General features: G+C 44.7%; 6 protein-coding genes, 1 long non-coding RNA gene and 2 pseudogenes across 19 annotated transcripts; 4 read left to right on the top strand and 5 right to left on the bottom strand.

The window, feature by feature from the left end:
• Positions 1–3555: 3555 nt before the first annotated feature.
• LOC128929124 (uncharacterized) lies at positions 3556–15435 on the top strand. The gene is made up of 4 exons (XM_078341238.1): positions 3556–3878; positions 4138–4218; positions 8591–8699; positions 12928–15435. Exons 1-4 carry the CDS (start codon positions 3858–3860, stop codon positions 12945–12947), a joined length of 231 nt encoding a protein of 76 aa, XP_078197364.1. The 5' UTR covers positions 3556–3857; the 3' UTR covers positions 12948–15435.
• Positions 15436–18885: 3450 nt separating this feature from the next.
• Positions 18886–54947, bottom strand: LOC144576364 (phospholipase A and acyltransferase 2-like). Of its 4 annotated transcripts, none has more exons than XM_078341236.1 (6): positions 37352–54947; positions 37053–37261; positions 35165–35237; positions 32277–32394; positions 26268–26536; positions 18886–19209 (listed from the first exon to the last, which is right to left on the bottom strand). In XM_078341236.1, the coding sequence occupies exons 3-6, from the start codon at positions 35183–35185 to the stop codon at positions 19108–19110; spliced, it is 510 nt and encodes a 169-aa protein (XP_078197362.1). In that variant the 5' UTR covers positions 35186–35237; positions 37053–37261; positions 37352–54947; the 3' UTR covers positions 18886–19107. The 4 variants fall into 4 exon arrangements, with proteins under 4 accessions (XP_078197362.1, XP_078197363.1, XP_035118927.3 ...); XM_078341237.1 differs by having other exon boundaries at positions 54026–54121; XM_035263036.3 differs by lacking the exons at positions 35165–35237; positions 37053–37261 and having other exon boundaries at positions 54026–54947.
• On the bottom strand, positions 50931–103646 carry PLAAT3 (phospholipase A and acyltransferase 3). Its single transcript, XM_009008361.5, has 5 exons — positions 103598–103646; positions 103224–103294; positions 81829–81931; positions 73648–73916; positions 50931–54944 (listed from the first exon to the last, which is right to left on the bottom strand). The coding sequence occupies exons 2-5, from the start codon at positions 103236–103238 to the stop codon at positions 54843–54845; spliced, it is 489 nt and encodes a 162-aa protein (XP_009006609.1). The 5' UTR covers positions 103239–103294; positions 103598–103646; the 3' UTR covers positions 50931–54842.
• LOC103796361 (ubiquitin-ribosomal protein eL40 fusion protein pseudogene) lies at positions 67092–72484 on the top strand (annotated as a pseudogene). The gene has a single exon (XR_013523469.1). The product of XR_013523469.1 is annotated as a ubiquitin-ribosomal protein eL40 fusion protein pseudogene (transcript).
• A 5981-nt stretch (positions 103647–109627) lies between the features above and the next one.
• ATL3 (atlastin GTPase 3) lies at positions 109628–166453 on the bottom strand. Of its 5 annotated transcripts, none has more exons than XM_078341239.1 (14): positions 166259–166453; positions 155709–155795; positions 152246–152460; positions 151967–152110; positions 138836–138940; positions 138295–138345; positions 130292–130348; positions 127796–127888; positions 126963–127101; positions 120210–120337; positions 119537–119593; positions 117376–117447; positions 116235–116666; positions 109628–115253 (listed from the first exon to the last, which is right to left on the bottom strand). In XM_078341239.1, exons 1-14 carry the CDS (start codon positions 166260–166262, stop codon positions 115167–115169), a joined length of 1671 nt encoding a protein of 556 aa, XP_078197365.1. In that variant the 5' UTR covers positions 166263–166453; the 3' UTR covers positions 109628–115166. The 5 variants fall into 5 exon arrangements, with proteins under 5 accessions (XP_078197365.1, XP_078197366.1, XP_035118935.1 ...); XM_078341240.1 differs by lacking the exon at positions 166259–166453 and adding an exon at positions 165840–165900; XM_035263044.3 differs by lacking the exons at positions 155709–155795; positions 166259–166453 and adding exons at positions 164783–165040; positions 165840–165900.
• Positions 166454–175819: 9366 nt separating this feature from the next.
• RTN3 (reticulon 3) lies at positions 175820–247996 on the top strand. 5 transcript variants are annotated; one of them, XM_054240995.2, is made up of 9 exons: positions 175820–176101; positions 193596–193656; positions 205625–207687; positions 234957–235164; positions 239525–239663; positions 240180–240249; positions 240771–240817; positions 242543–242601; positions 246954–247996. In XM_054240995.2, the coding sequence occupies exons 1-9, from the start codon at positions 175957–175959 to the stop codon at positions 246997–246999; spliced, it is 2838 nt and encodes a 945-aa protein (XP_054096970.1). In that variant the 5' UTR covers positions 175820–175956; the 3' UTR covers positions 247000–247996. The 5 variants fall into 5 exon arrangements, with proteins under 5 accessions (XP_054096970.1, XP_002755500.5, XP_035118938.1 ...); XM_002755454.7 differs by having other exon boundaries at positions 193596–193652; positions 205342–207687; XM_035263047.3 differs by having other exon boundaries at positions 193596–193652; positions 205840–207687.
• Positions 247997–248646: 650 nt separating this feature from the next.
• Positions 248647–257479, bottom strand: ZFTA (zinc finger translocation associated). Its single transcript, XM_035263048.3, has 5 exons — positions 257188–257479; positions 254507–255004; positions 253600–253986; positions 252775–253329; positions 248647–252565 (listed from the first exon to the last, which is right to left on the bottom strand). The coding sequence occupies exons 1-5, from the start codon at positions 257324–257326 to the stop codon at positions 252105–252107; spliced, it is 2040 nt and encodes a 679-aa protein (XP_035118939.3). The 5' UTR covers positions 257327–257479; the 3' UTR covers positions 248647–252104.
• Positions 257480–273805: 16326 nt separating this feature from the next.
• On the bottom strand, positions 273806–275791 carry LOC144578168 (uncharacterized). Its single transcript, XR_013523470.1, has 3 exons — positions 275731–275791; positions 274021–274094; positions 273806–273926 (listed from the first exon to the last, which is right to left on the bottom strand). It is a non-coding gene; the product is annotated as an uncharacterized LOC144578168 (long non-coding RNA).
• Positions 275792–280272: 4481 nt separating this feature from the next.
• Positions 280273–280524, top strand: LOC108593977 (small ribosomal subunit protein eS21 pseudogene; annotated as a pseudogene).
• The last annotated feature ends 7834 nt before the right edge of the window (positions 280525–288358 follow it).

The raw sequence follows: 288358 nt of genomic DNA on the forward strand, positions 1-288358 counted from the left end.
GATTAGATGGCTGATCCTCAGGAGCAGATTATTCAGCCTGATGTGGGTCAGTCTGGCCTCCAAGTCTGGCAAAGCAGAACAGGCTTAAGAAAGCCAGGCTTGTCCCTCGGAACAGAGCTGTCACGCCTGCAGCATCTAAGCTTTGGTGCCGCTGAAGAAAGGACACTGGCTGGTTTGGAACCCTGGAAGACCCCAACTGCCTGGCACTAACTCTATCTAAGCTAAAACCTGACACTATCTGCTACAAGCTATTTCAACCTCAGCACAAGCTTTGATGAATGGAAGTGTAAGCAGACAGGAAGGGTTTCCAGGGATTATAGTAATTTCATCATCTGAGTAATCAGCCTTTTACAACCTACCATCCTGCAGCCTGTTTCTTCCTAAACCTTGCATGGAATGCGGTCATGTGGTTGGTTAAAACCAGCTCCTGACAGATCCCAGAAACTTACAGATGAACCTGAGTGAACTTTCCTCATTACCATGCTAAAGTCTCCACCCCGGAGGGGCTATAGCTTCATTGCCATAACGTGCAACCTATGTGTTAGCATGACGACTCACTGCAGCTATGCGACTGGGACTCCTCTGCATGTGATGATGCACCCTCTCCCCTCTCCATCACCCGTAAAACCCTCCTGGGTCTTTTCCTAGGGAAGACACTGCTTTGGAATCCTCCCAGTGTCCTCCTTACTTATGCCAAGTAATAAATTCCTATTGATCAACACCTGTGTTCTCATGAATAGTTGTTTGTTACCAAGTGAATGAACCCCAGTTTTTTTCAAGTAAGAGAAGCAGGCGTGTGTGGTTTCCTCTGATAACAACCAAATACATGTCATTTGTCCACATCAATCAATCCCACTGCATTTCTCCAGCACTGACTGTGTGTTCAACAATCCGGCTCAATTCTGACGCTAACTACCCAGAGTCAGGCTCAGCCTCCACACGGGGCATCAGGCTCAGCCTCCACACAGGGCACCAGGCTCAGCAGCAGATGGAGCTCCCGAGCTACTCACCTTTCTACCTGGCTGACTACAAATGCCCCTGGTTCCCTAAAGCCCCTTTAAATTTGATAATTCCCTAGAACAACTTCCAAAATTTAGAAAAGTGCTTTACTTATGATTGTCAGTTTATTATAAAGGATACAAGGAATAGCCCAAATGGAAGAAACTAATAAGGCAAGATATGGGGACAGTGATTGTGCAGGGCTTCCATTGTTAAAGAAAAAATTCTCTAATGATACAAGCTTGATACCCACTGCACTGGGATTTTGCAGGAGAGAGAGAGGTGAGGCTCAAACTTGAATACAGCATGGGCAAGTGGGAATTTACAGGCAAGGAGAAGCTAGAGGTCAGTGGATGGATGGAAAATTAGGAAGAGGAAACCTCACGGACAAGAGGGATTCTGGTTAAACCACACTAACAGGATTCTTGCTGAAGACAGGCTGCAGTGATGAGACTTCACTTGGACGACAGTGGAGGAGGATAAACCTGGTCAGGTACTGTCTTGCTACACCAACTCGGCAGGGTCCTTTGCTAAAATTAGATTTTACAAAGAAGTTCAGATGGGCCTAGGAAGAGGTTTGGGAGCCTGACTAGAATGTGGTCAAGCAGAGAATCTTTGCCACCATGCCCTCTCCCCCAAGGCCAGCATGTTCACCCACCCCAAAGCTCTCCCAACCCCGTCATGTAGGGGTTTCTATCGAGGCTTCATGATGTAGACATTATTGATTAAATAATGGTGATTGGTCCTCAACCAAGAGTTGCCTCATTAGCATAAACTCAGGTTTGTTTGACAGAGACTCCTGAATAACAAGACATCCTATCACTCAGGAAATTACCAGGGTCAGAGGAGCTCTGTGTCTGGAACTGGGAGTAAAAAATAAAAATACGTATTTTTTATTATGCTGTAAGGCATAAGTAAATTTTTATTCTGCTACAAGGCATAAATTTCTTTAAAAATAAAATGTTTTATTATGTCACAAGGCAAAAACCCAGACTCTGGGATTGCTGAATCCAGACTCTTTGTGATCCTAAATATTTCAAAATGGAGTCACTTATGACAAGTGACTCAGCCCACTGTGAAACTGCTGACCCTTCAAAATGATAAACATAGGTATAATGGACTGAGGTCATCAGATAACATCTGCTGTCGCCACACACCCCAAGACCTGACAAGAAAGTGAAACCAAAAGGTGGCTGAGATGATGACCATGGCCACCCCTGCAGAGAGCCATCAAAACAGCAAAGACACTGCCCATGGCAAGACACCTGCAGAAGCTCTGCCCAAGAAAGCTCTGAGGCCTTCTCATGACATCCACAGCGGCCCCTGGAGGCTTTGCCCAAGAACAGCGACACCACTCAACAGTGTTTTGAGGGAAATGCAGAGGCATGCTAACCTAAACAACAGAAATGGATTCTCGTTTTGTCTCGTTTTGCTTTGAGACAGGGTCTCACTCCAGTTGCCCAGGCTAGACTGCAGAGGCACAATCTCAGCTCTGACTTCCTGGGCTCAGGCGATCCTCCCATCTCAGCCTCCCAAGTAGCTGAGAGTACAGGTGCGTGCCACCATGCCTGGCTAGTTTTTTCTGTATTTTTAGTAGAGACAGCATCTTGCCATGCTGGCCAGGCTGGTCTTGAACTCCTAGACTCAAGTGATCCACCTGTCTAGGCCTCTGAAAGCACTGGGATTACAGGTGTACCCCAGCGTGCCCAGCCCAGAAATGTATTTTCATACCACTCAATGTGAGGTATTTGTTATAGGAGCCCAAGCAGACTAATACACTCCGCCATCAAAATATATCAATAATCCAATCATTTCTTGCCACCCTGTTGCCACAGTTGCGGGAATACTGCCAACGCTATTGCCTGTGGGGTCAAGGGGGCTCCCATGCGATTCAGAGTAAAAATCAGCACCCTCGCAACAGCCTAAATGACCCCATATAGATCAAAACTTTGTCACCTCTCTGCTGTCATCCCCTATGAGTTGCTCCCTGGCTTTAAATACCCTGCCAGACACATGCAGCCTCAAACCCTCAACAAACACTGTTTGCTTGTCTAGGACACTCTTCCCATGGACCTGTGAAGGGCTCACTCTCCTACGCCCTTGAGTTCCTTACTCAGAAGTCACCTCAATAAAGCTGTCCCCAGCCACTCTACTGAAAACTGCACCTCCTCCTCACACCCTATCCCCGTTCCCTTCATTTTTCTCAACATTTGGCCGTCTATCATAATATCCATTTCACTAAACATGTCTCTCCAGCGTCAGATCTGCAATGGTATCCATGTTTATCTGTTGTGTTCACACATAGGTCCTGAGCGCCTACACAGAGCTTGACCCATAGTAGGTGCTCAGAAGATACCTACTGAATAAGGATACAAGGTGAGGTTCATCTGTGTGCTGGGCTTTGCACCAGTGTGTCGTGTCATCTCAGAGTTGAGTCCCACAACAGACCCCTCACATTTGCTCACCTAAGGAGCAATGCAAGGGCCAGCACCCCCTCCTCCCTGAGACATCTTCTCTTCTCTGCTCTCCTAGCTGATGCCAGAGGTGACACTCTGATCTGTCACTGGCCAGCATACAGAGGACCCTAGAAACGGCTGAGGGGCAAAGACGTGGAATAAATCCCAGACCTCGTTGCATATTTTTCGGGATGTATCAATGTCAGGAACAGCTCAAATGCAGATCAAACCTGAGAGCAAAGCTCTGAGGAGGAAAGCAGGCAGGAAGGGCGTGGCAAGAGTGACATTCTGAATGGCGAGGCACCAAGGAGCTGGGGAGGAAAGAGGCACAGACTCGGCTGCAAAATCCATCTGGCAACTTTTAACCTGAAGTTGGGCCTCAGAGCCTGAGTCTCGTGATGGATGCGACTCCAGCTGGGCCAGGTATGATCAGGGTCCCCAATCCTTCTGTAGTTCCAGATCCACAGATTCACAGGCTCTCAGACCTGAAAGATGACACCCTGCCTCTTCAAGAGGAGATAACTGACATGAGGAGAGGGGAGACACCACCCACAGTGATACTACTTGTAAAAGTCAAGGACTTGCAGCTTACTTTCTTCTTTTTTCTTTTTCCATGTTGAACATAACCTTAATACAGAGAGTTATATGATCAGTGACCCTTAAATTTCCTTTACAAATGAAGCTCACCTGGAAACGGAATGCACAGTACCAGGCCTGGGGTCAAGGAGGAAAGAAGACAGAGGGGCCAATGCTCATTGGACCAGTAAGTCTAGGGCACTATCTGATCGAGGGATCCTGGGGGCAGTGGGGGCTGATGAAAGGGGGTGCCTTTTCTGGGGCTCCCAGGCATGAATTGTCTCTGATAAGGGCTCTGCCACCTCCGCAGGCCTGCCATTTTCTCTTCCAGGCTCCAGGGAGTCACTCGTCTCCCATTTTTCCTACCTGCTGCTATACAGAAGCAAACTGATTGTATGAGAACCAGTTCCAGCATTTTTTGTAGCCTTAGAATGAACCTGTTTGTTATGGCAGATGGTAAACAAGTGGTTGCGTCTCAGATGTTGGTTCCCAAGCCAGCAGCTTTTCCTGCACACGCACCCCACTGTCTGTCACCTTCTCCCTGGCTGTGAGGCTCCCTGAGCAGCAGGAGCCCCTCCCACAGGTCCAGCTGATGCACTGGGCTGGGCTCAGCCCATCAGGGTGGCCCCTTCCCCTTTGCCCATGACTGGTTGGGTGTGGAAATATGACCCAATTCTGGCCAATAGAGAAAGGGACTTTACTCCCTGAAAAAAGACAAATAATCAGAATCATCTTTCCCTCCATCTTTTGGGCATTGCCAGGTGAAAAATGGGCCACTCTGGCCAGGCGAGGTGGCTCACGCCTGTAATCCCAGCACTTTGGGAGGCTGAGGTGGGTGGATCATGAGGTCAAGAGATCTAGACCATCCTGGTCAACATGGTGAAACACTGTCTCTACTAAAAATACAAAAAATTAGCTGGGCACAGTGGCACATGCCTGTAGTCCCAGCTATTCAGGAGGCTGAGGCAGGAGAATTGCCTGAACCCAGGCAACCCACCCAAACCTCCCAGTTGGAGGTTGTGGTGAGCCAAGATCATGCCATTGCACTCCAGCCTGGGTAACAAGAGTTTCCTCCATCTCAAAAAAAGAAAAGAAAAGAAAAGAAAAAGAAAAATGGGCCACTCGAGGCTGCTACAGCCATGGGAGTCCCTGCAGGGCAACAGTGCAGAGCCAGGACCAGTGCAATGAAGAGAGCCTGCCTGAGTCCTTGCTGGCCTTGGTGAGCCACTAGACCCAACCTGAGTCACCCTCTGCCTGCCTTTCTGTTACCGAAACAACTGGTGTCCAGGCTGTGGAAGCCTCTTTGGGTTTCATTCAGCTTCTTGCAGCCACATGCATTTTTATGGTGCCATGAGCGCCTGTGTTCCACATGGCCTAAGGTACCCCTCATCTCCAGGCCATCCCCGTGGTGTGAAGCACCTCCTCTGGTTTTCCCCAGAGGCTTCTTGACCCATATTTTCTGGGTGTCATTACAAGACAATGTCCTATGGGGTGCACTGGGATTTGACATCTCCCTGCCTCTAAATCCAACCCCTTCCTGGGGTAGGAAGAGCTGCCCAGGGTTCTTGTTACAGGAGACCTTTATTTCTCAAGCAGGGGCAGAAATTCAGGGCTCCCCTTCTACTCTTGCTGCTCGTAAGGTGGATTTAAAGCACCAATGAGTCCATGGCTTGTGTAGGAAAGTCTTAGTCTTTCCATCTAGAGAAATATCTCATTTTTAAACAGTTGTCTCTCTTGAACAGTGTTTAGTATTTAAGTGAGGTTTAAATAGTATCAAAAGAAAAGTGAAAGTGAAATTCCCACCATTTCACTATAAAAGCTGATCCACAAACAAGAGCCCCAGACCTCACCTTGGCTTCAAGATGGCTTCAGTAAGTTTCCCAGAACTTTGCATTACTGACTCTACAGCAGGTGGGCAGCTCCCCGGTGGAAAGGCCTCAGTCTGGGCTCCTGGCCTTGGGCACACGGCTCCAGAGCTTGCCTTTAGAAGGCTGTCATAGGAAACTGTATTTGTCTTTTAACAGTGCATCTGTCCAGTTGGACACTCGAGCTCTGAGCAGAGCCCACCTCCTCTGTGTATCTGGCACAGACCCCCCAGTAGTAGAGAACTGTGAGGTGCCAGTGGAGAAGGCTGTGGTCAGGTGGGGGACCCTGGGTGATGGGAAGTGAACAAATCCCACCATCGTCTGCTTCTGCTGAGAATAGGACTCAGTTCCTTGACTCCAGACAGTGCTTTCTCTCTCCTCGTTCCTCTATGGCATTGCCCTCTTTAAAGGTGCATTCTCAGCAGCGTTCTGAATACTGAACTCTCTCCTCCTATTAGCCCCCATGTGCCGATGGGCAGAAGCTCCAGGAAGAGCAGGCTGAGCTCAGCGGTGTGTGACTAAAAAGGAATAGCTGAACTCAGGCTATTACTAGAAATGAAACTATTCCAGCAAAAAGTCCTCAAATTCTGAAGGGCAGCCCACTCCAACAGCACCTCCTGATTCTGGGGAAGGGCTTTATCGCTGCCAAAACAAATCAGGGCTGTTAACAGGGAGCCATTTCTTTATTTAGGCCAAAGCTCATATTTCATTGGCCACCAGCTGCTACTGCTCGTGCCTTGACTGTGGTTTTACATAGTCAGCATTATGGCCCCTCTCTCTCCCTACATGGAGACCATCTCTGGGTCCTGCAGGGCCCTAAGGCACAGAGGAGGAGCTGGGCAGGAGTCCTGGCCCTGCTCCTTTCCCCTCCCTCTTTCATGTCTATTTCCTTTGACCCATTGCATGCCACGTCCTTCACTGGATCCTGGAGGTGCAGGGATGGAGGGAGGGATGGAGGGATGGAGGGATGGAGGGATGGAGGGATGGAGGGGAAGGGAGGGAGGAGCTCGCAGGATCCTGCCTGCCTGGAGCTCAACAGCCCAGAGGTCCACAGACAGGCACAAGGAATTTCAGCTCAACTTGACTCCTGCAGAGAGGAACGAAGGCCCCAGGGCACCCAGGGCCTGGAAGTGGGGTGCAGGCAAGCTGACACAGGCTGGGGCCATCAGGGCAGCCTCTCAGGTGAGGGGGTCTGAGGGAGGGGAAGAGGAAGATTGGGTGCAGGGAAGTGAGGGAGGCAGAGAGACCCAAATGTGCAGAGCAGCAGAGGCCAGAGCCAGGGCTGTGGTGAGGGGCTGGGATGTCGCTCAGTGGGCCTGCAGGTGCAGATCCCAGGGAGGGAGAGGAGGGTGAGGAAGGGCTGGTCAGGAAGGGCCTGGAGCTGCCCACAGGGTGTGTCCTGAGTCCTGAGGCCAGAGGAAGGTCATGGCCAGATGTGCCCCTGGGAAGGCTGCCTTGGGTCCTGAGGGGTTGGATACGGAGTGGCAGGGACAGGAGGCGGGGGCTGGTCAGGCGGCTGTGGGGGTCACAGAGGCAGGCATGGGGCTGCCTGATCAAGTCATTGGGTGGGATATTAACAAGGACACCAACCAGGAGAAGCTTCTGGAGTCCACATGATTGGTTTTAGTGACTGATTATTGGCATGAGGAAGAGGGCAAAGGTGAGCAGACCCCGGGTCTATGATGGGACATCCTGGGATGAGGGAGGAGGAGGCTGTCACCCCCACTGAGGACAGGCACAAAGAGGGCAAAATGGAAAAATCCTCTGACCATGAGGTTGTTACACCCTGCAGTGAGACGAAAAAGTGGGGAGGAGTTGAGGAAGGGGAAGAAGATGGGCGAGACAGGAACCAGGGGGAGGGGTGCTCAGGGAAGACCCAGCTTGGCCTCCTCCCAGCTGGTCCTCAAGCAAACCCCTCCACCTCTCTGATCCTCAGTTTCCCCACCTGTGCAATGGGATGATCATGCCTTCCCCTGGGGCTGTGTAGAGGGTGCAGTTATCTTAGGACAAGTTCCCACAGAGGCCTGTTCTGTGAGTGCAGAGCCCCCAGCTCTTGCTGTGAGCTCCTGTCTCCCAGAGACGGGTGTCCTGAAGGTAGATGGGGCAGGGTCTGAGAAGGAGGTGGCTCTCAGGGCCATGGATAGGCATAGGGCACGAGGAGTGATGAGAAACCAAGGGTCGGTCTGCAGAGGGCGGAGAGCTCAAGACTCACCTTCCTAGCCTTGCTCCCGGCCTCAGTGCAAGTGCTGGTCCGTGCAGGTTCCTGAGGATGCACGCACATCCGCATCTTCAGCATGCACGCACGGCACGCACCTCAGGCACGCACCACAGCACCGCACGCACGGCACGCACAGCACCGCACGCACGGCACGCACCTCAGGCACGCACGGCACGCACAGCCCGCACTCACGGCACGCACCTCAGGCACGCACGGCACGCACAGCTCGCAATGTGCCACACATGCACCCATATGGTCCGTGTCTCTCACATCCCGCAGTATCATTTTCAAGGCTTCCAGGCCCTGGTGCCTCCAGTGAGGAGAGCCTTTAAAAGTGACAGTAGGGCTGGAGATCTCATGGGAGCTAGGAGCTGGTGAACATCAGCAAGGCGTCTCCAGGACGAGCTGCAGCTCCCCTAGCCAGGGTCTCTGCTCTCGCCTAGAAGGTCATATATACCGTCTCTTTTTTGTTGCAGCCACTCCAAGAGCCACAACCTGGAGACCTGATTGAGATTTTCCACATTGGCTATGAGCACTGGGCCCTCTATGTGGGTGACGGCTACCTGATCCATCTGGCTCCTCCAAGTAAGGGCTGATTAATATATAATTTTTTAAATATTTATTAATAAGATCACGAGAGCCACTGAAAGAGAGTTAAGCAAGGGAAATGAGTTAGGAGACACATTCTTCTTAGAGGATGCTTGATGAGACTGTACACATATGTCCCATGGAGTAGACACTGGATTCCATCAGTCCTGGCAGAATAAGAAACGAGGCCGTTGCCTCCCACAGTGAAGCTGGACTGCTTCCAGCCTTGGAATCTCTCTAGCTCAAAGTCAGTTACCTTGGCATGCAGAGTCTCATACAACTTAAACCAGCCAGGTTTCTGAGGTCTCAAAGAAGAAAGTTTCTGAAAAAGAACAATGGTCCTCCATATTATATCCTTTGCCTCATATGTTTTTACAGAACAAGGTGTCTTGATATTATGTACTTAGGAGTTCTTAATGGAGGCAATTCTCACAGGTTTATACATTTTTTTTTTAATTCTCATTGAAATGCACAGTAAGCAAGGTCAATGATTTATTTACCTCATTGACAACAGAAGCAGCAAGATGACATACCCGGTTAAAAGTAGAATGAAGGAAATGGATGTATGGACAGTCAATGAAAGGGTAAAAAAACAAATGCAGAAGCCAGGCACAGTGGCTCATGCCTGTAATCCCAGCACTTTGGGAGGCCAAGGTGGGCAGATCACTTGAGATCAGGAGTTCAAGACCAGCCTGGCCAACATGGTGAAACCCCGTCTCTACTAAAAATGCAAAAATTAGCCAGATGTGGTGGTGCACACCTGTAATCCCAGCTACTCGGGAGGCTGAGGCAGGAGAATCCCTTGAACCTAGGAGGTGGAGGTTGCAGTGAGCCAAGATCACAAAATGGTACCACTGCGCTCCAGCCTGGGTGACACCGTCTCAATCAACGACAACAACGCAGAAATGAGACAGTGAGACTGCCCGATTAGATAGGTGCAGGCAAGTTCATGTCCTCTAGGGCAATGCCACTGTATAACTTTCAACGTTCTCTTTTACCATTTACATCGTCACTGGACAAAACTATTCCCATCACTATCAGAGCAAGATGTTTGCATCTTACTAGTTTTCTCCAAGCCATCATCTCCCAGGACAGGGTTGTAAAAACGTCTGAATTGATGGAAAATAGCAAATCAAGCACACTTAATCTAGATGCCCCTCAGAGACCTTGTAAGACAAAGGACGGCAATGAGGACACATGGTCCCTTTTGTGCCCTACTTGCAGAGTGTAAAGAGGCTTTTGTAAGACAATTTTCCTTTCTTTTTTTTTTTTCTTTCTCTGAGACAGGGTCTCACTCTGTCACCCAGGCTGGTATGCAGTGACGTGATTACGGCTCACTGCAGCCTTGACTTCCCCAAGCCCAAGGCAGGTGATCCTCCCACCATAGCTTTCTGAAGAGCTGAGACTACAAGCGTGTGCCACCACACACAGCTGATTTTTGTATTTTTTGTAGGGACAGGTCTCTGCATGTCGTTCAGGCTGCTCTCGAACTCCTGGGCTCAAGTAGTCCACCTGTTTAGACTTCCCAAAGTGCTGGGATTACAGGCATGAGCCACTGCGCCCAGTCAACAGGATTTTTCTTAAGTGGGTTCTAAGTGCAAACATCAGCCTTGACATTAGAAACAGGGGCAAGAGAGGAAACACACCTAATTATTGTGCACATTAAGTACTATCCATTTTAATAAAAATAAGATAACACTTGGAGTCACTATAGCATGGAATTGAGACTCCATTGGTTGACAGTACCTCTCTATGTGTCTAGAACTGTGCCAGATCGTAGGGCAGCCAGACAATTTTACAAAGGATTCCCTCAGAGTCGGCTCAGAGCAGTGGAAGGATCCTGCCCTTTGGGGCTTAAGAGAAGCAATTTCACATCCTGATTCTGGGACTTTTCATAGCACAGAAGAGTCTCAGATGTCTCTCTCAGACCAACATGGTTTTTAAATAGAGATGGTAATTTTCCTTGAACACTAAAAAGGAGATTAAATTAGGAAGTATATGTAACAGCATAGCATGGTAACTGAAACAGTAGGTGCAAAAACAAATTGGATCTTTTTCTGAAACATAAGTGTACGAAGCTGAACAGGTAATAAGTATGTTTTTCCATCATTGTTTATAATGATGAAAACTTTTCCAATACCGAAATGACTGCTAATAGGGGATTGGTCACATAAGTGATGTACATGAATAGAATGGGATATGGTAGCAGCCACAGACGATCATGGCATTCACTGACCTAAACAAACATTCACACCTTATTTGATTTAAAAAAAAAAAAAAAAAAAGAGGGCCGGGCACGGTGGCGCATGCCTGTAATTCCAGCACTTTAGGAGGCCGAGGCGGGCAGATCACAAGGTCACGAGGTCGAGACCATCCTGGCTAACATGGTGAAATCCTGTCTCTAAAAGTACAAAATTAGCCGGGAGTGGTGGCGTGTGCTTGTAGTCCCAGCTACTCAGGAGGCTGAGGCAGGAGAATCGCTTGCACCTGGGAGGTGAAGGTTGCACTGAGCCGAGATTGCACCATTGCACTCCAGCCTGGGCAGCAAGAGTGAAACTCCACCTCAAAAAAAAAAGAGCAAAATCTGTGAATCCTCTAATCACATATGTGAAAGGATAAACCCCAGTAGCTCCCTAATGGAGATTTCAAGCCCTTCTCTCCCGACTTCACCTTCCCCTGCCAGTAAGTGTGCCTCTGACTGCAGGTGAGTACCCCAAGGCTGGCTCCTCCAGCGCCCTCTCAGTCCTAGGCAGCAGTGCAATAGTGAAGCAGGAGCGCCTGGAGGATGTGGTGGGAGGCTGTCACTATCACATCAACGACAGCTTGGTCCGTGAGTACAGACCACGGCCCATTCAGGTGATCATCAATCCTGCGAAGCAGATGGTTGGTTGGAAGATGAAGTACAGTATTGTGAGCAGGAACTGTGAGCACTTTGTTACCAAGCTGAGATATGGCAAGGCCCGCTGTAAACAGGTAAGGAACTCTCTGGATGATCCATCTCCCCTGGGGATGTCTGCTTGGGGCTGGGCTCACTGTATCACCATGAACAATACAAATGTAGCCTCTTAGAGACCCGCTGGCTGAGAGTCAGGACCTCTGAGCTCCAATGCCAGATCTGCTTCTAATCCAGAGTGTGTGTGGACAGGTCCCTTCCCCTCCAGGCCTCTCCGTGTGCAGAGGAGGGAGTGGATGGAGGACCTCTGAAGATCCTTCCCCTCTAACACCTACGCTGAAAATGGCTCCTGAAGTTCTGTGGGTCATCAGGAGAATCTGGGCCAACCCAGGACCATGACAGGTCCCATAACTCCCCAAAGAGCACTCAGGCAAGGGACACTCAGGGTCCGGGGACCTGTGTAAGAGCTCAAGAACATTTGTGCGTAAGATCTGGGCACAGCCTCTATCCCTTCCCCCTTCATAGTCTTTCACATTTGTTGCCCCAAAACACACAACTAATAAGTGGCAGAACCAGATTCAAACCCCAGCTGTCCCTTTCTAGAGTCTCTGCCTGTGATGCCGGCCGGGCAGCAGCTCAGGCCCCTTAGCCTGCATGACTGAATGGAGGGGGCCCTTGCTGAGAGGGGCATGATGGCAGAAGGAGAGGCTTTGGGGAGGGAAATCAAGAGTTTGGTGTGGTATGTGATGTCTGAGGCGCCCCATTAGAGGCCCAGGTGGAGATAAAGCATGGAGTTGGAGTTTAGGCTGAAGTAGGGCTGGACGTTTCCAGGCTGCAGTTGCGAACAGTACACAGTGACCCCAAGGCACGCACATGGCCATGCCTCCCTAAGTCTCCCCTCAGCTTCTGCCACAGCCCTCCCTGTGCAAAGGTGTAGCTCAGGTAGGACCCAGGCTGCAAACCAATCCCCAGTCTGACCCCGGCACTCTGACCCTGGGAAGCAAGGCACAACCCTTCTTCCTTGCCCCAAATCAGAACAGATGTCCTCACCCGGAAGCTGTCTCAAAAGGATTTCGTCGGCCCATTCTCAGTAAAAGCCCAACACCAAGAAGTGGTCACAGCTCAGAAAAATGGAGGTCCTGGGGACCAGCCAACAGCTTCTCTGGGAGAGGATTCTGAGCCAGCCAGCGGAGAGGGGAGAAGAGAGGAGATGCCAGGCTCTAGGGGAGGCAGGAGAGCAAGGAGAGGGAGAAGAGTTCCAGGCCCTTGGGAGGGAGAAAGTGGCAGCCTGGGCTTGCTGTGAACTCTCAACAAAAGCTGCTTGCTTTGCAGGTGGAAAGGGCCAAGGCTGACAAAGGTGTGGCCATGAGTCTTGGAAGTCTGGCTATTATTATTGGATGCTCTTTTGCGATTGGGAGATACCGAAACCAGTGACAGCCTGAAGCAGCCACAATATCCTGTGTTAGAAGCAGCTGTGGAGGCCCCAGTGGAGATGGGCCTCCCCATGCCTCCAGTAGCCTGACCCTTGCTCTCTGTCTTGGGCTCTCTCTAGCTCCTTTCCTCTCTGTTTCCTTCTCTCGCTGGCTAAAGGATGATCTAATTGAAACAAGACTGAAGGGTCAATAAACATCCATTTACCCCTTCAGAAAGGACTTCTACCATGTTTTCCTAGACTTCTAAATCACAAAGGAGGAAAGTAACATTGAGTGAACACCTGCTGGGTAGTTCCAGCAATTTCTAGCTGTGTGACCTTAGAGAAGGCTCTTGATTCTCAGAGCCTCAGTTATTTCATGTTAGGTAATGTCAGAAGAATCACGTAAGATGAGGCATACAAGACGCTGGGCACCATGTCTGATACGTAACAGATGTTCAGTGAATTGTCTCCATCATTCTACACAGACATAACATCGACATAATTGCATGTCACTAATTTTACTCTCAGGAAGGTGAAAAAACGTAATTACCTCCCAATGTAGTCTCACGGGGTGCTTAAATCCCCTCACAACACCTACACATCCACCAGCATCTTCCCAGTTACCTCCTTTACCTGGCCCTCTTTTTAGAAAGTTCTTTTTTCTTTTTCTAGTTCAAAGGTCTGAGTTCTCACCCACCTGTGACTACAAGATGGAGTAATATTCTTTCCATGCCTGAGCTGCCATGGCTGAAGCTGGTCCTGGGAGGAATGCTGAGAATTAGTTACCTCTAAATCCCTCTCCACTACTTCGAGCATGTCCTGGGTGTGGTCCCAGAAGTGCCCAGGTCCCCATGTTTCTGTACTTCCTCACTCCAGCCCCTGCCACCAGTGACCCTACTCAATGGCCACTTCCATGGGGTCACTGCAGCCACCATCACTCTGGCTTCAGGACTGGGGACATCACCCTCCCCTGGGCTGTCTTTTTTCATGCGTGAGCAAGCTGGTTGGCACCTTAATTCCCCAACGCAGTGGAGACCAGGCTGTAATGATTAATGAGACTCCCCCTGGAAGTTCAGGGCTATTGGTAGATTGAAGAACAAAGAGAACAACTTATCATTGCTACAATTAGAGGGGGCTCTGCTCAGATTTCTGGCTCAAATCCCAGGCTCCATTTGGGGATTGCAGAAGCATCCATGCCTGCCTTGCTCCAGGGCTACCTCCATATCAGAGGGCCAAGCTGCTCTACCCAGAGTCCAGGCCTAATAAGCAGAAGGCCCAGCAAGAGAAGAAGGCTTTCTCACTTCTTGTGATCTAAGGCTTACCTTCCCAGACTTCATTGCCTGTCCAGGATCAATTGCTCCAGTGTGCTGGACAATGGAAGCATCCAGGCCCTTCCAAGGTGTGCTTGGCCTACATGACCAGGTCAAATCCCCATTAGGAGTCTCAGGCATCCATGTACCTGCACTTCATGTGATTCTCAGAGTTGCAATGAACACTGATCCACGTGGTTATTTTACTAATGTGTCTTTCCCTGCCAGAATTTTGGGGGTGGTCCAAGTTTGGTACCATTGGGACCGTAGCATCAAGCACAACACCTAACTTACTATAAGCGCTCGATAGACAATAGATTACAAGTCAAGCACGGTAGCATGCACCTGGAATCCCAGCACTTGAGAGGTTGCAGCAGGAGGATTGCTTGAGCCCAAGAGTTCAAGATCAGCTTGGGCAATATAGTGAGATACATACCATCTCTTAAAAAGAAAACAAGATAGTGGTTTACTTAATTAACAAATTTATTAATTAAGAAAAACAGGGCCAGGCACAGGGGCGCACAAAATACTGTGATTCCAGTACTTTGGGAGGCCAAAGGAGGTTTTGAGCTCCTTTGAGCTCAGAAGTTCAAGGCCAGCATAGGTAACAACAGGGTCAACATAGGAAAACCCTGTCTCTACAAAAATTAAAAATTAAAAAAGATTAGCCAGGCGTGGTGGTACATGACAGAGCAGGAGCATCGCCATCTTGGAGAAACACCACCATGCTAAGTTCCCCTCAATTTAAAAACTGCCTCTCACTGCAAGATCTGGAAAAATAAATGCCTAAATCCCGCCCCAAAACATCAGCCTAATGACTAATGTCAGCATAACCAGAAACATTCCAGCCCTAAGATAAACCCCTTTTTTCCAACCAGAAACATGCCAACCCCAAGATAGCCTCTCCTCTGCTCAGAGACATTTATACCCTGCAATAAACTTTCCCTCACATAGAAACATTTCAAACCTATGATAAGCTCCCCACTTCCTAAACTCTTAAAATGTCCTTAGTTTGTAAGAACGTTCCTGACTGAAATCAACCAGAAGCCCCTCTCAGGTTGATTATTGAAATAAACCTGTCTTTGACTGTTGAGCTGCTTTTTGTGTTTCCCTTTCTTTAACTCTTACAGCATGTGCCTGTAGTCCCAGCTACTCAGGAGGCTGAGGCAGAAGAATCATTTGAGCCCAGGAGTTCAAATTTGCAATGAGCTATAATCATACCACTGCACTCCAGCCTCAGCAACAGCCTGAGATCTCATCTTTAAAACAAAAAGAAGTACAAGTAAAAAATAAAAATAAGGACAGGACGGTGGCTCAAGCCTGTAATCCCAGCACTTTGGGAGGCCGAGGCGGGTGGATCACGAGGTCAAGAGATCGAGACCATCCTGGTCAACATGGTGAAACCCATCTCTACTCAAAATACAAAAAATTAGCTGGGCATGGTGGCGCATGCCTGTAATCCCAGCTACTCGGGAGGCTGAGGCAGGAGAATTGCCTGAACCCAGGAGGCAGAGGTTGCGGTGAGCCGAGATCGCGCCATTGCACTCCAGCCTGGGTAACAAGAGTGAAACTCCGTCTCAAAAATAAAAATAAAAATAAAATAAATAAATAAAAAATATGACCACTCTTCTCAAAAAATGTTGTGGCCACCACAGTAAATGTTAACTCCCACCAAAATTGTGTTGCTATAAAGTTGAGAAATACACTGAACCAGTTCCAGACCTCTCTGGACTGACTTCCATGAACTAGATTCCACTAAAATGTAAACTTTATTTTTTCATTAAATTCATTAAATGATTGTATCACCTCTGGACAGTCCTTGGTCTTAGCAAGTCTTTTTGCTAAGAAAAGTGGCTGAAGGCCAGGCATGGTGGCTCACACCTATAATCCCAGCACTTTGGGAGGTCGAGGCAGGCAGATCACCTGAGGTCAAGAGTTCAAGACTACCCTGTCCAACTAGGCAAAACCCCATCTCTACTAAAAATACAAAAATTAGCCAGGTGTGGTGGCAGGCACCTGTAGTCCCAGCCACTCAGGAGGCTGAGACATGAGAATTACTTGTACCCAGGTGGTGGAGGTTGCAGTGAGCTGAGATTGTGCCACAGCATTCCAGCCTGGATAACAGAGAGAGACTTTGTCTCAAAAAATAAATAAATAAAAATAAACAGATAAAAGTGACTTAAAAGAGGATGCATATATTCCTTCCGCAGGCTGTTTTTCAGCTCAAGAATTGTTCTTTTTTTTGAGACAGAGTCTCACTCTGTTGCCCAGGCTGGAGTGTAGTGGCACAGTCTCACTCACTACATCTTCTGCCTCCTGAGCTTTAAGCAATTCTCCTGCCTCAGCCTCCCAAGTAGCTTGGATTACAAGCACCCACCACAACACCTGGCTAATTTTTATATTTTTAGGAGAGACGGGGTTTCACCATGTTGGTCAGGCTGGTCTTGAACTCCTGACCTGAAGTGTCCCACCCGCCTTGGCCTCCCAAAGTGCTGGGATTATAAGTGTGAGCCACCATACCCGGCCTCAGCTCAAGAAATTTTTAAGAAAACTGATCGGTGCTGAAGAAACAGGAATCCTGGGCTGTGTGTGGTAAGACTAGATTGTCCTTCTGTGTGTGTCAGTCTCGAAGACAGCATCCCTCTCCCCGCCCAGGAGTGACTGGACAGCTGGCAGGACAGAGAGAATCTCTAGTGCTGCCCTCCTGCCTCATGAACAATGAAATGTTTTGCTTATGTGCATTCACCAGAAAGTCTCTGAAGGTGGCTGGAATCTGAGACAGCCAGGACATCGGAGGAGCAGGGGAGCTGTCAGTGCTGCCTGCCCTACTACCCTCTTTCTTGGGTGGCTTAAAGTCTCCTATTGGGGTCAGAGAAAATAATTTAAGACATTAGCAAGGAGGGTCTTAGTTCCTGCAAAGATCTGCTCAAACCATCAGGCGTTCCCATGGTTGGGCCTGGCCCTTCCTGCAGAGCACTGACCATTGGCCCTCAAGACACAGGAGAAGCAGGAAGCTGTCATGAAAGAGCACCATGGAGAAACAAGGGCCAGGTATGGGGCCCTGAGCTCTGGCTTCAACTCTTCAAAGAAAGGGATGTTTATTTTATTTTATTTTTTGCTGAGACGGAGTCTTGCTCTGTCATTCAGGCTGGAGTACAGTGGCACAATCTCTGCTCACTGCAACCTCTGCCTCCTGAGTTCAAGGGATTCTCCTGCCTCAGCCTCCCAAGCAGCTGGGATTACAGGTGCCCACCACCACACCCAACTAATTTTTGTAATTTTTTTTTTTAATAGAGACAAGGTTTCACCATATTGGCCAGGCTGGTCTTGAACTCCTGACCTTGTGATCCACCTGCCTCAGCCCCCCAAAGTGCTGGGATTACAGGCATGAGCCACGGCACTCGACAGGAAAGGGATGTTAAACACAGCTTTTCCTGCTGTCTCTGTTTTGGCCAATGTGCCCAAATTGACCACAACAGCTGTTCTGTGTTTACACATTCCGAAGTCAGAACCACTAGCCACATCCTCAAGCTACATGATCTCCATAGTTCCTGGAAGGTGGGCAGTTTTGATACTATGTTGATAGAAAGGCAAACTAGGCTCAGCGTCTATGCCACCGACCCAAGGTCACATGGCCATTAAGAAGAGGCTCTGGATTCCCTTCAAGTCAATTTTACCCAAAAGTCAGTTCTTTGGGCCAGGCCACTGGAGTGTTCCCAGATGAGACTGGCATGGGCAGTCTCACCCCGTGCCTTGCTTAATGTCCCAGGACAGTTCCTGTGTGCCCCCTGTAGATGTCGCAGACTCAGGCCTTGGAGCAGCATCACTCAGTGCAACCTTGAAGCGGTGGGTAGAAAGGTCAGGAGCTGCTCGGCCCTCTGTTCTCTCACTTCCTGTGAAGAAACTGGCAGGCCCAAAGATGGCGGATGCACCACGGAAACATCCTCCAGGGAGAGAGCTGTGCTTCCTGGGGGCAGTGGCGGGAGGGAGGGTGTAAGTACTCAGGGCAGCCAGTTGTCAGGGTGACAGCTATGCTGAGAGCACCTGGAGACTCTTTCTGGCTTGCAGACAGCCACCTTCCCACTCGGTCCTTACATGGCGGAGAGAGAGTGAGCTCTGGTCTCCTTGTTTTTTGTCTGAGACAGAGTCTCATTGTCACCCAGGCTGGAGTGTAATGGCACGATCTCAGCTCACTGCAACCTCTGCCTCCTGGGTTCAAGCAATTCTCCTGTCTCATCCTCCCGAGTAGCTGGGATTACAGTGACCCACCACCATGCTGGGCTAATTTTTGTATTTTTAGTAGAGATGGGGTTTTGCCATATTGGCCAGGCTGGTCTCGAAGTCCTGACCTCAGATGATCGCCCTCCTCGACCTTCCAAAGTGCTGGGATTACAGGCGTCTAGTCTCTTTCTTTTCATATAAGAACACTAATTCCATCCTAGAGGCTCAACCCTCACAATCTAATTACCTCGCAGTGGCCCCACCTCCCATACCTTCCCACAGGTGGGTTACAATTCAACGGATGAATTTGGGGTGTGAGAGGAACACAAAAACACACAGTCCATAACAGAAGCCAATCGTGTCTTTAATACAATTCACACTAAGCTGCATTTAATAGAATTCACACCCAGCTGCATTTCCCCCAAATAAATGTTCCTATGCTTTTAATTCCATTAAAATAAAGATTCATGAACACAAAACAGTGAAGCCAGTAAACCAAACCACACTCCTGCAAGCTAAACAATATTTCCATAAGAATTGGTTGTTGTTGGGACAATTCCTTGGATTTTACTGCCTTTCCCGCTTGCTTCTGGACAGCAGCGTCACCGCAAGGCCTGCGACAGCCAGGATGCCTGTTACCACACTTACTGTCTTGAGGGTATCAGTGACCTGCAGCAGAAGAGAAGGGAGAGCACACTCAGCATCCGGCGGGCACCACAATACATACACCAGGAAACTACGCGCAGGAAAGACCCATCCGGCCCAGTCCTCCTCATTCGAATCGCAAATATTGGCTGGGAGAGGGGATCCCAAGTGGTCAGGCCACCCAGGAAAGAGGAGAGGAGATGTCTGGTGGGCACAGAGTGAATGGAAGAGCAAAGCCATAGACGTGATATATATAGAGTAAAGGAGGGAAACCAGATACACCCTGTGGGTGTTAAAAACATAATAGGTTGAGCGCTGTAGCTCACACCTGCAATCCTAACACCTTGCGAGGCCGAGATGGGTGGATCACTTGAGCCCAGGAGTTCAAGACCAGCCTGGGCAACATGGAGAGACCCCATCTCTAAAAAAATACAAAAAAAAAAAAATTAGCTAAGTATGGTGGTGCGCACCTGTAGTCCTGGTTACTCGGGAGGCTGAGGAAGGAGGATCACTTGAGCCCAGGAGGTGAAGGTTGCAGTGAGCCAAGATCACACCACTGCATTCCCGCTTCGGTGACAGAGTGAGTCTTTGTCTTAAAAAAGAATAATAATAGGGTGGGCACAGTGGCTCAGGCCTGTAATCCCAGAACTTTGGAAGGCCAAGGCAGGTGGATCACAAGGTCAGGAGTTTGAGACCAGCCTGGCCAGCATGGTAAAAACTCATCTCTACAAAAAAATTTTTAAAAATTAGCTGAATGTGGTGGTGCCCACACGTAGTCCTAGTTTTACTCAGGAGGCTGAGGCAGGAAGATCACTTGAGCCCAGGAGGCAGAGATTGCAGTGAGCCGAGATCACACTACTGCATTCCAGCTTGGGTTACAGAGTGAGTACCTGTCTTTAAAAATAATAATAATGGGCCGGGCGCGGTGGCTCAAGCCTGTAATCCCAGCACTTTGGGAGGCCGAGGCGGGTGGATCACGAGGTCAACAGATCGAGACCATCCTGGTCAACATGGTGAAACCCCGTCTCTACTAAAAATACAAAAAATTAACTGGGCACGGTGGCGCGTGCCTGTAATCCCAGCTACTTGGGAGGCTGAGGCAGGAGAATTGCCTGAACCCAGGAGGCGGAGGAACGGTGAGCCGTTGCACTCCAGCCTGGGTAACAAGAGCGAAACTCCATCTCAAAATAATAATAATAAACAAAAAGCATAATAAACCCCAGGGCTTAGCTGTGGCAAGGACAGAAGGGCAGTGCCCAGATGCTGTAGCTCAGGAGTGGCCGACTAGGGCCCTTGAGGCAAGTGTAAAGTTGGGAAATCACCCCTGGGAACTCTGACTGCCCAAGGCTTGAGGGCAGGGACCTCGCCTGGATTGGTCTCAGTGTCCCAGGTGCTGATCCCACTACCAGCAGAGTCGGCACTCATAATTTATCTGCCGAATGAGTGCTGGACCGTGAGGAGCACTGAGGATGTGCTTTAATGAATAACATCGCCTCACTTACGTGCTGGCAGGAAAATCGTTCTGCAAAAGGAAGAGGACACTCTGAAAAAAACACCACTGAGTATACACCCAAAGGATTATAAATCATTCTATTATGAAGACACATGCACATGTATGTTCACTGCAGCACTGTTGACGATAACAATGACTTGGAACCAACCCAAATGCCCATCAGTCATAGCCTGGATAAAGTAAATGTGGCACATATACACCAGGGAATACTATGCAACCATAAAAAGGGATGAGTTCATGTCCTTTGCAGTGACATGGATGAAGCTGGAAACCATCATTCTCAGCAAACTGACACAAGAACAGAAAACCAGACACCGCATGTTCTCACTCATAAGTGGGCGTTGAACAATGAGAATACATGGACAGAGGGAGGGGAACATCATATACCAGGGCCTGTTAGCGGGTGCGGGAAGCTAGGGGAGGGATAGCAGGGGGTGGGAGGATTGAGGAGGGCCAGCATTAGGAGAAATACCTAATGTAGATGATGGGGGGAATGGGTGCAGCAAACCACCATGGCATGTGTATACCTCTGTAGCAATCCTGCATGATCTGCACATATACCCCAGAACTTAAAATACAATAAAAAAAGAAAAAGAAATAAAAACTCACAGAGATGTGAGGCTGACCCCTGAGGGTTGGTGCAGCTCAGCACAGCTGTTCAGAGCTAGCTGAGACAACCCACTGAGACGGTGCGGGCCCACCCTTGCCTGCACCACTGCCTCTGAGATACCAGCGCAGGAGGGACTGGGGGAAACAACACAGGGTGGCGGGTGGGGTGAAGATTGTGAGAACGCCTGCTTTCTAGATATCAGCACGGTGCAGGAACTCTCCAGGCTCAGGATTTGTTTAATCAGCCTGACAACCCTAGGAAGTAGTCATTCTAATCCCACTTTCCAGAGGAGAAGACTGAGGATGGACAGTATAAGGAACTCAAGCAAAGGCTGGGCACGGTGGCCCACGCCTATAATCCCAGTGCTTTGGGAGGCTGAGGCGGATGGATCATCTGAGGTCAGGAGTTCGAGACCAGGCTGGCCAACATGGTGAGAACCCGCCTCTACTAAAAAAACAAAAATTAGCTGGGTGTGGTGGCAGGTGCCTGTAATCCCAGTTACCTGGGAGACTGAGGCAGGAGAATCACTTTAATCAACCTCCACCAGGAGGTGGAGGTTGCAGTGAGCCGAGATCACGCCACTGCACTCCAACCTGGATGACAGAGTGAGACTTCATCTCAAAAACAAAAGAATTCACGAAAAGCCACACAGCCGACAAGTGACAAGGCTCAGATCTGCCTGACTTCCCAAGAGGGGCACTTAAGCCCTTCACAGCCAGGGAAGCAAATATTTAAACCAGTGACCAAACAGCAGATTTCTGTGGAGTATCGATGGATTTGAAGCACATGAGTGACTGGGAAAAGAATCATTTTATTCAAATACACTCAGAATTGTTTCCAAGTGTCAAAGATAAAGCCAGACATAACAAAACAGCAAAAACAGATTTGATTCACTGTCTCCTGACAGCAGGGAAAGAGCTGAGCTCCATCCCAATTTGTGCAGAGGTGACTGACATTTTAAAGGGAGATGTGGGAGTAGGGGGAGGGGTGAGCGAGGGCTCCGTAGAGTCAGAGAGGTGAAATACTGACTATGCAATGAGGCCAGCTGTGTCTGCTAGCTCGCAATTATCAGAGTTAGGATTCTACCATCCCACAAAGACTGGGGACAGAGGCTCTATCCTTCCTGATGATTATATTTCAAAGGAATGGCTCTCAGGTCCTTGAGAAAGACACTTCTGAGTTATAAGAGATTGACATTCAGCCTTCCATTTCCATGGATTCCACATTGGAATTGAAAACATTTGGGGGAAAAAAATTGTTTCCCAAATTGAAAAAATTTGTGAATTGAAAACATTTGGGAAAAAAAAATTTTAAAAGAACAACAAAAAATAATATACATTTTAAAAATACAGCATAATTATTTACACAGCATTTACATTGCATTGAGTAGTACAAGTAATTATGAGTGGCTCACTCATAATTTGGGAGGCCAAGGCAGGTGGATCATTTGAGCCCAGGAGTTTGAGACCAGTCTGGGCAACGTGGCGAAACCCCATTGCTACAAACACACACACACACACACACACACACACACACACACACATTCGCCGAGTGTGATGGTGTGTGCCTGGAATCTCATCTACTCAGGAGGCTGAGGTGGGAGGATCACCTGAGCTCAGGAAGGTCAAGGCTGCAGTGAGCCAAGATTATATTTCCGTGGAGCACCACTGCACTCCATCCTGGGTGACAGAGTGAGACCCTGTCTCTGAAATAAAATAAGTATATGGGAGGATGTGCACAGGTTATATACAAATATCACACCCCATTTTATACAAGGGGCTTAAGCATCCATGATTTTGGTATCCTGAGGGGGTCCTGGAATCAATCTCCCCCACCCATGGATACCAAGAGATGACTGTATCTACATTTCAAAGGGACAGAGGAAGGATTCATAATTAGAAATCCTTTTTAATAAACACTCTAAGAAAGGGCCAGAGTCTTTGTCAGGTGTTGGCTAGAACAAATGGTAAATGCTCCTGGCAGCAGAGAGCTTTCTTAGGCAGGCGTTTATCAGGGGGCTGGGGTCATCCTACATGCACAGAAGCAGTGCTAGAAGCAGTGCTAGAGCTTGGTCATCTGTGAGAGCAGGGGCTAGACAGGGTTGTTGCGTGCCGAGAGTTCTGCAGTTCTCACGAGCCCATTTTCTTACAGAGCGAGAGCTACAGACAGAGTCAGAAGAGAAGGAAAGAAGGAGAGGAAGAAAGAAAGGCAAGTTAATGGGGGACCTGCAGCAGATGGAGTTCAACAAGAGAGGCACCAGGACAAGAGACACACTAAATAAAACTGCCTCGGCCAGTCGTGGTGGCTCATGCCTGTAATCCCAGCACTATGGGAGGCCAAGGCGGGCGGATCACCTCAGGTCAGGAGTTCAAGACCAGCCTGATCAACATGGAGAAACCCCATCTCTAAAAATACAAAAAATTAGCCTGTCATGGTGGCACAGGCCTGTAATTCCAGCTACTCGGGAGGCTGAGGCAGTAGAATCGCTTGCACCCGGGAGGCGGAGGTTGTGGTGAGCCGAGATCACGCCATTGCACTCCAGCCTGGGCAACAAGAGCAAAACTCCATCTCAAAAAAAAAAAAGAAAGAAAGAAAAGAAAAGAGGAAACTGCCTCCCCTGAGTCTTCCCCATTCGCTTGAGTTCTGACCCCTCAGAAGCACAGCAGAGGGCCAACCACTTCCTAAAACTGGGGTCTTCCAGATTGACTTTGTGGCTTCTGCACAGCCTGTAGAAGTGCTTTAAGATGCATGATAAGGCAGCCCACCCCCAACCCGCTTCTGACTCCCCTCCCATCCAGAGACAGGTCTACCCTCCTCAGCTCAACAGAGGGGAGAGCCCGCCAACAGGTTCCTCCCAAGCACCAGAGCAGGTCCCACCATGCCCCAGTGCCCAGAACAGCCTGGCAGGCTCTCAGTTAATAGCCTGAGCTCCCTCCTGGGGCACTTGTTTCCAGAAGGTGTGGATTTTCTTTGCCCATCTCCCCTTTTAATCACCTCTCCTTCTCCTATCTTACAACGGAAGAGCTAAATCCTCCCGCACCCCGAATCTATGGTGCATAGGCTAAGGCGTAAACACTCCTAGAACCAGGAAGGGACGGTTCCAGAATGCATTGCTCCTAAACAGAGAGAGCTTCAGAAAGGAATGTGCAGCCATATCGAGGCTCCCGTCTTATCCAGCTACTACTTTAGAATGAGAATTCTGCACTGAGATGTTTGTCTGGAACAGTGAGTTAACATGCTCATTTGAATCGAAAACTTGTCGGGTTTCTTTCTGAACATCAAGATAAGCCTGATAAGGCTGGCTGGCGTGACAATATCACCTGGCTTGGCTATCTAAACTACATGGAAGACATGTGTCCCTAACCGAATGAGCTAAAAGCGCAACTCCCAGATTGTGAAGAAAATGTATGCACAAAAATGTAATACGCAATATACTAAAAATTCCATCCTTCCCTTTAAAAATTTTTTACATTTATGATTTTTTAACTGTTTGATGTCACCTAAGAATGTATGAGGGATATGTGGTTTTCTAAGTTAACTTGGACTGGGTGCGGTGGCTCACGCCTGTAATCCCAAGAGAGGCCAAGTCAAGCAGATCGCTTGAACCCAGGAGTTGGAGACCAGCCTGGGCAACATGACAAAACCTCGTCTCTACAGAAAAATACAAAAGTTAGCCAGGCATGCACATGCCTGTAGTCCCAGTCACTCCGGAGACTAAGGTGCGAGGATTACTGGAACCCTGGAGTGGCTGCAGTGAGCCATGATCAAACTCCACGTGACACACTGCAGCCTGGGTGTCAGAGTAAGACCCTGTATCAAAAAATAATAATAAATGTAAAGTTATCTTAGACCAGAAGTTGGCCAACTATGGCCCATGGGTCAAATCCAACCTGCAAACTATTTTTGTAAAAAAGAAATAATACACAGCCGGGCACGGTGGCTCACACCTGTAATCCCAGTACTTTGGGAGGCCAAGGCAGGCAGATCATGAGGTCAAGAGATTGAGACCATCCTGGCCAACATGATGAAACCCCATTTCTACTAAAATACAAAAAATTAGCCGGGAATGGCGATGTTCACCCACAGTCCCAGCTACTCGGGAGGCTGAGGCAGAAGCATCGTTTCAACCTGGGAGGCGGAGGTTGCAGTGAGGCAAGATCATGCCACTGCACTCCAGCCTGGCAACAGAGCAAGACTCCCTCTCAAGAAAAATAAATAAAAAATAAAAATAAATAAACAATATACTTACTGGAAGACAGCCTTACCTGTCTGTGGCTGCTTTTGTGCGGCAAAGTTATCGCAGCAGAGTCATAAGACAGAGACCACCTGGCCACAAAATCTGAAATATTTACTATCTGGCCCTTTACAGAAAAAAATTGCCCAACATGACCTGGGCTTTTCCCCTTCCTGGCTCACGCTGTTCCCTCTGCTCCACTCCTTATTGACCCCGTTCCCTGGTAATCTCCAGCTCATTTTCTTTCAGAAATCAAAATAATCAAATCAGGCTGTGCTCAGGTATTACCTCTTCTGCAAAGCCTTCCTTGATCAGGTCCCTTGGAGAGAACACGTGGGGGTTTAACTGCCTCCGCGTCACCATGGCTGACGTGTACTAAAGACTCAATAACTAGGAGTTTAATGAATTTGGACAAGTTACTTAAGCACTGTGAGCCTCAGTTTCCCCATCTGTAAAGTGGGGATCATGAAACCCGACTCTAGGGCTGTGGATGGCCATTTCAGGCTGTGACTCCCTTCTGTGGCCACCCCCCCAACCCACTGCACTGGTCTACACTGCCGACTTGCCTATCTCCGTATGAAACCTCAAGGGTGGGGGTTTCATGTCTGTGAATTTGTCTTGCTCATATCTATTTCCATCCCACCCTGGCCCCAGCAGGTACCCAGCCTCTGACAGCTGAGGGAGTGGCCTGGCTGCTGGGAAGGGGACACAGGCTGAGGATGCACCTGGTCACTGCGGGAGATCCCATAGCGCAGCCCGTTCACGAAGTGCTCGCAGTTGTCACTGGTCAGCGAATAGTGAAACTCCTTTCCCACCAGCTCCTCCGCCTGCTTGATGATTTTGTTGACGGGCAGTGGCTCGCATCTGTCATCATGTTTGTTGTTGACCCGGTAGTTGTCTCTCCCAGCCACTGCAGACAGCAGTTCCTTCTTCACGACGGCTTTGTTGGTCAGTTCGGACAGGACACTGGCCGCAACAGCTCCGGCAATTTCACCTGTGCAAACAGTGAGTTCGGTCTTGGGCGGGGCCAGCAGGGCTCGGAGCTGGCTCCAAGCCAAGCAGCCTCACTGCCCCAAGCACCATCAAGAAGGATGAGCTGTGAAAGGACCTGTCCATCCTGCCTGGTCTCCAACTTGAAAACAGGGCAAACCCAAGCCTGGGTGACTTTGGAGAAGTCAGCATGGGTCCCTAGGCTCTGGTTTCCTCATTTCTAAAGTAAAGAACCTGAGTTCTAAAGAATCACACGAGTTCCAATGTCACTGAAAGAGGACAACGGTCAAGGCAGAGTGGTACAGGGCAAAAAGAGAAGGCAGAAGAGCCCCAGGCCATAGTCCCAACTGCCCCTCACTAGCTTGTGGCTTAGAAAAAGTCACTACAGGCCAGGTTTCTGTAATCTCAGCACTTTGGGAGGCCAAGGTGGGAGGAACACTTGAGGCCAGGAGTTGGAGACCAGCCTGGACAATATAGTAAGGCTCCTATCTCTAAAAATAAAAATTAAAAGATTAGTTGGCCATGGCAGCACAACCTATAATTCTAGCTACTCCAGAGGTGAGGTGGGAAGATCGCTTTAATTCAGAAATTACAGGCTGCAGTGAGCTATGATTGTGTCACGACACTCTAGCCTGGGCAGCAGAGTGAGACCTTATCTCCAAAAAGGTAAAGAAAAGAAATCATCACTCCATTGCCCTGAGCCAGTGCCGTGGGAGCCCCAGTTCAAGAAAACAGCTGAACAAGATAGAAGCCTGGCTCAGGAATCCAGGCCCCCCTAGGTCCTGGCCCTGGCTCTCTTACTGTGTGCTTTCAGACAAAGCCCTTCTCATCTTGGGACCCTGGTTTCATCACTTTCAATTAGAGGAACTAGGCCAGGGGATGTCCATGCCCTCCAGCTCTAAATTCTCCAATTGGCCTCTAAAGGGGACCCCAGCCTTCTGGGAAGCTGGAATGAAACAGTGGCCAAGTGACGGCAGCCAGAACCCTCATGGAGGGCCAGATGGACCCGGGGTCTACAATGGACCCTGCTAGAAGCAGCCCAGCTTGGAGAAAGCCTGTTGTAATGTCAGTCTCTGAACAGTCAGTTTAGCTAACGACCAGCTTCTAAACTTAGGTGTGTATTCACATTTTCCTTTACTGATTTTTATTTTCTTTTCAAAAGGATATTTAAACAAATGTCTCGGTCCCAGCTCACTCCAGCTACAGGAGCAGGAATGGGAGCCAGAGAGATCCTCTGCCAAGGAGAGAAACAGAGGAGTCCACACCCAGTCTTCCTGGACAGACTGGAAGGGAAGCTGGAAGAAACAGGATTAATATAGGTATAAAAATACATCACCAATAATGTATTCTTTTTTTTTTTTTGAGACAGAGTCTCATTCTTGTTGCCCAGGCTGGAGTGCAATGGCACAATCTCAGCTCACTGCAACCACCACCTCCCGGGTTCAAGCAATTCTGCCTCAGCCTCCCAAGTAGCTAGGATTACAGGCATGCACCACCATGCCAGGCTAATTTTTTTTTTCTTTTTTTTTTTTTTAGTAGAGACGGGGTTTCTCCATGTTGGTCAGGCTGTTCTCGAACTCCCAACAGGTGATCCACCCGCCTCAGCCTCCCAAAGTGCTGGGATTACAAGTATGAGCCACCGCGCCCAGCCTTTTCTTTTTCATGAGAAAAATACAGTCTCCTGCATCTCTGCCCCTTAGTATCCTCTAACCCAATGTCTCCCCTTCTTGGCTTCTAAGTTTCTGTTTTCTACTCCTTAGCCTTCCCATCTCTGCCCCTAGTCCTCCCACATCTGTCCCCCTATTTCCACCGGTCAGACTCCCCATGCCTCTCTCTTTCCCCTTTTCCTCTCACTCTCCCGTTCCTGCCCCTCAGTCTCTCAGCCCTGGGATGGGTTTCTTCCTCCTTCCCAATAGAGAACACCATTTCCTATATTGCTGGTAAAGTGCTTTGGACAACAGTTTGGCAGTTTCTTATTAAAGTAAATATTCACTTACCACATGACCTAATAATCCCATTCCTAGGTATTTACCCAGAAGAAATAAAAATCTATGTTCACACATACAAAAAAAAAAAAAACCCTGCATGGGAATATTTATAATGGCTCTAGTGATTATTATCAAAAACTGAAAATCGCCCAAATGGACTTCAGCTGGTGAATGGATAAATAAATGGTGGTACGTCCATGCGATGGAATACTATTCAGCAATAAAAAGGAACAAAGTACTGACACAGGCTATGACATCCATCAACCTCGAATGCGTTATGTTAAGTTACAGTAACTGGACACAAAATGGGCTACATTCTCTATGGTTTCAGTCATGTGACATTCTGGAAAAGGCAAAACTACAGGAACAGAAAAGACCACAGCTTGCTAGGAGCTGGAGTCATGAGTGGATGTATGCGGGTTGACAACAAAAGGGCATGGGGGAATTGTAGGGGGATGAGGTGTAGTGTTCCCCAGTTTTCCCCCACTTTCTTTGTCCTGACTAACACAGAACGCCTTGACACTCTGTGACCCAGCTAGCTGCCTGCTGCCCTCTGCAGGCTTGAACCCAAGCTGGAGCCTTTAACGTTCATTCCCAGGCACCGATAAAGTTGTTTAGGTTGTTGCGTGAAACACTGAAAGAGCAAATACGTTGCTAAGCACATAGAGATGCCCCAGCTTTGAACCAAATTCTTTTAATCCTCACGTAAACCTCATAATCCAACCCCCTTGTTCCAGACGTTCCTGGGTAGACCCTCTACTATCTTGCTGTCCAGTGAGAGGACTCCAGCCCTCTGCATCAAAGTTCCCCTAATAAATGCTTTGGATTCATCAGCCTGGCATTTAGTGCTTCTTTCTTTGGAATCCAAACTGGCCCCATCTCAGGATTTTGGGGGGCAGTCCCCTGAAGAAACTCCCACTTTTGGGGCCACTCCAACCATGGGTTCAGCTGAACAGAGAACATTAGGAAAGTCTTCTATAACTAGATTATGGTGATGGTTACCTATTCATATGCATTTGTCAAAACTCATAGAATTGCATACCAAAAAGGATAAATTTGGCCGGGCGTGGTGGCTCACACCTGTAATCCCAGCACTTTGGGAAACCAAGGTGGGCAGATCACCTGAGGTCAGGAGTTCATGACCAGCCTGGTTAACATGACAAAACACCACCTCTACTAAAAATACAAAAAAGTAGCTGGGCGTGGTGGCAGGCATCTGTAATCCCAGCTAATTGGGAGGCTGAGGCAGGAGAATCACTTGAACCCGGAGGCAGAGATTGCAGTGAGCCAAGGTCATGCCATTGCACTCCAGCTTAGCCAACAAGAGTGAAATTGTGTCTCAAAAAAAAGGATAAATTTTACTATATGTAAATTATTCCTAAATAAGTCTAATTTTTTAAAATTTGAATATATATATTCAAACTTATACACACACAAACAAAGAGAAACTGAAATGGAAGCCATAGTTGACTAGTCCTAAACCACTCATAACCATGTAATGAAAAACTTAAAATTCATCTGATTTCCCCAAAGTGCTACCTGTAACCACAAACCAAACAAGCTGTCCTCACGTCAACACTGTGGGCTTATGCTCTGCTTTCTTTTGCAGTCCAGTAGACAGAGAAAGTCAATCTTTTTTTAACTTTACTTGGAGAAGTCAACAGTATACTTAGACAGTATTACTGAGGCTCCTTATACTTTCCACAAGTTTTACATAAAAATTTAAAACCCCTGAAATATCCCAGAAATGCAATAGGTAGATGATTTGTTTCTGTGTTCCTCATCTAAAGAGAAAACTCAGAAACTTACGCGATGTGTTTCCTATAACAACTAGCTTATAAGGGGTATGAGATCTCTCAAGATAAGCTTCAACTTTCATAAGAGATGGTTTGTTATCTAGGTTATCATTTATCCAAAAAAGCAATATTTCTGTGCCCAGAAAGAATAAATAATATCTAAAATTATCCTTGATTTATAACTGAAAAACAACTCAGAGGATTCCTCATGCTTGCAGGATATTGCAAGGCCTGGAGCCCAAATTATTCTTTATTGGTCCCTCCATTTTTTTTTTTTTTAATAGAGATGGAGTTTCACCATATTGGTCAGGCTGGTCTTGAACTCCTGACCTTGTAATCTGCAAAACTTGGCCTCCCAAAGTACTGGGATTACAGGTGTGAGCCAGCACACCTAGGCCAGCCTCTCTCTATTTTTTTTTTTTTTTTTTGAGACCGAGTCTTGCTCTGTCACCCAGGCTGAAGTGCAGTGGTGTGATCTTGGCTGACTGCAACCTCTGCCTCCCAGGTTCAAGTGATTCTCATGCCTCAGCCTCCCAAGTGGCTGGGACTACAGGCACGCACCACCCCATCACAACAGAAAACAATGTACTTCCTCACTTCTATAACTTCATAAACGGAGCTACCATTGCTCTGAGCTAAGCTTCTTGCCATTTTAATTCAAAGTCTCTGGATTCAAGAACTGTTCTTTTGTATGTACAACAAACCTTTTAAATTTCTCTAGCTTGATTTTATTTCACTTATATACACATCTATATATAGACATACGTGTATATACATATATACACATGTGTATATATATATATATACATACATGCATATATAAGTATATACACATATGTATCAGTATTTCTACAACTCTTGAAACAGAGTTGTCTATATATCTCTATTTATAGATGCTGTGAGTTTCACTTTCCCTGTGACCCAGTCCAGGTCTGTGTGTACATACACATATCTTCCTATTAGTCATATTGATAATACGCCTTATGCACTGTATTCTCTCAAGAATCTTAAACATTTGTCAGCAGCTGCTGATTCATCATGAAAATCTCTATAAGAATTAAATCTGTATGTATAAACATACACACACAGACCTGGGCTGGGTCACAGGGAAAGTGAAACTCAGAGCATCTATAGATAGAGATAGATAGACATGTACATACTTGTGTGTATATAGACATCTATATATGAGGATAGATATACATCTATGTGTGCATATATACCTGCTGCGCGCTATGTTAATGGCTGTATAGCATTCCATTACGTGCAGGTATATCTCTTCTACTTGACTAATCCCCGGGTGTCTTGCACTTGAGTCGTTTCCAGTATTTTGTCATTTTCTTTGATGCTATGATGCTTCAGAAGGAAAGGGAGGTTGCTTTAGCCCCTGGCCGGCCTCTGCGCCCGTGCTTTCCTATACATTCCTTCATTTCCTCCCTCCATGAGCTGGGGCACAGGGATTCTTATCCCTGCTCTGTAGAAAGTGCAGCTGAACTTAGTGACATGAAGCCACATGCTCAAGGCACACAGTCAGTAAACAGAGGAGCCATGATTCCGAACTGGTTCTGTTGAGTTGGGAGGCCTGTGTGCTCCTTCCATTATACTGTGCAGTCGGCTGCAAGCTATCCGAAGAAAGGAACTGCTCCTTCCTCTTGTTTGTACCTTCAGAACAACAAATACATACGAGATCCCATGGAGGGATGCTCACCATACACAATGAGTTGGTTCGGACTGAACCCCACTCTATAACGGAATAAAGGTCAATAATCTCTCCACCAACTTACTGCAAAAGAAGAGTAGCAGTTGCCACAGCTAGCAGGAAAAAGCACAATTCATTCAGCATTATGTATTGAGTCTTCAGGGTCTGCTAGACCCTGAAGTGAAGACAATTACATAATTGTGCATCTCTTCACATTCTTGATCTCAATCCTTGTGCTTAAAAAGAGAACCCATCCACACTTACAGGGAGCCAGATGGATCACAAAGCCGTCTCCCACATAAATGGCCCAGTGCTCATAGCCAAAGCGAAAAATCTCAATCAGGTCTCCAAGTCTCGGTCTCGGTCTTGGTCTTGGTCTGGACTGCAAGAAAAAAAACAGGGACAAGCAGAGGTGAGCCATCTGCAGGAAGCATTCTAGGGCCTGACCTGCAAGGAGCCCCAGCCCAGCCTGCAGATTCCCTGTGCTCATCACCTGCAGGAAACAGGAAGGAGGGAGCTCTCCTCACATGGGTAGCAACCCCGTTCATTTACTGGGCTTGCAGGACTGGAAAGGTTGCTCTTCAGGAAACAAGGAGATGGAGAGAGTAACTTTGAGGGACATTTTCATGAACTGCAGCACGGAAGTGTGATGGAGTAAGGTGCACAAGCTGGATGCGAGTGCATCTTGAGCATGGAGTATGTTTTTGTCAGCAGGTGACTTCATGATTCTCGAGGAAGCCTAAAACGCCTCTTTAAAGGCCACCTGCCATGAGCCTAAGCCCAGATGATTCCTATGAGTTACAGAGCTCTGACTTGCAATGCCCAACACGTCAGAGGCAGTCGGACACTCAACCCACATTACACACCACTCCTTTGGGTAACAACTATCATTACCCCCACTTGACAGGTGAGCACGTGGAGTCTCAGGAAGGTCAGGTAACTCGTCTAGTGAGTAGAAGAGCAGGAGTGAAGCGTAGGGCTGAATGTTTCCAACATTAATGCCCTTAACCATTCCAGAATGTCCTAGGCAAGCCCAGGGCAGCTGAAGTCTGAGCTCCAGGCTAAAATTAAAGCAAGGGATGGCAGAGTGTGGTTGGAGTTGACAGTAGGGTAGTGCCCATCTGGAGGGTGCATGGGTGAGAGGAATGTTGCCCTGGCCACACCCAGAATGGGAGACAGCCCTTGACACATGAGTTCTGTTTCTGGTGTGCTCTGGTGCTAGCCAGCACCCCTCTTCCCTATAACTCAGCTAAGCCAGGCCACTGAGTTGAACTGCTGCTGAGAGCAGTGAGGGTGTCAGCCAACTGGAAGTCTGGTGGGGAGCTATAGTTAAAAGTAAAGCCTTTCATTTGCAGCAACTCGGATGGAATTGGAGACTATTATTCTAAGCGGACTAACTCAGGAGAGGAAAATCAGACATCCTATGTTCTCACTCGTAAGTGGGAACTAAGCTATGAGGACACAAAGGCGTAAGAATCATACAACGGACTTTGGGGACTCAGAGAAAAGGGTGGGAGGGGGTGAGGGATAAAAGACTACACACTGGAACTGGGCGTGGTGGCCCACACTTTGTAATCCCAGCACTTTGGGAGGCCAGGGTAGGCGGATAACCTGAGGTCAGAAGTTTGAGACCAGCCTGGCCAACATGGTAGAAACCCACCTCTACTAAAATACTAAAAATATCTGAGTGTGGTGGTAGGTGCCTGTAATCCCAGCTACTCAGGAGGCTGAGGCATGAGAATTGCTTGAACCCGGAAAGCAGAGATTGCAGCTTGAGTCGAGATGGTGCCACTGCACTCCAGCCTGAGCGATAGAGTGACACTCCATCTCAAAAACAAAATAAGACTATACATCGGGTACAGAGTACACAGCTCAGACTGTGCACCCAAGTCTCAGAAATCACCACTAAATAACTTATTTATGTAACCAAACACCACCTGTTCACCAAAGAAGCCTTGAAATTAAAAAGAAAAAAAAAAAGTAAAGCCTTTGACTAGCGGGGTCAAGAGTCAACTGGACCAAAGAAGGGACAATTTGAGCATCAAAAAATAATAATAATAATAATAACCATACATGGACTGAAATACATCAAATATGTTAAAACCCATGTGTTCATAAGGATATTTTTAAAACACAGAAGGCATCTTTGAAAGACAGAAAAGAATTACTACATTATTCCAAAATCTGGCAAATAAAGGAGAAGATTCAAACATTTCCTAAGTGAATTGTCCTCAGGGAATGCAATTTAAAACTACAACAGGCTGGGCACGGTGGCTCACACCTGTAATCCCAGCACTTTGGGAGGCCGAGGCAGGCAGATTACAAGGTCAGGTGTTCAAGACCAGCCTGACCAAAATGGTGAAACCCCGTCTCTACTAAAAATACAAAAATTAGCTGAGGGTGGTGGCGCACACCAGTAATCCCAGCCACTTGGGAGGCTGAGGCAGAAGAATTGCTTGAACCTGGGAGGCAGAGGGTGCAGTGAGCAGAGATCGCACCACTGCACTCCAGCCTGGTGATAGAGACTCTGTCTCAAAAAAAAAAAAAATACAACAAACCCCAAAGCTACAAACCAAGACTTGTAAGGTAGTCATATATGTCTGCAAAAGCATAGAAAACTACTTGGAAGAATCGCTTCTCGGGTGTTTGGCTAAGATCAAGTGAAAAATACTTGGAAGAGCACATATCAGGCTGTCCAGAGGGGAAAGGCTGCACAGCTGGGGAGGATGGCCAGAGGGGACTTCAGCTTTTATGCTCATAGTTTTGGTTTTAGTTTTGATTTTTGGCTTTTGGCTTTTTTTGAGACATGATCTCACTCTGTCACCCAGGCTGGAGTGCAATGGCACTAACACTGCAGGCAGCCTCAACCTCCCCAGCTCAAACCATCCTCCCACCTCAGCCTCCCAAGTAGCTAGGACTACAGGCACATACCATTAAGTCTGGCTAATTTTAGTATTTTTTGTAGAGATGGGGTCTCACTATGTTCCCCAGGCTAGAGTTTTGGTTTTTCAAACAAAGTGAATGTGCTCACATGTTCCTCATGGAATTAAATACATTCTTCTTTTTTAAGTTGAAGCTTTAGAGTCAGACTCCCCCCCTCCATTAGCTCAAATTCCCTCCCTGCCTTTTGGGCAGTCCCCTCTAATACTTACCGGAATATCATTCCCCCCCATCTGTGAAGTTGGCAGTAATTATGCCTGCTTCATAGAATTGCTTATTCACTACCTGATGTGGATTAAATAAAAGTGTTTAGCATGGTGTCTGGACCCCCAAGCACTCGGGAAATGAGGCTGCTATTGGGTCTGAAGGAAGAAGGAACCTAAGAAGGGATTGGAGGGAAGGACGGAATGCAGAGGGACTGGCCCTGCCTGGAGGTGAGGGAGACAGAGCCCTTTCTGGCAGCCCCCATCACCACCCACACGGTGGGAGTTCTTGCCCTGGACCCTCCCTCCCCAGTTCACCACGCCCATTGAAGATGGTGTGACCAAGGGCTGCTCTCCCTGAGCCCACCATTCCTGCCTTCGGGAGGCTCAGCACAGCCACTGGGAGTGTGGCCACAGGAGGGATTGCAAAAGCACAAACCCAAACTTTGGCCTCAGTAGAAGCAGACCTCATGCAACAGCTGAGGCTGGGGAGCCTCCAGGCTTATAACCCAGCGCCATGGTTCCTTCCCACTGTGTCTGAGAGAGACAGACCCCCAGGCCTCAGTGTGTGCCCATGTACCATCTGTGCCAGGGCTATAGACCAACAAGAACACACTAATCACCACTAAGAGGGTGGTTGTTCCTCAAAGAAAAGCTTTAAAACCCTTCTGGGAACTTACCGAAGCCATCCTTCCGTCAAGATGCTATCTTGTGTCTTGCTGACTCTGTGTCTATCCTTAAATTACGTCTGAGTTTCGCTTTCCCCATGACCCAGCCCAAGCAAACAAGATCAAGGTTCATGTAAACTGTGCCCTGTCTTTAAACAAGGGGCCGGGCACATATCAAGTAGGAAAAGAGGTGTGAAAATCAACCAGACGCAAGAGGAATCAGAGCTCACGATATAGATGGGGAAGGACTTGGTGGCAGTGCAGTCAGGGGCACAGTTGATAATCACCAAGTTTCAGGTGGAACAAGCAAGATCCAGTGGGTTCCGGGGCAGGCAGGATGGAGAGATGGAGACCATGGAGGAAACATTTCAAAAAAGAGAGAGGAGCCCCATAGAGACTGAGACTCATGCCTCCAAATTGAGAATGATCATTGCTGGGAAGTGTGAACATTTCTACCAACCTCAAACCCTAGGCAAATGGCCCGAAGGCAGGAACGGTGGGCTCAGGGAGAGCAGCCCTTGGTCACACCATCTTCAGGGGGTGTGGTGAACTGGGGAGGGAGGGTCCAGGGCAAGGACTCCCACTCCATATTATTGGAGGCACATTCCCGACGCTGGAAACAGAGTGAGGCTGCTTGGACAGCAGTATAGAAAGAACCCACTCCAGGCCAGATGCAGTGGCTCATGCCTGTAATCCCAGCACTTTGGGAGGTTGAGGTGGGTGGATCACCTGAGGTCAGGAGTTCAGGATCAGTCTGGCCAACATGGTGAAGCCCCATCTCTACTAAAAATACAAAAATTAGCTGGACATGGTGGTACATGCCTGCAATCAGCTACTTGGGAGGCTGAGGCTGGAGAATACTTTGAACCGGGGAGGCGGAGGTTGCTGTGAGCTGGGATCACGTCACTGAACTCCAGATTGGGCAACGGAGGGAGACTCCATCTCAAAAAAAAAAAACCACTCCTCTTCCTGCCTCTCACCCACAGTTCAGAAACACTCATTCTGTACCAAATGGAAACCAAAACCCATTATTGGATGTACAGAGGCTGCTTCTTTGAGGCACCTGCATGCTTATCCCTCCAACCTCCAAATAAGTTTATCTTCTGACATCAACATATAGCTGGTGGGTCCTGAGCAAACTGGACAGGAAGGAGTGGGTGGGGCTGGGGGGAGCTGAGTATCCTCACTGTGGAGCATGGAGGGCAGGAAAGCAAGGACCAGTAACTTACCTTCTTCACGCTACAAACAAACAAAGAGCTTTAGTGTGGGGATGCAGATGGACTGGAGCCCGCACTGGAAAACTCTTTGGGAGCCACAGCAGCTCCACATGACCAGCTACTCCCTCGGCCCACACTGTCTTGCTTCCACGATACCTCTCTCAGCACCTCCACTCCATTCTCCCCTGAGTTTCAGTGAGACAATCTCCAAAGCATTCCTCCTGGAGGGAGAGAGTGGGGTTGACTTAGCTAATTTTCTCCTCTGGGCCAGTCCCCACTCGGGCTTCCCGATCATCTTTTGAGTGGCTGACCTCCAGCCTGGCAACCTCAGTTCGTCCTATGCATGCCCTGCCCTTGCATCAACGTCACACATGTTTCCCCGGGCAGGAGGGCTTCCACATGCTGTCTGCTGCTGGGATCTCAGGTGGGTTGGCACAATGACCAAGCAGACCGTGCAGGGTGGAGGTGGGAAGGAACGTCGCTGTACTCATGCTGGGACTTGTGGCTTTTCACCAAATCCAAGCTGTTCAGAATGTCAGAAAATCAGTTCCAGGAGCCACAGGAAAGGAGAGTCTGCAAATCAAGGGCTGGTGGACTCAGAATTCTGCTGCCTCCCCACTGTCCATGCTGAGCAGGAAGGGTGTCAAAGTTCTCCTGACAGAGAACAGGGTGGGGCAGATCACACACCCAGCCGGCCGGCGAGCTCCAGGGCTACAGCCTGGAATACTTTCATTTTTGTTCACATATACTCTTTATTATTTTTTAATTTTATAAAAGGCTATAAAAGGAAAGATAAGCCTCCATTCTGCACCTCCAGCCCCCAGTCATCCAGTTCCCCTTTCTAGAGGCAATGTTATCTTTCTGTGTATATGCCAGGAATATCTTAGACTACATATAATTTTAACGGGCTTTGGTGATGTTGGAAATAGATGCTCAGGGCCACAAAGAAAAATCAGCACTGAGACAAAGGATCTCTCAGCAATGCACTTTTTATGTCCTGGACTGCAGGAAGGGTACCCTCACTCGCCATTGTGCTACGAGAGTACAATGAACAAAAGAAAACACATACATTTTTCCCTTATGCATTTGGAGTCGTCCTTACTGCTGTGTCTGATCTCTGTTGGCTGGAGCCAGACCTCACAGTCAAAACTAAAACCTGATTGGCTAACAACATAAAACTTTTCTAAACACGTAAGAGCAATGGAGAGCTGGGACATGCCTGTGAGCCCGTCCAGCACAGATATCTTGGTTAAAGTACAAGGACATAGAATGTACTATGTGCCTGTAAGCATAGCATGTCTGACAGCTACATAGGATAGGGCTTAACAAAGTTATTAGCACACTTACTCTTCAACAAGAGAGGAAACTTTAAAAAGGAACTTTTCTACTTCCCACAATTCCCTCCTCTTTTACTTTATAATTTTCTTGTTTACACTTTTTTAACACGTCTTGCCTTAGTTGTTCTGCCTGAGTTTTTAAAAGAAAAAGCTTCTCTCCCTTTTCTCTTTACATGATTTTTTTCTTTAGTTTTACTTATTATCTCTCTCTTTCTTTCACACACACTTACTTTTAGAAGTTTTCGACATATCTCAACTTTTCTTTTTGTATTTCACTGGTCAGAGTGGGGCTTGCCTTGGGCTGCACTGCTCATGCTGCTGGACTTCTCCCCTGCTGGCACAGGTGCCGCGCCTGTCTGCCTCACAAAGTTCACAGCACACAACCTTGGACCATCTCACTGCTGCTGCTATTTAACCAGGCTGTTCCAGCCTCTCCTGCTGCCTCTGTGGCACCCCTGGTTACAGCCAGTGGCCTTGCAGGTGACCTCCACCACTGCCATCTGCATGCAGGCCACTTACCACTTCCAGTGCCACCTGTGCTGCTTCCTGACACCCGGCCCTGGCACCCGCAGCACAATGCCACTCAGGGCAGCCTGGCCTTTGTATGCCTGTGACCTCCACCTCCCTGGGCCCCACCCCAACAAGTGGCTGACCCAGCCACCAGCACCACTGCCGCCACCTTAGGGGGCCTTTACTGGGGCCCCTCTGGAGCCGTCTTGGCTACCTGTTGCCTTTCTTTTTCCAGGGGAGGATTCTAACTATGCCCTCCCGCCCTTTCAGAGGTCTCTCTCACTCCTCGCTTTACTTTCACTTTGCTCTCTCCAGTTTCTAGTCCATGTGAAACAATTACAGATTTTGCAGAGAGAAACCGCTCACACTGCTCTCTGACATGCACACTTACATATCCTTAACCTTTAGAATTTTGACCAAAGCTTGAAGGCCCCTCCGCACTTCTGAGAGACCAGGTTGATTTATTCCTCACACCAGGTGGGTCTCAGCTGAAGACCACTCTGGAGGGGAATTAGTCCCATCTGGGGTGCCAATTTGTTGGAAATAGATGCTCAGTGCAGCAAAGGAAAATTAGCACAGAGACAAAAGATCTCTCAGCAGTGCACTTTTTACTTCCTGGACTGCAGGAAGGGTACCCTCGCTAGCCGTCATGCTACAAGAGTACAATGAACAAAGGAAAACACATAAATTTATCCCTTACACATTTGGGTTGTCCATACTGCTGTGTCTGATCTCCATTGGCTGAAGCCAGACCTCACAATCTAAACTCAAACCTGATTGGCTAACAACTAAAAACTTTTCTAAACTTTTCTAAACAGATAAAAGCAATGGAGAGCCGGGACATGCCTGTGAGCACGTCCAGCACAGATATCTTGGTTGAAGTACAAGGACATAGAATGCACTACCACTTGAAAGCATGGTACATCTAACAGCTACATAGGATAGGGCTTAACAAAGTTATTAGAACACTTATTCTTTAACAAGAAAGGAAACTTTAAAAAGGAACTTTTCTATTTCCCACAGCCAGGGATAGTGGCTGATGCCTGCAATCCCAGCACTTTGGGAGGCCAAGGAAGGTGAATCACTTGAGACAGGAGTTCAAGACCCACCTGGCCAACATGGTGAAATCCCATCTCTACTAAAAATATTAGCCTGGCGTGGTGGTGTGTGCCTGTAGTCCCAGCGACTCAGAAGGCTGAGACACAAGACTTGCTTGAACTTGGGAGGTGGAGGTTGCAGTGAGCCAAGATCATGCCACTACCCTCCAGCCTGGGTGAAAAAGTGAGACTATGTCTCAGAAAATAAATAAATAAAGGGTTTTATTAAATCTTACATCTATATAGAAGACTTGCCACATAAGTGTAAAACACTTGAAATAATAACAAAACACTCATGTACCAACAAAGCTAGTTGAAGAAATAGAAAACCACCACGGCACATGTATAGCTATGCAACAAACCTGCACATTCTGTATGTGTACCCCAGAACTTAAACTATAATAAAAAAAATAACCGCTATCTTAAATTAGCCCTGTTTCCCACAAAAACCTATGCAAATGTTCATAGTAGTCATGGCGGTTAATTTTCTGTGTCAACCTGACAGGGCCATGGGGTGCCCAGATGCTCCTTGACTTCTGGGCGTGTCTCTGAAGTGCTTCCAGATGAGATCAGCATTTGAACTGGTGGAATGGACAAAGCAGATGGCCCTCCCTTATTTGGGTGGGGAGCATCGATCTGTTGAGGGCATGAATAGAACAAAGGCAGAGGGATGAGAAATTCATCCCCTTTTTCTCTGCCTCGCTGCTTGTGTTGAGGCAGCTCACCTCATCTTCTCCTGCCCTCAAACTGGGATTTACACTATTGGCTCCCTGGGTTCTCAGGCCTTTGGACTCAGACTAAATGATACCACTGCCTTTCCTGAGTCTCCAGGGTCTCTAGCCTGCTAACAGCACATGTAGGGCTTCTCAGCCTCTGTGATTGCTGCATGAGCTAATTTTTTGTTACAAATCTTCATGGATAGATAACCTCCTATTGGTTCTGTTTCTCTGAAGAACCCTGACTAATACTCAGCATTATTCATAACTGCCAAAAGGGATGAACCCAAATGGCCATCAACAGATGAGTGGATAAACAACATGTGACATATCCCTATGATGTAATATTCTTCAGCCATAAAAAGGAAGTACTGATACATGCCAAAATATGGAGGAAGCTTGAAAACACGATTAGTGAAAGAAGCTGGTCACAAAAGCCGTATAGCATATGACCCCATTTATATGAACTGTCAAGAATGGGAAAACATACAGAGACATAAAGTAAATTCATAATTATAATGATTGGGGATGGAACAGCTAGGGGATCAGGCTCAGTGTTTCTTTTTAGGCGATGAGAATGTTTTAAAGTTGATTGTGGTAATCGTTTCATAACTCTGTGAATATGCTAAAGGACATTGAACCATACACTTTAATGGGTGAACTATATGGTACTGAGACAGGATAGATAGTCAAGGAGATGACCGCATCCTTGGGACATGGTAACCACACTGTCGACACAACAAGCCCTGTAACCATGTCCGTTGGGACACAGCAACCACACCAACAACACAACAAACCTCAGCCCTCACACTGTAATCAAGCTCATCCAAGCAGAAATACCTTCAGTGGGGACTTTTCCCTGTAGAGAGTGTTAGAAGTAACATTTCGATGCTGCGAAAGAAATAGCACTTGAGAGGAGGACTCAAGATGGCGCTGTGAGAACAACCCAGGATTGGAGCTCGCGTTGAATCCGCAAACGGTGAGTCTGAGCTGCATTTACAGACTGATCTTTGTTGCCCAGAGAACGGGGAAACTCCCAAGTATAAAAAGACACGGGACGCCAGGCAGTAGGTCTGCCTGGCGAAGCCGGTAGCCGGGGCGGCGGCGGCCGGCCCTACCCAGCAATCCCCACAGGGCGCGCGTGTCTGGGTGCCCTGTTGAACCGGCAACCTGAGACTTGAGAGGGCTGGACTTGAGACTGAACGAGACTTGGACAATAGCCCAGCCCAGGGGATTGCAGGGACAGATCGTTTGGGATACCCAGTGGGACGAACAAAACCGCGATTTCAAACTATCCCGAGCAGACGGTCTGAGACGCTCTGTGGGGGAGGGGCGTCCACCACTACCGAGGCAACCCGCCCCAACTGAGATACAGGCCCACTGCTGACGCAGAAAGCCGTTGCCGAGGCAACCCGCCCCAACTGAGATACACGCCCACTGCTGACGCACCCAGCCGTTGCCGAGGCCACCCGTCCCTACTGAGATACACGCCCACTGCTGACGCAGCCTGCCGTTGCTGAGGCAACACGCTACAACGAAGAGACTCCGCCGCAGGGCATGGCGGAGACCACAGCAGAGCCTGTAGGAACAGGGCGAATCACACAACAGCAGGGCGGAGCCTCGGCAGCCAAACAGTGGCTAGTCTGCCTTCTAGCTGGGCAGGACACCTCATCGAACATCCAAAAATAAAGCCCAAACCCCTCAACACAGAGCATTTGAGGAAAAAAAAAAAAGGGTTTTTTAATGAGCTCTGTTGCAGCAGAATCAAACATAGCAGCCTAACAGCCCTGAATGAACAACAGAGTGCACAGCTCAGCAATTAAGCCCGTATAAAGTACAAACTGTCTCCTCAAGCAGCTCCCTGACCCCTCTATATCCAAAAGACTGACACTAGGCAGGCATCATCCTGGGACAAAGATAGCAGAAAAAGAAACTGGTAGCATCCCTCGCTGTGCCACAGCTGCTAGAGGTGCACCTCAGACAAGCAGGGTCTGGAGCAGACCTCAGCAGTCGTACAGCAAAGGGACTAGACTGGTAGAAGGAAAACCAAGCAACAGAAATACTTCATCATCAACACTCCGGGTGTCCACTCAGAGACCCAATCGAAAAGTCAGCAACTACGCAAACGACCAGTGGACAAATCCAAAAAGATGGGAAGAAACTAGCGCAAAAAGGAGGAAAACACCCGAAACAAGAACACCTCGCCTCCTAGAAAGGACCAAAACTCCTCACCAGCAAGGGAACAAAGCTGGACGGAGAATGACTGTGACGAAATGACGGAATTAGACTTCAGAAGATGGATAATGAGAAACTTTTGTGAGCTAAAAGATCATGTATTAAATCGATGCAAAGAAACTAAGAACCTTGAAAAAAGATTTGAAAAAAGATTCGAGGAAATGATAACAAGAATGGATAACTTAGAGAGGAATATGAATGAATTAAAGGAGCTGAAAAACACAATACGAGAACTTCGCCAAGCAAACACAAGTTTCAATAGCCGAATGGACCAAGCAGAAGAAAGAATATCTGAAGTCGAAGACCAAGTCAATGAAATAAAACGAGAAACCAAGATCAGAGAAAAAAGCCCAAAAAGGAATGAACAAAGTCTCCAAGAAATGTGGGACTATGTGAAAAGACCTAACCTACGTTTGATAGGTGTACCAGAAGGGGACGAAGAGAATGAATCCAAGCTGGAAAATACTCTTCAGGACATCATCCAGGAAAATTTCCCCCACCTAGCAAGACAGGCCAACACTCAATTGCAGGAAATACAGAGAACACCACAAAGATATTCCGCAAGAAGAGCAACCCCAAGGCACATAATCGTCAGATTCAACAGGGTTGAAATAAAGGAGAGAATACTAAGGGCAGCCAGAGAGAAAGCTCGGGTCACCCACAAAGGGAAGCCCATCAGACTCACAGCAGATCTCTCGGCAGAAACACTACAAGCCAGAAGAGAGTGAGGGCCAATATTCAACATTCTTAAAGAAAAGAACTTTCAACCCAGAATTTCATATCCAGCCAAACTGAGCTTCAGAAGTGAAGGAAAAATAAAATCCTTTGCGAACAAGCAAGTACTCAGAGATTTTGTCACCACCAGGCCTGCTTTACAAGAGCTCCTAAAAGAGGCACTACACATAGAAAGGATCAACCAGTACCAGCCATTCCAAAATCACACTGAATGCTAAAGAGCTTCAACATAATGAAGAATCTACAACAACTAACAGGCAAAACAGCCACTTAGCATCAAAATGGCAGTATCAAATTCACACATAACGATATTAACCCTAAATGTAAATGGACTAAATGCACCAATCAAAAGACACAGACTGGCAAATTGGATAAAAATCCAAAACCCATCAGTGTGCTGTATCCAGGAAACCCATCTCACATGCAAGGATACACAAAGGCTCAAAATAAAGGGATGGAGGAAGATATACCAAGCTAGTGGAAAGCAAAAAAAAGCAGGAGTTGCAATTCTCATCTCTGATAAAATAGACTTTAAAGCAACAAAGATCAAAAGAGACAAAGAAGGCCATTACATAATGGTAAAAGGATCGATACAACAAGAAGAGCTAATGATCCTAAACATATATGGACCCAATGCAGGAGCACCCAGATACATAAGGCAAGTTCTTAATGACTTACAAAAGGACTTAGACTCCCACACAATAATAGTGGGAGACTTTAACACACCACTGTCAATACTAGACAGATCAACCAGACAGAAAATCAACAAGGATATCCAGGGCTTGAACTCAGACCTGGAGCAAGCAAACCTGATAGACATTTACAGAACTCTCCACCCCAAATCCACAGAATACACATTCTTCTCAGCACCACATCACACCTACTCTAAAATTGACCACATAATTGGAAGTAAAGCACTGCTCAACAAATGCAAAACAACTGAAATCATAACAAACTGCCTCTCAGACCATAGTGCAATCAAGCTAGAACTCAGAATTCAGAAACCGACCCAGAACCGCACAGCTTCATGGAAACTGAACAACTGGCTCTTGAATGTTGACTGGGTAAACAACGAAATGAAGGCAGAAATAAAGAAGTTCTTCGAAACCAACGAGAATGAAGACACAACGTGCCAGAACCTCTGGGACACATTTAAAGCAGTCTCTAGAGGAAAGTATATAGCAATAAGTGCCCATATGAGGAGAATGGAGAGATCCAAAATTGACACCCTATCGTCAAAATTGAAAGAGCTAGAGGAGCAAGATCAACAAAGCTCAAAACCCAGCAGAAGACAAGAAATAACTAAGATCAGAGCTGAGCTGAAGGAGATTGAGACACGAAAAACCCTCCAAAAAATCAATAAATCCAAGAGCTGGTTTTTTGAAAAGATCAACAAAATAGACAGACCACTAGCCAGATTGATTAAAAATAAAAGAGAGAACAACCAAATAGATGCAATAAAAAATGATAAAGGGGAAATCACCACAGATTCCACAGAAATGCAAACCATCATCAGAGAATATTACAAACAACTCTATGCGCATAAACTAGTAAACCTGGAAGAAATGGATAAATTCCTGGACACCTGTGTCCTCCCAAGCCTAAACCAGGAGGAAGCTGAAACTATGAATAGACCAATAACAAGGTCTGAAGTAGAGGCAGCAATTAAGAGCCTACCACACAAAAAAAGCCCAGGTCCAGACGGGTTCACAGCCGAATTCTACCAGACACACAAGGAGGAGCTGGTACCATTCCTTCTAAAACTATTTCAAACAATCCAAAAAGAGGGAATACTTCCCAAATCATTTTATGAGACCAACATCATCCTGATACCAAAACCCGGCAGAGACCCAACGAGAAAAGAAAACTTCAGGCCAATATCCATGATGAACATAGATGCAAAAATCTTCAATAAAATATTGGCAAGCCGATTACAACAGCAAATCAAAAAACTTATTCATCATGATCAAGTAGGATTCATCCCGGGGATGCAAGGCTGGTTCAACATACGCAAGTCTATCAACGTAATTCACCACATAAACAGAACCAAAAACAAAAACCACATGATTATCTCAATTGACGCAGAGAAGGCATTTGACAAAATTCAACAGCCCTTTATGCTAAAAACCCTCAATAAACTCGGTATCGATGGAATGTATCTCAAAGTAATAAAAGCTATTTATGACAAACCAACAGCCAATATCATACTGAATAGGCAAAAACTGGAAGCATTCCCTTTAAAATCTGGCACTAGACAAGGATGCCCTCTCTCACCACTCCTATTCAATATAGTACTGGAAGTTCTAGCCAGAGCAATCAGGCAAGAAAAAGAAATAAAGGGTATTCAAATAGGAAAGGTGGAAGCCAATTTGTCTCTATTTGCAGACGACATGATAGTATACCTAGAAGACCCCATTGCCTCAGCCCAAAAACTCCTGAAACTGATAAGCAACTTCAGCAAAGTCTCAGGATATAAAATCAATGTGCAAAAATCACAAGCATTCGTCTACACCAATAACAGACTTAAAGAAAGCCAAATCAAGAGCGAACTGCCATTCGCAGTTGCTACAAAAAGAGGAAAATACCTTGGAATACAACTCACAAGGAACATAAGGGACCTCTTCAAGGAGAACTACAAACCACTGCTCAACGAAATCAGAGAGGACACAAACAGATGGAGAAACATTCCATGTTCATGGTTAGGAATAATTAACATGGTGAAAATGGCTATACTGCCCAAAGTAATTTACAGAATCAATGCTATCCCCATCAAGCTACCATTGACTTTCTTCACAGAACTGGAAAAAACCACCATGAACTTCATATGGAACCAAAAGAGAGCCCGCATAGCCAAGTCAATTCTAAGCAAAAAGAACACGGTGGGGGGCATCACACTACCGGATTTCAAACTATACTACAAGGCTACAGTAATCAAAACAGCATGGTACTGGTACCAAAACAGAGATATAGACCAATGGAACAAAACAGAGGCACCGGAGGCAACACAACATACATACAACTATACAATCTTTGATAAACCCAACAAAAACAAGCAATGGGGAAAGGATTCCATGTTTAATAAATGGTGTTGGGAAAACTGGCTAGCCATGTGCAGAAAGCAGAAACTGGACCCCTTCCTGACACCTTACACTAAAATTAACTCCAGATGGATTAAAGACTTAAACATAAGACCTGGCACCATAAAAACCCTAGAAGGAAATCTAGGCAAAACCATCCAGGATATAGGAGTAGGCAAGGACTTCATGAACAAAACACCAAAAGCATTGGCAACAAAAGCCAAAATAGACAAATGGGACCTAATCAAACTCCACAGCTTCTGCACGGCAAAAGAAACAGTCACTAGAGTGGATCGGCAACCAACAGAATGGGAAAAAATTTTTGCAGTCTACCCATCTGACAAAGGGCTGATATCCAGAATTTACAAAGAACTCAAACAGATTTACAGGAAAAAAACAAACAAGCCCATTCAAAAGTGGGCAAAGGATATGAACAGATACTTTACGAAAGAAGACATATATGAGGCCAACAATCATATGAAAAAATGCTCATCGTCACTGGTCATCAGAGAGATGCAAATCAAAACCACATTGAGATACCATCTCACGCCAGTTAGAATGGCGATCATTAAAAAATCTGGAGACAACAGATGCTGGAGAGGATGTGGAGAAAAAGGAACACTTTTACACTGTTGGTGGCAATGTAAATTAGTTCAACCATTGTGGAAGACAGTGTGGCGATTCCTCAAGGCCTTAGAAATAGAAATTCCATTTGACCCAGCAATCCCATTACTGGGTATATATCCAAAAGACTATAAATCGTTCTACTATAAGGACACATGTACACGAATGTTCATTGCAGCACTGTTTACAATAGCAAAGACCTGGAATCAACCCAAATGCCCATTGATAATAGACTGGATTGGAAAAATGTGGCACATATACACCATGGAATATTATGCAGCAATCAGAAATGATGAGTTTGTGTCGTTTGTAGGGACATGGATGAATCTGGAAAACATCATCCTCAGCAAACTGACACAAGAACAGAAAATGAAACACTGCATATTCTCACTCATAGGTGGGTGATGAAAAATGAGAACACAAGGACACAGAAAGGGGAGTACTAAACAGTGGGGTCTGTTGGGGGGAAAAGGGGAGGGCCAGTGGGAGGGGGAGGTGGGGAGGGATAGCCTGGGGAGAAATGCCAAATGTGGGTGAAGGGGAGAAGAAAAGCAAAGCACACTGCCATGTGTGTACCTACGCAACTGTCTTGCATGCTCTGCTCATGTACCCCAAAACCTATAATCCAATAAAAAATTTAAAAAAACAAAAACAAAACAAAAAAAAAGAAATAGCACTTGAAGCTAAATCCTCCCAGCATGGCACTTTACTTGTATAGAAGGGTGCAGCTCACGGATGGAGCAATGGTGACTGAACACTTGGACAAGGGAGAAAAAGGGGTACTTATGCCTGACGGGGATCGCCCCTACTGCTGTGTCATTTCCCTACTGGCTAGGGTTAGACCACACAAGCTAAACTCATCCTGACTGGCTATTTTAAAGGGAGTAGGGGTCTGAGCTGGAGTGGCAGGGTGGGTGGTTTGGCCGGAAGGACAGTTACAGGTGGGCCAGAACAGGTAGCCGGGGTGACCTAGGTCAAAGAAGGTGACCAGAGCAGGTGACTGGAGCAGGTGACCAGGATGAGTCAGGATGGAGCCGGGGGCTGGGGGAACAGATGTGAACTACTGATTACAACCAGTGGAGAAGGCTGTTTACTGGAACTACAAGGAAATTAAACTTTAAAATAAAGAATTAAACAATAAGAGAGCTGAACATAGTGACATACTGATTCTTTGAAGAGAAGCTTGGGGTTCATTATATCTAACAAGAGCATGTCCATTTTAACCGTACTTGTCCTCAGACTGACCCTTTGCTCATTATAATAGTACAAAACACACCCCTGGGTGGAGATTTAAGATGGTAATGAGACATGCCATGTATGAACAAGCATGTACAGCAACTGCTCATGTGCACCCAGAGGCCCACCCAGAATGTGATTACCAGGAACACACCTATTCCCACCCCCAGTGAATAATCATGTAAGATTCTCATAAAGGGAGTTCCCACAGAGGCAGTCTTTGCTGACTCACTCTTGATCGGCCCACTCTGACTTATCTTTGAGGGTGTACCTGTCACCGTGTATCTTTCAGAGTTTTACCTTTGCATTAAATTACTTTCTGCTGTTTCTTTTTACACTTAGCTTTCAGAGTGTTCTTTTTTTTATTGTTGTATGTTAAGTTCTGGGGTACATGTGCAGAACATGCAGAGTGTTCTTTCTCTTTTGCAATAAATTACATTCCATTGTTCCACTACGGCTGTGTCTCTTGTTAAAATTCTTTTAACCAAGAAGACAAGAACAGAGGTCTCACAATCATCATCAACAGTATGTAAATTATAGTTCAATATCAAAAAAAATTAACACTGTGTTCCTCTTCCTCCTAATGCAGTTGTAGCCACTCTCCTGAATTTTGTCTCTATTATCCCACTGATTATTAAATTTTTTAATAAATACATCCCTTAAAAATATATTAATGTAATCCTTAACAATATATATAGATTATATTTTTTGAAGCTTGTAAAAGTAGAATCAAACATCAAGCATTCCGTAAGTTTTTTTGTTCAATATTGTTTCATATCCATGTTGATTAGCTGTACCTATTCATTCATTTTCAGGGTATTCCCACTAGAATGTGTCACAGTTTACTTATCCTGACTCCTGTCGACATCATTTGAACCCGGGGGGTGGAGGTTGCAGTGAGCTGAGATCATGCCACTGCACTCCAGCCTGAGCAACAGAGTGAGACTGTATCTCAAAAATAAAAATAAAAATTGACATTTGTCTTTTACATATGAGTCTGAAATCCTTCCTAACCTGACTTTTTCTGTGTAGTACAAAGTCCATGTGGTTAGATGTGAATGTCATTTACTAGTTAGGGATCAGCAAACCATAGCCCACAGGCAAATACAGCCCTTCCCCTATCTTTGTTTTGTTTATAAGACACTGGGTCTCACTATGTTGCCCAGCTGAAAGGATTCTCCTGCCTCAGCATCCTAAAGTGCTGGGATTACAGGTGTGAACCACCATGTCCGGCCTCCTTCACCAGCTTTGTTACATCCCAGTAGGTAATAATGGTTTCTGCATTTTAAATGGCTGAGAAAAATAAAAAGAAAGCTAATAACTCATGACCCATGAAAATTATATAAAATTCAAATCTCAATCCACATAAAGTTTTATTAGAATATATCTATGATCATTTGTTCATATACAATAGTGTCTATAGTTGCTCTTACACCACCACAGCAGAGGTGACTAATTACAGCAGACACTGTGCAGACCACATAAAACCTCAAACACTTACTCTCTAGTCCTTACCAAAAAAGTTTGCCAAGCCCCGAAGAGTTCATCCTTCTCGCCATGATCTGAAGTACTGTCTCTGTTGTAAATCTATTCGTGGGTCTGTTTTGGAAATTTGGCTCAATCCATTCACCAATTTAACTATCTCTGCACCAAAAATACACTCTCTTGATCAAAATAATAACTTATAATAAGCCTTAGTAATAACACAAGTCTCCCTGCCTGGTGTTCCTTCTTTTTAATGAAATAGCTCACCCTGCCTCTTTACTTTTCCAAATACATTTCAGAATCTGGTTTCCAATTCCAGGAAAGACTTTGTTGGAATTTGGTTTGGAATTACATTGAATCTATAAATGAATTTTGAAAGAAACTGACATACTTATGATATTGAGGTTTCCTATCCATGAAGGATATATCTCTCTCCGTTTATGAGATCTTCTTTAATGTCCTTCAATATTTGCTCCATAGCGGTTCACTCATCCGTTACCATAATCCTTGGTAAAACTCACATATACAGCCATGCAGGCACATCATTTCTTTGCGGGAAAATTGTTAACTACTGATTTATCCTTTAATGAGTACAGGACCGAATAGATTGTTTAATGTATTCTTGGTTCAATTTGATGACATTTTTCTTGGAATGTATCAATTCCATCAGAATTTTCCAATTTTTTGTAATTATTTGTCAATATTTCTTTTTGCTGGTTGAATTTCTGTAGCATCTTTACTTATGTTCTCTTTTGACTCCTAAATCATTTGCTTGTGCCTTCTCTCTTTTATATGCTTGTTTTTCTTCATTTCTTTTTGCTCCTTTGTATTGTCTTCCTTTTTCTGTCTTCTTAAATTGGATAATTAATTTTTTAACTTGCACCTGTTTTTTCTTCCTTTCTCTTCTTTCTTTTGCTTTCTTTCTCTTTTTCCTTTCTCCAAGCTAGTATTGAACTCCTAGTCTCAAGCGATCCTCCCACCTCAGCCTCGCAAAGTGCTGGCATTACAGGCATGTGCCACCATGCCCAGTCACCTTTTTCTTTCTTAATATAAGGATGCATGCTACAGATCTCTTTCTAAGCATCCCTTTAGCTGCATGGTCTAGCTGCAACACTAGCTACTGATATCTAGTATTTTTGTTATCATTCAGCTCTAAATATTATCTAACTCCCATTAGTCTCCTTTTTTGTCTCATAATCTATCTAGCAGTATATTCTAAAATTGGTGGCTTTATAAAGAGGAAGAGAGACCTGAGTTAGCACACTCAGCCTCCTCACCATGTGATGCCCTGTGTCACCTCCAGACTCTGTAGAGTCCCCACCAGCACAAAGGCCCTCACCAGATGCATCTCCTTGACCTTGGACTTCTCATCCTCCAGAACTATAAGAAGTCAATTCATTTCTTATTAATTACCCACTTTCAATGACTCTGCTATAAGCAGCAGATGATGAATTCCACCTTGCAATCACTCAAAAATTTCGTTGAGACTATTAGACGCAAGCAAATTTAGAATTATTAAGTATTTCTAGTGAATTGAACTTTTATGAGAACTTTTTATCTTATGTCTTGTAATAATTTGCTTTAAAACCTATATATTCTGCTATCAGTGTAGTTACACCAGCTTTTAGTTAGTATACCGGTTCTTAGTATTTACCTAGCATATCGTTTTTATCCTTCTGATTTTTAAATTATACGATTTAATAAAGTCATAAAATGACTTAGTTGAAAATAATTAGAAGTCATTTTATTTCAAATCTCAAGTTTCATTTTCAGATATTATTAAAGATGTTTGCCATGTAAATTTTTTGGCACACAGAAAGTCCCAGAAAATCGAGTACTGTGCAATAATTACTCACCTACCATGTACCCACTGTCTCAATTACAAACTTATTATTTTGCCACATTTGCTTTATCTACACCTTTTTTTAAATTAGGGCACGTGTTTGCATAAGCCTAATGCCATTATCACACTTAATAAAGAAAATAATTCCTTAATATTCTTTCATATCCCGTCCATATTTAAGATTTTCCAATGATCCCAGGTAGCTCCTATAGTTTTCACATTTACTTGTTTTGCATGCAGCTTTCTTTCTATTTGACATTTCTTTCTATCTAGGGCAGCTTTTACACACCCCCAATTTTTCTCCTTGATAACTCTTTAACACATCAGACCAGCTGTCATGCAAAATGTCTATCATTATCATTTCAGTCTTAGTGTGTATACATATATGTGGTTTTGTTTTTGTTTTTGTTTTGACAGTCTCGCTATGTTGCAAAAGCTGTTCTCTTAACTCCTAGACTCAAGGGATCTTCCTGCCTCAGCCTCCCAACTAGCTGGGATTACAGGCAGACACTACCACACTGATTTCATTTCTATTTTATCTGTGTTTTTACATTTTGAATGTATCAGCTATAAACTGTATTTTCCCTGGATTCATTTTTCTAAGCCAGTGGAATGTTTGCCTTTCACTTTGCAAATTTAGTCCACTTAGGATCACTTATATATTTAGAATTCGTTCCTCCATTCTGTTATTCTACACATGCCATCTTTTTTATGTAATTTCTTTCTCATTTATTATGTGGTTTGGTTTTGGGTTTTTGCTTTTTGTTTTGCTGTGTTGTGGTTTTTAATTGAACCACGTGTTTCTGTTTCGCCTTCTTGTGTTTGTTTTCTCATTTCTTTTCCCCCCATAATTAGTTTGGAGATTTACACTCTATGTGTCCCCCACACCTTATACCATGTGAGAGAATGAGCTTCCAAAGACCCACCACTTGTTGATCTGCATCCCTTAAGTTGGGGAGCTCAAGAACTGGCAACAATTGCTACATCAAAAGAGCTGGGACCAAAAAAAAAAAGAAACTCTACTGAAAGAAAATAATTCTTTTATCAACACTAGGACATGAATAGGCAGGAGGGAGCTGGCATGGAGCCATCTGTAAATCCTGCCCAGGACTCTAGCACAGAGAATCATCCCCAGACAACCTGGAGATGAAATAAACATTCAGAAGCAGTTAGGGAAGCAGCGGCCTGTGGAAGAAAGGACAGTCGGCCCAAGGGGAGTCCGTCTGAGGAATACTCAGAAAAAAACCTTCAGTGAGGGATCTGTGGGGATTGCTCCCATGTGAGGCCCCTAGGAAATGGGCCTCACCATACGGTGAGCTTGAGCCCTGACACAGATCCCTGGTTGGGGGAGTCGAGCTGAGGGAAAGCAGGAACTGAGAGAGGGACTATGTTATTCAAAATAATTAACAGACATTACTTTATGGATATGAGGACTTGGGAGGCATTGTGTCCACTTTCAGCTCCTTATGGTTTATTGCTTGATTGTGTTCATTTTGGACCCTTGTTACCTTCATTGTAAAATATTAACTTAAGTATTTACACTTGGTAAGGTACTTACTGTAACTTACTGAGTGTAACTGTAACTTACTTACCATAACTTACCGGGCATAACTGTAACTTACTTACCGTAACTTACTGGGTGTAACTGTAACTTACTTACCATAACTTACTGGGCTTAACTGTAACTTACTTACCTTAACTTACTGGGCATAACTGACTTACTGGGCTTAACTTACTCACTGGGCGTAACTTAGTGGGCGTAACTTGCTTACTGTAACTTAAGGATGTTGATCTGGCATAAACAACATTAACTTCAGAAAAGTATATAATAATATTATATACTTTTATATACAAAAATAAAATTGCTGCTTGGACATAGCCTAAGCCAGCCTTCCAGACTCCGCTTTTTTTTTCTTTCACTTCTGCGCACTCTCCCCCTCAGGTTGAATGAGACATCTACGTTGGCAGTCTCGGGGACTCCCGCAGGTCGGTAGCCCCCCCCCCACCCCCGCATACATGCCGGACCCCAACACTCAGAAAAATGGTCACTTTGAACACCTGCCAAGCCCAGCTAGCTACAGCTGCAATACCTCAAATGACCAGCCACACAACGTGGCACCTTCTCCCAGCCTGACCCATGAGGGCTCAGCAGCAGGGATGTCAGCCATGAGCCCAGCCACATCCCTAACCTGCTAAGCTCTCAAGCAACATTATCACCATGTGACCTGCCATCAGGCAGAGGTGATAGGCCTAGTGGAGATCACCTGACCCAAAGGTAGCCAATGGGAAAACTGAGTTAGCTGGAGAGCTGAGCCAATCAGATTCTCTTCTGGAGGGGGCAGTGGGAGCGTGGACCTGCAGACAGACAGCGGGGAAAAAAGCTGAGCGATGCTGTTGTAGGAGAGCAGGCGGGAATGTGGGATCAGAGAGCTGGGGATCGTGGCAAGCAGAAGCGGTGAGGAAGCAGGAGTGCTGAGTCGCAGACGCCATCCTGGATTTAGTTCCAGGCCAAGGGTCCCGGCTGTCTGCTGGTTTCCGTTCTTGTGTATCACGTCTGTCTGTCTCCCTCCGCCCCACTGTATCCTGACGACCAGAAACGCCCTTTACTTGAGATAACTGGAGTTGGATTCTGTTTCGTGCAATGCAAAGAACACAGCTCGCAAAAAGCAAGTGAAAGAAAATCCCTGACCGGAAAGAGAGCCCAGCTGTTCCCTGAACAGATGTCACACCAGGCAGTTCTTGCTGCATTTCCCCCAGTAAAATCTTTTCTCGTGGTGCTTTATTTTATTCTGCAAAAATAAGCCTTACTATAAATCACAATAAAATCCACAAACCAAACCCCAAACTCTCTAGCAAAACAAGACCCCCTTGATGTATAGTCATCGCTGACAGGACAGTCTTTTCAACTTATTGCTTTTGTCGCTTGTTTCTTGAGAACATGACGCCAATAAGGCCTATGGCTGCCAAGCCCACTCCTGCAATGCCTGCAGCGACGACGACATCTCTGACCTGCAACAAAGAGGAGGGTGAGTCAGACTCTGTGTCAGGATTCAGGCTGCACATTCCACTCGGGGTACCTCACATGCCCCTTGGCCTCCCTGGCGAAACTAAGGAGTCAACAAACATTGGTAGGGAAGAGGGGAGGAGAGGGCTGGATGGGGAAAGAATTGGTGGCTAGAGCCAGCTGGCCTGAAATTTATGTGGAACAAAGATGGGAAACTGGCTTCACCCAGTGGGTATTTAAAGCATATACATCCTCAGAGGGTGGCTGTGGAAAGGACAGGGAGCTGACGCAGGGATGGTCAAGATCACGGCTGGCCAATGGGAAGCTGTAGAAGCATATGTGAAATCAGGGAGGAATTGTCATGGAGTAGTCAGTAAACTGCGACCTCCATGAGAGCAAGGAACTCTGCTGTCCTGTTCATCACTGTACCCCCAGTGGCTGGTCCTGCCTCTTTACATGTTCTTAAAGACTCAACCATAAATAGTCGTAATGTTAGAATTATTAGGATATCTGACTTGTTTGTAGTAGGAAAAAAGTGTCTCAAAACTAAAAGTAAATTTCCAGGTAAAAATTGAATATATGTCCAATTTTACTGCCTCCTGAAACTCAACTAAAAATAAAGTAAGGCATTTGTTTAAGGCATAATTCCACAAGCAAATGGACTTAGAAAACACTAAGTCCCAAGGCAGCAGTGGAAAAAACTGAGGATAAACCCTGATAATATAAAATAATCCTCCAAAAGGATCACATATTAACCCCGGGTACCTCTGGAAGTGGGAAAGAATGAGAGAGAGCTTTAGCTGTCCCTGAACCTCCTCCCTGACCCCCAACAGAGGTCTGAACGTTTATTCTCTGCAGAGGACATAAAAGAAAATTTAGGGTCCTAGTGGCCTAGAAGCACATGTGAGAATGTGGGTATCAAACCACAAAGAAGGGATTGAAAGACTGTAAACATGCTAAATGTGAGGCTCCCAGACCTCCTACCTTTCTCTGTTCCCAGAACTTTACCCTCCACACAAGAGTCCAAAAGACTTTTCTGGGGAATCTGACTGGCTCATATGAAAACAACAAAAGATACCAATACTAGGAATTCTCAAACAGCCCAATCAAATCATCCGACAGTGAAACTCAAGGGCAGCAAGCCACTGCCCCTACACCCACCCCACTCACTCAGAGCTCCATCCAGGAGCAAACCCTACTTTTTTTGACAAACCGAAAACTGTTCAGCAAACGTATGCAAGAGGGGAGATGCTCAGCTGGGCATGGTGGCTCACACCTCTCATCTCAGCACTCTGGGAGGCCGAAGCAAGTGGATCCTTTGAGGTCAGGAGTTCCAAACAAGCCTGGCCAATGTGGCGAAACCCTGTCTCTACAAAAAATACAAAAATTAGCCAGGCCTGGTGGCACATGCCTATAATCCCAGCTACGCGGGAGGCTGAGGCATGAGGATCCCTTGAACATAGGAAGCAGAATTTGCAATGAGTGAAGATTGTGCCATTGCATTCCATGCTGGGCAACGCAGTAAGAAAGAGGTGAGGAGGGGACTCAAGATGGCGCTGTGAGAACAACCCAGGATTGGAGCCCGCGTTGAATTCGCAAACGGTGAGTCAGTGCTGCATTTCCAGACTGATCTTTGTTGCCCACAGAACGGGGAAACTCCCAAGTATAAAAAGACACGGGACGCCAGGCAGTAGGTCTGCCTGGCGAAGCCGGCAGCCGGGGCGGCGGCGGCCGGCCCTACCCAGCAATCCCCACAGGGCGCGCTTGTCCGGGTGCCTTGTTGAACCGGCAACCTGAGACTTGAGAGGGCTGGACTTGAGACTGAACGAGACTTGCACAGTAGCCCAGCCCAGGGGATTGCAGGGACAGATCGGTTGGGATACCCAGTGGGACGAACAAAACCGCGATTTCAAACTATCCCGGGCAGACGGTCCGAGACGCTCTGTGGGGGAGGGGCGTCCACCACTACGGAGGCGACCCGCCCCAACTGATATACACGCCCACTGCTGAGGCAGCCAGCCGTTGCCGAGGCAACCCGCCCCAACTGAGATACACGCCCACTGCTGACGCAGCCAGCCGTTGCCGAGGCAACCCGTCCCTACTGAGATACACGCCCACTGCTGACGCAGCCTGCCGTTGCTGAGGCAACACGCTACAACGAAGAGACTCCGCCGCAGGGCGTGGCAGAGACCACAGCAGAGCCGGCAGGAACAGCGCGAATCACACAACAGCAGGGCGGAGCCTCGGCAGCCAAACAGTGGCTAGTCTGCCTTCAAGCTGGGCAGGACACCTGATCGGACATCCAAAAATAAAGCCCAAACCCCTCAACACAGAGCATTTGAGAAAAAAAAAGGGTTGTTTAATGAGCTGTGTTGCAGCAGAATCAAACATAGCAGCCTAACAGCCCTGAATGAACAACAGAGTGCACAGCTCAGCAATTAAACCCCTATAAAGTACAAACTGTCTCCTCAAGCAGCTCCCTGACCCCTCTATACCCAAAAGACTGTCATTAGGCAGGCATCATCCTGGGACAAAGAGAGCAGAAAAAGAAACTGGTAGCATCCCTCGCTGTGCCACGGCTACTAGAGGTGCACCCCAGACAAGCAGGGTCTGGAGCGGACCTCAACAGTCGTACAGCGAAGGGGCTAGACTGGTAGAAGGAAAACCAAGCAACAGAAATACTTCATCATCAACATTCTGGGTGTCCACTCAGAGACCCAAACGAAAAGTCAGCAACTACGCAGACGACCAGCGGACAAATCCACAAAGATGGGAAGAAACCAGCGCAAAAAGGAGGAAAACACCCGAAACCAGAACACATCGCCTCCTAGAAAGGACCAAAACTCCTCACCAGCAAGGGAACAAAGCTGGACGGAGAATGACTGTGACGAAATGACGGAATTAGACTTCAGAAGATGGATAATGAGAAACTTTTGTGAGCTAAAAGGTCATGTATTAAATCAATGCAAAGAAACTAAGAACCTTGAAAAAAGATTTGAAAAAAGATTCGAGGAAATGATAACAAGAATGGATACCTTAGAGAGGAATATGAATGAATTAAAGGAGCTGAAAAACACAATACGAGAACTTCGCGAAGCAAACACAAGTTCCAATAGCCAAATTGACCAAGCAGAAGAAAGAATATCTGAAGTCGAAGACCAACTCAATGAAATAAAACGAGAAACCAAGATCAGAGAAAAAAGCGCAAAAAGGAATCAACAAAGTCTCCAAGAAATGTGGGACTATGTGAAAAGACCTAACCTACGTTTGATAGGTGTACCAGAAGGGGACGAAGAGAATGAATCCAAGCTGGAAAATACTCTTCAGGACATCATCCAGGAAAATTTCCCCCACCTAGCAAGACAGGCCAACACTCAATTGCAGGAAATACAGAGAACACCACAAAGATATTCCGCAAGAAGAGCAACCCCAAGGCACATAATCGTCAGATTCAACAGGGTTGAAATAAAGGAGAGAATACTAAGGGCAGCCAGAGAGAAAGCTCGGGTCACCCACAAAGGGAAGCCCATCAGACTCACAGCAGATCTCTCGGCAGAAACACTACAAGCCAGAAGAGAGTGAGGGCCAATATTCAACATTCTTAAAGAAAAGAACTTTCAACCCAGAATTTCATATCCAGCCAAACTGAGCTTCAGAAGTGAAGGAAGAATAAAATCCTTTGCGAACAAGCAAACACAAGTTCCAATAGCCAAATTGACCAAGCAGAAGAAAGAATATCTGAAGTCGAAGACCAACTCAATGAAATAAAACGAGAAACCAAGATCAGAGAAAAAAGCGCAAAAAGGAATGAACAAAGTCTCCAAGAAATGTGGGACTATGTGAAAAGACCTAACCTACGTTTGATAGGTGTACCAGAAGGGGACGAAGAGAATGAATCCAAGCTGGAAAATACTCTTCAGGACATCATCCAGGAAAATTTCCCCCACCTAGCAAGACAGGCCAACACTCAATTGCAGGAAATACAGAGAACACCACAAAGATATTCCGCAAGAAGAGCAACCCCAAGGCACATAATCGTCAGATTCAACAGGGTTGAAATAAAGGAGAGAATACTAAGGGCAGCCAGAGAGAAAGCTCGGGTCACCCACAAAGGGAAGCCCATCAGACTCACAGCAGATCTCTCGGCAGAAACACTACAAGCCAGAAGAGAGTGAGGGCCAATATTCAACATTCTTAAAGAAAAGAACTTTCAACCCAGAATTTCATATCCAGCCAAACTGAGCTTCAGAAGTGAAGGAAGAATAAAATCCTTTGCGAACAAGCAAGTACTCAGAGATTTTGTCACCACCAGGCCTGCTTTACAAGAGCTCCTAAAAGAGGCACTACACATAGAAAGGATCAATCAGTACCAGCCATTCCAAAATCACACTGAATGCTAAAGAGCTTCAACATAATGAAGAATCTACAACAACTAACAGGCAAAACAGCCACTTAGAATCAAAATGGCAGTATCAAATTCACACATAACGATATTAACCCTAAATGTAAATGGACTAAATGCACCAATCAAAAGACACAGACTGGCAAATTGGATAAAAATCCAAAACCCATCAGTGTGCTGTATCCAGGAAACCCATCTCACATGCAAGGATACACAAAGGCTCAAAATAAAGGGATGGAGGAAGATTTACCAAGCTAGTGGAAAGCAAAAAAAAGCAGGAGTTGCAATTCTCATCTCTGATAAAATAGACTTTAAAGCAACAAAGATCAAAAGAGACAAAGAAGGCCATTACATAATGGTAAAAGGATCGATACAACAAGAAGAGCTAACGATCCCAAACATATATGGACCCAACACAGGAGCACCCAGATACATAAGGCAAGTTCTTAATGACTTACAGAAGGACTTAGACTCCCACACAATAATAGTGGGAGACTTTAACACTCCACTGTCAATACTAGACAGATCAACCAGACAGAAAATCAACAAGGATATCCAGGGCTTGAACTCAGACCTGGAGCAAGCAAACCTGGTGGACATTTACAGAACTCTCCACCCCAAATCCACAGAATACACATTCTTCTCAGCACCACATCACACCTACTCTAAAATTGACCACATAATTGGAAGTAAAGCACTGCTCAACAAATGCAAAACAACTGAAATCATAACAAACAGCCTCTCAGACCATAGTGCAATCAAGTTAGAACTCAGAATTCAGAAACCGACCCAGAACCGCACAGCTTCATGGAAACTGAACAACTGGCTCTTGAATGTTGACTGGGTAAACAACGAAATGAAGGCAGAAATAAAGAAGTTCTTCGAAACCAATGAGAATGAAGACACAACGTGCCAGAACCTCTGGGACACATTTAAAGCAGTCTCTAGAGGAAAGTATATAGCAATAAGTGCCCATATGAGGAGAATGGAGAGATCCAAAATTGACACCCTATCGTCAAAATTGAAAGAGCTAGAGGAGCAAGATCAAAAAAACTCAAAACCCAGCAGAAGACAAGAAATTACTAAGATCAGAGCTGAGCTGAAGGAGATTGAGACACGAAAAACCCTTCAAAAAATCAATAAATCCAAGAGCTGGTTTTTTGAAAAGATCAACAAAATAGACAGACCACTAGCCAGATTGATTAAAAATAAAAGAGAGAACAACCAAATAGATGCAATAAAAAATGATAAAGGGGAAATCACCACAGATTCCACAGAAATGCAAACCATCATCAGAGAATATTACAAACAACTCTATGCGCATAAACTAGTAAACCTGGAAGAAATGGATAAATTCCTGGACTCCTGTGTCCTCCCAAGCCTAAACCAGGAGGAAGCTGAAACTATGAATAGACCAATAACAAGGTCTGAAGTCGAGGCAGCAATTAAGAGCCTACCTCACAAAAAAAGCCCAGGTCCAGATGGGTTCACAGCCGAATTCTACCAGACACACAAGGAGGAGCTGGTACCATTCCTTCTAAATCTATTTCAAACAATCCAAAAAGAGGGAATCCTTCCCAAATCATTTTATGAGACCAACATCATCCTGATACCAAAACCCGGCAGAGACCCAACGAGAAAAGAAAACTTCAGGCCAATATCCATGATGAACATAGATGCAAAAATCTTCAATAAAATATTGGCAAGCCGATTACAACAGCAAATCAAAAAACTTATTCATCATGATCAAGTAGGATTCATCCCGGGGATGCAACGCTGGTTCAACATACGCAAGTCTATCAACGTAATTCACCACATAAACAGAACCAAAAACAAAAACCACATGATTATCTCAATTGACGCAGAGAAGGCATTTGACAAAATTCAACAGCCCTTTATGCTAAAAACCCTCAATAAACTCGGTATCGATGGAATGTATCTCAAAGTAATAAAAGCTATTTATGACAAACCAACAGCCAATATGATACTGAATGGGCAAAAACTGGAAGCATTCCCTTTGAAATCTGGTACTAGACAAGGATGCCCTCTCTCACCACTCCTATTCAATATAGTACTGGAAGTTCTAGCCAGAGCAATCAGGCAAGAAAAAGAAATAAAGGGTATTCAAATAGGAAAGGTGGAAGCCAAATTGTCTCTATTTGCAGACGACATGATAGTATACCTAGAAGACCCCATCGCCTCAGCCCAAAAACTCCTGAAACTGATAAACAACTTCAGCAAAGTCTCAGGATATAAAATCAATGTGCAAAAATCACAAGCATTCGTCTACACCAATAACAGACTTAAAGAAAGCCAAATCAAGAGCGAACTGCCATTCGCAATTGCTACAAAAAGAATAAAATACCTTGGAATACAACTCACAAGGAACGTAAGGGACCTCTTCAAGGAGAACTACAAACCACTGCTCAACGAAATCAGAGAGGACACAAACAGATGGAGAAACATTCCATGTTCATGGTTAGGAAGAATTAATATTGTGAAAATGGCTATACTGCCCAAAGTAATTTACAGAATCAACGCTATCCCCATCAAGCTACCATTGACTTTCTTCACAGAACTGGAAAAAACCACCATGAACTTCATATGGAACCAAAAGAGAGCCCGCATAGCCAAGTCAATTCTAAGCAAAAAGAACACAGCGGGGGGCATCACACTACCGGATTTCAAACTATACTACAAGGCTACAGTAATCAAAACAGCATGGTACTGGTACCAAAACAGAGATATAGACCAATGGAACAAAACAGAGGCACCGGAGGCAACACAACATACATACAACTATACAATCTTTGATAAACCTGACAAAAACAAGCAATGGGGCAAGGATTCCATGTTTAACAAATGGTGTTGGGAAAACTGGCTAGCCATGTGCAGAAAGCAGAAACTGGACCCTTTCCTGACACCTTACACTAAAATTAACTCCAGATGGATTAAAGACTTAAACATAAGACCTGGCACCATAAAAACCCAGAAGGAAATCTAGGCAAAACTATCCAGGACATAGGAGTAGGCAAGGACTTCATGAACAAAACACCAAGAGCATTGGCAACAAAAGCCAAAATAGACAAATGGGACCTAATCAAACTCCACAGCTTCTGCACGGCAAAAGAAACAGTCACTAGAGTGAATCGGCAACCAACAGAATGGGAAAAAATTTTTGCAGTCTACCCATCTGACAAAGGGCTGATATCCAGAATTTACAAACAACTCAAGCAGATTTACAGGAAAAAAACAAACAAGACCATTCAAAAGTGGGCAAAGGATATGAACAGATACTTTACGAAAGAAGACATATATGAGGCCAACAATCATATGAAAAAATGCTCATCGTCACTGGTCATCAGAGAGATGCAAATCAAAACCACATTGAGATACCATCTCACGCCAGTTAGAATGGCGATCATTAAAAAATCTGGAGACAACAGATGCTGGAGAGGATGTGGAGAAAAAGGAACACTTTTACACTGTTGGTGGGAGTGTAAATTAGTTCAACCATTGTGGAAGACAGTGTGGCGATTCCTCAAGGCCTTAGAAACAGAAATTCCATTTGACCCAGGAATCCCATTACTGGGTATATATCCAAAAGACTATAAATCGTTCTACTATAAGGACACATGTACACGAATGTTCATTGCAGCACTGTTTACAATAGCAAAGACCTGGAATCAACCCAAATGCCCATTGATAATAGACTGGATTGGAAAAATGTGGCACATATACACCATGGAATATTATGCAGCAATCAGAAATGATGAGTTCGTGTCGTTTGTAGGGACATGGATGAATCTGGAAAACATCATCCTCAGCAAACTGACACAAGAACAGAAAATGAAACACCGCATATTCTCACTCATAGTTGGGTGATGAAAAATGAGAACACATGGACACAGAAAGGGGAGTACTAAACACTGGGGTCTATTGGGGGGAAAAGGGGAGGGCCAGTGGGAGGGGGAGGTGGGGAGGGGTAGCCTGGGGAGAAATGCCAAATGTGGGTGAAGGGGAGAAGAAAAGCAAAGCACACTGCCATGTGTGTACCTACGCAACTGTCTTGCATGCTCTGCTCATGTACCCCAAAACCTATAATCCAATAAAAAATTAAAAAAAAAAAAAAAAAAACAAACTCAATAGAAAGGTTGAAAGATAAAGTTAAGGAAATCTTTCAAAAGGAACAGAAAAATATAAAGAAATAGAAACCAAAGTAGGAGGGAAAAAAAAATAAACAGAACAATCTGGCAGGGTGCAGTGGCTCATGCCTATAATCCCAGCACTTTGAGAAGCCAAGGCGGGTGGACTGCTTGAGCCTCAGGAGTTCAAGACTATCCTGGCCAACATGGTGAAACTCCATCTCTACTAAAAATACAAAAAATTAGCCAGGCAGGGTGGCAGGCATCTGTAATCCCAGCTACCCAGGGGACTGAGGCAGGAGAAATGCTTGAACCCAGGAGGCAGAGATGGCAGTGAGCTGAGATCACGCCACTGCATCCCAGCCTGGACCATAGAACAAGACTCAGTCTCAAAAGAAAAAAAGAAAAGAAATGGTGCTCTGAGTCCCATCTTAATGGATAAAAGTAGATCTACACAAAAGCACATTACTATGAAATTTTGAACATTGGGTAAAGAAAAGCCATTACAACATTTAAAGCAGAGGAGAAAAACAGGAAATGGAGAAAAGACTGGGAATCAGGATGGCTTCAGATTTCTCAAAAGCAATTCTGGAAACAAGAAGACAATGCCTCCAAAACTCTGAAATGAAACCATTTCCAACCCAGAATTCTATACCCAAAGTATAAAATCGACAGGGTAAAATGACAAATAATTCAGACATACAAGTTCGCAAAAAATTTACTTCCCATGCATCTTTTTATGGAAAGCTGCTGAAAATGGTGCCCCCAAAACAGAGGAGTAAATGGAGAAAGAAGAAGATGTGAGACAGAAAATAAACGGGTCATCCAGTACTGGAGGGAATAGAATGGAATCTCCCCAGAATGACAGTGAAGGGAGATCTCAGGATAACAACTGAGTACCAGGTATAAAGAATAACTGGTAGGCAGAATAATAAGCCCCAAAAGATGCTCATGTCCTAATTTCAGGAATCTATAAATATATCATGCTACATGGCAAGTGAGAATTAAGGTTACAGATGAAATCAAGGCTACTAATCAATTTACTTTAAAATAGGGAAATTATCCTAGATTATCCAGGTGGGCCAAATGTAATTACAAAGTTCCTTAAAAGATAGAAGACAGGGCCGGGCATGGCAGCTCACACCTGTAATGCCAGCACTTTGGGAGGCCAAGGCAGACGGATCCCAAGGTCAAGGGATCGAGACCATCCTGGCCAACATGGTGAAACCCCATCTCTACTAAAAATACAAAACTTAGCTGGGCATGGTGGTACGCCTGTAGTCCCAGCTACTCGGAAGGCTGAGGCAGGAGAATCACTTGAACCCAGGAGGCAGAGGTTGCAGTGAGCTGAGACTGGGCCACTGGACTCCAGCCTGAGCGACATTCCATCTCAAAAAAAAAAAAAAATAGAAGACAGATAGAAAAGTCAGTGTCACAATGATGCAATGTAAGAAAGACTCAACCAGCCATTGCTCTAGCTTTGAAGATAGATGGGAACTAGAAGCCAAGGAATGCCAGTAATCTCTAGAAGTTGGAAAAGGCAAGAAAATTGATTCTCTCCTACAGACTCTAGAAAAAAATGTCAATGCTTTGATTTTAGCCCAGTAAAACTCATTTTGGACTCCTGGCCTACAGAACTGTTGCTAATAAACTGTGGAGTCTTAAGCCACTAACTTTGTAGTAATTTGTTAGAGCAGCAATAGGAAAATAATGCCCTTATCAATCCAGATTGGAACACTGTGACTCCGGAGCCTAGCATGTTGAGGACTGCCATAACCATTATCCTCTCCCATTGTACTGTCTTTCTAACGTAAAGCAACTTCTGAAGGATGTGATCTACCTCAATAAGAGAAAGAGCAAAGAAACATAAACCTAAGAGATCGGCCAAGCACAGTGGCTCACGCCTGTAATCCCAGCACTTTGGGAGGCTGAGGTGGGTGGATCACAAGGTCAGGAGATCAAGACTATCCTGGCCAACATGGTGAAACCCTGTCTCTACTAAAAATACAAAAAAAAAAAAAAAAAAAAAATAGCCAGGCATGGTGGCACATGCCTGTAATCCCAGCTACTCTGGAGGCTGAGGCAGAGGAATTGCTAGAACCCAGGAGGCAGAGGTTGCAGTGAGCTGAGATTGCACCACTGCACTCCAGCCTGGCAACAGAACAGGACTCCATTAGAAAGAAAGAAAGAAGAAAAAAAAGAAAGAGAAAGAAAGAAAGAGAAAAGGAAAGAAAACTAAGAGGTCATAGAATCAGAGAACAAAATCCAAAAGAAGGAAGGAATCCCAAGGATGACACAAAGGGAAGTCCAGGATGACAACCATGCAATTGGCCAAGGAGCAACCAGCACAGCGGGAAGAAGGGCCATCTCTGGGTAGATGCATCCCTGATGTGATTTCCCTTGTGGGGAAGTGTACTGAGAGCTAATTGGATCGTGTGGGAAGAATTGACACTAGGTACAAAGAAAACTAAGCAATGAAAGGAAGTAATAATTGTCATCAAGAAAAAAGAACTCCCTGCACTTGCCTCCCAAAACAGAAAGGCAACCATCACAATACACCACAACACAAAACTCACACTGTGAGTTTTGTCATCCTGAGTTCTGGTGGCTAAGAGATCAGTTCTGGGCACCCTGTGTTAATTACACTGGTGTGTTTCCTGACATTCATTCTCCACGTTGGTCATAGAGAAGTTTTAACAGACAGAACTCATGATGACCAAAGTTTGGATGGAGCTACCAACCTGAGGTTTGACTGCTAAGTTTTTAAACCCTCCTCTAACTGAAAATTAGGCATGGTTTTGTGGCAGCCATGGGTCTGCTGTGTTAACTTGCTAGGGAACCTGCATAAAATCACTCGTATCAGCATTTTCCTTGCTAAGCTCTGTGTCAGGGTAAGAGAAATCGTTTGCCAATAATGGAGGCACAGTATGTCCCTAGTTGTTTATAGAACCTCAGGGTGAGCATTGAAAACAAATGCTGATGAAACTAGTTCATACAAAAGATACTTTGTCAAGGAAAGCAACAATAACCTCATTGTTTGTGGTCACGCTTTGTACATAGTCAAAAAGAATGATTAAACACAAGAATGCTGAAAGCTAGTTAGTCCTAATAGTGCCAACTTTATAGGACAAACTGTCCCATAAAGTCAGTGCTACCTTCTGTCCAAGAGCCAGTGCTACCTCCAGATGCCGCTGATAATTTTCATGTTGCAAGATTATAAGGGCCAGTCCAGCTACTGTGTTGTAATTACAGGATTTCTGATCATGAAAATGGGCTACCTGATGTGTCTTATATCAGTATATTGTGAAACAGAAAAGCTGTCTCTCATTAGAAATACTAAGAAGTCTGGTTTCTTTTAAGTGGGCAAAGTCTACCAGACTATAGACCTTTAGACATTTATGCTACGAAGTTTTTCTGAGTTAAGCCTTAATTTACTGAAATCTGAATTGTTTCTGGAAAAAAAGAAAATGCTGATGTGCTGCTTTCACGTTCAACAGTGTATAGTGGATTAAAGATGAAGTGGAGAGAGTCGTGTTATGTAAAAGCAACTGAATTTAAACTGTAAGAAGTCACAATGTAAGAATGGTTAGGAAATAGTTGTGAGTGAGGCGACCGAGTTGCAGACGCAGAGATGCAGATCTTTGTGAAGACCCTCACGGGCAAGACCATCACCATTGAGGTTGAGCCCAGTGACACCACTGAGAATGTCAAAGCCAAAATTCAAGACAAGGAGGGTATCCCACCTGACCAGCAGCGTCTGATATTTGCCGACAAACAGCTAGAGGATGGCCGCACGCTCTCAGACTACAACATCCAGAAAGAGTCCACCCTGCACCTGGTGCTGCGCCTGCGAGGTGGCATTATTGAGCCTTCCCTCCGCCAGCTTGCCCAGAAATACAACTGCGACAAGATGATCTGCCACAAGTGCTGTGCTCGCCTGCACCCCCGTGCTGTCAACTGCCGCAAGAGGAAGTGTGGCCACACCAACAACCTGCGCCCAGGAAGGTCAAATAAGCCTCTTCCTTCCTGGAAGGGCAGCCTCCTGCCCAAGCCCCATGGCCCTGGAGCCTCAATAAAATGTCCCTTTGGTTGACTGGAGCAGCAAAAAAAAAAAAGTTGTAAATTTTCCAACAGTGATCAAGTATACAAAAAAAAAATAAATAAATAATTTAAAAAGAAATAAAACATTTGTATAGAAATTTGGTTTCATTTATAGTATTTTCAAAATAATAGCCCACAGTTTATCCAGATTTATGTAATACATGTATTGCCACCAGACACATCTTCAGTTTCTATTTACCTTAATATTTTATCGCACTCAGACTAGACTTCATTGTGAGTATAGCTTCTGGTTGCTTTTTTTTAAGTACTATTCAGTATGAAAGCTTCTGTACAAAACTCTACTAAAATACACTTTTTTTGAAACCTAAATATTTTTAGATAGGTGGAAAGTAGAAGAATCCTTTTGTAGAATATTCTTAGGCATGTAAAGCACAAATTACATGTTAGTTTAAACTAATTTGATTCCCTTTCTTCTCAGGAAGTTCAATGAATCATAAATATTCTTTTGAAGGAAAATCTAGTCTGCTTCAAAGAGCTCCCCACAAATAAACATAATGAATGACCAGATTCTTTAAAACAAACAAAAATATCCTCCTGAGTTAAATGAAAAGGAGAGCCTCTACACTAACAGAGTGCTCACAAAAAAAAACACTGGTGGACATTTGCCAATCTGTAGTAAATCTATCATCTCTAGCAAGATGGGGCATGCATAGAAGTTCTATTTTAATTTGACTCACTGAATGTGTCAGTGATCATTACTCACCTAAGTCACTAGTTCTCAACTAGGGACAGTTCTTCCCTGTGGGGGAAATGTAGCAGTATCTACAGACATTTTTGGTTCTTACATCTGGGGGTGGGATGCTACTGCTATCCAGTGTGTGGAGGCCAGGGGTCCTGCTGAACATCCTACAGTGCGCAGACAGGACACGACAATGAAGAATTAGCTGGCTCATAACGTCCATAGTGCTGAGGCTGAGAAACCCCCATCCTAGAGCAAGCAATGAAAGAGGAAATCTTTAGAAACAGCAGAGATGGCACCTCTTGTTGTTTTGTAGAGTATTCTGGCTTCGTTTTCTGTATTGGTATCAAGCAGAATTGTTCATGCTGCTTCTGTTATCATTGTTTTTCCTCTTTCAAGTGAATGGAGAGGTGGGTCGGGCCAAAGTCACAGGAAGAAATGTGTGACCTGTTCAATTTGTATTGTTTCATTTTGCAAGTGTTAAATTATTGTTTACAAAAAGGATAATGGTATAACACATTTCTTAGTCATTTTGCTATCTGAAGATTTGGAATTTTATTTAATTACTCTAAATAGCATTTGTGGTCAGGCGGAGTGGCTCACACCTATAATTCCCCCACTTTGGGAAGCTGAGGCAGAAGGGTTGCTTGAGCCCGGGAGTTTAAGACCAATGCAGGCAACAAAGTGAGACCCTGTCTCAACAAAAAATACAAAAATCAGCCGGGCATGATGATGTGCACCTGTAGTCCCAGCTACTCGAGTTTTGTTTTGTTGTTTTATTTTGGGGTGTGTGTGTGTGTGTGTGTGTGTGTGTGTGTATGTGCATGTTTGTGTGTGTTCTGAGACAGAGTCTCGCTCTGTCACCCAGGCTAGAGTGCAAAATCTTGGCTCACTGCCACTTCCACCTCCCAGGTTCAAGCGATTCTCCTGCCTAAGCCTCCCGAGTACTTGAGATACAGGCGGCTGCTACCATGCCCAGCTAATTTTTGTATTTTTAGCAGAAACAGCGTTTCACCATGTTGTCCAGGTTGGTCTCAAACTCCTAGCCTCAAGTGATCTGCCCACCTCAGCCTCACAAAGTGCTGAAATTACAGGCATGAGCCACTGCGCCTGGCCTAGTTCCAGCTACTTGGGAGGCTAAGGTGGGAGGATCACTCAAGCCTGGGAGGTTGAGGCAGTAGTGAGCTGAGGTTGCGCCACTGCACTCCAGCCTGGGCAACAGAGGAAGACCCTTTCTCTAAAAAAGTTAAAATTAAAGATAGCATTTGTCACAAACAGTAACAAATGCTGTTTGTGTAACAACAGTTTTGTGTTGACACAAAATTTTCTACTTACATAAACTTGTGGGTCTGTTCTTTTTTCTCTCTCTTTTCTTGAGATAGAGTCTCTCTCTGTGGTGCAGTGGCACGATCTCAGTTCACCTGCCTCCACCTCTTGAGTAGCTGGAATTACAGGTACCCACCACCATGCCCAGCTAATTTTTGTATTTTTAGTAGAGACAGGATTTCACCATGTCAGCGTGGTGGTCTCAAACTCCTGACCTCAGGTGATCTGCCCACATCAGCCTCCCAAAGTGCTCAGATTACAGGCATGAGCCACCATGCCTGGCCAGACCTGTTCTTTATTCTATTAATAACTGCTGAAAGAATAACTAAATGAGATGATTAGGATATACCAAATATTCTTAATGTTGCACCCTGAATTTCGAAAAGTATCTTATTGCTTCCCAAGGTTGTCTTGTGCTCTGTATTTGGAGTTTACTGCTACATCGGAGGATGAGCTTTACCATGAGTCAGCAAAACCTTGATTGTGATGCAAAATCACCAATGAAACTCAATTTTTTATCATGTTTCTCTCTTATGCTAATATTGTCACTGCTGGTTCAAACAAAAACTTCTATTATACCTAAATCTGTCAAAAATTGTTCATTTTCAAATTTGAAAAGTTACATAAATGGGCCAGGTACAGTGGCTCACACCTGTAATCCCAGCACTTTGGGATGTAGAAACAGGCAGATCACCTGAGGTCAGGTGTTCCAGACCAGCCTGGCTGATATGGTGAAATCCCATCTCTAATAAAGACACAAAAATTAGCCGGGTGTGGTGGCACCTTCCTGTAGTCCCAGCCACTCTGGAGGCTGAGGCAGGAGAATCACTTGAACCCAGGAGGCAGAGGTTACAGTGAGCCAAGATCACACCATTGTGCTCCAGCCTGAGCGACAAAGCAAGACTCTGTCTTAATAAATAAATAAATAAAAAGAGACATAAATGGAAAACAAGAGAGAGAAGATAAGAAAATCAGAGGAGCAGTCTAGGGGTCCAACAGCCTAATGATAGGAGCACCAGAGAACACAAAACGAAAAATTTCCCAGAACTAAAGAAAGTGAGTTTACAAATCGACAGGAGTCACCAAGTACCCAGCACCACACATGAAAATAGACCCATGCAAGGCAATAACATTTCAGAACTCTAAGATGAAGAGAAGATTCTATACAGTTCTGAAAAGAAAAAATAGATCACATAGAAAGGATCGAAAATCAGAACATCTTCAGACTTCTCTATCACAATGGCAAAAGCTAGAGAACAATAAATCAATGCCTTCAAAATTATGAAAAAAAATATTATTTCTAACCTAGAATTCTATACCCAGCCAAACCAATAATCAAATGTGAGGATAAAATGAAGACATTTTCAGACATGCAGGATCTTTTTTGTTTGTTTTTTGGGTTATTTGTTTGTTTTGTTTTGTTTTGAGACTAGTCTTGCTCTGTCACCCAGGCTGGAGTGCAATGACATGATTTCGGTTCACTGCAACCTCTACCTCCTGGGTTCAGGTGATTCTCGTGCCTCAGCCTCCCAAATAGCTGGGATTACAGGTGCCCGCCACCACGCCCAGCTAATTTTTGTATTTTTAGTAGAGACGGGGTTTCACCATGTTGGCCAGGCTGGTCTCGAACTCCTGACCTCAAGTGGTCCACCCACCTCAGCCTCCCAAAGTGCTGGGATTACAGGTGTGAGCCACCACACCTGGCCTAAAAAAAAAATTTTTGTTTTAAGAAAAATCCAGTGTAAGACACCCAAAATGAAAAACTATTTAATAAAAAAAAAAACACAAGAGACAAATGTTTTGAAGGCTGTTATCCCTAAGAGACAGATATGCTAAGTGCCACCATCCCCTGCATTCCTGCTTTCACAGCATCACCCTTTTAACCTGACAAGAGTCAGGTACTAACGAAGTTCTTGTCTTCTCATGGCCCTGCCCACTGATTCCCCAGAAGAAAGCTCTTCTAAACTCTCGGGGAAGTTAAACCCAGACCATGACCCACAGACTAGAATCTTCACAAACATTGGCAATACTGTCCTTTCTTTACCTGGTTAGCTACGTACCACCTACTCAATTTCTAAGTTGATCACCTCTACCATATATAAATAGCTGTTGAACAATAATAACCCAACTGATTGAAGAAAAAAGTAAGAGAAGACCCATCCAAAGGTAATTAATATCTCACTGCAGACAGGTATAGGAACCGCCTACAAACACGAGGGCGGTGTAGTAAGCACAGCTGGCTATCAGCAGTGTGAGGAAAGTGAGATGACTCCGATACGTGCTGTGAGTCAGTGTCTTCCCATTCAAGTCTCTGTGGCCCACAGAAGCAGTGGACCAGGCACTGGGTGAACCAAGGAAAACAGTAATAATAATAAGATAGGATAATTATAATGATTTTTACTACTACAAGGTATTCAGGGCATTTTTTGAGTCGTCACTGTGCTAAGAATAAACATGCTTTTATTTAACTCACACGGTGATCCTCCAAGATGAGTATTATCGTTCGTATTTTACCAACGTGTAGGGAGTGGACTAAGTCTCCTGAGATCAGACAGCCGGCAAGAGGCAGAGACCTGGTCCAGGACTCCAGGAGCCCATGTTCTTAACTACCACACTGACCGGGAAGAAGAAATTGGACCTCAAAATAATAATAATAATAAAAGTAAACAGCCTGATGGATCTTAACCTAATCATTCATTGAAAAAAAATTAGTATTTTACATCAACAGTCATGTAAGAACCTTCCCAATGTTCTTCCACCTACACAAAAGAAAAAAGGATGGGAGTGCCTGAAAGGGATGGGAAAGGCGTGCAAGAAAACGGGAGAGGGCCGGGCACCGTGGCTCAAGCCTGTAATCCCAGCACTTTGGGAGGCCGAGGCGGGTGGATCATGAGGTCAAGAGATCAAGACCATCCTGGTCAACATGGTGAAACCCCATCTCTACTCAAAATACAAAAAATTAGCTGGGCATGGTGGTACATGCCTGTAATCCCAGCTACTCAGGAGGCTGAGGAAGGAGAATTGCCTGAACCCAGGAGGTGGAGGTTGCGGTGAGCCGAGATTGCGCCATTGCACTCCAGCCTGGGTAACAAGAGCGAAACTCCATCTCAAAAAAAAAAAAAAAGAAGAAGAAGAAAACGGGAGAAAAAGAGACGAAAGGAGAGGGTGACAAAAATAAAATCGAGTAAATAAACAAAACTGCATCCCCCAAGGTCTCCCACATTCACCCCTGGGGTTCAGCCAGGCTGAGGACAGAGCTTTTTTTTTTTTTTTTTTGAGATAAAGTCTCGCTCTGTCTCCCAAGCTGGAGTCAGTGGCGCAATCTTGGCTCACTGCAACCTCCGCCTCCCGGATTCAAGAAATTCTCCTGCCTCAGCCTCTCAAGTAGCTGGGACTACAGGTGCTTGCCACCACGCCCGGCTAATTTTTCTCTCTTTAGTAGAGACGGGGTTTCACCACCATATTGGCCAGGCTGACCTCGTGATCCACCTGCCTTGGCCTCCCAAAGTGCTGGGATCACAGGCATGAGCCACCACGCCCAGCCCAGACAGTGCTGTTTATAAGCCACACAGACCTGGGCTTCAAATCTTGACTCTGCTAATTTTGTGCACAGGGAAGGAGAGGTACCAGGTCTCGGGACCCAACAAAGATGTGTTCGATGAAAGGAATGGCTGTAGACAAGTTACTTAAGCTCAGTTTCCCAATCTGGAAGGTAGTGGGTCCTAAAACCTGCCTGAAGGGCTGGCTCGGGCCCTCTCAGGAACAGGTGGCCAGGGAGGGCTTGGCCACAGGAATGATTATCATGTCTGTAATTCCCTTCCTCGGCCACCCGCCCCCGCCCCGACCACACTGATCTGCACTGCCAATTTGCCTCTCTCCCCACCCTCGTCCCCACCACAACTATGACGTCCTCAAGGGCAAGAATTCTGTCTCTGCTATTTTTTCTCTTACATGCCTCCACAGCCATGCCCAGCCACCATCAGCTGAGGGAATGGTCTGGCTCCTGGGGAAGGCGACATGGGCAGAGGACGCACCTGGTCACTGCGGGCGATTCCATAGCGCAGCTCGTTCACAAAGTGCTCGCAGTTCTCGCTGGTCAGCTTGTAGAGCACCTCCTGCCCCACCAGCTCCTCCGCCCGCTGGATGATTTTGCTGCAGGGCAGTGGCGAGTACTTGTCATCATGTTTGTTGTTGACCTGGTACTTGTCACCCCCGGCCACATCATACAGCAGTTCCTTCTTCACGATGGCCTTGTCAGTCAGGGCAGACATGACGCTGGCTGCACCGGCTCCTGCGACCTCACCTGTGGACCCACAAAGAGAAAACTGAAGGATTTGTCCTGGGAAAGGCCACCAAGTCTCAGAGCTGGCCCCAGCCAGACATCTGACCTTGCACCACCCACAAAGGATAAACAACATGTGGAAGGGTCAGATGCGTGGCTGTGGGCCTTTGGGGAAGGTGCGTGTGGTCTCTGGGCCCTAGTTTCCTTATCTAAAATCAAAGGGAGTGAAGTTCCATGATTTATTGTGATTTTTTTCTTACTCTAGAGAAGCTGGTCTTCTGTACCTCATGACACTTAAGTGGCCCCCTTGGTTATGCAAATATGAGCCAAGAGCATCCTCACCTACATGGGAAGAGAAGATGGGAGCCTTTTTTTTTTTAAGAGGGCGTCTCACTCTGTTGCCCAGGCTGGAGTGCAGTGGCACAATCTCGGCTCATGGCAACCTCTGCCTTCCTGGTTCAAGCAATTCTCCTGCCTCAGCTGAGACTACAGGTGCTCACCACCATGCCCAGCTAGTTTTTTTTTTTTTTTTTTTTTTGGATTTTTAGTAGAGACAGGGTTTCACCATGTTGGCAAGGAATATCTCGATCTCTTGACCTCATGACCCACATGCCTCGGCCTCCCGAAGTGCTGTGGCTCAGGCTTCAGCCACAGCGCCCGGCCTATGGGAGCCTTTTGTGATGGCATCAGGGCTACACCTACTTGACCACACAAAAACATGGCTGGGTTTTGGGGGGTCCCAGCCCTTCTGTAAACAGAGGGCTGTCCCCCAGCTATGATGCTAAGGAGGCCCAGTGGGTATACTGGCACAGCCCAGGCCAAGGCCCAGGGCAAGGAAGGGCCACGAAGCTCCAGAAATGAAAGATCTTGAAGACAAGGAGGCTGGCTTCCACATGAAGAGCAGGATGGTGGACAGGGAAGGCTGATGCCAACACAGACTGGCATTCCTCCCAACCCAAACAACCTGTACAGTGCCGGGAGAGGCATGTGCTGGGTGTGATGATTGAAAAGGTGGGTATGAGCTGGGCACGGTGGCTCACACCTGTAATCCCAGCACTTTGGGAGGCCAAGGCAGGCAGATCACTTAAGCCCAGGAGTTTCGGACAAGCCTGGGCAACATGACAAAACTCCATCTCTACATAAAATACAAAAACTAGCCATGTGTGGTGGTGTGCAACTGTGATCCCAGCTACTTAGAAGTCCAAGGAAGGAGGATCACTTGAGCCCTGGAGGTTGAGGTTGCAGCAAGCCAGGATTGTGCCACTGCACTCCAGCCTGGACAACAGAGTGAGATCTTGCCTTAGGAAAAAAAGAAGAAAAAGTAGGTGTGCACTCAAGAGATGAGCCTAAGCAGCCAGGGACATGTCAGAGGTTCACTCTCACTCTCCCCAAACAGCCACTGTGACCCCGTCATGATCAAGGCCCCCAGGGTGCCACAGCAGCACCATATTAAACTAGGAATGACCAGTCTTCAACAGTGGCATCCATGTGACAGTAACAAGCAACAACAGGAAAGGCTGATGAGATTCCAGGTCCTGCTCTGCTCGGCTTTCCAAAGACCACTAAACCTTTTCAGCCTGAGTGCAATGCCAAGATATCAGAAACTCAGGGAATTCAGACTTGTTAGGAATAGGGCACGTGGTGCTTGGAGGAGTCACTGAAGTAAATCAAAGAGAGGGTGCCTTACCTGAGTCCTGAGTCTGCGGGGAGGATGAGCTCCTGAGGCCCACCCAGCCTCAGCTCCCGGGCAAAGTGGGTGACAGCGCTGGGACTCAGAGGAGGCAAGCAAGTTGCCTAGAGCCCAAAATTTAAGGAGGTACCAAATCTCAGGGCCATGCAAGTGCAGAGTCAACAACCAAGAGTGAGGACATCCTTAAACTTGTATCTAGATGCCACCCAGAACACGGGTACCCTGTGCTCAAGCTGGCAGTCAGCTCTGGGTTCTGACCTCAGCACATCACTGACCAGCCGAGTGATCTGGATCTGTCACTTTACTTTGCTCCAGAAATCCCCAAAAACCTACTAAAATTGATGCACAAATATATATCAATACAGTAATTTAAAGATCCTTCTTTTTTTTTATTTTGAGACAGAGTCTCACTCTGTTGCCCAGGCTGGAGTGCAGTGGTGTGATCTCGGCTCACTGCAATCTCCTCCTCTTGGGCTCAAGTGATTCTTGTGCCTCAATCTCCTGAGTAGCTGGGACTACAGGTGCACATCAACACATTCAACTAATTTTTGTATTTTTAGTAGAGATGGGGTTTCACCATGTTGGCCAGGCTGGTCTTGATCTCCTGAACTCAAGCGATCCACACACCTCGGCCTCCCAAAGTGCTTGGATTACAGGTATGAGCCATCACACCCGGCCTAAAGGTCCTTCTTTTAAAAAGGTCTACTAAAGAAAATATGAAGTGAAAAGTCTACTAAAGAAAATATGAAAAATGTGGATATGGCAATGATCAGTGACTGACTGGATTTGGGGATAGGGTGGACTGGGCAGTGCAGCATTGTGGCTAAGGGCACAGAATCAAGCCAGACTGCCTGGGTTTGGGTCCTGCCTGCCCCCTTACCCATTATGCAACCTTGGGCATGCTTCTTAACTTCTCTGAGCCCCAGTTCCTTGTAGGATAGGGACAAAAACAGTCCCTACTGCACGGGCAGCTGTGAGGATTAAAGGGATTGGCCACAGAAGATGCTTTCACTGGTGTGTGGCACAGGGTGGGCACTTCAGCAAGCCCATAAGCTTCCTTCCAACTCTAATTTCTACAATGTTCTCAGTGGCAGGAGGTCAGTCCTCCTTGCCCCATCTATCCATCACTCCTGTGAAGCTCAAGTGAGACGCAGGTAGAAGCATCTTTTCCTTTGAAGAAGCATCACTGACCCAATGATCTGTGACACACCTGTCCCCTGTCCACATGGGTGTTCGTCATGCCTTCCCCCACCCTCTATCTAACACACACACCTGCTCGGTGCAGCCAATCAATATACTGAGGCCCTACTAGGTACCGGGAATTGTGCAAGGTGCTGGAGTCAGTGACGTCATCTGGACAGCAGGCCTGCCCTCAAGCAACTCCTGCGCTACTGAGAAGACACGGACAATGAACAAATACACAAAATAAGATACCTGCAAGTACCAACAGACACTGTGGAAAGACAGAGTGAAATGACGTGGCGAAGATGACCAGGAGAAGCCGCCAGAGCTCAGGCTGGGGAGGGCACCCCAAGAAAAGGGCGTCCGAGCTAAGGTTTGAATGATGAAACATCTAGAGCAGAAGGAACAGCAGAAACAAAGCCTGCAGGGAAAAGACAGCGTGGCATGCCAAGAGGCAGCAAGGAGCCCACGTGGCTGGAGTCTAGACGCCCACGAAGGGGGAGGAGAAAGACAAGGCCCAAAGACACGGACCAGGCCAGACCAGGCCCGGCCCTACAGGGCAAAGCACAGACTTTTCTGTTTTGTTTTGTTTCAGTTTGTTTTGGTTTTGGGGTTTTTTTTTTTTTTAGACGGGTTTCACTCTGTCACCCAGGCTGGAATGCAGTGGCACAATCTCAGCTCACTGCAGCCTCTGCCGGTTGCTCATGCCTCAGCCTCCGAGTAGACAGGACTACACTGGCGCATCACCATGCCCGACTAATGTTGGTATTTTTCATAGAGACAGGGTTTTGCCATGTTGGCCAGGCTGGTCTCCAACTCCTGATCTCAGGCGATCTACCCGCCTCAGCTTCCCAAAATACTGAATATTGGGATTACAGGTGTGAGCAACCATACCTGGTCCTCGATTTATACTTTCTTTTTTTTTTTTTTTTGAGATGGACTTTCGCTCTTGTCACCTAGGCTGGAGTGCAGTGGCACAATCTCAGCTCACTGCAACCTCCACCTTCCAGGTTCAAGTGATTTTCCTGCCTCAGCCTCCCAAGTAGCTGGGATTACAGGTGCACACCACCACGCCCAGATAATTTTCTGTATTTTTAGTAGAGACAGGGTTTCACCATGTTGGCCAGGCTGGTGTCAAACTCCTGATCTCAGGTGATCTGCCCGCCTCGGCCTCCCAAAGTGCTGGGATTACAAGCATGAGCCACCATGCCCGGCCCCATTTACACTTTCGAACAATCACACCAGCTGCCCATGAATGAGGAACTGGCCATGAATGGGAAGAGGCAGAGAGACCAGACAGAAGTGGCAGTGCCACCAGGTGAGGGAGGGCGGTCACTTACACCAGGGGTCCTGTAGCGGGGGGTAAGAAGTGGACAGAGCTGGGGTCTGCTTCAGAGATAAAGCCAACAGGATTCCCTGATAGATTAGACATGGCTGGACAGGATAGAGAACCACTCCTAGGCTTTAGGCCTGAGCCGCTGAATGGTGTCTTCCACTGGAGCCTCCCATTTGGGGCACGTCAAGTTCAAGATGCCAGGTGGACACCCAAGTGCAGTTACCAAGTAGGAGGTTATGTAAGTCTGAAGCTGAGGGGGGATCTAAATTGAGGGTTTGAGCTTAAGAGACATTGACAAATAGAAGGCATTGGAAGATAAGAAACCCAATGAGGCCACCTGAGCTCGATGTAGGGATGTAGGAGAGGAGGAGTAACCCACGCAAGAGACCAAGAGAAAAAGGCCCAGTGGGAGAGGAAGAAAGTCAGGTGCCAGGTGGAGAGCAGGAAGGTCACTCGCATCAAACGCTGCAGAGAAGCTGAGTCAGCTGTGATGGGACTTGGCTTTGGCAAGATGTGGAAAAGCCTTTTCCTACCCTTGAGAACTGCTCTGGCAGGCGGGGAAAGAAAGAGAGTCTGAGAGCAAAACTCTGTCTCAAAAAAAAAGAAAAGAAAATGGTGGGTGTGAGCAGAGGGGACAGAGGCAGAATGGGAAGTGAGGAGCCGGAGGCGGCCATGCGGACAAAACTGTGATGAGATCTGTTCTGTGAGGCGGGACGCCGGTCTGATCAACCAGAGATGTTACAGCTGTCTCTGTGTTGACAGGAATGACTCAGCTGGGAGGGAGAAGATGACAATAGAGAAGGAGGTGGGGAATTTGAGGAGCAACGTGCTTACAAAAGGAAGAGGAGGTGGTTGGGGCACACAGGTGAGGGGCTCAGCGTAGGGAAGATGACATCTACTCTGGTGACTTCTGATAGGGTGTAGAGACACAGAGACTCTGGTTACTTCTGATAGGTGAGGCCACTACTTAGAATTAAAGGGGTACACAAAAGACATGTTCAAGGGCCAGGCGCCGTGGCTCGAGCCTGTAATCCCAGCACTTTGGGAGGCCAAGGCGGGTGGATCGCTTAAGGTCAGGAGTTCGAGACCTGCTGGGCCAACATGGTAAAACCCCCATCTCTACTAAAAATACAAAAATTAGCCTGGCGTGGTGATGCACACCTGTAATCCCAGCTACTCCAGAGGCTGAGGCAGGAGAACTGCTTAAACCCAGGGGGCGGAGGTTGCAGAGAGCTGAGATCGTGCCACTCTACTTCAGCCTGGGTGACAAAGCAAGACTTTGTCCCACGGAAAAAAAAAAAAAGAATGACCATAGCAGGTCTATTCATAGCAGTCAAAACTTGCAATGAGTCTGACATCAGAAAAATGAATGATAAATTGTGGCATATTCATATAACAGAAAATACACTGCAATGAAAAAGAACTCCCACTACTCACAGCAGCATGGAGGACTCACAAAGGCATGATGTCTGCTAAAAGAAGGCAGACACAAAAGAGCACAGGCTGTGTGACTCCTCTTCTATGAAGTTCTAGAACAGGCAAAACTCATCTAAGGCAGGGAAAGCTAGAATGGTGGTTGCCTAGGGCAAGGGGTGGGGAGAGGATATTGTAGAGGCAAGAGAGAGCTTCTCAGTGTAAGTGGCACCATGGAAACGTTCTAGAATTTCATCTGGGGCATTGTTACATGGATGAGGTATTTTTAATTCACTGAATGTATACTCTACTATGCTTGTACATTTTACAATATTTATGTTACACCCCAGTTGAAGTTAAAGGCATAGGAAAAGGGTGAGAGGGCCAGGTGCGGTGGCTCATGGCACCTTGGGAGGCCAAGGCAGGCAGATCACCTGAGGTCAAGACCAGCCTAGCCAACATGGTGAAACCCCATCTCTACTAAAAATACAAAACATTAGCTGGTTGGGTGCCTGTAGTCCCAGCTACTTGGGAGCCTGAGGCAGAAGAATCACCTGAACTCAGGAGGCCGAGGTTGCAGTGAGCCGAGATTGCGCCACTGCATTCCACTCTGGGCAACACAGCAAGACTCCGTCTCAAAAAAAAAAAAGAAAAAGAAAGAAAAGAAAAGGGTGAGGAATTCTCACAAGAGTTCTCCAAGTTAAGTATTCGTATCCTCAGTTTGCCAAGGAAACCAAGGCTGCCGAAGAGAAACTGGATTCATAATCAAGTCTCTCTGCCCAGACACCTGCACTCTTCCCAGGAGTTTTAAGCTTAAGAGTTGAGTGTGTTGCATACAAAGTCGCAGCATAAAAAACACATCAAAGCAGAGCTCCCCCTTCAGATGCCCCCTCAACCCCTCTAAAGCAGTGGTCTCCAACCTTTTTAGCACCAGGGACTGGTATCATGGAAGACAATTTTTCCATGAACGGGGCAGCGGGGAGGGATGGTTTCAGGATGATTCAAGCACATTACATTTATTGTGTATTTCATTTCTACAGTTATCACATTGTAATATATAATAAAATAATCATACAACTTACCATAATGCAGAATCAGTAGGAGCCCTGTTCCTGCAACTAGACAATCCCATCTGGGGTGATGGGTGACAGTGACAGATCATCAGGCATTAGATTCTCATAAGGAGTGATATGGTTTGGCTCTGTATCCCCACCCAAATCTCATGTCGAACTTTAATCCCCATAGTGTTGGAGAGGGGACTTTCGTGGGAAGTGACTGAATCATGGGAGCAGATTTCCCCCATGTTGTTCTCAGGATGAGTGAGTTCTCACAAGATCTGATGGTTTAAAAGTGTGGCACTCCCCCGCCTCCTGCCACTATAGAAGACCTGCCTTGCTTCCCCTTCACCTTCCGCCATGATGGTGAGTTTCCTGATGCCTCCCCAGCCATGCAGAACTGTGAGTCAATGAAACCTCTTTTCTTTATAAATCACCCAGTCTCAAGTAGTTCTTTATAGCAGTGTGAAAACAGACTAATACAAGGAGTGCGCAACCTAGATCCCTGGTGTGTGCAGTTCACAACAGGGTTTGTGCTCCTATGAGAATCTAATGCTGCTGATGATCTGACAGCAGGTGGAGCTCAGGTGGTAATGAGAGCGACGGGGAGCGGCTGTAAATACAGATGAAGTTTCACTCACTTGCCCACCACTCACCTCCTGCTGTGCAGCCCAGTTCCTAACCAGTACCAGTCCATGGCCTCGACGTTGGGGATCCCTACTCTAAAGAACCCCCAGGGTTCCAGGCCGGGCTCAGTGGCTCATGCCTGTAATCCTAGCCCTTTGGGAGTCCAAGGCAGGCAGATTGCCTGAGCTCAGAATTTCAAGACCAGCATAGGCGCAGTGAAACGCTGCCTCTACTAAAATACAAAAAATTAACCAGGTGTGGCAGCATGCACCTGTAATCCCAGCTACTCAGGAGTGTGAGACAGGAGAATCACTTGAACCTGAGAGGCAGAGGTTGCAGTGAGCCCAGATCGCACCACTGCATTCCAGCAGATGGCTGGAGCTACAGAGCAAGGCTCTGTCTCAAAAAAAAAAAGAAGAAGAAGAAGAACCTCTGGAGGTTCCAAGGAGCAGACCTTGAACACACTGCCCCACACCAAACTGCCCCACATCAAGCTTCTTATAACACTCAGAGACAACTGCCAGTCGAGAAGCAAGAAGAATGTTGGGGTCACCTGTTACCCACAGTTCCCCATCCCCTCTCTTCCCAGCCCCTGGGGCCCAGCACAGTGGAGGTCCTGTGTACACTTACTTGGAGGAGCCAGGTGGACCACATATCCATCGCCAACATAGATGGCCCAGTGTCTGTAGAAAGGGCGAAATATCTCAATCAGGTCTCCAGGCTTAGGCTCTGGCTACAAAACCAAGAAAAGGGCTGTTAGAGGCAGCATGAGATCGTGGAACCAGAGCAGGGCTCAGTTAGGAAGATGCAGCTGAGTGGTGCCCAGCTATGAGCTCAACAGAACACATCCTGAGCCCTGCCCTGCCAGGTCCAATGCCAGTCCAACTTCACAAGCTTGTGACCCAGACTTGCAGGCACCACGGGCCTGCCTTCTGTCAATACAAACTGCCAAGTGCAAATCTAAAAGGTTTCCTCATGAGCTGAAGCCTCCGCCTTATTATTTCTAGGAATATTCTTTCTTGAACTCTTACTCTGAGCCAAGCACTCCACTCCGTGTTTTACAAGACGGCTCAATAAATCCACACAAGCATCCAGCAATGAACCCCATTTTATGGATGAGGAAATCAAGGCCTAGAAATGGAAAAGGATTTGTGCAAAGACATAGCTCATGAGTGACCTGGCCAGGACTGAACACCCCGCGGGCTGATTCCCAGCCCACTTTGACCATCAACTGTTATGGAAACACAACCAGTTATGTGACTAGAGCTGCCCATCTGGGGTCCAGGCGAGAGGCTGCAGGATCTGGAGGGCATCCCACAGACACTCCCCACCCTGGCCTGGGCCTGATGGAGAATTGATATCAGTCCCCAGCAGTAATGCCCCCCGGCAGCTCAGCCTGATACTGAGGTGTGTGAGTGCACATTGAGTGTGTGTATGAGGATGGATGCAGCAGTGTGAGACTATGTGTGAGTGTGAGTATGTGCGTGGGAGGGAGTGTGTGTGTGAGAAGGGGAAGGTAGGGAGGGCACAGTAAATGTTCTCACCCTGTTAGGGGAGCATGGGGCAGAGTTTGAGAAAACTTCAGAGAAGTTCAAGATCATGTCCATTCAACATTGTCCAGGTCCCAGCATCAGACCTTGCACTAAGTGCTGGGGGAGGGGGAGTTCTGACTCTCACCAGAATCAGGGGTAACAACCTTCTCTGGTCCAGGCCAACTTTAAACACCATTAATGAGCAAAGAAATCAAGTTTTTAGAACACCTAGAGATGCAGCCCATCAGAGGGTGTTCTGGCCCCTTCATCTTTGGCTGGAGTCTTCAGCTACAGTTAGGGCTGAACTGCCCTCAGAACAGTGAAGATATGGGGTGGGGGTGCTGGCTTGCTTGCACCTGGGGGCAGATCCGTAGGGGTTCACCCACATCTCACCACCAAGCTTGGTGGGCCTACCAGAGAGATTCCATCAAGGATGAGGGATGAGGGGACTCATCGTTGGATAACCTCTCCTGGGCACAAATGATGGGCAGTGGGTAATGGCCAATCACAACTCTACAAAGCCTGTGAAGGAGGGTCAAGGGCCAATTCGCTTATTATTTCACAAAAACATGAAAACTACAAACAGGTAGCACATGTGGCAGGGAATTTTACAGATAAATCATGCTCTTTTGTTGCAGTAAATATATCTTCCAAAATAGAGGGCACCCAGTTCTTACTAAGAACCTGTTCAGAACAATGGGCAATGATCATGATTTACGAATCCCATTGTTTTCCAAGAAAAAAGGAGTATTCATCGTTTGGGGGATTCAAGAATCCCAAAAAGGAATATAAACAGGGATCTCCTCAAACAGACAAGGACATAAAGACTGGGCAGGTACCCAGCCCTGAGGGAGGCTGCAGGTTGGAAAAGGAGGTGGTGTGGACATCAGTAAGACCACATTGAGTAATAAGCAGCCGGCAATGTGCAGAGCCAAGGAGCTCACCTGCTCCACATAAATACCAATGACAGGAGCCCTCGCATAGAACATGCCGCTTTTTTTTTTTTTCTTTTTGAGACAGGATCTCACGCTGTTGCCCAGGCTGGAGTGCAGTGGCACCATCATGGCTCACTGCAGCCTCGACTTCCCCAGGCTCAGGTCATCCTCCCACCTCTGCCTCCCGAATAGTTAGGACCACAGCTGTGCACCACCATGCCTGGCTAATTTTTACATATTTTTAATAGAGACAGGATTTTGCCATGTTGCCCAGGCTGGTCTCAAACTCCTGGGCTCAAGGGATCCTCCCACCTCAGTCTCCCAAAGTACTGGGATTACAGACATGCACCATCACACCCGGCCCCATGCTGCATTAATTCAGAACTTATTACAATGACGAAAAATAATTTACAATATTACAATAGTTCAGGCAGAAAAAGTATTCTGTTATCTACCAAAAAAAGAGTGAAAAAGTCATACCCAAAAAGCCACATGCTGTATGTTCCATCTACATGTCACTTCAGAACAGGCATAACCAGAGCACAGAAAATTGATCCAGGATTGTCACAGGGGTTGAGGAGAGGGACTGACTACCAAGAGGCATGAGGGAATTTCAGGGGTAAACTTCCTTTTATTTATTTATTTATTTATTTTGTAGAAACAGAGTCTCTCTCTGTCACCCAGGCTGGACTGCAGTGGCGCGATTTTGGCTCACTGCAACCTCCACCTTCCAGGTTCTAGCAATTCTCCTGCCTTAGCCCCTTGAGTAGCTGGGACTACAGGTGCATGCCACTACACCCCGGCTAATTTTTTGTATTTCAGTAGAGAGAGGGTTTCACCGTGTTGCCCAGGCTGGTCTTGAACTCCTGAGCTCAGGCAGTCCACCCACCTTGGCCTCCCAAAGTGCTAGGATTACAGGTGTGAGCCACCACACCCAGCCCCTTTACTCATCTACATCTTGTTTGTGGCAACGGTTCTGCAATTACATGTGTTCATTCTGACTCACAGACGTAAACGCTAAAAGGGTAAATTATAACAATTTTTTTAAGGAATCTAAATTTTAAAAATAAATAAAAATTAAACCAAATTTTAAAATTTATTTACAGTTTGGAAGGAAAAAAGCTGTAATTTTTTTTTTTTTTTTGACACTCAGCCAAATTGCCTATTCTTTGTAAGGGCAAGAGATACATATTTCCAGGTCGGGCGCGGTGGCTCACACCTGCAATCCCAGCACTTTGGGAGGCCAAGGCGGGCAGATCACCTGAGGTTGGGAGTTTGAGACCAGCCTGACCAACATGGGGAAAGCCTCTCTCTAGTAAAAACACAAAATTAGTCAAGCGTGGTGGCAGGTGCCTCAAATCTCAGCCACTCAGAAGGTTGAGGCTGGAGGATCACTTGAACCGACAGGCAGAGGTTGCCATGAGCCAAGATCACACCATTGCACTCCAGCCTGGGCAACGAGAGTGAAACTCCATCTCAAAACAGAGAGAGAGAGATACATATTCCCAAGCACAACACATAATTATGCTCAGGCTCAATACATATTCCACTCAAGAAAACTTCATTTTGAAAATGAAGTAAAAGACAGTTGGCCACCCATGGAGAAATACACACTAGTGAGGAGCAAGGACTCGATGTTCACATGGCAACTTGGATAGCTCTAAAAGACACTGCTGAGTGGAAAAATGGGGATGAGCTCTGACACACCACCACTTATATAATTAAAAGATACCCAGCCAGGCTCAGTGGCTCATGCCTGTAATCCCAGCACTTTGGGAGGCCGAGGCGGGTGGATCACCTGAGATCAGGAGTTCAAAACCAGCCTGGCCAACATGGTGAAACCCCGCCCCTACTAAAAATTCAAAAATTAGCTGGGCGTGGTGACGGCCCTTGTAATTCCAGCTCAAGAAGCTGAGGCTGGAGAATTGCTTGAACCCAGGAAGTGGAGGTTGCAGTGAGCGGAGATCGCACCATTGCACTCTAGCCTGGGTGATAAGAGTGATAGCCTCTGTCTCAAACAAAAGAAAAAACTCTGTCTCAAAAAAAAGAAAAAAAAGGGAGGGCACAGTGGCTCACTCCTGTAATCCCAGCACTTTGGGAGGCCAAGGCAGGCAGATCACTTGAAGTCAAAAGTTTGAGACCAGCCTGGCCAATATTGTGAAATCCCCCACCACCGTCTCTACTAAAAATACAAAACTTAGCAGGGCATGGTGGTGCACACCTGTAATCCCAGCTACTTGGGAGGCTGAGGCAGGAGAATCACTTGAACCCAGAAGGCGGAGGTTGCAGTGAGCTGAGATCACCCCACTACCCTCCAGCCTGAGTGACAGAGTACGATTCTGTCTCCAAAAAAAAGAATGATTAAAGGGAACTAACAAATACACAAACACACAAGAGAGGGGGGTCTTGTAGGGACCCCCTACCAGGGTGCTATGAACCGAAGATATAAATAATTCACCTCTACCGCTAAGATCCACCTAGAAAAACAAATACTTACCATTTTACACATCACCCATCTCAGTTGAATCAAAACTAAGAATGCAAAAACTCATGTTCTAAATTTAGAAGTATAAAAACTGCAGTTCATGGGCCAAATTTGGACCTCTGCCTGTTTCCATCTGGCCTGACTGCAAGCTAAGAATGGTTTGTACCTTTTTTTAAGATGCGTAGGGGAAAAGTCAAAGGAGAAATCGTATTTTGTGACATATAAAAATTATATGAAATTCAAATTTCAGTGTCCATAATGCTTGAGCGGAACACCGCCAGGCCCATACATTTATACTGCGTCTGTCCTGATTCCTCTCTACAACAGCAGGGTTGAGTAGCTGTGACAGAGACCATATCGCCTGCAAGATCTAAAATGTTTACTATCACGGCCACATGCAATGGCTCATACCTGTAATCCCAGCACCTTGGGAGGCCAAGGCAGGTGGGTCACTTGAGGTCAGGAGTTCGAGACCAGCCTGGCCAACTTGGTGAAACCTTGTCTCTGTTAAAAAATATAAAAATTATCCAGGTGTGGTGGCACGCTCCTGTAGTCCCAGCTACTCGGGAGACTGAGTCAGGCATGAGAATCTCTTGAATCCAGAGGCAGAGGTTGCAGTGAGCCGAGATCATGCCACTGCACTCCAGCCTGGACGCCAGAGCAAGACTCAATCTCAAAAAAATAAATAAATAAATAAATAAAAGAATAAAATGTTTACTATCTGCCCCTTTACAGAAAAAGTTTGCTGACCCCTATTGTAAAAGAGCCTACAGTGATTCCAGGAATGTCACTGCACTGCCTCGTCAGGCCGTTTTCTTCTCCAGGAACAAAATCAGGGCCAGCAGAGTGCCTGGGAAGGGAACTGCCTCCTCCATGGCAAAGTTCAGGGGACCCGCAGCCCACACAGTGACCAAGGCTCTCCCACACAGCTCCCACAACAATAGTGGCACGGCTGAGACTGCACCCACGGGATTTCAGAACAAAAAGCCTTTATCTCTCCATAAAAGCAGCGTTACAAAAAGCTGCATAGCAACCATTTCCCTTAGCAAGCAAACTAGGAGCAATTTCTGGTCTCCGAAATTCATATTTACAAAAAAACAACCTGGGGCTGAGTGTGGTAGCTCACATCTGTAATCCCAGCACTTTAAGAGGCTGAGGCGGGCGGATCACCTGAGGTCGGAAGTTCAAGACCAGCCTGACCAACATGGAGAAACCCTGTCTCTACTAAAAATACAAAAAATTAGCCAGGCATGGCGGCACATGCCCCAGCTACTCAGGAGGCTGAGACAGGAGAATCGCTTGAACCTGGAAGGTGGAGGTTGCAGTGAGCCAAGATCATGCCATTGCACTCCCGCCTAGGCAGCAAGAGCAAAAAACTCCGTCTCAAAAAAAAAAAACCTGGATGCTGGGCTTAATACCTAGGTAATAGGGTTGATCTGTGTAGCAAACCACTAAGGCACATGTTTACCTATGTAACAAACCTGCACATCTTGTAGTTCCACACTCTGGAACTTAAAACTTGAAGAAAAAGAAAAGAAAAGAAAAAAAAAACCCAAACAACTATCGATAAAAGGACTAGTTAAGTGAATTATCCTATAACCACACACACACACACAGGCATTAGAGAGAGCAAGGTGAATTTACATGAGCAGACATGAAAATAATAATTGAGAAAAGCAATTGAAAGACATTATTATTCCATTGTTGCTTAAAATATCTTTAGGCCAGGCATGGTGGCTCATACCTGTAATCCCAGCACTTTGGGAGGCCGAGGTGGGTGGATCACTTGAGGTCAAGAGTTCAAGACCAGCCTGACCAACATAGCAAAACCCAGTGTCTACTCAAAATACATGCATAGCTAGGGCTATGCATGGTTTGGGGGATAATTTTTGCTTCCTTCTATTTTTCTACGTATTCCAGGTCTTCTGCCATGAGTATCTTTAAGTTTACAGCATGCTTCTGAACATTTTATTGTGAACAATTTTCAAACATTCAAAGTTGAGGCCAGGCACAGTGGCCTGTAATCCCAGTACTTTATAAGGCCCAAGGTGGGTGGACCACCTGAGGTCAGGAGTTCAAGATGAGTCTGGCCAGTTTGGTGAAACCCCATCTCTGCTAAAAATACAAAAGAAAATTGGCCAGGCATGGTGGCAGGCACCTGTAATCCCAGCTACTTGGGAGGCTGAAGCAGGAGAATCACTTAAACTGGGAGACTGAGGTTGCAGTGAGCCCAGATCACACCACTGCACTCCAGCCTGGGCAACAAGAGCAAGACTGTCTCAAAAAACAAAAAAGGGGATTCCACCAAGATGGCTGAATAGGAACAGCTCCAGAGCGCAGTTCCTATCAAGAGAGACACAGAAGGCAAGTGACCTCCACATTTCCAACTGAGGTAGCACATTCATTTCAATGGGACTGGTTGGACAGTGGGTGTAGCCCAAGGAGGGCAAACCAAGGCAGGCAGGGCACTGCCTCACCCCAGAAGTGCAATGGCCGGAGGATCAGGGACTTTCCCCACCCCCAGCCCTGCACTCCAGTTCAGATACTGTGCTTCTCCCATGGCCTCCGCAACCCACAGACCAGGAGATCCCCACCAGTGCCAGAGTTACCAGCACACATCTGAGCCAGTGCCTCAGGCTGTCGGCACAGCTCTGGGTGGGCATTTTTTCTTTTTATTTTTTTTCTTTTTTTTTTTGAGACGGAGTTTCGCTCTTATTACTTAGGCTGGAGTGCAATGGCGTGATCTCAGCTCACCGCAACCTCTGCCTCCTGGGTCCAGGCAATTCTCCTGCCTCAGCCTCCTGAGTAGCTGGGATTACAGGCATGCGCCACCATGCCCAGCTAATTTTTTTTTGTATTTTTAGTAGAGATGGGGTTTCACCATGTTTTAACCAGGATGGTCTCGATCTCTTGACCTCGTGATCCACCCGCCTCAGCCTCCCACAGTGCTGAGATTACAGGCATGAGCCACCGCACCCTGGGCGGACATTTTTGACTAGCACCAAGAGCACCTTCAGGACAGAGCTACCTGCTCCCCAGAAAAAGGGGTCTGAAAGCAGGGAGACAGGTGATATGGCAAACTGAAGCCCTCTCACTTTAGAGTTTTGCAGCCAGCACACCAGTTTGAGCTCAACCCGGGACAATTGAGCTTGGTCAGGGGAAGGGCATCTGCCATTACTGAGGCAAGTCTAAACCTACCAGTGTAAACAAAATCCAGAGGAAGCTTACACAGCAGCTGGACTGAGCCTGTGATAGCCCAACAGTGCCTCTACAGGCAGACAAGGAACAGACTGCCTCCTCAAGCGGCTCCCTGACCCCTGTATAACCAAAAAGACACCTCATGCAAGACAGCCGTGGCTGACACCTGGTGGGTACCCTTCTGGGACAAAGCTACCAGTGGAAAGATCAGGCAGCAATCCTTGCTGTTCTGCAACCCTCACGGGAGATTCCCAGGCAAGCAAGGACTGAAGTGGACCTCCAAGAGTCCTACAGCAGAGGGATCTGTTAGAAGGAAAACTAAAAAACAAAAGAAATAGCTTCAACATCAACAGAAAGGAGGTCCACTCAGAGACCCCACTGGAAATCACCAACTTCAAAGATCAAAGGTAGATAAATCCACAAAGATGGGAAGAAACCAGTGCAAAAAGGATGAAACCATCAAAGACAAGAACGCCTCGCCCCCACCAAGGGAACACAGTTCCTCACCAGCAAGGGAACAAAGCAGGATGCAGAATGAGTTTGACAAACTGACAGAAGCAGGCTTCAGAAGGGTAATAACCAACTTCTCTGAGCTAAAGGAACATGTTCTAACCCAATGCAAAGAAACTAAAAATCTTGAAAAAAGGTTAGATGAAATGCTAACTAGAATAACCAGCCTAAAGAAGAACACAAACAACTTGATGGAGCTGGAAAACACAGCACAAGAACTTTGCGAAGCAAACACAAGTTTCAATAGCTGAATCAATCAAGCAGAAGAAAGGATATCAGAGATTGAAGATCAACTCAATGAAATAAAATGAGAAGGCAAGATTAGAGAAAAAAGAGTGAAAAGAAATGAACAAAGCCTCCAAGAAATATGGGATTATGTGAAAACACATCATCTATGCTTGATTGGTGTACCTGAATGTGACGGAGAGAATGAATCCAAGCTGGAAAACACTCTTCAGGATATTATCCAGGAGAACTTCCCAATCTAGCAAGACAGGCCAACATTCAAATCTAGGAAATACAGAGAATACCACATAGATATTCCTCAAGAAGAGCAACCCCAAGGCATATAATCATCAGATTCACCAGGGTTGAAATGAAGGAAAAAATGCTAAGTGTAGCCAGAGAGAAAGGTCGGGTCACCCAGAAAGGGAAGCCCATCAGACTTACAGTGGATCTCTTAGCAGAAACCCTACAAGCCAGAATAGAGTGGCACCATTATTCAACATCCTTAAAGAAAAAAACTTTCAACCCAGAATTTCATATCCAGCCAAACTAAGCTTCATAAGCAAAGGAGAAATAAAATCCTTTACAGGCAAGCAATTGCTGAGAGATTTCATCATCACCAGGCCTGCCATACAAGAGCTTCTGAAGGAAGCATTAAACATGGAAAGGAACAACCAGTACCAGCCACTGCAAAAACATACAATGGTAAAAACCAATGATGCAATGAGGAAACTGTGTCAACTTAATTAGAGAAATTAGATAAGAGAAAAAAAGAGTGGACTGAGTCTGTGACAGTCAAATGAGCAAAACAACCAGCCAGTAACAAAATGGCAGGATCAAATTCACATATAACAATATTAACATTAAATGTAAATGGACTAAATGCCCCAGTCAAAAGACACAGACTGGCAAACTGGATAAAAAGTCAAGACCCACCAGTGTGCTATAGTCAGGAGACACATTTCATGTGCAAAGACACACATAGATTCAAAATAAAGGATGGAAGAAGAATCACCAAGCAAATGAAGAGCAAAAAAAGGCAGGGGCTGCAAGCCTAGTCTCTGATAAAACAGACTTTAAACCAACAAAGATCAAAAGAGACAAAGAAGGGCATTACATAATGGTAAAAGGATCAATGCAACAAGAGGAGCTAACTATTCTAAATATATATGCACCCAATACAGGAGCACCCAGATACCTAAAGCAAGTTCTTAATGACCTATAAAGAGACTTAGACTCCCAAACAATAATAGTGGGAGACTTTAACACTCCACTGTCAACATTAGACAGATCAACCAGACAGAAAATTAACAAGGATATCCAGGGCTTGAATGCAGATCTGGACCAAGTGAACCTAATAGACATCTACAGAACTCTCCACCCCAAATCTACAGAATATACATTCTTCTCAGCACCACATTGTACTTATTCTAAAATTGACCACATAATTGGAAGTAAATCACTCCTCAGCAAATGCAAAAGAACAGAAATCATAACAGTCTCAGACCACAGTGCAACCAAATTAGAACTCAAGATTAAGAAACTCACCCAAAACCACACAACATGGAAACTGAACAATTTGCTCCTCAATGGCAACTGGAAAAGCAATGAAATGAAAGCAGAAATACAGATGTTCTTCAAAACCAAGGAGAACGAAGACACAGCATACCAGAATCTCTGGGACACATTTAAAGCAGTGTCTAGAGGGAAATTTATAGCAATAAATGCCCACATCAGGAGCAAGGAAAGGTCTAAAGTCGACACCCTATCATCAAAATTGAAAGAGCTAGAGGAGCAAGATCAAACAAATTCAAAAGCTAGCAGAAGACAAAAAATAAGGAAGATCAGAGCAGAACTGAAGGAGATAGAGACACAAAAAACCCTTCAAAAAATCAATAAATCCAGGAGCTGGTTTTTTGAAGAGATCAACAAAATAGACCGCTAACCAGGCTAATAAAAAAGAAAAGAGAGAAGAATCGAATAGATGCAATAAAAAATGATAAAGGGGATATCACCACCGATTCCACAGAAATACAAACTACCATCAGATTACTACAAACAACTCTATGCACATAACTCAGTAAACCTGAAAGAAATGGATAAATTCCTGGACACGTACAGGACTAAACCAGGAAGAAACTGAATCCCCGAGTGGACCAATAACAAGGTCTGAAGTTGAGGCAGCAATTAATAGCCTAGCAACCAAAAAAGTCCAGGACCAGATGGGTTCTTGGTCAGAGGAGCTGGTACCATTCCTTCTGAAACTATTACAAACAGTACAAAAAGAGGGAATCCTCCCTAACTCATTTTATGAGACCAACATCATCCTGATACCAAAACCTGGCAGAGACACAACTGAAATACAAAACTTCAGGTCAATATCTATGATGAACATCGATGCAAAAATCTTTGATAAAATACTGACAAACTGAATGCAACACCACATCAAAAAGCTTATTCATCAAGTAGGCTTCATCCCAGGGATGCAAGGCTGGTTCTACATACACAAATCTATAAACATAATCCATCACATAAACAGAACCAAAGATAAAAACCACATGATCATCTCAATGGATGCAGAGGCCTTTGACAAAATTCAACAGCCCTTTATGCTAAAAATTCTCAATAAACTAGGTGTCAATGGAATGTATCTCAAAAAAATAAAAGCTATTTATGAGAAACCCACAGCCAATATCATAATGAACAAGCAAAAACTGGAAGCATTCCCTTTGAAAACTGGCACTAGACAAGGATGCCCTCTCTCACCATTCCTATTCAATATAGTATTGGAAGTTCTAGCCAGAGCAATCAGGCAAGAAAAAGAAATAAAGGGTATTCAAATAGGAAAGGAGGAAGTCAAACTGTCTCTATTTGCAGATGACATGATTGTATATTTAGAAGACCCCATCCTCTCAGCCCAAAATCTACTTAAGCTGATAAGCAACTTCAGCAGAGTCTCAGAATACAAAATCAATGTGCAGAAATCACAAGCATTTCTATACACCAATAACAGACAAACAGAGAGCCAAATTATGAGGGAACTCCCATTCACAATGCTACAAGAGAATAAATTATCTAGGAATACAATTAACAAAGGATATGAAGGACCTCTTCAAGGAGAACCACAAACCACTGCTCAAGGAAATAAGAGAGGACACAAACAGATGGAAAAACATTCTATGCTCCTGGTTAGGAATAATCAATATCATAAAAATGGCCATACTTCCCAAAGCAATTTATAGATTCAACACTATCCCCATCAAGCTATTATTGACCTTCTTCATAGAACTGGAAAAAGCCACTTTAAACTTCATATAAAACCAAAATAGAGCCTGCATAGCCAAGACAATCCTAAGCAAAAAGAACAAAGCTGGCGGCATCACACTACCTGACTTCAAACTATACTACAAGGCTGCAATAATCAAAACAGCATGGAACTGGTACCAAAACACAGATATAGACCAATGGAAGAGAACAGAGGCCTCAGAAGTAACACCACACATCTACAGCCACTGATCTTTGACAACCCTAACAAAAACAAGCAATGGGGAAAGGATTCCCTGTTTAATAAATGGTGTTGGGAAAACTGGCTAGCCATGTGCAGAAAGCTAAAACTGGACCCCTTCCTTAAAACTTACATCAAAATTAACTCCAGATGGATTAAATATTTTAAACATAAGACCTGACGCCATAAAAACCCTAGAAGAAAAACTAGGCAATACCATTCAGGACATAGGCATAGGCAAGGACTTCATTACTAAAACACCAAAAGCAGTGGCAACAAAAGCCAAAATAGACAAATGGGATCTAATTAAACTTAAGAGTTTCTGCACAGCAAAAGAAACAATCATCACAGTGAACTGGCAACCAACAGAATGGGAAAAAATGTTTGCAATCTACCCATCTGACAAAGGGCTAATATCCAGAATCTACAAAGAACTAAAGCAGATTTACAAGAAAAAAAAAATTCAAAAGTGAGCGAAAGATATGAACAGACACTTTTCAGAAGAAGACACTTATGAGGCCAACAAACATATGAAAAAGTGCTCATCATCACGGGTCATTAGAGAAATGCAATCAAAACCACATGGAGATACCATCTCACACCAGTTAGAATGGTGATCATTAAAAAATCTAGAGACAACAGATGCTGGAGAGGATGTGGAGAAACCAGAACACTTTTACACTGTTAGTTCAAGTGTAAATTAGTTCAACCATTATGGAAGACAGTGTGGCAATTCCTCAAGGATCTAGAAATAGAAATTCCATTTGACCCAGCAATCCCATTACTGGGTATACACCCAAAGGATTATTAATCATTCTGTTATAAAGACACATGCACAGGTATGTTCATTGTGGCACTGTTTACAATAGCAAAGACTTTGAACCAACCCAAATGCCCATTAATAATAGACTGGACAAAGAAAATGTGGCACATATACAAAATGGAATACTATGCAGCCATAAAAAAAAATGAGTTCATGTCCTTTGTAGGGACATGGATGAAGCTAGAAACCATCATTCTCAGCAAACTGACACAAGAACAGAAAACCAAACACCACATATTCTCACTTACAGGTGGGTGTTGAACAATGAGAATATGTGGGCACAGGGAGGGAAACATCACATACTAGGATCTGTTGGGGGTGAGGAGCTAGGGGAAGGACTGCGGGGGGTGGGGAGGGATAACATTGGGAGAAATGCCTGATGTAGGGAACAGGGGGATGGAGACAGCAGACCACCATGGCATGCATGACCACCTATGCAACAATCCTGCAAGATCTGCACATGTACCCCAGAACTTAAAAATACAATTAAAAAAAAAACAGGTTGAAGGAAGTCTTTTAATGAACATCTGTATACCTGCCACACAGATTGTGTGATTATGTGACTGTATTTGCATCATCACAAAAAATGAATAGCATGTCCATCTATTCATTCCCTCTGTACAGTATCTGTTTTTTTTTTTAAATTTAAGAACTAACACACTGAGGGAGTCCCAGGCAATGTCAGGGCAGTGACAACACAGCCACCTCTTGATGTGTGCTCAAATTCACAGGGTTCCTGAATCCAAGCCTGCAGCCTTGGTCGGCAGCTGTGGCTCTCCTACCTGAGCCTGCACGAATTACAGGAGAGGCAGTTGCTGACACGCAGGGTCACCATAGCTTTTTGGCAGCTCCCCTCCTCCACCCCCGAGAGCGCGGTTTAAGCGGCCATTGACACTCCTGGAGTATTCCTTCACCTTGGGAGGATGCCCACCTTTGCCTTGGAGGGCAAGAAACCCATTCACTGGCTGAGCTGTGCGCCAGGCACCAACCCTAGGCACTTGAGCTGTCTGTGACCAGAGCGTGGAGCTTTTGTTCAGTAGCAGGAGACAAAAGATTTTTTTTTAAATACCTTAGTAGGCCGGCGCGGTGGCTCACGCCTGTAATCCCAGCACTTTGGGAGGCTGAGGCGGGGGGATCACCCGAGGTCAGGAGTTTGAGACCAGCCTAGCCAACATGGCAAAACCCCGCCTCTACTAAAAAAATAAAATTAAATTAAAATAAACTAGCCGGGCATGGTGGTACGTGCCTGTAGTCCCAGCTACTCAGGAGGCCGATGCAGAAGAATCACTTGAACCCCAGAGGTGGAGGTTGCAGTGAGCCGAGATCGCGCCACTGCACTCCAGCCTGGGTAACAGAGTAAGACTCCATCTCAAAAAAAACACCTTAGTAAATAAGTACATCATCTAGAATATGAGAAGAGATCCCAAACAAACAGAAAGGGGAAAAAAAAAAAAAAGCAGAGCGCTGGTGGGGTGGGGGCAGGGGACGCCATAGGAAATAAAGGGTCGGGAAGACTCGCGGAGCGGCGAGCGTCAGGCGGCCCGGCTTGGAGGCGGCTGAGGATGGGCCCTGCAGATGGCTAACACCTCCGGCAGGGGGAGCAGCCGAACAAAGGCCCCAGTGGGGCGCGCGTCGGAGCAACAGCAAGGAAACTGGCAGGATGGAGTCGAGGGTGAGGGGAGGGCAGGAATGGAACTGAGGGCAGCGGGGCGGGCAGCAACGCAGGATCTGGCAGCGCTACGCCTTTGCCTCTGACTGTCACTGGCAGGGGCCACTGCCAAGTTTAGAACACAGGAGACTCAAGATACAACTTGGGTTTTAATAAGGTCTCTCCGGCAGCTACACTGAGAAGAGATGAGCGGTAGGGTGCAAGGGGGAGGCAGAGGATCACCTGCCTAGGGCAGCTAGGAGGCAACTGTGGGGAAGCAGGGACTGGGGCAATGGGTGGTAATGGATGCTAGATCTCCTTTTAAGCTGCCCACAGACTGTGCTGGCGGAATGAGGTGGGATGTGAAGGAAGGAGGAGTCAGATGACCCCACAGGGTCTGGACAGAGCAACTGGGAGGCTGGGATGGGGCTGTTTAGAGACAGAGTAGGCTGGGGGAGAACCGGGCACTCATGCTGGGCAGCGGGTATCCCAACGAGAGGCAGGGACACAGCGCACACATCAGTATGGAGCTCGGCATCACAGTTTAGAATGAAAATCACCTGTGATCCTTATGAGCTCGGCTCCTACTGAGAGCTGGAGGTGAAAGCCTGGCTGAAATATGTTTGAGAGAATGGGGGCATGAGGCTGGAGGATCACTTGAGCCAGGAGTTCAAGGCCAGCCTGGGAAACATATGAGACCCCATCTCTAAAATTTAAAATAATAATAATAATAAAGAGAAAGAGAGAATGGGAGATTAACTGGAGGTAATGTCAAAGAGAGCACCTGAGATTTTTGTCTCAGTCTTGAAAGATGAAGGAAACCTGTACGTGGTAGAGATGTAAGTCCAACCCAGATCAAAGGACATCCAAATACTGCACACAGTACTGCAATTATAGAAGCTGGTGGGGAGGAGGTGGCCTTTAAGGAGGTGTATGGAGATGGGCAAGCAGGGATAGGAAGGAGACGGGAGGAGCGGGCAGGCAGGGCAGGCGGTTCCACTGTGGTGAGTGGGAATCTCAGGGTGCTCTTGGGGTTCGGTCAGAGGCAGGGTCCCTGGCATGGAGCCCACGCCTGGCATTTTTTTTAAAGTTCCCAGGTGATTCTACTGTGCATCCTGGAGTGAGAACACAGAAGGGCTGTCTAAAGGGGAGATGGGGAGGAGAAGAGTGAAAAGTTGGGTGGACATGGACAGTCATGGCTCATTTCACAGGTGAGGAAACTGGAGCTAAGGGAGGTGATGTCACCTGCCCAGGGCAGCCAGATGGGGGCAGCTAGCTTCTTCCTCCCCCTGCAAAGAGAAAGAAGACAGCCTCACCCTACAGCAGACTTTAGCCTTCTCCAGCCAAGGTCCCTCCACATGCACTCATGCAACCCTGCCTCAGTCCAAGACCCCTGGCTCTGGCACTGTGAGGGACCAGGGAAGACAGTGAGGAGGCTTTCAGAATAGTTTTTAACCCAAGGGTTGAAACAAAACAAAAGAATGTTTTTCTTTCACTGGAAGCTAGGCAGGAAGCATTCCAACCCACCTACGCACCATGTGTCTCAGCAGAGTTTGGGGATTTGGGGTTGTTTATTTCAGGACTACAAAAAATACAGAAAATGGGATAAAGAGCATGAGTGCTGTTTTTAAATCCAGATGGATTTAATTTTCAGAAACAGCATAGTGATTACACACCTGGGGCTCTGTGTTCAGATCTGGGCTCTACTGCTTACTACCTATATCGTCTTGGGCAAGTTACTAATTTCTCCTAGCCTCGGTTTCCTCAGCTGTAAAAAGGGGATAGGTACAGGGCCTGATTCGTGGGATTATCATGAGGATCGACTAAGTTAATACCTAAGAACCACTCAGCAAATAGGGCTGGATCCATAGGAGCCATTCAGTAACTGGCAGGTTTTACTGCCACCATTCCCTAGGATGTTGCTGTTATTTTTGATTTGGAAAGGTCACAGACAGCTCTGGGACCAGCTGGAGACACTGTGGAGGTTGTGAAACCCAGAAGGAAACCAATTCTCCATGTGCCCAAAACCACATTCTGTGGTGAGTGTGGAAAGCCGTAACCTCGCCCCCTTCACTTCTGACACCCTGGGGGGAAAGCTTGTGATAAAAGGAAAGGCTGAGGCCCAAGGAGGTGTAAGGAGAGAGGCAAGCAGGGGATGAGCAGGAGACGGGGGAGAGGGCAGGCAGGGCGGGGGCTCCAGTTGGGACTTCCCAGTTGGGAGTGTTGGTGCCAAGGTTTTAGGGAAAGAAAAATAACCCTGAGGAGCTAGGTCTGTGTTTTCTGAGGCTGCATTCCCAGAAACAGGCCCAGCTGAGCCCCTCTGTACTCCACTGCTGTGTGATCTCCAGGGATCACTTCACCTCTCTGAGCTTCTCTGGTAAACAGGGCTAAGCCCCATCTGGCAAGGTTTGTGTAAGGAATAATTGAAATAGCAGAAGTGAAAGCTGTAAAAGCACTTATGCCTACAAGAGGGTTGAGACCCCGTGCCGCAGGCTGGGGGAGGACACAGAGGAGGAGGAGGAGGCCTGGCTGCCCAGATTCCCAGTCTTGGGCACAGAGAGAAGGCTGAGAAGGGATGAACAGCAGCTGGGCTGACACGTTACACTTTCCCTTATTACCACCCTGTGCCCAGTCCTCCTAGCAAGTGGGGGAAAGATAGTGGCAGCTCTGGCAGGCACCAGGCCCAGCCTCAGTAGCCTAAAGATCAGGGGAATCCTGGAAAAAGAAGCAGAATTAATCCACCGTCCCAGGCTTTGACCACATTCTCCTGCAGGGCAAACCTCACCCTCTGGTGAGTCAGAACTGCCCCTCTACTCACCCCACCACTACCACCAAGCACTACTGGGGCTTTTCACCTGGTACCTTGAATCCTTAGAAGAGCCCCAAGTTACCGATCAAGAGAAAACTGAAACTGAGCTCAGAGACGGGAATTAACTTCCCTAAGGCCTCGCAGCTCTCCGAAAAGCAGCACCAGGATTCGGCTGCCAATCTGCCTGAACTTAAAGGTGAGGCTCTTCCCACTGCACCAGGTAATTCACACCAAGGTACTGACGTTCAACAACTGTGCTCCCACGGCCAAACTGGCCTCTGCCTCCCGCACCCCTGGCCTGACATGCCCTTTTTGCTGTTCACCTGGAAGATTCCTACTCATCCCTCGAGATGGGCTCAATGTGTCCACTCCTCAATGTGTCCCCTGAAGCCTCAGCAAAGCAAGCTGCTGCTGTGCCTCCACAGCCAAGCCAGAGCCCTATTATTGGATGCCTGTCATTGTTAAGCCTGACCTGTGGAAAGAAGTGATCAGTTTCCATGCCCAGGCTGCCAGCATTCCAAGGGCCACGATTCCATCTACTTCACCAGCATCCAGCCTGGCACTTACAGTGTCCTCAGCAGAGGTTTATGGCCAGGAGGGATACACGGCTTCCTCTCTGAGCCCCTCTCAGACTGTGGCTGAATAAGGATGAAACCCTGCAAGGCCTGGAGCCCCAGTTGCTATTTAAGAAGGGCCCTCTTCTCCTCTTCTCTTCCCTCCCCTTTGCACCTTAACTAGTTCCACAGAGATCCATCAGAACATCAGGCAAACTTAGATCACAGAGCAGTCCATGAAGGTGTCTAGACTCACAGAACACAGAAGGCTTATCAATTTCCTCAGATCATGGAGCCTCAGTTTCACTTTGCGGTTTCATTTCCTCGGCAGCTGCTCAACAAGCCACAGATCTGAGGATGGGGCAGGTGCAGTGGGGAAGGGAAAGGCTTCACCCACTCATTCTAGCAAATTGGGAACAGAGAGGAGAGAAATAATCACAGCAGGAGGCATCACAAGCTGAACTAAAGGGCTCAGAAAACTGTGGACACAGCCTCTTCCAGCCCCCGGAGAGTCCTGGGAGCTGCTTCAACAACCACTAACATTTGTCAAGCCCCCAAAAAAAGCCCATAGCAGGGAGGCAGGAGCTGTCCTTCCCCACTGTAGACAAACAGGAGCAAGTTTTCTGTAGAGGACAGCTTTGTTCTGGGTTTTTGTTTACGTTTGGGTTTTTCTGCAGGGTCTCGCTCTGTCACCCAGGCTGGAGTGCAGCGGCGCAATCACGGCTCACTGCAGCCTCGACCTCCGGGAGTCAAGTGATCTGCCCACCTTGGCTTCTCAAAGTGCTGGAATTACAGGCATGAGCCACCACATCTGACCCAAAGGGAATTTCAAAACAATAATAAAACCTACCAAAAGTTGGTCTGCCTTTTATTATTACCATGTGCTGGCCATTTTAAACCCTGTCCGTGATAAAATACCACTCCCCCAATAAATGTCTTATTGGTCTAAATTCTTTTTTTTTAGGCGGAGTTTCGCTTCTTGTCACCCAGGCTGGAGTGCAATGGTGGGATCTCGGCTCACCGCAACCTCCGCCTCCTGGGTTCAGGCGATTCTCCTGCCTCAGCCTCCCGAGTAGCTGGGATTACAGGCACGCGCCACCATGCCCAGCTAATTTTTGTATTTTTAGTAGAGACGTGGTTTCACCATGTTGACTAGGGTGGTCTTGATCTCTTGACCTTGTGATCCACCCGCCTCGGTCTCCCAAAGTGCTGGGATTACAGACTTGAGCCACCGCACCCGGCCTGGTCTAAATTCTAATTGCTGCAGTTATCATTGAGAGTTAATCATATACATGTGAGCCTTCAATTAGCACATTTTTATTTCTTAGGCTTCTAAAACTGTTTTCTCCTACATGGAGGTTAAATCAGAGAACACGCGGTTACAGTCAGTTCCTGAAACACACAGATTCAGCCACAAGTTCTGTTTCAGCAATCAGTTCCTAAAGGCTCAGAATAATCTCTACCCATTTGATACAGTTTATGTAGCCAGTCTCTTCGGTCCTACATTTTCCTGTGTTTCAACATAAACCAGCCTGTCTCCCAGTGCCAAAAGAAACTGAAAGAATGATGTTTGAAAGCCTGGGTGATTTTTCACCATTTCTAAAGCAACAGATTAAATAAATGTCAAGGTTCACTATCACTCAGCCATTTTCTCTGATTGTTGCAGAAGAAAAGCTTGGGGAATTTTGCCAAATAAAACTAAAATGTATGATGAATTGTCTGGTGAAGATTTTGCTGTTGTTGTTTCGTTTTTAGAGATGGGTCTTGCTATTTTACCCACGGCAGCTTCAAACTCCTAGGCTCAAGTGATCCTCCCACTCTGGCTCCCAAAGTGCTGGGACTACAGTTATGAACCACTGCACCCAGCCAGTCTTAGTGAAAATGTTTCTAACAAGGAGACATCGAAGCTGCTAGAACTGATTAAAGAAAAAAAGACCTAGGCAGTATTGCAATGTCTGGAATTTATCATGATATGGGATTCTGATAAACCTCTCCCAAACTAAACCTAATGCTTAAGGCTTTTCCTTTGTCTCTCTACTTTCATATGAAAGCAGCTTTTGAAATTAAAATTAATAAAAAGTGTTCTTCAATCAACTGTGAGCAAAGACGGACTTGTAAATATAGCTCCCCTGAATACGGAATATGAATATGCAAAGAAGATCAATTTGACTCAATGTCATGGCCAAGTTTGCAAAACAAATTGTAGTGTTGTTATTATTCACCACTGATACCAGCCTATATGTAAGAATAAGTTTTTCCTTTTTTCAAAAATACATGAATGTGATTACAACCTACTAATCCATTACCTTTTCCTGCTTTTGCACTAGCACATTTACTTTATTTTTCATTTTTAATTTTTTTACTGTCATGATTACATATATGAGGTTCAATAAAAGAAAATGTTCTCTGTGTTTCTTTCTGGACATTATTACTATTCATTGCATGATTATTGCTAAAAACTAATGTCAGATAGAGGAGAAGAATATTAAAAGGTGACCACTCGGCCAAGCACGGTGGCTCACGCCTGTAATCTCAACACTTTGGGGGCCAAGGTGGGCGGATCACAAGGTCAGAGGTTCAAGACCAGCTTGGCCAACACGGTGAAACCCCGACTCTACTAGAACTACAAAATTTAGCTGGCGCGTGCCTGTAGCCTAGGTACTCAGGAGGATGAGGCAGGAGAATCCCTTGAACCCAGAAGGCGAAGATGGCAGTAACCGGAGATTGTACCGCTGCACTCCAGCCTGGACAACAGAGTGAAACTCCGTCTCAAAACAAAAAAATTATAAAGTGACCACTCCAGGTGTCAAATATGCTAGATACACCCTGACACCAGGCAAAACTCCTTTTTTTTTTTTTTTTTGAAATGGAGTGTCACTCTGTTACCCAGGCTGGAGTGCAGTGTCGTGATTTCAGCTCACTGAAATCCCCCCTGTCCTGAGTTCAAGTGATTCTCCTGCCTTAGCTTCCCGAGCTGCTGGCACTACAGCTGCTCGCCACCACGCCCAGCTAATTTTTTGTATTTAGTAGAAATGGGATTTCACCATATTGGCCAGGCTGGTCTCAAACTCCTGACCTCTTTACATGGATTGAGATAATAAAAACAGTGAATTATGGTTGCACACTCAAAATGTGTGCTAGGTATTGTTCTGGGCATTTCCTGAGTATTAAGTGATACAGTCTTCACTCTGGGAAACAGTGGATTTGAACTTGATCGGGCTCCCACAGCCAGGTGCTCAACACAAGGTGGGTCCACCTCCAAATCCTTTTCTTGGAATCCCTCTGCTGCTGTCAGGCCAGGCGGGAGGGAAGCAGTCGCCAAGCACAGTTAGGATTTCCCAACCAGAGGTTGGGAGACAGGAAAAGCCATAGCAAAAAGCCATAACAGTCTGCTGGCAGGGCTGGTCATGGGATGAGTCAGCTGACACAGCTCCAAGGCCTGTCCCGTGTCTGGATGTGGCTCCGGCGGGCAACGCCCTTCGAACTTCTGCGGACAGACCTGCCTCCTGGCCGCCTCCCTCCCGAGGGTCCAGCCTTTCGCTGGACGCGTTTCAGGCAGGGCGCCCCCACACTGGCCCCCGCAAAGACGCTCCCTGAGACCACTCCAACCAACAGATGCGCGCCGACCCGCAGCTGACACTGATGCCCCGCAGCTGACAGAGGTGTGGACCCCAAGTCCTCCTCTCCCGAAAGCAACAAGTCAGGCTCCGAGACGAGTCCCAACTCACAAGCGGCTCCCACCACCCCCGCCCCGCACCGCGCCGCCCGGCACCAACCCCGCCCCGCCCCGCACGCACTTACAATGGGCGCACGCATCTTCTCTCTCGCGGTGTGGACCCTCAAGGTCAGGCTCGAATTCGCGGCCTAGGTGTCTGAGGTAGGGGGAGCAGGGATTCACTGTCATTAACTGCGTCCCCAGTCCCCGGGGACGGCGGCCTCTGACGGGGAGAGCGTGCGAGGCGCGCCGCGGACCCCGGGAACACCACCCGGTTCCCTTTTACAACTTTCTCACTGGGGCCCCAGGAGACGGCAGCTGCCTGAGGGCGGCTCGACCGTCTCGTCTACACCCGCCCCACCCAATTTCATCTCTTCCTAGCGGACGAGGAGCAGCATCCCAGGCAGCACCTCGCCCGGCCTTATCAAAGCACCGTTCCAGAAAGACCCGCTCCACCCACCTCGCCGACTCCGAGGCTGCGCGGCCGCCCCAGCTATGGGACCGGGACTAATGGCCGCGGAGGCCCGGCCAGCGTGAGGTCACCTGGCCCCTCCCTGCGCCGCCGGCTAATGAGAGGCTCGCAGAGCGCCCGGCCCCGGCCCTAGAGACAGCTGGACGCCCGCGCCCCCCGGCACCGCCTCTTCCCTCCTCACCCCTGCCCTGCGCTCCCAGCATTCAGGAGTCGCAGACACTCGACCTCTGCACAAGCATCACACTGCAGGGTCATGATCAATTTACCTTCGCCTTCGCCCAAGAAGGGGCTTATAGATTAAAAACTGAAGGAGTTACAAATGTACCACCATGGCCTATAGACGGTTTTGAATTAAAGGCATTTAAAAATCAGCAGGTGCAAGAAGACTCCTTTTCTGTTTCTTAAAGGCAGATGAAAGTTCCATGATGAAGGACACTTTCCCTATACTAGAAGAAAAAGCAGCATCCTTATCCTTACAGAGAAGATGTGAGACGGAAAGAATTCTGTACAGACCTTGTTGAAATAACTTTTTTCATTTTTTACTTTTTTTTTTTTTTTTTTTTGAGACAGTCTCACTCCATCACCCAGGCTGGAGTGCAGTGGCGCGATCTAGGCTCACTGCAACCTCCGCCTCCCGGGTTCAAGTGATTCTCCTGCCTCAGCCTCCCAAGTAGCTGGGATTACAGGCGCGCACCACCATGCCCAGCTAATTTTTGTATTTTTCTAGAGATAGGGTTTCACCATGTGTTGGCCAGGCTGGTCACGAACTCCTGACCCCAAATGACCCGCCTGCCTCAGCCTCCCAAAGTGTTGGGATTACAGGCGTGAGTCACGGTAGGTGGCCCATTTTGTACTTTTTAATTGACAAAAATTGCATGTATTAGTCATGTACAACGTGTTGGTTTGAAATATGTATACATTGTGGAATAACTACGTCTAGCTAATTAACATATGCATTACCGCACATACTTCTTTTGTGGTAAGAACACAAAACCTCTCAGCAATTTCCAAGAACATAAGTACATTGTTATTTGCTATAATCGCTGTGTTGTGCAATAGATCTAGTGAACTTACTCCTCCTAATGGAAATTTTGTACACTTTGACCAACATCTTCCCCACTGAGGCAGACAGATCACTTGAGCTCAGGAGTTCAAGACCAGCCTGGCCAACCATGTCTCTACTAAAAATACAAAAATACAGGTGGTGGGTGCCTGTAATCCCAATCCAGCTACTCAGGAGGCTGAGGCAGGAGAATCATTTGAACCGGGGTGGCAGAGGTTACAATGAGCTGAGATTGCACCACTGCACTCCAGCCTGGGCCACAGAGCAAGACTCCATCTAAAAAAAAACAAAAGCTAATTAAAAAAAAAAAAAAAAACTAGCACACCATAGGCATTTCATGAATGAATGCATGAATGAAGAATGAATGACCAACACAGGTCCTACCTCTGCACTGGAATATGACTTCACATGAGCAGAACCAGCTCTTGGTCATCTCTGTATTCCCACCACTCCAGTGCCAGTACTGAGCTTTGCAGTCAGGATGCTTGGACCAAACCATGACCCTGCTACTTATTATAATAGTTGTAGGGCCCAGGCCATGGTTCCTTCTCTGAACCTGTTTGTCTGTAAAATGGGCCTTGGTAGCCTGGCACAGTAGCTCATGCCTGTAATCCCAAAACTTTGGGAGGCTAAGGCAGGAGAATCACTTGAACCCAGGAGGTGGAGGTTGCAATGAGCTGACATCGTGCCACTGCACTCCAGCCTGGGCGATAGAGCAAGACTCTGTCTCAAATTAAAAAAAAAAAAATGGAGCATTGGTGATACTGTATGATGTATAAGAATATATTCCCCAACCAGACATGGTGGCTCACGTTTGTAGTCCCAGCACTTTGGGAGGCCGAGGTGGGTGGATCATGAGGTCAGGAGTTTGAGACCAGCCTGTCCAATATGGTGAAATCCCATTTCTACTAAAAACTACAAAATTAGCCTGGCATGGTGGCACACACCTGTAGTTCCAGCTACTCAGGAGGCTGAGGCAGGAGAATTGCTTGAACCTGGGAGGTAGAGGTTGCAGTGAGCCGAGGTACTGCCACTGCACTCCAGCCTGGACAACAGAGTAAGACTCTGTCAAAAAAAAAAAAAAATTCCCCAAAGAGACAGCAACAAATGAAATGATGCTTGTAAAGTGCTGAGCCCGATGTCTGGCATGTGGTAAATCCTCAGACAAGACATGGTGGCTGTTATTAACATGAGAATAGGTATGTGCCCATCAATATCATGTGATCTTCACCAGCTTTCTGACAAGGAGAGTCAGAGGCAATATAAATACCAGCTTTATGTGTGTTATTACTCATCAAACAAATTACGGAGCATGCTGAGCCAGTGACTGACTGTAAGGTGATCCGAACCCAGGATGCACAGGTTCAGTTTTGAGGCAGCCAGGCTGACTGCTGCCTTTCCTCACCCTCTGCTTCCAGAAGCACCCAGATTCACCTCCCTTATCTTTTATTTTCCTGTCGCTGTGCCAGAAAACAAAACAAAACAAAGCATACTGGGAAGGGGGGCAGTACTGAGGGCTGTGTATTTTCACTTCTCACACGGTTCTCAAAAGAGGAGCTCTGTAAGGAAGGCCCCAGGACTTCCTGAGAAACTGCCTTATGATGCCACACCATCACCAACGAAACGGTCCTTACCCCAGCACAAAGCAGGCGGACAAGTGGACTGTGATGCCAGGATCCAAAGTTTCAAGGCATTTCTGCATAGCACAGCTATGAAGCCCCATTCTTCTTGTGACAAGGGGGAAACTTTTTTTTTTTTTTTTTGAGACGGAGTCTTGCTCTGTCACCCAGGCTGGAGTGCAGTGGTGCAGTCTCGGTTCACTGCAACCTCTACCTCCCAGGTTCAAGCAATTCTCCCGCCTCAGCCTCCTGAGTAGCTGGGATTACAGGTCTGCACCACCAAGCCCAGCTAATTTTTGTATTTTTAGTAGAGACGGGGTTTGGCAATGTTGGCCAGGCTGGTCTCGAACTCCTGACCTCAGGTGATTCGCCCACCTTGGCCTCCCAAAGTGCTGGGACTACAGGCATGAGCCACTGCCCCTGGCCAGTTTTTTAGTATTTGTAACCTCTCCATTCTCTGCCTTCTGATGAGGATACATGGATCCTCCAGAATACATTGTTTTGCTGACTCTTTGAGGAGGAATAGCTGAGCAAGAGGGAGAAAATGGCACAGACTAATTTGGTGTGCAGGCCTAAAAGACCCAGTGGGGAGTCTCAGAAGGTGGAGTGACACACAAGAAGGCCAGGGCAAGAGAAAGGGTGTGAGGGTGAGGAGAGAAAGGAACAGGGAAACTGCATTTTTTTTCTTTTAGTGAAACTGCATTTAAAGGGAAACTGTTAGCAATGCCTCTTTGCACACAAGGAACAGAATCCACAAATTTCACGACAACATTCAAAAGAGGAGTATGTCTCAAGGGAAGGTCCTCCATCAGCCAGCTGAACACGGTTTCACAGGTGCAAAACATGTAACTATGCCAATTTTGACTTTGCTCTGACCAGAAAACTCAGGCTTTTAGAAAAGAAAAGTGAAGTATAACCTCCTTCTGAACCCCCTTTAAAACCCAAGTCCTACTGAAGAGGAAAGAGAACAAATAAACCCCTATTGAAATGCCCCGAAGAGCTTCCACTGCCTAAATGTGCAACATAACCATCTCTACCTTCTCTTTAAAAAACATTCCAGAAGGCCAGGCACGGTGGCTTACGCCTGTAATCCCAGCACTTTGGGAGAACGAGGTGGACAGATCACATGAGGTCAGGAGTTTGAGACCAGCCTGGTCAACATGGCAAAACCCCACCTCTACTAAAAGTACAAAAATTAGGCCGGTGTGGTCTTGGGTGCCTGTAATCCCAGCCACTCTGGAGGCTGAGGTAGGAGAATCATTTGAACCAAGGAGGTGGAGGTTGCAGTGAACTGAGATTGCACCACACACTCCAGCCTTGGTGACAAAGCAAGACTCTGTCTCAAAAAAGAAAAAACCACGATCACGAGGTCAGGAGTTCGAGACCAGCCTGACCAAGTCTCTACTAAAAATACAAAAATTAGCCGGGCGTGGTGGCACACACTTGTAATCCCAACTACTCAGGAGGCTGAGACAGGAGAATAGCTTGAACCTGGGAGGTGGAGGTTGCAGTGAGCAGAGATCACACCACTGCACTCCAGCCTGGGCAACAGAGCGAGGACTCCATACACACACACACACACACACACACACACACACACACACATATATAAATAATAAATAAATAAATATTCCAGAACCTTTAACCTGGGAAATTTCCAGGTTTCCCGTCTCTCAGTGTTCAGTGGCCCTTGTTAAATGGAATTGGTTAGCTGCAGTGGATTATTTGTTTTGGTCTGCCCAGCAGTCTTTCATTTGGTGACTCTGTGATTATGGTGGAGCTGTCAGTCATAGTACATGGTCATCACTCTGACTACAGACACCTGCAACCCAGATCTGCTGGTTGTGAGGCCTCAGGCCTCAGGCTACAGTGTTGACCATGGAAGGAGCATGACTCAACCCAAACAATTCAGAAGCCTTCTCTAGGATGGAGATATACAAATAGGTTTTCATAGGTAGCTTAAAAAAAAAAGGCCTCTTTCCTCAGGGGACATTAAAGTGGATGATATCAGCCTGGAACCACTGGTGCCTGTACCCCACTGGGGCATGGAGGAAACCTGTCTGCAATAGCAGATAAATAGGTCACTGAACCCTGAAATAAAAGCCCTGTTGACATTTGAGTTCCTCCAGTGCCTGTTGTCAGTTTTGCCCCTGTATGTCCAATTACAGGAAACTATTTTGATTAATTAGAGTTGGACTTGTCTTTTGCAAAGTGATGTATGGTAATCAAAAGCAAGAATGTCAGTGCGGCAAAGACAAGTCCGTTTGCTTGACTGCTCCCCATCCATACAGGACCACATTCCTCATCCTGGTCTTTCCTTCTCCTCAGCATATGCTGATGAAAGCATCTACATCAATGGCGGCACCCAAGTCCTGGATCTTTGTTTTCACTGCACTTTCCCCATCATCAGCCTCTGAGTTCACCCCTTGCCTGCTAAACTCCGATGAACTCAAGGACAGCACCTGGCATAGCACCTGACACATGATCACAATCAGGGATGGATAGTTGCATGGACAAAGACTGCTGACCCCACCCAGTGTTTCCAACAAGGGAAGAAAGCTTTTTACTGTAGGGCCAAATGGGGTATGTCTAGCTATTAGTCAATATTTGAGAAGTTCGATTCCATTTCCCCAGTGTCCAGGGTCATCAGTGAAAGAGAAAGCTCTAAGCAGAGCTTTACCTTCCCTGACCCCACCCTTAAAGAGAAACTGTTTAATCAGCTGGCCTCAGATAGGACAACCAAATGAAAGTGCTACAAATTCAGAGGTCTTCACAAGTCCACATTACTGTAAATAAAATTTGCGCTTATTTTTTTAGAGACAGGGTCTTGCTCTGTTGCCCAGGCTGCAGTACAGTGACGTGACCATAGTTCACTGCAACCTGGAACTCCTGGGCTCAAGTGATTATCCTGCCTCAGCCTCCAGAGTAGCTAGGACTACAGGTGCACATGACCATGCCTGGCTTTTTTTATTTTGTAGAGACGGGTAAAAGATGTCTCCACGTTACCCAAGCTGGTCTCAAATTCCTGGACTCAAGCGTTTCTCCCACCTCAGCCTCCCAAAGTGTTGATTACAGAAATAAGCCACCACACCTGGCCCTGGTGCTCACTTTTAAGCAACCCTGCCAACAATAGAGCCTTCTCCAGGGGTATGCTAGTAAGATACTAGTTCAGTATCGTTTTGTAGGACAGAGGAAGCTAAATCAAACCACAATGCCAGTACTCCCTTTCACACAAGGTTATCCAGTTAGAAGTCTTACTCACTTTGCCAAGCCAAACTGTTTTGCAGAACCTCACATATTAAGAGAGAGAGAGAGAGAAGGAAAACACAGATAACATGATGTTGTGATCTTTATTCCATTAAATGATCTTACATATTGGAGTAAAACAGGAACATGCTTTTAATATACTAATAGTGTAATCTCAGACCATTTCGCTTTTTAAAAAATTTTTTCAATTGTAAAGCCACTCAAAGGCAAGGGTCTAGCAGAAAGTACTTTTAACAATCATTTTTTAAAAGAAAAAAGAAACCCGAGCAAAATTTCTGTATGTACAAGATTAGTATTAACTCCTTTAAGGCTCACATCCATGACGGCACATACCTAATTAGAAAGCTCTGGAAGTCAATGCTACCTTCCCTTGCTCATAAAAACACTACATTTAAACCTGAGTTCTGGCACATGAAATTCCCTCCCAAAGAAAAATGTCTTTCAAAACCTTTCTGTCCTAGATCTGTTTTGCAAAGTTTCTGATGTGGGGTGGTTAGGTCACTAATAACAGAAGTTATGAGCTTGTCTTCCTTCTTGTCATTATTTTTATTGTGGCTTAATGTTTCCTGTATGTGAAAGATTTGGGGGTTCAAGTCACAGTGCTGAATTCTACTTTTTGAAAGAAAAACTAAAAAAATCCTAATTACATCTGTTAGAAAATAGGATACTTGTACATTTATTTTTCAGAGAAGGCACTAAGACAACGGAGAAAAACAGCTGTCAGGAGCTTAGATAATCCTCTCAATTAGAGGCATCCTTACTACTTCTGAAGACAGAAAACGCCTGGTGATTGTACCTGGCCAGAGAACACCTATTCTAAACCTCAGGTAAAAAGCGTCCACTTGCCTCCTCTCTCTGTGGCCTCTGAACCACTGTTTATAAAAGTGATGATTCTAAGGCCACAGCCCACACCAACTGAGGCAATCTCTAGGATACAAAACTGGGAATCTGAACTTTTTAAACAAGCCTGCTAGGTAAGTCTTATGTACTTCAAGGTAGATGAGAACCACTACCCAAAACATAGGTACTTACAACGAATAAAAACACTTCGACTGCAAATGTTCTTTTACAATGGGCTTCTCAACGGCGTTTTTAAAAATTAATCACACAGTTTGTATTTTCATAACTGAAGCTTGTCTTCATTATGCCGTCATCCCTTTACTAGAATTTTGTTAGATCAAAAATGCGTCAGCCAGAATGACGCAGCCATGTTGGCACCTTGAGATGGAACATCAAATCATCCTAAATTACATTTCCATAGTTCCAGAAAAAAGTTTTATGAAGACTCCCATATAAGTGACATCGTTTTTTAAAAAGAATCTGGGAAAAAATAAAACTATTTGTTTTATTGCTTTTGCCTGGACTTCTTCATTCAACCTACTTTGCTATAACTCATACATACATACTTATCCAAACTCACCCTATTCAAGGCACTTTTTCTTTTTTTCCTGAGACAGAGTCTCGCTCTGTAGCCCAGGCTGAAGTGCAGTGGTGCAATCACGGCTCACTGCAACCTCCACCTCCCGGGTACCAGTTCAAGCAATTCCCCTGCCTCAGCCTCCCGAGTAGCTGGGATCACAGATACGCCAAGGCACCATTTTTATAAGCCAAGTACAACACTGTGTGTGATCCACTATTGAAACTGATCACCAGTACAAGGCTATATTTTTCTTTGTGTCTGTTTGACCAAAGAACTTTACTTCATGCAAGAGAAAAAATAAAAACAAGCCCAGGTGCAGTGGCTAACGCCTGTAATCCCAATACTTTGGAAGGCTGAGGCAGGCAGATTACCAAAGGAGTTAAGACCAGTCTGGTCAACATGGTGAAACCCCATCTCAACTAAAAATACAAAAATAAACAGGGTGTGATGGCACATGCCTGTAATCCCAGCTATCTGAAAGACTGAGTCAGAAGAATCCCTTGTACCCAGGAGGCAGAGGTTGTAGTGAGCCAAGATCACGCCACTGCACTTCAGCCTGGGCGACAGAGCAAGTCTGTCTCAAAAAAAAAAAAGAATAAAGAGAAACAATATTCACAAGCAATTTTACCAAATATAAAAGAGGTGTTAAAACGTAAACCTCCATAGAACATTTCTTGGTATACTATGAATATAAGGCATGACTCAGCCGGGCAGTGTGGCTCACGCCTGCAATCCCAGCACTTTGGGAGGCTGAGTTGGGTGGATCACCTGAGGTCAGGAGTTTGAGATCAGCCTGGCCAACATGGCAAAACCCCATCTCTACTAAAAATACAAAAATTAGTTGGGCATGGTGGTGTGCACCTGTAGTCCCAGCTACTCAGGAAGCTGAGGCAGGAGAATGGCTTGAACCCAGGAGCCAAAGGTTACAGTGAGCCAAGATTGCACCACTGCACTCCAACCTGGGTGACAGAACGAGACCTCTGTCTCAAAAAATAAAAAAATAAGGCATGACTCTGAAGCTGTTTTCTCATCATACATGGTAGTTTGTCTCGTTCCATCTACAAGCCAATCTTACAGAAAGATTTCTCAGTGAAAGAATGAAAACTAACTTTGGGAGGCTGAGGCGGGTGGATCATGAGGTCAAGAGATCGAGACCATCCTGGTCAACATGGTGAAACCCTGTCTCTACTAAAAATACAAAAAATTAGCTGGGCATAGTGGTGCGTGCCTGTAAATCCAGCCACTCAGGAGGCTGAGGCAGGAGAATTGCCTGAACCCAGGAGGAGGAGGTTGCAGTGAGCCGAGATCGCGCCATTGCACTCCAGCCTGGGTAACAAGAGCAAAACTCCGTCTCAAAAAAAAAAAAGGAATGAAAACTGATTCTACTATTTTTACTATAAGCAGCTCACTGAAATTATTTTTTTCAAAATTGTCAACACTTAATTTCTCCTGAAATATTTTAATAGAAACTTTCAGAAGCCTCTTGATATATTCATAGGAATGAGTTCCATATATTGTTAGGAATGTGCAAAATTTAAAATGCCTGCAGGGAAAGTGGCAGAGCAACAAACACCACACAAGCATGCACAGTCTGAGCTTCTGAACCACAAGTGAAAGGTGGAAGAAGTAAAAGACATCTCCCCAGGATGATTTATAGCCAGCAATGATAATGCATCTTTTATTGAAAAAGTTAATACAAAATCATCAATTTACTGCTGAGAGAAAACAGCCCAAAGAAAACTCTGAAGAACCCTCACTGAGAAAACTTTATAAACACTTTCCAGAAGAACTGAGGGGGAAAAAAAAGGTGAGGGGAACTTCCTCTGGATAATTAAACCAAGATGCCTTTATAAGACCAAAACAGAAAGGGTGAATTTAAACAGTAACTGAATCTTAGGACTTCATTAAATCATACATTATCTTTTTTAAAAGTGACCTAATACTTTAGTTTAGAATGAGTTTCTGGCACATCACCCCTCCTCATCACTAAAAGTAGGACCACTTTTGACAATTATTCTGAAATCTATAAATTTATTTATAGAATGCACTAAATGCTAAGTATCTCAATATTTGTAGAGCCTGCTAATAGGTATGACCTCTTATCTCCTTTCAAAGACATAAGAGGTCACCTGAAACCTGAAAATGCACCAACATTTCAGAAGCAAGCTTTCGCGTTAACAGTCAAAGCTTGGCATCACTGATAAATGCAAGTAAACAAGCAGAAACTTTTCTAAAGTGTAACAGCAAGTGAATAAAACAGCAAGAACTTCAGGGAAAGACAGCATATAAATATGAATATAATATGCTGGGAACTTAGGACTTACAAAAACACTTGAGTGGTAAAGTGTCAAAAGAAAATTCTTTAATAAACATTACATGCTAAAAGGGACTTTCTCTTCATGTATATAAAATTTACACTCAGATCTTACCTTCATGTACATAATTACCTTCATGTATATAAAATTTGCACTCTTACCTCTCTCGCATAACAAAAGTTAAATTAGCTCAGAAGTTAAGGCTTATATACCTCAATGTTTATATAAATACTTGCAGGCAAGTTTTAAGAAGTTTTAAAATCCACAATAATTCCAAAAGGAAAAGCAGCTAACAGATAAAACTTTTTATCTCCTAATCAAGGTAAATAGAAAAAAAAAACTCTTAGATACTTCTAGAAATTGTTTATATTTGGGTAGGACTTTGGTCCTTACTAAGCCAAAGCTGTCTTAAAGCTATCAGATTAGCCAAAGTAAAATTAAAGAGAAGATGATTCACTAAATAAAATGGATCAATTTTAGCTTCATTATTAAGAACATTAGACAGGACAGAGAATGCAATTAACATTCTGAATGAAGACCTTAAATCAGGTTATTTATTAATTGCGAAGCCATATGAAATCAGACATCAATTAAAGGCAGTAATATTTGGTAATATCTTCCCTCTAATCCATAATAAAATTCCATTCTTATGCAGAACTCTCAAAAAGAAAACCTCTCAAATGACAATTACAAGACTGTGTACAACATACACACATATGTAAACCTACAGTGAACCTGACCAAGGCACAAGTTCAAGTGACTTATCAGAGGTCACACAGTTCATTTAAACTTAGCTTTTTTCTTAAAGTATCTAGCTCATTCCTTTTATTATGAGCCACTCTGGCTTTTCAAGGCACGTTTGTCTCTTTTTCTAAAAAGAAGCTACAGGGACCCCCCTCCAAAAAATAAAGCAAGTTACAACAAAAATGTCAGCCTCCTGGGTAAAAAACTCACATTTCAGAGTATGGTATATTTAAATATGATACGAATTTTCCACACTATATGGCAATAGGATTCCCTATTGTAATTTTTTTTAAGAGTAATGATATCATTTTCAGTTAGTCTTTAGTTCTGATGTTTCTCCAAGTTTTGTAAACTTTTAAAAAAGGAATCCTTCTCGGCCGGGCACAGTAGCTCACACCTGCACTTTGGGAGGCCAAGGTGGGCAGATCACAAGGTCAAGAGATCTAGACCATCCTGGCCAACATGGTGAAACCCCATCTCTACCAAAAATACAAAAAAAATTAGCTGAGTGTGGTGGCACACACCTGTAGTCCCAGCTACTCGGGAGGCTGAGACGGGAGAATCACTTGGACCTAGGAGGCGGAGGTTGCCATGAGCCAAGACCACGCCACTGCACTCCAGCCTGGCAACAGAGCAAGACTGTCTCAAAAAAAAAAAAGGAATCCTTCTCAAAAGAGTAAACTATAAAAGAAATGACAAGTTTCGCCCCAAAATGGCATCTATGGCATCTTTCATGAGGTTATCCTCCATCCCCTCCCCATTGTGTCTGCAAAACCATGGAATCAATCTTAAAAGGCACTAAGTGGTACATAAAGAACTTAAGAGCTGTATTTCTATTTTTCCTATAGCTTCCTCCCCCATAAAGTGCACAAAGCAGAGTAATATGAAAATAGACACAGGCTTGCATCTATAACAGCAAGGAAAAGAAATGCTTCCAACAGAAATGGAAGTGCATTTAATAATTTGAAACCACAGAAGAGGTCTGCTCATTTATTACAGTGCCATGTGTTAGCTCTTCCTGGATGGTCTCAGATCTGCCATTCCTCTGGATATGAACCTATGGCCGTGGCAGAAACCCAGAAGTCAGAAGGGGCTGCTTGTGTTCTTGTTTGATCTTCATTTTAAGATGCTATTGAGACTTTTTATCCACAGGTGGTCTTCCAACAACTGCATCCCTCACGGCAGCCTGAGTGGAATTACCGATATGAGAAGACGCCTGCAAAAGTCCATTTATTCAACATGTCGGTTAATAAAATACAACACAGCAACAAGAAAGTAAGTCCTTGGAGATAAACTTTCAAAATCCTGTCTCCATCATCAGCATGTTACAGAAAGCAGTGGAATGAAAATGCAGGGATACAGACAGGGAGGCTGTGGCAGCAGCTAATGCCCAAGAGAGTAAGGGGAACCTGTGCTCTGTGACTGGGGTAGGATAGGCAGCTCCTGTGGCTTCACAAGCTGCTAACCTAACTCATCTGTTTATGTTACTCAGAAAACAAATGTATCATCTCAAACACCTTGGACACGGATATTAACCATGTCCATGTCCAAGAGCTACTGGGTTAGTCGGGGGTGGTGACACTCGCCTGTAACAGCGGTTGCTTGGGAGGCTGAGGCAAGAGGCTCACTTGAGCCCAGGAGTTTTAAGTTACAGTGAGCTAAGATACCAGCTTGGGTGACAGAGCAAGACCTTGTCTCTAAAAAAACATTTTATAGGCTGAGCACAGTGGCTTACACCTGTAATCCCAACACTTTGGGAGGCCGAGGGGGGTGGATCACCTGAAGTCAGGAGTTCAAGACCAGCTTGGTCAATATGGTGAAACCCTGTCTCTACTAAATATACAAAAATTAGCTGGGCGTGGTGGCGGGCACCTGTAATCCCAGCTAGTCAGGAGGCTGAGGCAGGAGAATCGCTTAAACCCAGGAGGGGGAGGTTGCAGTGAGCTGAGACTCTGCCACTGCACTCCAGCCTGGGCAACAAAGCCAGACTTCATCTCAAAAACAAAAAACAAAAAACAAACAAATATTAATATCCAAAAAAGATAATAAAACATAAAGTCTATCAGGAAAAAACGGCCAAGGGAGTGGCCATTGCTCATGTCTTCACCAGGAAATTCTTCTAAACGAGGTATTTTACAACACAAGCACAAACATCTGCCCATTATCAACCCTCGGGCTCTCCAGCAGCACCACTTACCTGCTCCAACACATATGCAGCACCAAAATCAATGGCTCCGCCCAGCTCACGATATTGACCAGAATACCTAATGTAGCCCCAGGTGAGGAGCGCTATTAACAGCAGTCCAACCATACAGTTGAACAGCTGGGCTACAACCCCAAGACCTACAAAGCCAGTGAGGCCTGAGGCTATGTACAAAGCCACAATGCCAGTGAACAGCACTGCAGGGGTTCGGAAGGTGCTGAAGACGTTCTTGCTACCATTGTGCTTGCAGAAGTTCTCATATAATTCTTTGATTTCCTCCTCCAGCTCCTGCTGGTAACGAAAGCTGAAATCCTTCCCACCCATCTTCTTGGTCTTCTTAAAATGGTCCAGAGCAAGCTGTTTGAATTCACAGTGCTTCTCCTCTAGAATGTCTGGAGATAAATAAGGTTTCTCTCCCCCACATACCTAAAGAGAACAAAGACACAATATGTTAAAAGATCTCTTCAAAAACGAGTGCCAAATAAAACATGAAAAGATAATAAAAGTAACAGAATGTTTTAAGATGTTACCAAGATATTAATAAATTAATTTTTAAAAGATGACTCAGGCCAATAAACTCTAGTTTCACTTCCTCTGAAAAGCACACTTAAATAACCGGGATGATAATATTAATTGGAAAGAACAGTGACACTGGGACGGGTGCAGGGGCTCACGTCTGTAATCCCAGCAAATCTGCTGGGCGCAAAGGCAGGTGGATCACCTGAGGTCAAGAGTTCGAAATCAGCCTGGCCAACATGGTGAAACTCTGTCTCTACTAAAAATACAAAAAAATTAGTTGGCTGTGGTGGCGAGCACCTGTAATCCCAGCTATTCAGGAGACTGAGGCAGGAGAATCGATCGAACCTGGGAGGTGGAGGTTGCAGTAAACCGAGATTGCACCACTGCATTCCAGCCTGGGTGACAGAGTGAGACTCTGCTTCAAAAAAACAAAAACAAAACTAAACAAAAAAAGAAATGGTAATAATTAGACAGCCCCCATTACCAGGACAACCTAGGTATAGCTTTGTTGCCTCATCACTTGAAAACACTTGAAGTAGGATCAAGTTGGGCTTTTGAAGTCAACAACAATGCCCAGGTTATAGATATTTCAGAATATGGCCTATGTCCTACATACCTCTTCCATGTTGTTATAATAAATGTCCTTGGCAGAGGCTGCAGCTGCTAGGTTGTTGGCTTCGGCAGTGGCCTTTTAAGAGAGGAAAATGTGAAATATAAATCCTTCCTCTTTTAACATTCTTCCACAAATAACCTAATACAAAAATCTTCTCCACTCCCCATTCTTCCTTTTTTATTAACCTTCTATTGTTTTAGATTTCCATACAGTTCAACTGATGAAATAAAATGCACTTTTTCTGCCGGGTGCGGTGGTCCATACCTGTAATCCCAGCACTTTGGGAGGCCAAGGAGGGCAGATCACTTGAGGTCAGGAGTTTGAGACCAGCCTGGCCAACATGGTGAAACCCTGTCTCTACTAAAAATACAAAACTCAGCCAGGTATGGTGGCACATGCCTGTAATCCCAGCTACTTGGGAGGCTGAGGCACGCGAATTGCCTTAACCTAGGAGGCGAAGGTTACAGTGAGCCAAAATCGTGTCACTGCACCCCAGCCTGGGCAAAAGAGTGAGACTCTATCTCAAAAAAAAATACACTTTTTCTGCCAAATTTTCTACCAAAAAAAAATATGGTAGAAGTGCATATACATAAAAATATGTATTCTTATACATAAGAATCTTTAGCAAAAATTAAATCTCCAAAATTCAAAGAAAATATTATTTCCTTTGCTTCAATTTTATTTTTTAATTTTATTTTTTTGAGACAGAGTCTCATTCTGTCATCCAGGCTGGAGTGCAGTGGTGATATCAGCCCACTGCAACCTTCACCTCCTGAGTGCCAGCCATTCTTCCACCAGTATGTGCCACACTTGGCTAACTTTTTAAGTTTTTGTTTTGTAGAGATAGAGTCTCCCTATATTGTCCAAGCTGGTCTTAAACTCCCAGCCTCAAATAATCCACCCACGTCGGCCTCCCAAAGTGCTGGGATTATGGGCGTAAGCCATGCATCTGGCTCCACTACTTCAACTTTGAGACACATTATGTGAATCAAAAAAAAGAAAGAAGAAGAAAAAGCTGGGTGTGGAGTCTTATGCCTGTAATCTCAGCAATTTGAGAGGCTGAAGCAAGATGATCACTTGAGCCAAGTAATTCAATACCAGCCTGCTCAACAGAGCTGGATCCTGTCTCTATTAAAAAAAAAAAAAAAAAAAAAAAAAAAGGAAAAAATTCTTTGCAATGTCGATCCCAGGCTCTAGCTCCCTTTATGAAAATGTTCTCTACAAAAGAAATCAACATTTGGCAATAAATGCCCTTATGTTCAGCATATGAAGTCAAAAATTATATATTTTAACCAAATGACATTCTAGTTACAAATTAAAAACCTGATAAATGAATAGTAAATAGATATGTCAGGACATGTTCCACTAAAGTAGACAACAGGTCGGGCACGATGGCTCACACCTGTAATCCTAGCACTTTGGGAGGCTGAGGTGGGCAGATTGCTTGAGCCAAGTTTGAGACCAGCCTGGGCAACATAGCAAGACCACATCTCTACTTTTTTTTCATTAAAAAAATTATAGCCAGGCACGGTAGCTCACACCTATAATCTCAGCACTCTGGCAGGCCAAGACGGTAGATTGCTTGAGTTCAGGAGTTTGAGACCAGCCTGAGCAACATGGCTAAACTTGTCTCTACTAAAAATACAAAAATTAGCCAGGCATGATGGAGCACACCTATAATTCGAGCTACTCTGGAGGCTGAGGCCCTAGAACTGCTTGAACCCGGGAGGTGAAGGTTGCAGTGAGCCGAGATCATGCCACTGCACTCCAGCATGGGGAAGAGTGAGGCTCTGCCTCAAAAAATAAATTATAAATTACATTAAAAATTTTAAAAATAAACAACAGATGACAGGAAATTGCTTGTCTAACATAGTGGGTATGTTTCACCCAGGTATAATAAACTGTGTTTCCCAAAGCGTGTTTGGTGAAAAGACCAGGTCCAGGGAGGAGAGGCCATTTTGTTTTAAATGTACCACCATGAATACAAACAAGTGAACTAGAAGGCCACCACACCACTGCAAAATGTGCTAAAAAGAAATTAATAGACCTCAGCATAATGAAAAAGGAGAAAAAGTGCATTCTCTTCTTAAAGAACTCTGCTTATTGTATACAGGTCAACTCGAGTAATTAAAGAGTAGCATTTAGGAGTCAAATCATTGTTTACCTGAAGCATGGACTTGGGGTGAGGCAGATCTTCTCCTTGATAAATTTTAATATATGCCTTAAAATATAAACATAAAACTGCTATAAAAATGTTAGTCATATCTTCCTCATATTTAATTTTTAGAAAGTGACCATACAACTACATTTTCCTTAAGACTTAGAACAACAACCAGGAATTAGCAAAAACACACCACACACCTTTGAGTGCATGTTAGCATTTTTAGTTAACTAAAAATGTTCTCAAGCAGCACAAGCCTACAGAGGCTAGGACTCCCATCCCGCTCCCCATGCACGCTGGCCACACCACTACCTGTGGGCAGAGTGACCATCCGCCTTGAGGCAGCCGTGTCACATCTAGGTGCCGTCTCCTCCTACTCACAGCAACTTCCTAACCACCTCCTGTCCACACCATCTTCCTTGAGGAACAATCTTCCTTTAGTCACAGTTAATTGCTCCTCTAAGAGAGTGCAAAGAACATTCATTTGGTTCTTAGACCGATACTGCCACCCAATGGCCCAGTCCTGGAAGGACACTGAGGTCTCTGAAAATGCCTCTCGCTGTCTCCCCCAGAAAACTTTCTCTTAAGTTTTAAAATATTTAAATTCAAGTTGATTTACAAGTTAGATCAGCTTTACCAAAAATCAAACATTTTAATAATTAAAACCCATATGTACCTTAAAATACTCCAACAGTCCCCGACAGGTGACCTTTGAGCCATTGATCTCCTTTTCCATTAACTTAGATGGGTTTAATACATATGGTATCAGTACTTGTAACTGCTCTTTGAACTCACCAGCAATATCTGTTTACAGGACCACAGAGAAGGAAAAATAAGCCAAACAGCCTTATTCAATCAAGGTGAACACACAATGCAATCTTCCCAGTGTAATTCTTTTAACATTGTTATTGAAAGTGGGAGAAAAGCTGGATGTGGTGGCTCAGGCCTATAATCCCAGCACTTTGGGAGGCCAAGGCAGATGGATGGCCTAAGGTCAGGAGTTTGAGACCAGCCTGACCAACATGGTGAAACCCCGTCTTCACTAAAAATATAAAAACTAGCCAGGCGTGGTGGCGAGTGCCTGAAATCCTAGTTACTCAGGAGGCTGAGGCAGGAGAATCCCATAAACCCGGGAGGTGGAGGCTGCAGTGAGATTCTCCTGCCTCAGCCTCCTGAGTATCAGGGACTACAGGCACACATCACCACACCGGGCTGATTTTTGTATTTTTGTATTTTCATGTTGGCCAGGATGGTCGCGATCTCTTGACCTCATGACCCACCCGCCTCGGCCTCCCAAAGTGCTGAGATTATAGGCGTGAGCCACTGTGCCCAACCTCCAGACTATCTTTTGACACTTCCTGGCTATGACCAAGTTGCTGATAGGTCTCTGTCCCAATGTACCTTCATTTTTCTCCTTCCCCACGGGAGTATAAAGTCTTCTCTAATTCAAAATAGAATACTATATGCAGAATATCCTTTGTGATATCCGGTCCGCTCCCTAGCCTTTTAAGAAATTTCACTTTTTAAAGAATTTGATTAACAAGGTCTTCAACATGTCAAGTTCAACCTCTCAAGTTGTCTCAGTCCTTTGCAACGCCCTCACACTATTTCTTTAAATCGATAAGAAATCACTGGTCATCCATTTGATTTATTCTTATTAATTTTTTTAATGTTAAAAGAAGACGTACCTGTGCCTCATTATATTGCTTTTCTATTATCTTCTCAGAGACCCTCTGGACCACCCCAAAATGAAAAGACCACTAATTAAAGAAAGGTGACAGATTCTCTGCAGCTTCTACAAAGTTCCCATGGAGGGATCAGGAGAGCTGCTAAACAGAGCTCTTTTCTCAAAGTAAGAATTACTAGCTGGTCCAACTACGAAGACACAGGAGAATTAAATACAGAAAGGCTGATGTACATAATCTTCTAACATCTTCTTGGGTTCCCAACTATCAGTGAAAAAAAGCAGGTAGGAGCCCACATCAGAGTAAGAGCTCTTCAGTACTCCACCAACCTGACCATAACACGAAAAATGAAACTGGAAAATTTCAAGAAAAAAGTGGGAAAAATACTTTATAACCTTGTAGTGAAAAAGTATAAAAGTATACATAATAGGCCATCTGTACACATTCGCATTTGCTTTCATATACTAAAGAAACTCTGAAAGCCTACAAAAATGGAAAAGACTTTTCACTGAGTATTTTTTAATCCTTTTTAAAATTCTAAACATGTGAATGTATTATATATCCAAAAAACCCTTTTGTATGGTTTCAATTTCCACCACACTGAAGGATGGATTGTTTCAAAAATACCTCACACAAGAAGTGGCAGGATCCAGATGCTATACTTGCTAGACCATACAGACCCTATGCTACTCACGTTTCTATGAAAGCGACACCAAAATAATAGTTTCAAAATCAGAATAGACAAGAACTGTCTCATAACAGAAACACCCTCTAATGATGTCAAAGGAGACTGTGCCCTAAAAACCCTCCTGTGTAATTTATAACTAACCAACTTGGTAGTTACTGCATTAGGTCTCCCTGCGGCAGTAAATAGGAAGATGACAATCTTCTTTATGCTGACAACACAGTCATCCTGCGTCTGATGAAAAATTCTCAAAAAGCAGCTATTCTAGGCTTAGCATGGTGGCTGACAACTGTAATAGCAGCACCTTGGGAGGGCAAGGTGGGCAGATTGCCTGAGGCCAGAGGTTCAAGACCAGCCTGGCCAACATGGTAAAACCCCATTTCCACCAAAAATAAAAAATTAGCCAGGTGTGGTAGTGCACTTTTGTAATTCCAGCTACTCGGGAGGATGAGGCACGAGAATTGCTTGAGCCCGAGAGGCGGAGGTTGCAGTGAGCTGAGATCATGCCACTGCACACCAGCTGGGGCAACAGAGTGAACACAAGACTTTGTAACAAACAAACAAACGACAAAAAAAAAACACCAGCAGCTATTCTAGATAATTACGGCAAGAAGCAGCAGCTCAGCATCAGTTACATCAAAACTAAGATCATCTTTGGCAGGCATCTACCTCTAAATAAGCAGTCAATCTTTAAAAATAAAACCACTAAAATAATTCCTAAAGTATCTGGGGGAACATTTGCAGAAATAGTTTCAGAATATAGTTCTTATGGAATTTAAATGTTTTACAAAAATTACATAAGTTCCTTTTATGGATTAGCCATAACGACCTCAGGCTAATGTCTCTTCCAAGTCACATGGAATAGGACTGCAAAATCTCAACCATGTAACTATACAGGTATATACCTGAGAAAATAAAACATCTGCGTTTTTCTTTTTAATTCTGAAAACTACATCAGCTCTAACAGGTCTCCTACAGAAGTGAGTGTGGTTCTCCAGCTAGCACTTGCCAAATACAAATCACCTGCTATTTGTAAGTCAGCATTCAATTTACTCTTCACTCAAAACCCTTCAATATCTTGGTTAAGAGCTTCCCTAAAATTATAAAACATCCATCTCCAAATCCAAAATGTACATAAACTTGTGCATAGCTAGTAAGAATTCTTCATGAACAATCCTCGTAACTGTAGTTCCTTAAATAAACACAGAGGGCAGGCTTTTAACATGTTTTTAAAGTGAGGCAAGAAGAGCAAATTTTTATTTTTCAAATCTTTCCATTCAAAAAAGTAGTGGCTAGGTGTGGTAGCTTGTGCCAGTAATCCCAACACTTTGAGCAGCTGAGGTGAGAGGATTACTTGAGGTCAGGAGTTCAAGACCAGCCTGGGTAACATAGGGAGACCTTATCTCTGCAAAACAATAAAAAAATTAGCCAGGCATAGTGGTGCATGCCTATAGTCCTAGCTACTGGGGAGGCTAAGGTGGGAGGATCACCTGAGACTGGGAGTTAGCGGCTACAGTGAGTTATCATCATGCCACTGCACTCCAGCCTCAGCAACCGAGCAAGACCCTGTCTCTAAAATAAATAAGTAAATAAAAATTTAAACATATATCACATATGCTACTCCACAATCTTTCTACATTTAATAATATATCACAGACATCCTTCTACATAAAGACACATAGATTCATCTATCTACCTTATCCTTTTTTTTTTTTTGAGACGGAGTCTTGCTCTGTCACACAGCCTGGAATGCAGTGACACAATCTTGGCTCACTGCAACCTCAGCCTCCCAGGTTCAAGCAATTCCCCTGCCTCAGCCTCCCAAGTAGCTGGGACTACAGGTACACATCACCATGCTCAGCTAAATTTTTGTATTTTAATAGAGACAGGATTTCACCCTGTTGGCCAGGATGGTCTCAATCTCGTGACCTCATGATCTGCCCACCTCGGCCTCCCAAAGTGGTGCTGGGATTACAGGCGTTAGCCACCACGCCCTGCCCTCAACCTTCTAATGACTGCATTTTATTCCTTTGGGCAGATGTACCTTCATTTTCTTTTTTTTTAGACAGGGTCTCACTCTGTCACCCAGGCTAAAGTGCAGTGGTGCAATCACAGTTCACTGCAGCCTTGACCTCTTGGGCTCAAGCAATCCTACCTCGGCCTTCCAAGTAACTGGGATCACAGGGGTACACCACCCTGTCCAGCTAGTATTTATTTTTAGAGATGGAATCTCCATATGCTGCCAAGGCTGAGGTGTACCATAATCTAAACAACTCCTCATAAATATACATTTGGGTTGGTTCCAGTTATAGTCTATGATAATAATGCTACCACAGTATACATTTCTTTTTGAGACAGAGTTTCGCTCGTGTCACCCAGGCTGGAGTGCAGTGGCGCCATCTTGGTTCACTACAACCTCTGCCTCCCAGGTTCAAGTGATTCTCCTGCCTCAGCCTCCTAAGTAGCTGGGATTACAAGCGCCCACCACCACACCCAGCTAATTTCTGTATTTTTAGTAGAGATGGGGCTTCACCATACTGGCCAGGCTGGTCTCAAACTGCTGACCTCAGATGATTTGGCCACCTCAGCCTCCCAAAGTGCTAGGATTACAGGCATGAGCCACACTGTGCCCAGCCAGTCTACATATTTTTATCCACTTATTTAAACAGTTTTTTGGATAAATTCCCATAAATGGGATAATGGATCAAAGGACATGAACATTCTGAATTCTGATACTGCCACATTACAGTCCATAAAGACTATAATTTGTCACCAACGCTTTTGTGCTTTCTTGATTATTGTGATGCTGCATATATTTTCATTAATATATAATGACCATTTGTATTTCTTCTTTTTGGACTTGCTTTTTCATGTAAGAAAGGAAAATTTAGGCTTTACAAGTGCATTTTATAGTTTTATCTTGATGAGGAAACCAAATAGTACCTAAGTATGAGACTAAAGATTGCTCCTACAGAATTTCTTCCCTATCTTATAAATGTAATATATAAATGAAACTTGACACACTTAATATTTAGTGATTAAACCATTCATAATCTATATATGTGTACAGTGAGTTGAACAGCAGCCCCCTCCCAAACAAAATGCATGTCCACCTGGAACTTCAGAAAATCTTATTTGGAAACAGTCTTGCAAATGTAATTAGCTATGAGGAGGTCATACTGGATTGACCCTAAATCCAAAGACTGGTGTGCTGACATGAAGAAGAGAGAACACACAACGAAGGCTGTCATATGATAACAAAGAGTTTAGAGGCAACTCAAGGTAGGTCAAGGAATGTCAAGGGCTGCTGGCAACTTCCAGCAGGAAGCTAGGAAAGAGTGTGGGACAGGTTCTTCTTTCAGGGTCTCCTGGTAGAACCAACCGTAATTTTGGATTTCTGGCCCCCTGACTTGTGAGAGAATAAATTTCTCTTGTCTTAAGCCACCTAGTTTATGTTAATTTGTTAAAGGTAGCCACAGGAAATTAATACAACCAAAAGTGACATGACATTTCAAAAGCCAGGTTACTGAACTTTTAAAAAACTCTGCCTACTTCCTGAATAACATGATAAAAATGAAAATTAACTTCAAAGCAATGCATTGGAATGTTAAAATTGAAACTATGGAAGAATGCCATTTGCATGTGTTTACACTGGATCATCACTAGGAGGCACTCTAATTCATCCTCTCCTAACACCTCCATTTAAGAATTCCACTGGACACATTCCCTATCAGTGGCGAACAAATCTGAGTTCAGGTTGGTAAAAGTACAACTAACAATGGAGCCTTATGATCCTAAACAATATATTACCTAGAGACCTACACAACCTTCTCTCCCTACTCAGCTCTGAAAACTCCCTTGAAACTGCTTTTCAGGTCCAGTGCTTGCCAAGCAGATTTATCTCCCAAAGCAACTGTCTTAGATTCAATTGCCATGAAACAGGCCAGGGAAGTCTCCTCAGGAGAGCTGCCAACCACGTAAAAACGTCAGAGAAGTGACAAATAAAAGGTAAAAGTTAAGTATCATTAACCAGGTTCTTTGCAATATTGAGACCAGCTGGAATAAAAATCTTGAGTTGAACATTCATTTTCTTGGATCAACTGGATCAAACAGGTTGAAAATGGTACATTTTATATTCAATATGAGGCTATGAAAACCCTTCTCTTCAAAAGTTCCTGTAGTAACTAAACAGTATATATCCTCTACATGATTCCTTCCATATAACAGAAGAACCCTTATTTTAGCGCAGTATGGGTTTGGAGCAACAAGAACTTGGATGTAAATCTATGCCTCACCACTTACTCACTTACTAGTAGCTGAGCACTTTGAGAAGTTACTTAACTTTCCTCCTTTTCCTTAACTGTTTTTGCCATTTTCCTCACCTATAAGGAAATGACATCAACTTCGTGGAATTACTGGGAGCGTAAGTATCAAAGTACCTAGCATAGTGTCACAAACATTACCAGGAATCTGAGAGATTCGGATAAGCTTATTAACAAGTGCTCAGTTTAACATATGTGTAAATTAAGGGCCAGCCATTTAATGACTCAAGGCCTTAACGAAACAGGAACAAAAATAAGATAATGGGGTCCACGAGTCCCAACTACGATTCCTCTCACCTACCATTTAGTTAGCACTTCCTGACATTAGCACATGACCCAGCGTCAGGTTTTGCTATAATCACAAATAAGATGAAAATAATAGCTTTGCCATGCATCACGCTGCCTTCCCTTGGGAAGTTAATTTTACTTAATATTAGCTGACTAATGTCTGGTCCTCCTTTATTTAGCATTTGTATCTCTTGTAAACCAAGAACCATAATGAGTCTCTTAGAAAGACTACTAATGGATATTAACAGCACCATTTCAGATGGAGAAGTCAAGGTAAACTAATTCTGATGGTCGCAGTAAGTCAGGAGTAAAATCCGAACTAGACTTTAAATACTACGCTAAGAGATCACACCATTTTTCTTAAGCATTCACTTGATTTGTAAGTGATTCATTATATTTAATTCCAAAGATCAAATCACATGTTTAAAATAGCAACATCTGTAACACACCTTTTAATTTCCCATCAAAGTCAGGGCTTGTGGCCACCTGGAGTCCTGGATGCGGTAAGAGAAAGCAGGTGACATCGGAGAAACACGAGTGAATGTGATTTCGAACATTCTGAATTTCCTCATGTTGATGTTCCTTCACCTACCAATGAAGACCAACAATTTACCAAACAAAAATCATTTGGTTTTCTTCACTAGGGACAACTAGTATAAGGACAAAGGAAAGAAGACTTCTCAACTCTGAGGGATCACAGTTGCCAAATGAGAAAACTCAGAAGCTTAAGAAGCAATAAACACATAAATCTGATTACCTATGGCTTGACTCCTATGGCTAACAAACAGGTGCAGAAGAGTTTCTTTAAAAGGAGTATTGCATAATACTTAGGAAGAACAAGGGATGGTAGGGGATGAAGGAGCATCTAACCAATTAGCAGAGACAAACAAAAGACTGCTGTGTTTTGGTTTGGGAGAACAGGTTAGGCCTGTTTACTGTCTATATCTATGCCAAAATAAGTAAAACTTTTGAATCAGAATAACATAACTAAAATTCTGAGTGTGACTTCTAAAGGCACATATAGAACTTGGTTTAAAATGTAAAATGGAAATTATAATCAAAGCTTGGGCATCTGACCAGAATTTTCTTCTACAGTCCCCATGTACTGTATACACAGGGTCGTTAATCTCATCAGGAATAAATATTAGCTTCTGTTAAGATTCATATAGTTAATGTATTCAATATCATTTTCAATAACTGCTTTAAATACAATAGCCAAAGGTAAATGAGAAAACCATCACTACTTTTAGATAATTCCTCAGAAGATTATAGTCCCACTGACCTGTAAACGCTTATCCAAAAATGCCATTCCTCCTTGTAGTCCATAGCTGTATTCATAAGGGAAACTCCAATCTCTAACCAAAAACATCAGTGTCTATTTAAGAAAAGAGGAGAACATATTTTAACAATGCATAAACAAGTTTTCAAGAGAACAACTGTAATACATCTTTGCATAATGCCAGCTTCTACAAAGGGGGTAAAGATATGTACTGAAGGATGGATAGAATGATTTGGAGAATGGGTCTTGCTCTGTCACTAAGGCAAGCAGTGGCACAATCATAGCTCATTGTAGCCTGGAATTCCTGGGCTCAAGCGATCCTTCCACGTCAGCCTCCTGAGTAATCAGGACTACAGGCATATGCCACTACATCTTGCTTATTTTTTTATTTTTTTTGTAGAGATGAGGTCTTGCTCTGTTCCTCAGGCTGGTCTTGAACTCTTGGCCTCAAGCAATCCTCTGGCCTTGGCCTCTCAAAGTGCTGAGATTACGGGTGTGAGCCACCACATCCAGCCAGATTTATCTATTCTGTAATGTCTTAGAAGTTTTACAAACACTGGAAGGACATGTTTCAGACAAATATAAGGTCAATAAAGCCTATCTGCTATTTTTGTTCCCAAGGTTAGTAGGAACAAAAGGAAGACATTAATGAGAATGGTAAATTTGGGGCTCTGCCTTAAAGACATCTGTGGGGAATAGAGTAAAGGACAAAAGAGAAAACCATATGGCACCAGCTAATTATAAAATCGGATCTGCAGCAAGGCACAGTGGCTCACGCCTGTAATCCCAGAACTTTGGTAGGCCAAGGCGGGTGAATCACTTGAGGTCAGGAGTTCAAGACCAGCCTGGCCAATATGGTGAAAACTCATTTCTAATAAAAATACAAAAATCAGCTGGGCATGGTGGCAATCCCAACTACTCAGGAGTCTGAGGCAGGAGAATCGCTTGAACCTGGGAGGCGGAGGTTGCAGTCAAGATCGAGCCAGCATGGGCAACAGAGTATAACTCCATCTCAAAAAAAAAGTCAGATCTGCTTTTAGTATTAGAAAGGAAAGCCAGGCATGGTTTTCCTTATATCTATAATCCCTTCACTTTGGGAGGCCTAGGCAGGCGGATCACCTGAGGTCAGGAGTTTGAGACCAGCCTAGTCAACATGATTAAATCCCATCTCCACTAAAAATACAAAAAATTAGCCGGGCATGGTGGCAGGTGCCTATAATTGCAGCTACTCAGGAGGCTGACGCAGGATAGTTGCTTGAACCTGGGAGGCGGAGGTTGCAGTGAGCCAAGATGGTGCCACTGCACTCCAGCCTGAGCAAAATCTTAAGAGTCAAACTCCAACTCAAGGAAAAAAAAAAATTAGAAAGGAAAAGAAATAAGGCTCACATACTGAAAGCATCTCTAATCCCATTGATTAAGGCTGCTGTGCTTCCTCATTCTCAAGAAACATTCAGCTAAAGTTGAGATCAGCAAAGACCTTCTGGGGAGAGAGAGAAGGAGAGGGAGAGAGAGAGAGAGAGAAAGAGAGTCTGTGTGTGTGTGTATATGTGTGTTTACACATGTATGTGTGTTGAGATGGTCTTGCTTGTTGCCCAGGCTGCTGGGTGTGTGTGTGTGTGTGTGTGTGTGTTGAGACGGTCTTGCTTTGTTGCTCAGGCTGGAGTGCAGTGGCGCAATCATGGCTCACTGCAACCTTGACCTCCTAGGCTTAAGTGATCCTCCCACCTCAGCCCCACCGAGTAGCTGGGACAACAGGAGAACACAACCACTATTTTTTTTTTTTTTGAGACAAAGTCTCACTCTGTCAGGCCTAGGCTGGAGTGCAGTGACATGATCTCAGCTCACTGTGACCTTCATCTCCCAGGCTCCAGTGACTCTCCTGCCTTAGCCTTCCAAGTAGTTGAGATTATAGGCGGCCACCACCATACCCAACTAATTTTTGTATTTTTAGTAGAGACAGGGTTTCACCATGTTGGCCAGGCTGGTCTCGAACTACTGACCTCAGGTGATTTGGTTGTCTTGGCCTCCCAAAGTGCTGGGATTATAGGTGTGAACCACCACGCCTACCCCCATTTTTTTAAGAGATGTCTTGCTATGTTGACCAGCTGGGCTCTAGCAATTCTTCCATCTGGGCCTCTCCAAAGTGCTGGGATTACAGCCGTGAGCCACCACACCCAGCCCAGAGAGTTTATTTTGTAAGCAATTACTCAACTGTGTCATTGTATCAGGAAAGCTGTTACAGACAGTACAAAAAGAAATGAGAATGGCTGTGTTCCACTATAATTTTACCTATAGACACTGTCATTGGAATTTCAGATAATTTACACATCGAAAATAGTATTTCTCATTTTTTTTCAACCATTTAAAAATGTAAAAACCATTATTAGATCACAAGTCATATAAAAACAGGTGGCAGGCCAGATTTGGCCTATGAGCTGTAGTTTGCCAATCATGAACAAAAACAAAGAAATGAATTATATTTATAATAAATATTCTAACCTGGAAAGGCTTTTGGAAAATTTCATCCATTGCCAGACGACCATATTCTGTGAAGAGCTTTAAAACAGAAGCATTATGGTTTGTAAAGCAAAATTACTTAAAATAGTTCTATGGCTTTTCTTTAGCAAAGTATTCATTAACAGACTAGATACTATTTATATTGAGACCAGAGTTCTATAGTTTCAAATGTCCACAGCAGTCATGAATCTTAAAATCATCTTGGTTACTTCTTGCTCACATCCCACATGTCAATTCATCAGCAAATCCAGAATCCAGCCCCTCACTATTCCCATGGGCCTTGGAATACTGCAATCACCTCCCAAATGGTCTCCCTGCCTCGGCCAGTGCCTCCCTACAGGCTATTCTCAATATAGCAGCCACAGTGACTCTGCTATTATATGCTTAGTTAGATCATCCCATGGCTCTGCTCAAAACCCTGCAACCTCATTCAGTATAAAAGCCAGTCCTTATAGGGTGATGCAGCCACACTGGCCCTCCTTCCTGTTCTTCAAACATGTGGGCATACTGCTGCCTTAGGACCTTTTTACTGGCTCCTCCCACTAACTGTAAGTTCTCCCAAATAACCTAATGATCAGCTCACACACTTCTTAAAGTCTTTACTCAAATGGCTCCCTCTCAGTGAAGCCATCCATGGCCATCTACATAAAAAGATTACAACTTTGCAAATATTTCCCACTTCATGTCTCAAAAAAAACTTTTTCTTAACATTTATACATTTATCATTATCTGATATACTATACTTCTTCTTGTCTTGCTTTGCATCTGTCGTTACTACCAGCATTTAATAACTCCATGAGGGCAGGAATATTTGCCTGTTTTGTACACTACTGAATTTCCAGCAACAAGGAAAGTATTAGGCCCATAATATTTATGCCATTCAAGGCCGGGCGCAGTGGCTCACGCCTGTAATCCCAGCACTTCGGGAGGCCCAGGCAGGCAGATTACAAGGTCAGGAGTTCAAGACTAGCCTGACCAACATGGCAAAACCCCATCTCTACTAAAACTACAAAAAATCAGCCAGGCATGGTGGCACATGCCTGTAATCCCAGATACTCAGTAGGCTGAGGCAGAAGAATTGCTTGAACCCGGGAGGCAGACATCGGAGAAACACGAGTGAATATGATTTCGAACATTCTCACTGCAATTCTCATTGCAGTGAGCCGAGATCACACCATTACACTCCAGCCTGGGGGACAGAGTGAGACTCCATCTCAAAAAAAAAAATTTAAAAAAAAAAAAAAAATATATATATATATATATGCCATTCAAATGACTGAATTCTGCTTTTTTGGGTTTTTTTGGTATTTTTTTGAGACAGAGTCTCTCTCTGTCACCCAGGCTGGAGTGCAGTGGCATGATCTTGACTCACTGCAACCTCTGCCTCACATGTACAAGCAATTCTCCTGTCTCAGCATCTCGATGAGCTGGGACGACAGGCACACACTACCATGCCCAGCTAATTTTTGTATTTTTAGTAGAGATGGGTTTCACCATATTGGTCAGACCGGTCTCAAACTCCTGACCTCAGGTGATCCACCCACCTCAGCTTCCCAAAGTGCTGGGATTACAGGCGTGAACCACCGCGCCTGGCCTAAAATGACTAATTCTTTAAGGTTAAGGTTTACCTGTATATTTACCTCCATTTCTTCAGGAAGCCTCACTAAAAGCATAACAAAACAAAGTTTAAAAGTAAATAAATAAATAAACAGGATAAAGAAGCCTGCAGAAAAGAGCTGCCAAAAACATTCTGGAGGAAAAACAGACAAACGAGACAAATTAGAACTGTCTCAAGTTTGGCTTTCTCTGTTCTGCTAAGAAATCTGGAAGAAGCAGGGGCCAAACAAGGAATAAGTAGATTCTCTCAGTAGAATCCCTGAAATGCTCAGAAATTATAAGCATGCAGTTCCCTTACAAGAGGAGGTGTAGAAGTGCACTGACAACTAGGAACTATGTGAGTTTTAGGAGAAAGCACCGACACTCCCAGGTTCCCCTCTCTCACTCTCATATTTTTCCTTTCTCCACAGAAGATGGGAAATGTAGTATATGAAGATAAATCCAAAAAAAAATCTAGACTTAGATACCAAACTCAGCTGAGGTTAGGAGTAAGTCTGCTACCTTCCTGGAAACAGGTATTAAGTCATATGGAGTGGTGAGACTCTTTAGCCTTCTCACCCTACTGGGTGCCACAGCAAGCTTCTACCCGCCAAGGCAGGAGTTTAAAGAAATTTTCTCTAGGGAAACTGACAACCCAAGAATAAAGATCTGTAAAAAACAGATATTTGGGAGCTGGCAACAAAATAGCTAGATAACCTTGCCCGACCACCTACCTCACTGTGATCCAAACCAGTACCCAAGGCCTATCCTCTTATCAAAGCTCCCAGTTCGACTGTTAGTGGCTCTCTCTTAAACAAGTGGTCAAGGACTACCAGCTAGACATTTGAGAAAAGCCTCTTAGCAGGGCTGGGTGCTATGACTCATGCCTGTAATCCCAGCACTTTGGGAGGCAAAGGCAGGTAAATCACTTGACGTCCAGAGTTCGAGACCAGCTTGGCCAACAGAGCAAAACCCTGTCTCACTAAAAATACAAAAATTGGGCATGGAGGCAAGCACCTATAATCCCAGCTTCTCAGGCAGGAGAATCACTTAAGCCCGGGAGGTGTAGGTTTCAGTGAGCTGAGATCGCACCACTGCACTCCAGCCTGGGCAGCAGAGTGAGACTGCCTCAAAAAACAAAAAAGAAAGAAAAAGAAAAAGCCAGGCACAGTGGCTCACACCTGTAATCCCAGCACTTTGGGAGGCCGAGGCAGGCAAATCATTTCAGGTCAGAAGTTCAAGACCAGTCTGACCAACATGGTGAAACCCTGTCTCTACTAAAAGTACAAAAAAATTAGCCGAGTGTGGTGGCATGCACCTGCAGACCCAGCTACTCAGGCAGCCAAGGGAGCAGAATCACTCAAACTGGGAAGGCAGAGGATGAAGTGAGCCACGATCGAGCCACTACACTCCAGTCTGGACGACAGAGGAAGACTTTGTCTCCAAAAAAAAAATTACTAAAAACTCAGGTTAGGTGGGAAACTTATTTGTTAGAAAAACCTGCCTTGAACTGACATGAAGCTTTTTATAGGCTTATTTACCCCCATTTCATTTGTCATGTATTTCATTGCAGAAATATTAATATTCAGGTTCTGAACTGAGTATTCATTGCTTATTTTGTACCAGACACTGCTGTGTATTATAAACATTATCTTATTTGAGACTATTATAAGGTTGTCAGTTCTTCCCCACTAAACAAAATCATAAAGGCATTCTTTTGGGAACCTGAGAGAATTGTTATGAAATTAATTTGGAAAGTTAAATTATTAGCTGCCTAAACATCCACACCTAGCTAATTTTTGTATTTTTAGTAGAGAAAAGGTTTCACCATGTTTGCCAGGCTGGTCTCGAACTCTGACCTCGTGACTCACCCTCCTCAGCTTCCCAAAGTGCTGGAATTACAGGCATGAGCCACCACACACCCAACTGTGATTTCTCTTTTTTACATCAACGTATTTAATCTATCTGGTCTATCTGGAATTTTTGTATATAGTACAAGGTAGAAATATGATTTTTTTTTTTTTTTGAGACAGTCTTACTCTGTTGCCCAGGCTGGAGTGCAGTGGTGTGATCTTGGCTCACTTCAACCTTTTGCCTCCTGGGTTCAAGTGATTCTCAGGCTTAGCCTCCCAAGTAGCTGGGATTACAGGCATGTGCCACCACACCCAGCTAATTTTTTTTTTTGTACTGTTAGTAGAGATGGGGTCTCAACATGTTGGTCAGGCTGTTCTTAAACTCCTGAACTCAGGTGATCAGCCTGCCCAGCATCCCAAAGAGGAATATAATTTCTAACTTATCTAAATATATAGCCAACTATCCTAACACCATTTATTGACTGATCTATCCTTTATGGTATATGTGTATATATTCTTAAGTAGAATAAAATATATGAAAATGCAGTATATCATAAGTATAGCACACCCATCAATTTTTTTCCTGAACCAATGCCATGTTCTTGTAATTACAGATTTACGATATGTACTAAGTCAATTATCTCATGTTTCTCCTACCCCCTGTAATTTCCTTGGCTGTTTTACAATTTAACTTTCCAAATTAATTTCATAACAATTCTGTCAAGTTCCCAAAATAATGCCTTTATGATTCTGCTTAGTGGGGAAGAACTGACAACCTTATAATAGTCTCAGGTAAGACAATGTTTATAATACACAGCCGTGTCTGGTACAAAGTAAGCAATGAATATACGTTGGCTATTATCACCCCATATAGAAGAAACAAGGCATATTTCCACATGCGCTTACATCTTTTATATGCTTCATACGATTCTGAAGTGCTCCATATATATCTTTTTAAGTTTATTCTGCTTTCAATATTTTGTTGCTATAGTCAATTTTTTCCATTACATTTTTAAACTGGTTATTGTTAGTAGAGAGGAAAACCTAATGATTTTTTAATCTGTATTTTGTGATAGATACCTTAATTATTTTTTAAGCTCTAAATAGTTCTCTAGTTGATTCTTTGGATTTCCAGGCACATAAACATATTATTTTTTCCTTTGTAATATTTATATTATGCAGTTGCTGAGTCTACCATGAGCCTTGTCATTTGAGACAAATCCTCTGTCCATTAAGTCCAGTGGCAAATACGGGGACACCTCATCTCTACAATGATAAAATAACAAAGCTAGGTGTGGTGGTACATGCCTGTGGTCTCAGCTACTTGGGAGGTTGAAGTAGGAGGATCTACCTCTACTTGGGACTGGAAGGTCAAGGCTGCAGTGAGCCATGATCGTACCACTGCCCTCCAGCCCAGGCGACAGGGTGAGACCCTGTCTCAAAAAAATAGATAAGTAAATAAAAGTTTTAAAAAAATGCAAATTTTGAATTGAGATAAAAGAAAAGAAATCATATTGCCTAACAGGAAAATAGGGAGAGACATTAGCAAAAAACAAAGAACCTATTTCAAAAGTTGTAAGATGCCTGCAATCCCAGCACTTTGGGAGGGCAAGGCAGGTGGAATCCCCTGAGGTCAGGAGTTCAAGACCAGTCTGGCCAATGTGGTGAAACTCTATCTTTACTAAAAATACAAAAATCAGCCAGGCATGGTGGCGAGTGGCTACAGTCCCAGCTACTGGGGAGGCTGAGACAGGAGAATCACTTGAACTGAGGAGGCAGAGGTTGCAGTGAGCCAAGATCGCACCACTGCACTCCAGCCTGGGTGACAAAGTGAGACGAAAAAAAAAAGTTACAAGAATTAACCAAGTTGAATTCTACAGGAAGTATGAACATCTGCTTTACTAAAGAAGAGTGCTTAAGCTACTATGAAATGAAAACTCATAATTGATCATGGAAACGAAACAAGCCATGTGAAATGTACTGAACTGAAGAATAAACCAAGGTTTGGTTTTAATTAATTTGGAAAACAATGTAAATGCCTGAAGAAGCCAGGCATGGTGGCACTCGCCTTGTAGTCCCAGCTACTCAGGAGGCTGAGGCAGGAGAATCACTTAAACTCAGAAGGCGAAGGTTGCAGTGAGCCAGGATTGTGCCATTGCACTCCAGCCTGGGTAAAAAGAGAGAAACTCCAGCTGGACGTGGTGGCTCACGCTTGTAATCCCAGCACTTTGGGAGGCTGAGGCGGGTGGATCACAAGGAATTTGAGACCAGCCTGGCCTTGGTGAAACCCCTTCTCTACTAAAAATATAAAAACCAGCTGGGCATGATGGCAGGTGCTTATAATCCCAGCTACTTAGGAGGCTGAGGAAGGAGAACTGCTTGAACCCGGAAGCTAGAGATTGCTGTGAGCCAAGATCACGCCATTCCACTGCAGCCTGGGTGACAGAGCAAGACTCTGTCTCAGGGAAAAAGAAAAAAGCAAAACTCCATCTCAAAAAAAAAAAAAAAAACCACACAAGGTAACAAAATCATTGCAGGAGATGTAGAATTGCATACAATAAAAAGAATCAGGAAAGGTTGATGTTGAAACGATTATGGGAAAGAGATGCTTAAACATACCTGGGGTTTGAGGTACCAGAGTATGATGGAGCTCTCGAGAATAGCATCAAAGGTGAATTAGGCCAGGCTCAGTGGCTCACACCTATAATCCTAGCACTTTGGGAGGCTGAGGCGGCTGGATCACTTAAGGTCAGGAGTTAGAAATCAGCCTGACCAATTGCTGAAACCCCGTCTCTACTAAAAGTATGAAAATCAGGCAGGCATGGCGGTGCATGTCTGTAGTCCCAGGTACTTGGGAGGCTGAGGCACAAGAATTGCTGGAACCTGGGGAGGCAGAGGTTGCCATGAGTTGAGACCATACTTCTGCACTCCAGCCTGGGTGACAGAGACTCTCTCAAAAAAATCAAAAAGGTGAATTACATAAGTGCATCATAATCTGCTTACTATCTCTGGGGTATGAACTGTGTCCTGAAGAAAAATACGTTAAAGTCCTAGCACCTGGTACCTGTGTGACCTTACATGTATCTATGGCACTTGGTCCTCTTCCTCACACAAAGTAAGCATTCAAAAAATGTGTGAAAGGAAGGAACAAATTCCAGGTGAAATGGTGACCAACGCAAGTTGTGATGGAAGTTGTACAGAGCAAGAGCTCTCAACCACCGAGCCATGGAACTGGAATAGAACGTCTAATTATAAAGCACAAGCAATTGCCATAGCAACATTAAGGACCAAGGTTTAAGAGGAATTTTCCTTGTTTTTTTAAAGAAACATAAAATAGAACTAATAAGGTAATCCCTATAATAATGATGCCCTTACTCACTCACATTCTGATGTTTTCTTGAATGTCAGTGGGAGAAGCAGCATTAGAGCAATATACCAGGAATTGCATCCAACCCTGGAATACCCACGGAAGAGCATTTTATGGGAAAAACTGATAAGAACTGCTGCTATAAAAAAGAGAAGAAAATTGCTGGGCACAGTGGCTCACATCTGTAATCCCAGCACTTTGAGAGTCCAAGGTGGGTGGATCACAAGGTCAGGAGTTCGAGACCAGCCTGGCCAAGATGGTGAAACTCCCGTCTCTACTAAAAATACAAAAATTAGCCGGGCGCAGTGGCACGTGCCTGTAGTCCCAGCTACTCAGGAGACTGAGGCAGGAGAATCGCTTGAACGCGGGAGGCAAAGGTTGCACTGAGCCAAGATCACGCCATTGCACTCCAGCCTGGGCCACAGAGTGAGACTCCACCTCAGAAAAAAAAAAAGAAGAAACAAAGGAAAAGAACTGCTGCTATGGAGAAGAGAAGTCACTGGATAATAATAGCAATAGCAATAAAAACAACAATAGCAATTATTAAGCACATACTATTTTCCAGGCATGCATTTAAAAATACTAATTTATTTAACCTCATATGAATTACTGCAATCGCTCCGTGATCGGTCTCACTGAATATACCCTCCCCATAAAAATCTACTCTGAACATGGCAGCCAGAATGATCCCTTTACAACATGTCAGATAATGTTGTTGCTGAAGACCCTCCCATGGCTCCCACCTGCCCCAGAGGAAAAGACCCAGCATGACTGGGACCTCACTGCCTCTTTAAATTCATCACTTAGCCCCTTCCTGTCACTCTCCAGTCCTACCCACTAGCCTCCTTACCATTCCTTGATCTTGCCAAGTACACTCCCTTCAGGGTCTGTCTTCCAGCAGCTGCTCCTCTCCTGTAATGGTTTTCCACCCAAATGTATCTGAAGGACTCACTTCCCCACTTTCTTTGGTTCTCTGCTCAAATCAGTAAGGCCTTCCCTGACCACCCCTGCTCCACCCCAGCAATGAATATACAGTGCAGAATTACCATGAACCAAAAACCTTCCTTCACATTTCAATCTTTTGCTAAAAACTACTAAGCTGTAAAAATTTTCTTAATCTTAAAACTTTTAAATAATATGACGCTAAAATTGTTATGAGAAATATATACCTGCAGCTGTTGAAGATCATCTTCCTGAATGTTCTGGGATAAATTATAAATCTAGAAAACAAAAATCCAGATTGATACTTCCCTGGTTTACTTCAAACAAACCCTAAATGAGCCCAAAGGGCTGACAGGAGCTTTAAACAATTAGAGACTTGCATATGAGAACATGAGGCCTGTTCAAACAGCAATATGACCTGTCTTTTGGAAAATTATGCACATAAGGTTGAAATCAAAAAATTCTTCCTTTACAGTTTAAAATATAGTTTTCCTAAGTTCTTATCAAATCTATATTTTCTATATGATGTAATGGATATAAATTTCCATTTTTTGGACTTTCCTTAGAACACATTATATATAATTATAACCAAAGAGGAAAAATTCTTTGGCTCCTTCTCAAGCTTTTAAGAGCTTAACTGAATCTACAGTTTAAAAATAATATTTACATATCACCATAGAAATTCTGTTAACAGAATAACCAAAACTGTATTTCCTCCCTTTATCTTATTTCCTTTGCAAACTTATTTCCAAGTCAAGTGGTTTTTACCTGAACAGAACTAGTCATAGTACTTAGAGCAAAGATGGTAGCACAGTCTTTCACAGTTGACTGGCTGTCAAATGCCCCCTGGGTATCCATCAGAACAACTGCAACCTAAAAAAAAAAGGAAAATACAAATAAAAGCGGCTAAAGTAAGAAGGAGGAAAATGTAAAGGAGACATTGAAAAGTCTAGGTAACATTTACGTGAGCCTTAAGCACTTCCTTGTAGGTTCTGTACAACTATATTGAGGTGCTTTGCTTTGACTACAGCACTCTACTGAAGATGACTCAGAGGTATACAAGCAATATGAAAGGCGAAAATTGTCCCACCAACTGAAACGGCCAAATGTTGAAAGCAATTAGGTCATTATCCAGCCAGTCATTTAGATGTTTTTGTTGTTGAAAAAGAAACTACAAGTATTCATCTTGGCCAGATGCAGTGGCTCACACCTATAAGACCAACACTTTGAGAGGCCATGTTGGGACGATCAGTTGAGCCCAGGAGTTCAATACCAGCCTGGGCAACATGTCAAGACCCTGTCTCCACAAATTATTTAAAAATCAGGTCGGGTGCAATAGCTCATGCCTGTAATTCCTGCACTTTGGGAGGTAGGCCAAGTCAGGTGGATCGCTTGAAGCCAGGAGTTCCAGACCAGCCTAGCCAATACAGTGAAATCCTGTCTCTACCAAAAATACAAAAATTAGGCCGGGCACGGTGGCTCATACCTGTAATCCCAGCACTTTGGGAGGCCAAAGCAGGTGTATCACCCAGGAGGCGGAGGTCGCAGTGAGCTAAGATTGCGCCACTGTACTCCAGCCTGGGCAACAGGGCGAGATTCCATCTCAAAAAACAAAAAGCAAACAAAAAAAAATACAAAAATTAGCCAGGCATGGTGGCACATACCTGTAATCCCAGCTACTCCAGAGGCTAAGGCAGGAGGATCACTTGAGCCCGAGAGGCAGAGGCTGCAGTGAGCCAAGCTCATACCACTGCACTCCAGACTGGGCAACAGAGCAAGACTCTGTCTCACTTGAGCCCAGGAGGACAAGTATGCAGTGAGCTGTGACTGCACCACTGCACTCCAGCCTAAGCAACAAAGTGAGAACCTGTCTCAAAAAAAAAAAAGACAGACAAACACAATGAGATACCACTTCACATCTACTAGGGCTGGCTATAGTAGCCAAAAAGACAAATAATATCAGATATTGGCAAAAATTTTTGTATTTTGTATATTTTTTTTTTTTTTAGAAATGGGGGGTCTCATTGTGTTGCCCAGGCTGGTCTTGAACTCCTAAGCTTAAGAGATCCATCTGCCTCAGCCTCCCAAAGTGCTAGGATTACAGGCATGAGCCACCATGCCTGACCTTTTTTTTTTTTTTTTTCTTGAGACAAACTCTCACTTTGTTGCCCAGGCTGGAGTGCAGTGGCGCGATCGCAGCTCACTGCAACCTCCGCCTCCCAGTTTCAAGCGATTCTCGTGCCTCAGCCTCCCAAGACTCATGGAGACTCATGGACATTGGAGACTCATACATTGCTGGTGAAAATACAGGCCTTGAGAAACTATTTGGCAGTTTTTTGAAAGGTTAATCACGGAGTTGTCATGTGACGAGACACTTCACTCTTAGGTAATCATCCAAAAGAGTGAAAACATATCTTTACACAAAAACTTGCACATGAAAGTTCATGGCAGGATTATATTCACAGTAGCCAAAAAGCAGAAACAACCCAAATGTCCATCAACTGATAAAGAGATAAACAAAATGTGGTACATATAGATACAATGGAAAGTATTCAGCCATGGAAAAGAGTGAAGATACATGGGCCATGAGAACACCAGGCTAAGTAAGGATGGCCAGACATAAAAGATCACATATGATATGATTTCATTTATATGAAATGTCCAGAAGAGGCAGACAGATCCAGAAAGGAAGTAGATTAGGAGCTGCCAAGGCTAAGAGAAATGGAAATGGAGAGTGGCTGTTCATGGGCACTAGGTTTCTTTCAGGGGTAATAAAAATGCCGTAGAATCTGTGGTGATACCTGGACAGTCTCATGAGTACACTAAAATCCAGTGACTTGTATACTTCTAAAAGATGAATTTTACAGTATATAAATTATATCCCAATTTAAAATGGGCTAAACATGGCATATATTTGCTAACTAGAAAAAATGAGGCTAGACAGGGGAAATACTTTTTAAAGAATAGGAGTCATATGTGTACTTACATAAAGTGCTAGACATTTGGGGAAATGGTGTTCTCACACTATAGAGTGAAACAGTAAACTGCCATAAGCTCTTTCAAGAACAGTTTGGCAATAGCTAAAACAGGAACTCAGAAAGGGGAAAGAGGCACCCCTCAGACCCAGCAATCCCACTTCCAAGGGGCTTTCTGATGTTTTTGACTAGCATCCACAGTCAGAAATGTATTTTATATCATGACCAAATACACACATAAAAAGTTGAAAATTTATATATGTACTACACTCTAATGCTTTCTACTCTGTTTTACTACTTTCTTTTTTAAATACTGGTCACGAGCCAATAAATTAATTTTTCTTCCCCTAATGGGTCATGGACACAATTTTACACACACTTGAACACTCAGTTTACTCAAGAAGACATCCATCGGGATGTTCACTGCAGCACAGATTACCAAAAATAAAGATAAAATTTAAAAATAAGGAAGCAATCTAAATGTCCTCAGTAGGGAAATGGGTGACTACAAGGTGGTATATTAATATGCTGATTACTATATAACAGCTAAAAAGAGTAGACCCGATCTATATATTCTTAGATGTGATTTTTAATTAAGAAGTAAAAATAAATGAAAATTATCTACTTCTTAAACCAGATTCTTCTAGGCTAATATCTCATTTAGTATAAAAGAGTAAGACAATCATACTAAAGGCTAACTTCTAAAGAAAGGCTAACAGTCTGGCGGCTCAGCACAGTGGATCACACCTGTAATCTCAGCACTTTGTGAGACCAAGACAGGCAGATCACTTGAGGTCAGGAGTTTGAGACGAGCCTGGCCAATCTGGTGAAACCCTATCTCTACCTAAAATACAAAAATTAGCCGGGTGTAGTGGTGTGCAGCTGTTGTCCCAGCTACTCAGGAGGCTGAAGCAGGAGAATCCCTTGAACCTGAGAGGCAGAGGTTGCAGTGAGCTGAGATCACACCACTGCACTCCAGCCTGGGCGACAAAGTGAGACTACCTCTCAAAAAAAAAAATGGCTATCAATCTGACATTATCCAATGTTACATTGACTTTTTAAAGCACTCCTGATCCTGCTGGGGTTTTTTTTTTTTTTTCTTATTTTCTTATTTGTTTGTTTAAAAGAAATAGGGCTTTACTATGTTTCCCTGGCCAGACTTGAACTCCTGGGCTCAGGCGATCCTCCTGCCCCAGCCTTCTGAGTAGCAGGAACTACAGGTGCACGCCACTACACACAGCTGAACATAACATGTTTTTTTGGTTTGGGTTTTTTTGTTTGTGTGCTTGTTTGTTTTTTGAGACAGGGTCTCACTCTGTCGCCTAGGTTGGAGTGTAGTGGCACAATCACAGCCTCTATCACCTGTGATGATGGATGGCATAGGCAATCCTTCCATCTCAGCCTCCCACGTAGCTGGAACTACAAGCGTGCACCACCATGCCCAGCTAATTTTTCTATTTTTGTAGAGACAAAGTTTTGCCATGTTGCCCAGGCTTGAGCATAATGTTTTTTGTTTGTTTGTTTGTTTTGTTTTGTTTTTTTTGAGACAGAGTTTTGCTCTTGTTACCCAGGCTGGAGTGCAATGGTGTAATCTCGGCTCACCGCAACCTCCGCCTCCTGGGTTCAGGCAATTCTCCTGCCTCAGCCTCCCGAGTAGCTGGGATTACAGGCGTGCGCCACCATGCCCAGCTAATTTTTTGTTTTTTTTTTTTTTTAGTAGAGACGGGGTTTCACCATGTTGACCAGGATGGTCTCGATCTCTTGACCTCGTGATCCACCCACCTCGGCCTCCCAAAGTGCTGGGATTACAGGCATGAGCCACCACACCTGGCCGAGCACAATGTTTTTTAAAAGAATAGGAAACCCAATGATGTGATACCATTACATATCTATTAGAATGACAAAAGTCCAGCCGAGCATGGTGGCTCACATGTGTAATCCCAGCACTGTGGAAAGCTGAGAAGGATGGATCACCTGAGGTTGGAAGTTTGAAACCAGCCTAATGAACATGGAGAAACCCCAGCTCTACCAAAATTACAAAAACTTAGCCAGGCATGGTGGCACATGCCTGTAATCCCAGCTACTCAGGAGGCTGAGACAGAAGAATTGCTTGAACCTGGGAGGCAGAGGTTGCAGATCGCACCATTGCACCCAGACTGGGCAACAAAAGCAAAACTCTGTCTCAAAAAAAAAAAAGAATGATAAAAATCCAACACACTGACAACAATAAATGCTGGCAACAATATGGAGCAAAAAGAACTTTAATTAGTTGCTGATAGGAATGCAAAATGATACAGCCAATTTGAAAGACAATTTGGCAGTTTCTTGGAAAACTAAACATACTCTTATGATAAAATCCAGCAATCATGCTCCTTAGGGCCAGGCACAGTGGCTCATGCCTGTAATCCCAGCACTTTGGGAGGCCGAGGTAGGAGGATCACAAGATCAGGAGTTCAAGACCAACCTGGCCAAGATGGTGAAACCCTGTCTCTACTAAAAATACAAAAATTAGCCAGGCATGTTGGTGGGTGCCTGTAATCCTAGCTACTCGGGAGGCTGAGGTAGGAGAATTGCTTGAACCTGGGAAGCAGAGTTTGCAGTGAGCCGAGATCGCACCACTGCACTATAGCCTGGGCAACGGAGTGAAACTCCATCTCCAAAAAAAAAAAAAAAAAACTCCTTGGCATATACCCAAAGGAGCTGAAAACTTATGTCCCAACAAAAACCAAAACATGAGTATTTACTAGAGCTTTATCCTTAATTGTCAAAATCTGAAAGCAACCAAGATGTTCTTCAACAGGCAAATGGATGAACAAACAATGGTGTACTCATAATGTAGAATACTATTCAGCAATTTTAAAAAATGAACTATCAATACATGAAAGACTGGGAAGAATCTTAAAATCATGTTGCTAAGTGAAAGAGACCAATCTGACAAGGCTGCATATTGTAGGATTCTAACTATATGACATTCCGGTAAAGGCAAAACTATGGCAACAGTAAAAAGATCAGTGGTTACAGGAGTTTGTGGGGAGGGAAGAGAGGAACAGATAGGTAGATCACAGAGAATGTTTAGGGCAGTTTGACTATTCTGTATGATACAGTAATAGCAGATACATGTCACTATACACTTGCCAAATCCAATTTACAACACAATGAGTGAGCCCTAAAGTAAACTATGGCTTTAGCTAATACCAATATATAAATATTGGTTCAAATAGTAATTGTAACAAATGTATCACACTATTACAAGATGTATAAAACAGAGCAAACTGAAGGAGGGTGTGGGAACTGGGCACTTTCCAATTAATTTTCCTGAAAACCTAAAACTAACAAAATTAAGATACTGATTTTTTTTAAGGCAGGAAACCCAGATGACAATGAAAAGCATTGAGCTTTACCAAGGTGGTAATTTAACAGGATAAAAAAATAAAGGAGCTATAAAAGTCATGTAACTAAAAACAAAGCTTCCTTACTAACATACAGATTTCCTAAACTATTAAGAAGAATTAGTATACCAAATGCCTAAATAGTAAATGTAAAAAACAAAAATGAGTTACTTAGGTCCTACCACTATATAGAGAAGGATCACACAATCAAAAATAATTATTTATTCTTAAAAACAAATTATAAGGCTGGGCATGGTGGCTCACGCCTGTTATCCCAGCACTTTGGGAGGCTAAGACAAGCATATTGTCTGAGGTCAGGAGTTCAAGACCAACCTGGCCAACACGGGAAGACCCCAACTCTACAAAAAAACGAAAATTAGCCAGATGTGGTGGAGTGCACCTGTAGTCCCAGCAAGTCAGGAGACCAAGACACAAGAATCACTTGAACCTGGGAGGCAGAGGTTGCAGTGAGCAGAGATCCCACCACTACACTCTAGCCTAAGTGACAGAGCAAGACCCTGTCTTTAAAAAAATAAAAAAAGGAAAGAAAGTATCAACCACACATTACAAAAGATAGAAAGCATGAGACAAAAAATTATCCCTGAATTTAAAGTCACAGGGCCTTGGAATGCCAGTGCTAACAGTAACTTCACTGGGTCTTTTTATCACAGCATCTCTAAAAGAAGAGGTCGGACCTTCCACTTCCAGCCAAAATGGAGTAACAGAGAATTTACCCTCCCACCTGAAACCAAAACATAACAGACAAAAATATATGAAACAGCAGTTTTCAAGACACTGGACATTAAGTAATGAAGAATATCTCTAAGGGAAGAGAAACGAGGTGAGCTCCAGGATTGCCCCAGCTTGCTGGCGGAAGCACAGGGAGGGGGAAGCGAAGCAGAACCAGATAAGCCTGAGTTGAAGAAACAAAGCAGGAGAGTGAGGGAGACCAACACTACCAGAATTCACAAAGTACCGAAGAGGAAAAAGCTACAGAGAGAAAGAACCCCAGAGATCTGCAGAGGGATCCCTTTCAAGTGTTCAGCTAAGTATTGATCAGTAAATATATATAAGGAACCAGCCTGAGGCTGACTAAAGAACCACTGAGAAGACTGAAAGTGAACTGTATCCAGTGCTCACACAGGTTCAGGAAATCATACCTGTTCCCCTAGCCAGACTGCAAAAACCTCATAATTCAAGGGGAATTGGGAAGAGTCCTCAGAGTCTTGCCTCAGTAGTGAGGACTAACTACCTCTAGGTTAAACCCTCTCTGATCCCATTTAACAAATCTAAAAAGCAAGAACAGAGGAATTCAAGAGTTTCCAAATTACTTAACTAAATCCCAGAATAAAGCTAGATATTTTACAGGAATGCAAAAATCACCAGCACCCAACAAGAGAAAATCCACAAGTCTATGTCCCATCAAAAATTTGCAGACATACAAGAAGCAGAAAAAATATAACCCAAATGAGGAAAAAAAGAAATCAAAACTGACTCAGAACACAGATGTTAAAATTAACAGAAAACAACTTTTTTTTTTTGAGCTGGATTCTTACTTTGCCGCCACGCTGGAGTGCAGTGGCGCAATCTCAGCTCACTGCAACCTCCACCTCCTGGGTCCAAGCAATTCTCCTTCCTCTGCTTCTCGAGTAGCTGAGATTACAGGTACCCACCACCACGCCCAACTAATTTTTGTATTTTTAGTAGAGGCAGGGTTTCACCATGTTAGCCTGGCTGGTCTCAAACTCCTGACCTCAAGTGATCCCCCCACCTCACCTCCCAAAGTGCTGGAATTTCAGGCATGAGCCACCATGCCTGGCCAAAAACAACTTTAAAACAGTATTCTGTATAACTGTACTACATATATTCAAAAAGTGACATAAAAGACACTAAAAGTGAATGCAGAAACTGAATCATCTAAAGGAAAAAAAGATTTAAAAAGTCCTAAATTTAACTGCTAGAGATGAAAATTACAATGTCTAAAATGAAAAATACACTGGACAGGATTAATAGCAGGTTATAAAAGATTAGTAAACTTGAATACCTACAAACTGTCCACAAGAAAACAAAGAAAAATAAGTTTGTTTTTGTTTTTTGAGACAGTCTCACTCTGTCACCCAGGCTGGGAGTGCAGTGGTACGATCTCAGCTCACTGCAATCTCTGCCTTCTGAGTTCAAGCAATTCTCCTGCCTCAGCTTCCCGAGTAGCTGAGACTACAGGCATGCGCTGCCACACACAGCTGTATTTTTATTTTTTTTACAGACGGGGTTTCACCATGTTGGCCAGGATGGTCTCAATCTCCTGACCTCGTGATCTGCTCACCTCAGCCTCCATTCATCCATCCATCCATCCATCCATCCATCCATTCATTCATTCTTTTTTTTTTTTTGAGATGGAGTTTTGCTCTTATTGCCCAGGCTGGAATGCAGTGACATGGTCTCAGCTCACTGCAACCTCCACCTCCTGGGTTCAAGTGATTCTCGTGCCTCAGCCTCCCAAGTAGCTGGGATTACAGGCATGCGCCACCACACCCGGCTAATTTTCTGTATTTAGTAGAGATGGGGTTTCACTATGTTGATCAAGCTGGTCTGGAACTGCTGACCTCAGGTGATCCACCCACCTTGACCTCCCAAAGTGCTGGGATTACAGGTGTGCTTCACCATGCCCGGCCCAATAATTTTTTTAAATGAACAAAGCATCAACAAGCTGTGGAACAACTTCAAGCAGTGAGATACACATGCAATAGGAGTCTCCAAAGGGAATAAGAGATCAAACTTGAAGAAATAATAACCTCAAAAGTGTCCAAATTTGGCTGTGCACGGTGGCTCATGCCTTTAATCCTAGCACTTTGGGAGAATGACAGGGGGAGATTGCCTGAGCTCAGGAGTTCAAGACCAGCCTGGGCAACACAGTGAAACCCCGTCTCTAATAAAAATATAAAAAATTAGCCAGGCATGGAGGCATGCGCCTGTAATTCCAGCTACTCAGGAGGTTGAGGCAGGAGAATTGCTTGAACCCAGGAGGCAGACGTTGCAGTGAGCCGAGACTGAGCCACTACACTCCGGCCTGGGCAACAAAGCGAGACTCCGTCTCAAAAAAAAAAAAAGGCCAAATTTGATAAAAATTATATGTCTGCAAATTCAAGAACTCAACAAAACCCACACACTAATAAGATGAACTACACCAAAACACATCATAATTTGCTCAAAAACAGTGATAAAGAGAAAATCTTTTTTTTTTTTTTCTTTTTTTGCGATGGAGTTTTGCTCTTGTTGCCCAGGCTGGAGTATAGTAACACGATCTTGGCTCACTACAACCGACGCCTCCCAGGTTCAAGCGATTCTCCTGCCTCAGCCTCCCAAGTAACTGGGATTACAGGCATGCACCACCATGCCCGGCTAATTTTGTATTTTAGTAGAGACGGGGTTTCGCCATGTTGGACAGGCTGGTTTCGAACTCCCAACCTCAAGTGATCCACCCACCTCGGCCTCCAAAAGTGCTAGGATTACAGGCATGCACCACCATGCCCGGCTAATTTTGTATTTTAGTAGAGACGGGGTTTCGCCATGTTGGACAGGCTGGTTTCGAACTCCCAACCTCAAGTGATCCACCCACCTCGGCCTCCCAAAGTGCTAGGATTACAGGCTTGAGCAACCATGCCCGGCCAAGAGAAAATCTTAAAAGCAACCAGACATACCCCATAAATATATATATATACCTATGTACCAACAAAAGAAGTTTTTAATTAAAAAAAAAAACAGACAAAAAAGTTGTATTAGGTATGACAGAACAAAAATAAAAATAACAGTATATTTCTTGTCAGAAACAATGTTAGCAGGCTGGGCACAGTGGCTCATTCCTATAATCCCAGCATTTTGGGAGGCCAAGGCAGGTGGATAACCTGAGGTCAGGAGATCGAGACCAGCCTAACCAATATGGTGAAACCCCCATCTCTACTGAAAATACAAAAATTAGCTGAGTGTGGTAGCATGTGCCTATAGTCCCAGCAACTTGGAAGGCTGAGACAGGAAAATTGCTTGAACCCAGGAGGCAGAGGGTGCAGTGAGTCAAGACTGTATCACTGCACTCTAGCCTGAGCGACAGAGCAGACTCCATCTCAAAAAAATAAAGAAAGAAACAACATCAGCAAAAAGGCAATGGGCAACACCTTTTAAGTACTAAGAAAAATGTGTCGGCCTAGAATTCTATACTCAGAGTAAATGTTTTCCAAAAGAAAGGCAAAATAAAGATTTTTCAGACGTATGAAGGCTAAAAGAATTCAGTACCAACAGATCAGTGTTTCAAAATATAAAAGGAAGTCCTTCAGGCTAAAGGAAAAATTATACCAGACAAATTGAAAAATAAAGAGCAAGGCTAATGGTAACTATATGGGTAACACATGACTCTTTAATTTAAATGTCTTTAAGAAAACAGACTATTCCAGACTGGGCAACACAGCAAAACCCCATCTCTATAAAAATATAAAAAATTAGTTGGGCATGGTGGAGCAATGCCTGTGGTTCCAGCTGTTCAGGAGGCTGAGGTGGGAAGATCACCTGACCCTGGGAAGTCGAGGCTATAGTGCGCCATGATCATGTCACTGAGCTCCAGTCTGGGAGACAGAGGAGAACTTATCTCAAAAAATAAAATAAAAATAAGAGACCATAGCACAAAAGCTGGGAGGAAAGAAATGGAATGTCAATTTTATCTCAATAAAAATTATTTTAAAAATTAAAAGACTAGGCCGGGCACAGTGGCTCATGACTGTAATCCCAGCACTTTGGGAGGCCAAGATGGGTGGATCATGAGGTCAGGAGTTCAAGACCAGCCTGGTCAAGATGGTGAAACCTTGTCTCTACTGAAAATACAAAAATTAGCCAGGTGCGGTGGCATATGCCTGTAATCCCAGCTACTTGGGAGGCTGAGGTAGGAGAATGACTTGAACCCAGGAGGCGGAGGTTGCAGTAGCCAAGATCGCACTACTGCACTCTAGCCTGGACAACAAGAATGAGACTCTGTCTCAAAAAAAAAAATTTAAATGTCAATATTATAACTCCTTATTATCCTATATTCTCCTCTTTCTTTTTTTTTATTTTTTTAATTTTTATTTTTTTTGAGACAGGGTCTCACTCTTGACCTCCTGGGCTCAGGTCATCCTCCCACCTCAGCCTTCCCAAGTAGCTGGGATTACAGGTGAATGCCATCACACTCAGCTCATTTTATTTCTTGTAGAGATGGAGTCTCACTATATTGCACAGGCTGGTCTCAAACTCTTGGCCTCAACTGATTCTCCCACCTCAGCCTCCCAAAGTGCTGGGATTATAGGCGTGAGCCACCGCACCTGACCTATTCTCTTTTTCCTAAAAAGTTCCTGGCCAGGTGTGGTGGCTCACACCTGTAATCCCAGCACTTCGAGAGGCTGAGGATCACCTGAGGTCAGGAGTTCAAGAACAGCCTGGCCAAGATGAGGAAACCCCATGTTAACTACAAATACAAAAATTAGCTAAACGTGGTGGTGCACGCTTGTAATACCAACTACTCGGGAGGCTGAGGCAGGAGAATTCCCTAAATCCGGGAGGTGGAGGTGGAGAGTGCAGTGAACTGAGATCGCGCCATTGCACATTAGCCTGAGTGACAGAGCGGGACTCCATCTCAAAACAAAACAAAACAAAAAAAAAAGCACAAATCACAAATAGCTGTGAAAGCATACTTGTAGGATGGAGTTAAAACAGATGAAATGAATGAAAGAAGTCTGTATAAGAAACACATGACAGCCGGGTGCGGTCGCTCATGCTTGTAATCCCAGCACTTTGGGAGGCCAAAGTGAACGGATCATGAGGTCAGGAGTTAGAGGCCAGCCTGACTATCATGGTGAAACCCTATCTCTACTAAAAATACAAAAATTAGCTGGGCATGGTGGCATGCGTCTGTAATCCCAGCTACTCAGGAGGCTGAGGCAAGAGAATCACTTGAACCCAGGAAGCAGAGGTTGCAGTGAGCCAAGATCGGGCCACTACACTCCAGCCTGGGTGACAGAGCAAGACTCTGTCTCAAAAAAAAAAGAAAGAAAGAAAGAAACACATGACTTACCTGACTTATGACTTACTCCTCTCGACGCTTACAGAGAAATCTGTGAAGAGGCTCTATGGCCATACCTTATCTGGCATGGATGAGACTGGGGTTAAGAAGCCCTACTGATAGCTGGGGGTAGTAAATGCCCACTTTCTGAACAGTGAGATCACCAATGTGATTTCCCTGCTCAACTCCCAGAACAAAAGCAGCCAGGTCTGTGCCACTCATACAGGAATAAGGAAGTAAAGAGCAGAAGTGATAACAGGTAAGAATATCAGCCTCTGGGAAGTGAAGATGAGGCAGAGAGGAGAATAACATATATGACAGTTGCTTTCTGTTAGAGGACTTTCAGTATGACTTTTCACACTACATTCATGCATTTTTGAGGAATCTTAAAGACAATCATTATGTTTAAATCATTTGCTTTGATAAAAGGTTTTTGTTTTCACATCTTCTTTCCTTTGACTAAAAAAAATTTCAGAAAATTGCAGTTAATAAAAGGCACAGGCCGGGCACGGTGGCTCAAGCCTGTAATCCCAGCACTTTGGGAGGCCGAGACGGGTGGATCACGAGGTCAAGAGATCGAGACCATTCTGGTCAACATGGTGAAACCCCGTCTCTATTAAAAATACAAAAAAATAGCTGGGCACAGTGGCGTGTGCCTGTAATCCCAGCTACTCGGGAGGCTGAGGCAGGAGAATTGCCTGAACCCGGGAGGCGGAGGTTGCGGTGAGCCGAGATTGCGCCATAGCACTCCAGCCTGGGTAACAAGAGCGAAACTCCGTCTCAAAAAATAAAAATAAAAAATAAATAAATAAATAAATAAATAAAAGGCACAAACAAATCAACAGGTATATACCAGTGGAAAACACAATATAAAACTCAAAATGCCATCGGCTTCTTTAGTTGGTAAAGAACACAAAATGTAACAGACCGAACAGGCAGAAACAGTTTGCTTCAAACAAATTAAAAAGCTATGTGTTTTTCAAATTCTCCCCAAGTTGGATATACACACACCCACAAAAATAGTGTGTGAAGGAAAGCTTTCATACACAAGAAGTTGTAACCTGAATTATTCAAGGAAAAGCATGTTGAAATAGGAATTAACAGTAAGCCACAGATTAATAATTTTTTAATTAAATCTTAAAATCCTACATGGCTCTAAGCAATACAACATAAAGTACTGCTAAGTACAAAGGAAAAAGTCTGCACAGCTTTTAGCAAAAATGCTTTTCCAAAAAATTAAAATAATACAGTAACTTTTCATACCTGTGTCAGAAAATCCTATTTATCTACAACAGACTGAAATTTCAGGACAAAACAGAGACTTTTAACGTTAATTCTTACTTTACCCATTTTAAATTCTGTGATAAACGGTTTTTTAATTGGATTAACACAGTACATGCCAAAGTTCATATTGTGTAGCTGTTTTTGTTAATCTGTATGTCATTTTCATCCTTACCTTCTTCCCACCTGGCTTCACCACAGTGAAAACTTCACTCCAGATCTGAATCCCAGTGGTTTCTGGATCAGAACCCCCTCTCCATGAAAATCCTGTTAATGGTTCTTCTGGGTCACCCAACCAATTTGAACGGCCACTTTCCTTCTGCAGAAGAAGTAAGAAATTTCCATTAAATCTTAATTGAAAATTTTTTGCATCAAGGATAATCTATGAGCTTATTTTGCTTTTTTGAACATTAAAGTCTCACTTTTTACTTGAAATAAAATAATTCTATCTTACCTGAGAATATAAGTATCGTAGCATAAAATCCAGAATGAAAGACTTGCCCTTTCGGAAGGCACCAGCCACTGAAACCACCACCACATCAAGATCTCGGATGTGGTCCTGCAAGAGGATGCTGGCCAAGGCTTTCTCATCTAGCTCAAAGGAATGTTGTTCTTTCTGAACCAAAACAACCTGCACTGGTTCCGGCTTGCTGCTCTCCATGGCATCACCTATGTTCACATAGAGAAAAAAATTAGTGTCAAATTTTTAAAATATGTTTTTGAATGTGAGGAAAACAAAAACTTCTTAAACAGGGCACAGGGCCGGGCTCAGTGCTCATGCCTATAATCCCAGCATTTTGGGAAACCAAAGCAGGATATTACTTGAGGCTAGGAGTTTGAGACTACCCTCGGAAACAGTGAAACCCAGCTCTACAAAATTAAAAAAATTAGCAGCCGGGTGAGGTGGCTCACGCCTGTAATCCCAGCACTTTGGAAGGCCAACGCGGGCAGATCACCTGAGGTTGGGAGATTGAGACCAGCGTAGCCATTATGGTGAAACCCCGTCTCTACTCAAAATACAAAATTGGTCAGACGTGGTGCCGCATGCCTGTAATCCCAGCTTCTCGGGAGGCTGAGGCAGGAGAATCGCTTGAACCCAGTAGGCGGAGGTTGCAGTGAGCTGAGATCATGTCATTGCACTCCAGCCTGGGCGACAACAGCAAAACTCCATCTCAAAAAAAAAAAAAAAAAAAAAAAAGCCAGGCACAGTGGCTCATGCCTATAATCCCAGCACTTTGGCAGGCCGAGGCGGGTGGATCACGAGGTCAAGAGATCGAGACCATCCTGGCCAACATGGTGAAACCCCATCTCTACTAAAAATACCAAAAAAAAAAGTTTGCTGGGCATGGCAGTGCACACCTGTAGTCCCAGCTACTCAGGAGGCTGAGGCAGGAAAATTGGTTGAACCCAGGAGGTGGAGACTGCAGTGAGCTGAGATCGTGCCACAGCACTACAGCCTGGGCGACGGTGCAAGACTCCATCTCAAAAAAAAAAACATGTGTGTGATGGCTCATGCCTGTAACCCCAGCTCTTTGGGAGGCCAAAGCGAGTGGATCACCTGAGGTCAGGAGTTCAAGACTGGCCAAGATGGCAAAACCCTGTCTCTAATAAAAAATACAAAAATTAGCTGGACGCAGGTATCTATAACCCCAGCTACTTGGGAGGCTGAGACAGAAGAATCGCTTGAACCCAGGAGGTGGAGGTTGCAGCGAGCCGAGATTGCGCCATTGCACTCCTGTAGTGGTGTACACCTGTAGTCCTAGCTACTTGGGAAGCTAAGGCAAGAAGACTGCTTGAACCCAGGGTTTTGAGGTTACAGTGAGCTATGATCGCACCACTGTACTCCAGCCTAGGTGACAAAACAAAACAAAACAAAATGAACACAAAAGTACTAACCATAAAAGGGCCAGGCACAGTGGTTCACCCCTGTAATCCCAGCACTTTGAGAGGCCGAGGTGGGTGGATCACTTGAGGTCAGGAGTTCGAGACAAGCCCAGCCAACATAACCAAACCCCATCTCTACCAAAAAATACAAAAATTAGTCAGGTATGGTGGTGCACACCTTTAAGTGCCAGCTACCCAGGAGGCTGAGGCATGAGAATAACTTGAACCTGGGAGGCAAAGGTTGCAGTGAGCCAAGATCATGCCATTGCACTCCTATCTGGGTGACAGGTAAGACCCTGTCTCAAAAAAAAAAAAAAAAGTACTAACCATCAAAGAAAATAAAATGACAACACAGACTTCATTGGAATTAAATTTTAGTTCACTTAAAGATTTCAATAAGTAAAAGTACAAGCCATAGGCTAGGAAAGAGTATTCACAATATCTATTTCCAAAGGACCCACATCCAGCATCAACATAGCAATCCATAAGAAAAAAATGAATATTCCAAGTTTTAAAAATAATAATGATGAATAAAAGACTGTAAATAGGCACTTCACACACACACAAAAAAAAGATATACAAATCCTATTAAAATGTGCTTCCAGCCGAGTGGGGTGGCTCATGCCTGTAATCTCAGCACTTTGGGAGGCCAAGGCAGGTGGAGTATGAGGTCAGGAGTTTGAGACCAGCCTGACCAACATGGTGAAACCCCATCTCTACTAAAAATACAAAGATTAGCTGGGCATGGTGGCATGCACCTATAATCCCAGCTACTCAGGAGGCTGAGGCAGGAGAATCACTTGGGAGGCAGAGGTTGCAGTAAGCCAAGATCATGCCACTGGACTCCAGCCTGGGCAACAGAATGAGACTCCCTCTCAAAAAAAAAAAAAAAGATGCTTCCATATCATTGCTTAATAGCGAAATACGAATTAAAACCACAATAAAATACCACTACCTGCCCATCAGAATGGCTAAAATTTAAAAGACTGACAATATCAACTATGGGGCAGGGTATGGAACAACTAGAATTTTCACACCTTCTGATAGCACAAAATACTATAGCCACTTCAAAAAACTGTTTGGCAGTATCTACAGAAATTAAATATATCTGTGATCTGGCAATTCTACTCCTAGGTATACACCTAAGAGAAATGAACGCCTATGTCCACCAAAAATCATATATACAAAAATGTAGAGTTAGGCATGGTAGGTCACATGTGTAGTCCCAGCTACTTGGAGGGCTGAGGCAGGAAGATTACTTGAGCCCAGGAGTTCAAGCCCAACATGGACAATATTGCAAGACTCTACCTCAAAAACAGAAAGTTCATATCAGCTTTACTCAAAACAGTCCAAAAGCGGAAATCAAACGTCTATCAATAGTAAAGTGTTTGCCACTGCTAAGCTTTCTACATGTATTATTTAATCTTTCGAACCTCTCTGTGATAGAAATAATACTGCTCCATTTTAAAAAGAAGGAAATGGCCAGGCTCAGTGACTCACACCTGTAATCCCAGCACTTTGGGAGGCCAAGACAGGTGGATCACTTGAGGTCAGGAATTCAAGACCAGCCTGGCCAACATAGTGAAGCTTTGTCTCTACTAGAAATACAAAAAAAATAATACTTAGCCAGGTGTGGTGGCACACCTTGTGGTCCTAGCTTCTCCAGAGGCTGAGGGAGAACTGTTTGAACCCAGGAAGCAGAAGCTGCAGTGAGCTGTGATCGCGCCACTGCACTCCAGCCTGGGTGTCAGAGCAAGCAAGATAGTCTCAGAAAAAAAAAAAAGATGGAAATGAAGGCATATGGAGGTTCAGCATATTACCCAACAGATCCTAGAGATAAGCCCAAAAAAAGATCTTTAGGTGGTTGTGCTTTGCAGATCACTAGCAATAACTCAAAAAGTTTTAGAAGCAATTAATTCTATAGTTCAAAATTAAGCACTAACTAGTATTATACCTTCCCTATCAGAGTTTATCTACCAAAACACAAAGTTAATTAACTAATTTGAAATTCAGGCCAGGCACAGCATTCACACCTGTAATCCTAGCACTTAAAGAGGCTGAGATGGGAGGATTGCTTGAGGCCAGGTGTTCAAAACCAACTTTGCCAACATAGCGAGACCCTGTAAGGAAAGGACAGGGGAAAGGAAAAAAGGAATGAGGGGAGGGGAGGGGAGGGGAGGGGAGGGGAGGGGAGGGAAGGGGAGGGGAGGGAAGGGGCAAGAAAGCAAGAAAAAAATTCATTCAGGCCGGGCGTGGTGGCTCATGCCTGCAATCCCAGCACTTTGGGAGGCCAAGGTGGGCAGATCACCTGAGGTCTGGAGTTTGAGACAGCCTGGTCCAACATGGTGAAACCCTGTCTCTACTAAAAATACAAAAACTAGCCAGGCATGGTGGTGGGTGCCTGTAATCCCAGGTACTCCAGAGGCTGAGGGAGGAGAATTGCTTGAACCCGGGAGGTGGAGGTAGCAGTGAGCCGAGATAGCACCACTGCACACTCTAGGCTGGGTGACAGAGTGAAACTCTCTCTAAAAAAAAAAAAAAAGAAAAGAAAGAAATTCAGAGCTACTTAGTAGCTGTGGATTTAGGAGAAGTTTACAAAAAACTACCAGTGGGGCCTAAGGAATGAATAAAAAACGATTTCCCTAAGTGTGAGTATGTGTCACTGGTATTAAAGATGTTTGTAGGTAGTGAAAAGGACATATTAATTTTAGTAATTATGTATTTAATGTATACTTTAAAACAATAAATCTGTATTTTAATGAATTCTTGTTTAGAAGGAGGCTAAGCTTAAGAAGTCAATTTATTTAAGACAAGGTCTGGCTCTATCACCCACGCTGGAGTACAGCGGCACGATCTCAGCTCACTGCAACCTCTATCTCTTGGGCTCAAGACATCCTCCCACCTCAGCCTCCTGAGTAGCTGGGACTACAGGCATGCATCACCACACCCAGCTAATTTTTGTATTTTTTAGAGAGATGGGGTTTCACCATGTTGCCCAGGCCGGTCTCAAACTCCTGAGCTCAAATGATCCACCTGTCTCTCGGCCTCCCAAAGTGCTAGGATTACAGGCATGAGACACTCTACCCGGCCAAGAAGTCAATTTAAAGTAGACTTAAGGAGACATATTAAGTAAAGCTTAGTATTGACAGGCATACATGGCAAAATCACAAAGACAGTCCCACAGTGACTGTCTAACCAACACTGAGGGCTGCCCAACCACGGCAGACAAAATAGCTTGACTGCTGACTCTCTACCCTTTAAGCTACTGGAATAGCTGCTCACTTATTACATTTATATTATAAGATAACAACAGAAGGGTTCTTCGTGGGTTTTTTTGTTTTTGTTTTTGTTTTGAAGACAGTGCCTTGCTCTGGCACCCAGGCTGAAATGCAGTGGTGCAATCCTGGCTTACTGCAGCCTCAAACTCCTGGGTTCAAGCGATCCACCCACCTCAGCCGCCAGAGTAGCTGGGACCACAGGTGTGTGCCTCCATGCCTGGCTTTTTAATTTTTTTGTAGACATAGGAGTCTCATTATGTTGCCCACATTAGTCTCAAACTCCTGGGCTCCAGTGATCCTCTCACCTCAGCCTCCCCAAGTGTTGGAATGATAGGTGCGAGCCCCTGTGCCGGGCTTCTTCCTATTTTCTTAATTTTTTGCAGAATATTGGGAAACAAGTAATAAATATAGGTTAAATATCATGTTATCATTGTAATCAACGTATATTAATACTTCTCTTTCCTGTTATTGACCAGATTAAAAAGGAAACATTTCTATGAATAATATTTTAGGGTTCTTATTGCCCCAGCAGCAGGTAATCCAAGATCCAAAGACCTTCAGTCTTTCATACAAAAGAACTAATGAGAAGAATTTATTCAGACTTTAGGGATAAGCCACAGTGTTAAGTACTGTGTAGCACTCAAAGAAATACAAAACAAAGTCTCGATTGTAGCAGAGATGTCTGGTTGTTTCCCCAATACTAATTTCTCCTTCCTGCTATATAACAGGTTTTCAGCTGGGCATACAACTGCCCAGAAGAAACACATTTCCAACCCAAACATATAGCTGGGATACTACCAGGTGACTAAATTCTGACCAATGGGAAGTGACTGGAAATGACACAGGCAACTTTCAGGTCAGGCATTTTCCCCCTGCTTGCTGATTGGATGTACAAGTGGGAGTGAATCATCTTGGGCCAGGCACATAAGGGCAACACCCCAGGAATGCTGGAGAAACGGCAGAACTACCATACTGGTTCACTTCTATGTGAATGAAAACTAAATGTCTACCTTACTTAAATCACTTATTCAGAGGCTCTGTCAGATACAGCTAAGCCTAGTAGCCGACACAACAGTCTTCCAGGACTTTCAAATTAAGTGCCACATAACAGATCTTTCTATTTTATGTTTCACTATCACAAGTTTACTGAGCAACGTGAATGAAATGACGCCCAGCGCATATGATAAACTATTGTAAAATGAATGAATGGCGAGTACCATAATATAGTTGAAGGCTACAACCCGAAGGATTCAAGTGGCATTGTCAGAGCAGTAGACATGGAAGATGAGGTTACGTGGCTATAAGATGAGATAATCCAATGATAAGAAAGTATACAGTTGTATACAGTAAACTGCACTTCAAGAGAAGCTGAAGACTACTGAGGACAGCTGAGGGGAAAAAAGTGCTTACTCATCGCTTCCTCTCTTTCTCCCTGTAGCACAGTACCCAAGAATAAAGGAAGGGAACCAGGCTCTGTTTAGTTGGAGGAGCTGGGGTGATTCTGCATTTCTCTTCACACTAGTATTATAAGCATGATTATCAACAACTACCAGATTTTAAAACATCTTGTTGGCCAAGCATGGGAGCTCACGCCTGTTAATACTAGCACTCTGGGGAGGCCAAGGCTGGTGGATCACCTGAGATCAGGAGTTTGAGACCAGCCTGGGCAACATGACAAAACCCCATCTCTACTAAAAATATAAAAATTAACCAGGCACGGTGGTAATGCACCTGTAATTCCAGCTACTTAATATCACTTGAACCTGGGAGGCGGAGGTTGCAGTGAATCAAGATCGCCCCACTGTACTCCAACCTGGGCAACAGAACAAGACCCTGTCTCATAAAAAAAAAAAAAAAAAGATGTTCACCAACAGTGCTCCTTCAGTTTGGGCCTATGTAAGGGAAGAATTATTTTGAGCTGCACACATCACGAACAATGTAAGTTAAATGGAGCTCCTTGTGTATTACACCTTTTTTTTTTTTTTTTTGAAACTGGGTCTTGCTCTGTTGCACAGGCTAGAGTGCAGTGGTGCAATCATGGTTCACTGCAGCTTTGACCTACCGGGCTCAAGAAATCCTCCCACCTCAGCCTCCCAATCTCATCTCACTACAACCTCCACGTCCCGGATTCAAATGATTGTCCTGCTTCAGCCTCCCAAGTAGCTGTGATTACAGGTGCCTGCCACCACGCCTGACTAGTTTTTGTATTTTTAGTAGAGACAGGGTTTCACCATGCTGGCCAGGCTGGTCTTGAACTCCTGACATCAGTTGACCTGCCCACCACGGTCTCCCAAAGTGCTGGGATAACAGACATGAGCCACAATGCCCAGCCTACCCTCTATTTTGATGATACAACTTCACAGATCTCTAACCTGCATTTAGTCCAAATGTACCCCTGCCTAAGGGACAGATTCACCTACTTACTCTAAGAAATAACCTGTGGAAATATATGAACTTAGGAGTCAAAACGCAAGTTCCTGCTCCAGCCCTACCACTAACAACCTGTGTGATCCTGGCCATGTCTAGTTTTCAGTTTCGTCAGTAAAATGAGTCAAGTGCTGGCTGGGCATGGTGGCTCACTTTGCATGATCAGGTGATCTGCCTGCCTCGGCCTCTCAAAGTGCTGGGATTACAGGTATGAGCCACTGCGCCCAGTCCACTCCTCATGAAACTTAAACTCTGGAGATCTAGTCTCCAGGAAAGGTATTAGAAATATCTGTAAGTGGCAACCTTACATGCCTTGTCCCTCTAGAGAAGCAGTTATTTTCCAAGGTCTGACTGCATGCTGCAACAACAGTTAATGCTATATTACATTACTTAAACGAATGTGGAAAACATATGACATTTTTGCAGACACAAGACTACACCTGGACCAGTCACATCTGTCATTCACATGTATTTATGTGAAGTTAAAGCCTATGTTTAAAATTCCAGAAATAATTCATAAGTCTTAAGATTGAATGCAGTTCCAAGTACCATGATGAAACTTGTGCTATCCTGCCTGCGACATGAACTGTTCCTTTTTCCACAGTATCCACACTTTATACACCACCAGCCCATTAGTCACTTAGTAGCCTTCTCATCAACCAGTGTAGTGTATACAGGGCTCAGTGCTGTCAGCAGTTTCAGGCATCCACTGGGGGCCTTACAGTATATTCCCCTCAGATAATGGGGACTATCTAACTGCTGTAAACAGCTCATGATAATACTGTATCAGCCGTCAATTCAAATATGCAGAAAATGATGAAAATCTTTGTATAATAATTAAGAAGTTTTATTTGTTTTTTGAGACAGATTCTTGCTCTGTTGCCCAGGCAGTGGTGATATCCCTGTTCACTGCAACCTCCGCCTCACAGGTTCAAGTGATTCTCCCACCTCAGCCTCCCAAGAGTTTAAGATTCCTGAGAAGTGGGCCAGGGACAGTGGCTCACACTTGTAATCCCAGCACTTTGGGAGGCTGAGGCAGGCAGATCAAGAGGTCAGGAGTTCAACTGAGCGTGGTGGCTCACGCCTGTAATCCAAGCACTTTGAAGGCCAAGGCGAGCAGATCACCTGAGGTCGGGAGTTCAAGACCAGCCTGACCAACATGGTGAAACCCTGTCTTTAAAAAAAAAAAGAGGTCAGGAATTCAGACCAGCCTGGCCAACATGGTGAAACCCCATCTCTACTAAGAAATAGATTGCCGGGCACGGTGACTCATGCCCGTAATCCAAACACTTTGGGAGCTCAAGGCAGGCAGATCATTTGCAGTCAGGAGTTTGAAACCAGCCTGACCAATATCTACTACAGCCTGACCCCATCTCTACTAAAAATAGAAAAAAGTAACCGGGCATGGTGGTGCACACCTATAGTCCCAGCTACTCGGGAGCCTGAAGCAGGAGAATCGCTTGAACTCAGGAGACAAAGGTTGCAGTAAGCTGAGATCACGCCACTACACTGCAGCGTGGGTGACAGAGCAAGACTCCATCTCAAAAATAAATAAATAAATAAAATTTAAAAACTGACAGTGTAAATTAGGGTTTCTCAACCTCAGCACTATTGACATATTGACAATGAGTCTGGATAACTGTTGTGGGGGGCTATCCTATGTACTATAGGCTATTGAGCAGCATCCCTGGACTCTACCCACCAGACACCAGTAACACTCCCCACACAGGCTGTAACACCCAATGTCTCCAGCCATTGCTAAATGTCCCAGAGGCAAGAAGAGGCAATATCACCCTAGGTTAAGAACCACTGAGTAGAGCCAGCCTTGGTGGTCATTCTTAAATGTTCTAAAAACAAAGTAACCAGAGTTACAGAAATACTTTGCTGAGTATATTCATGTATGACTCAGGGTAAAATTATGACCTGAGTTTTCCGGAATCCTTATAAAACAATCATATTCTCTAAAGGGCAAGAGCAACACACCCAAAACAGAGGCATACCATTTTTATGCCTTGTTCTTGCTGGCAGTCTTTAAGGTTTCTAACTGACAGATGAAGCCAGAGAAAACATCATCACAGGCAAGAGTAAATATACTAAGACCTTAGCCAACTCTAGAACTGGGTGTGGTTCCTTCTCGTGGTGGGGGGGAGGGGTGCTTTTATAGATTCTGTCTTGTCTTAAGGCAGTCATTGTGCTGGTAGATACGCTGCAATACATTTAAGGCTGTTTCAGTGAAAATACTATTTAAAGCCAATTAACCAGAATACTGGGCAAATTTTATATTTGTCTGTTGTAGAAAATCTTTTTTGCCTTGGCACCGAAGGCCGAACAAAACCATATTTTTTTGTTGTTGTTGACTAAGGATTGTGTAATGCTTCATAGATATAGGAAAATCATCTATGACTAAACAGTTTTGAAGATTCAGAAAATGCAAAGAAACAGCTGAATCTGAAAATGATGCCAGGCTATATCACGAGTGAAAAAAAGAAACCCTTTTTAATAGAAAGAGCTCAGTGTATCTCTTTCCTAAACATAAGAATGCCACCAAAGGTTTTAATTAGCTGTGTTCCAGTTAAGTAAGGATTTCTTTCCTTCCTTCCTTCCTTCTTTCCTTCTTTCCTCTTTCTTTCCTCCTTCCTTCCTTCTTCTTTCTTTCCCTTTCTTTCTTTCTTCTTTCTCTTTCTCTCTCTCTCTCTCTGTCTTTCTTCCTTTCTTAGACAAGGTCTCACTCTGCTGCCTAGGCTGGATGGAATGCAGTAGCAAACAAGGCTCATTGCAGCCAACTTTTCCTGGGCTCACTCCATCCTCTCACCTCAGCCTCCTGAGTAGCGGGAACTACAGGCACAGGATACCACCTTGGCTAAATTTTTAAAATTTCTGTGGAGAGGGGAGTCTCACCATGTTGCCCAAGCTAGCTGTTCGTGAACTCCTGAGCTCACAGGATCCTCCTGCCTCGGTCTCCCAAAGTGCTGGGATTACAGGCGTGAGCCACGACGCCCGGCCAAGTTAAGAATTTCCTAATTAGCCCCTACTATACCAGGAAACCTATCTTCTAATTGTTAACATACTTCAGCTGTGAAATACATCTAACATGTTCTAACAATCGAAATGTCATGCAACTGGGCCAGGCGCGGTGGCTCTCGCCTGTAATCCCAGCACTTTGGAAGGCCAAAGCAGGCGGATCACCTGAGGTCAGGAGTTCAAGATAAGCCTGACCAACATGGCAAAACCCCGTCTCTAATAAAAATACAAAAATTAGCCAGGCATGGTGGTGGGCGCCTGTAATCCCGACTACTTGGGAGACTGCAGCAAGAGAATCACTTAAACTCGGAAGGTGGAGGTTGCAGTGAGCCCAGATTTCACCACTGCACTCCAGCCTGGGTGACAGAGCGAGACTCTGTCCTAAAAAAAAAAAAAAGAAATACCATGAAAAATCATTTTTTTAAAGAAATATAGAACACCTACTTCTCAATACAAATATTGATAGTTACAAATTATACTTCTTATAAAATAACAAACTGTAAATAACCACCTATAGGGATATACTAGTAAGCCATGTAGAATTACTGGGAAATTTTAACTGTTTTCTGTTCCCTGAAGAAATGTTATCAGATTCTGTGAGTGGGACTGAAGCAGAGGCTGGTTTTCAAAATCCTGGATGATTCTAATGTGCACAGTAGGGTTGAGACCACACCTCCAGGGCAAATGATATAGATATATATATATAGATATATATATATATATGTTTATACTTTCTTTTTTTTTTTGAAACAGGTTCTTGCTGTTGCCCAGGCTTTTTTCTTTTAAATATAAGCTTTCCTCTCACTTTTTCCCCTTGATATTTTTTAGACTAAGTTCCCAGAATCTCAAAGATAACTTAGGAAAATGTTTTAAAATTCAGACAAACCTTAAAATGTACTTTGTTACTTGAACTCTTTCTCAATATGAGACAGAAGGCCATAAAAAAACTTTCACCAGGCATGCCAGTCATTATGGATAAATTCTAAACCAGTTCTCAAACAAGTTCACACACATCTAGGATTCCCTCAGGTACTTCATGGGAATCTTAAATGAGTATGTGACCAAGCTGTTAATAATGACTACCTTTGGGGAATCAGGGAGGTTGAGAGAACTTTCCATTTCTTGCTGATACAATTATCTGTTATTTCACTTTTTTTTTTTTTTATACAGGGTCTCCCTCTGTTACCGGGGCTGGAGTGCAGTTGTGAAATCCCAGGTCACTACAACCTCCACCTCCCACGTTCAAGCAATTCTAGCGCCTCAGCCTCCTGAGTAGCTGGGATTACAAGCCCACGCACTACAACCCTGTTAATTTTTGTGTACTTAGTAGAGGCTGGGTTTCACCATATTGGTTAGGCTGGCCTCGAACTCCCAACCTCAGCTGATCTGCCTGACTTGGCCTCTCAAAGTGCAGGGATTAGAGGCATGAGCCACCATGCCCAGCCTCATTTTCGATAAACTAGTTTGAGTATACTCTTTCCTCTGATTGCTGCCCCCAAAAAGCATGCATATGTTGCACTGTTGAAAAACAATTTTTCAAAAGCTTATCTAAGGCCAAGAGCAGTGGCTCAGGCCTGTAATCCCAGCACTCAGGGAGGACGAGGAGGGCTGATCACTTGAGGTCAGGAGTTCCAGACCAGCCTGGCCAAATGGTGAAACCCTATCCTTACTAAAAATACTAAAATTAACCACGTGGTGGCAAACACCTGTAATCCCAGCTACTCCAGAGGCTGAGGCAGGAGAATCACCTGAACCCAGGAGGTGGAGGTTGCAGTGAGCCAAGATCGAGCCATTGCACTCCAGCCTGGGCAAAAAGAGCAAAATTCCACCTCAAAAAAGAAAAGAAAATTAAGCTAGTACACATCATGACATCTATCCACTGTTATTTCTCCTATTTCATGAAACCTACTATAATGAGGTAGTGAACTATGTAATAAAATAATGGGCAGGGCACAGTGGCTCATGCCAGTAATCCCAGCACTTTGGAAGGCCGAGGTAGGTGGATCACCTGAGCTCAGGAGTTCAAGACCAGCCTGGCCAACATTGTGAAATCCTGTCTCTACCAAAAACACAAAAATTAGCTGGGTGTGGTGGCGGACATCTGGAATATCAGCTACTCTGGAGGCTGAGGCAGAACTGCTTAAAGCCAGGAGGAGGAGGTGAGCCGATATAGCTCCACTGCACTCCAGCATGGATGACAAGAGCGAAACTCTGTTTCAAAAAATAATACTAAAATAAAATAATGTGCTGGACCACTGCAATACTGAGATCCTTCTCAACCAAGTGTTTACAGATGTTAAAGCGGCAACAGGAATTTCTCCAGTACAACCTAATCTCGGTGGGAATTGAAAAAAAAAAAGCACGAATTTGAATTTGAGTACCTATGTTGCAACGCTGAATTCTTGACAGGAACTAGTACTCCGTAGGTTATGCTTCTTAAATCTCCAAAAATTAGCCAACATGTGAAATTGTACATTTTTGGTCCATTATTCCAAGACTTTCACAAAACGTTTCATTGCCTCGTATTTGAATCTGAGAACTGAGACTCGTTTAAAAATTCTTCACTGTTCTTTCTGCCTTTCGATTTTGCAAGTGAAAAACGGTCATTTCAACAGCACACAGATTACACTAGAATAAAGCTAAGTTAAATGACAGATTAAATCAGATCCATGAATACACAGTGACCCCTTATTTGATTTTACTTAATACTTTTACTGGTTTGTGTCTTCAGGAAAGCAAAAAAACAACGTACTGTGTGCCAAAAGTACTTACTAAAAGAACTTACTAAAAACCAATTTAGGCCAATTCTTTATAGCGTTAAGTGTGGGTTGAAAACCAACTTTCCTAATACTTGTGGTCAGTGCCTCAAGGTCGTTAGGATAAAAATAAAACTTCCAAGACACTTCGCAGCCTTCCAGCGCTTCCAGAAAGACCGAACAAACCAGCATCCACCTTCCAGCTCCATCTGGGCCCCGATATCCCGGCCCGAGAGCGCACCGAGTGCCCGGGCACGGAGGGGCAGCGCCTCGGGGCGCCCGGCTCTGCCCAGGGCGGGGCTCGGCGGGGCCGCAGCTTCGGACGCCACCCGGGGGACCATCGGCCCTTGGGCCGCCCGGGGCAGGCGCGGGGGCGTCCAGGGGAGGCAGCAGCCCAGAGGAGGAGGCGCTGGGGAGCCACCGGCAGCACCCGGGCCCGAGCCCTGACGGCGACCACCCCCGGCCGAAGGCTAAGGAAGGCGCCGTCCTCGCTAGACCAGCCGGGCCCGAAGAAGAGCCCCGATCATAAATTCGGAGACCGAGGGACCCCGGCGAGGGACGCGAGGTCCCAGCCCCGGGACGAGGAAGGGCGGTGGCGCGGGCGGGGGAACTCCTCGGAGCTACAGCAGGGAGGGCGGCGGGGGTGGCGGTGGAGCGATCCGGGGAGAATCGGGCACCTCACCTGCTCCTCTCGAGGCAGCTGCTGCCACTCGCTGAGGGGACAACATGGAGCCTCCGCCTTCAAAGCAGAAGCAGTAGGGGTGCAGAGGAGAGGGACGGGTATGGGCGGGAACAAACCGGGCCCTGGAAGCGGGAAACGGGCGGAGCCTGGGCTCTAGAAGAAACTAGCGAGAAGGTGGGGCGCGCGGAGCAGCGACGAAGCGAGCACAGGGCGGTAGGCGACACCCAACAGTCAGCCCGGGGCGTGGCGGGAAAGCGCACGCGGCGAAATCCCGCCACCGCCCGCCGCGTGTGCGCGCCCGCGGGAGCACGGAGCGAACCACCGACTACTTGTTGGCGGGGCGCCGGGTGCTACGATCATTTGGGAATTGTAGTCCCGCGCTCACTGGGTCCCGACCAGCGGTCCCCCATACTGCGCACTCATCTGGGGCGGGACTTGGCGCGGTTCTCCGACGACTGAACTACAACTCCCAGCAGGCCGTGCGGGAAGGGGCGGGCTGGCCCGGGTCCTCCTGAGAGCCCCGGCCGACGCCTGGCATGCAGACCAGGCCACGGGCCGAGGCTTCAGCCTCGAGATCCGCGTGTGTGAGATGGCTTCGGTGTTTAAATAGGCCTGGGAGCACATGGGCGGCAGAAGGGAGGCCTCAACCCTGAATGGCATGAACGTCACAGGGTCTTGAATGATTTTGACTTCATAAGGGCTGGTGGCCATGACTTCATTACCACCTTTGTTATCATTTCCCTATATTCCTATCCCTGGCCAGGGCTGATGTGCACCGTCACCACTGTAATAGCTAATGTAAGAAATCCAGGCCAGGCGCGGTGGCTCACGCCTGTAATCCCAGCACTTTGGGAGGCCGAGGCAGGATTGCTTGGGCTCCAGTGTTCAAGACCAGCCTGGGCAACATGATGAAATCCCGTCTCTACAAATTATACAAAAATTATCTGGGCATGGTGGCGCACGCGTCTAACCCCAGCTACTAGGGAGAGTAAGGCGTGAAACTCGAGAATTGCTTGAACTCAGGAGGCAGAAGTTGCTGTGAGCCGAAATCGCACCACTACATTTGAGCCTGGGCTGCAGGACGAGACTGTCTCAAAAAAAAAAAAAAAAAGGCCTGGCGCAGTGGCTCACGCCTGTAATCCCAGCACTTTGGGAGCCGAGGTGGGTGGACCACAAGGTCAGGAGATTGAGACCATCCTGGCCAACATGGTGAAACCCCGTCTTTACTAAAATACAAAAAAACTTGCCAGGCGCGGTGGCTCACGCCTGTAATCCTAGCACTTTGGGAGGCTGAGGTGGGTGGATCACCTGAGGTCAAGAGTTCAAGACCAGCCTGGCCATCATGGTGAAACCCCATCCTTAAAAAAATAAAATAAAATACAAAAAACTAGCGGGGCGTAGCAGCGTGTGCCTGTAATCCCAGCTACTCAGGAGACTGAGGCAGGAGAATTACTTGAACCCGGGAGGCAGAGGTTGCAGTGAGCCGAGATCATGCCACTGCACTCAAGCCTGAAGACATAGCAAGACTCCATCTCAAAAAATATATAAATAAATAATAAAAGTCCAGTGAGACCTCTTCCACTGACTTTGTCCAGCCTAAGCCAGCACCATCTTTTGTAAACAGGTCACAGGAGCTTGTTTTGAAGCTGCTTTTCCAAGCACACTTTTCCTTAAACTGTGTGGGTAGATCAGTACAAAAGAAGATGCTTGTATTCATACTTCGCATGTGATTGGGAACATGTAATTTGCCACAGTTGAAGAATATTGGTTTCTGAGTTTGGTGGAAATGGAAGGGGTTGTCCTGGAGAAAAGTAGCTGGTGGAGCTTACTGGAAGCTAAAGCATCTATCCCCACCCCAGCCCCAACCACCACCTCTTAACATCACCATTGCCTCAGACATTCAACAAAGTCCATTTTCTTATTTCTGCCTCTGCCTTCATCATTCTAATCTACCCTCCTTCCTGCTACCTCTAGACCCTGTCAAGCCCACTGCTACTTTCTATTTGCAGAGTGATTCGGCCAAAGGTGAATAGGTGAAGATGAGGACCTAAAGAGGTCCTGTTTGATTTCCTTTCTCCTGCCACTTCTTATTCTCCCCAAATTCTCAACATTGTTGAATACCCTCTTTCGTGCTTTAGAGGTACTATACGTTAGATCTAGGCCAACTTCGGCCAGCAAGAGACTAGAAGTGAATTTCAGGGCAAGTGGTTACTGGAATTTCACACTGAATGTGCAGAAGGCAGGACCTACAGGATATGACAAAAATTCAGGACATATGTGACATGCTCAGAGAAAGGAGAGGCCAAAAGCCAATGACTTGTCACAATTGCAGCACATTATGTAAGAATTTTAAATTGCACACACATCCCAGCATTCTGTTTATTTTCCCTGCATTACTTTTCTCCAAAAGACTTCATACTGCTTGGCCAGGCTCGGTTGCTCACGCCTGTAATCACAGCACTTTTGGAGGCCGAGGCAGGTGGATCACCTAAGGTTGGGAGTTCAAGACCAGCCTGGCTAACAGGTGAAACCTCATCTCAACTGAAAATGCAAAATTAGCTGGGTGTAGTGGCATGCACCTGTAATCCCAGCTGCTCAGCAGACTGAGGCAGGAGAATCACTTGAACCTGGGAGGCAGAGGTTGCAGTGAGCCAGGATGGCACCACTGCACTCCAGCCTGAGTGACAGAGTAAGACTCCATCTCAAAAAAAAAAAAAAAAAAAGGCCAGGAGCAGTGGCTCATTCATGTAATCCCAGCACTTTAGGAGGCCGAGGCAGGTGGATAACCTGAGGTCAGGAGTTCGAGACTAGCCTAGCCAACATGGTGAAACCCTGTCTCCACTAAAAATACAAAAAATTAGCCAGACATGGCAGTGGGTGCCTGTAATCTCAGCAACTCAGGAGGCTGAGGCAGGAAAATCACTTGAACCCAGGAGGCAGCAGTTGCAGTGAGTGGAGATTACACCACTGTACTCCAGCCTGGGAGAGAGAGACTCAGAGTCAAAAAAAAAAGACTTCATACCTTCATACTTACGTTTTACCTTTTGTTGTGATTGTCTCGTCCCACTAGAACGTTAGTTCCGAACAGGAATTTTTGTCCATTTTGTTCACTATGTTCACCACTATATCCCCTGTACCTAAATATTGCTGGCAGATAATAGAGACTCAAATATCTATTGATATATAATGGATGAAGAAGTTATATGTTACATCTAACACTGCTCACTCACTTTCTGGCTCCCTTAATATTAAATACCTAACTTTTGCTATTGAACAAAATACCCTAGTTTATTTTAAGGGCTCCCCAGAGATTCACTGAAATCCAGCTCCTCAGGAAGTGAACAGCAAATACTGACCTATCTGTCTCAGTATTACATCATCAAGGTCAATGTTAGCACATCAGCCTTCCCCATACCTTTTAGAGAGGCTTTTGGCATTCGGAAGAACACAGTACAAATTCTAGGTGGACTTAAGGATTAGTCGAAGCTTAGAAAGCAACCCCTGTAAATGAGAAACACTTGTTGTTGTTATTTCCTTCTCAAATACCCAGGATCATCAAAACAGTTGACACTGAAAATGCCAAATATTGATGATACTGATTACAGCCTGCCTTCAGCCATCTCACTCTGAACTGAGTCATGTGCTGTGATCAGAGGTTGAGCTTTCCTTGAGGTTTTCCAGAAGTAGGTGACATGTAGACATATTTGAGTGGTTAAGATCACTGGCTTTGGGGTCAGACTTACCTATCTCTGAGTTTTGGCTCTGATGTTCACTAGCTATGCAACATTGAGTGAGTTACTTAACCTCTCTGAACCCATTTCATCTTCTGCAAAATGATTTAAAGAGCCACACAGTTGTTCTAGACTAAGTGAGCTGTGTTTGGGAATGGTAACTGTGTGGTTAGTGATCAAAATTAGTAATCAGCATATCATTCTGGAAAAGCAAAACAAAGTCATAAACATTCAAGATACTCAAGTGGTTTATGAAACACAAAAATAGCAAAATTGTTTTCTGCAATGGCATTCACCATGACTCAGGTTCCAAAGCTTTCCAAAAATAGGGCATTTGTTTTCCACGTACCATGATAGGTCGTGATGCTGCATAAGACACATTCCTATCCTCCAGAGACTCACAGTCTTGTGGTGTAAACGGCTGAGGACATATCATTGGCTGTGGCTGTTCTGGGGCACAGTTCAGCCTTCTACCATCTATGTGCAGGATCAGTATTTACGCAACTTGGAAGGGACAGGTTGGAATACCACATCCCTGGGCATCATTTACAGTTCCATACCTTATTTTGCTTGTGTGTTAAATGGGGCAATGATTTGGCATCTTCGTTTAAAAAAAAAAAAAAGGGCAGGGCGAGGTGGCTCACGCCTGTAATCCCAGCACAGGCATTACTGTGCAGAGGCTGGTGGATCACAAGGTCAGGAGATCAAGACCATCTGGGCCAATATACAGAAAAATTAGCTGGGCGTGGCAGCGCACGCCTGTAGTCCCAGCTACCCGGAGGCTGAGCAGGAGAATTGCTTGAACCCAGAAGGCAAAGATTGAAGTGAGCAGAGATCATACCACTGCACTACAGCCTGGGTGACAATTCAAGACTCCATCTCAAAAAAAAAAAAAAAAATAGCCAACTTCACTTGATATGGTGTTATAAGGTTGAATATTAGGTCCTCAACATGGTAACACAGTAAAAGCTTAAGACTTTATCAGCTACTTCATTATTGGTATTTCAGCCAACAGTACAACTGTCTAACCAGGAGGATCGTTTGAGCCCAGGAGTTCAAGACCAGTGTGGGAGCCAAGTGCGGTCGCTCACACCTGTAATCCCAGCACTTTGGGAGGCCAAGGCAGGTGGATTGCCTTATATCAGGGGTTTGAGACCAGCCTGGCCAATATGATGAAACCCCATCTGTGCTAAAATACAAAAAATTAGCCAGGCATGGTGCCAGGCGCCTGTAATCCCAGTTACTTGGGAGGCTAACACAGAATTGCTGGAAGCCGGGAGGCAGTGGTTGCAGTGAGCTGAGATTGCGCCATTGCATCCAGCCTGGGCAACCAGAGCAAAATTCCATCTTGAAAAGAAAAAAAAACCACCAGTCTGGGCAACATAGGGAGATCTCATCTCTACCAAAAATAAGCAAATAAATTAGCTAGGTATAGTGGGGCACCTGTGGTTCCAGTTACTTGGGAGGCTGAGGTGGGAGGATTGCTTGAGCCCAAGAGTTAGAGGATGCAATGAGCCATAATTGTACCACTGCATTGCAGCCTAAGCAACAGAGCAAAACCCTACCTCAAAAAAAAAAAAAAAAAAAAAAAAACAAGGTGGGGGAGTTCAGTGGTTCATGCCTGTAATCGCAGCACTTTCGGAGTCTGAGTCTGAGTTCGGCAGATCACTTGAGGTCACAAGTTCAAGACCAGCCTGGCCAACATAGTGAAACACTTTATCTACTAAAAATACAAAATTAACCAGGCATGGCAATACATGCTTGTACTCCCAGCAACATTGGAGGCTGAGGCAGGGGGATGGCTTGAACCCATGAGTCAGAGGTTGCAGTGAGCCGAGATCATGCCACCACTGCACTTTAGCCTGGATGACAGAGTGACTCCATCTCAAAACAAAACAAAACAAAAGGCGGTGGGGATGAGGCTACAGATTTGCTATATTTACCTTTGCTTATGTTTGCCACAAGAAAATCCTAATAGTAGCTACCTATTATGTGCATAGAGGAGTGGAGGAAGTTAGTGATAAAACTACAGCATATGTATTTCTGAATATTTGTGTACATATATATGAATGATCTGTGACTGTATATCAATTTTTTTTTGAGATGGAGTTTCACTCTATTGCCCAGGCTGGAGTGCAGTGGCCTCCACCTCCCAGGTTGAAGTGAGAGTCTCCTGCCTCAGCCTCCCAGGCAGCTGGGACTACAGGTGTGTGCCACCACACCCAGCTAATTTTTTTGTATTTTTAGTAATTTTTTCTAAAAGTCAAGCAAACATAGGGCAATGAGATGGCCTAGAAGCTAAACTGGGAAATTATCTGTATAGGCCGGGCACAGTGGCTCACACCTTTAATCCCAGTACTTTGAGAGAAGGGCCGATCACCTGAGGTCAGGAGTTCGAGATCAGCCTAGCCAACATGGTGAAACTCCGTCTCTACTAAAAATACAAAAATTAGCTGGGTGTGGTGGCGTGCACCTGTAATCCTAGCTACTGGGGAGGCTGATGCAGAATTCCTTGAACCCAGGAGGCAGAAGTTGTGTGAGCTGAGATTGTGCCATTACACTCCAGTATGGGCGACAACAGCAAATCTGTTTTTTAAAAAAAAGAAATTATCTGTATAAAATAGCAGTCCAGGCCAGGAGCAGTGGCTCACACCTGTAATCCCAGCACTTTGGGAGGCTGAGGCGGACAGATCACGAGGTCAGGAGATCGAGACCATCCTGGCCAACATGGTGAAACCCCATCTCTACTAAAATACAAAAAGTTAGCCAGGCATGGTGGCACGTGCCAGTAATCCCAGCTACTCAGGAGGCTGAGGCAGGGGAATCATTTGAACCCAGGAGGCGGAAGTTGCAGTGAGCCAAGATCAAGCCACAGCACCCCAGCCTGGTGACAGAGCAAAACTCTATCTCAAAAAAATAAAATAAAATAAATAAAAAGAGACCTAGGCCAGGTGGGGCGGCTCATGCCTGTAATCTCAGCACTTTGGAAGGCTGAGGCGGGTGGATCATGAGGTCAGGAGTTCAAGACCAGCCTGGCCAAGATGGTGAAACCCCATCTCTACTAAAAATACAAAAATCAGCGGGGCATGGTGGTGGATGCCTGTAATCCCAGCTACTACAGAGGCTGAGGCAGAGAATTGCTTGAATCCAGGAGGGTAAGGCTGCAGTGAGTCGAGATTGCACCATTGCATTCCAGCCTGGGCAGCAGAGCAAGACTGTCTCAAAAAAAAAAAGACCTACAGGAGTTTCTCAGGTGTTCAAGGAAACTTCCGAGAAATGACCATAATCCAGTGAGCACTTTATTTTATTTTATTTTATTTTTCAAGATGAGGTCTTGCTATATTGTCCAGGCTCATCTCGAACTTCTGGGCTCAAGTGATCCTCCTGTCTTGGCCTCTCAAATTGCAGGGATTAGAGGAATAAGCCACCATGCCATCCAGTGAGCAATTAAAAAATCCCATCTTGGGTGGGGTGTGGTGCCTCACCCCTGTAATCCCAGCACTTTGGGAGGCCAAGGCAGGCAGATCACAAGGTCAGGAGTTCGAGACCAGCCTGGCCAATATGGTAAAACCCCGCATCTACTAAAAATACAAAAAGTAGCCAGGCATGGTGGTGCATGCCTGTAGTCTCAGCTACTTGGGAGGCTGAGGCAGAAGAATCGCTTGAAGCCAAGAGGCAGAGATTGCAGTGAGCTGAGATTGCACCACTGAACTCCAGCCTGGGCAACAGAGTGAGATTCTGTCTCAAAAAAACAAATCCCAGCACACAAAGAGCCAGCGCACACACCGGCTCCAAGAAGAAAAAGAAAGAAAAAGAAAAAAAAATACACATACATAGAAGAAATCATATATACAAATAAGCAAATAGCTCAAGCAAGAATCAGTCTCAAGGAAGTAGCCTGATACAGCAAGCAAGAGAAAGCAGAAAGGAAATATACCTTTAGGAATTAGACTAAACATAAGGGCTTCTTATGTAAAAAAAAAAAAGGGTCTAAAAGACAAGTAAGACCACATGCATATCTTGCTTATTAACTTCTCTGCTTCTAGTTGTTAGAAAAATGGACTTCCTTCTAATTTTTTCTTTTTTTGCTCTTATTACCCAGGCTGGAGTGCAATGGCATGATCTCAGCTCACCACAACCTCTGCCTCCTGGGTTCAAGCAATTCTCCTACCTCAGCCTCCCAAGTAGCTGGGACTACAGGCTGCACCACAATGCCCAGTTAAGTTTTTGAATTTTTAGTAGAGACGGGGTTTCACCATGTTGACCAGGATAGTCTCCATCTCTTGACCTAGTGATCCACCCGCCTCGGCTTCCCAAAGTACTGGGATTATAGGCGTGAGCCACCGTGCCTGGCCAAAATGGACTTCCTTCTAGCTAGAGTCTCTAGATTGTAGCAAGTGCTGTCAGAGTTAGGTACCAGCATCACTTATTTCCTTATCTGGCACCTAATAATGTAGATTTGTTTTGTTTTAAGGAGCAGAGAGTTTAATAGGCAAGAAAGAAGGACAGAAGAAGAAAACAGTTTCCCCAATAATGTGAATTTTTAAAAAAGTGTATGCATGTATCAGAATGGGTAGATAACTGGCTTATCAGATCTGCTATTACTTCCCTTTGCCATCTAAGAGACAGTTTGCTGCATTATCAGCTGATGCTGTAAGTGCCAGGGTAAGATATTAGCCATAAAGTTATTTTAGGAAATATTTTTCTATGCCTTTTTCAGAGCATTGCAAAGGCCAGGAGTCATCCTCCCACCCCCTGGGGCTTTACTTGACCTTAAAAACTCAAGGGCAGATGTAGTACACCGCTTGTTGTAGAAGATTTCCACTGGTCAGATCGCCTTTCCCCTCCGTGGCAGCCTGGCTGACCACCTCCCCCTTTATGAGGTTGCATCTTTGCAGGATCTGCTGATCATGCAATTGCACTTTGGGTCATCGATTGCTGCTTTAGCAGTAACAGTTGACAGCCTTGATTTTTATTATTTTCAGGATACAGTCCTCCTTTAAAAAAACCACTATTCACCTTTCAAATATTTTGACCAGATGTGGGAAGAAGGCTTTGAATTTGACAAGCCAGCCCAGGAAAAGCAAAAAATGAACGAAATCCAATATAGCCCAGAAATCTGGTTTTAAATACATGTTCTACTAAGGACCCCTTTTGGTCTATGAATAAAATTCAGTTATGTGCATTTTGTGCCTTATTCTGAAATTTTTTTGCTTTTTTTTTTTTTTTTTTTTTGCTTTTTTTTTTACAACCAGCTCTGGGCATGGATTTTTTATTTTTCATTTTCATTTTTATTTTTTTTAAGGCAGGAAGGTTCTCGCTGTGTTGCAGGCTGGACTCCAACTCCTGGGCTCAAGGGATCCTCGCTTCTCAGCCATAGCTGAGACTGCGTGCCTCTGCCACTACGTTCTTATTCTGAATTTTTAATATCTGATTTGATCATCCCCCATAATTACAGCCAAGATGTTCTTATCTCCTGGCTCTTGTTCATCAGCTCAGCTTCTTTTTTTCCTCTAAAATATGTCGTCTCTATCTGACAGTCTATTCGGAGGAAAAGAAAACCGTAAGACACAAGGTGGACCCTTCTCTGGTAACAGTAACGAGATAAGAATACGAAGCAGGTTCTGCGACTGCATTGCAATGTGATTGGAATGAGTAATCGTTTTTCATTCTGTATGGCATCTTTCTCCACCTACCGAATGCGGGGCCGTGCCATCTCTGCCTCTCGGTGAGGAGATATTACGACATAGCCAGAGAGATTCACAAAGCATCTTGCAGAGTGGGCCTACTCTACACTCTGGTTTTCACTTTTTATTGGAGTCACAGGTGGGAATGCACCAAACAAAAGACATAGGCTCTGGAATGTATGGGAAAGGGAGTTTCCAGCTAATGGAAGCACAAAGAAATTTCTATCGTTAAAATGCATAATCTACCGACCCTAAAACATTCACATGAAGAGGTAGGAGGCAGTACTACCCCGCAGCTCCCCAATTCGGCCGCAATCGTGGGCGGGGCTTGGGGCTTGGTCACGCCCCTTGAATCTGGTCCCAAAGGACGCTCCTCACCCCGCCGCGCGCGAGGCGCCGCGTGAGACCGGCTTTGCCCCTGCTTCCCAGCAGGGGGGCGGAGAAACCGTTCTTGCGCCTGCGCTCTGCACCACTGCGCGCTTTGGCACCCACTCGAGGGCCTTTGTGCGCGTGCGCGCTCGCGCTCCCGCCCTCTCGCTGCGCTCGGCTGAGTCAGTCAGTCAGTCTGTCGGAGTCTGTCCCGGGAGCAGGCAGAGTGAAGGGACTTGGGCAAGCCAGTTGCCGGATTATTTTATTTTCCCTCCCTTTCTTCCGCCCCGTGTCTCTCTTCACCCTTCTCCCGCCCTCGCTCGCGTAGCCATGGCGGAGCCGTCGGCGGTCACTCAGTCCCCTTCCATCTCCTCCTCGTCCTCCGGAGCCGAGCCGTCTGCGCTCGGCGGCGGCGGCGGGAGCCCGGGAGGCTGCCCCGCCCTGGGAACGAAGAGCTGCAGCTCCTCCTGTGCGGGTGAGGCGCGCGGGGAGCCCCCGCCCTGGGAAGCAGGGCGAGCGGGGGGCCCCGGGAACTGGGGGAATTAGGAGGCGAGGCGGGAGGAGGGCGAATTACCCTGGACTACTGACGGCTTCAGCCCCTGGGGAAGAGCGTTTGGAAAATGGGCAAAGGGGAAGGGGAACATAAGGTTGTGCAGGCGGTGAGGAAATAACGGGGTGTGAGGAAAACAGGTTGGGGGCGGGGAGATAGTCCAGTGGGCGTTAACGCCAAGACTGGGCAGGTGGGAAAAATACCAGCTCGTGGGATAAAATGGAGAATTGCTTGATACATATGGTGAACCGGGGTGATTTAGTGGAGGATTAGAGAGATCGAGAGGATAGGGGCAGGTGGATGGTGGGAGAAACGATTTGTTACGATTTTTGAGGGGATGGTGGTGAAAGGGTTGCATTGCAGGTGTGCAGACAGGTGTTGACATAATCAAATATTCACGATAGTCCCCCAAAATATTTTTGACTGCCCATAGGGAGGATGAGGAAGTTTAATGGAAGCATTGTAGCTTTTTCTTCTTCTTTTTAATGTTTTCGGATAGACTCCATGAATGCCGGATTTTTCTGAGGCTCCGAGGTAGAAGGAGGCGTGATGAGAATAGCTCAGGGAAGATTTGGGAGGGAGCTGCTGATGGTCCAAGATGGATCCGTGGCTGTATCTGCAACAGCCTGCACTTCCCTGGCGCTGCGTGGGGGTGGGAACACGCAATCAGTCGCTTATATTCTAGAAAATAGAGTCATGCTAAGCCATCAACATGTTTTGATTTCATGTTTTCTGTGGGCTACTGTTAATCGAAGTATAACAAAGGGGGGTGTTTACTGCAGAAAGGGGGAGGGGGAGAACATTCAGACAAAGCATGGGCTGGTTGAGTCCCCTTCTCCCATCTCTGTGAAAGACTAAGAGGGAAGCTGCAGGCCTCCTTTAGTTTCCATTGTATACGCTTCTGCCTGCTGGTGGGAGCTGGCTGGCAAGCTCCCCTTATGCAGAAATCTGCAGTGCAGATGCCTTCTTAAGGAAAACACACAAACACACACACACACACACACACACACACACACACCATTGGCAGGTGGTGGTTCTTAAAGGAACTGAGTCTTTGAAGAAAAAAATGCGTTTTGTCAAAGGAAGGTCCGTAAATTTAAGAGTAGAGATAATTCTGCTCTCTATTTAGTTATGTTAAAAGATTTTGAGAATTTTTTTAATGCTTCATTGTCTTCTTTGGCAGAATCTTGGGTTCTAAATAAAAAATTTCTGCTCTTAACCTTAAATGCGTTATTCTCTACATGTTTTTCTAACAGTGAATTTCCACCTGTCTGAGAGCTTTGGAGCCCTGTTGGATTTTTCAATGTGGCTATGGCCATTTCAGTAGAAACAAGCAATATCAGGAAGCTTTTGCAGATAAAAGAATGAGGCAGCAAATTTGGAACCTGTGTCCCCTTTAAACCACCAGCGTTTCTCCTCCCAAATTTTGCGTTCTGGGCTAAGGTCCAGATGAACAGTGGCATCCTTATAACTTAGCAACTTGATCTTTTTGCTTTAATCACTTGTCATTGCGTACTGTTTGTTAGGTCCTTTTATACATACCTTTTGGGTTTTCTCGATTTTTCATTTTTGATTCAGACCTAAGTTTTAGAAATTTGGCCCTGTAAGCTCAAGATAAGACAGATGTTAAGTGAACAGTCATTGTAGTTAGCAGATATGAAAATTTAGTCCTAGTTTTCATAGATATGCATATGTGGTATGCCTTTGTGTTTGTGAAGAAAATACTCTTATTTCATTGGCCCTGATTTCACCATTTGAGATTCAACCTTTCTATTCCTTTAATGCACTTACGGAAGAATTGGCCTAGTAGGCCAATGAAATGAGTATTTTGTTGACAGATATGAAGGCATACCACAACATAATTGGGACCTAAATTGGCAATACGAATTTAATGACATAATTCTGTTTGGCTCATCTTTTTTTATCTCATCTACCCTTGTCATAGTTTTTACCTGTTTATTGTGTATTTTTTGCACTCTTATTTATGATAGTGGAAAAATTATGTGCTGAAATTATGTATTTTGCCGAAAGGTGTAGAATTTATATTCTGAAATGCTGTTCCAAATACATGAGCTTGCATTACATTTTCCTAATAATGTTAAATGCCTCAGTTTTCACTAATTTCTTTCTCTTTTTTTTTGAGACAGGGTCTTGCTCTGTCACAGGCTGAAATGTGGTGGCTCCCTGCAACCCTCCGCCTCCAGGGTTCAAACAATTCTCATGCTTCAGCCACCTGAGTAGCTGGGATTGCAGGCATGCACCTGGCTAATTTTTATATCTTTAGTAGAGATAGGGTTTTACCATGTTGGCCAGGTTGGTCTCAAACTCCTAGCCTCATGTGATCTGCCTGCCTCAGCCTCCCAAAGTGCTGGGATTACAGGTGTGAGCCACCATGACCAGCTTTACCCATTATTTCTTAGTAAAATTTGATCACAGAATTTGTATTTCTTTGATGTGCTGTAGTCACTTGTCATTATTGGCAGTTAAAACAGTATTATATAGTAGTACTTGACACGTATTTGTTGAATAAACGATCAAATTTATGAGCTAGAAAAGCACACTTGAAAAATAAACTAAAGAGAGACTCTGTCTTGTTTGTTGTTTTTGAGACAGAGTCTCATTCTGTAGCCCAGGCTGGAGTGCAGCGGCGTCATCTTGGCTCACTGCAACCTCCTTCTCCCAGGCTCTATTGATGGTCCTGCCTCAGCCTCTTGAGTAGGTGGAATTACAAATGTGCACCACCATGCCCAGCTAATTTGTGCACTTTTAGTAGATATGGGGTTTTACCACGTTGGCCAGGCAGGTCTTCAACTCCTGACCTCAACTGATCCACCCACCTCGGCCTCCAAAAGTATTGGGATTATAGGCACGAGCCACTGTTCTGCCGAGAGACTGTATCTTAAATGCTTATTCATTGCAAATGTGCATTCATATTGTGTAAAAAGCACTAATATAGTTTTGGTGGGCCCGATGCAAGATCCTCATTTGTCAGGTCACTACTTGAACATAAAAGTTTACCTTAAGATACTGTAATATGTATCTTAAGGTAATGCCTGTAGTCCCAGCACTTTGGGAGGCAGAGGCAGTCAATCACCTGAGGTTAGGAGTTAGAGACCAGCCTGAGCAACATGGTGAAACTTCACTTCTACTAAAAAATACAAAAATTAGCCAAGCATGTCTTAGGCACCTATAATCCCAGCTAATCAGGAGGCTGAGGCAGTAGAATTGCTTGAACCCAAGAGGCAGAGGTAGCACTGAGCCGAGATCTCACCACTGCACTCCAGCCTGGGAGACAGAGTAAAACTCTGTTAAAAAAAAAAAAAAAAAGAAGATGCTGCAATGTATAGTAATGATTTTATTGCAGAAACCCTTCCTCCTTGCAGGATGTTTTCTCCATGTCACAGCGGAACTATCTCAGGCTTTTGCACCATGAAAATAAGATGAAGTTTGTTATTTCAAAATTTGGCTTATTTAAAATATAGATGGTAAAAAATTACCTTGTTTAAAAAAAAGTCTGCAAGTATTGCTGTCAACCTCCAACTTCATTTCACCAAGCTCTTCTTAGTTTTGGAGACTCATCTTGGTTTTAGTTAAAGAAAAATAAGTGATTGCTTGGTGTCCTGCAGAAAATAATTTTGTCTTGACTGACCTGTCCAGTAATGAATTGTAGAAATATTAGTTCCTATATACAGGTAGAGAATGAGTGATGGCATTCTGTGCTTTAGTGCCTTAGATTCTAGCGCAGCCAGCAATGTAGTATGCTTAGAGAAGGGGATTGGGGCCAGTGTGGCTTCCTATATTCTCTGTCTTTGAAGGACACTGAAGACTTCAGAGGCAGAAATTTGAAGTTGAGGTAAAAGAGACTGAAATATTTACTGTTCATTTCAAAACAAGAGTTTCCTTTATTATTTATTAATTATTTCCTTTATCTCAAGTATAGTCACGTCTATTTAAAAGTGCTTTAATAATTTACTATTGACATGATGTTGAAATTCTATAACTTGCTAGAGAATGCTCTCTTTATTGTTGTTATGAAACTTGGCTAAGGGCAGTGGGGGGATTGCGTGAGCTCACGAGTTTGAGACCAGCCTGGACTATATGGTGAAACCCTGTCTCTACGCACACACACATACACACACACACACACACACACACGCACGCATGCGTGTGCAAGCGCGAAAATTAGCCAGGCATGGTGATGTGCATCTGTAGTCCCAGCCACTTGGGAGGCTGAGTTGGGAGGATGGCTTGAATTGGGGGTGGAGGTTGCAGTGAGCTGAGATTGTGCCACTCCACTCTGGCCTGGGTGACAGAGCCAGACCTCGTCTTAAAAAAGAAAACTAGGCCGGGCGCAGTGGCTCATGCCTGTAATCTCAGCACTTTGGGAGGCCGAGGCGGGCGGATCACCCGAGGTCAGGAGTTCAAGACCAGCCTGGCCAACACAGTGAAACCCTGTCTTTAAAAAAAAATTTTTTTAAGTAAATAAAAAAGAAAAGTAAAAAAAAAAAAAAAAAAAAAATCATGATTCCAAAATAAGACTACATTTTATATGTTGGCTCATGGAAATTAGCTCAAAGCAAAACAGCTTGGCCAATTTTTTTATAAAGGTTTTGCTTTAAATATTTCTTTCCTCACTCCTCATGAAACTTAGTTCTGTGTACTTTTTTTTTATTTGAGACGAAGTTTCGCTCTTGTTACCCAGGCTGGAGTGCAATGGCGCCATCTCGGCTCACCGCAACCTCTGCCTCCTGGGTTCAAGCAATTCTCCTGCCTCAGCCTCCCGAGTAGCTGGGACTACAGGCACGCGCCACCATGCCCAGCTAATTTTTGTATTTTTAGTAGAGACGGGGTTTCACCATGTTAACCAGGATGGTCTCGATCTCTTGACCTTGTGATCCACCCACCTTGGCCTCCCAAGTACTTTTTTTTTTTTTTTTTTTTTTCATGAAAGAGAGTTTCACTCTTGTTGCCCAGGCTGGAGTGCAATGGCACGATCTCAGTTCACTGCAACCTCCGCCTCCCAGGTTCAAGCATTCTCCTGCCTCAGCCTCCCAAGTAGCTGAGATTACAGGCATGTGACATCACGCCTGGCTAATTTTGCGTTTTTAGTAGAGACGGGGTTTCTCCATGTTAGTCAGACTGGTCTTGAACTCCTGACCTCAGGTGATCTGCCTGCCTTGGCCTCCCAAAGGGCTGGGATTACAGGCGTGAACCGCCATACCCAGCTTTTTTATAATTCCCCCCTCTTCTTTTTTTTTAAGATGGTGTCTGGCTGTCTTTGCTCCCGCTGGAGTGCAGTGGTGCGATCTTGGCTCACTGCAACCTCTGCCTCCCGGGTTCAAGTGATTCTCCTGCCTCAGTCTCTCCAGTAACTGGGACTACAGGTGCCTGCCACCATGCCTGGCTAATTTTTGTACTTTTTCAGTAGAGATGGGTTTTCACTATGTTGGCCAGACTGGTCTCAAACTCCTGATCTTGTGATCCACCCACCTCAGCCTCCCAAAATGCTGGGATTACAGGCGTGAACCACTGTGCCCAGCCCCAGCAATGCCTAGATTTTAATCCTGGCCCTGTCTCTTAATAATTATGTGATCTTGTGCAAGTCCTAAGCTTCAGTTTCCTTAACTTTAAAATTGGGTTAATAGTATCTACCTTGGAGTTGGTATGAAAATTAAATACATTTGGACGGACACATTGGCTCATGCTTGTAATCTCAGCACTTTGGGAGGCCGAGGTGGGCGTATCATGAGGTCAGGGGTTCGAGACCAGCCTGGCCAACACTGGTGAAACCCCGTCTCTGCTAAAGATACAAAAAATTGGCCGGGCTTCCTGGTGTGTGCCTGTAATCCTAGCTACTTGGGAGGCTGAGGCAGGAGAATTGCTTGACCCAGAAGGCAGAGGTTGTAGTGAGCCAAGATCGTGCCATTGCACTCCTGCCTGGGCGACAGGGCGAGACTCCATCTCTTAAAAAAAAAAAGAAAGAAAGAAAGAAGGAAAGAAAAGAAAATTAAACATATCCAAAGGGCTTAACACAGTGTCTTGCCTATAATAAATAGTTGTAGCATTAATGTGAAGAAACTAAATAGAGATCAGCAATGTGTCAAATGTGACCTAGACACATTTGCTTTGTACCCTTAAATCCTGACCTTTATTAAATAACAGTGCCTAATATTTGATAAACCCATTTGTGTTTTTTGTCTGTTTCTTGTTTTTGTTTTTTGAGACAGTTTTGCTCTTGCTGCCCAGGTTGGAGTACAATTGCGTGATCTTGCCTCACCACAGCCTCCGCCTCCTGGATTCAAACGGTTCTCCTGCCTCAGCCTCCCAAGTAGCTGGGATTACAAGCATATACCACCATGCCCAGCTAATTTTGTATTTTTTTAGTAGAGTTGGGGTTTCTCCATGTTGAGCAGGCTGGTCTCCAACTCCCAACCTCAGGTGATCCGCTCACCTCAGCCTCCAAGCATGCTAGGATTACAGACATGAGCCACCATGTACAGCTGATAAATCCGTTTGTAGATTACAGACTACTTGCACATATTAATAGATAACAACATAGCAGTTCAAAGTACAAATGAGAAATCTTGGTCTTCCTCACAATCAAAGACTATTATGCCTTTTTTCGATTCCCACAAGTAAGTCAGTTGTTTCAATTTGTGACCCTTCACATTAATGTCATAAAGCTGCCACCCACTTCCACTAAGGTGGTCTGTTAAAGAGATAGGGGGAGGAGCCAAGATGTTCTCCAGAAGGCTTGGCATGAATCAGTATGCTTAAATACTTCCGGTAGCATTGGGACTGTAATAAATGTTGTTATGATACATTAGGAAACTCTTTTGAGTGCAAAAGCAAGCCTACAGGAGACAGCAGGAATGGTATGTCAATATGGTCTACAAATGCCCACTGGCTTAGATTATTTTTATTCTCCAAGAAGAAGTTTTTTTTTTATGCTTTTCTCGTTTATTGTCAAATTCACAAATAATTGAACGACTCTGATCAAATTAAACAACCAGTCTACATACATTTAGTAGGTGCACCTTTACCCTAAATTGACATTTCTAAGGTGTTTATTAAGTTGCTGGTAAGAACCTCTGTTTTTATTCTTGGTGTTTTAAAGATGGTCTGAAAATAAAATACAACCAATATTACTGCTTTATCAAATTCTCCTGTGAGGAAGTTATATATTAATCCTGATATAGGAGTCACCTATCTAGTCCTGTGCATGTTTCAGAACTTTTAAAATGAAGTTTGGTGATAAAGAAACTGATGACATGTTATTGAAGGGAAAAGGGAAAGTTGAGCTTTCCAATTTTGTTTGAGCCAAGAGTTTATTCTGCAGAAAGACACTTCTCTTTAGACTGCCCATAATCCTAGAATTTACCATTTTTGTAATTCCGAACACAATTACAAAGGCTCCATTAAATGAGTAGGTTTTCTAATGTAAGTGACTGTGCATATTTGTTGTGTGCACTTAGCTTATAGTTTGTGTTAACTTTATCGTTGATAAATTTAGCCTCCTAAGGTATACAGAGTTGTGAAAAATTTATCAATTTTATATATCGATTTATATATCACTTTTATATATCAATTTATCAAAGTAAAACTTTTTCTCTTAATTTAGCGAATCCTCTGTATTGTTCTAATTTTGGTTTATGTGCTGCTGAAGTAAGCACTCATAGTAAAACTTTTTAGCTAAAAATTAACAGGTCGATATTTTGTTCATATAGTTAGCTTATTCAGAAGTTTTCCAGAAAACTGATTTAATCTTCTAGTCTGTTCATTTATGACAGCTACTAGTTGTAAGAGTTATTTTGGATCATAGGGTGTGCTGTAGATGTTTTGAAAGAAGTGCGTATGTTGAATAAGTTTACCTGTAATCTGTATTGCTTGTGATTACATCATTGAAGTCTTCTACCCATCTGTGATTTTTGTAAGATGTTATTCTGTGATGTTACAACTTCAGAGAGAATCTCTTTAAATACTGTAACAGGGTTAAGTTTTAGGTTATGGGAGGAGGTTATCAGCAAGTGGCGCCAGCCTGCCTTTTTTTTTTTTCTTTTTTTTTTTAATTTTAAATAACTATTCTTGTCTGTTTTCTCCAATCAACTGATTTATTATTTCCTGTAACCATACCATCATAACCTAACCAGAGGGGACAGTGAGCTTATCAGCAAGTAGCCCACTCCTGTGATTTTTTTTTTCCCCAAAGGACTTTTCTTGTGTGTGTATGTGTGATGGAGTGCAGTGGTGAGATCTCGGCTCACTGCAACCTCCGCCTCCTGGGTTCAAGCGATTCTCCTGCTTCAGCCTCCCGAGTAGGTGGGATTGCAGGCTGCACCACCATGCCCAGCTAATTTTTCTATTTTTAGTAGAGACAGGGTTTCGCCATGTTGGCCAGGCTGGTCTTGAACTCCTGACCTCAGGTGAACCATGTGCTTCGACCTCCCACGCTACTGGGATTACAGGTGGCGTGAGCCACCATGCCCAGCCTCAAAGAACTATTCTTACTCTTTTTTTCCAGTCAAATGATTTATTATCACCTGTAACCATATCATCATAACTTAACCAGAGGGGACAGTGAGCTTTTTGATGTCTTACTCCTCTGTATCTTGTCCTTCAAGATAAATGGAAGATCATTCTGGAAAATCTTTTGTTATGAAAATTTTGTCCTGTTATTTGAACATATTTCAACACAGAGCATTGTCTTTATTTTATGGATGAGAGAGAAATACTTGATTTTCTTTTTTTTTTGAGACAGAGTTTCGCTGTTGTTACCCAGACTGGAGTACAATGGCACGATGTTGGCTCACCGCAACCTCAGCCTTCTGGGTTCAAACAGTTCTCCTGCCTCAGCATCCCGAGTAGCTGGGACTACAGGCGCGCACCACCATGCCCAGCTAATTTTTGTATTTTTAGTAGAGACAGGGTTTCACCTTGTTGACCAGGATGGTCTCGATCTCTTGACCTCATGATTCACCCGCCTCGGCCTCCCAAAGTGCTGGGATTATAGGCGTGAGCCACTGCGCCTGGCCTGTATTTTTGTAGAGACAGAGTTTCACCGTGTTGCCCAGGCTGATCTTGAACTCATAAGCTCAAGAGATCTGCCCACCCTGGCTTTCGAAGTGCTGGGATTACAGGTGCAAGCCACCACGCCCAACCTGTAACCAGTTTCATATCTACGTGGTCCGTTTTGTTTCTGTCAGACTTTCTAATTTTCCTTTGCAACAAGAGGTCTGCTTGTTCTTCCTCTTAGATTGCATATAAATTTACTCTAATAAATCTTACAAAGAAAGCTTTCCAGCTCTTCAGTGTTGTAACAGAAGAGTGGGCATCTTGGAAGTTAGCACTGTTTTGACTTATATGAGAGGGAACTACTGCCTTAGAAACTACCACATTAGTAAGACTAATATTAGGCCAGTTACTACTTACTACTCAGTCTAGTTTTGAAATAAGCTAAATCTAAACATCTTTATAGTTTTATTTTCACCAAACATTTATGAAGCTCCTGTATGTTCAAGCTTCCATATTCTGTGACTTCTGCTATATGCTGGTCAACATGAAAGATAGAAAGATATGTAAGAGGTCTTTAACCCTAAGGTCCTTCAATCAGGTTGTAATTCTTTTCCAACAATAAATAAATTAAATTTATTTAATAAGATATTAAATCTTATTTGTTCTAGAGAACTAAGACATTAATAATTGATTTCCTTTTTTTCACCTGAAATTCCTGAGCTTAACTAGTTGGTCTGTTTTTACAGTAGTTATGTAACCTACAAACAAATAAATAAATAAAAATCAACTTGCCAGTTTATGTAGATTCTTCCTCCTCAAGGAGGTAGAGCTTAACTCCTCCACCTCTTAAGGGTGGATGATGAGCTTAATGACTTGTTTCCACAGAATACAGTGTGGAAGGGTGGGGAGAAGTACTGCTTCCTCCAACCAGGTGGAGAAACCTGGCAAGCACTGCCTCAGCCAGATATCAGGTTAACATCATCAGTGATAGTCATGTTGATAATCTGTACTCTTGATATAATGTGATGAGCATGGCCGTTGGTATTCTTCCCCAGAAGCCATCACTCCAGTCTGTCCATCAGAAAAACATCTGACAGGCCAGGCACAGTGGCTCCCACCTATAATCCCCAGCACTTTGGGAGGCCAAGGTGAGTGGATCACCTGAGGTCCAGAGTTCAAGACCAGCCTGATTAACATGGAGAAACCCCGCCTCTTCTAAAAATACAAAAGATTATCTGGGCATGGTGGTGCATGCATGTAATCCCAGCTACTTGAGAGGCTGAGGCAGGAGAATCACTTGAACCCTGGAGGCAGAGGTTGCAGTGAGCCAAGATCACACCACTGCACTCTAGCCTGGGCAACAGAGCAAGACTCCGTCTCAAGAGAGAAAAAAAGAATATTGTGATGGTGCCAGGTGTGGCGGCTCATGCTTGTAATCCCAGCACTTTGGGAGGCTAAGGTAGGAGGATGGCTTGAGCCCAGGAGTTCAAGACCAGCTTGGCAACATAGTAGGACCCTGTCTCTATTTTTAAGAAAATTTTAAAAAATAAAAAGAAAATATTTTATTGTTGAGGGCTGGGCACGGTGGCTCACGCCTGTAATCCCAGCACTTTGGGAGGCCGAGGTGGGTGGATCATGAGGTCAAGAGATCGAGACCATCCTGGTCAACATGGTGAAACCCCATCTCTACTAAAAATACAAAAAATTAGCTGGGCACGATGGTGCGTGTCTATAATCCCAGCTACTCAGAAGGCTGAGGCAGGAGAATTGCCTGAACCCAGGAGGCGGAGGTTGCGGTGAGCTGAGATCGCGCCATTGCACTCCAGCCTGGGTAACAAGAGCGAAACTCCGTCTCAAAAAAAAAGAATATTGTGTTGAATGATCTTAGAGCCACATATTTGCACAGATGGCTGGTTATTTGTTGGAATTAGATTTTCAGCAGGTTCACTTATGCTTTTTGTTTGAGATGGAGTCTCACTCTATTGCCCAGGCTGGGAGTACAGTGGCTCAATCTCAGCTCACTGCAGCCTCCCAAGTTGAGTAGCTGGAATTACAGGCATGTGCCACCATGCCCAGCTAAGTTTTGTATTTTTAGTAGAGACAGGTTTCACCATGTTGCCCAGGGTGGTTTCGAACTCCAGACCTCAGGTCGTCCGCCCGCCTCGGTCTCCCAAAGTGCTGGGATTACAGGTGGGAACCACTGCGCCAGTCCCACTTGTGCTTTTTAAATCCCATGTCTTCTAGCAATTTTGTGGACTTTGTTCCAGAAAAAAATTGTTTCTTTTTTATGTATTTTCAGACTTTTCTCTTCTGTTGGCCCCTTTCTGTCTCTGTAAATATACTTGTCATTTTCATTTCTAAAAACTTCCCCTCAACATTGCCTCTCCCTCTAGCTGCTGCCGTTTTTAGTTCTTCCCTTTATCACCCATATTTCCCATACTTTTTGTTTTCAGTGTTTTATAAACTTACCTTCACTCTCCAGTCTTCAGTGTCTGTCCCTCCCCCTCTACCACTCTCATTTTAGTCATCAATACCAAAGTAGAGACAGGGTTTCACCCTGTTGCCCAGGCTGGTCTCAAACTCCTGAGGTCAAGCCATCCACCTGCCTTGGCCTCCTAAAGTGCTGTTGTTACTGGCATCAGCCACTGCACCCAATCATTTTTCATAGTCACCTTCAGTGATTCCTTTTTACACAAAGCATATAATCCAGATTACGTGACATTTAAGCCATTTGGATTCTGGCCAGTTGTTCCTTCTTACCAGAATGCCTTCCTCTTCCTTGTTAACCTTAGGAGCTTTCGTTAAGACCAAGTGTACCATCTCTTCTGAAACATTCTTAATTTACCATAGTGGCTGTATTCTGCTGCATTCCCACAACTCATACAGTTTTACTGTCACATATTTGCTTTTCACCTATCTGTGGACACTATATTACCAGTACCAACACAGGTCCTGGACCTAGCAACTTAATGAAAATGATTTCATTAGTGGCATTTGAGGATTAATATCATTATTCTGGGGTCAGTTCCCTGCGGCACAAATATTGAGTATGGAAACAATGTGGTTTTCTAAGTTCGAAACTTCATGGAATATTGTTCCAGTCATTACCAGTTATCTGTGTTCTGCATCTGCGTAACAATTTGCGTGTTGAAATTTTCCATTAGGAGGGAGTGTTAGGTGAAGTTGAAAAGGCAAACAGCTGGCATGTTCATAGGATCTTTCTTGGCATTGGGCTTGAAGCATTTGGTTTTTCAGGTTTGTTGGGATTTAAACTTATCATTGGCAGAGATTTAATGTTGATAGTTAATACATGTAGAAATGAATCCATCTGGACACATAGAGATAGATAAACATGCTTCTTTTATTTTTATTTTTTCTTGAGATAAATTCTTTGTTGCCTAGGCTGGAGTACAGTGGTGTGATCACAGTTCGCTGCAGCCTCAGTTTCCTGGGCTCAAATAATCCTCTCACCTCAGCCTTCTAAGTAGCTGGGACTATAGGCACATACCACCAACACCCATATAATTTTTGAAAAAATTTTTTGTGGAGATAGGATCTCACCATGTTCCCCAGGCTGGTCTTGAGCTCCTAGGTGCAAGCAATCCACCTGCCTCAGCCTCCCAAAGTGCTGAGATTACAAGCGTGAGCCATCTTGCCTGGCCTATTTCCCCGCCCTCCTTTTTTTTTTTTTTTTTTGAGACAGGGTCTCATTTTGTCACCCAGGTTGGAGTGCAGTGGTGATCTCGACTCACTGCAACCTTCCTCTCCTAGGCTCAAGGGGTCCTTCCACCTCGGCCTCCTAAGTAGTAAAGGATTGATGGAAAATTGTTATTTTTTGTTTGATCTTCTTCTTTGGTCTCTGTGTATCCTGATAGAATTTTCATCTGCTAGGTGCTCATATATAATTTATTTCTTACATTACTTCTCTTTTTATACTTTCTTTCTTTTTTTTTTTGAGACAGAGTCTTACTCTGTCCCCCAGGCTGGAGTGCAGTAGCACAATCTTGGCTCACTGCAACATCTGCCTCCTGGGTTCAAGCAATTCTTCTGCCTAAGCCTCCTGAGTAGCTGGGACTACAGTGAGTGCCATCATGCCTGGCAAATTTTTTGTATTTTAGAGACGGAGTTTCTCCGTGTTAGCCAGATGGTCTTGATCTCCTGACCTCATGATCGGCAGACCTCACCTCGGCCTCCTAAAGTACTGAGATTATGGGCATGAGCCACTGCACCCAGCCCTGAATTTTTACACTTTCTAAACTCTTGCTGTTTGAAGTATTTATGTTGTTTCGTTGTTTCTGGGTTTTTTTCCTGATATCAAATGTACAGATCTTTTCCAGAATGTCATATAGTTGGACTGGTCCAGTGTATTGCCCTTTAAGACTAGCTTCTTTCACAGATCAGTAAGCATGCTTTGTCCCTTCTTGTCTTTGTGTGGCTTGATAGCTCATTCTATAATATCTTTTTCCATCTTCTCAATTTCTAAATTTAATCGGCTAAAAAGTCCCATATTTTTTCTTTTTTTTTTTTTTTTTTCCGAGACAGAGTTTCACTCTTGTTACCCAGGCTGGAGTGCAATGGCGTGATCTCGGCTCACGGCAACCTCTGCCTTCTGGGTTCAGCCAATTCTCCTGCCTCAGCCTCCTGAGTAGTTGGGATTACAGGCATGTGCCACCATGCCCAGCTAATTTTTTGTATTTTAGTAGAGACAGGGTTTCACCATGTTGACCAGGATGGTCTTGATCTCTTGACCTCGTGATCCACCTGCCTCGGCCTCCCAAAGTGCTGGGATTACAGGCGTGAGCCACTGCACCCGGCCTAAAAAGTCCCATATCTTACTTAAATTATCTATAACAGGTATAATGAAACTCTGGGTATGAGCCACCCTGGAATAAAATTTCTCTCTATGAACAGTTCTGCAGGCTTATGGGAAGCAGGGTGCCAGAATCTGCTCAGTTTCTGGGGAGGCTTCAGGAAGCTTATAGTCTTGGCAGAAGACAAAGGGGATGCAGGCACGTCACATGGCAAAACCAGGAGCAGGAGAGCTGCCCTTGATTAAAGTATCACTTAGGACTGGGCATGGTGGCTCATGCCTGTTATCTCAGCACTTTGGGAGGCTGAGTGGGAGGATCACTAGAGCCCAGGAGTTCAGGACCACCCTAAGTAACACGGCGAGACCTGTCTCCAGAAAAAAAATGAAAATAAACTAGCTGGGTGTAGTGGTGCATACCAGTAGTCAAATACTTGGGAGGCTGATGCAGGAAGATCGCTTGAGCATAGGAGGTCAAGGATGCAGTAAGCTGTGATCATGTCTGCACTGGACAGCAGAGTGAGACTTTGTCTCAAAAATAAATCAATAGGGAAAGGACAGCTGTTTTTAATTTATAGGAATAAATGTGACACTTCATTTTTCATATAATTAAAAGCAGCTCTATATTTGTTACTAGTTTTCATAAATCAGCACTTATACCTATAGCCCAGTCCTTTAAAGCAATTTTTTAGTTTAAATATATTTCTTATATTTGTGAAAACATTTTTATTATTGTAAGATAAGAGGAAGTTAATATGTAAAGTTCAGTATTTAGGGACAATTTTGGAGGGTTTTGTTTTTCATGTGGCTATTTTATTCTTTTGTTGTTGTTGAGACGGAGTCTCGCTCTGTCCCATGCTGGAGTGCAGTGGTGCAATCTTGGCTCATTGCAGCCTCCACCTCCTGGGTTCAAGCGATTCTTGTGCCTCAGCCTCCCAAGTACCTGAGATTACAGGCACTCGCCAACATACCCAGCTAGTTTTTTGTATTTTTATGAGAGACAGAGTTTCACTGTGTTGGCCAGGATGGTCTCAATCTCCTGACCACCTCTTGGTGTGGTTTTTTTGTTGTTGTTTCTTTTTTTTTTTTTTTTTTTAGGTGGAGTCTTGCCCTGTCACCCAGACTGGAGTGCAATGGTGCGCTCATTGTAACCTCTGAGTTGAACTGAATCAACTCAGAGGTTGCATTGAATCCTGGGTTCAAGTGATTCTCCCGCCTCAGCCTCCCAAGTAGCTAGTGCTTAAAGGTGCACACCATCACATGGAGCTAGTTTTGTATTTTTAGTGAAGATGGGGTTTTACCATGTTGACCAGACTGGTCTCAATCTCAACCTCATAATCCACCTGCCTCGGCCTCCCAAAGTGCTGAGATTACAGGCTTGAACCACTGTGCTTGGCTGTTCCTTTGTTATTTAACAAATGGGAACACACTGCTTTTTAAGCACACTGCACTTGGTGTTTTTTTGTTTTTGTTTTGAGATGGAATCTCACACTGTAGCTAGGGCTGGAGTGCAATGATGAAATCTTGGCCCATTGCCAACTCTGCCTCCCAGATTCACATGATTCTTCTGCCTCAGCCTCCCTAGTAGCTGGGATTACAGGTGCACACCACCACATCCGGCTAATTTTTTGTATTTTTAGTAGAGACGGGGTTTCACTTTATTGGCCAGACGGGTCTCGAACTTCTGACCTCGTGATCCGCCCACCTGGGCCTCCCAAAGTACTAAAACTACAGGCATGAGCCACTGCACCCGGCCTGCATTTTGCTTTTTAAGTTTAATTCATATATGGACTATATCTACATATACACTTGGCCCACCTTATCTCAGGTTCTACATCTGTGGATTCAACCGATTGTGTATCAAAAATATTTTTTTAAAAAAAGAATTAAAAAGGCTGGGCGCAGTGGCTCATGCCTATAATCCTAGCACTTTGGGAGGCCGAGGTGGGTGGATCGCGAGGTGAAGAGATCGAGACCATCCTGGTCAACAAGGTGAAACCCCGTCTCTAAAAATGCAAAAATTGGCTGGGCATGGTGGTGTGCGCCTGTAGTCCCAGCTACTTGGGAGGCTGAGGCAGGAGAATTGCTTGAACCCAGAGGGTGGAGGTTGCGGTGAGCCGAGATCGTGGCATTGCACTCCAGTCTGGGTAACAACAGCAAAACTCCGTCTCAAAAAAAAAAAAAGAATTAAAAAATACAAATTTTTAAAGTAATACAGTGTAGCTACTATTTACATAGCATTTACATTGTATTAGGTGTCTAAAGTATACTTAAGTTATAAGGGAGGGTGTGTGTAGGTTATATGCAAATACAATGCCATTTTATACATCGGACTTGAGTATCTTTGGATTTTGCTGTGGGGGGTGTTCTAAACCAATCCCCCTCAGATACCAAGGTATAGCTGTACCTCATTCTTTCTCATAGCAGCAAGTATTTCATAGTTTGCATGTAACTCTTGTAAAAATAACTTTAGAGGCCATGCTAGTCTTCTGTGTACCCTTCCAGTTTTAGTATATGTGTTGGCCAAGCAAGTGCTATGTGTAACTTTAGTCTTCTGTAGATGGTCAGAGTATTCCTGATATTTATAAACAGAGCTCTTATAAATATCCTCATACACATATCTTTGTACATGTATGAATATATGTCTGTAGGATAAATTCTTAGAAATGTAACTTAGTATTGTGCAGGGGGACTGAGAGAATATGTGCATTTTAAATTTGATGTATGTTGCTGAATTTAGAGGAGTATAATTTTATTTTACTTCATTTTTTTTAAGATGGAGTCTCACTTTGCTGCCCAGGTGGACTGCAGTGGTGCGATCTTGGCTCACTGCAACCTCTACCTCCTGGGTTCAAGGGATTCTCCCGTCTCAGCCTCCTGAGTAGCTGGGATTACAGGCGTGCGCCACCACACCCAGCTAATTTTTGTATTTTTAGTAAGACGGTGTTTCACCATGTTGGCCAGGCTGGTTTCAAACTCCTGACCTCTGGTGATCCACCTGCCTTGGCCTCCCTAAGTGCTGGGATTACAGATGTGAGCCACTGCACCAGGCCTAAAGGAGTATAATTTTAGAAGACAGATTTCTCATGTAGTTCTTTTTTCCCAATGGATTAATTGTGCTTTTTAAAAAAATATTTAGGGTCAACTTTGCATATTTGCCAATTAGGTATATTTAAATGCTTATGTTAGTGACTAGCTCCTCAAAATGTATTCAGGAATGGTTAAAAGCAAATATTAATTAGTACTCAGATACTTATTTTCCCTTTCCCACACAGAGTAGCAGAGTAGCATCATTTGTTCTTGAAGTTGTGCTTGATTTAAAATGCTAGGGGTTCCTCTTTTTTTTTTTTTTTTGAAGGTGAGAATGTTTGACTAAAAAAAAAATGAATGGATTAACTTTTAGAAATGCATCTTGAAAACAAAATAAGATTTTGCTACCAGGTGAGTGAAAACAATAATTCAAAGTAAAGATTTGGGTTTTCCGCCTTGTTAAACCCAATGAAATTATGATGCTTGGCTTTCCTCCCCAGCAAAAAGAAAGTGAAAGTGAAAATTTCTGTGTGAGATTGTCATATTCTCATGCTGTATATTTTCTTTCAGATTCCTTTGTTTCTTCCTCTTCCTCTCAGCCTGTATCTCTATTTTCGACCTCACAAGGCAAGTCTGTCATATTTTTTTTTGTGCATTGATAAAAGAAAAATGTTGAGAAAGAGGCTGTAACTGGGGATATGAGGCACAAGTCTGTTGCCCCGAATCCCCTAAAATAAAAACTAATTACGAGCTAGTTCTTTCTATTTAGCAGTTTTAAGTGGGTTTCCTGAGATGGTTATATGAGGCTGGGTGGACCCCTTAACATAGCATAAACTTTAGGTATAGTTTTGAGTATTTCTTTAAAATTAAAAACTTGCCCACCGGAATTTGGAGCAGATAGAATTGTGGCTCAGAGGCTAGATGCAATTTCTCACACCTGTAATCTCAGTACTTTGGGAGACAAAGGTGGGCAGATCACTTGAGCTCCTGAGTTTGAGACCAGCCTGGGCAACATGGTGAAACCCTGTCTCTACAAAAAAATATCCAGGCATTGGTGGTGTGTGCCTGTCATCCCAGCTACTTGGGAGGCTGAGGTAGGAGGAGTGCTTGAGCCCAGGGGTCGGAGATTGCAGTGAGCAATGATTGTGCCAGTGCTCTCCCGCCTGGATGACAGAGCAAGACCCTGCCTCACCACCACCATCAACAGCAACAAAGTTGTGGCTCAGAAAACACCCAACCCCTAGAATGCATTTAATATATTGGTTTGCAGCTATGTAACTGGTTACATGGTTTTAGTATATGTGTTGACCAAGCAAGTGGTAGCAGATTTGGAAAACCAGTATAAAGATGTGCTTCCACTCCTAGAAAAATACCAACCTAGCTAGAGTATTTTAATGTGAATTTATCTGAGATGTGTCCTAAAAGCTAGGCTAGTACCTAAATTGCCTAGGAACATTGAACAAGTCATTTATGTGACTTTTGGCAAGCAAGGCTTCTTGTCCTAGAGATTGAGTTGTGGCTTTGTTTTGTTTTTAATCTGTCAATCTGTAGGGGAGGGAATCAGTTTGTGGAGGTGACATTGCCAAGAATCTGAAAGAGAGGGTACTATGTGCTTCATCAAGTTATGCTAATAATAAAGTACTATTTCATGTGTGCTGTTGTACTAGACCCAAATATAGGTCAATGGAAAACCCTTATTTTAAAAAAGGAAAAAGTAGTTAAAATCACTAGGTAGATTGATAGAGTTAAGAAGTGTTGTGCAAACAGTTGTAGCTGGAATTCTCTAGCTGCAAAAGACTTTTCCCTTATAACAATAAAAATATAATGGGATTTTTTTTTTAGTAGTAAAACTTTTGCCTTGTTAAATCTGCTTCTTCTGGTGGCTCACACCTGTAATCCCAGCACTTTGGGAGGTCAAGGCAGGTGGATCACCTGAGGTCGGGAGTTTGAGACCAGCCTGACCAACATGGGGAAACCCTGCCTCTACTAAAAATACAAAATTAGGTCGGGTGCGGTGGCTCATGCCTGTAATCCCAGCACTCTGGTTGGCCGAGGTAGGTGGATCACCTGAGGTCAGGAGTTTGAGACCAGGCTGGCCAATATGGTGAAGCTCCATAAATGCCAAAAAAAAAATTAGCTGGATGTGGTGGTACATGCCTCTAATCCCAGCTACTCGGGAGGCTAAAGCAGGAGAATGGCTTGAACCAGGGAGGTGGAGGTTGCAGTGAGCTGAGATCATGATGCTGCACTCCAGGCTAGGCAGCAAGAGTGAAACTACATCTCAAAAAAAAAAAGTACTTATATTGTTCTTGACATTTGGAACTTGACCATATTTATATTTTTAAGGGTTGTTTTTTTTTTTCTTATGAGAAGCTTAATAATTTAGGCAAATAGGTATTACATTTATTCTACTCTGGAAGAAAAATATAGTATAAATAGAACAAATCATTATATTTCCTCTCTTGTAAGTATTTCAGATCTTTAACAATACATTCCAACCTTTTTGATTTTCATTTTTTCTTTTTTTCTTTTTTTTTTTTTTTTGAGATGGAGTCTCTGTTGTCCAGGCTGTACAGTGGCACGATCTCAGCTCACTGCAACCTCCACCCTCCAGGCTCAAGCAGTTCTCTCACCTCAGCCTCCTGAGTAGCTGGGATTACAGGCGTGTACCACCACACCCAGCTAATTTTTGTATTTTTAGTAGAAATGCAGTTTCATCGTGTTAGCCAGGCTGGTCTCGAACTCCTGACCTCAAGGGATTCACCCACCTCAGCCTCCCAAAGTGCTGAGATTACAGGCATGAGCCACTGCTCCAGCCAAGTCACCTTTTTCGTATAGAAAAGGGATAGCTGAGTCAGTAAGCTAGCACAAGTTTGATGTTTATGAAAAAAATAAAAATGTAAAAGAAAAGAAAAGGGATAGTTGATACTCTAAACAGTATAATAATGTAACCCATGCCTAACATACCTAATGTAGGACATGTTGAAAAGATGACTGTCATAGCTTTAAAATTTTTTTAATCCATGTTAACAAAAATTACATGTACACTCAAGTAGAAGGGAGGTAAATAAAAAGGATTTTAATTAAAAATGAATGTTTAAATAGGCTTCAGTTTCACAGTGTGTATTAGAATTTGTAAGACAGCATACACTTATTTTTCCTTTTTGCTTCCAAAAAAATTTTTTTTGACTAATGTAGATTGAGAATAGTGTTATTCTAAAAAGGTAGTTAAAAATGCCCTATCTGGCCAGGAATGGTAGCTCATGCCTGTAATTCTAACACTTGGGGAGGCTGAGGCAGGTGGATCACCTGAGGTCAGGAGTTCAAGACCAGCCTGGCCAAAATGGTGAAACCCCATCTCTACTAAAAATATAAAAATTAGACAGGCGTGGTGTGGGTCCCAGCTACTCAGGAGGCCAAGGCAGGAAAATTACTTGAACCCTGTGGAGGGGTGGGGAAGGAGGGGGCAGAGGTTGCAATGAGCCAAATCACACCATTGTACTCCAGCCTGGATGAAAGAGTAAAACTTTGTCTCAAAAAAGAAAGAATGTCTTTTCCTTGAATGGGTTTCATTTAGCCTCTATTAGTAGTATTTTCTCCTGTAGCAAACAAACAAAACACATGATGGAAAAGCAGCCCAGTGGGGCTCTACATCATTGGCAGTCTAGAGGTTAGCCTGTTCAGTTGTTTGAGGGAATACCTCACCTTGGCAGATGATTAGGTGTTTTTTAGGGTAGCCAAAACTGGTAGCTTCCAGTCTGCCTTAGTAAAAATAAGGGAAGAGGAAGCTATTGATATACTTGGTTAACTGTATTAAAACCCTGGGTGGGAGATGAGGGCTCTGGTAACAGTCCACTTCCATACAGGCCTGTGAAAGTGACTGCTGCCACCAGCATAAACCTTAAGTCAGTCACTGACACTAACCCAACTAATTTATTTGGCTTCATATGCCTTAGCTATCTAGTGTTAGAGAAGCTGGCTATTTTTATATACATCAGACATATTAAGCAATATGTTGTAATAATTAAATAGGACTTAAAAAAGATAGCGTCAGGGTCTCACTAGGTTGCCCAGGCTGAACTCCTGAGCACAAGTGGTCCTTTCACATTGGCTTCCCAAAGTGCTGGGATTACAGGCATGAGCCTCCATACCTGGCCTAAATAGGACATTTTTAAGATTTAAGAATGACATATTTTTTAAGTCATGAAATACATATTTATGATTATTGGGTTTCAGGTAGATGCATGTATTTAAAATGTCATTAATTCAGACTGAATAACAGGCAATTAAATTTTTTAAAAATAAATTTTGTGATATTCATTAAGTTGTACTACTTTGAGAATACATCTAGATAATCAAGGAAGTTAAACATTTGATATGAGTAGATTTCTAAGTAGATTGTCAATGGAATAATCAGTTCCTTCTTCAATAAGTTGTACCCCTGAGTAGTCCTTTCCTTGCAGTGTTTAGCTTATGGTTTCCTTTGTCCATCAAGCAACATTATATTTCAGGCTAATAATCCCTGAGAGTTTCAAAATAGTGGATTACATTTTAGGGATATTTTCCTGTACTTCATAAAATATAAAAAGATACTGATGGAAGTATACATGTAGTATGTGACTAATTTTTATCGAAATTTTGCTATGCCCAGTAAACTTTACATGAATCATCTCATTTAATCTTTATAAGCAATTCTACGAAGGAAAGGGACTACCTCTTTTACCAGATTAAATAACTTGAAAATGGTGAAATAACTTGCTCAAGGTAACACAGCAAGTAAGACTGTGAGAATGCCAAAGTCATGGTCATAACTGCTGTACCTGTTATAAAGATGATCAAATAAATTAACTGTATTTTAGGGTTTAGACTTTTTTTTAGAGGTGACATTTTGAAGTTAATATTAAAATAATGACAGCAGAAGAGGCAGATATCATTGTTTTGACCATATTATCAATATTAGTGATAGAATTTAGTATCAGCTAGGGTATATGCTCCCACCAACAAAATCAAAATCAAACTGAAATTTTTTGTTTTACTCTTGAAACCTTTGATAAGAGTTTGATAAGAATGGAAGCTAGAAAATACTGTTTCTTTAGAAAACATTGGAAGAAAAGTAAGTGAAAATGAGGTTAGAAAGAGAGGATCCATCCACCATGCTGCATTGGAAGCACATTTGCATTAATGAACGCTTGCATTCAGTTTGACTAATGCAGTAGGCATCTGGAATAGGAAGTTATAACCCTGAACTTGGGGCAAGCATTGAGGAAAAAATTAATTTGCCAGTTACAGCCTTTTTTAAAAAACAAAAGAAAAAAACATTTTTCTTTGTACAAAAGAGACTTTTTGTTTAGGATCTAGCTTGGCTGTAGAGTGTCTGCTGGCTAACTTCCTATTTTGATGCTGTGGCTGAAAGTTGTTGATACTGTTTTGCACGAATTTGTCTTTGTTTTGTGAACATGAGAAAATTCAAGTGTAGGAAAACCTATACCTGAATATTTCAAACTCTCATATAAATATGCACAGTATGGATGTGAAAAAGTAAGTGGCTACTACAGGCTGGCACCCATTTTTCACTGATGTGTGTCATTATTCCATGTTACAGATATCTTTTAGTAAAAAGCAATGAGTTTCTTAAATGAGCAGGTAATTAACCACATGGTAACTATAACATCATTTTAAACTACTCTTTTTAGGAAGAACTGTTTGATATAGGATATAGCATTCCTTATTCCTTAATTATAGATCACATTTTATTTTTAGTAATTAAGTTTTAAGTACTTGAATAGATGAGTACTAAATCTTTAAGAGACACTTTAGGAAAAAAGAATAAACAGTATATGAAGGATTTTTCAATTCAAATATATTAATGTCTACAGAAAATTCACTTAAAAGTATTTTGTTGTTGTTGTTGTTGTTGTTTTAAGAGATGTGATCTCACTGTGTTGCCCAGCATGGTCTCAAACTCCTGGCCTCAGTCTACCCACCTCAGCCTCCTAAATAGCTGGGACTACAGGCAGGCACCACTGTGCCCAGCCTTAGACACTGTTTTTTTATCATGTTATTTTAAACTCCCTGTCTTGCTCTGAAAGATAAAATACTCTAGGCATAAAAAGGAGAAAATTCTTCCTTAATTCCCATACCAGATGTTCTAGTCAGATGTGGGTTTTGCCTTATTCCAATAAAAATGCAGAATTACTATACTTTAGAATTAATATATTGGGTATTTAAAGTAGGCACAGGAAGACCGCCCCTGCTGCATTCCTTGCTACTCCTAAGTTGTGCTTCTGTTCAAGCCCATCTATGTGAGGAGTAGTAGTGAAGAGTGGCTCCTCCTGTGGGATTTTTATGGGACTAGAGCTCTAAAATATGGCCTTTATCTTTCTGCCCTTCTAACATATCAAATGGATTAAGGCTGTGGTTCTCAAACCTGGTTCATTGCCTGGGAAACTTGTAATACAGATTCCTGAGCCCTGTCCTCCTTAGGAGATTCTGAGGTAGTAAATCAGAGATAAAGCCCATGAAGTACTAGTAGTCATCTTAAGTTTGCTCTCAAGCAAAGTTGCGAAAGATTGTGCCAAAGGCTGTCTTTGTTCTTGGTTGTTAAATTGTTCAGCTGGTTGTACATTAAACTAAAATATACTTTGACCCTGCTGGTGGTAAAGATCATTTGTGAAACATTTTGTTGAGGAAAAGTTACTAGCTGGGTGTGGTGGCTCACGCCTGTAATCCCAGCACTTTGGGAGGCTGAGGTGGGAGGATTAGTTGAGATCAGGAGTTTGAGACAAGCCTAGCCAACATGGTGAAAACCCATCTCCACTAAAAATACAAAAATTAGCTCGGTGTGGTGGCATGCACCTGTAGTCCCAGCTACTCGGGAGGCTGAGACATGAGAATCACTTGAACCCAGGAGGTGAAGTTTGCAGTAAGCCGAGATTGCACCACTACAATCCAGCCTGGGCAACAGAGCGAGACTCCATCTCAATAAAAAAATTGTGTATGTATATATATTTATACATATAAAATATATATTTATATGTATAATCATATATATTTATATATATAAATACATATATGTATCCTATCTCAAAAAATGGGGTTGGGGGGTGAGAATCCATATATGGTAAGAGGTAATGCTCTGTCACCCAGGGTGGAGTACAGGGTGTGATCGGCTGCAGCCTGGATCTCCTGGGCTCAAGCAGTCCTCCCACTTCAGCATCCCAAGTAGTGAGGACCACAGGTGCATGCCACCACGCCTGGCTAATTGTGTAATTTTTTTGTAGAGGTGGAGTCTCACTCTGTTGCCCAGGCTGATCTCGAACTCCTGGGCTCAAGCAGTCTCCCACCTTAGGTTCTCACAGTGTTAGGATTACAGGCATGAGCCAGTGCACCCAGCTGATTCCCTTTTAATAAATCTACTAGATCTATGACCTTATTTGTTAATAGAGTAGCATCATGTTTTTAAGTGATTAGAACACTTGATTGTTTCCACCTGAAGAGAAAAAGGAACCAAAAAAAAAGAACGCTTGAAAATAAGTATCCACATTAAATTCCATTATAACAAAGAACTAATTTAGAAAATGTTCATAATGAGAGTTTTGATGGAGGTTTGTTTTGAGTAATGTTGAAAAGCTCTTGGAGTGCATGTGAAGGTATGAATCTTCTGAAAAGAGAAAGGTAGAGATTTTCTGAGATATAAAATAATCCAGATTTATTCTACCAGACAGTTTTACAGTGTACAGTATTTTATAAGCTAACTGCCTTCAGATTCACTGGAATTTTCTGTCCTTTTGCCAGGTACTGACTTGGGTAACACCAGTGACTCTAAGTGCCATAGTGACTAATTGGAAGAGTCTTTGCTTATCAGAGCTGTTCTAAAAGACTTATTAGTTTTGGGTCTTCTGTTTAATGTTTTCATGTCTTTATAAACTTTTTACTTCCAGCCCAGTTTTTCCCATTGTCTTGGTATAGGTCAACTCTGTCCAAGTTTGTTAGGGTTTCAACTAGCCAAAAATGGTCTTTTCATTTGCTGAAATTCTAAACAAGATAATTAAAATTAAAGCACAGATGGTGGTGCTATCTTATTTTTCTACATGTGGGAAAGCTTGATTGGCAATAATGATTAGAGCCAGTGCCTGCATCTCACAATCACTGAGAATTGAATGCAGCACTGAGCTCTGTTTACTCTGTAAGCTTGCCCCCAGAAAACAATATATACCCCAAATAGTAAGTTATAATATTACAGGCATGAGCCAAAATTTATATATAAATAATAATATATAATATTATTATGAGGGAACATTATTAGAGGTTTTTTTTAATATCTAGTAGCCATGTCATATTAAATAATCATTTTTTTTTTTCTTTTCTTTTCTTTCTCCCTCTGTCGCCCAAGCTGGAGTGCAGTGGCATAACCATGGCTCACTGCAGCCTTGACCTCTCAGGCCCAACCAGTCCTCCCACTCCAGCTTCTCAAGTGGCTGGGACCACAGGCATGTGCCTCTATGCCTGGCTAATTTTTCTATTTTTTGTGGAGGCAGGGTCTTACCATGTTGCCCAGGCTGATCTTGACCTCCTGGGCTCAAGCAATCTCTGCTCTGCCTCTGAAAGTTCTGAGAATACAGGGATGAGCCACCACACCCAGCCTAAAGAATCTTTAATGTTTGAAGTCTGTCAGGCAGTCATGGTGCTCAGCAGAGGACTTGTTAGTATTCTGAGAATAGGACTTCTAACCTTATCTTGTAGTTTTACCTAAGATTATTCCACACCTAACTTGAAACTTTTGGAGTATTAAGAGTTCAAGGAAGATAAGAGAAAAGCAAAACTCTGTAAACTGACCAGTTTGTGTCCTGCTAAAGCATAACAGTTTTACTGTATTCTTCCTTCCCAGGGATGTGAATAATCTTTGGTTAGCATTCAGTTCGATTGCTTTCTCTTTTGTTTTGTTTCATCAAGCACCGTCACCATCACATCATTGTCATCATCATTTTGCTTATTGTCTGTCTCCCCTTCTGTGTTGTAAGCCCCATAAAAGCAAGAGATTTTTTCTGTTTTATTCACTGCTTTAAGCCCAGTTGCTAAAATAGCATCTGACATGTGATAGGCACTCAATAGATATCTGTTGAATTATGACTAATCCATTTTGTTGACGTTCATCTGTAAGATGACAAATCTGCATAATCTGAAATCTCCTTAAAACATATAAGCTGGTTGGGCACAGTAGCTCATGCCTATAATTCTAGCACTTTGGGAGGCTGAGGCAGGCAGATTGCATGAGCTCGGGAGTTTGAGACTAGCCTGGACAACATGGCAAAACCCTGTCTCTAGTAAAAATACAGAAATAAGCCAGGTGTGGTGGCGGGCGCCTGTAATCCCAGCTACTTGGGAGGCTGAGGCAGGAGAATCACTTGAACCCAGGAGGTGAAGGTTGCAGTGAGCTGAGATTGCACCACTTCACTCCAGCCTGAGAGACAGAGTAAGACTCTGTCTCAAAAAAAAAAAAACAGGTGTGGTAGTACACACCTGTAATCCCAGCTACTCAGGAGGCTGAGGCAGGGGAATAGCTTGAACCCAGGAGACAGAGGCTTCAGTGAACTGAGATTGTACCACCACACTCCAGCCTGGGCAACAGAACGAGACTGTGTCTCCAAAAGAGAAAACACAAACCATATAAGCTGAACTTCCCTGTGATGTGGAGTCAGTTTGACGCACCTCAGAGTTGTTTGAAGAGAGAGGTTCCCAAACAGTTTTATCATAACCTTAGTTCCCTGAATATTTTCTGGTAGAAATACTGACTAGTAAGTTCAGTAACAATGCATGGCTCAGACTGTGGAATATTTCTGATTTAAATGTAATCTATAGTACTTTACACTTCAGGCTTTTGAACTTTTTAACCTGCAATGCTGGGCTTCATTTCTATTATGCCCTAATCTAGTCATGCAGAATATTCATTCTATAGAATGGTAGATGCAAACCATGTTTACTAAATTAGAACTACATATGAGTTAAAGTTTACTTCAAGTGTTTTGTTCTGGTAATATAGCTTTGCCACCAAGGTTTAACCGTTTTTCTTCAATGTACAAAGACTTTTTGTTTTACTAACCAGATTACAGTTATACTATTTCTAAAGTTCAACTCTTATTACATCAAATTTCAGTGATGTGTTGAAGTAGGGGAACTTCATATGGCATTTCAAAACATTTTTATAATAGCAGAATTTGATTTATTGTAAAATATTTTTGTCTTTAATAATTTGGAATAAAGTCATAATTTTGCTTTTATCTGATATTTGGGTGTTTACATGAAAAAGGGAACATAAGCTGAATAAAAGTAATCCCAAAAGAATTTATCTGTGACATTTTCCCAGTTACTCATTCATGCTCAAGACATTGCTGTCCTGAGCCTACTTAGGTCTCAGCTGACCAAGCAAAATCTTTGATTCACTTATTTGGGGCTATTTAAGACCCACTTTGTTCCAGCTGCAGATACAAGAGTATGCAAGAAAGACAACATCCAGGGCTGGGCGAGGTGGCTCGTGCCTATAATCCCAGCACTTTAGGAGGCCAAGTTGGTCAGATTGCTTGAGCCCAGTAGTTTGAGACCAGCCTGGCAACACAGCAAGACCCCATGTTTGCAGAAAGTTTAAAAATTAGCCAGGTGTGGTGGCAAGTGCCTGTGGTCCCTGCTACTTGGTAGGCTGAGGTGGGAGGAGAGCTTGAAGCCAGGAGGTCAAGGCTGTTCACGATTGCACCATTTACACTCCAGTCTGGGGGACAGAGGAAGACCCTGTCTCAAAAACAAACAGATAAATAAAGAAAATAAGAAAGCACCAGCCCTTGGGATGTTTGTTTTTATCCTTTTCCCTAATAACTTGTTAGAGTGGGAAGTTAGGAAACAGTGTGGTAGATTGATGGCTACTGTGGTATTTGGTATTAATTACTGATAAGACTTAATGTATTACTTTGAAAAGGATATTTTCTATTTTAAAAGTAATTCTGGAGTTAACTGGTTTTTTTTTTGTTTGTTCGTTTGTTTTTTGAGTTGGGGTTTTGCTCTTGTTACCCAGGCTGGAGTGCAATGGCGTGGCCTCCTGGGTTCAAGTGATTCTCCTGCCTTAGCCTCCTGAGTAGCTGGGATTACAGGCGCCCACCACCACACCCAGCTAATTTTTTGTATATTTAGTAGAGACGGGGTTTCAGCATTTTGGTCAGGCTGGTCTTGAACTCCTGACCTCAGGTGAGCCACTGTGCCCAGCCGAGTTAACTCTGTCTTAACCGAAGTGTCAATTTGCATGGTACAATATTGATTTAAATGACAAGTTGGTACAAGAGATTTTGGAGGGGCTAGGTGGGCGTGGTGGCTCATGCCTGTAAACCCAACACTTTGGGAGGCTGAGTGGGGTGGATCACTTAAGATTGGGAGTTCAAGACCAGCCTGACCAAAATGCTGAAACCCCATGTCTACTAAAAATACAAAAAAGTAGCCAGGCATGGTGGCAGGCGCTTGTAATCCCAGCTACTCAGGAGACTGAGGCAGGAGAATCCCTTGAACCTGGGAGGTGGAGGTTGCAGTGAGCCTATATTGCGCCATTGCACTCCAGCCTGGCCGACAAGAACAAGACTCCATGTAAAAAAAAGAGAGAGAGATTTTGAAGTAGGTCAACCTTTTTCAGTACCCTTTAGTTTAGAACATCACGGCTATTTATTTATACATGGGACAAATTCTTCCTGTGGATAGAATTCAATAATTCTTGTCTCATTTCAGGCTCAGGAAGCATCTGTTGTATCTCCTAAAAATCAAAAAGAAATCTGGCCACTTATTTTTTTCCTTCTCAGATTGTGAGACTGTAACATTGGATTTATAGAAGCAGTGTGTGCTCTGAATTGTTCAGTTTACAGATTGAAGTCTATCAGTGCATCATAGTGTCAAGTTACTTGTTTTGTATGGATTATTTTGCTTTGGTTGATTAGCTCTACCAGAATAATAAAAACCTCCCTAGATTTCTCAATTTTATCGCCCTTCGTTATGCTTTCTCTTTACAGTGGAAAAGTAGACCAAAAAGTATTTGTCATGAAAATTTTTTGTCATTTGCAGTTCCCAGCATGAAATGGCTTTTCTGTTTTGCTGTTGGCAGTTTTATGCATGTCCTGTAGGATGACTTGATTGTTTTGTTACGTATTTATGTGTGTATATATACATCCTGTGTGTGTATATACATATTTATGTAATTTTAAAATTAAAAAGCATGCTGCTTGGCTTGGCTAGCTAATGTGTAATTGTACCTGGTAAACAATTTTTTTCTTTGAAATTCTGATCATAGAGGTATTGAGCTCTCTTTGCTCCAGTGAGCCATCTTCAGAAATTATGACTTCTTCCTTTCTTTTATCTTCTGAAATACATAATACTGGCCTTACAATACTACATGGAGAAAAAAGCAAAGTGTTAGGGAGCCAGCCTATTTTAGCCAATGAAGGAAAAGACCACTTGGATCTAAAAGATACGAAAAAAATGGAAAAGCCCCAGGGGACCAGCAACAACGTATCAGACTCTTCAGTTTCTCTTGCAGCAGGAGTTCATTATGACCGTCCTTCTATTCCAGCCAGTTTCCCAGAGCATCCTGCTTTTCTCTCAAAGAAAATTGGTCTAGTGGAAGAGCAAATAGATAAAGAGACCAAGAACCCAAATGAGGTATCAAGTAGGGAAGCTAAAACTGCATTGGATGCTGATGACAGATTCACTTTGCTAACAGCCCAGAAACCACCTACTGAGTACTCTAAGGTAGAAGGCATTTATACATATTCTTTGTCCCCATCCAAAGTTTCAGGAGATGGTGTTATTGAAAAGGATTCCCCTGAATCACCATTTGAAGTAATTATTGACAAAGCAGCATTTGATAAAGAATTTAAAGACTCATATAAGGAGAGCACAGATGATTTTGGTAGCTGCTCTATGCACACTGATAGAGAATCATCCGAAGACATTTCAGAGACTAATGACAAGCTTTTTCCACTGAGAAATAAAGAGGCAGGACGTTACCCAATGTCTGCATTGCTCAGTAGACAGTTTTCACAGACAAATGCAGCACTGGAAGAGGTGTCTAGATGTGTGAATGATATGCATAACTTCACTAATGAAATACTGACTTGGGATTTGGTTCCCCAAGTGAAACAACAGACCGATAAATCCTGTGACTGCATCACAAAAACTACAGGACTTGTCATGAGTGAATATAATTCAGAAATTCCAGTTGTAAATCTTAAAACTAACACTCATCAGAAAATTCCTGTATGTTCTGTTAATGGGAGCACTCCCGTCACTAAATCAACAGGTGATTGGGCAGAAGCATCTCTCCCACAAGAAAATGCTATCACTGGAAAACCTATAGCAGATCCTCTCAGTTCCGCAAAAGAATTCAGTATCAGAGGTGTACAAGGCAATACGCAGAAACAGGATGACATACTTGCAGAATTACCCGGGACTACACCTGAGAAATGTGACTCTTTGGGTTCTGGAGTGGCCACAGTGAAAATGGTTTTATCTGATGACCACCTGAAAGATGAAATGAACTGGCAGAGCTCTGCATTGGGAGAAATCACAGAGGCCGATAGTTCCGGTGAGTCTGATGACACTGTAATAGAGGACATCACAGCAGATTCATCATTTGAAAATAACAAAATTCAGGCTGAAAAACCTGTTTCCATTCGAAGTGCTATTGTAAAAACAGGTGAAAGAGAAATCAAAGAGACTCCCAGTTGTAAGAGAGAAGAAGAAACATCTAAAAACTTTGAGGAGTTGGTCAGTGCTTCTGAACTACATCAAGATTGGCCTGATACTCTTGAAAGGAGTCCAGCTGGTGAGGCAGCATGTTCAAAAGTACCCAATATGAATATCTCTGTAGATGTGAAGCAGTCAGATAAAGTGAGTGAAGTTGTGCCTGAAAAGCCTATTACTACTCAGAACCCCAAACTTCCTTCAGTGTCTCCAGATGTTTCTAATGAGACAGAATTCTCATTAAATATGACAACATCTGCCTATTTAGAGTCATTAGATGGGAAAAATGTTAAACATATAGATGATTCCTCCCCAGAGGACCTAGTAGCAGCCTTTACAGAAACCAGAGAGAAAGGAATAGTAGCTAGTGAAGGAAATGCCTTTAAGGCAGGATCAGAGAAGACCACAGACTTTAAAACAGCTCTTCCTGTAGAAAAAGTCTTACGTGAAAATGAGCCTGGTGGTTCTGAAATTAAAGACATTGGAAGCAAATACAGTGAACAAAGCAAAGAAACAAATGGAAGTGAACCTCTAGGTGTTTTCCCCACCCAAGGTACTCCAGTAGCATCCCTTGACTTAGAACAAGAACAGCTCACAATCAAGGCTCTTAAAGAATTAGGTGAAAGACAGGTTGAGAAGTCAGCTTCTGTACAGCATGACACAGAATTGCCTTCTGAAGAAGTGCTGAAACAAACTTTCACATTCGCTCCAGAATCTTGGCCACAGAGATCATGTGACATCCTAGAACATAATGTCAAGAATGGATCTGATCTTGGGATTTCCCAAAAGCCCACTGCTATCAGAGAAACCACTAGGGTAGATGCTGTTTCCAGCCTTAGCAAGACTGAATTAGTAAAAAAGCATGTCCTAGCAAGACTTCTGACAGACTTCTCAGGTAACTATTCACATCAGAATACTGCATGTGGTTAATTCTGTGATTGATTATTTATCAGCATGCCATTTATGTTAGAGGCCGATTTATACCTACAGATTATGGCTAGAATATAATATACTGTATGATGGGAAAGGCAGATTCTTCTTCTCTCTCTCTTTTTTTTTAATAATGATTGTTTGATTTGGTTTCCTTAATACCAGTATTTCCCAAAGCAGTAGACCACTTTGTAAAATTAATCTTCCCCTAAAATTTTTTTCTATGCTCCAGTTATATTTCAAGGTATGTCTTTTCTTATAGGTTGGCCCTAGGGTGATATTAGGTGAGAACCTAATATCATCAGGTTCTTACTTATTTACAAAGCTTATTTCTAAATCTTTATAACAGTCACACTTCTTAGCACTTGGGTTTATTGATATGGACATTGTGAAATCTTAGCAATCAAAGATAAAGGAATTCCTGCTGGGAAAGATAGTAAATGAAACTTTTAATTAATGTGATCATATACTACAGAGATTTTATGCTCTGAAAGTAGGTAACCAGTATTGTAGTACTATTTTATGAGTAATACTTAGGAAAACTCGTACTTTCTTCTACTTTGTATCTTACTTAATATTCTTCAGGCCAAAACTCATTGTTAGATGGTACCAGAAACCCCTTCTCTTGTCTTCTATTTCAAGTGATCACTTTTATAGCAAGTGGCTTTCAGTTAAATTACTGCAAATACTGTCTATTCTGAGGTCTTGGAAAGTACAAGGAAAAAAAAAAAAAAGATCTTTCAAGCCTTCTACAAGAGACCCCCAACCTTTAATGTAATACCAAGTTCTGCATCTACCATATGGTCAGTGTTAGGTGCTATGTAGAGATCTGTGGTTTTTAAACTTTTTTGATTATAGATCCTTTTTTCAAATGAAATCATATACAGAGTTGTAGTATTTACAAGAAAGTGAGATTTTTGTTAGGCTAAACGTATTTCGTGTTTGATTATACTATTTACTTCTCATAAAGGCATTTCCTTACTGGAGACCATAGGTAGACTTACCTTCTTAAGTTTTAATATTTAAAACAGAGAAATTGTACTTAACCTTATAATGGTATTGTGAGGATTAAATATGGAAATGTAGGTCAGGACGGTAACTCACGCCTATAATCCCAGCACTTTGGGAGGCTGAGGTGGGTGGATCACCTGAGGTCGGGAGTTCGAGACCAGCCTGACCAACATGGAGAAACCCGTCTCTACTAAAAATACAAAAGAAAAAAATTAGCCGGGCATGGTGGTACATGCCTGTAATCCCAGCTACTTGGAAAGCTGGAGAGGCAGGAGAATCACTTGAACCTGGGAGGTGGAGGTTGCAGTGAACCAAGATTGCACCGTTGCACTCCAGCTTGGGTGACAGAGCAAGACTCCATCTCAAAAAGAAAATACAGGTAATTCAGTGCTTAGCACATAGTAAATACTCAGTCAGATTTAGCACCACATACATGGCCTGGTACATAGTAATAAGTACTGGATAATTACTTATTGAATTAATGACATGAATTATTTCACTAATAATTATCAGTGAAGACATTGAGGCTTTTCAATAAACCAAAATTTTTGAATTACCAATTAAGGATAGCTGTTACACTCTAGTATTTGAAGCTCACTGAATTTAGATTAAAGAGTACTAGATTCTAATTCTTGCTGTACTGTGCCTAGAAGTACGACTTTGAACAACTAACTTAGATAGGCTTTTGGGGGCCTCAGTTTTCTTATCTGTAAAGTGAGGATCTTGAAGTAGATGATCTTCAGTTATTTCAGTAATGTGATTCTGTGGCTCTGGTACATTCTAGATTTCTTCCTGAGTTGTCATAATTCTTATAGGTAGTAACTTTTGAGTAATAAGTCATATTGGAATTATGCTATAAGAACTCCCGTGTCTAATTCTGGCAAGTTCCTGCTTTAGCGTGACCTTAGATGACTAGTCTAATTGGTTCAGCGTCTTCCTTTGTTAATGTGATGATCATTATTTTCCCCTGCTTTGTGTGTTGCAGTAAATAAAGTGTTGTGTAAATGCTAATTATTAGTAATTCTCAACTGAATCATTTAATCTAGCATGAGAGATGAAAAGGGCTATGGAAGTTCAGGATATTTGTCACTGATCAAATTCTATGATTAGTATGTATTTTTAGATGATAATTAAAGAAGACTGGTATAGTTAGACCAAGAAATTTAAAGGTCTTTCTTGTAGCTTTCAAAAGTGAAAACCTTTTTAAATTGTCTTATTTATGAGTACATCTTTTAAAATAACCATTTCATTGCAATGAACCGAGATGGCCCCACTGCACTCCAGCCTGGGCAACAGAGCAAGACTCTGTCTCAATAAATAAATAAATAAAAATAAAAACCATTTCAGTAAAATGCATCAGTGTCTAGTTTTATTTATTTATCTTTTTTTTTTTGAGATGGAGTCTCATTCTATTGCCCAGGCTGTACAAGTGGTACAATCTCAGCTCAGTGCAATCTCCGCCTCCTGGGTTCAAGAGATTCTTGATTCTCATGCTTTAGCCTCCCAAGGAGCTGGGATTACAGGTGTGTGCCACCATGCCCAGCCAATTTTTTGTATTTTTAGTAGAGACTGTGTTTCACCATGTTGGCCAGGGTGGTCTCAAATTCCTGGCCTCAAGTGATCCACCGCCTTGGCCTCCCAAAGTGCTGGGATTTACAGGCCTGAGCCACTGCACCTGCCTGATTGTCTAGTTTTCAATACATATATCTGCATATTCTTCCTTTCAAAGATAAAAAACAGTGCTTAATTATATTCTGCCTAAAGTTGTTTGGGAAAACAAGCAAAAGAAACAAAATAATTAATTATTTTTTTGTTTTTGCTATTTTATGGTATATAACAGTTTGAAATTAAGCCTTTATGATGATATTATAGTGGGTTGCTCAGTAATTAAGGTATGATAGATTCTAATAGTTTGAGGGGGAAAATCAGATCCCTGCCTCACATACCTAGTGTACTGAAGATAGTTTTTTGTGTTTTAGTATTCAGATTGGCAAGAATGCAAGGCAATAAGCATATAGTTTGGTGACCTACATGGAAATTGTTACAGCCTTTCTGGAAGGCAGTTGGTAATATGTAACAAAGACCTACAATTGCCCTAGCAATTTTGGTTTTAGGAATTTATCCTTTTTTAAAAATGTGCAAAAATGCACAGATGTTTACTATAGCAGTGTTTACATTAAAAGAAAAAATTATAGAAAAGTACAAAGGCAGCATACACTCATATATTCTCTATATGTAGAATTAACTTTGATTAATTGTTAGCATCGGTAGTATATTTGTTTCCAAGCTAAAGGACTCTTTCATTACCACCTTCCCACTCCCTCTGTCTCCCCTTCCCAGATGTAACACCATCATGGACCTGGTACATCCTTCCAGTTTATTTTAAATAAATGTGTTTGTATTGTTTTATGTCTTTCAATCATTTATTCATATTATGTTTGTTGTATAACTTTTTCATTCAACATTAGGTTTTTGGTTTTGTTTGTTTTTTTTTGAGATGGAGTCTCACACTGTTGCCTGGGCTGGAGTGCAATGGCGCAGTCTTGGCTCACTGCAACCTCCACCGCCCAGGGTTCAAGCAATTCTCCTACCTCAGCTTCCCAAGTAGCTGGGATTATAGACACCCACTGCCACGCCTGGCTAATTTTTTGTATTTTTAGTAGAGACGGGGTTTCACTATTTTGGCCAGACTGGTCTTGAACTCCTGACCTTGTGATCCGCCCGCTTCGGCCTCCCAAAGTGCTGGGATTACAGGCATGAGCCACCATGCCTGGCTCAACATTAGGTTTTTAAACTCTTTCACGTTGGAATATGTATAATTTATTCGTTTTAACAGCAATGTAGTAATCCATTGTATTAATATATTATTTTCTTTTGATAAGGATTTAGATTCTTTCCTATTTTTTACTATTAGAGACAGTGCTGAAGTTAACATTCTTATACTTGTCTGTTTTCACAGATGTGAATATTTCCCCAGTATTAGGGTGCTACTCCTTGTCAGTCTCATTTGTAGCTATGTGCATTATTTTTCTAGTTATTGTCAAAGTTAGAGTGTCTTCTGTTATGAAAAAAATGTTCATAATTTATTAGTAAAATCTACGTCGTTGAGCACCCAGCAGATGGTGGGTGCTAAAGTGGAGTGAAAAAGAGTTACAAAACAAAGGATACAAAATAATCCCTATCTTGGTATAATTTAAAGTGAATCTGTGGCTAGAAAGAGTCCATAAAGAAGGAAAAAAATGAATCTGTATACCTACAAATACAAGGAACCTGAAGTAATTTTTAGAAGCAATTTCAAAATGGTTTTCTTTTCTTATGGCCAAGTAGGCTTTTACTGGACCTGACCGTCCTGCATACAACGGGACAAAATTAAAAAAAAAAAAAAAACAAAGACCTGAAGGCACTGGAGAATGAACGAGAACAGTTAGATTCTGAAAGAGAGTTAACACGTGTAAGAAGAGACAGCATGGAATTCGTTTTCTATTTTTACTGCTTTTAGCTAGAGGACAGTTGTCCCTGACAGGTTGGCTCAAACTTTCATAGAATACTTAGCCAGTGGACAGAATTTGGGTCAGCCACAACCATTCGATCAGTGGAATGTAAGGGGAGGAGGAATCTTGGAAAGGAGAGATCCAGAGAGTGACAGCATAAAATTCTGTAGATAAAATAAACTGTGTTTAAGCCTCTGTTTAATTGTGAACCACACTTACGCACAAAAGATTATAAGCAGCACAACTAGAGATAAAAGAAGTGAACTGGGCTGGTACAGTGGCTCACACCTGTATTCCCAGCACTTTGGGAGGCTGAGGTGGGTAGATCATGAGGTCAGGAGTTCTAAACCTGGACAAGATGGTGAAACCCTGTCTCTACTAAAAATACAAAAATTAGCCCGGTATGGTGGCAGGCGCCTGTAATTCCAGCTACTCAATAGGAGGCTGAGGCAGGAGAATCACTTGAACCCATGAGTCAGAGGTTGCAGTGAGCCAAGATCATGCACTGTCTCAAAAAAAAAAAAAAGAAGTGAACTGAGTTTGCAATTTGAAGGCTGGGCACAGTGGTTCATGCCCGTGAATCCCAGCACTTCAAGAGACTGAAGCAGGCAGATCACTTGAGCCCAAGAGTGTAAGGCAGCCTGGGCAGCAGGGTGAAACCCCATCTAAAAAATACAAAATTAAGCCAGGCATGGTGGCCTGTGCCTGTAGTCGCAGCTACTTGGGGGGCTGAAATGGGAGGGTCACCTGAGCGCAGGGAGGTTGGGGGTGTAGATCACACCACTGCACTCTGGCCTGGGAGACAGGGTAAGACTGTCTTGAAAAAAAAAGTTTGCAGTTTGAATCTAACCAAATTTATTACTTAATAAAACAAAAGTAGTGATACTCTCCAGAGGAATAAAACAGAGTCTGGAATTTGTACAGCATAATATTCACAATGTCCAGGACGTAATCCAAAAGTATACATTTTAAGAATCCCGAAATTATAACTCAGTCTGAAGAAAAAGAGAGTCTATAGAAACTAAATTCATATGTTGGAATTAGGAGTCAGGGGTTTTAAGGATTTTAATCACTCGGTGAAGTAAAGGGAAATGTTCTTGCATTGAATAAAAAAATCTCAACCTAGAAATAGAAACAAAAAAGAGTCAGATGGTAATTCTAGAACTGTAAAATACAACCACTGAAATTAAAATTCACCAGGTGACCTTAACAGCAAAATGGAGACAACAGGGGAAGGAATTGGTGAACTTGATAGATAGAATACTAAAGAAAACAGAAAACATTTTTAAAAATATATTGCCAGGAATGGTGGCACACACCTGCAATTTCAGCATTTCAGGAGACTGAGGCTGGCAGATTACAAGGTCAAGAGATCAAGATCATCCTGGCCAAAATGGTGAAACGCCATCTTTACCAAAAATATAAAAATTAGCTGGGTGTGGTGGTACGCACCTGTAATTCCAGCTACTGAGGAGGCTGAGGCAAGAGAATTGCTTGAACCCGGAAGGCAGAGGCTGCAGGGAGCAGAGGTTGTACCACTGCACTCCAGCCTGGATGACAGAGCAAGACACTGTCTCAAAAAAAAAATTAGTTGGGCGTGATGGCACGCGCCTATAGTCCCAGCTTCTTGGGAGGCTAAGGCAGGAGAATTGCTTGAACCCAGGAGGCAGAGGTTGCTGTGAGCCAAGATCATCATGCCACTGCACTTTAGCTTGGGCAACAGAGCGAGACTCTGTCTCAAAAAAAAAAAAAAATTAGGGCGTGATGGTGCACGCCTCTAATCCCAGCTGCTTGGGAGGCTGAGGCAGGAAAATTGCTTGAACCTGGGAGATGGAGGTTGCAGAAAGTCGAGATTGTACCACTGCACTCCAGCCTGGGCGACAGAGTGAGACTGTCTCCAAAAAAACAGATTGGATAATCAATGTAATTCACCACATTAACAATAAAAACTATGGCATAAGTTCACTTCATAAAATGTGTTTGAAAAAGTTTGGCTGAGTGCAGTAGCTTATGTCTGTAATCTCAACACTTTGGGAGGCTGAGGTGGGAGACTTGCTTGAGCGCAGGAGTTCAAGACCAGCCTGGACAACAAAGTGAGACCCGTCTCTACCGCCCCCCCCAAAAAAAAAAAAGAAAAGAGAAATTAGCTGGGTGTGGTGGCGGTGGTGTGTGTCTGTAGTCCCAGCTACTTGGGAGGCTGTGACAGGAGGATTGCTTGAGCCCAGGTCAAGGCTGGAGTGAGCCATGATTGTACCACTGTACTCCAGCCTGGGTGACAGAGCAAGACCTTGCCTCAAAAAAAAACCCCACATATATACACACACACACACACACACACACACACATACACACACTGAGATCCTGTCTCTAAAATTTTAAAATAAAAAAGTTCATCCTTACCTTTTTTTTTGAGACGACACACCACCACACCTGTCTGATTTTTGTATTTTTAGTAGATACGGGATTTCACCATGTTGCTCAGGCTGGTCTCGACCTCCTGATTTCATGATCCACTCACCTTGGCCTCCCTAAGTGCTGGGATTACAGGGATGACCACTGTACCTGGCAACATCTTTTTCTGATAATCTCCTCAGTTAACAGCATCTGTTGAAAACTACAGCTGATGTCATCGTTAATACTGAAATGCTGAACACTCCCCTGAAGATTGGGTACAAGACAAAGATGTTCACTCTCACCATTTGCATACAACATCATACTGGAGGTCACTTTGGGAGGCCGAGATAGGCGGATCACTTGAGATCAGGAGTTTGAGACCAGCTTCACCATCATGGTGAAACTGCATTTCTACTAAAGATACAAAAGTTAGCCAGGTGTGGTGGTACACACTTGTAATCCCAGTAGTCAGGAGGCTGAGGCAGGAGAATCCTTTGAACTCAACAGCAAAGGTTGCAGTGAGCCGAGAACACACAGACACACACACACACACACACACACACACCATGCTGGAGGTCCTAGCCACTGAATTACGGCAATAAACAGAAATGCAAGGAATCGGGATTGAAAAGGAAAAAGTTGAGCTGTCTTAATTTGTAGATGACATGATTATTTACACAGAACATTCTAAGAAATCCACAAAACAACTGTTAGGATTAATAAGTGAAGTTAGCAGGATTACAGGGTAGATATTAGGTTAATACACAGAACTCAATTTTGTTCTTTTATATTAATAGCAAAATTCAAAAATTTTTAAAAATTTTCTTTTGAGACAGTCTCGCTCTGTTGCCTAGGCTGTAGTTCAGTGACACAATCTCAGCTCACTGTAACCTTTGCCTCTAGCTGGGATTACAAGTATGCACTACCAAACTTAGCTAATTTTTGTAATTTTAGTAGAGACAGGGTTTCACCATGTTGCCCAGGCTGATCTCAAACTCCCAACCTCAAGTGATCTACCCACCTCAGCCTCCTAAAATGCTGGGATTACAGGTGTGAGCCACTATGCCCCACCTAGAAAATTAATTTTTTAAATAAGTAGTTCCATTTACAATAGCACCAAAAGCATAAATTTATTATTTGGAATAAATTTAACCAAAGAAGTATTTAAGACCACAATACTAAAAGCTACCAGACACTGCAGAGAGAAGCTAAAGAATGACTAAGAGGAGAGAGATGCTATGTTCATGAACTGGAAGACTCAACATTGTTAAGATGTTAGTCCTACTCAGACTCACCTATGGATTCAAGACAATTCAAGGTCCCATATTCTAACCAGTCTTTCTTTTTTTTCTTTGCTTTCTTTATTTCTGTTTTTCTTTCTCCCCCCCCTTTTCTTGGGGGGGAATGGGGAGACAGGGTCTGGCTGTGTCACTCAGGGTGCAGTGCTGTGGCGCAATCTCGACTTACTATAATCCCTGCTTCCTGGGCTCAAGCCATCCTCCCACCTAGCCTCCCACGTAGCTGGGATTACAGGCATATACCACCACACCCAGCTAATTTTTGTAATTTTAGTAAAAATGGGGTTTTGCCATGTTGCCCAGGCTGGTCTTGAACTGATGAGCTCAAGCATTCTGCCCGAATTGGCCCCCCAAAGTGCTGGGATTACAGGTGTGAGCTAACGCGCCCATCCAATTCTAAAATTTCTGTGGAAATACACAGAGCCTACCAAATCTAAAGCAATCTTTTAAAAAGAACAAAATTAGAGAACTTGGAACATTTACTTAAAGACATTATAAAACTCCAGTAATGCCGAGCACAGTGGCTCATGCCTGTATTCCCAGCACTTTGGGAGGCCAAGGCAGGTGGATCACCTGAGGTCAGGTGCTCAAGACCAGCCTGGCCAACATAGTGAAACCCCATCTCTACCGAAATACAAAAATTAGCCTGGCATGATGGCAGGTACCTGTAATCCCAGCTACTCAGGAGGCAGAGATGGGAGAATCACTTGAACCCAGGAGACAGTGGTTACAGTGAGCCGGGATCACAATACTGCACTTTAGCCTGGGTGGCTGAGCAAGACTCGATCTCAAAAAAACCTCCAATAATAAAGACAGTGCGGTACTGACAAGAGTCTACAAGTAAAGAAACAGAGAACCCAGAAATAACAAATTACCGCAAACTTAGCAACTTAAATTTATTATCTCACAGCTTTCATGAGTCAGCATTCTGGGCATGATCCTCCTGCTCAGGGTCTCACCAGGGTTGTGATCTCATCTGAGACTCAGGGACTTCTTTGTTTCCAAGCTGGTTGGTTGGTTACAGAATTCAGTTTCTAGAATTTGTAGAAGGAGATACCCACTTTCTTTCTCCCTGGATGTCAGCTGGGGGAATCATGCTCAGCTCCTAGATGTTGCCTACAGGTTGTAACCTCATGGCCCTCTCACAACATGGTAGCTTACTTCTTCAGAGCCATCAGGAGAATCTTACATAGTCAATCCTCTGCATTCTACAGGTCTGCATCCTTGGGTTCAACCAACCTAGGATTGAAAATAGACAAGAAAATAATAATATAAAGGCTGGGCATGGTGGCTCACGCCTGTAATCCCAGCACTTTAGGAGGCTTAGATGGGGGGGATCACTTCCTGAGATCAGGAGTTCAAGACCAGCCTGGCCAACATGGTGAAACCCTGTCTCTACTAAAAATACAAAAACTAGCTGGGTATGGTGGTGTGTCACTATAATCCTAGCTACTCGGGTGGCTGAAGCAGGTGAGTTGCTTGAGCCCAGGAGGCAGAGGTTGCAGTGAGCCAAGATCCCAGCATTGCATTCCAGCTTTGGCAACAAGAGTGAGACTCCATCTCAAAAATAATAATAATATAAATAAACAATACAGTATAACAGCAATTTACATAGCATTTATATTGTATTATAAGTAGTCTAGAGATGATTTAAAGTATGCAAACAGGGCTGGGCATGGTGGCTCATACCTGTAATCCCAGCCCTTTGGGAGGCCAAGGCAGGTGGATCACTTGAGGTCAAGAGATAGAGACCATCCTGGCAAACATGGTGAAAACCCTGTCTCTACTACAAATACAAAAAATTAGCTAGATGTAGTGGCATTTGCCTGTAGTCCCAGCTACACAGGAGACTGAGGCAGGAGAATTGCTTGAACCTGGAAGGTGGAGGTTGCAGTGTGCCAAGATTGCACCAGTGCACTCCAGCCTAGGCAACAGAGCCAAGACTGTCAGTCAATCGATAAATCAGTAAATAAGTATCCAAACTGATGTGCTTGGGTTATATGCAAATACCATGTACAAATACCATGCTATTTTATATAAGGGACTTGGGCTTCCATGGATTTTTATATCCTTGGGGATCCTGGAACTAATCCCCTTCAGATACCAAGGAATGACTGTATATATCACTCAAATGCAAAAATTAGAATGACTGTCCCATCATATTCACAGGTTCTGCCCACATTTAGGGACAGGGGAAAGTTATACAGGACACAACAAGGGAGAAGTCTTGAAAGCTGTCATAGAATCCTTTTCTTTTCCCCGCTTGCAGTAGGGTCTCACTCTGTTGCCCAGGCCAGAGTGCAGTGTAGCAGTCCTAGCTCACTGCAGCCTCCTGTGCTCAAGGGATCCTCCCACCTCAGCCTCCCAAGTAGCTGAGACTACAGGTATGTGCCACCATGCCCAGCTCCATCTTAGAATTCCTCCTGCCGCAGTTCTAACTTCACATGACGTGCAATAATTAAAATGAGTTCAATTCCTGAACATAAAAACTAAACCAAAAAACTTTTCCAAGGATGCATAGAAAAATACCTTCATTTCATAGGGTAGACAAAGATTTCTTAGGTCACAGAATGTACTAACCATAAAACTAAAGATTGATGACCAACAGTGGCTCACACCCAAAATCTCAGCACTTTGGGAGGCCAAGGTGGGTGGGTCAGCTGAGACCAGGAGTTCGAGACCAGCCTGACCAACATGGTGAAACCCCGTCTCCACTAAAAATACAAAAATTAGCAGGGCTTGGTTGCAATGCCCATAGCACCAGCTACCAGGGAGACTGAAGTGAGCGAATTGCTTGAACCCAGGAGGCAGAGGTTGCAGTGAGCCAAGATCACACCACTGTACTCCAGCCTGTTCAACAGAGCGAAACTCTGTCTCCAAAAAAAAAAAGAAAGAAAAAAGAAAAAGAAAAGAAAGAAAAATAATCTTTAGGTAACAGGTAACTAAGATCAAAAGTTCACATTTTTAGCTCTGTACTATTCACTTGGGGAGGGGTAAACAATGCCATTTTGTTTTCTGTTTTATAAATCTGAAATTGAGGGCAAAGGGGATGGTAGATTATTTTAATAAACAAAAAACTATTTTTTCTGAGAGTGTGAGATGAATGTTAGTTTGAAAGGGGTTTCTACATATTTCTCTGGCCTGCTGCCAGACTTATCTGTGGCCAAGAGTATGTGTGTCTTTCTTTGAGTGACAGCTTTGTATCCTGTCAATGATCTTTCAGTGCCTTTTGGTGGGTGTTGGGGTGGATTTCTTTGATGAAGGATAAATCTGTAGCAGAGTAGATTATTAACCTATTTCCACAGCCAGAAAATTTGGATCTGAGTTTACAAACACATCACCTGATACCTCTTTTGCAACTCAAAAGTGGCTTCATTTATTATAACTATTAATGTGAGAGTAACCAAAGAAAAGAAATAACCTATGTAAAAACGTCTGCATCTTTGTCTGTATATAAATTGTTCATAAGAAAGCTTAACTCCCTGTTTCCCTTTTATTAATTAACAGTTTCCTTTTTAAGGTCATAAAGCATGGCCTTTTTTTTTTTTTTCCTTTTAGTTATTTCAGGGATTTTTGAATGTTCTTAGAGATGTGTCATATATTGACAAATTTTGAGAAACGGTTGCAAGGAAGGTGGAATGTATTGTACAGATCCTTGATTTGGAGTTTTATTTGTTGTTAAAAAATGAAGTAGCTAGCTGGCTTCAGTGATTCACGCCCCTAATTTCAACACTTTGGGAGGCCAAGGAGGACAGATTGCTTGAGCCCAGGAGTTTAAGACCAGTGTGGGCAACAAATTGAGACCCCCATCTCTACATAAAATTTAAAAAATAAAATAATTAGCCAGGCATGATGGCTTGCACCTATAGTCCCAGGTACTTGAGGCTGAGGCAGGAGGATCACCTGAGCTCAGGAAGTCGAGGCTGCAGTGAGCCATAGTCACACCACTGCACTCCAGCCTGGTTGACAGAGTGAGGCCCTGTCTTTAAAAAAAAAAAAAAAAAAAAGAAGGTAAAGCTGATAGACTACAAAACCTTGAAATTTATTTCACATTTGTTCCTTTTCAGACTAAGTGTTTGAACAGCTCTTCCTTTCTACCTCTGAGATGTATACTTGGGAGAGTAAAGTCAATTGACCTTTTGGAATGACTAGCTAGAATGAAAACAAGAGTCTTCCCCAAATTCAATAATAAAACTAATGGGTGAGGAATCAGTAAGGTTTACTGTTGTTCCTGCTGGAAATGGCACAAGACTGATTTCCTTTTTCCTTAGCCTGAGATTACCATTGAATGTGTTAGCGCTCTCTTCAGGTGTAACATGGGTACTGCAGCCAGCATCCTTAAATAACATGGGCAAGATATAGATCATTGAATAAAACTTTAAAATAAATACCTTCAAGTTTTTAAAATAAAAGTAACATGGCCACATTACAGAAAATTTGGAAAATAAAATGAAGGAATCACTCGTAATTCCACCAGCAATATAAACACTCTTGGTGCAGACATTCCTTGTCAGACGTTTTATATAATATAATGGAGAAATTAGTAATTTTACTTATGTAGTGAATCATGAAAAGAGAAAAAAGTAAGGTCTTTTAAATGAAAAAAAATTTAAGTGGTATAATATTAAAGATAAAGTTATAACCTGAAAAGTAAGGGAACATTGACTTCGTTCTTTTGAGAATTTTTGGCTTTTTATTTTTCCAGTACCTGTTGAACTAGCTTGGGTCACTAACCTGTAGGACCCTAGGAAGAGACTCGCCAAGGCTTCATTCTGTCTCTATAAGGTTGTGCACTAGTGTGGCAGCATTGCCTCTTCTGTTTTAGAACACCCAAGATACCCATAGCACACCCAGTAAAAAAGACATTCCCTGTCAATATCAGTGGCTCTCTTTAGAAGTGATTCTCTACCTGACACACATCAGAATCAAGCAATAATTTGTTCATAGCTTGAAAAAGGTGACATGGATCATCCCAGGAGTCAGGGCCTACTCCCCATTCGTCCTTTGTCCCGTCTCACACCCAGCTGAGAGCCACTGACTTAGACAGTCATCTCTAAAGAGTGCTCATAGAAGGTAAATTTAAGTAACAAAAATGTTTAAACTCTTAATCAAAAGATTTTATTTTTTTCTGATAGATTGAAAAAGATAGACTTTGACCGGGCATGGTGGCTCATGCCTGTAATCTCAGCACTTTGGGAGGCCGAGGCAGGCGGATCACGAGGTCAAGAAATTGAGCCCATCTTGGCCAACATGGTGAAACCCCATCTCTACTAAAAATACAAACAATTAGCTGGGCGTGGTGTCGAGCACCTGTAGTCCCTGCTACTCCGGAGGCTAAGGAAGGAGAATTGCTTGAACCCAGGAGGCAGAGATTGCAGTGAGCCAAGATTGCACCATTGCACTCCAGCCTGAGTGAGAGCGAGACTCTGTCTCAAAAAAAAAAAAAAGAAAAGACTTTAACCAGCCCTGATTGTTTGAGTGTAGTTGATGAAGGAGAAGGAAGAGTGAACCCTATTTCTGTATTTGTCTTCGGTTTCTGAGTGGCTGGTAGAACTATTTTCTGATCAGGGGAGAGTGTCACTCAAAGATGATGTTTTCTTTGATGTGTGGAATTTGATGCCTCAAAGTGATCTCTTCTGTTTCTGTAGCTTCAGATTACCGCTTGCATGTTGATAACTCCCAAATCTATATTCTATGCTGCTCTGGTCTGCCCCGTAGGTGATATATCATACTGGCGTTACCTCCTGGTCCTCCTTTGTATCCTTTACACACTACTTTATTCAGTCATTGTTCTGAGAGTGCAATGCTTTTTCATAGAAAAGCTTATATGGAGGTTTATACATAAAAAATAGATTTGGTTAATAAGGCCCTTTCTAACCTCCCCATCTTAGCTTTTTTTTTTTTTTGAGGCAGAGTTTTAACACTGTCACCCAGGCTGGAGTGCAGTGGCACGATCTCAGCTCACTGCAACCTCCCCCCAACCCCGGCTATTTTTTTTTTTTTTTTTTTTTTTTTCGTATTTTTAGTAGAGATAAGGTTTCACTATGTCGACCAGGCTGGTCTCGAACTCCTGACCTTGTGATCCACCTGCCTTGGCCTCCCAGAGTGCTGGGATTACAGGTGTGAACCACCGCGCCTGCCTTTTTTTTTTTTTTTTTTTTTTTTTTTTTTAATACGGGGTCTCACTATGTTGCCCACGCTGGTCTCAAACTCTTGGGATTCAAGCAGTTCTCCAGCCTCCACCTCCCAAAGTCCTAGGATTACAGTCATGAGCCTCCTTTAATTTCTTTGTATCTTACTGCCAACAAAGAGGAAAGGAAAAAATCTTCTTGCTCTATAGCTAACTTTAACTTCAATTCTTAAATATTCTGTTATAGCAGAGATTGTCAGTCAAATTAATAATAATGGCTAACATTGTGTTACTGTCTAATCAACAGTATTCTAAGCACTTCTACACATTAATTCACTTAATTCTGGCAACATCCCTAAGAAGTAGATGTTATATTATTCTCTTTTACAAATGAGGAACCCAATGCATAGAGAGATTGAGTGTCTTGTCCAAAATCATACAGCTGGCAAATGGAAGAGAATATAAACTGAGGCATTCTGGAGCCAGAGTCATTTCTATGTTGAACTAACTCTAAAGCTGGGGATAAAGTATTTTACTAGGTGGGGATCCATGGCCAAGTGGAAGCCAGGAAGCATTAAAGGGTGAAATAATCTTTACTGTATTTCATTATACTTTAATTTATTTATTACTTTTTTGAGATGGAGTTTCACTTTTGTGGCCCAGGCTGCAGTGTGGTGACATGATCTTGTGAGCTTATTGCAACCTCTGCCTCCTGGGTTCAAGTGATTCTCATGCCTCAGCCTCCTGAGTAGCTGGGACTACAAGCGTGCACCACCACACTGGCTAATTTTCCATTTTTAGTAGACATGAGATTTCACCATGTTAGTCAGGCTGGTCTTGAACTCCTGACCTCAAGTGATCTACCTGGCCTCCCAAAATGCTGAGATTACAGGTGTGAGCCACTGTGCCTGGCATTTATTTATTTATCTTTTTAGAGTTTTGCTCTGTTGACCAGGTTGGAGTGCAGTGACATGATCTCAGCTCACTGCAACCTCTGCCTCCTGGGTTCAAGTGATTCTCCTGCCTCAGCCTCCCTAGTAGCTGAAACTACAGGTATGCACCACCATGCCCAGCTAACTTTTACATTTTTAGTAGAGATGGGGTTTTGCCATGTTGGTCAGGCTGGTCTCAAACTCCTGACCTCAGGTGATCTGCCTACCTCAGCCTCCCAAAATGCTGGGATTAGAAGCGTGAGCCTTTGTGCCCAGCCAGTATTTTGTATTTTTATGCTATTTTAAATGTTATTTTAAATTCAGTTTCTAATGGTTAATGCTAATATATGGAAATATGATTGATTTTGTATGTTAACTTTGTATTATGCAATCTTGCTAAACTTGTTTATTAGTTCTTGGCGGGGCACGGTGGCTCAAGCCTGTAATCCCAGCACTTTGGGAGGCCGAGGCGGGTGGATCACGAAGTCAAGAGATTGAAACCATCCTGGTCAACATGGTGAAACCCCGTCTCTACTAAAAATACAAAAAATTAGCTGGGCATGGTGGTACATGCCTGTAATCCCAGCTACTCAGGAGGCTGAGGCAGGAGAATTGCCTGAACCCAGGAGGCGGAGGTTGCGGTGAGCCGAGATCACGCCATTGCACTCCAGCCTGGGTAACAAGAGCGAAACTCTGTCTCAAAAAATAAAATAAAATAAATAAACTTGTTTATTAGTTCTAGTAGCTTTTTTTTGTAGATTCCATCAGATTTTCTGCATAAGCAGTCATGCCATCTGTAAATAAAGACAGTTTTACTATTTTCCGATCCGGTTGCCTACTTTTTTCTTTTTCTTCCCCTCCGCCACACTTTTTTTTTTGATGGATGATCTTTTGTCCAGTCTGAAGTAAAGTGGTGCAATCTAAGCTCACTGCAACCTTCACCTCCCGGGTTCAAGCAATTTTTTTGCCTCAGCCTCCTGAGTGAGTAGCTGGGATTACACCAGCACACCTCCATGCCCAGCTAATTTTTTTTTGCAACGGAATCTCACTCTCTTGCCCAGGTTGGAGTGCAGTGGCATGATCTTGGCTCACTGCAACCTCCACTTTCTGAGTTCAAGTGATTCTCCTGCCTCAGCCTCCCGAGAAGCTGGGATTACAGATGCCCGCCACCATACCCGGCTATTTTTTTTTTTTTTTTTTTTTTGTATTTTTGGTAGAGGTGGCGTTTCACCTTGTTGGCCAGGCTGATCTCAAACTACTGAACTCATGATTTACCCATCTTGGCCTTCCAAAGTGCTAGGATTATAGGCATGAGCCACTGCCCCTGGCCCTATACCCGGCTAAATTTTTTTGTATTTTTAGTAGAGATGGGGTTTCACCATGTTGGCCAGGCTGGTCTGGAACTCGTGACTTCAGATGATCCACCCATCTCAGCCTCCCAAAATGCTAGGATTACAGACGTGAGCCACTGTGCCTGGCCTGTTTTCCTTGACTTACTGAACTGGCTAGAAACTTTAAATACTTGAACAGAAGTGATGGCAGAGAACTTTTTGCCTTCTTTCAGTAAGTATGATGTTAACTTTAAGTTACTGGGAGACTCCCTGTATCAAGTTGAGGGATTTCCCTTCCCTAGTTTCCTGAGATTTTAAAATCAAGAATGAATGTTGGATTTTCTCAAATGCTTTTTCTGTATCTTTTGAGATGATCATATGGTTATCCTTTTTTAGTTGTTTATGTAGTGAATTATGGAATCTTCCTTGGTTGAATTCTTTAAAATGGAGAATTATTTTATTATTGAATATTAAGCAAATATTGCATTTTTGCCAAAAGAAACACCTGTCATGAGGTAGTAGTATTTTGTTTGTTTATTGTTGTGTTTAGTTTGCTAAATTTTTGTTAAGAATTTTTGCAAGCTGCACACAAATGTCAAGCGGCTAATGCCTACAATCTCAGCACTTTGGGAGGCTGGGATGGGCAGATTGCTTGAGCCCAGGAGGTCAAGACCAGTCTGGGCAACACAGTGAAACCCTGTCTCTGCAAAATATACAAAGAAATTAGCTGAGAATGGTGGTGCTTGCCTGTAGTCCTAGCTGCTTGGGAGACTGAGGTGGGAAGATCACTGTGAGTTTGGGTGGTGGAGGCTGCAGTGAGCCAAGATCACGCCACTACACTCCAGTCTGGGTGACAGAGTGAGACCCTGCCTCAAAAAAATAAAAAAAGAATTTCTACGTTTGTGTTTATGAACAATATTGATCTGTAGTTTTCTTTTTCTGTAATTTATTTGTCTAGTTTTGGAATCAGGGTAATGCTGAGCTTATAAAGTGAGTTGGAAAGTATTTTCATTTTTTTGAAAGAATTTATACTATTTCTTGTTTAATGTCTGACAGAATTCCTTAATGAGGCTCTCTGGGCCTGGAGTTTTATGTGTAGGAAGCATTTATAAAGTTTGTTTCATTTTTTTTTTTTTTTAGGTTTGTTTCTTTAATAAATATAGGGCTATTCAGTTTGTTTCTTGAGTGAGCTTTGATAGTTGTGTCTTTTGAGGAATTTGTTCATTTCATCTGAAATTTATTAGTATCACTTTTTTTTTTTTTTTTTTTTTTTGAGACAGAGTCTTGCTCTGTTGCCCAGGCTGGAGTGCAGTTGGTGCAGTCTTGGCTCACTGCAACCTCTGCCTCCCAGGTTCAAGTGATTCTCTTGCCTCAGCCTCCTGAGTAGCTGGGATTTCAGGTGTAATACCTGGCTAATTTTTGTGTTTTTAGTAGAGTTGGGGTTTCACCATGTTAGGCAGGCTGGGCTTCAACTCCTGGCCTCAGGTGATCCACCCACCTTGGCCTCCCAAAGTTACAGGCATAACACACTGCACCCAGCCAATATAACATTGTTCATAATAACTCCTTTATTCTTTTAGTGTCTGTAAAATCTGTAGTGATGTGACCAGTCTCACTTCTGATATTGGCAGTTATATATATTCTTTCTTTTTAACTTGGTCAGTCTAGCTAGTGTTTAAATTATTTTATTGATCTTCTCAAAAAGCCAACTTTGATTTCATTAATTTTTCTCTATTATTCTTCTATTGTCTGTTTTGTCAATTTCTCCTCTGATTTTTCTGCACTGATTTTTTTTTTCCTTCTGCTTACTTTGGGTTCAAATTGTCCCTTCCTTCCTCCCTCCCTCCCTCCCTCCCTCCCTACCTCCCTCCCTTCCTTCCTTCCTTCCTCCCTCCCTCCCTCCCCTCCCTCCTGCTCTCCTTCCCTCCTTCCCTTTTTTTTAAATTTTTTCTTCTGGAGACAGGGTCTCTGTCGCCCAGGCTGGAGTGCAGTGGTACAATCTCAGCTCACTGCAACCTCTGCCTCCTGGGCTCAAATGATCCCTCACCTCAGCCTCCTGAGCAGCTGGGACCACAGGCAGACACTACCACACCTGGGTAATTTTTTGTGTTTTCTATTGAGACAGGGTTTCACCATGTTGTCCAAGCTGGTCTCAAACTCCTGGGCAATTAGCGATCTTCCCGCCTTGGCCTCCCAAAGTGTTAGGATTACAGACATGAGCCACTGCGCCCCACCCAAGTTGTTTTTTTTCTTTTTTTTGAGTTGGAGTTTCACTCTTGTTACCCAGGCTGGAGTGCAATGGCGCGATCTCGGCTCACCGCAACCTCCGCCTCCTGGGTTCAGGCAGTTCTCCTGCCTCAGCCTCCTGAGTAGCTGGGATTACAGGCACGCGCCATCATGCCCAGCTAATCTTTTTTTTTTATATTTTTAGTAGAGACGGGGTTTCACCATGTTGACCAGGATGGTCTCGATCTGTTGACCTCGTGATCCACCCGCCTCGGCCTCCCAAAGTGCTGGGATTACAGGCTTAAGCCACTGCACCCGGCCTTTTTTCTAACTTCTTAAGGTTGAAGCTGATATCATTGATTTGTGATCTGGCTTCTTTACTAATACAGATACTTTTAAAAAATTTATGTGTTTATTTTTTTGAGACAGAGTCCCGCTCTGTCGCCCAGGCCGGAGTGCAGTGACGTGATCTCGGCTCACTGCAGCCTCCACCTCTCAGATTCAAGCGATTCTCCTGCCTCAGCCTCCCCAAGTAGCTAGAACTTCAAGCGCACACCACCATCCTAATTTTTTTTTTTGTATTTTTAGTAGCGACAGGGTTTCACCGTGTTGGCCAGGCTAGTCTTGAACTCCTGACCTCAGGTGATCCTCCTGCCTCAGACTCCCACAGTACTGGGATTACAGGTGTGAGCCATTGTACCTGGCCTAATTAGAGGTACTTTAATACTATCAACTTCTCTCTACTGCTTTGCCTGGGTATTTACAATCTAAGATAGAGTTGTTGGGTCATATCATAACTCTGTTTAACTTTTTGATTAACTCCCAAATTGTTTTACAAAGCAGCTACATTATTTTACATTCCCACTTAGAGGGTTCTAAGTACTCCACCTCTTCACCAGTATTTGTTGTTTTTTAAAATTATAGCCATCCTAGTGGGCTCACTGTGGTTTCACTTTGCATTTCCCTGATGACTAATGATGTTTAGCATTTTTTCATGTGCTTATTGGCTCTTTGCATATCTTCTTTGGAGAGATGTCTATTCGGATCCTTTGCTTATTTTTCAGTTGGGTTATTTTCCTTTTTGTTATTGAGTTATCTAATTCTTTATGCATTAAATATATTCTGGACACAAATACCTTATCAGATATATAATTTGCAAGTATATTCGCATTCTGTGCATGTTCTCAACACTTTCTCAATGGTACCATTTATAACACAAAGGTTTTTAATTTTGATGTCAAATTTATCTTTTTTTTTTTTTTGTCATTTATGTTTTTGGTGTCGCAACTAAGGGACTATTGCCTAACCCAAGGTCATGAAAATTTGCACCCATATTTTCTTCCAAGAATTTTAAGACACTTTCTCACTTTCTGAAACAAGGATTTCACATCATTTTCTCATTCCACACACCTTCTTTACCCACATGACCCACCCCAGCTGATGACTTTGGTTCCTTTTCGTTGAGAAAATAGAAGTGTTTCATAAGGAAATTTCTCCTCCTTTAATCATCAGATCCATAACATGTCTTTGCCTTTCAGGCTGGTCTCATACTCCTGATCTCAAGTGATCCTCCTGCCTTGGCCTCCCAAAGTGCTGGGATTACCTGCCAGCTGTTTCATTGCTTTTCGTCCCCCACTAGAACATAAGTAAGGATTTCATTTGCCTTATTTAGTGTTCTGATGTATTCCTTGCTCCTAGCACTTGCTTGGTACATGATAGGCACTTAATAAAACGTGATGAAAGGACCAGGTGCAGTTGCTTACACCTGTAATCCCAGCACTGTGGGAGGCCAAAGTGTTCGAGACCAGCCTGGCCAACATGGTGAAACCCCATCTTTACTAAAAATATAAATATTAGCCAGGTGAGTAGTGCGCACCTGTAGTCTCAGCTACTCGGGAAGCCGAGGCAGGAGAATTACTTGAACCCAGGAGGTGGAGGTTGCGGTGAGTGGAGATTGAGCCACTGCACTCCAGCCTGGGTAACAGAGTGAGACTCCGTCTCAGAAAACAAACAAAAACTTGATGAAGGAAGATAAAGGTGGGAAAGGAAGTAAAGACAATATATTACAAAATAAAGAATTTCCTGTTTTAAAAAGTAGTTATCCATTGATTACCAGGGGGATACATTCAGAGAAACATGTCATTAGGTGATTTCATCATTGGGCAAATACCATAGGTAACTTACATAAACCTAGAAGGTATACTACTACATACCTATGCAATACAGTATCATCTGTTGCTCCTAGGCCACAAATCGTACAGCATGTTACACTATATTGGATACTGTAGGCAGTTGTGACACAATGACTAGTATTTGTGCATCTCTACATTAAAAAGGTACAGTAAAAATACGGTATTATAATCTTATGGGACCACGTTCATAAATGTGGTCCCTTGTCCACATGTCATTTAATGCATAACTGTACTATTCTCAGGTAGCTGGAATAGGTAAATGAAAATAGAAGAGAATGAAAAGAAAATTTCTGCTGGGCTCACGCCTATAATTCCAGCACTTTGGTAGGCCAAGGCCAGTGGATTACTTGAGCTCATGAGTTTGAGATCAACATAGGCAATGTGACAAAACCCTGTCTCTACAAAAAATAGAAAAATCAACCTCTCATGATGGTGCGCGCCTGTAGTCCTAGCTGCTCAGGAGGCTAAGATGGGAGGATGGCTTGAGCCCAGGAGGCAGAGGTTGCAATGGGTGAAGATAGTGCCACTGCACGGCAGCCTGGGTGACACAGCCAGACCTTTCCAAAACAAAAAAAAGGAAAAAGAAAAATTTCATGGACACAAACTATGCAGCCTCTTGTTGGTTATGAAATAAACACTAGAGTGCTGAGCATGGTGGCTCATGCCTGAAATCCCACCACTTTGGGAGGCTGAGATGGGTGGATCACCTGAAGTCAGGAGTTCAAGACCAGCCTGACCAACATGGTGAAACCCCATCTCTACTAAAAATACAACAATTAGCCGGGCATGGTGGCAGGTGCCTGTAATCTCAGCTACTTGGAAGGCTGAGGCAGGAGAATCGCTTGAATCAGAAGGTGGAGGTTACAGTGAGTGAGATGGTACCATTGTGCTCCAGCCTGGTAACAAGAGTGAAACTTTGTCTCAAAAAAGAAAAAAAAAAAGAAATTAGTGTAAGTCTAGTAGCTTCATATTAAACTATTAGCACCTGCCTCATTTCTCACTTTTTCTTCATATTTTTCATCCTCCTCTTCTCCAAGTTATTAGAGAGTGAAAAGTTTTTCAGAAACGATGCCAGTTTCCTTCCTTTTGTGTTCTATACTTGGAATCCTTAGTCTGGTCAATAGAGTCATGTGTAAAAAGTTGACTAGTTTAAGTGGAATTATTAGGAAATAAATGGTTTTGCTATCTTTTGGTCATTAGCTTGGCCCCATGTTTAAGCATTCAGTAACAACTGTGAAGAGCCTGTTACAAATAAAATAGTAGGTGCTCAGAAGAAAAATAAAGCTGTTGAAGGGAACTGAAAGCGGGAGATGTTAGTTAGGGTGGGCAGTGTCTGAGGAAGTAGCCCTGCACTAAGACCTGAATGAGGTAAAGGAGCAAGCCATGGGGAGTTGGGGAAGAGCATTCCAGACAGAGGCTTGATGTGTTGAACCATCTTTTCCAAGCTCTTCCTCCGTTAGCCTCTTTTCAGTCATTATGTCCCTTTTCTATCCAGACCATAATTTCACCATTTATCTTAAGGCTGAGCTCAGCGCCTATACTATTACACAGGTGGTTTACTGCACACATCTAGGGGCACCATTTACACTTGTTATCTTTTTAGGTTTGAATATTTCTTATGACAGTTTTCCAGCAGATGGCAGTAACATGCATGAGGACAGTGTAGCTTCTTTTAATTTGCACAAAGGTGTTTTTTGAGACAGAGGTCTCGCTCTATCGCCCAAGCTGGAATGCAGTGGTGCGATCTCTGCTCTCTGCAACCTCCACCTCCCAGGTTCAAGCAATTCTCCTGCCTCAGCCTTCCAACTAGCTGGGATTACAGGCGTGCGCCGCCATGCCCGGCTAATTTTTGTATTTTTAGTGGGTTTCACCATGTTGGCCAGGCGGGTCTCAAACTCCTGATCTCCAGTGATCCGCCTACCTTGGCCTCCCAAAGTGCAGGGATTACAGGCGTGAGCTGCTGTACCCAGCCTAAAGGTAGAACTTCTGATTTGCATTTAGGCACCTGTCATCTTTATCCCTCCCGCCCTTTGTTGTTTTTTTTTTTAAGAGATGGGGTTTTACCATTAGTCAGGATGGCCTCAATCTCCTGACCTCATGATCTGCCTACCTTGGCCACCCAAAGTGCTGGGATTACAGGTGTGAGCCACCACCCCCAGCCTTTATCCCTTTTCCTTCTCTGATACATCAAGGTCCTTTTCTCTCTGGGTCGCAGCCTTATCCTGTAAGCTTTCTCTTCCTGTCTTTCAAATATTTTTAATTCATAGAATAATTACAAGTGTGCTTCAAGGAACTCCTGTATAATCTTAACCTAGCCTAATTCACCAGTTGTTAACATTTGGCCACCACATGTGCTTTATCGCTCCTTCCCTCTCATTATAGATAGATGTTTTTTCCTGAACCATTTGAGAGCCGATTGCAAACATTCTGCCTCTTTACATTTACTTTGGAGTGTGTTTCCTTTGAACAAAAACATTTTTGTTTGTTTTACATAAACAAGTTATTGTTAAGGAAATTTAACAGTAATTTAGGAAATTAAACATTGATAACAGTACTTTTATTAATGATATAGTCCATATTTAAATGTTGTCAGTTGTACCAGTGATGTCTTTGTAGCTGTGTTAACCCCTTATCCAGAATCTGGGATCACACTTTCTGCCTCATCCTTTTCCGTACTCTCCTTTAATCTGAGAATTAAGATTAAAAGAAGTAAGTTCCTCAGCCTTTCTGTGTCTTTCATGCCATTGATATTTTTGAAGACTACAGGCCAGTTGTTTTGTAGAATATTTCTCAATCTGGGTTGGTCTGGTGTTTTCTTATTAGATGCAGGTTACATTTTGGGGGTGGGAATACCACAGAAGTAATGTTGTGTCCCCCTCAGTGCATGCACTGTGGCCAGAGGCACATGGTATCGGATTGTTCTACTACTGATGATGTCAGCCCTCTAAATCTTCTGTGTTGAAACTTTTCTTGTAGTTACATGAACTCTTAATGTGTATATACTTGAACTCTGACTATAGGAATTCTCCTGCTTATAGGAATTCACTCTTAAGCAGGCAGCATTCTATTAAGTTCTTCTGTTCAATCTCTTAGTTCAATCAGGTGAGCCCAAGTTGCCTCCCAGTTATTTTTCTCCTTTGCAGCGTCACTATCTGTGACTCCTGGGTTCCCATCAGAAGTCACAATAGCTTTTGTTTCTCCAAGTAAGTTGCATCCCTTAGCCAGACTCTTTGAATCAGTGATTACTTCTTATGTACGATCAGTATATTTTTAGTGTTTTATTGGTTTCAAGTTAAGGTTCTTTGGCTCTAGGAAGGTTAGTCTTCAAATAAATGGTTTCAGAAGAGAGTTGTGTAGCTGAGTGTGGCGAAGAACTAGGTACCCTCAAGTCAACTTGAATCATACCCAGGTTCATTTTATCCCAAATCACAGTCTTTTGAGCTAAGCTCATTTGGATTGAAGTATTTACTGCATGTCATTTACAATGTCTTAGCCTTCTGTATTCCTTAAAACAACTCTAGGAAGTAGATTTCATTTTCTTCATTTTTCAGATGAGGAAATGGAGGCTTGGAAAGGTTACAGTGATATGGTGAGAAATTATCAGGACTCAAACCCATGTCTCTCCAACTCCAAAGCCCTTGCTCTTTTTTGAGAGCAGAGAGTGGCTGGGAGCAAAGTCCTCTAGCTATTTGTGGTGAAGTTAGCCTTTGCAGACTTAAATGCAAAAGATAATGTCCGCCAGGTGTGGTAGCTAACGCTTGTAATCCCAACATTTTAGGAAGCCAAAGCGGGCAGATCACTTGAGGTCAAGAGTTGAGACCAGCCTGGCCAATATGGTGAAACCCTGACTCTGTCTCAAAAAAAAAGTAATGTCATTGCTAGATTGGAGGTGATTGCCAGCAGCTGCCACTCAGAGATTTCGAGGTGTCTTTAAACGAGGACCATCCTGGGCAACTGTATCTTATGTTCGGGACATCCAGCCTAGGAAAATCTAAATACTTGTACTTAAACCCATTTCCTGACATAATTATTAATAGTGCCCCACTCACTTTTTTTTTGAAACAGGATCTTATTCTGTCACCCAGGCTGGAGTGCAGTGGCACAATCTTGGCTCACTACAACCTCCGCCTGTCCCACGTTCAAGTGATTTCTCGTGCCTCAGCCTCCCAAGTAGCTGGGATTGAAAGCATGTGCCACTGTGCCCAGCTGTTTTTTATATTTTTAGTAGAGATAGGTGTCTCACCATGTTGGCCAAGCTGTTCTTGAACTCCTGGCCTCAAGTGATCCGCCCATCTTGGCCTCCCAATATGCTGGGATTGCAGGCATGAGCCACTGCGCCCAGCCAGCCCCACTCCCTTTGTTGTTGTTGAGACAGAGTTTTTGCTCTGCTCTGTCACCCAGGCTGGAGTGCAATGCTGTGATCTGGGCTCACTGCAACCTCTGCTTCCCAGGTTCAAGCAGTTCTCCCACCTCAGCCTCCCAATTAGCTGGGACTACAGACATCCACCACCATGCCCAGTTAATTTTTGTATTTTCAGTAGGGACAGAGTTTTTGTCATGTTGGCCAGCTTGGTCTCTAACTCCTGACCTCAGGTGATCTGCCCGCCTTGGCCTACCAAAGTGCTGGGGTTACAGGCATGAGCCACCGTGCCCGCCCCCACTCACTTTTGGAGTACTGCTGCTTGTCCAGGCATGGTGGCTCATGCCTATAATCGCAGCATGGGGGGAGGCCAAGGCAGGAGGATTGCTTGAAGCCAGGAGTTGAAGACTAGCCTGGGCAACATATTGAGACCCTGTCTCTACAAAAAAGAAAAAATCTACCTGGACATAGTGGCGCATACCTGTAGTTCCAGCTACTCGGAGGCTGAGGTAGGAAGTTTGCTTGAACCCAGGTTTAAAGGCTGCAGTGAGCAATCATAGTGCCACTGCACTCCAACCCCTGTGACAGAGAGAGACCCTGTCTCAAAAAGGGGAGGGGAGGGGGTATTGTGGCTTGGATAATTATATGGTCCTCTATCCATAATCCTTCCTGAATTCTTTTCACATTAACATGGAGACTGGTGTTTCTGTGTAATTAGCACAAATTGAGTTTGGTCTGTTTTTATTTACCACTTTCTTTGCCCCTGCCCCAATTTCTACTTTGGGGCAAAGTTAGCTTTGGTTTTATAGTCTAATGTATAAGCATGGTTTGCTTAGTTTAGTTAACAGCAAGATTTTACCACACCTGCTTTATCATCCTTTCTGCCAAAAAAAAACATTTTTTTTTTTTTTTTGAGACAGAGTCTCACTCTTGCCCAGGCTGGAGTGCAGTGGTGCAATCTCAGTTCACTGCAACCTCTGCCTCCTGGGTTCAAGCGATTCTCCTGTCTCTGCCTCCCCAGTAGTTTGGACTATAGGCGCATACCACCACAACCAGCTAATTTTTGTATTTTTAGTAGAGACAGGGTTTCACCATGTTAGCCAGGATAGTCTCGATCTCCTGACCTCGTGATGCAACTGCCTCAACCTCCCAAAGTGCTGGGATTACAGGTGTGAGCCACTGTGCCTGTCCCCCTCCACCTTTTTTTTTTTTTTGAGACAGAGTTTTGCTCTTATTGCCCAAGCTGGAGTACAATGGCATGATCTCGGCTCACCACAATCTCTGCTTCCCAGGTTCAAGTGATTCTCCTGCCTCAGCTTCCCGAGAAGCTGGGATTACAGCTAGCTAATTTTGTATTTTTAGTAGAGACGGGGTTGAACTCCCAACCACAGGTAATCTGTCTGCCTCAGCCTCCTAAATTGCTGTGATTACAGGCATGAGCCACTGCACCCAGCAAAATATTTAACTTAAATGACACTTTACCGCAATATACTTCCATAGCTGAAATAAGCTCTTAAGTCTTTATAAACCTATCCTGAAACCTAATCAGTATAGCAGAAGAACCTTTTGCCACGTGAATAATCACCCCTGACATAATTTGATTTTCATTTATAAGATTCTCTTAGAGCCAGGTACAGTGGCACACACCTGTAGTCCCAGCTACTCAGGAGGAGGCAGGAGGATTATTTGAGCCCAGAGTTCCAGGCCAGCCTGGGCAACATAGTGAGATCCCATCACTTTGAAAAAACAAAACTAGATTCTCTTGAAGTGGGGCATAACTGTATTTCTGTGCTAATGTGAGGCTCCACAGGTATGCAAGACATAGTGGCTCTGGGTTTTCTTATAACATATTTCCTTTTCTTTTGTCAGTGCACGATCTGATTTTCTGGCGAGATGTGAAGAAGACTGGGTTTGTCTTTGGCACCACACTGATCATGCTGCTTTCCCTGGCAGCTTTCAGTGTCATCAGTGTGGTTTCTTACCTCATTCTGGCTCTTCTCTCTGTCACCATCAGCTTCAGGGTCTACAAGTCTGTCATCCAAGCTGTACAGAAGTCAGAAGAAGGCCATCCATTCAAGTGAGTTGAACTCTTAAAAGCAACATTTTACGTTTTAGTGGAAGGGTTCACTGAGGCTGATAGGTATAAAACTCAGACCTGACTAAAAATCAAGAATTATGGGGCCTAATGCAGCTGATTGGTGGCATGAAGCATCCCCTAGAAACCTTGAAATCACCTTAAGAAGTGGCCAAGTTAGGAGCCAAGAACTTTTTGACAAATTAAAGGCTCATACTTGAAGTTCAAACAGGAAGTCCTTGAAGGGAGTCCTTCATAGAGGACTCTAAATTCTTGAGCAGGGCAGGGAAAGCAGAGCACCGAGAGCAGTGCTCAGTTAGACGGGGTCCCAAGTGCATGGTTTTATTTATTTTTTCATTTTTTTTTGGAGACAGAGTCTCACTCTGTTGCCAGGCTGGAGTGCAGTGGCGCGATCTTGGTTCACTGCAACCTTCCCTTCCTGGGTTCAAGCAATTCTCCTGCCTTAGCCTCCTGCGTAGCTGGGACTATAGGCAAGTGCCACCACACCCAGCTAATTTTTGTATTTTTAGTAGAGACGGGGTTTTACCATGTTGGCCAGGATGGTCTCGATCTCGACCTCATGATCCAACTGCCTCGGCCTCCCAAAGTGCTGGGATTACAGGCATGAGCCACCCTGCCTGGCCCCAGGTGCATGTTTAAACCCCAACATAAGTAAGGCTTGAAATGGCTTTGAATCTTGATGTTGAGTGTGTGCTGTTGGTAATACCAGAACTCAGTGTTTTCACTCTTGGTTTATTACTGATTTCCCCTTATCTCTTACTAGCTTAATATTAGAGCCTTAATTAAGCCTTAATGAAGTCAGTAGATCTTCTGACTACATTTCTAGTATACAATTTCTAGCTTTTCTGATTGTGCTCTAACTTTAACAAATGTTTTCTTCACACTTTCCTCTTGAAAATCTTACCCCATAAACAATGTTGACTTTAACACGAGCAAATGACAGTTTTTTTGTTGTTGTTTTTTGCCCACCTGCAACTGTCCTGATTGAGTTATAGACAGTTTTTAAAAAGTTGGTTTTTTTGCCGGGCGCGGTGGCTCACGCCTGTAATCCCAGCACTTTGGGAGGCCGAGGCAGGTGGATCACGAGGTCAAGAGATCGAGACCATCCTGGTCAACGTGGTGAAACCCCGTCTCTACTCAAAATACAAAAAATTAGCTGGGCATGGTGGCGCGCGCCTGTAATCCCAGCTACTCAGGAGGCTGAGGCAGGAGAATTGCCTGAACCCAGGAGGCGGAGGTTGCGGTGAGCCGAGATCGTGCCATTGCACTCCAGCCTGGGTAACGAGAGTGAAACTCAGTCTCAATAAAAAAATAAAGTTGTTTTTTCATAGAGAAGGAGACCTTGCTGTGACCTCTCAGGACTACAAAAGAATAGTTTTCTGGCCGCACCTATGTTGCTTATATTTTCTCTTGGTGGAAACAGAAGGAATAATTTACAACTATATGTGGCATTAAAAATGTTATTGTAGTTTGGGTGCGGTGGCTTACGCCTGTAATCCCAGCAGTTTGGGAGGCTGAGTTGGGCAGATCACTTGAGGTCAGGAATTCAAGACTAGCCTGGCCAACATGGTAAAACCTTGTCTCTACTAAAAATACAAAAATAGGCCAGCCGTAGTGGCTCACGCCTGTAATCCCAGCACTTTGGGAGGCCAAGGCAGGTGGATCATGAGGTCAAGAGATTGAGACCATCCTGGCCAAGATGGTGAAACCCTGTCTTTACCAAAAATAAAAAAATTACCTGGGTGTGGTGGCATGCACCTGTAATCCCAGCTACTCCAGAGGCTGAGGCAGGAGAATCACTTGAGTCCAGGAGGTGGAGGTTGCAGTGAGCTGAGATCACCACTGCACTCCAACCTGGTGACAGAGAAAGACTTCATCTCAAATATATATATGTGTACAAAAATTAGCCAGGCATGCTGGTGGGGGGCTTGTAATCCCAGCCACTCAGGAGGCTGAGGCAGAGAATCGCTTGAACCCAGAGGGCAAAGGTTGCAATGAGCCAAGATCCCATCACTGCACTCCCTCCATCTCAAAAAACAATAATAAATGCAAATTGTGTTTTTTGTTTTTTTCTTTTTATTTTATTTTCTTTATTTATTTTGAGACAGCATCTTGCTGTGTTGCCTGGGCTGGTCACTAACTCCTGGGCTTAAGTGATCCTTACACTTCAGCTTGCCAAAGTTCTGCATTTACAGGCATGAGCCACTGCAACTGGTTTGTTTTTTCTTTTTTCTTTTTTATTTTTTGAGACGGAGTTTACCTCTTGTTACCCAGGCTGGAGTGCAATGGCGCAATCTCGGCTCACCGCAACCTCCGCCTCCTGGGTTCAGGCAATTCTCCTGCCTCAGCCTCCTGAGTAGCTGGGATTACAGGCACGCGCCACCATGCCCTGCTAATTTTTTGTATTTTTAGTAGAGACGGGGTTTCACCATGTTGTCCAGGATGGTCTCGATCTCTTGACCTTGTGATCCACCCGCCTCGGCCTCCCGAAGTGCTGGGATTACAGGCTTGAGCCACCGCGCCCGGCCTGTTTTTTCTTTTTTAAGTAAAGGTCTTGCTCTGTTGTCCAGGCTGTAGTGCAGTGGCGTGATCACAGCTCACTGCAGCCTTGAACTTCTGAGCTCAAGTGATCCTCCTGCCTCAACCCACCACCCCACCCCAGGTAGCTGGGACTACAGGCATGCACTACCACACCCACCTATTTTTTTTTTTATTTTTTGTTAGAGATGGAGTTTTACTATGTTGCCCAGGCTGGTCTCAAACTCCTGGGCTCAATGATCCTCCTGCCTCAGCCTCCCAAAGTACTGGGGATTACAGGTGTGAGCCACAAATTAGTTTTAACAAGTCAATATTGTTGAATGAGTGGATAAATTTTACTATTTTGCAACAAGCTCTGGTATCTTACTGGTTTTTTTTTTACCCCCTTCTTTTGCTTGATAGTGTTGCAGACTTATAAAGTGTTTTGTTTGTCAAGCCTGTAATCACCCACCTTGGGAAGACAAGGCAGGAGTACTGCTTGAGGCCAGGAGTTGGAGACCAGCCTGGGCAACAACACAAGACTCCATCTCTAAAAATTCTTTTTCTTTTTTTGGGACAGAATCTGGCTCTGTTGCCCAGGCTGGAGTGTGGTGGTACAATCTCAGCTCACTGCAACCTCTGCCCCTGGGTTCAAGTGATTCTTCTGCCTCAGGCTCCCAAGTAGTTGGGGTTACAGGCGTCTGCCATCACACCTGGCTAATTTTTGTAGAGATGGGGTTTCACCATGTTGGCCAGGCTGGTCTTGAACACCTGACCTCAGGTGATCTGCCCACCTCTGCCTCCCAAAGTGCTGGGATTACAGGCGTGAGCCACCAAGTCTGGCCTAAAAAAATTTTTAAATTTATTTTATTTATTTATTTTGAGATGGACTCTTGCTCTGTTGCTCAGGTTGGAGTACAGTGGCACATAGTTTCTTTTAATTTTTTAAAAAATATATTCTAATTGTGATATAATAGCTATTTATAATAAAAGAATCTGTCTTTTAGTCAGTATTTAATTGCTTGGACATGACTATACCAAAAAAAGTCAAGATACTTGGACCTACATGTGTAATCGTCAGTACAAATATGGCTTTCCAAAACATTTTTTTAAAAAATAAAACAGTAAAGTTATAGTATAAACAAAATAGTTTTAGAAACTTTAGGATATATTCAAGAAACTTTAGGATATATTAAAATTGCTTAAAAAAATACCTTATTTTTATGTGTCTGGGCTCTTAATTACAAATACAAATGTGGTTTTCCAAAATGTTTCAAAAAAAAAACCTTAATGGGCGCTGTGACTCACGCCAGTAATCCAAGCACTTTGGGAGGCCAAGGTGGGAGGCCTGAGGTCAGGAGTTCAAGATCAGCCTGGCCATCATGGTGAAACCCCATCTCATTAAAAAAAAAAAAGACAGATTAAAAAAAAAAACCTTAAATTTTAGCATAAACAAAATAGAGTTTTAGAAATTTCAGGATATGTTAAAACTGCTAAAAAAAAAAAAAAAAAGGTACCTTGTTTTTATATGTTCTGGGCTCTTAATTATAAATGGATTCACCTTAATGAATATACAATAAGGCAGTAAAAGTTACACCGAACAAAGGACAGTTTACTGTGCATGACTGTCCTACACAGACATCTCGCATCTTTGCCTCTGCCCGCTGGATGATAGTGTGTCCCCACTCCACCTGATGACAACAAAAAATGTTCCTACAGATTCTAAAATGCACCCTGGGCACCAATTTTACATTCTCAGTAACTACTGTGTTAACAAAATCTTCTTCCATGTCAAATGTATGACTGTTGTTTCTTCTTCTGGAAGAGCCTACCTGGACGTAGACATTACTCTGTCCTCAGAAGCTTTCCATAACTACATGAATGCTGCCATGGTGCACATCAACAGGGCCCTGAAACTCATTATTCGTCTCTTTCTGGTAGAAGATCTGGTTGACTCCTTGAAGGTTAGTTTGTTTCTGCAGCTTTTGGTTTTTACCCAGAGAGATCTGGAAGTAGGCACTGAAGGAACTGGAGTTTGTGGTCACAGGTTTATTAAATGGTCCTAATTATAAATTAAGAAATATCAAACAGAAAAAGCAGGACTCGGTTATAATACAGAGGAAAAACAGTATATAGGATTTTATCAGACAGAAATGAACATATGCTTATCTCAAGTCATTCTATAATGAGATAGGAGTCATTAGAGAAAGATACAGCCTTTTGCTGGGGAACAAACATCAGAACAGAGGTGATATAATTGGTAGCAGTGTAGTTTCAGTCTTTGGACCTAAGAGAACTACAGAATTCTCTCACTTACTTTCAAATGTATAACACAAGTAGGGAACCTTCATTTGAAGTTATCCATGTCACACATCACTAAATGTATCCAGATTTAATTAGCTGGAGGAGAATGACATCAGTTAATGTAAATTTTGCCTTATGGTTATTCCTGCATAACCGTTTGACGTTGGCCTTCACAGCTGGCTGTCTTCATGTGGCTGATGACCTATGTTGGTGCTGTTTTTAACGGAATCACCCTTCTCATTCTTGGTAAGATGGCAAGGAGAATGTGCCCAAACTATTACTCTTTAGTTTGTAAGAATAAGAGTGAAGAGAATGCCCAGCATGGCTCCAACTCATTGTGCATTGCCCAGTCCTGACCCAGAGAGATCTGGAAGTAGGCACTGGAGGAACTGGAGTTTGTGGTCACAGGTTTATTAAATGGTCTCAGTGATAAATTAAGAAATGTCAAAACAGCTGGTAGTAAAGGACAGTTGTCTAGATTTGGTTTAAATTTGTTTACAGAGATCATTTTGGTAATGCGGTAATTGTTATTTGTGGTACAAAGATGATAGCCTATATACCTGGAGAGGTGTTTTTTTGTTTTGTTTTAACACTACCTTAAATTAGCTGCCTAACTGGCCTTAATTGGGAGCTCTAACGAGGAGTTCTCATTTTAGGAATATTTGTGTTTTCTTGTATTTTGTGAGAATAAATGTATGTTACTCTGAGTCTTAAGACGTGACTGTCTCTCTTATACACTTGCCATGTCCCATGATTTTGTCTTACAGCTGAACTGCTCATTTTCAGTGTTCCAATTGTCTATGAGAAGTACAAGGTAAGCATTTATCTGTTCCAAATCAGATGTGCCAGTTGATGTGTGACTACTTTTAGTTCATTTTTGAGAGACTGAATTTCAGAGCAGTCTTTTTATAACTATTTCTACCGTCTAATTTTGTGAGGCAAATGCCTATTAGAAAGTGGTGGCATTAGTTTCCTCCAAGAAGAGAAACTGGATATTTAGGAGAGAGAGGACTAGGAAAGAGAAACTTTTTTTTTTTATACCTTGGATGCCTTTTGAGTTTTTAATCATGTGGATGTATTTTCTATGCAAAAGTAGTAAGTTGAAAAAATGCTTAGGCCAGGTGCAGTGGCTCATACATATAATCCCAGCACTTTGGGATGCTGAGGGCAGAAGGATCCCTTGAGTCCGGGAGTTCAAGACCAGCCTGGGCAACATGGCAAAACTCTGTCTCTACAAAAAATATTAGCCAGATGCAGTGGCCTGCACCTGTAGTTCAAGCTACCATGCTAAACCAGGAGAATCACTTGAGCCCAGGAGGCAGAGCCAAGATCATGCCATTGCAGTCCAAGCCAGGGTGATGGGAGTAAAACTCTGTCTCAAAAAGGCCAGGAGCAGTGGCTCACACCTGTAATCCTAGCACTTTGTGGGGCTGAGGCAGGCATATCACTTGAGCTCAGGAGTTTGAGACCAGCCTGGCCAACATGGTGAAACTCCATCTCTACCAAAAATACAACAATTAACCTGGTGTGGTGGCACACGCTTGTAGTCCCAGCTACTCAGGCGGCTGAGGCAGGAGAATTGCTTGAACTCAGGAGGCGGAGGTTGCAGTGAGCTGAGATTGCACCCAACCTGGGTGACAGAGCAAGACTTCATCTCAAAAAAAAAAAATGCTAGGCCAGGCGCGGTGGCTCAAGCCTGTAATCCCAGCACTTTGGGAGGCCGAGGCGGGTGAATCACGAGAGATCGAGACCATCCTGGTCAACATGGTGAAACCCCATCTCTACTAAAAATACAAAAAATTAGCTGGGCACGGTGGTGCGTGCCTGTAATCCCAGCTACTCAGGAGGCTGAGGCAGGAGAATTGCCTGAACCCAGGAGGCGGAGGTTGCGGTGAGCCGAGATTGCACCATTGCACTCCAGCCTGGGTAACAAGAGCGAAACTCTGTCTCAAAAAAAAAAAAAAAAAAAAAATGCTTAAATGAATAAAAGCCAGGTGTCTAAAAGGAAACTTTGAACTCTAGGTTATTGAGGTAAATTCAGGTAATCCATCTGTATGAACAGGTGTTTGCATTGTTGGATGACGTGTATCAAGTACACCAGATAACTGTGAGATTATTCATTATGGATGAAGTCTTCCATCAGGAGACTTTTTGGCGTTTGGTATTAAGTGAATTAGTATTACACAAGAGCCGTAACAAACATGACCACAGAAAATAGGTTAGACACACAGTTTCTGGTATTTGGAAACTGTTATATACTCCAGTGTCTCTAAAGAAAATACTTAACAAGTAAGACTTCACCTCTGCAAAAGACGAGTGATTTTTTAAAAAATTTTTAAGAAAGTAGGGGGTGTTTATGGTGTAATTTGGATTCTAAAACTAGAAGTTTTAAAAATACTTTTAAAAACTGGGTATTTTCGTTTTCTAGACTAGTCAGTAGTGTTTAAAAAATGGTTAAACTAGACAAAAGAGCAATGCCTCCAGGAAAATTGGTGACCTGGTATGTTGCCACAACTGAATCTATTTTCCTTCCTTAAAGACCCAGATTGATCACTACGTTGGCATTGCCCGAGATCAGACCAAGTCAATTGTTGAAAAGTAAGTACATTGAAAGACCACAGCATCATGAGGTATGCTTTCTTCCCCCCAGTTATCTTAAGTACCTTGTATAAAATGCTGATTCAAGGAAAGTAACTTTCACTCTAATAAAAACCTTGGTTAATAGTTTCATTTTACTAGAAATTATTTATGGCTGCTTCTGCAAAAAGAAAAAAAAATCCTTTGTATCTTTCTTTTTTGGCCCTGCCTTCTGGACCTTTGTTATCTTAGATTAAAAATTATCGGCCGGGCGCGGTGGCTCAAGCCTGTAATCCCAGCACTTTGGGAGGCCGAGGCAGATGGATCACGAGGTCAAGAGATCGAGACCATCCTGGTCAACATGGTGAAACCCCGTCTCTACTAAAAATACAAAAAATTAGCTGGGCATGGTGGCGTGTGCCTGTAATCCCAGCTACTCAGGAGGCTGAGGCAGGAGAATTGCTTGAACCCAGGAGGCGGCGGTTGCGGTGAGCCAAGATCGCGCCATTGCACTCCAGCCTGGGTAACAAGAGCGAAACTCTGCCTGAAAAAAAAAATTATCGATAGGCCAAGCATTTTGATGCACACCTGTAATGCCAGTGCTTTGGGAGGCTGAGGCAGGAGGATGGCTTGAGCCCAGGAGTTTGAGAGCAGCCTGGGCAACATAGGTAGGCCTTGTCTCTATTAAGAATACAAAATTAGCTGTGCATGGTAGCATGTGCCTTTAATCCCAGCTACTGGAGAGGCTGAGGCAAGAGGATCAATGGAAAAAAAAGATAAGTGAGATTTTTTTTGGAAACGGTCTCACTCTGTCACCCAAGCTGAAGTACAGCCTCGACCTCCTGGGCTCAGGTGATCTCCCACCACAGCTTCTCCAGTAGCAAGGACCATAGACTACTCTGCCTTTTTGAACTGGCTAAAATGTTCTTGGTTGCAGGTGGGTATGGTGGCTTACACTTTGTAATCCTAACACTTTGGGAGGCCAAAGTGGGGGATCATGAGGTCAGGACTTTGAGACCAGCCTGGCCAACACAGTGAAATCTCATCTCTACTAAAAATACAAAAATTAGCCAGGTGTGGTGGGCCGCACTTGTAGTCCCAGCTACTCAAGAGACTGAGGTGGGAGAATCGCTTGAACCCGGGAGGTGAGGTTGCAGTGAGCTGAGACCACACCATTACACTCCAGCTTGGGTGACAGAGTGAGACTTTATCTCAAAAAAAAAAAGTTCTTGGTTGCTTCCCCACATTCATTTTCATGTGTATTCATTTAAGCCAAACACATCCCTGTCAGAAACAAAAGTTCTAGTAAATAAATAACTTAAGGATCAAAGTCATCTTTTCTAAAATTGCCAAAATCACTGTTTCTATTTTTTTAAACCAATTAATAATTAAATCAGGTAATAACATATTGATAAACATCTTTATGACTCCCTGTATCAAAGAGTTGTTTTCTTCTTTTTACTTTGTTTTCCCCCATACCTGGAGGACATGTTTTTTTCTTTTTTTTTTCTTGCTTTTTAGAGCCAGGGTCTGTGTCACCCAGGTTGGAGTACAGTGGCACAAGTTGAAAGCTAATTGCAGTCTTGACCTCCCTGGCCCAAGTGATCCTCCCACCCAACCTCCTGAGAAGCTGGGACTACAGGCATGTACCATGCCCTGGCTAATTTTTTATTTTTTTGTAGAGGCAGGGGTCTCACTATGTTTCCCAGGCTAGACTTAAACTTCTGGGATTACCGGCATGAGCCACTGTGCCCAGTGTTTATTTTGAATTATTCATAGCAATACTGTGAACCTAACACTTTGAATTAAAATGTTAACATTTTTTCTTTTTCTTTTTTTTTGAGACGCAGTTTCGCTGTTGTTACCCAGACTGGAGTGCAATGGTGTGATTTCGGCTCACCGCAACCTCCCCTTCTCAGTTCAAGCAATTCTCCTGCCTCAGCCTCCCGAGTAGCTAGGACTACAGGCGCACACCACCATGCCCAGCTAATTTTTGTATTTGTAGTAGAGATGGGGTTTCACCTTATTGACCAGGATGGTCTTGATCTCTTGACCTCGTGATCCACCCTCTTCGGCCTCCCAAAGTGCTGGGATTATAGGCATGAGCCACCATGCCCGGCCCTTTCTTTTTTTTTTTTAAGATGGAGTCTTGCTGTCACCCAGACTGGAGTGCAGTGGCGTGATATCAGCTCACTGCAAACTCCGCCTTCTAGGTTCAAGGGATTCTCCTGGATTCACTTGCCTCAACCTCCCGAGTAGCTGGGATTACAGGTGTACATGACCACACCTGACTACTTTTAAAATTTATTTTTAGTAGAGACAGGGTTTCACCATATTGGACAAGCTAGTCTCGAACTCCTGATCTCAAGTGATCCACCTACCTCAGCCTCCCAAAGTGCTGGGATTACAGGTGTGAGCCACTGCGCCCAGCCTAAAATGTTAACATTTTTCATATTTTCTTCAGATACTCTTTAAAAGGCAAAGAACAGTTTAAAAATTGTTAAATCCCCTTTGTACCCCCTTGAGTTCCTTTCCCACCAGGCTTTAATGCTTTTTCCAGCTTTATAAGAGGAAATTTTCAATATACCCAGATAGGTCTAGCTTGATGCCAGGATCTTCACCTGCTTTTTGCTTTTTAAAAAAGTATACATTGATATTAAAGCCAGGTGGACAGTTAGCATAAATATATATATCTAGGCCAAGCACAGTGGCTCACGCCTATAATCCCAACAATTTGGGAGGCTATTGCAAGCCAATCACCTGAGGTCAGGAGTTCGAGACCAGCCTGGCTGACATGGCGAAACCCCATCTCTACTGAAAATACAAAAATTAGCCAGGCATGGAAGTACATGCCTGTAATCAGCCACTCAGGGGACTGAGGCGGGAGAATCACTTGAACCCAGGAGGGGGAGGTTGCAGTGAGCAGAGATCACGTCACTGCACTCCAGCATGGGCAACAAGAGCAATTTTCTGACAGTGGTCTAAAAAAAAAAAAAAGCAGAACTTCGCCTCAAAAAATAAAAATAAATAAATATATTCATTTATATATATTATATAATGCATATTATATAATTAGAATATATATATATATATTTATTTATTTATTTATATATGGAGGCCAAGGTGGGCGGATCATGAGGTCAGGAGATCGAGACCATCCTGGCCAACATGGTAAAACCCCATCTCTACTAAAAATACAAAAATTAGCTGGGTGTAGCGGCACATGCCTGGAATCCCAGCTACTCAGGAAGCTGAGGCAGGAGAATTGCTTGAACTGGAAGGCAGAGGTTGCAGTGAGCTGAGATCATGCCAGTGCACTCCAGCCTCGCAACAGAGCTAAATTGTGTCTAAAAAATACCTATATATGTGTGTGCATATATGTTTATATATATTTATATTTATCTGGTTGTTTTACCCGATTTGTGAAAGATGATCGTAGGTCAGCTTTAGATCTGATGTCTTTTTTCTTTTTTGAGATGGAGTCTTGCTCTTTCACCCAGGCTGGAGTGCAATAACGCTATCTTGGCTCACGGCAACCCTCTGCCTCCTGGGTTCAAGCAATTCTCCTGCCTCACTCAGCCTCCCAGGTAGCTGGGATTACAGTCGCCCACCACCATGCCTGGCTAATTTTTGTATTGTTAGTAGAGTCAGGGTTTCACCATGTTGGCCAGGCTGATCGCAAACTCCTGACCTCAGGTGATCCTCCTGCCTCGGCCTCCCAAAGTGCTGGGAGTACAGGCATGAGCCACTGTGCCTGGCCAGATCTGTGCCTGGCATATTTGACTGCCAGTGTTAGCTGATGTGTCACCTGCTATGGGATGTGACATTTGTGGAGAGAGTAGCCTTGACATTCACTGAGGGATATAAATGACCATAGTGATGCCTTAATGATTTCAGAACACCTTTGCCAGAATAAAAGGGACCTCTGGTGTCCTGTGAAGGGCTAGGAACCATTACCAGCTTCCAGACTTTTTGAGACAGTCTTGCTCAGTGCAGTGGCAGGATCTCGGCTCACTACAACCTCTGCCTCCCGGATTCCAGCAATTCTGCCTCAGCCTCCTGATAGCTGGGATTATAGGCGTGTGCCACTACACCCAGCTAATTTTTGTATTTTTTAGTAGAGACAGGATTTCACCATATTGGTCAGGCTGGTCTCAAACTTCTGACCTCAAGTGATCCACCTGCCTCGGCCTCCTAAAGTGCTGAGATTACTTATAGGTGCGAGCCACTGTGCCAGGCTGAGAGAATGCTTTTCACATTGCTTATGCAAGTCCAGGACTGTTCTCTAGCATCACTGTTAAAATAAAAACCTAGAACAAATACTTACATTTTCACTTTCTTTCTCCCCCTCCCCGCCCCACTTTTCTCAATAGGATCCAAGCAAAACTCCCTGGAATCGCCAAAAAAAAGGCAGAATAAGCACACGGAAACCAGAAATGCAACAGTTACTAAAACACCATTTAATAGTTATAACGTTGTTATTTGTACTATGAAGGAACATACTCAGTGTCAGCTTGAGCCTGCATTCCAAGCTTTTTTTTTTTATTTGGTGTTTTATCCCATCCTTTCCCTTTAGCCCTCAGTATCAAGCACAAAAATTGATGGACTAAAAAAAGAACTATCTTAGAACTCAGAAGAATAAAGAAAGAATCAAATTCATAGGATAAGTTAATACCTCAATGGTGGTGGAGCTTTTACCTGTAGCTTGAAAGGGGAAATATTGGAGGTAAAAGAGAAAATGAAAGGACACCTCTGGGTCCTTCTCTCCAGTTTTCAGCACTAGTCTTACTCAGCTATCCATTATAGTTTTGCCCTTAAGTTAAGAAGTAATAATTAACTTATGAAAAATTTATTTGGGGACAGGAGTATATCTTGTTTTTTTTTTTCCAGCCCTCATATCCTATCTTCCTGTCCCACAATGTGAGCAGCTACTCCTGATATTCCTTTTCTTTAGTAACTTTCAACTTGAGGAGTAACTTATAGGTGATAGTGATAATTCCTGATTCTGATAATGCCATCTGATAAAAAATAGAAATGGAAAGTGGGACTGGAGAGGGAGTCGAGAGTGCTATAGTGGCCACCACGCCCTCTGCCGCTATCCCCAGGGAAGGGAAGTCTCCACCATTTGGGAAGGTGGTTTCTGTCACTGGACACCAGTTCTGAGCATTAGTTTGAGAACTCATTCCCGAATGTGCTTTCCTCCCTCTCTCCTGCCCACCTCACCTTAAGTTTAATAAATATGGTTGTACTTTTCTTACTATAAAATAAATGTCTGTAACTGCTGTACACTGCTGTAAACTTGTTAGAGAAAAATATAACCTGCATGTGGGCTCCTCAGTTATTGAGTTATTGTGATCCTGTCTCATTCTGTGGGGGGAACATTCTCAAGAGGTGAAATACAGAAAGATGATTCCCATTTGAGGCTAAGTTTTTTCTTCACTTTCAACATGAAAATTCCGCAAACTTGAAAGAAAAATCATCGGTGAGTTCCTTCAGGTTCTCACTCATAGTCATGATCATCGAGAGGGAATATGCACTGGTGAGTTTAAAGTAAGGGCTACAATATTCAATGGTCCCCAAGTACTGCAGCTGCAGAAAGCAGTGGAAGGAAATCTTTCTGCGCATTTTGGGAAAATGAGGAATGTGGATGAGTGAAAGGTACCCTTGCCTTACTGTCTTATTTTCCTAGCCTCTTCTGAGTGTTTTAACTGGTTTCCTGTCCTAGTAGGAAGTCCATCCTCCATCATCATCCTCTGCCCTCCCAGGAAGTCAATGATTGTCTTTTTGGGCTTCCCTCCAAAGGACCTTCTGCAGCGGAAGCACCACATCCAATTCTTTTCTTTTGTTGCTGCTGTGTTTAGATAATTGAAGAGATCTTTGTGCCACACAGGATTTTTTTTTTTTTAAGAAAAACCTATAGATTAAAAATTACTAATGAAACTGTGTACGTGTCTGTGCGTGCAACATAAAAATACAGTAGCACCTAAGGAGCTTGAATCTTGGTTCCTGTAAAATTGCAAATTGATGTGGTATTAATTAATAAAAAAAAAAAAAAAAAACAATGACTGTGGTATCATTCTGCTAACTTTATTCTTTATACACAGTTTGGGTAAAGTAAGAACCAAACACTGCTTCCATTCCCCCCATCCTCACTCCACTTTGGGGGCTTTAAAAAGTGACTAATAGTTGATACTGGTAAGGATTCCCAAGACTGCAGAATTTAGTTGTAGAGCATAACTGCATTTGATCTCAAAGAAAGTAAGAGACCCTCTAAGAGGTGGTGACCTTAGAATGAGGAGGGGTCAGGGGGTCTGTTATCCCAGTTCAGCCTCCCACCAGCCTGGGAGTTTTCCCCACCTATAACGTAAAGCAGCCTATAAATTACATATAGCCACAATGCACTTAACTTGAGTCAATCACCAAGGGAAATGGGAACTAAATATATCAGGTCTTCACTGAAAGAACTTGAGTGGTCACCTGTGATTAGCTCTTCTAAACTAAGGCTGCTGTGACCCTTAAGCTGGCTTTCAAAAATGTACTCAACATACCTCTTAGAAAACTTAGACTGAAATATTGTTTAAATGACTGATGCAAACAATTTCACAAATACACATACAAATGTTTGAATAATGTCACTAAGTAACATGGTATATAAATATGTATTCAGAGTAACATTTACATATTGGCCATAATAGCAAGCATACCGTTAACAAAAAGAAAAAATCATGAAGAGACTTCACCTGTTCACGTCAGAATCTCAAGGCAAGGAGGCATACCTAGGCAAGAGGACCAAGTCCCCTCCCAACCTCTATCTAACCTGTGAGGCCACAACCTCCATGGAAGCAGGAATCACTACAGCAGCCCTTCCCCATCACTGGTGCCCAGCACTGCAGCTGCATCAAGATCAATGAAGGGCTCATCGAAACACAGCTGAGTCCCCAACCAAGTTTCTGATTCAGAAACCCTGGGGTAGGGCCCAAGAATATTTCTAGCAGATTCCTAAGGTGATGCTGCTGGTCTCAGGGACACACTGAGAATCACTGGCGTGTTTGTTTGGTGCTGTCTCAGTAGAGATATCTACTCTGTCCTCCTGAGGCCTCTCCCTGCCTATGGAGGAGGAAAACCTCTCCTAACCCCTCTGCCCTGGCTTATCTGAACTTCGCAAGTGAACTTGAATGATTATAAATTGGTTGCCCCAATTTACCTACTGTTTTTGAGCCGGCAGAGTAAAAAAAAAAAAAAAAAAAAAATGGTGTAATACTCATTCTGGATCCAAAAACATGCATGAAGAAAAGTAAATGGCAGTACGCAGCCTGGTGCCATCCATAATCTCCATTCTGAAGTTTTTAATACTGTCTCAAAAACCCTGGAGGTTCAAACTGAGAATTCACTTTTCAGGCAACTGACAACCCATTCAGGATCTTCCTGAATCCCTGGTGGCTTCCACAACAAAGAACACAAAGCCCCTGCCGAGGAGGTCTTGGGCCTCGCAGCAGCCGCCCGCCTCTAGAGTTCTACTGAGGGGAAGGGCCAGCTGATGGCGCCTTCCAGCTGAGGCCCTGCAAAGCTCAGCGTGCTCATCCCAATGCAGTGTACAAGGCTTTGCCACCTTCCGGAGTCAGAGCTCCACTGTGGTGGCCTACAGTGCCCAAAACGTCAATCCTCCAGCAGGCGTGACAAATTTTAATCACTGACCAGCGAATTGGGAAGCAGCGTGGTATGGTGCAAAGAACACTGGATGGGGAGCTGGGATTTTCATTCTAGTTCTTGTAGTGTCCCTACCTGGCTGTGTCATAATCTCGGTTCCTGGGCTCCAATCTACCTATCTGTGAAAGGGAGGAGGGTGGTACTAGTGATCTCCAGGGTCCTTCCCAATTCTGACAATCTTGAATTATATAAAAATGCTATAAAATCCGTGGTATAAAATCCAACTCCCAAACAGGAAGAGTCAAGGGGACTGGGCCTGAGGCACTTGAACCTTGGACTCTGGCCTTCCAGTCAGGGATGAGGGGCCTACTCTTTGCCCTCTGCTTTCCCGCCCCGAGGCAGGGGCTGGCCCCCACTGCCAGGACCTCTTCCTACATACCCAACCCTCAAGTCCCACCCACTGGCCTCCCCACCCCGACTTTAGGACCGAGGGAACTGTCCCTGCAGCAGCCTGGCTTTGTGAAGAGCAGACATCAGGGCCCAGAGTCTTCCAGGGAGTACATGTTACATCAGCACAGCTAGTTGGGGTCCTCCCGTCCCGGCCTCTGCCCTCGCTACTCCTTCATTCAGGTCCTCCCTTCACCACCTCACAGCTTATCTCTGATACACGCATAATAAATAAGACATTTGCACATAAGGGTGACTGGGTCAGCTCTGTCCCCGCCCCTCCCCCTTTTATATAAAAGCATTAAATACAGTTTCAAAATAAAATACAAAGAGCAAAAAAGGGCCTGATCTCGGGGCCACCGGTTCTCCACAGGAGAATGAATCTACACATCCCTCTCGGACCTGCCTGGGAGATCGAGGGGCCCCTTCCCTGCCCCATAGGGCCTGGCGCTGCTGCCGGGAAAAGAAGCCGAGGCCCGGCCCCAGGCCCTGCGGGCTGAGAACGGGCACCGCATCCACCGCGTACAAAAGGGGATGGGGACGGGGCGGGAAGAGAAGGCTGACTGCCGGGACCTCCTGTGCCCCGGGCTCCCACTGGTGGCACCCGACTGAGTTTAGGGATAAACAGGGCCCTCGGGGCAAGAGGAGCAAAGGAAAAAAGTGCTAATCCCTTTACAAGATCTGTCCGGGCGGTCAGGAGGAAGATGGGGCCGCTCAGTTCCTACTGAGCCTGCCGGGGAGGTTGGCACAGCTGGTCCGGCCCAGGCCCCGGGCGCATTGCCCCGCCCTCAGTCCAACAGACCCTCCCAGCCTGGGACGGCTCCCGAACCCCGCGGCTCCGCCTCCGGCTGGAAGCCCCAGTCTGCAGCCAGGGCCTCCGTGAGGCCGAGAATCCCAATTAGGGAAGGGCAGCCAACAGCCCCCGAGCCAGGAGCCGTGCCTGCCGGCGTGCAAGGCTGCAGGGAACTGGGCCCCCAGCCAGGACCAGGGCCAGAGCCGGAACATCCTTCCTATCTTCCGCGAGGCCCCCTCCTCCGGCCCTAATACTGATGGCGCCGCCCCCCCAGTCCCGGTCTGCGGAGGATTCCCTCGCGGGGTGCGGCCGGAGCGCTCGGCGCTAACACTTACTTGGAGGCCTAACACTTGGAGGCCGCTTTGGATTCGCGGAAAATGTGGGCCCTGCACGGGGAGGGCAGGGCTCGGGGCCGAGGGGAAAATGCGCTTCCCGCAGCGCACCGACTGGCACCCAAGTGGCACCACGCGGACGACAGCGGCCCCACTAGATGCCCCGTCTCCGCCCGGCCCGGCCAGCGGGGGGGCGCGGCCGCGGGGAGCGCTGGCACCCGGCGCGAGGGTCTCCCAGCAGTGGGGCCAGGAGAGCCAGGGCAGGGCGGAGCGGGGCCGACCCGACCCGGGGACCCACGAGGCCGCTACGCCCGACACACGGCACCAGACTTGAGGTCCGCGCCGCCCTCACGCGGCGCCGGGGCTGGGGGCCCGAAGCCCTCGTGGCCGTAGCAGCGCAGCGCCGCCTCCTCGTAGGCCTCCAGGATGGTCTGGCGCTCCTCGGGCGTGAAGTCCATGGAGAAGGGGTGCACCTGCAGGATGTGGCGCTTGATGGTGCTCACCTTGAGAGTGGCCAGCGCGCCCCCGCACACCATGCACACCAGGCCGCGCCGGCTGCCGTCGTAGTCCATTAGGTACTCGCCCCGCCAGCGCGGCTGGTAGTTCCGCCGCTGCTCCCGGCTGCGGGGCGGTGGCGGCGGGGGCGGCGGCGGCGGAGGCGGCGGCGGCGGCAAAACGAGTCCCCCGGGCTCCTGGCCATCCTCTTCGTCCTCCTCTTCCTCAGCCGGCCGCTCCAGAGGAGCCCCAGGGGACGGCGGGACGTCACCTAGGAAGGGACAAAGGGCCGCATTGGCGCCGGCAGGGGGCAGCAAGCTGGGCCCCACATCGCCTCTCCGTTCCCCCCTCACCCCCGCCTCTGCCCTTCTGCCCCATCCTCCAGTCCCTTCTTGCCCAGCAGCGCCCGACCCTTGCTCCCTGCCTGACCCGGGCCCTGCCCGGCGCTCCCTCTCCACCTGCTCTGGCCCCACCGCTCACCCCACGCCTCCTCCTCTGGCTCCTCCTCCTCTTCCCCTCCCCCCTCCTCGGAGGCTGCGGCCGTGCCAGGGGCGGCGCGCCCCCGCGGAGACTCGGGGCGGGGCAGCCCCAGGGCCAGCAGGTGGGCGGCCTTCTCGCTCCACTCCCGGGCGATGAGGGCCTGGAGAGGCCCGCCGAGGCGCGTGGAGCCCGGGTGGCGCCGGCGGATGTGGCGCTCGATGGTGCTCATCTTGAGCGAGGCCAGCGAGCCCCCGCACACCCCACACACCAGGCCGCGCCGGCCGCCGTCCAGCTCCATGAGGTACTCCAGCCGCCAGCGCTCCTGGGGGTGGCGGCGGTGGGTGCGGCCCCGCAGCGAACGGCCCGGGACCCCCGCCCTCTCGCCCTCGCCCTCCTCCAGCTCCTCCTCCTCCTCTGCGGGCCCGGGCCTCTCAGGGACCCAGCCAGCCTCTTCCTTTACGTCTGGGGGGCTGAGATCCTGAGAGGAGGGGGCTCCAGCAGCAGAGGCCGAGTCCCGGCTCTTTCTGGTCAGGTCCTGGGGGGCGAGGTCATCGCCTGTTGGGGAAGGGGTGAGGGATAGGGGCTCAGCCTGCTGGCTGGGTTGCCCTTGCCCACGCTGAGGGGTCCATCCTGGCTCCTCACCCCGGCCCCAACTAGGGACCCCAGGCTGTGCGTGTCTGGGGGCGGGGCGGGGAGTGTACGTGTGTGGAAAGCCAGCTCCTGGCCTTCCGCCCTCAGCCATAAGTCCCTGCCTCCCAGTTTTGGCCACAGACCCCGCCTCAGAGCCCCAATATGAGGGGGTCTCGGCCTGGGATGACCTCGCACCTGGTGGGGACTGGGTGAGCTCAGACAGCGCCTCGGGCTGGCCCCCCCAGGCCTGCAGCAGGGCACTGCGCTGGGGGCCGCTGAGCCCCAGGGAGCCGGGGTGCACCTCCAGCACGTGGGCACGGATGTCGTCCAGGTGCAGGCTGGGCAGTGCCCGGCCACAGGCCATGCACACCAGCCGGTTCCCCCGCGGGTCGTAGTCCATGAGACACTCGGCCCGGAACCAGTTCTGCAGGGACTCCTTCAGCCTCCTCTCCAGGCGCCGGGCCCCCAGCCCCCTGCTGCCCCCGGCCCTCCGGGAGGCTGAGAGGCGCAGACGCCGAGCCCGGGGTGCCATTGGGCCCCCTCGCCGCTGGCGCCGGCAGCCCCCACCAGCTGGGGCTTTGCCTGAAAGGGTTGGAGGGAAGGAACTGAGACGCTGGCCCCACGGGAGCACCCCCACTACCGCCAGGTCTCCCACAAGCCTCTCACTCACATGGGTCCAGGCCTAACCTTTGCCCTTCTCTTCCTGTCCCCTGAAATCCTAACTCCACCTCCCCAAACCCTCCGGCGCGCACACACTCCAAGCACCGCCCACACAAGTGGAATCTAGCAGGCCCAGCCTTCATGTCAGCCACACCTTCCCCAGCCAGGCCTACTCGCTCCAAGCCTTTCCGCTGCCCGTCACCCCACCTCTCTCCTTGATACTTCAAAAACCACAGAGCATCCAAGCTGTCTGGGCGGCGGAGTCCCCCTCACCCCACTGTTCTTCCCCACCTTTGTATAATAAGGGCAATACACAGACCCAACCCAGAGAAGGAGCAGTGTGTTGCTCGAGAACACCAGCTCCTTGGCGGCAGAGCAGCTGCCGCACGGGGCCCTCTGGCCTCCCAGACCCCTACCTCTCCATAATGTGTATTTGCATTACCTGGGCCCTTGGGCGGGCAAGCTGGGACACCGGCCCCCTCCTCCTCCTCTTCTTCCTCCTCCTCCTCCTCCTCCTCAGCCCCCTGGACCCCCAGGCCCTCGGCCTCTCCGCAGGCCCCCAGCCCCAGGTGCGCATCCCAGCTGTTGCTGATGACTTCCTTCTCCCGGGGACTCCAGTGCAAGGAGTAGGGGTGCTTCTGGCGGATGTGGCGCTTGATGGTGCTGAGCTTGAGCGTGGCCAGGGAGCTGCCGCACACCATGCACACCATGCCGTGCCGGGCGGGGTTGAAGTCCATCAGGTACTCCAGCCGCCAGTGGTCGTGGTAGTAGCGCCGGTGGTCACGGCCAGGGATGCGGCTCTTGCCAGGCCTCGAGGCCCGGGCCTCACAGTGGTCTGAGTACTTCCTGCCTGAAGATGCTGGTCCCCTGGCCCTGGAGGAGGGCAGAGGGGCACTCCCCCAGGACCCCAAGGCACCCCCTTCCAGCTGAAGATCTTGCCCTGAAGAAGGGGAAAGGGAGACAGTTTTTCACTCTTTGATTTCCAGGGAAAGAAGCGGGGGGGCTTCGAAGGTGGGCCGTGAGAAAGGGAGCTGGGGGAGGGGGTGTTTAAGGACAGGAAAGGGAGGCAACAGAAATAAAAGGGATGTAGGAGAAGCGGGGAGCCAACACATTGGCCCTTTACAAAGAGCAAGAGCCCTTTAAGAGGAGATCAAGAACAAAAGGATGCAGGTCAATGTGGAGCTAGCGCTGACTTTTTAAAAAATAAGGTGAGGGCCAAGGAACCAGCCAGCTCTGTAAGGTGCCCTTTCTGGGCAAGAGCTGTAGGGAGAAAGCCAGGAGAGCAGCAGGCCAGGGCGGTTACAGCCGGAGCAGGGCAGCAGTGGGGCCAGACAAACAAAGGGGGCATCTGTCTGCAGCCAGGGCTGCACACGGGACCCACCCGCCCGGGGCCCAGCCAGGAGGGCCCCACCCACAGGTCTTCTCCCTTCTTCCAGTAATGCTTCAAATACAGCCTCCTGAGAGTCCCATTTTGAGGATGGGCTAGGCATTGTCAGTTCCCCAAATCTAGGCCCCCACATGGAAGGGATCCCCAAGACAAAGCTGCCAACATCTCTGGGGAAAGGAGTTTCTGAGACCAAAACTTCTCCAGATTCTGGCAGAGCCGATGACCCTGAAAAGGGATAGCTGGAGGGCCACCAGAGTGGCGACTGATGGTACTGCTGCAGGGAGTGGCCACCATCCACTGAAGCCCGTTACGGCTGTCTGGGGCTTTATTTCTTGCTCTGGCAGGGAGCCGACCACTGCCCAGCAGTCAGAAGGGCGGGCACTGGAGAGGCCCCACTAACCCAATGGCATGCCTTGTGCCAAACACCCACCCAGGGCAGTCCCTACCCTCCCTACAGTTCCCATCCCTCTTGATTTAGAAAATGGTCTCCTGGGTGCACAGGCAGGTTCTGGTCATTCTCCCAGTGGAGAATCACAGGCTTGGAAAAACAAAAGAGGATCAGAAAGGGCTCCTGTCACCCCTGTGGGAGTTTTTTTTTTGTTTTAGTTTTTATTGAAGTAGATCCATAGAATCTACTGGCTTCAGAGTCATAGGCTCGGGTTCAAGTCCTGGCTTCACTGGTCACTTGCTCTGTGACCTCTGATAGGTCATGTCTGCCCTCTGGGCCTGAGCGTCTTTGTCTGCAAATACACTGGCTAGCTGGCTGGTCTCTGAGCATCGTTCCAGCGCTGGGTCCAGGCTAGTCTAAGGTGGATTGGCCCTTTAAGAGCCGAAAAAGGAGGAGGAGCTGAGGTTCTTTAAAAACAAAAGGGGATGGGGAGTTTCTGGGAGGGCAGAGACTGGGAGGGGAGCCCGGAGATTCGGGCAGTCTCCTGGCCTGGAGGAAACCTTTAAGGGTCTTAAGGCGTTGACCCAGCTGCCGGGAGATCAGGAAACAGTGTCCTCTGAGAACGAACGAGGAGGACTGGCTGGTTCCGCTGCAGCTGACAAATTAGGGCAAAAAAAAAATTCTGAAAAGCAGGGAAGAGAGAATGCACGGGCACGAGGGGTGTATGCTTTTGCTGGCGAACCCATCCCTTTAAAAATGGCCCGCGGTGGGAAAAGGTGCTGTGGGCCCCCAGGGCGCAAGCGATGCACTTTCCTAGGGAGAACGTGGATAAAAAAGAAAAAGGGTGCTTGTTTCTCACAAGGCCACGAGACCAGAGGAGCAGCCGATTTAAAACAGCGGAGCTCGGAGCTGAGCTCAGCTCCGCTGGGGAAAAGCCCCCAAAGGGGACCCAGAGCCTGAACGGACTTTTAAGAGACAGCTGGATAAGGGAGACCACCTGGGGAGTCTGAAGGAGAAAGGGGCGGGGGCCGCAAGTCCACCAGCCTCGCTCCGTGGCGCCTTACCCCGTAGGGCCCCTCGGACCTGGCACCCAAGGCGGGTCGCTGCGGGCGGCCGCGGGGCCCTTTAAGGGAGAGGCGAGCCACGGGAGTCCCGCGGGCAGACCCCAGGAGCTGGGCGGGGGGCTCCCCCGCTGGCCCTGCAGCCGCGCTCCGCGCCCACCAGGTGGCGCCCCCGGCCGCCCTGCCCGCGTCCCCCGCTTTGTTCGGCGGCGAGAGGGGCCCCGAGCCGCAGCCCTCCCCTCCCCCATGCCGGGGCCCCCGCCCGGGCCGCTGGCCCCAGCTCTTACCGCCTTCGTCCTCCTCCGGCTCCGCGACGCCGCTCGATCCGGCGGGCGGCAGCCGTCGGCCCCGTGCCGAGGCCACTGCTGGCCCGGGGCCGCCCCTGCTGCCGCTGCTCCGGCTCCGGTGGTCCCCGCCGGGCTCCATGCGCTGCGCCGAGGAGCGGGGCCCCGGGGCGGCGGGGCGCGGGGCCGCGGAGCCGGCGGCAGCCCGCGCGGAGCGCTCGGTGCACGGGGCCCCGGGGCGCGGAGCGCATGCACGGGGCGGCCGGCCGCACGGACGGCAGGCTGCTCGCTCGGCGGCGCGGGCTGGACCGGGGTGGGGATTCCTGTCTGGGGCCCCTGGGGCTCCTTTAAGGGCTCCTGGGTAAATTTAAAGGGGCCGCGCGCTATTTCCTCCTGGCAGCTCGCGGGGGGCTGGGGGGAAAGGCGGGAGGCCACGAGCCCAGCCGAGGCTCAGCAGCCGGCGCCTGCTCTGGACGCTAGAAGCACGGACCTCGCCGCCCCCGCGGGCCCTCACCGCCGCCTCCGGGGCTCCGGTCCCGGTTCCCGAAGGGTCACCGAGGTGGCGAGGGGCGCCCGCGTCCGCTGCGACGCACTTCCACCCGGGCTCGGCTCGCGGCCACCGCCCCCTCGGGGCATCTCAGCGCCGGGAACGCCCGCGGGGGAGGCCGGGGTCCTTGCCCGGGGCTGCCTCCCGCCGCTCAGGCGGGTCGCGAGCTGGGTGCGGGCCCCGGAGCAGTCGCGACTGGCAGGGGCCCCAGATGGCTGCGGCCCCGCCGAGAGGGTGGAGCCGTGGGGGCGGCCGCGCCCCCTCCCGCGGGAGCCGCCCGGGAGCGCTGGGAGCTCGGGCTTCTCATGGGAGGGGCGGACTGGCGAGGCTCCCTCGAGCCGGCCAGGGGTGGGGGCGGCGGCCGCGGCGACTCGGGCCGGGGAGAGGGGCGCACGGCAGACCCGCGGAGAGCCGGCGGCGCCGGGGCCCGACCCTGTGGGGCTGAGGTGGCCCCAGGATGGAAGCCGGGAGGAGAGGGCGTGCGCCGCGGTGACTCAGGATCCTGTCCCTACAGGCCTGGGGGTGCCTGACGAGGCCCTTGACGCAGCCCCAGACTCCCCGCCCGGCCCTGGGAGGCAAAGAATGCTGGCCCCGGGCGGAGTGTCAGGCACCTGGGGACGCGCGTTACCACGGCTGGGAAGCGCTGGGCGGACCCTGGCTGCGGGTCCCGGGGCGCCCCCGGGCCCCCAGCTCTCGGGAAGCGGAGCGCAGGGACCGGGAGAGGCAGCCGGGGCGCAGCAGCCTGGGGTCCTCCTGCTAGGACCGGCGGGAGGAGCAGGTGCTAGCTTTGCCTGAGGTTGGGCGCCCACAACAAAGGCGATTCCTGGAGATCCAAATTACAGGGTACGGGAGGCCTGCAGGGTCTTCTGGTCTGGAGGCGGGTTTTGTTCCCTCCACCGGGGAGATACCCAGCGGCCGCCGATGGCAGTTGGTCCGCTTCTCACCACCTACTGTGTGCCCGCATACTTTCAGAAGCTGGACACGCGGCAGTGAACAAGGCAGGCGGGACTGATACTGCCTGTGACTTCTTTTCAGAGGCACCCACAGCCTCTGTAAAGGAAACCGCTCCAGCCTTTCGGGATCCATGGGAATTAAATTACTTGGAACACAGGAAACCTGTCCCCGAAGTGTTTGTGACAAGGAATTAAGATTTCTTAAGTGCCGCGGAGATGTCCCATCTCTTTCTCAGCCCCCATGATGACGTGCACGAGACTCCACCTTGGGTAAACTGAGTCTCCGTTCCTCATCTCTGCTGTCTTCGCGGCAGCCCTGCGCTGGGTGAAGACGGGGGTTGCACTTCTCACCCACTTGGAGGCAGAGGCCCTGATGCTGACGGGTGCCACGCAGGGCCGAGGTATGGGGGATTCCTTCATTCGTGATATCCCTCACCTGTGCCAGGCCCAGAAACGCAAAGGGAAAATGAGACAGAGACCTGGGCGTCACGCGCTTCTTCTAAGTAGAATGGTTTGAAAAGAAAAGAAAGGAAAAAAAGCTAAAAGAGTCTGTCCTGTAATGAAAGAAGCCTGTTCTGGGGCCAGGGTCCGTGTGCTTTATTCTCGTTTACTTGCTCAGTACACAGAGAACCAATGCGGAGGGCCAGCCCCTGTGTGACTCTGGCTTCTGTCCTTCCAGTGCTCTGTGTATAAAGAGGGTAATGTTATTACCAAAATAAAGGTATCAAAACCACCCGGAGCCATTTTCAACAACCTCCCACCCACATTCTGCAGGACCTCAGGAACGGCTGCAAGCTCCGCGATTCTGAAAGTTTCTCACTCACTGCTTGATACTGCAGCAGCCCCGTGAAGCTAGAACTTTGTTGTCGGGATGAAGAAATGGAGACGCAGAGTCAAGAGCTTTGCACAAGGCCATTCATTTATTTATGCACTTCTTTTCTTGTTCAGAAAGCAGTCCTAAGTGCTGAGAACCGGGCTGGGGGTGCAGAGACTTAAAAATAACATAATGCAAGGCCGGGCGCGGTGGCTCACGCCTATAATCCCAGCACTTTGGGAGGCCGAAGAGGGTGGATCACGAAGTCAAGAGATCGAGACCATCCTGGTCAACAAGGTGAAACCCCGTCTCTACTAAAAATACAAAAATTAGCTGGGCATGATGGTGCGTGCCTGTAATCCCAGCTACTCGGGAGGCTGAGGCAGGAGAATTGCTTGAACCCAGAAGGCGGAGGTTGCGGTGAGCCGAGATCGTGCCATTGCACTCCAGTCTGGGTAACAACAGCGAAACTCCGTCTCAAAAAATAAAAATAACATAATGCAGTGGTGGGGGACTCCAACCCCACTGGGGGAAGGGAAACCAATGGCAGTCAGTCAGGGCCACATGCCAACCTTCTCAGGCCTTACGTGCTTTTGTCTTCATGGGGTGTCTTCCTCTATTTAAAAAATTAAAATTTAATTCAATAGATTTTCATGGACACTATGCATTTTTTTAATGTAAGAAAAAACGTCTTCGACTCTTACTTTTTTTTTTTTTTTTTTTTTTTTGAGACGGAGTTTCGCTCTTGTTACCCAGGCTGGAGTGCAATGGCCTGATCTCGGCTCACCGCAACCTCCGCCTCCTGGGTTCAGGCAATTCTCCTGCCTCGGCCTCCTGAGTAGCTGGGATTATAGGCACGCGCCACCACGCCCAGCTAATTTTTTGTATTTTTAGTAGAGACGGGGTTTCACCATGTTGACCAGGATGGTCTCGATCTCTTGACTTCATGATCCACCCGCCTTGGCCTCCCAAAGTGCTGGGATTACAGGCTTGAGCCACCGCGCCCGGCCTTTGACGCTTACATTTTTTAATCTAATTTAAAAATAAAACATTTTCAGGCCGGGCGCGGTGGCTCAAGCCTGTAATCCCAGCACTTTGGGAGGCCGAGGCAGGTGGATCACGAAGTCAAGAGATCGAGACCATCCTGGTCAACATGGTGAAACCCCGTCTCTACTAAAAATTACAAAAAATTGGCTGGGCACGGTGGCGTGTGCCTATAATCCCAGCTACTCAGGAGGCCGAGGCAGGAGAATTGCCTGAACCCAGGAGGCGGAGGTTGCGGTGAGCCGAGATCGCGCCATTGCACTCCAGCCTGGGTAACAAGAGCGAAACTGCGTCTCAAAAAAAAAAAAAACATTTTCATGAGCCCCTAAAAGTAAGTTGCACTCCAGGCACCAATGCCTCCAGTGTCCTGGGACACCAGCACTGACTGCAGTAAAGAGTGATAAGAACCAAGGCAGAGGGAAGCTCCGGGAAGAGTCACCCAACCTGGAAAGGCTTCCTAGGGAGGACATTGTTTAAACCAGGACTCCAAAGACCAGGAGGTGTGGCCAGGAGGAGAAAGGAAATAAAGCTTTCCTGGCAGAGGCTGGGGAAACTGAGTGAAGGAGGGTTTCAGGTGGGAGAGGCAGAAGAGGAAATAGAAATTAGCAGGCACTAAAGCTTTAGGTACCACATGTAGAGTCTGAGTTTGTCCTAAAGGCACTGGGAATGCTCAGAATTGTGGACAATTATGGAGGCAGCTGGGAGAACCCTGGGGAGAGGGACAGCAACAAAGACCCAGGTCAAGGCAGCAGCCCCAGGGCTGATGGAGAGGAGGCAAAAGATTTGAGCGGGGCCACAGCACATCATGGTGTAAACTTCACTGCACGGAGGAGGAAGAGAAGGAGAAGGCGGTAGCAACTGGAGGATGAATACCAGCTGAGGGGGCGGCAGGAGGAGGAGGGGGAGGGGGAGGAGGAGGCAACTGGAGGATGAATACCAGCAGACCCAGGAAAAAGGATACTTCTATCAAGGGGCTATTTCTTAGCTAAGTGATATACCTAAAAGTTGCTTATGCCAGGCCAGGCCTGGTGGCTCACCACTGTAATCCCAGCACTTTGGGAGGCTGAGGCGGGTAGATCATGAGGTCAGGAGTTCAAGAGCAGCCAAGATGGTGAAACCCCATCTCTACTAAAAATACAAAAATTAGCTGGGCAAGGTGGCAGGCGCCTGTAATCCCAGCTGAGCCAAAGAATTGCTTGAACCCGGGAGGCACAGAGGTTGCAGTGAGCTGAGATTGCGCCACTGCATTCCAGCCTGGGCAACAGAGCAAGACTCCATCTCAAAAATATGAAGTTGTTTATGCCTGGGGCAGGGTTTGGGGAGTGCTGAGGGGTAGTAGTGGTTCTAGCTTGAGCCATATTAAGAAGACAGAATTGCAGGAGGTGGTGCCGGCTTGAAAGTAATGATCCAAGAAAGGCCCTGCTAACTCCCAAGTATCTGGATTGAGAGAACGGGGAGAAAAAAAGAAAAATCGATTTGGAGGTAGAAAATGAGGTCACAGGTCAGGTGAGGTGGCTCACACCTGTAATCCTAGCATTTTGGGAGGCTGAGGTGGGTGGATCACCTGAGTCAGGAGTTTGAGACCAGCCTCCTTGGCTTCCCAAAGTGTTGGGATTACAGGTGTGAGCCACCGTCACTGGCCTGACTTATATTGCTTCTGGATATGTGGGCAGTGAAAGAGTCAGAACCTAGATGGCAATGATAAGCAGCAGCTTCAGGAAGGTTTAACTTGGGGAAGGAGGGAGGAGAGCCTCCCTCCATTGTCTAAGCTGGTCTTGAACTCCTGGGCTCTAGTGATTCTCCAGCTTCGGCCTCTGATATGGTTTGGCTGGTCCCCACCCAAATCTCTCCTTGAATTGCAATAATCCCCACATGTCAAGGGTGGGGCCAGGTGGAGATAATTGAATCATGGGGGCAGTTCCCCATATTGTTCTCGTGGAAGTGAGTAAGTCTCATGATATCTGATGGTTTTATATATGGGAGTTCCCCTGCATAAGCTCTCTTGTCTGCCACCATGTAAGATGTGACTTTGCTCCTCATTTGCCTTCTGCCATGATTGTGAGGCCTCCCTAGCCATGTGGAACTGTGAGTCAATTCAAATTCTTTTCTTTATAAATTATCCAGTACTGGGTAGGTCTTTTATTAGCAGCATGAGAACAGACTAATACAGCCTCCCAAAGTGTTGGGACCACAGGTATGAGCCACCACAAACCAGCCTGTCCCCTTTCCCTAACCTCAGAGTATTCCCGTGGCTGCTTACTGTTTTATTCAGAAAACTGACAATGCAAGATGTGGTTAATCATTCATCTGATTGACAAAGATCTAAAAGTTTGAAAGTTTGATATGATCAGGGAAGGTATGGGGATAGGGGAACACACAGCTGGGAATAGTTTAGTAGGGACACAGTGGAAGGCAATTTGGCCAATTCTATTTAAATCTGAAAATGCACATACTCCTGAATGCATTGTGATATCCTGGATTGACCTTGGAACAGAAAAGAACATTAGTGAAAAGACTAGTGTTATGAAAATAAATTATATCCCAGAAAATTCATATGTTGAAGCCCTAACTTCCAATGCAACTGTATTTAGAGATAGGGCATTCATGGAAGTAATTAAAGTTAAATGAGATCATAAAAATGGGGCCCAAACAGGCACAGTGGCTCACACCTGTGATCCCAGAACTTTGGGAGGCTGAGGCCGGCACATCACCTGAGGTCAGGAGTTTGAGACCAGCCTGGCCAACCTGGCAAAACCCTGTCTCTACTAAAAATACAAAAAAAAAAAAAAAAAAGCTGGATGTGATGGCAGATGCCTGTAATCTCAACTACTCTGGAGGCTGAGGCAGGAGAATCACTTGAACCTGGGAGGTGGAGGTTGCAGTGAGCTGATGAGATCGTGCCACTGCACTCCAGCCTGGGTGACAGAGCAAGACTCTGTCAACAAAATAAAAAAGTACAGCTCTAATCCAACAGGATTTGTGGTCTTACAAGAATGAGAAGAGACAATAGAGATCTCTCTCTCCTCCCGCACAGAAGAAAAGCCATCTGAGGATATAGGCAGAAGGTGGCCATCTGCAGTTCGGCAAGGAAGGCCACACCAGAAATAAACCCTGCTGGCACCTTGCTCTTAGACTTCCAGCCTCCAAAATGCATTTTGGATACATGTGAGAAAATGTACATGTGAGAAATATGCATGTATGTTTGTATATGTACAAAATACATATGAGAAAATACATTTATTTTGTTTAAGCCACCCAGTCTGTGGTATTCGGGTATAGCAGCCTGAGAAGACTGATACAGCCAGTATAAAGTCTGGGATTCTGCTAATACAGGTTGAGTATCCCTTATATGAAATGCTTGGGACCAGAAGTGCTTTGGGTTTCAGGTTGTTTTAGATTTTGGAACAATTATATATACATAAGAAGATATCTTGAGGATGGAATCCACTGAAGTCTAAACATGAAATTCATCTAAAGCCAGATGCGGTGGCTCACGCCTGTAATGCCAGCAGTTTGAGAGGCCAAGGCCGGAGGATCACCTGAGGGCAGGAGTTAGAGACCAGCTAGTGGCCAACATGGCAAAACCCTGTCTCTATTAAGAATACAAAAAGTAGCTAGGTGTGGTGGCACACACCTGTGATCCCAGTCACTCGGGAGGCTGAGGCAGGAGAGTCACTTGAACCTGAGAGACAGAGGTTGCCATGAGCCAAGATCATGTCACTACACTCCAGCCTGGGCAACAGAGCAAGACTCCGTCTCAAAAAAAAAAAAAAAAAAAATCACTATTTCTAATACACCTTATACACATAGCCTAAAGGTAATTTTATTTTTCCCTTGGAAACACTGAATAAACTGTGTTGTGTGCCTGTGTTTTGATCGCATCCCATCACATAAGGTCAGATACGGAATTTTTCACTTGTAGTGTCTTGTTGGTGCTCAAAAAGTTTCAGATTCCAGAGCAATTCAGATTTTGGATTAGGGTTGCTCAACCTGTAGTAATATAAAAATGTTGCTTTCAGGCTGGGTGCAGTGGCTCATGCCTGTAATCCCAGAATTCTGGGAGGCCAAGGTGGGTGGATCACTTGAGATCAGAAGTTCGAGACCAGCCTGACCAACATGATGAAACCCCATCTCTACCAAAAATATAAAAAATTAGCCAGGTGGCCGGGCACGGTGGCTCACGCCTATAATTTCAGCACTTTGGGAGGCTAAGGCGGGTGGATCACAAGGTCAAGAGAGCGAGACCATCCTGGTCAACAAGGTGAAACCCCGTCTCTACTAAAAATACAAAAATTAGCTGGGCATGGTGGTGCGTGCCTGTAGTCCCAGCTACTTGGGAGGCTGAGGTAGGAGAATTGCTTGAACCCAGAAGGCGGAGGTTGCAGTGAGCCGAGATCATGCCATTGCACTCCAGTCTGGATAACAAGAGCGAAACTCCATCTCAAAAAAAAAAAAAAAAAAAAATTAGCCAGGTGTAGTGGCACACACCTGTAATCCCAGTTACTCGGGAAGCTTAGGCAGAATTGCTTGAACCCAGGAGGTGGAGGTTGCAGTGAGCTGAGATTTTACCACTGCACTCCAGCCTTGGTGACAGACCAAGACTGTCTCAAAAAAAAAAAAAAAATATATATATATATATATATTACTTTCTTAGTCTTGATAAATGTATCATGATTACATATGATGACATTAGGGAAGACTGGTAGGGGGTATGTGAGAACTCTTTGTACTATCTTTGTAACTTTTCCATAAATCTAAATTATTCCAAAATTTAAAAGTGTATTTACAAAATCCACATACCCCATCATTCAGCAGCTGTACCCTAAGAAAAACACATACACAAGGAGTTATGGGCAAGGGTGTTCCCTGCAGCATGGCAGGTACTAGTAACAACCTGGGAATTGCCTAACTGTCCTTTAGTTAGGGGAAAAGCTGAATAAACAGGGTATATTTATACTGTAAATACTATGTGGCAGTAAAAAAAGAGTAGAGGCCAGGAACAGTGACTCATGCCTGTAATCCCAGCACTTTAGGAGTCCAAGGCAGGAGGATACCTTGAGTCCAGGCATTTGAGACTAGCCTGGGCAATGTAGTCAGACCATGTCTCCATTAAAAAAAATTAAAAATTGGTTGGGCACAGTGGCTCATGCCTGTAACCCCAGCACTTTGGGAGGCTGAGGCTGGTGGATCACCTGAGGTCAGGAGTTCGAGACCAGCCTAACCAACATGGTGAAACTCTGTCTCTATTAAAAATACAAAAATTAACTGGGCGTGGTGGCACATATCTATAATCCCAGCTACTTGGGAGGCTGAGGCAGGAGAGAAGCACTTGAACCCAGGAGGCAGAGGTTGCAGTGAGCCAAGATTGTGCTATTGCACTCCAGCCTGGGCAACAAGAGTGAAACTTTGTCTCAAAAAAACCAAAAGCTAAAAATTAGCCAGGTACTGTAGTATGCAACTGTAATCCCAGTTACTTGGGAGGCCAAGCTTTGAGGATCACTTGAGCCCAGGAGGTGGAGGCTGCAGTGAGCCATGATCATGCCATTGTACTCTAGCCTGAGCAACAGAGCAAGATCCTGTCTCAAAAAAATAAAAATAAAGTACGTGTGCATCAACGGGATTAAGACAAATTGCAGAAGGATTAAGTTATTCAACAAATTTTGTTATGGGATGAACAAGAGGAGGAGGAGCTGCTTGGGGCCACTGGAGCTTGTAAGCTGGTGGGCACCTGTGAAACCACGTGGCCACTCAGGCCTGATTGTTACTTAGATAGGTCTCCTCCTTCCTGTTTTTCTACTTTTCCTTTGGTTCTTCTCCCTCTCTTCCTTTTTCCCTTAATTATTCATTAAAAACTAAATGGAAGGGCCAGGCGTGGTGGCTCACACCTGTAATCCCAGCACTTCAGGAAGCTGAGGTGGGTGGATCACATGAGGTCAGGAGTTTGAGACCAGCGTGGCCAACATGACAAAACCCCATCTCTACTAAAAATACAAAATTAACTGGGTGTGGTGGCACCTGCCTGTAATCTGAGCTACTTAGGCGGCCGAGGCAGGAAAATCACTTTAACCCAGGAGTCAGAGAGGTTGCAGTGAGCCAAGATCGTGCCATTGCACTCCAGCCTGGACAAGAGCAAAACTCTGACTCAAAAAAACAAAACCACAAAAAACTCTCACTGTATTTCATCAGGTTGCATTTGGTCAATTATTAGGGAAAGACAGGTATTTTTCTGATAAAAATAAATGTTTATTTCCCCACTTACACAATCTATGTCCAATTTCTTGGTACTTGTATATGGCTTTCAGGAAGTTCTTTGAAGGGACAGCAGACCTCTAATGTCAAGTTCTCAGTAGTCAAAGGCTTGCCCAGTGTTCAAAGCTGCAAGCAGCACAAGGGACATGGAAAACTCACAACCTAAGCTGCTGGAACATTTATGTCCTCTTTGGGATTTTATTGGCTTTATAACTGCTGGGGAATGTGAATCATCCCCACCATGTCAAATCAACCACAAAGGCCTCTAGATTCTAACTCCTAACCTGCACATCTCTGCTGGTTGCACTTCCAGAACCAGTCATTGCTCTCCACTCCAGTTCATCAGCATCCTTCTGTATCTCCCCACTCCAGTTCATCAGCATCCTTCTGTATCTCCCCACTCCAGTTCATCAGCATCCTTCTGTATCTCCCCACTCCAGTTCATCAGCATCCTTCTGTATCTCCCCACTCCAGTTCATCAGCATCCTTCTGTATCTCCCCACTCCAGTTCATCAGCTTTCTCTTCTATCTCCCCATTCCAGTCCTCCCTGCAATCTATTCTTCACACAGCAACTAGAATGATCTTTCTAAAGCTAATATGATTTAATTCCTCCCCTGCTTAAAGCTGCCACCAGCTTCCTCTTACCCTCAGAATCAGAATCCGGTCCTTCGCAGCCCAGTTTAGCCCTTTAGCCTCGTCTCCTACTACCAATACTTCAGCCCCTCTCAAAGGGACAGATTTGGACACAGCTCTCTCTGCTCCTGGCTCAAGCCTTGTCATCTTTGAAGTTTCCTTTAGCCATTTCAAGGGCCTTCCAGATCTGGATTCAGTGGTTCCTCATAAAACCCAGTTAGAAAAATACAAGAATGTAATCGCCTTAATTTTTGTATGCACAAATAATCTACTAGAATATTAATGTTTTCTTCTTTTCACTGTGGTGAACACATTCACAGGCCTTTGACTTTGAAAGCCTTATGAGGTTGGGAGTTCAAGACTAGCCTGACCAACATGGAGAAACCCTGTCTCTACTAAAAATACAAAAAAATCAGCCAGGTGTTGTGGTGCATGCCTGTAAGGCCAGCTACTCAAGAGGCTGAGGCAGGAGAATTGCTTGAAGCCGGGAGGTGGAGGTTGTAGTGAGCCCGGATTGCACATTGCACTCCAGCCTGGGCAACAAGAGTGAAATTCTGTCAAAAAAAAAAAAAACGCCTTTGTTAATAGAGGCAAAGTAGCATGGCTGGGTGCAGTGGCTCATGCTGGTAATCCCAGCACTTTGGGAGGCTGACACAGGTAGAGTGCTTCAGCCCAGAAGTTTGAGACCACCCTGGGCAACATGGTGAAACTTATGAAAAATGCAAAAAGTAGCTGGGTGTGGTGGCACATGCCTATACTCCCAGCTACTTGGGAGGCTGAGGTGGGAGGATCACTTGAGCCTAGAAGGTTGAGGCTGCAGTGAGCCATGATCTTACTACTGAACTCATGCCTGGGTGACAGAGTGACACCCTGTCTTAATAACAATAGCAACAACAATAAGCAAAGTAGCCTGAAACTTCCAGAGAAGGATCTCAGAAGTGAGAACTGGCAGGATTCTAAGGGAAATGAGAGGAGATGCCTATGGACACCTCCTAGGTCTTGAGAGCAATGAGAAGCCTCTCTGGGTTTTACTTAAGATGAAGTTTGTCAGCTGGGTGCAGTGGCTCACACCTGTAATCCCAGCAGGGATTTGGGAGGCCAAGGCGGGTGGATCATGAGGTCAGGAGATCGAGACCATCCTGGCTAACATGGTGAAACCTCTTTAAAAAAAAAGATGAAGTTTCTCAAGCTCTTAAAAAGTTTAAGTGAGTCTGGGTAGTCAGGAAAGACTCTCCTAAGAAAGCCAGTGTATAAAGAGAGTTGAAGGCAGGACAGAGTTGAATCAAGTGATTTAAGGGTAGGGGAGAGGTCATTCCAGCATGTGGAAAGGCCCTGTGGTAGAAGGGAACTGACTGATACTTACAGCTAAAGCAGCATAAATGACATATGGCTTAGGCAAGGCCAAGCATTCAGGGATTTTTAAAAGGCTTTGGTCTTTATATTAAGAGTAATAGGAGGTAACCAAAGAGTTTTTAAGAGAGAGAGACAGACAGAGAGACAGAGACAGGGACAGAGAGAGACAGAGAGAAAGAGAGTGTTTAGAGATAACATCAGATTTTTTTATTTTGATAGAATAACTGTGGAAATATATTTCAGGGGGACAAAGAGTAGAGGCAGGAAGACTGATTAGAAAGCTATCCAACTGGACAAGCAGAGAAAGAGAATAGGAATAGGCAGCGGAAATGGAAATGCAGAAAGGATCAGATTTCAAAGTTACTAAGGAAGGAATTTTAACAGAATAGGGGATGGACTAGGGGAGAAAAGGGGGTTCCAGTGATGAGAATGAAGTTTGGGGTTTGCAAGAAAAGAAAGTGTTGCTACTCATTGAATGGAGGGACACTGGAAAAGAAGTGTTCTTGGAGGAAGGGGTGTATCAGCTAGAGTAACAGATGGGTGTATTACCTACATTTGGCTGCAAGTAACAGAGGACAGAGGCTAAAATAGAAAACTCTTTATCGTTTAGGTAAGAAGTCCAGGGCTTGGAGGCTTCAGACTTAGTTGAAATTCTTCCCAGTCTTCAGTTCCATGATTTTTAGCTAGCTTTCAACTCATGTGTTTATCTCACAATTCAAAGCTATATACCACAACTCCAAATATGTGCTCATCCCAGCATTCCATGGAAGAAGAAAGAGACAAGGGCAAAAGTTCTTTCCTCCAGAGGCTCTGTCATTTATCTGGGAATCAAAATCTTCCCTAGAAAACGCCCCAGGAAATTTTCCCTTATCTCCGATTGGCCAGAACTGGTTGCATAGTCATCTCTGGCTACAAAGGAAGCTAGGAATATTTGTATTCGGCATCTGACAACAGGAAAAGCAATTATCATTGGTAGTTTAACCATAATTCATCCCCTGGGGTTGGGAGAGGAGCCTGTATTCCTAAAGTCAAGGGATTTCCACTTACTTCCTGTACCAAGCAGAGATATCTTGGCAGGATACAGCTGGGAAGGGCTGGTGGGTCACAATGAACTGAGCATACATAAGCACACTATCATTTGTGCATACAACTTCCATTTCTTTCTGGAATGATACCTCTTCTCACACTCAAACTAAGTGGTTTGGGCATAACTGATCTGATCCCCCATAGTGAGTTTGCATATGACCTAGGTAGGGCCACCAGATAAAACAGAGGGTGCATACTTGGGAATACTAATCCAAAAACATGTATTCGTTGTATATCTGAAATTCAAATGTCCTATATTTTTATATGCTAAAGCTGGCAACTCCACATCCAGGTCTACTCACAGGACACTAGATTGGTTTGGAAAAGGCAATGAGTCCTAAGGCAGACTGAGGAGAGTCATCTTTTGGATATCTGCTGGGGATCTCCCGAAAGAGCCTCATTTTACTTGAGTTGCAAAGCTAGCAGAACATAAGATCAACTGCAGAAATGGGCCCATGACCCAAATCCGGCCCATCAGAATATTCCCCAATTACAATGTTTGGCTGATAGCTGGCCATATAAGCCAACCTAAGCCAAGTCAGCAAGACATGAGCATAGAGCTGATGATGGAATTATTGGGCAGGAGAAATCTCTGCCCACTGGAGTTGCTGAGCTTGAGGAATGTAAGCCTGAAGCTGCTGGTGGATATCTCACTCCTGTGAGAGGAGGGTAGGCCTAAGAGTGAAGTCAGCAGAGAAAAGCAGAAGCAAGAGATGGAAAGACAGACACTGAGTCTTCTCAATATCATTTTACTCTGAAGTTGACCTAACCCTGGACTTACTGGTTAATTGAGCCAATAACTTTCTTTTTTTTGAGATGGAGTCTCGCTCTGTTGCCCAGGCTACAGTGCAGTGGTGCAATCTTGGCTCACTGCAACCTCTGCCTTCTGGGTTCAAGTGATTCTCCTGTCTCAGCTTCCTGAGTAGCTGGGACTACAGGCGCCTGCCACCATGCCTGGCTTTTTTTTTTTTAATGGAGACAGGATTTCACCATGTTGGCCAGACTGGTCTCAAACTCCTGACCTCAAATGATCCACCTGCCTCAGCCTCCCAAAGTGCTGGGCTTACAGGCATGTTTTTTTAAATCCCCTCAAAAAAAAAAAAATTCCAGAGGGAAAAACATTTCTTGAATGAGCTCACCATGACTGGTCAAATTTTTTTCCTGGAGGCAATTTCCCAATTCTGGACACAAAAGCTTAGTCCAGGCAAAGGGACTCTCCTGGTGAGCAGAGAAACCAGCAGAACTTTTGATGGTCATGAGGCACTGGAAGCTCCTAGAAGCTCCTCAAAGGCAGAATGAAATCTTCTGCAGCCTTATAGTGTTCAGCAGACAAAGTCCCAAACACAGGACATTTGCCAGATTTTGAAGACACAATGGTCAAGAGCCAAAAGAGTGAAGCTCAAAACCTCTAAAAGGCAGAGACTAGGTGAGGTGACTCATGCCTGTAACCTCAGCACTTGGGGGGCCAAAGCAGGAGAATCACTTGAGGCCAGAGTTTGAAACCATCCTGGGAAACACAGCAAGACCCCATTGGTACAAAACAATTTTTTAATTTTTTGAGACAGAGTTTCTCATTGTCGCCCAGGCTGCAGTGCAGTGGTGTGATCTCAGCTGACTGCAATCTACACCTCCTGGGTTCAAGCAATTCTCCTGCCTCAGCCTCCCAAGTAGCTGGGACTACAGGTGTGCACTACCACATCCAGCTAATGTTTTGTATTTTTAGTAGAGATGGGGTTTCACCACGTTGGCCAGGATGGTCTCGATCTCCTGACCTTGTGATCTGTCCGCCTCAGCCTCCCAAAGTCCTGGGATTACAGGTATGAGCCACCGCACCTGGCCAACAATTTTTTTAAATTATCTGGGCATGATGGCATAAGCCGACATCCCCAGCTACTTGGGAGACTGAGATGTGAAGATCAATTGGTCCCAGGAGTTCGAGACTGAAATAAGCTATGTTTACACCACTGCACCGCCTGGGTGACAGCACAAGACGTTGTCTCTGAAAAATAAAAATAAGAGGCTGAGACAGGAGAGTCACTTGAACCCAGGAGGTGGAGGTTGCAGTGAGCCTAGATTGTGCTACCACACTCCAGCCTCAGCGACAAAGGGAGACTCCTTCTCAAAAATAAATAAATAAATAAAAACAGTAGAACAAAATATCCCACCGCGTATAAGCTGAGGAGACAAGACACCTTCCAAGCTGCCCTTCAAAAGCCCAGGAGGATCATGGCCATGGAACAGGGATGAAACAGAGGTAGCCAGATTCACCCTAAATCCAGCTCAGTTCCTGACTGGATTAAGGTGATCAATTTCTTTTTTTTTTCTTTTTCTTTTTTTTTTGAGACAGAGTCTCACTTTGTCACCAGGCTGGAGTGCAGTGGCGTGATCTTGGTTCACTGCAACCTCTGACTCCTAGGTTCAAGCGATTCTCCTGCCTCAGCTTCCCTCCTAGCTGGGACTACCGGCACACGCCACCATACCCAGCTAATTTTTGTATTTTTAGTAGAGACGGGGTTTCACCATCTTGACCAGGATGGTCTTGATATCGTGACCTCATGATCCACCCGCCTCAGCCTCCCAAAGTGCTGGGATTATTACAGCCATGGGCCATCAATTTCTTACTTTATTAACCTAAAAGAGTAAAAGTAGAACACTCTCTGGTAGAAGATAAAATCTTCTGTATTAAAGATAATGGTTCTTCCTCCCTGCAGGGTGCAAAAAAAAAAAAGAAAAGATAATGGTCCTCTGGATCAGGCATGTAAGAAGTTTGGAAGTTGTCACTCCATCCTGATAATAAGTAAAAAGCTAAGCAAGCTGAAAATCACTGGGCAAATCACTGTCCTCAAAAGTGGAGACACAGACAGGTGAATACAGAGAATCACCTTACTTAAGCAGAAACCTCTGAGGGGGCCAGGCAGGGTGGCTCATGCCTGTATTCCTATGGCTTTGGGAAGCCAAGGTGGGTGGGTCACTTAAGGCCAGTAGTTTGAAACCAGCCTGGCCAATAAGGCAAGACTCTGTCTCTATTAAAAATAAAAAAGTTAGCTGGGTATGGTGGCACAATCCTGTAATCCCAGCCACATGGGAAGCTAAGGCACGAGATCACTTGAACCTGGGAAACAGAAGTTGCAGTGAGCTGACATCGTGCCACTGCACTCGAGCCTGAGAGACAGAGTAAGACTGTCTCGAAAAAAAGACAAGAAAAGAGAAGAGGAGAAGAAAATAGAAAAGAGAAGAGAAGAAAAAAAAATAAGGAAAAAAGAAAAGAGAAGAAAAAGCAAGAAACCTCTGGGGGAACCAGTGCTGGAGAGGAAACCATGAACTGCAACTGACAAAATACAGGAAGTTCAGTGTGGACAAGCCTGAAAGTTACAAACTCCAGGGTGACCCAGTCACAGGCAGGCCCCCACACCTTTTTGAGTTTTGCCTCCAGGAGCTTGACCTCGTTTTCACAGTAAATATTGGAGAAAAATTCTCTCATCCTTCCAGCAGTGGGAGGGGAATAGAAACCATTTTGAAATACACCAGAGTATTCTGTTCTCAACAAAGTCTGCCCTCTGGAGAAATCAGGGCCTAAGCTTCCAGGTTTTATCAGGGCTTAACTCAGCCGGGAGAAGGGAAATACCCAAATCTAGACCCCTCTAACCTTCCCCATGGGAAGGTACCCGAATCTAGGCACTGTACACATCCAGACCCACCGAAAGGTGGTGGGGAGACTGAGGAGCATTTGTGAAGTCCACAGTCTAGAGGCACAGACTTACTAAAAGACTGCGACGTATTCATAGGACAATAGTAGGGCTTACCACACTCCCCCAATACCTTACCATCACTTTACAAAGGCCTGCTTACAGTAGGTCCTTTTACCCCATACACTGTGTCCAGCTATCAAGAGAAAATTAGAAGGCATGCTAAAAAGACCAAAAAACAGAGTTTAAATAGACAGAACAGGGCTGGATGTGGTGGCTCACTCCTGTAATCCCAGCACTTTGGGAAGCTGAGGCAGGTGGATCAGAAGGTCAGGAGATCGAGACTATCCTGGCTAACATGGTGAAAACCCTGTCTCTACAAAAAAAAAAAAAAAAAATTAGCCGGGCGTGGTGGCGTGCGCCTGTAGTCCCAGCTACTGGGGAGGCTGAGACAGGAGAATCGCTTGAACCTGGGAGGCAGAGGTTGCAGTGAACCGAGATTGTGCCACTGCACTCCAGCGTGGGCGACAGAATAAGACTCCGTCTAAAAAAAAAAAAAAAAAAATAGAACAAGTATCATAAACAGACTCAGATATGGGAGTTATTCAAACTTATTAGACCAGGAATTTAAAATGACAAATAATATCAGGGCTTTCATGAATAAAGTCAACAGCATGCAAGAACAGATGGGCAGCGTAAGACAGGTAGAAACTGCACGAAAGAACCAAAAAATACTAGAGATGAAAAATACCACGACAGAAATGAAGAATGTCTTTGGTGGATTAGTTAGGAGACTGAACACAGCTGAGGATATCCTCTGTGCTTGAGGATATTTCAATAGAAACCTCCAAAACTAAAAAGAAAAGAGGAGACTTAAAAACCCCACAAAAGGGCCGGGCGCAGTGGCTCACACCTGTAATCCCAGCACTTTGGGAGACCAAGGCGGGTGGATCACGAGGTCAAAAGATCGAGACCATCCTGGTTAACAAGGTGAAACCCCGTCTCTACTAAAAATACAAAAAAAAAATTAGTTGGGCATGGTGGCGCATGCCTGGAATCCCAGCTACTCAGGAGGCTGAGGCAGGAGAATTGCCTGAACCCAGGAGGCGGAGGTTGCGGTAAGCCGAGATTGTGCTATTGCACTCCAGCCTGGGTAACAAGAGTGAAACTCTGTCTCAAAAAAAAAAAGAAAACCCACAAAAAAACAGAACATCAGCACTGTGGGAAATTATGAAAGCATAACTATGTGTATTGAGAGAAAAAGAGAAAGTAACAAAAGAAAAGACATATTTGAAACAATGATAGTAATTTTTCTTTTCTTTTTTTTTTTGAGACAGAGTCTTGCACTGTTGCCTGGGCCAGAGGGCAGTGGCTTGATCTCAGCCCACTGCAACCTCCACCTCCCTGGTTCAAGTGATTCTCCTGCCTCAGCCTCCCAAGCAGCTGGGATTACAGGTGCCTGCCACCACACCCAGCTATTTTTTTTGTATTTTTAGTAGAGATGGGGTTTCACTATCAAGTTGGCCAGGCTGGTCTCAAACTCTTGACCTCATGATCTGCCTGCTTTTGCCTCCCAAAGTGCTGGGATTACAGGCGTGAGCCACCACGTCTGGCTGGTAATTTTTCAAAATTAATGTCAGACACCAAACCACATATTTAGGAAGGTCGGAAAACATCAAGCAGGATAAATGCCAAAACGACAGCTGGTTGGGTACAATGGCTCACTGTAATCCCAGCACTTTGGGAGGCCGAGGCAGGAGGATCACTTGAGGCCAGGAGTTCCAGAACAACCTGGGCAACAGAGAGACCCTGACTCTACAAATAATAAAAAAACTTTGCCAGGCGTGGTGGCACCTGGTCTCAGCTACAGGGAAAGCTAAGCGGAAGGACTGCTTGAGCCCTAGAGGTCAAGGCCACAGTTAGCTATAATTGTGCCACTGCATTTCAACCTGGACGTCAAAGCGAGATCCCATCTCTAAAAAAAGAAAAGTTGGCACAGTGGTTCACACCTGTAATCTCAGCACTTTAGAAGGCCAAGTGTATTCCCAGCTACTCAGGAGGGTGAGGCAGGAGAATTGCACTTGAGCCCAGGAGCTCGAGACCAGCCTTGGTAACACAGGGAGACTCCCTCTTTACAAAAAATAAACAAATAAAAATTATTTGAGGGCAGTAGCATGTACCTGTAGTCCAGCTACTCAAGAGGCTGAGGCCAGAAGATCCGTTGAACACAGAAGATTGAGGGTGCAGTAAGCTATGAGCACGTCACTCCACTGCACTCCAGCCTGGGTGACAGAGCAAGACCCTTTCAATTGTTCTGTCATAAGCACACATGCACATGTATGTTCACTGCAGCACTGTTTACAATAGCAAAGATCTGGAACTACTCCAAATGCCCATCAATGATAGACTGGACAGAGAAAATGTGGCACATATACACCTACACCATGGAATACTATGCAGCCATAAAAGACAATGAGTTCCTGTCCTTTGTAGGGACATGGATGAACCTGGAAACCATCATTTTCAGAAAACTGACACAGGAACAGAAAATCAAACACCGCATATTCTCACTCGTAGGCAGGTGCTGGACAATAACACATGGACACAGGGAGGGGAGCATCACACACTGGGGTCTGTTTGGGGGGACTAGAGAAGGGATAGAACGGAGTTGGGAGGGATAACATGGGGAGAAATGCCAGATACAGGTGATGGGGATGGAGGCAGCAAACTACATTGCCATGTATGTACCTATGCAGCAATCCTGCATGTTCTTCACATGTACCCCGGAACCTAAAGTGCAATAAAATATATATTTTTTAAAAAAAAGAGGGGCCGGGCGCGGTGGCTCAAGCCTGTAATCCCAGCACTTTGGGAGGCCGAGGCGGGTGGATCACGAGGTCAAGAGATCAAGACCATCCTGGTCAACAAGGTGAAACCCCATCTCTACTAAAAATACAAAAATTAGCTGGGCATGGTGGTGCGCGCCTGTAGTCCCAGCTACTCGGGAGGCTGAGGCAGGAGAATTGCTTGAACCCAGAAGGCAGAGGTTGTGGTGAGCCGAGATCGCACCATTGCACTCTAGTCTGGGTAACGAGCGAAACTCCGTCTCAAAAAAAAAATACAAAAATTAGCCAGCGTGGTGGCGGGCAACTGTGATCCCAGGTACTTGGGAGGCTGAGGCAGGGGAATAGCTTGACCCTGGGAGGCAGAGGTTGCAGTGAGCCAAGATTGCACCACTGTACTTCAGCCTGGGCAACAGAGTGAGACTCCGTCTCAAAAAAAAAGATAGAAAGAGCACTGAACAAGGTCAAAGTAAAAGTAAAATAAAAACTTGTACTTTTTGTTTTGTTTTGTTTTTTTGAGATGGAGTTTTGCTCTTGTTGCCCAGGCTGGAGGACAATTCTCCTGCCTCAGCTTCCCGAGTAGCTGGGATTAAAAACATGCGCCACCACACCCGGCTAATTTTGTATTTTTAGTAGAGACAGAGTTTCACCATGTTGGTCAGGCTGGTCTTAAACTCCTGACCTCAGGAGATCTGCCCACCTCAGCCTCCCAAAGTGCTGGGATTACAAGTTTGAGCCACCTCACCCCGTAAACTTTTACTTTTCTTATCCTTAATCGATCTAACAGGTAACAGTTGGTTCAAATATTAACAATGATGTATTTGATTACTATGCATTTATTATGCACATAGACATTGTATATTGATGTATAAGTGAAATGAATGACGGCAACAATACGCAGAAGGGAGAAGAATTGGAATTGTTTTGTTATCATGAGGTACTCGCATTAACTATGAAGCACGTTGTTGCCTAGACTGGAGGACAGTGGCACAATCTGGGTTTACGGCAGTCTCTGCTTCCAGGGCTCAAATGATCCTCCCACCTCAGCCTCCTGAATAGCTAGGACCACAAGCACACACCACCACGTTGAGCTAACTTTTCTGCTTTATTAAAAATTTTGGGCCAGGCAGATGGCTCACGGCTGTAATCCCAGCACTTTGGAAGGCCAAGGTGGGCAGATCACCTGAGGTCAGGAGTTCGAGGCCAGCCTGACAAACATGGAGAAACCCTGTCTGTACTAAAACTACAATATTAGCCAGGCGTGGTGGCACATGCCTATAATCCCAGTTACTCGGGAGGCTGAGGCAGGAGAATCACTTGAACCCGATGGGGCAGAGGTTTTGGTGAGCCGAGATCGAGCCATTGCACTCCAACCTGGGCAACGAGACCAAAACTCCGTCTCAAAAAAAAAAATGTTTTTTTTGGTAGAGACTAAGACTCACAATATTGCCCAGGCTGGTCTCAAAATTCTCAGCTCTAAACTCCTGTAAACTCTTGGACTCTAATTCTTAATGTGTATGCACCTAACAACGGGGATCAATGGCAAAAACTGGTAGAATTGCATGGACAAATAGATTAATCTACTATTATAGTTGGAGACTCCAATACCCCCTTATTAGAAATGGGCAGGCTAACCCAAAAAACAAGGAAAAAAAAGAGAGAAATGGTGCCAGGGGCTATGCCTCATGCCTGTAATCCTAGCACTTTGGGAGGCCAAGGCAGGTGGATGGCCTGAGCTCAGGAGTTCGAGACCAGCCTGGGCAACACAGTGAAATCCCGTCTCTACTAAAATACAAAAAATTAGGCCTGGCTCGGTGGCTCCACCCCACCCAGACTATTTATTTATTAATTTAAGATAGGGTCTTGCCAGTGGCATGATGTCAGCCCCCTGAAACCTCCGCCTCCCAGGTTCAAGTGATGCTCCTGCCTCAGCCTCCCGAGTAGGGGAATAGCACAGGCGCCCGCCACATCACTTGGCTAATTTTTGTATTTTTAGTAGACAGGGTTTCACCATGTTGGCCAGGCTGGTCTCAAACTACTGGCCTCAGGCAATCCGCCCACCTCAGCCTCCCAAAGTGCTGGGATTACAGGCCTGAGGGTTGCAGCCTGCCAATAAACTTTTTAAAATAGAAATGACACAAAGTATGCTCTCAGATCACAATGGGATTAAAGTAGAAGTAAACAACAGACTGATAGCTGGAAAATCCCCCAAATTTGGCAGATTAAACAACACACTTCTAAATAACGCATAGGTCAAAGAAGAAATCTCCAGAGAAATTGCAAAATATTTTGCATTTGGATGGGCATGCAGGCTCACGCCTATAATCCTAGCACTTGGGGAAGTTGAGGGGGAGGATCACTTGAAGCCAGGAATTTGAAATTAGCCTGGGCAACATAGCAAGAACTCATCTGTACAAAAAATTTTAAATTAGGCAGGTTTGGTGGCACATGCCTGTAATCCCAGCTACTCTGGAAGCCAAGGCAAGAGGATCACTTGAGCTCAGGAGTTCAAGGCTGCTGTCAGCCATGGTTTTGTCTACTGGAGACAGAGTGAGACCCTGTCTCCCCTAAAAATAAACATAAGTTTTTTTTTAAAAAAAGGCTGGTCTGAGTGCAGTGGTGTTTACAACTACTTGATCACAACCAGTTACAGATTTCTTTGTTCCTTCTCCACTCCCACTTTTTCCCTTGACAAGCCTTAAAAAAAAGACAGCCTGGGCAACATGGCAAAACCCTGTTGCTATTAAAAAAAAAAAAAAAAAAAAAGATTAGCTGGGTATGGTGGTGCGTGTACTCCCAGCTACTTGGGAGGCAGAGGCCAGGAAGCAGAGGTTGCCGTGAGACAAGATCAGGCCACGCTAGCCTGGGTGACAGAGCCAGACCCTGTCTCAAAAAAAAAAAAAGAAGAGAAAAGAAGAAAGATATCTAAAAGCAACTGAGGCTTCCAACTTGGGAAACTAGAAAAAGAAAAGCAGATTAAAACCAAAGTGAGCAGTAAAAAGAAGTAACAAAAATAAGAGCAGAAATGAATGAAAGTTAAAAAAAAAAAAAAAAGAAATCAATAGAGAAAATCAACAAAACCAAACGCTGGCTCTTTGAAAAAACAAATAAAATCAATAAGCATCTAGCCAGGCTAAGAAAAAAATATAGAGGACACAAATTACTAATATCGGAAATAAAAAAAGGAGGCCAGTATGGTGGTTCATGCCTGTAATATCAACACTTCGGTAGACTGAGGCAGGAAGATCTCTTGAAGTCAGGAGCTTCAGATCAAACTGGGCGACAGAACGAGACACAGCCTCAAAAAACAGTCTCACTCTGTTGCCCAGGCTGGAGAATGGTGGTGCGATCTTGGCTCACTGCAACTTCTGCCTCCTAGGTTCAAGTGATTCTCCTGCCTCGGGTTCTTGAGTAGCCGAGATTAAAGGCACCCACCACCACGCCTGGCTATTTTTTGTACTTTTAGTAGAGACAGGGTTTCACCATGTTGGCCAGGCTGGTCTTGAACTCCTGACCTCAGGTGATCTACCCACCTCGGCCTCCCAAAGAGCTAAAATTGCAGGAGTGAGCCACCATGACTGGCCAAAAAACTGTTTTTTGAATTAGCTGAATGTAGTCACATGTACCTGTAGTCTGAGCTACTTGGGAAGGGGAGGTGGGAGGATTGCTTGAGCCTAGGAGTTTGAGGCTACAGTGAAGTAGATCATGCCACTGCACTCCAGCCTGGGCAACAGAACAAGACTGACAAGAGGAGGAAAGAAGACAGGACAGGACAAAAGACAAGACAAGACAGAGAAAGAAAAGAAAGGAAGAAAGAAAGAAAGAAAAAGAGCTTTTTCTACTAGCGCGCGGTGTGATGGCAGCAGGTGTGGCCTCGAGATGTAGAATGACGCTGGTGAGTTCGTGGACCTGTACTTGGCGCGGAAATGCTCCGCCAGCAACCACATCATCGGTGGCAAGGACCACGCATCCATCCAGATGAACGTGGCCGAGGCTGACAAGGTCACAGGCAGGTTTAATGGCCAGTTTAAAACTTACGCTATCTGCGGGGCCATATGTAGGATGGGTGAGTCAGATGATTCCATTCTCTGATTGGCCAAGGCTGATGGCACCGTCTCAAAACACTTTTGATTGGAGAGAATCACAGATGTGGAGTATTTGTCATAAATAGTGAAACCCCCCCAAAAAAAAAGAAAGAAAGAAAGAAAAGAAAGAGAGAGAGAGAGAGAGAGAGAGAGAGGGAGGGAGGGAGAAAGGGGATTGCTTGAACCCAGGAAGCAGAGGTTGCAGTGAGCTGAGATCATGGTGCCACTGCACTCCAGCCTGGGCAACAGGGCAAGACTCCATCCACCCAACCCCCCTGCCAAACAAACAGGCCAGAGCTAGTGGCTCAGGTGGCTCAGCACTTTGGGAGGCCAAGGCAGGCAGATCACCTGAGGTCGGTAGTTTGAGACCAGCCTGGCCAACATGGTGAAACCTTGTCTCTACAAAAGTACAAAAATTAGCCAGGCATGATGGCAGGTGCCTATAATCCCAGCTACTTGGGAGGCTGAGCAGAAGCATCACTTGAACCTGGGAGGCGGAGGTTACAGTGAGCTGAGATAGTGCCGCTGCACTCCAGCCTGGGCGAGAGCGAGACTCTGTGTCAAAAAAAAAAAGAAAGAAAGAAAGAGAAGGAAGGGAGGAAGGGAGTAGAGAAGCGGGGAAGGAGGGAGGGAGGGATGAAAAAATAAATAACATTAGAACTGAAAATGAAATCAAATAATAATATGAACAACTCAGTGCCCACAAATTTGATAACCTAGATGAAACTGACCAAAAGACAAAATCTGCCAAAACTTACACAAGAATAAATAGATGGTGGCCAGGCCTGGAAGCTTATATCTGTAATCCCAGCACTTTGAGAGGCCGAGGCAGGTGGATCACCTGATTCAGGAGTTTGAGACCAACCTAGCCAACATGGCAAAACCCTTTCTCTACTAAAAAATATAAAAATTAGCTAGGCATGGTGGCACACACCTGTAATCCCAGCTACTCAGGAGGCTGAGGGAGAATCGCTTGAACCTCCAGGCAGATGTTGCAGTGAGCTGAGACCACATCACTGTGCTCCAGCCTGGGTGACAGAGAGATACTCCAACTGTCTCAAAAAAAATTAGCTGGGAATGATGGTGGGTGCCTGTAGTCCTGGCTACTTGGGAAGCTGAGGCAGAATTGCTTGAACCTGGGAGGTGGAGGTTACAGTGACCTGAGATCGCACCGGTGCACTACAGCCTGGGTGAAAGAGTGAGACACTATCTGAAAAAAAAAAAAAAGAATAAATAGATGATTTCAATAAGATTATATATATGTTTTTTTTTTTTTGAGACGGAGTTTCGCAGTTTCGCTCTTGTTAACCAGGCTGGAGTGCAATGGCGCGATCTCGGCTCACCGCAACCTCCCCGTCCTGGGTTCAGGCAATTCTCCTGCCTCAGCCTCCTGAGTAGCTGGGATTACAGGCACGCATCACCATGCCCAGCTAATTTTTTGTATTTTAGTAGAGATGGTGTTTCACCATGTTGACCAGGATGGTCTCGATCTCTTGACCTCGTGATCCACCCGCCTCGGCCTCCCAAAGTGCTGGGATTACAGGCTTGAGCCACCGCGTCCGGCCTCTCTACAATATCTTTCAGAAGATAGAAGCTGAGAGAATACCTTCTAACTCATTCTACGAGGCCAGGATTACCCTGATACCAAATCAGACAAAAACATTACCAAAAAAGAAAAGAAAACAACACACCAATATCTCTCAAGTATACTGATTGGGAACAAATCAGTATTCACAGATGATACAATCATATATCATCTAAAGAATCAACAAAAAAACTCCTGGAACTAATAAGCATTATAGCCAACTTGCAGGATGCAAGTTTAATATACAAAAGTCAATTGCTTACTAATATACCAGCAACAAACAAGTGGAATTTCACATTTAAAATACCATACAATACCATACCCAGGCATGGTAGCAGGACCCTGTAGTCTCAGCTACTCAGGAGGCTGAGGCAGGGAGAACTGCCTGAACCCAGGAGGCAGAGGTTGCAGTGAGCTGAGATCATCGTGCCACTGCACTCCAGCGTGGGTGACAGAGTGAGACTCCGTCTCAAAACAAAAACAAAAACAAAAACAAAAAAAAACAGGCCAGGCCTGATGGCTCATGCCTTAATCCCAACATTTTGGGAGGCTGAGGTGGGCAGATCACATGAGGTCAGGAGTTTGAAACCAGCCTGGCCAACATGGTGATCACAGCGGCTGATGCCTATAATCTCAGTACTTTGGGAGGCCAAGGTGGGTGGATCACTTGAGATCAGGAGTTCAAGACCAGCCTGCTCAACATGGTGAAACCCCGTCTCTACTAAATATACAAAAATTAGCTGGACATGATGGCAGGCGCCTGAAATCTCAGCTACTTGGGAGGCTGAGGCAGGAAAACTGCTTGAACCCAGGAGGGGGAGGTTGCAGTGAGCTGAGATCATGCCATTGCCCTCCAGCCTGGGCGACAGAGCAAAACTCTGTCTCAAAAAAAAAAAAAAATTAGCCTGGCACTGTGGCATGTGCCTACAGTCCCAGCTACTCAGGAGTCTGAGGCAGGAGAATCACTTGAACCCAGGAGGCGGAGGTTGCAGTGAGCTGAGATGGCACCACTGAACTCCAGCCTGGGCAACTGAGTGAAACTCCGTCTCAAAAACATAAAAAAAAAAGCAGGGCACAGTGACTCACACCTGTGATCTCAACACTTTGGGATGCTGAGGCAGGTAGATCACCAGGTCAAGAGATCAAGACCATTCTTGGCCAACATGGTGAAACCCCATCTCTACCAAAAATATAGTAATTAGCTGGGCATGGTGGTACGTGCCTGTAGTCTCAGCTACTCGGGAAGCTGAGGCAGGAGAATCGCTTAAACTCAGGAGGTGGATATTGCAGTGAGCCGAGATCATGCCACTGCACTCCACCCTGGCAACAGAACAAGATTCTATCTCAAAAAACAACAACAACAAAACCCACAATACCAGCTGGGTGCAGTGGCTCACACCTGTAATCCCAGGCTTTTGGGAGACCAAGGGAGGTGGATCACTTGAAGCCAAGAGTTCAAGACCAGCCCGGCCAACATGGTGAAACTCCATCTTTCCAAAAATACAAAAATTAGCTAGGCATGTGGTGCACCCCTGTAATCCCAGCTACTTGGGTGGCTGAGGCACAAGAATTGCTTGAACCCAGGAGGTGGAGGTTGAAGCAAATCAAGACTGTACCACTGTACTCCAGCCTGGGTGACAGAGTGAGATTCTATCTCAAAAACAATAACGACAATGCAATAATACCATTTATATTAGCAACCAAAAATAGGAAATACTTAGGTATAATTTTAACAAAATATGTACAAGATCTATACGGGGAAAACTACAAACCTTGAAGGGAGAAGTCAGGAATAACTAAGGAAATTGAGAGAGATTTCATACTTATGGATAGGAAAACTATGCGGCCAAGGTATCTGTAGCTGGGTGTAGTGGGATGTGCCTGGAGTCCCAGCACTCCGGAGAATAAGCCCAGAGAGTCACTTGAGCCCAGGAGTTTGAGGCTACAGTGAGCTAAGTTCACATCACTGCATTCTAGCCTAGGCAACAGAGGGAGATGTTATCTCTAAAAAATTTTTTTAAATTTTTTTTAAAAGATGTCAGATCTTCCCAACTTGATCTTTAGTCAATGTAATCCCAACCAAAATCCCAGCAAGTTATTATGGATATCAACAAACTGATTCTAAAGTTTATATGGAGAGGTGAAAGACCCAGAAAACCAAACACCATATTGAAGAAAAAGAACAAAGTTGTAGGACTGAGACTCAACTTCAAGACTTACTACAAAGCTACAAGAATCAAGATACTATATTGGTAAAATAGTAGGCAAGTAAATCAACAGAACAGAACAGACAGCCTAGAAAAGACCCACATATATATAATCAACCAATATTTGACAAAAGGGCAAAGGCAATACAATGGAGAAAAGCAAGACCTGTCTTGGTTGGGCATGGTGGCTCATGCCTTTAACCCAGCACTTTGGGAGGCCAAGGTGGGTGGATCACTTGAGGTCAGGAGTTTGAGACCAGCCTGGCCAATAGAGTGAAAAGAAAACCTCTACTAAAATACAAAAATCAGCCAGGCTTGGTGGTGGGTCCCTGTAGTTCCAGCTATTCAGGAGGCTGAGGCACAAGAATCACTTGAACCTTGGAGGTGGAGGTTGCAGGAAGCCAGGATCAAGCCACTGCACTCTAGCCTAGGTGACAGAGTGAGACTCCATCTCAAAAAAACAAAAAACAGCTGGGCACAGTGACTCACACCTGTAATCTCAGCACTTTGGGAGACCAAGGTGGGTGGATCATGAGGTCAGGTGTCCAAAACCAGTCTGACCAACATGATGAAACCCTGCCTCTACTAAAAATACAAAAATTATCCAGGCATGTGGTGTGCACCTGTAATCCCAGCTATTCGGGAGGCTGAGGCAGGAGAATCGCTTGAACCTGGGAGGCAGAGGTTGCAGTGAGCCGAAATGGCACCACTGCACCCCAGTCTGGGCAACAGACCAATACTCCATCTCAAAAAAAAAAAAAACAAAAACCAGACTAGGCAAAGGGGCCAGGCACAGTGACTCATCATTCTAATACCAGCGCTTTGGGAGGTCAGGGTGGCAGGACTGCTTGAGGCTGAGTTCAAGACCAGCCTAGGCAATATACAGAGACCCTGTCTCTACTGCCCCCCAACCAAAAAAATGCCCAAATGACTTAATAGACGTTTTTTTCTCAAGAAAATATACAAATGGCAAATAAGTACATGAACAGATGCTCAATATCATTAGACTTTAGGTAAATGCAAATTAAAACCCTCCCAGGTTCAAGCGATTCTCCTGCCTAGCCTCCCAAGTAGCTGGGATTATAGGCATGTACCACCATACCCAGCTAATTTTTGTATTTTCAGTAGAGACAGCGTTTTACCATGTGGGCCAGGCTGGATCACCTCAGGTGATCCAACCACCTCCACTTCCCAAAGTGTTGGGGTTATACGCATGAGCCACCATGCTCAGACAATCAGGTGGTTTCTTTCTTTCTCCCTCCCTCCCTTCTTTTCTCTCTCTCTCTCTCTTTCTTGAGACAAAGTCACTGCAACCTCTGCCTCCTGGGTTCAAGTGATCCTCATGCCTCGCCTCACGAGTAGCTGGGATTACAGGCACCCACCACCACGCCTGACTAATTTTTATAGTTTTAGTACAAACAGAGTTTTACCATGAGGCTGGTAAATTTGGTGATTCTTTTTATTTATGTATTTATTTTTGAGACAGAGTTTCGCTCTTGTAATCCAGGCTGGAATGCAATGGCGCAATCTCTGGTCACTGCAACCTCCACATCCTGGGTTCAAGCAATTCTCCAGCCTCAGCCTCCCAAGTAGCTGGGATTATAGGAGCACACCACGCCTGGCTAATTTTTGTATTTTTAGTAGAGATGGGGTTTCATTATGTTGTCCAGACTGGTCTTAAACACCCGACCTCAGGTGATCCACCCATCTCGGCCTCCCAAAGTGCTGGGATTACAGGCATCAGCCACTGTGCCTGGCCAGTCTGGTGATTTCTTAAGCACATCTTCAAAAAAAAAGTTTCTGGAAGCAATAAGTATAAATGTGTGTCTTCTCTTCCTGCCTCTATTTACATGATTCTTGACTTACTTTTTCTAATAGTTACTATTTCTTCCTGCACGGCCTGGGCCTTGGAGGTATCATAAATTCAAACATGCTTTTTTTTTTTTTTTAAGACGGAGTTTTGTCTCGCAGGCTGGAGTGCAATGGCACGATGTCAGCTCACTGCAACCTCCACCTCCCAGGTTCAAGTGATTCTCCTGCCTTAGCCTCCTGAGTAGCTAGGATTATAGGCACCTACCACCACGCCACCTAATTTTTTTGCATTTTTAGTAGAGATGAGGTTTCACCATGTTGGCCAGTCTGGTCTCGAACTCCTGACCTCAGGTGATCCACCCACCTCGGACTCCCAAAGTGCTGGGGTTATAGGTGTTAGCCACCACACCCGGCCACTGCTTTGGATTCTTGATTCCTGTCATCACCTGGAGCCTGATGGACTGGCAGGAAGTAAACAGCAGTGCCCTGCTGGCTGAAGCCCCAGGACCCAGCTCTAGACAACAGGATATGGGAAGGAACCCAGAAGCAAAACCTCCTCCTGTGGAAAGGGGCGGAGTCTTCCTTAGGAAGAGAGAGTTGCCTTCCTTAGAGACTAGAAAGGAAGTTCATGGACACATGCAGGGTGAGCTGGAGGACCAGAAGAGAAGAATCCATGGAGATGCCATCCTTGAGAAGATCAAGAGATGTATTGCTTCTCTGCATGCTCCATGGGAAAGAATGGCTAAGTAAACCTGAATTGTAATCTCTGCTCCTTTTATAAATTCCTTCTGAAAATGCTATCATTCCATGTTTTGCAAAAATTAGTTCTTAGGGAATCACCTATAGCAGTGGTCCCCAACCTTTTTGACAGCAGGGTCTGGCTTCATGGAAGACAATTTTTCCCTGGACAGGGTTGGGAGGACATAGGTGGGGGAGCCGATGGTTTTGAGATGAAACTGTTCTACCTCAGATCATCAGGCATTAGATTCTCATAAGGAGCATGCAACCAGATCCCTCAAATGTGCAGTTACAATAGGTTCACACTCCTGTGAGAATCTAATGCTGCTGCTGATGTGAAAGGAGGCAAAACTTAGGTGGTAATGGCTCACTTGCCATTACCTGCTGCGTGCCTGGTTCCTAACAGGCGATGGACCCATACTGGTCTGCAGGCCTGGGCTTGGGGACCCCTGACCTCTATTTGTTACAAATGTAATGCCTAGAATCCTTCTCTAGAGTCTGAATTAGTAGAAAAGGTAGGCAGCTGTGGTTTATTCTATTCAGCATCCGTCACCCTCTCTTTTGAAATAACTTTTGGGAGACAAACTGGGGGACAAAATCCATAAGCACATATTCATTAGCTCCCTTCCCCATCAGTGAGTGATGGCCCCAAGGCATCGATTCTGCCACTTCTAGGATGCACATGTGCTAGTGCTGAGCAGGCAAGAGTCCCACGTTGAGGTGTCAGAGAAGCCCCAGGACAAGAAGCAAGAGATACCAGATGTGAGCCAGGTGCAATCAGATTGCACCCACGAATGGGCAGTAGCAGCTGTAGCTTGAAAAAGAGGTATGGGCGAGGCACAGTGCCTCAACCATGTAATCCCAGCACTTTGGGAGGCCAAGAGGCTGAGGCAAGCAGATCACCTGAGGTCAGGGTTTGAGACCATCCTAGCCAACATGGTAAAACCCCATCTCTAGTAAAAATACAAAAATTAGCTGGGCTTAGTGGCGGCGCCTCTAATCCCAGCTACTCAGGAGGTTGGGGGGGGAATCACTTGAACCCGGGAGGTGGAGGATGCAGTGAATCAATACCACATCACTTCACTCCAGGCTGGGCGAAAGAACGAAACTCCGTCTCAAAAATAAAAAGCAAAAAGAAAGAGAAAAAGAAAAACTAGATACACTTGAAATTGGACATCAAAATTAGAAACTTTCGTGCTGCAAATCATACGCTTAAGAGAGCGAAAAGACAATCACAGAATGGGAGAAAACATTTCCAAATCATATCTCTGATAACGGTCTAATATCCAGAATATATAAAGAACTCTTACAACTTGATAATATAAAGACTAATCATGGGCCAAGCACGGTGACTCACGCCTGTAATCCCAGCACTTTCGGAGGCTGAGGCAGGTGGATCACGAGGTCCACCTGGCTAATACGGAGAAACCCCCGTCTCTACTAAAAACACAAATTAGCTGGGCGGGTGGTGCGTACCTATAGTCCCAGCTACTCAGGAGACTGAGGCGGGAGAATCACTTGAACCCGGGAGGTAGAGG

This window comes from Callithrix jacchus, chromosome 10 (genome assembly GCF_049354715.1).
Source record: "Callithrix jacchus isolate 240 chromosome 10, calJac240_pri, whole genome shotgun sequence".
NCBI lineage: Eukaryota > Metazoa > Chordata > Mammalia > Primates > Cebidae > Callithrix > Callithrix jacchus.

Bases quoted from the DNA above. Each gene is read 5' to 3' on its own strand.
- LOC128929124 (XM_078341238.1), top strand. From the start codon at position 3,858: ATGCGACTCCAGCTGGGCCAG. The intron at 3,879-4,137 runs GTATGATCAGGG...TTACAAATGAAG, and splicing joins TGCGACTCCAGCTGGGCCAG to CTCACCTGGAAACGGAATGC. The intron at 8,700-12,927 runs GTAAGGGCTGAT...CTTGCTTTGCAG, and splicing joins GATCCATCTGGCTCCTCCAA to GTGGAAAGGGCCAAGGCTGA.
- LOC144576364 (XM_035263036.3), bottom strand. From the start codon at position 54,103: ATGGCTGACATCCCTGCTGCTGAGCCCTCATGGGTCAGGCTGGGAGAA. The intron at 32,395-54,025 runs GTATTGCAGCTG...TTTTTCTTGCAG, and splicing joins TGTGTGGCTGGTCATTTGAG to TCCAGACCAAGACCAAGACC. The intron at 19,210-26,267 runs GTGCATCCTCAG...CTTCTGCTGCAG, and splicing joins GGATCTCCCGCAGTGACCAG to GTCACTGATACCCTCAAGAC.
- PLAAT3 (XM_009008361.5), bottom strand. The intron at 73,917-81,828 runs GTAAGTGTACAC...GTGGGTCCACAG, and splicing joins GGTCCACCTGGCTCCTCCAA to GTGAGGTCGCAGGAGCCGGT. The intron at 54,945-73,647 runs GTGCGTCCTCTG...TCTTTGTTGCAG, and splicing joins GAATCGCCCGCAGTGACCAG to GTCAGAGATGTCGTCGTCGC.
- ATL3 (XM_078341240.1), bottom strand. From the start codon at position 165,885: ATGTTGTCCCCTCAGCGAGTGGCAGCAGCTGCCTCGAGAGGAGCAG. The intron at 130,349-138,294 runs GTATATATTTCT...TCTGTTTTAAAG, and splicing joins ATGATCTTCAACAGCTGCAG to CTCTTCACAGAATATGGTCG. The intron at 116,667-117,375 runs GTATGTAGGACA...TGTTCTCTTTAG, and splicing joins ATTATAACAACATGGAAGAG to GTATGTGGGGGAGAGAAACC.
- RTN3 (XM_002755454.7), top strand. From the start codon at position 175,957: ATGGCGGAGCCGTCGGCGGTCACTCAGTCCCCTTCCATCTCCTCCTCG. The intron at 193,653-205,341 runs GCAAGTCTGTCA...TTCTGATCATAG, and splicing joins TCTATTTTCGACCTCACAAG to AGGTATTGAGCTCTCTTTGC. The intron at 239,664-240,179 runs GTTAGTTTGTTT...TGGCCTTCACAG, and splicing joins ATCTGGTTGACTCCTTGAAG to CTGGCTGTCTTCATGTGGCT.
- ZFTA (XM_035263048.3), bottom strand. From the start codon at position 257,326: ATGGAGCCCGGCGGGGACCACCGGAGCCGGAGCAGCGGCAGCAGGGGC. The intron at 255,005-257,187 runs GTAAGAGCTGGG...CCCCTTCTTCAG, and splicing joins GCCGGAGGAGGACGAAGGCG to GGCAAGATCTTCAGCTGGAA. The intron at 252,566-252,774 runs GTGAGCGGTGGG...GTCCCTTCCTAG, and splicing joins GCCAGAGGAGGAGGCGTGGG to GTGACGTCCCGCCGTCCCCT.